Source organism: Cervus canadensis, chromosome 26 (assembly GCF_019320065.1).
Source record: "Cervus canadensis isolate Bull #8, Minnesota chromosome 26, ASM1932006v1, whole genome shotgun sequence".
Classification (NCBI taxonomy): Eukaryota; Metazoa; Chordata; class Mammalia; order Artiodactyla; family Cervidae; genus Cervus; species Cervus canadensis.
Window position 1 is genome coordinate 3994883 of NC_057411.1, and position 210145 is coordinate 4205027.

General features: G+C 40.1%; 3 protein-coding genes and 1 non-coding gene across 19 annotated transcripts; 3 read left to right on the forward strand and 1 right to left on the reverse strand.

The window, feature by feature from the left end:
• Positions 1-6671: 6671 nt before the first annotated feature.
• SRD5A3 (steroid 5 alpha-reductase 3) lies at positions 6672-22387 on the forward strand. The gene is made up of 5 exons (XM_043448253.1): positions 6672-6990; positions 14460-14602; positions 16377-16574; positions 20382-20516; positions 21401-22387. The coding sequence occupies exons 1-5, from the start codon at positions 6770-6772 to the stop codon at positions 21658-21660; spliced, it is 957 nt and encodes a 318-aa protein (XP_043304188.1). The 5' UTR covers positions 6672-6769; the 3' UTR covers positions 21661-22387.
• Positions 22388-44563: 22176 nt separating this feature from the next.
• On the forward strand, positions 44564-71634 carry TMEM165 (transmembrane protein 165). The gene is made up of 6 exons (XM_043448419.1): positions 44564-44995; positions 55298-55523; positions 65358-65533; positions 66080-66262; positions 69932-70037; positions 70815-71634. The coding sequence occupies exons 1-6, from the start codon at positions 44789-44791 to the stop codon at positions 70889-70891; spliced, it is 975 nt and encodes a 324-aa protein (XP_043304354.1). The 5' UTR covers positions 44564-44788; the 3' UTR covers positions 70892-71634.
• Positions 71635-72962: 1328 nt separating this feature from the next.
• On the reverse strand, positions 72963-204918 carry CLOCK (clock circadian regulator). Of its 16 annotated transcripts, XM_043448409.1 has the most exons (26): positions 204238-204430; positions 203207-203282; positions 167445-167531; positions 143382-143465; positions 142821-142895; positions 141479-141585; positions 139846-139935; positions 137247-137306; positions 133600-133748; positions 130522-130613; positions 124636-124725; positions 115543-115663; positions 112049-112162; positions 111797-111915; positions 109947-110029; positions 109631-109737; positions 106662-106809; positions 105982-106057; positions 95829-95970; positions 94001-94101; positions 93368-93457; positions 89796-89948; positions 88166-88375; positions 87238-87443; positions 83245-83491; positions 72963-80641 (listed from the first exon to the last, which is right to left on the reverse strand). In XM_043448409.1, exons 7-26 carry the CDS (start codon positions 139890-139892, stop codon positions 80462-80464), a joined length of 2535 nt encoding a protein of 844 aa, XP_043304344.1. In that variant the 5' UTR covers positions 139893-139935; positions 141479-141585; positions 142821-142895; positions 143382-143465; positions 167445-167531; positions 203207-203282; positions 204238-204430; the 3' UTR covers positions 72963-80461. The 16 variants fall into 16 exon arrangements, with proteins under 16 accessions (XP_043304344.1, XP_043304339.1, XP_043304347.1 ...); XM_043448404.1 differs by lacking the exons at positions 141479-141585; positions 204238-204430 and adding an exon at positions 204535-204918; XM_043448412.1 differs by lacking the exon at positions 142821-142895.
• TRNAG-CCC lies at positions 121444-121516 on the forward strand. The gene has a single exon. It is a non-coding gene; the product is annotated as a tRNA-Gly (tRNA).
• Positions 204919-210145: the final 5227 nt, after the last annotated feature.

Consider the following 210145-nt stretch of genomic DNA (forward strand, 5'->3'; position numbering starts at 1 on the left):
CCACATAAAAATGTTCACTGACCACAGGAGAATGAAGCCAGAAATCAGCAACAGAAAGATAACTAAAGAACTGAGGGAGAAAGTCATAATGGAAATTGGAAAATACTTTTTAGCCAAACAATAATGAACAACAATGTATCAAAATTTGTGGGAGACAGCTAAAGCAGTATTTAGAGGGAAATTGACAGTTTAAATGCTCATTAGGGGAAAAAAGATTTTAAATAAGATCTAAGCTTCCATCTCAAGAAGTCAAAATAAAATTAACAGCTATGGCCAAGAAATTAAAACAAGGGAAGAAATATAAGAACAACAACAATAACAACAAAAATCAATGAAATAGAAGACAAATATAAAATAGGGACAATAGCATATCCAATGGTTCATTCTTTGAAAATATTAATAAAATTAATAAAATACTAGCAAGACTGGTAAAGAAAGAAAATATATATTATCCATATCAGAAAAGAAAGAGAGGAAATCACTATATATCCTGCTGATTTTTAAAAAGGATACAAGATTATTGTAAATAATTAAAATTATTAAATATAATTATTCTGAATAACTATAAAACTTTGAGGAAATGGATGAATTCTTTTCCTAAACTGACACAAAAGTAAACGTAACTTTCAGTCCCAAAGAAACTCTAGGCCCAGATGCTATCACTAGTAAACTCTATTAATATTTGATGAAAAAGTAAACCATCCTTACACAATTGTTCAGAGGAAGAAGGAACAATTCCCACCTTGCTTTATGAACTAACAGGACACCGGTACCGCACTTGACAAAGACATTCCAAGAAAAGACGTGTAGACCAGTATCCTTCAAGGGAAAAGACATAAAAAGAAAAAATCCTTATCAAAATATTAACAAATCAAACCCATTATTTATTATTTATTTATATATGCCAGACTGTAACCAGGTGAGACTTATCCCAAGTATGCAAGGTTGGTATATTTTTCATAAATTGGTGAAATTAATTACATTAAGAGAATACAGGTTGACCCTCGAACACAGGTTTGAACTGCTGGGGTCCACTTTTACTCAGATTTTTTTCAATAGCAAATACCATAGTACTGCATAATCTGCAGTTGGTTGAATCCTCCAATATGCAGGGACAGCAGATACAGAGGAACCCTGTACACAGACGGGCTGACTATAAATTATCTATTCATGGATTTTCAGCCTCACAGGAAATTAGGGTTAGGGTTGGCGTCCCTAAATCCCTGTGTTGTGGAAGGGTCAGTTGTAAATGGAAAGGTTAGATTATCTCAATAAGGGCTTAAAATTATATAACACTCAATACCTTCCCTGACTTTTTAAAATGCTAATAAAACTTGAAAAAAAGGGAAGTGTTTCAAACTAACAAAAGGTATTTATGTAAAAATCTACTAATAATGTTATATTTGATGATGAAAGACTGACTCCTTTGCCCTGAAAATCAGGAATGAGACAAGAACGTCTGGCAACAAAACAAAGATGTTCTCTCTCACCACTTCCATTTCAACATTGTACCGGAGGCTTCACCCAGTGCAGAAGGTAGTAAAAACAAGTAAGAGCCTTCCGGATGAGAAAGGAAAAAGTAAAACTTTTCTTATTCACAGATAACACAAACATAAAAAATTGTAAGATAGCTACAAACTCTTAGAATAACTAAATTTTACCAGGTCAGAAGTTTTTTATCTTCACTTAATCCTCTTTTGATGATCTTCCTTTTTTTATGTAGATTCAAGTTTCTGGCTTACATTGCTTTCCTTCTTTTTAAAGAATTGCTTTAACATTTCTTGCCAGGAAGGTCTACGGGTGACAAATTTTCTCCATTTTAACTTGTCCCAGAAAGTCTTTATTTCCCCTTATTCTTGAAGAATAAGTCTATGAATTATTTGGATTAAATTTTGTGTATGGTATTAAGTAAGGGTCAAGAATATATTTTTTCCTATGTGGATACCCAATAATTTCAGCACCACTTACTGAAAAGCCCTTCTTTTTCTTCATTGTTATTGCAAGGCACCTTCATCATAAATCAAGCAACCAATGTAAATTGGTCTACTTATGGAATCATTTTTATTTCATAAGCCTATGTATCCTTACACCAGTCCTACACTGTCTTAATTACTATAGCTTTATATTAAGTCTTGAATTATGATCACTGAAATCCTCTACCTTTTGTCTTCCTCAATCTTATCTTGGGCTGTTTAAGGTTCTTTGTTTTCCACACATATTTTAGATTCATCTTGTCCATTTCCACAAAACTCTTCCCGGGATTTCAACTGCGGTTATGTGGCATAATTAGAACAATAAAAGAGACATTAACATCTTAACAACACTGGATCTTCAAAAACAGGAAAATGAGAAACATGATCTCTCTCTCCATCTCTCATCTATCTCTCCATTTCTCCATTTCCATTTTTCTCAAGCTCACACAGAACATTTGCTAAAATAAACCACATTCTAGGCCATAAAACACCTCTTAACAAAATTTTAAAAATAGGAATCATACATCTGCTCTCAGATACAACAGAATTAATCTAGAAATCAATAACAGAAACATAACTAGAAATTTTCAAAATATGTGGATATTAAATAAAACACTTCTAAATAATACATGGTCAAAAATAATAAATAACACATGGGTCAAAGAACTCTCAAGAGAAATTTCTAAATATTTTGAACTAAATGAAAATGAAAACATAATTTATCAAAATTTGTGGGAAGCAGCAAAAGGAGTACTTAGAAGGAATTTTACATCACTGAATGTATACATAGAAGAAAAGAAAGATCTAAAATCAATATCTAAATTTCTACCTTAGAGAAATAGAGAAAGAAGAGCAAATTAAGCACAAAATAAGCAAAAGAAAAGAAATAATAAGAATTACACCGTTCACCCGAAACTATCACAACATTGTTAATCGGCTATACCCCAAAACAAAATGATTTGGTGTTTAAGAAAAAAAAGAATGCTAAACCAAAAAAAAGTGCTTTTTGATACTAGAAAGGAAAAAAAAAGGAATAATAAGATTTAGAGCAGAAATAAATGAACTTGAAAATAGGAAAACAACAGCAAAAATTGACAAAATCAAAAGCTGGTTCTTTGAAAAAATTAGTAAGACTGATAAGCCTCTAGCCAAGCTAACTAAGAAGAGAGAGAACACAAATTACTAATATCCAAGAAGGGATATCACTACAGATCCTACACATCAAAATAAAGATGTATATGGGACTTGTCTATACTTTCTGCACTTTTCTCTATAAACCTAAAGTTGCTCCAAAATAAAATTAAGTCTATTAACCAAGAAAAAAAGACTCTTAGACATATCCTATGGAAGGGTGGGGAGAAGCAGATTCTTCTTAACGGATGAGGAAGATAGCATATGGTAACAAAAAGCACTTTTGCTTGAAAAATATATTGAATGAATACATATGACTTCCAAATCAGGTTCCATTCTGAGGTACTGGGGGCTAGGACTTCAAAATATAAATTGATGTGGGACACTATTCAACCCACAACATGAGGGGATGGAATATTAGGCAAAAGGCAAAGCAGGAGGTACAAATATGCTCCCTAAATTAAGAAATGAATGCATGTGGCATCGCATACAGCAGCCAAGGGCAATGGAAAAATATAAAGGGAGTGTGGGAAGTGGGAGGAGGTTCTGTTTCTGGGCTCTCCGTTACTCTGCACTGCCTTTTTGTCTAGCCCTGCTTCCAACTACACTGACATAATTACTACACCTGTTAAACAAATCACTTCTTGGTCTTGATATGCAGCGACTCCTCCAATCATTTTATCTTCCAGAGTCCCTTGGCCATCTTTAGCCCTTCCTACTTCCATATAACTTTTAGAATCGGCTTCTTACATTCCACAAAAAGCTGGGGTTTGATTGGACCTACAGTTTTTATTCCACACATCGGTTTGAGAAGAATTGTCATTTTAACTATATTGAGTCTTCCAATCTATGAGTTTAGTATGTCTCACCTTTAAATTATGTCTTATTTAGTATCATAACTTTATTTTCTTTTAGGACTTACACACCTTTTATTAGAGTTACTCCTTGACACGTAATAGTTTATGCCATTGAAGTATTATCTTTAAAACATTTATTTTCTGTTTATTGCTCAGAAAGAGAGAAGTTCAATATTTAGAAACTGATTTTTGTATCCAACCTTACCAAACCCTATTAGTTCTAATATCTGCTGACTCTATTGGAGTTTCCTATTATCTTCAAATAATGACAGTTCCTTTCTTGCATTGCAATCTGTAGACTTTTTCTTTCTTTTTCTTATTTATTGAGCTGGCTAAGGCCTTCAGGAAAGCACTGACTCCAAAGGTGATTGAATTTTAGTTTCATATTTTGAAGGTAGAGCCAACAGGATCTGCTGACAGATCATATTTAGCAAGAGAGGAATCAAGTTTGAGTTCAAGAGTTTTGGCCTAATCAACTGGAAAAACGGCATTGTCATTTACCACAGGCCAAGCCAGGGGTCTGTTGATTATATAGTGCAGGTAATTAAATGAGGAAAGATAAAAACTGACATTTATTGGCAATGATGTCTCTAACAGGCTCTAGCCTGTTTTTCCACTTTCGAAATAACTCCGGTAAGGATTTAAGCATTTATAAATGCTCCCAGTCAGGTTTGACTTGCAGCTTCCTGCTCATCACTGCCCTCTACAGGGCCTTGTGTGAATATGAGCTGTGCACTCTGATTAAAATCCAAACCAGAAAATAAGGGATAATTTTTCCCTCCAGCTTCAATTTTTCTTGTTTCCATGAGACACATATACACACACACACCACATCTTGTCTTTGTGATCCTTCACCTGATCGGATAACTATAAGAGAGTCTCCCACTCAGGAAACTTGGTCCCTGAAGTGAACTTCCAGGTAGATTGTCTGGAAAGGTGTCCTAGAAAGGCAAGCAGTATTCCTACGGGGTTAACCTAAGAACGAGGGCTTCCCAGGTGGCTCAGTGGTAAAGAATCCACCTGCTAGGGCCGGAGGAGTAGGAGACCTGGGTTCAACCCCTGGGTCAGGAAGATCATCTGGAGAAGGAAATGGCAATCCACTCCAATATTGGGAAATTCCATGGACAGAGGAGCCTGGCGGGCTCCATGGGATCGCAAAGAGTCTGACAAGACTGAGGCGACTTAGCACATGTGCATGCAACCCAAGAAGAGTGAAGAGACAATGAAAAGGTGACCCCTACAGATGAAACGCTGGGTCTTACAAACAGACCCCACTGTCCCACCTCGAGGGCCAATTTGATCATCCTTTACCGCATATTTCTCAAGTCACTGGCACGGGCTGCAGTGTCCTTGCACAAAGAAGCAAAACTGCAAGAAGCTGGCACATTTAACAATCCAAAGGACTGTTCAAGACACAGTAACCTTCCCTGAAGCTCATTTGACATATGGGGTTTCACACTCAGATGTGGGCTGCCACTCCCCTCTCCTGCCACCCCATCTCAAGAAAGAAGCTCCAAAAAGGCAAGGACATTATCCTGTAAGCCTGTCTATCCTCAGTGTCCAAAATGATGCTTATCACGTAATAGTTGTTGCTTAGTAGCTAAGTCATGTCTGACACTTTGCCATCCCCATGGACTACAGCCCCCCAGGATCCTCTGTCCATTGGACCTCCCAGGCAAGAATACTGGAGTGGGTTGCCATGCCCTTCTCCAGGGGATCTTCCCAACCCAGAGATCAAACCCAGGTCTCCTGCATTGCAGGTGGATTCTTTACCAGCTGAACCAGAAGGGAAGCACAAGATTACTAGAGTGGGCAGTCTATCCCTTCTTCAGCAGATCTTCCCAACCCAGGAATCGAACCAGGGTCTCCTGCATTGCAGGTGGATTCTTAACCAACCAAACTATCAGGGCTATTTTTTGGCACTGACACATTTAAGGCTTTAATAAAATATTTTCTAAAAGACTTAAAAGTTTCATTTGTCCTAACCAAAAACAATGTTGTTTAAAACTGATGAGTCAATAAAAATAGCACTGTCACTACATGGAAATAAATATAAGAAATGACAGATGGAGTAAAAAACTGCCTCTAAGGTGTGGAACTCTAAAAGGGACAGGGCTGCAGTTTTTAAATTTTTACCACTTTCATTTTTGTATTTGCAATTACCTTTACTTTCTACTTTACATGTTTAAATTATACACATTCCTAACATTCTACTACAACTATTAATTTTTGTGTGTAACCTGCCTTCTTCATCTACATTCATATTAATATAGTTGTTCACAATCATAGCTCTTCACTTTACATTTTAGATTTTTTTTTCACTTAACCTACAGTTCCAGTTATCACAAAGCTATCCGTGTTTTTACAGTCTCCATGATTATTTTAATGGCTGCATGATATTCCAATGTGTTACTGTACCGTAATTTAGCTAAATACCTTAACATGTAACATTCTGGATTGTTTCCACTTCCAATGAAAATAATGCTGCAGTGAAGACTTGCAGTTATGTGGCCTTGTTCGTCCCGCTGCTTTGAATCATATTGCTGAATCATATTTCCGGGGTCCCACCGAAGTACCCCTGATTCACATAGTATACCTACTGCTACCAGCCAGCACCAACGTGACCCTAACCCGCGAACCCGCGTGGCGGGGCGGGGCCTCCGTCCCAGGGGGCGTGTCCAGAGTGGGGCCGAGCGCGTCCCCGCCCCGCGCTGCGCCCCGACGCCCCGCCCGACTGAGCCCGGCGCGCCGCACAAGAGTAGACGGTCTTCTGGGGGCCTGGGAGCTGGATCGCCGGGCTTGCAGGCTATGGCTACGTGGGCGGGGACCGAGGTCTCGGCGCTGAACCCTCTGCGCGCCCTTTGGCTCACGCTGGCGGCCACCTTCCTACTGACCCTGCTGCTGCAGCTCGTGCCGGCCGGCCTGCTTCCGGGCTGCGCGTTCTTCCAGGACCTGATCCGCTATGGGAAAACCAAGGAAGGGGCGCCGCCGCGCCCGGCCGCCTGCCGGGCCTTTGATGTTCCCAAGAGGTAACCGCGCCCGGGAGCGAGTCCTGGTTGCCGAGTCACGGAGAGCCGGGGGCGCCCTGCTCGAGCTGCCGGCAGGGGGCAGCAGAGGCGGGCGCGGGGCCGGCGCGGACCGGATCCGGGAGGCCGAGGCCGATTCCCCGAGGCGGCGTCACCCCTGCCCGCCCGCCGGCCACTGCACGCGTCTACCCCGCTGCCCGTGGGGCGGAGTGTCCGGAGACACCGGGAGGCTGAGCCACGCGCACCGCCGGGGCGCAGGAACGTGGCCTCGACCTAGCCTTTCCTTCGGGGGAAATGGCTGCGCTTCCAAATTCAGGCCTGGTCACCAGGCGGTAAAGTCTGCTTTGTCCCCAATTTCTCTTTCCGCCGTCCTGCACTCTAGGGACTCATAACCTAACTTGAGGTCGCCGGGACTGACTAGAAATGAAGGCAGGCCCTCCCTTCTCTCGTGCCCCCTGTTTGTCTCCTTCACCGTCAGCAGTCAGGACGAAGGGTGAGACGCTGGTCACTAACAGACGCCACCTTCATCAGCCGCGCCAAGGCAGGTGCCCCGGGAGAAAGTTGCCCAGGATGGCACGTTTAGGCAGGCGTGGTCCCTAAGCGCCAGATGGCTCAACAGATTTCATAACTAAGTTAAATGAGAGATTAAATCGTTATGCCCTCAATATAATTGTTGAAGAAATTGTAAGGCTTATTATAGTCCGGGGAGTTTTTTTCATGTGTTTTCACTTTAAATTTAGAACATAACTGAGAAGAGTCGGCCAAGCACTTCTTGATGGTAGATATATAGCAGTGGCGTTTTCTTGGAGATACAGGCTAAGTTGGCGTTCAGAAAGGAATATGGAGAAATGTGATAGGGGTTTTGATGTACTAAAATACCCCGATTATCGCTTAAACCTCAAATAGGCTGTTCCCCAGGTCTGCAGATGGGAAAGGGTGTAAGTAAACTTGGCTTCCCACTTCTGACTGTTGGAGAAATACTCGCCAGATGTAACGCTGAGAAGCGAGCACTGGGTCATTTTGAGGAATGAGGCCCTCGGAAGAAGAGCATATGCCTGCTAAGTCACTTCAGTCGTGTACGACTTTTTGCGACCTCTTGGACTGTAGCCCGCCTGGCTCCTCCGTCCATAGGGTTTCTGCAGGCAAGAATACGGAAGTGGGTTGCCATTCCCTTCTCCAGGGGGATCTTCCCGACCCAGGGATCAAACCCATATCTCTGTCTCCAGCCCTGACAGGGGAGTTCTTTACCACTAGCGCCATCTAGGAAGAAGTAGATGCTTCAAACACTGTGATTAAACCTGTTTCTTAGAGGCTGTTTTTAACCTAAAATGTCCTGTCAACCCTATTTTTAATGAGGATTTGAATATAGTAAGTACTTTTCTACTTCACAGCAGGGACATTCCTAGATTGTCATTTTTTTTAATGTTACAAAATGAAGAAAACAATTACTTGTTTTGAGAGTGAATTCTAACAATTTACTTTCTGAATTTTAAAAAAAGATACTAGTGTCATTGATTAAAGGGCATATTTCAAATCATCCCCTGCACTTACCTATTTATTTGGCTCCTATACCCCACCTCTTACTACTCCAGTCTGTGGTCAGATGGCAGCCAAGAAACAGATTTTGTACCTTTTCGTTATTCATTATTGCAAAATGGGTACTCTTTGGGCTGCTTGTAATTTCTACTATATTATGAAATAATTTACACCTTTTTCTTCTTACAGAATTCTAAAATGGACCCTCCTATGGTGTTTTGTTTAACTTTTTTTCCCCTAAATTGAAGCTAAAATTTCTTTTCATACTAGAGCAGGTATAACTATTCCAGGCCAATAATGAAAGTCAAAAAGGTCTAGATGCTATACTGAAGTACTTTTCCTTGTTCAAAATTCAATAGTACTCTTAAAAATGAAAATAAGCCTATGACTTTTACACTTACAAACAGGCAGCTGTGAATCATGTTTCTGTACCTTAAGAGCTCAAGTTAACTTGGGAGGAATTATTTTTTCATAAATGGTAAAGAATTAAACCTTAATTGAGTTCATGGAATGTTTGATTCCATAATCCCTCTCTGGTAGATTGTTGTGTTTTTTTTTTTTTTTAATTAAGGTGATACTGCTTTTCTTGTTTTCTTTTGAGTTCCTGGAGTTTTGATTTCCCAGAAAGTCTGAATAAATACTTGACCTCAAACATGAGTCACAATGCTCTTGACTTTCATAGTGCACATGGAAGGACTTCTATTTCTAATATTTCAAAATATTATAGAAACATTTTAATTAAATTCAGCTCTAGAGACAAAGAGAATCATCCAGTCTTTCCCTACTGGGGTTCAGAGATCCTAACCAGCAATCCAGGGGATCTATAGATAGAACTCAGCGCAAATTGGATTGCAAAAAATTACATCTTTATTTCATTAATCTCTAGCTGTAATTCACCATTTTCTTAGTGATGAATGAAATCAACAAACCACAGGAGAATTAGCAATATCTGCAGTAGAATTAGCAATATCTGCAATTTAATACTATATTAAAAATATTGAAGAGACTAAGAACATTTTCATCACTATATAAAAATACTGTATTATCATCTATGTCTCATTAGTTAATACATTAATTAAGCACATATATAACAAATGTTTCTTAGTGGTTGTGTTACCTATATTTCAGTATAATTGAGTTTCCTTTGTATCCCCATGTATTTTAGGCTTGGGAAGGGGCATGTTGCCTTCATTAGACTGCCAGAGGAGTCCGTGGAAGAAAAATGTCAAGAATCCCTACTCTGAACTGTAAACTCCATATGTTTACCTTTGTCTTGTTTGTTGCTATACCCTGGGCTCAATGCCTGACAAATTATAAAGTCCTCAGTCAATGTTTTGAATGAATCAAAGAAAAAAGATTTTAGGTTTGATTTATTGACTAACTTGACTAGTTTCTCTGAGAGTAACTGTGGATGAAGTACCTTCTCTTTCATCCATTTATTTATTTAACCAATGTTTATAGAGTATGTACTATTGCCAGGAGCTGTTCTAGATCCTTTGGAGCCTTGGTTTCTGTAAAGCAGTAAATATGTAAACAAATATTTTAAAACAAGTGAGATAATTTCATATGGTGCTAAGTGCTTCAGAGGAAATCCAGCTGGTTATTTGATCATGAGCAAGATGTGGGTGGCAGTGACAGCCCTGGAAAGGATGATCAGAAAGGGGTAGGGCCGGAGATGAGTTCATTTCAGGAGGCCAGAACAGACCTTGGGCTTTTTGGACCATGGTGGAGATTAGATGTTATTCTGAGTGTATGGAAAGCAGCTTTAGGATGGGGAAATGGGGCGTGGCATTATGTGATTTATGTTTGAAAGAATGACTCGCCATTGTGTGGGAAAGACTGGATGAGAGGCTGTTAACAGTGGGCCAGGCAAGCAGTGGTAGTATGGATTAGAGCGTTAGCGTAATAGAACCTATTTGTCACACAGGTGGTGATGCCATTAAAGCACATAGCGTAGGGTCGGGCACCGAGGCAGAACTCGGTAACCACTAGTTTCCTTCCTCCGTGTGTGCACATACGTCCAGTTGGTCACGTCCAGCTCTGTGACCACCTGGACTGTATAGCCTGCCAGGCTCCTCTGTCCATGGGATTTCCCAGGCAAGAACATTGGAGTAGATTGCCATTTCCTCCTCCAGAGGATCTTCCCAAACAAGGAATTGAACCCACGTCTCTTGCTTGGCAGGCGGATTCTTTACCACTGAGCCACCGGGAAGCCTCGTTTCCTTCCTTGGTTAACCCTGTAATCCCCTGTCTGGTCCTGGGATCAGTTCTGGCAATCAGTAAATATGTATTAAATCAGATCATATCTCCTGGCTCAGAACTATCCAGTGGCTTCCAACTCACAGAAGAGTCCACTCTTATACAATCTTACACAGTCTTGTTCTCACCCCCTCACTGAGGCCCTATAGTTTGCCCCTCCTGTGGCTCCAGTCCAGTTTTCTGGGTCTGTATCTGCTTGTTCTTTCTCCCACCTCAGGGCCTTTGCGCTGCCTGTTTCCTCTACCTGCAAAGCTGTTCCCCCAAATAGCCAGATGGTATATGCTCTCACTTCGGTATAATTCTGCTCAGATGCTACCTTGTCAGTGAGACCTGCCCTGTCCACCCTGTTTACAAATACAATGCTGCCCTCCCCAGCATTCCTCTTCCCAGCTTTAGTTTTCTCATTAGCAGTTATCACCTACTGACATGCTATAAGTTTTACTTCTGTGTGTTGCTGTGAGTATAAGCTCCATGAGGGCAGGTGTTCACAGCTGAGCTAGAGCGGTCCCTGGCTTATGGTAGACATCAGACTGTTGGTGAAGTCAGCAGTGCTTGCTTGGTGCACAGTCCCGTGTTATCATGAGGATCACCGAATCCTTGCTCCCAGGGGCTCACTTCATTTAAGCATAGTGTGAATGGAAGAAAAACAGGGAGAGAACAGAAGGAAGTGGAGTTTTCCAGTTCGCTTCTGAGCCTAGAGCTGGGTCTTTTCAAAAAGAAATATGGGACTTCCCTTGTGATCCAGTGGCTAAGACTTGATGCTCCCAACGCAGGGGACCCGGGTTCAATCCCTGCTCAGGGACCTAGAGCCTGCATGTGTAACTAAGAGTTTGAGCGCCACAGCGAAGACCCGGCACAACCAAATAAAGAAAGAAATAGAGATACAACCTCAAATAAGGAGTAGAACACATTTCATGTAGCAGGAACCAGGCAAACAAAATGAGAGAATGTGCAAAATGTGGGAATGAGAAAAACAAGTCAGCCTGTGAATCAAAACCCTATGGCACAAGCAGGGCAGAGCAGCCTATATCAGACAGAGTGAGTGACTGGAATGGCGTGATTTGGTATAAGTTGGTACGTGTGATGGTAGAGGTGGAAAAGCAGGTTCAAGCAAGTCTTGATCACATGGCCAGGAGCACAGCCCTGTGACTTTTAACTTCAGGGTCATCAGGGCTGAGTCTGAAGCCAAACACTGCCATTTACTGGGAGGCGCTGGACGAGTAACTGGACCTTCTGAGCCTCAGTTTTCTCATCTGCCGCATGAAGATAACCACATAAACTTGCCAAGATGGTTGGGAAGATGAATACTCTTAACCGGTCTTCCCACAACTAGATGATCCTCTTACCTAAGTACCAGAGGGATTTTTTAAGCAATGACCGAAATGAATGAGCTATACGCACACTCTCTCTCACACACACACACACACACTCTCTCTCACATACTCCCCCCCCCTTTTTTTTGGATTGTGATGAAATATACATGACATAACCTTTTCCACTTTAACCCTGAGTTTGCAATTGGGCATCTTTTAAGTCCATTCACGTTGTTGTGCAGTCATCACCACTGTCCATCTCCAGAACTTTTCCGTTAGCCAGAGAGATTTTGAAAACATAAATTACTCCTTCAAGTCACTGTGTTCAAACGCTTCCCCGTCACGCTTAAAAGCCAGTGCCCTTACAGGACCCCATCGCATCTGCCCCTCCTATGTCATGCTCTAGCACAGTCCATGTGGTGTTTAGTCGCTAAGTCATGTCTGACTCTTGCGACCCCTTGGGCTGTAGCCCACCAAGCTCCTTTGTCCCTGGGGTTTTCTAGGCAAGAATACTGGAGTGGGTTGCTGTATCCTTCTCCAGTGGGCCTTCCTGACCCAGAGATCAAACCCGTATCTCCAGCATTGGCAGGAGAGTTCTTTAATACTGAGCCCCCAGGGAAGCCCACTCCCTGTATAGGTGTCCTTTATTCCTCAGTGCCTTTGTGGTTGCTGTTTCCTCTGCCTAGAAAACTCTTTCCTTAGAAATTCACAAGGGTCACTCATTCTAGCCAAGCATTACTTCTAGAAGGACCAGCATTGTCCACCCATCCAGAATGACCTCTCCTCTGCACCGCCTCTGTCCTGTCACCCAGCATCAGGCAGGATGTCTGCAGATTCACTTGCCGACTCTCTGCTGAAAGGTAAACTTCAGCAAGCCAGGCACCTGGTCAGTTTGCTCCCTGCTGCATCCCCAGCTCCAAGAACATCACCTAGCAGTTTCGAAGTGCTCAGTAACTTTTTTTTTTTTTTAATGAAATAGGTAAAGTGGCTCTGAAGTTGCCCCTCAGAAGCTTGTCCCCTCCTCTTTCCATGGGAGCCTGCAGAGCAAGGCGCTGCTGCCATTCTGAGCTATTGGCTCAGACCAGACCTGTGCTCAGGTCTAGAAGTGTGTCTTAAGGAAGACTGGTAGGCAACCAGAGGCCAGGGTCTTGGGATGGGGCAGAGGAGGCAGAATCAACACTCATGTTTGAACTCAGCTGTTGAGCGTGAAGAAGACCCGAATCAGGATTAACAGGACATCTCAGGACAGGTCTAATGACAGAATTTGTAACAATGGTGGGAGAATTAAGTGGGTTGCTATGGAATAATCAGCTTAGACCAGCATTTGTTAGACTGGGTTGTGAGCATGGTCTAGGGGACTGTGAGTTCTGGGACACACAAGCGTACTCTGGATCACCTGGGAGGGGAGCCTCTCGAGTCCGTGTGGTCTTCTTGACTCCAGGCTGTCTTGCTGCATCGCAGATTAATGAGATGAGAAGGAAGGCTTAATATAGCTGTGATGCCTTGAAGACCAGGGAAGGCCAGGTGACACCTAGGCACCTTGCAGAGTCAGAACGATTTTAGGTTGATTCGAATAGAGAAAACTAGTAGACGAATAGGTAGAGAGACCCTCAGAAAACCCGTGGTAGGCCCTCATACCATAGCAGGTGGTGTCATTGCAGCAAACCAACATTGTCTTTCCTGTAAAATTAACTCTGTTAATTGCAATTTTTGTTGCTTTTGTGGTTTTATTTCATTTGTTACTCTCTTGATGGCAACACACGCACTGTACTTGTATGAGACTGTACCCATCAGGAGTTGATGGCTAGTTTTATGAGTTCTTATTTGTCATGTTATCATAGAAGCAATTTAGGTCAACACAGTTTAGGAAGACACTAAATCAGAAGACCTATTTAAGGTTTCTTGCAGCCCTGTGAGCCTGTGATTGTGCAAATCTTATGTAACTGTTGTATGGCTATTGCAGCAATATTACTTGAGATTTAGAAATCTTCCACAGGTTTGGCTTGTGGTAGCACAGTCTAGGCTCTCCCTGCCAGGCCCTGGGGCCCTCTGTTTTTGAGTTTGAGCCCAATTTTGTTACCTGAAGATAAGACAGATAGTTAACTTTAATCTAAATTTAACAAGGTCATTCGTGTTCTTACTAACCTCAGGAAACCTCTTTTTCCTATGAGTTAACCAGTCCCATCATCTGAAAGGAAATTTCAAAAACCTGAACATCTGTAGGATTCAGGTTCTATTAAAAAAAGCAAAACTATGCTTGCAGCATGAGGGAAAAGAGGATGAGGAAACAAAAAACAGTCTTCTAATATAATGGCTTCAAGTGGGTCTACTTTGATCATTATCTAACCTGTTTTCCCTTTGCAGGTATTTTTCACATTTCTACATCATCTCAGTGCTGTGGAACGGGTTCCTGCTCTGGAGCCTTACTCACTCTCTGGTCACGGGAGCACCTTTTCCAAACTGGCTTCATGGTCTGCTCAGAATTCTTGGGACTGCACAGTTCCGAGGTAACAGCTCCCCTGGCTAATTCCAACCCTTGCATTCTGTTCCTGACTTTCCTGCCTGCGGCGAGCTGTTCTGGGTCCTTCATAGCTTCTCTCGGGCTCCTCCTCAGCAGGTGAAGGGTGGGGGCAGAAAGGCTTCTGTGTGGACCACAGCCAGATGGCCAGGGAGGAGGCCCCAGGTCCCTCACTGAGATCATGGCAGAGCTGAAAGTCGACTCTTCATCCCTGACTTCCCAGCAAGGGCTGTGCTGGACAGCACTGGCCGTTCTCCCTCTGATATTCTTAGTACTGTTGATAAATTTATACAGAAGTCTTTACAGTCAAGGGGAAAAACTTAAAATTCCTCAGGTTTGCCTTGAAACATTTATCATATATGTAGTTCCAACCAAAATTGTGCCTCCAGACTCCAGAAATTTGATAGAAAATTACTTTTTGATCAGGGATTTAAAATGTTATGCTCTGGGGCTTTGGTTATTTGATAAAATTGACTGGAAATAGTTGTTGACCAGGTGATTACAAAATAGCCTTTAAATTTGCCTCACTGTGCCTTGAATAAAGAATACACGGAACTACTTAAAACAGCAAGTAATTGAAGGTGAAAACCATAACTTGGCTTAGTTAATGTCAGGCAGCAGGAGAGGGGAAGAATTAGAAACAAATTGTTCTGGTGGTATCTCTGTCCTTTGTTCCAGCAGCCAAACCACTGGCTCCCTAGGAACAATCCTTTTTCTGTATCAACAGAGGAACTTTTTGCAAAAGATGCCAGTCAGACGGGAAAAGCTATGCAGAGCCTCCTTGGGAGGGGAAGATACCAGAGCGAATCCCACTTTACCACTTAACAGTTTATGCCTTCATTGGTGTACTGGAGGGTTCATGAGGCTCTGGTATTTGGAGGGTGATTGTGAGGAGTTTTATTTGGTTGGTTGTTTTAACCTGCTCCTAAAGAGTTAGAACTAGATTTTTACTATGTTTAAAAGAGAAAAGCAGGCCAAGCCAATATGACAGACATCTCCACAGAATGTACCCTTCAGAGAGCCGGGGAGGGGCAGTGCCTGGAAGGGAACCAAAGCAGCTGCTTGTTGTCCTGTTTCTGGATCTGGTCATATGGGTTTAGTTTGTAAAAATCCATTAGGCTGTGTTCTTACTGTATATTTATGTTGTGTGATAACATTTTTTGAAAAATCTAGATTTTATGTCATTTTGAAAACCAGCATTTTTTCTGACTTCTTTTGGGGCAGAGGGGCAAAAGGCAGATGGAAAGATAGATCTCAAGGCTCACAGTCCCCCAAAAGTATCATTTCTTTGGTTTTTTTTTCCTGTAGTATGGAAAGAAATGCACAATTCCTCCCACTCCATTTTCATGCCCCTTTCTGCTTCCGTACATTCTTGTGTCACATGTCCCCCTGACCTCAGGCATCCCACCAGGGGGCCTGGCTCAGAAGTCATCCGGGAACTCTTCCCGACCATCTTCAAATGGGAGTGCATGTCAGGGACCCAGAAACTGTGGAGCTGGGTTCCGAGAGCACAGACCCTTCCCGGCCACGTAACCCAGACGGCTTTCACATCACAAAGCAGAGACAGGAGACCTGAGTTTGTCTCCACTCTGTCACTAGCCCAATTCCTTGGCTCCACTTGGCTCGCTTCCTCATTGCCACTCCGAGAGGTGGTGGTAGACTGGGTGATGTCTGGCACCCCTTCGTAGCTCTGACCGCAGCGAGGACAGACGTAGCTGGGTCGCTCCTGGAGCGGTGCTGAGCGTGCCCCGTCTGCCTCGCAGGGGGCGAGCTCGCGCTGTCTGCGCTGCTGGTGCTGGCGTTTCTGTGGCTGCACAGCCTGCGAAGGCTCTTCGAGTGCCTCTTCGTCAGCGTCTTCTCCAATGCCGTGATCCACGTCGTGCAGTACTGGTTTGGCCTTGTCTACTATATCCTCGTCGGCCTCACGGTGCTGAGCCAAGTGCCCATGGACGGCGGGAACGGTGAGTGGGCCCTGGGGTCTGTCCGCTGAGTCACGATGTGAGGGCCTGTCCCCACCAAGCATGACGGAAGCTGGAAAGTCAGGGACCTGCCCAGTCCCCTTGGCATGTGAGGAGGCTGGGCTCTAACTGTAGCTTTAAAAACTCAGCGTACCTGGAGGCTGTGATAAAGAGTAAAATAAGTCGGGAAGAGAAAAATAAGCGTCATATGTTAATGCATATATGTGGAATCTAGAAAAATGGTGTAGATCTTATTCACAAAACAAGCAGAGACATGGATGTAGAGAACGCATGTGTGGACACCAAGGGGGATGGAGTGGGGTGAATTGGGAGACTGGGGTTGACGCTGTTGATACTGTGGGTAAAATAGATGACCAATGAGAACCTCCTGTGTGTAGCTCGGGTGCCCCTCCTCAGTGCTCCGCGGTGACCTAACTGGGAAGGAAATCCAAAAAAAGAGGGTATGTGTGTGTCCGTGGCTGCTTCACATGCTGTATGGTAGACACTAACAGCGTTGTAAAGCAGCTCTATTCCAATAACAATTTTAAGCATTAAACAAGTCCGCACGCCCAAGGGCACCGCAGACACACATCACATTAACCGTAACCGCGGAAACCTGAGCGACACCAACATAAGCAGCAGAGTGAATTGGAGTCCTCAGGAGGCTTGCTTTAGGGATGAAGAAAGGGGCCACGGGGTTTCCCTCGGTGGGGCTGAAGTCAGTGAGCTTCTGTGGGCTAGTCTGGAAAGAAAGAGGCGGTGTGGTCAGGAGTAGAACAGGAAGCAGGGGCACTCACTGGAACAGAAGAAAGCTCAGCCAGCCCAGTTGCCTCACTGAAGCCTTGTCATCCTGGGGTGGAGGGGTGAGGGTGGGGAAGGTGGAGTTGTCATGCAGGGTGAAATCGTGGAACACCAGAGGAGGAAGGGGTGGCCCCAGCTCCTGGTGACACGCTGGGGTTTGAGAGGAGGCAGGGAGCCACTCTATTGCCATTCAGTTCTTGCGGTGGTTCCCCTCACAAAAAGGCTTTTCTCAAGTGAGGCAGCCTGAGAGGGGAGGGCAAGAGAGCACTGTGGTCAATCACAGTTGTGTCTCAACACTTCCGGGGCGCTCACTTGCTAGGAAGAGGGAAGCAAAATCACAACCTTTGTGTATGAGAAGGGAATGAAATGTGATTCTGGGGGCTGGCGTGGTGGAGGGGAGGGAGGATTGGATTTCTAACATACGTGACCATCTTTTTTTTTTTTTTTTTTTTACAAAAACAGTGCATGTTTGTCATAAAGAATTCAAGTCATTTTGGGTGATTGAAGTGAGTTTTTAGTGCTGAGGTTAACTTCATCTTGCACGCATAGCCCATCAGCCCACACATGCGAGGATAGATCGTTCACCACTGTTTTCTCTTAGGCCCAAGTCTCTCTGTTTCCTAAAGCTGCCCTATCCCTCCTCATAAATTGAGCCCATGGTCTGGATATTTCCAGTACTCCGTGAGTGAGCTTTCTCCACAGGTTTGATTTCAGTGCTGCATGCCCTTTGATCAGCCTCTCTCTGTTGCTGTAGGACCACCCAAGGCCTCCATGGCTCGAGGAATGATTTTACAGTACGACTTATTGACGATCTTTCTCAATTCCTGAATTATTTATTGGCTCCAGCCACACTTAGCTGGCATCTCTACATCTGATTTCTCTGAACTTAAGTCAGTTTTTCCTCCCTCAGCTTTTGGCTGTGGCATTCTTTTCAGCCCACGTCACTATTTGAGCCCTCATTCCTGTAGAACAGTCCTAGGATTTCACCCAAAGGAACTTCCCAGAGCACTTTGGTAACCTACTAGCTTGTAGTCCGTCAGCATGACGTGTCTCTCCTGGAGTTTCCTCTGCTGGCCTGGACCTCAGCTCTTGCTCTTCCTCCTATATAAACAGTCGAGGAAAGGCTGCTGAGACACCCACAAAATAGCTTGTAGATACTCCTTTCTGAAGCTTTCTGAAACTTGAGTTTCACCTACCTGTCCTTCAAGAGGTCATCTGCAGTCATTTGGGGCAGGCTAGGGAAGACTGGTTTCAGGAATTCATTGGAAGAGAATATACTGGGGCATTTGCCAGCTTCGTGGTCTGATAGACAGGAGCTTGGGAGTCAGATGGGCCTGAGTCTGAGTTCTGGCTTGTTTAATTGATCAGAGCTCCAGAACCTTTATCTGGAATTGGGGACATACACTGATTTCAGAGGGTTGTTACGAAAGTGGAAAGAAAGTCTATCTATAAACTACCCAGATCTTCACGTCTCCTTGTCTTCAGAGCCTAGAGGGTCTCACCCTAGTCACTCTCCATTATATTGTTCTGTGGTTTTTTTTTCTTCAGAGCCCCATCTCTCCCTTATATTATCTTAATTATTGATTTTTTTTAACTTGTTTCATCTCCTGCTACTAGAATGTGAGTTCATGAGGACTGGGATCTGACCTGACTCATCCACTGCTTTATCCCTCGTGAGAGATGCCACACTCAGTAGACCCTCCATAAGGAATGAATAAATAAATAATTATGGGGTCGCACAGGGTCGGACACGACTGAAGCGACTTAGCAGCAGCAACACACAGATTAGACCCTCGGTAAATAGCCTTCTGCCCGCCTCCCCTTTCCTGTATTATAATTCCAACTTACTCTGAAAAATCTTTTTTCCTTCGTAGATAATTTCTCTGCCTTTAGAGTAGGTGACTTGGCAGTGACGTGAACTCCCCAACTTCTAACCCTATGGTGACTTGCTCTTAAAGCCCTCAGATTTAACTGGTTTTCATATTTTGTTTGTTTTTAACTTATAAAAATATAGCCACTTAGTTAAATGGCTAAACCTAGTAAACATTAAGAGACTATCGTTTTTAAAAAGAAATTAACTCAATTAGACTTCGATGGACTGTCATTAGTTATTAGCCGTCACCAGCTGAGTCCTGCTTCTATGTACCCATGTGAAATAGCTTGATCCTTGGTTCCCGTACCTGAGTCAGTTTTTGGGGGCTCCCCCTCGGCTCTAGAGCCCAGGCTCCTCCCCACTGTCAGTAGGCAGCTTTGTTTTCTTCGGTCAAGTCCCTGACTCACCTCACTGCTTCCTGCTGAACATAGGGAAGCCTTACTTTGCTTTTCTGATGCCAGTCCTTGGAATACCTTCATTCTGCCTATCTTCTCAGTAGCTGGAGAAGAAAAAGGAAGATGGAACTTTGAGTGTTTCTACTCTTGAAACAAAATCTCTTGGCTGGGTTCTCTCTAATCAGAACAGGATATTGTTTTGGTCTTTATCTTGCAGTTTACATTTCCCTTTTTGAGAAGCTCCACCCCTCACCTTAACTTCCAGTGATTTTCTTCATTGGCTGGAGCCAGTCAAGTCAGTATTCAAAGTTTCCCCAGAAATGGCTCAGGTGAGATCCTTCAGAAGGTGTTTTTCTGACAGCAGACTGCGAGAAGGAAGACATCAAACCAGGCTTAGCAATAAAAATGCAGAGTGGTCTCACCACACAAGAGTATATCAGAAGAGTGGGAGCCGGCCCTCAGAGCTGATCCCCGTGCCTGAAGGAGGAGCAGGAGAATGTGCCGGTCTGGAGTTCTCCGCCAGGGCGCCCTGAAGCTGCCCCTAGCCGAGGCGCACCCCTCCTTCACCCACAGGGACAGTGTTCTCCCTTCTATGCTTGAGGATGATGTCAGGGTGGTTTTCTAGTCATGAGGAACCAAATAAGTGGATAATTGCGTTCTGCAGACTGTATAATTTTTTTAATGTGCTGAGCCTCTGAAGTTTTGCAGAGTTGGTTAGTAAGGTAATCCTTATTTCTGTAGTCTATGTGATAGGGAAGAATCTCCTGATGCAGGCTCGGTGGTTCCACATCCTCGGAATGATGATGTTCATCTGGTCATCTGCCCATCAGTATAAATGTCATGTCATTCTCAGCAATCTCAGGAAAAACAAAGCAGGTAAGATATCTTTTAGAACCACTCACTGTGGGGTTTTAGCCCTCAGGAGTTAAATGTACTTATTCTTTCTCTCTTTTCTTTCCTGCCCTAGTTAGTTGACTAATCAATCTATCAAATACTCATTTTGAGAAGACTCTCTGGGCCTTGATCTTCCCATCTGTAAAACGAGAGCATTTTACTGACAGCCCTCCCTGGCACCATCTAGCCTTGACATTCTGACTCTGTTCTGTGCCCACGTTTGGGGCCTACACTGCCCGTGTGTGTGTGACCAGCACGTCAGCACTATTACCGTGCCAAGTTAGTATCGTTCCAGCCAAAGCAAAAAAACTTGACTTTTTTAGTTAGCTTGTATTGACTTATCACAAACAGAGTTTTTATTAGGCTTTCTGAAATAATAAAAATGGAACAATGCTATTCAGCATTTATCAGGTACTTGTTTTGTGCCAGCCCTGTTCTGAGTTGCTTTATGCGTAATGTCACAGTACTCGCTTGAGGCAAATACAGTCTTGCCCTGATTTTACAGGTGAGGAAACAGAGGCACAGAGAGGTTAAGCAACTTACCTAAAATTGCACAACTTGTAAGTGGCAGAGCTAGGACTTTAACTCATGCAGTCTGACTCTGGAGTCCGAGCTCTTCATCACTAGCGTGGAGGATTGCTGGAGAAACAGGCTTGCTTTTGTGTTGATTTACAGTTAGCATAACTTCAGCCTGTGACTTTCTGACGTGCAGTAGGTTGACGGGGAGGTGGTGGCAGCACAGTGGTTTGTACCGGTCTGTGACATCCTTTTCCGATTGAGTTTTTATAAATGATTGCGGGAGCAAAGTGGTAAAACTTTCTTCTAGCAACTTCAGACGTTCAGGGTATCTTCTTTTCCCGTTTCAGGAGTGGTCATTCACTGTAACCACCGAATCCCTTTTGGAGACTGGTTTGAATATGTCTCTTCCCCTAACTACTTGGCGGAGCTGATGATCTACATTTCCATGGCTGTCACCTTCGGCTTCTACAACTTAACTTGGTGGCTCGTAGTCATGTATGTCTTCTTCAGCCAGGCCCTGTCTGCCTTCCTCAGCCACAAATTCTACAAAAGCAAATTCATCTCCTACCCAAAGCATAGGAAAGCTTTCCTGCCATTTCTGTTTTAAGTTAACCTCCAGTTATAAAGAATGCAAACCAAGTGACGGGTTCAATTCCTAAGGCCAAGGAAGTCTAGAGACCAAAGTACAGTTTGTGTGGAATGGCTTGAAACTCTGTTCCAGTTCTGTTAACAGAAGTCTTCACTGCGTGAGCAAAGACATACCCCTCTGGAAAATGAGTCTTCAGAGAAGAAATCCTTCCTTCCGGCAGACATGGGAATGCTGTGTGTGCTTTCTGAGATGCTCTGTAAAACCAACCAGCTGCTAAAAAATAAAGAGCAAATGAGACTTCAAGCTACTTCAAAAACAAAACCAGCCAGGAATATATGAACAGCATCTAGCAAATACATACATATACAAAGGAAGAGATAAGCTCATGTGTGGCTTTGTTTTTGCTCCGGACAAACTAACTAGACAGCAGGATAAGCAATACAGTAGGTGCTCAGTAACTGCTTATTGCATTTCAGTCAAACCAGAATAGCCCTTGAAAATAACAACAATGTATAATTTCACACTGATGGATTCAGGGGAAAGTGAGTTTATTGAAGTTATTTTATACTTATTACACAAAGATTACCAGTAATGTAACCATCAGTAGTCATCTCCCCCTCAAATCACAGCTTAACAGAAAGTTTGAAACCTCTTTTATTTAATACTTTTCTGACATCCCTTTCTAGGGAGTACCTTAAAAGTGAAAGTATCAAAAATAAAGTATTTTTGTATTTATGCATAAAAAGCCTTCATGAATGGCACTGACACTCCAGATCGGCTAGCTCTGTAGCCTCATTTGTATGTAGTTATTTAGATTGGATTAATAACTGCCTGAGTTTAACTTAATAGAATGAATTCAAAGATATTTAAAGTTCATACTGACAATAGCTTATTTAAAGAAAATACCCATCATTTGATCAGGTAGATATAAAAGCATAGTGTGAAAGTAGATAATAATACCATAGTCTGAACAGTGCAGTAAAAACTGCACATTTGTGCAACATAAGATTTACTGGCTTGTTGGCCAAGATATTAACTATTTCTTTTATACAGATGTTTTATTATAGTCTACTAAAGTTTTGTGCTCAGATATACCGTGCTATGGGGAGAAGGCAATGGCACCCCACTCCAGCACTCTTGCCTGGAAAATCCCATGGACGGAGGAGTTTGGTAGGCTGCGGTCCATGGGGTCGCTGAGAGTCGGACCCGACTGAGCGACTTCACTTTGACTTTTCACTTTCATGCATTGGAGAAGGAAATGGCAACCCACTCCAGTGTTCTTGCCTGGAGAATCCCAGGGACGGGGGAGCCTGGTGGGCTGCCGTCTATGGGGTCGCACAGAGTCAGCCACGACTGAAGCGACTTAGCAGCAGCAGCAGACCATGCTGTGAGGGAAAGCATCTCATTGTTAACCGGACACAGATGGAATGCATCGTCTAAGAATGTCCCCCCCACCTGCATCTCTGCAGTGATAAACCAGAGCTGTTAGATTCTTTCCAATCTGACTTTCAGTGTATGTATATCAGTACATATTCTAAAGTTCTTACACTTCCGAAGTAGCGTTTTCTCCCCAACAATCAAATGCCACTTCCATCAGCTGCTCAGTCTGTTCAAATGAAATGACATGTTCATTTCATTTATCATTTAGATTTGCCATCCTTAAGATCAGGATTCAGAAACAAGACTTCCTACATCAGAAATGTGAAGCCTGTTGCATTTTGGTCTTAATTTCCACACAAATGGCATAAATTTTAGTAGCATACTATTGGGGGAGAAAAATGTATTTTGCTTTAGCTTGCAATTTCATACTAGGCTAGACTAGGAGTTTGGCTGCTACTCTGGAATTTCGCTGTACTTTTAAGTAAAATCATCACCCCTGCGAAGAGGCCCATGGGGCTGTGAGAGAGGGTTCCCAGTCCGCCTTGTACACCCCGCGCCCACGCCACCCTCATCACACTTCTATCTCCTGCTCTCCCTTCACCTTCCTGGCTCAGACATTGCACTTCTAGGTGAAAACAAAAAAGGAAGTAGTGCTGTCCTCACAGGGGTTCAGAACAAAGTCACGTGGTCTTTGGTGAAAGCTCAACCGTGGACAGTAATTGAAAATTGTGCTGTGTTGCAAGATCGCTATCAGCAATGCTCTTTGTATTGGTGAAAATATTCCACGTGCCTGAAGGGAGCGTGCCAGAGACAGTCTGTAGATTCTTCCCGTGGGTAGTCCTGGAATAGCTTGGGGGCAGGGTTCCTGACTTAACCTGCTAGCTTAGTTGAACAGATTTACTCTTTCATTCTGTTGCTAGTAAGTTCAGGGGAAATGATACTGAACCACCTCGTAACAGCATTACCTGGGTTAACAGCTGACTATAAAAGTATGCTAAAAATAGCCTCTGTTTTTAAGTCTTGAAGTTGTAGCTCGGCCTCTACACTAACGTTTGCTCTCAGTGAGCATGGATGATTTCGTCTCCACAAAGCTTTGTCCTGTGTTACATTTTTAATTCAGTGAGTGGTTATTACTAGAATTCCTATCCAAAAAAAAGAAAAGCCTTTGCAGATATTTTTATATGAAGTTTAATAGATAGTCTAAGGAGACTAAACATTTACATAACTAAAGTTACCTGAAAATTCAAGGACCATTGATAAGGAATCTATCTCAAAATGAACTGATACCATTAAAGAAGTCTTAATAAATGAGCAAGTAGAAAGTTTTTACATATCTAAGCAGTATCTGCTTATCAGAAAAAAATATTCAACTGATTTTTATCAGTATCTTAACCTTCTAAGATTTTTCTGATAAATGGAAAAGAAACAGTAGAGGTGGCGGTGGTCCCTAAATCACATGATGCGTATTTCATCATTTTTCTCAAATACTGACGATCTAGAAAGCCTGGTTTCAGGGAAACAAAATATAATGATTTGAACAAACATTGTATTCTAAAAAGCTACCCTATGCACATAATATCAGGTCTCTTCCTTCCAAAAGACTGAACACTTGAAGTGCTTAGTGGACAAAAGAACACAAGGGGTTTCTCTGCAGAAAGACCAATCTACCTCCTGAGTCTAGCCCTCTGGGTAAAATCCTCATAGCTTACGTGCAGTTTTTATCAGGGGTCCCTGGCCTACATAGCATCTTCCTGTGAATTAAAAAGTCGTTACTCTAGGAGCATCCCTATGAGAGCAGGGCATGAGCCTTTGTGTGCATAAAAGGCAGCTGGTGATGGGACTGCAGCTTAGTAAGCAGATCTTGAGCTGGATCTCAGCCCAGTCATCCTTCAACTTGGTGTCTGTGCAGTGCACACACTGGACAGCGGTCCACTGAGCCCCTGCTCATCGTGCTGCCTGATCCTGCAGATTCTGTTCACTCTAAAGAAACAAGACTTAATTTCATGGAATCTTCTCACTGAGAAAGGCCATATGAATAAATCTAGGAGAAGGGGAAGTAAGCACTCCATGTAAAACATCTCTGCTGCTGCCTGCCCACCAAAAGAGCAGTTTGGTGGTTAGCAGGTAAGTGACTCTCAAACGGTCGAATGTTCAGATGCTAGGATGCTAGTCCCAAGGAGAATATTTTGCTTCTCTGATTGCCATCCCCTGTCTTTCCAGCTCATTGTTCTAGTACAGCAACTCCAACAGCCCTTCCGCCCCATTGGGACCTCCAGTCTATTGATATCATGACATTATTATTGTCTTTCACCTCTCCTCTAAGTTTTATCTCCTTACCCTACTTAAGAGAATCACTCTTATCATCCATTTGTAATATCCCCAACTCTCTTGCCTCCCTGCATTGCTGCTTCCTGCTGATTTAACTAAGGTACACCCCCGATTAAATTCAACCCTCCCTCCTTGTGTGTGTACCTATGCACCTGAACTATGGCTGGAGAAATACAGTCCCCAAACATCCCCCTTCAAATTTATGGCCACTCACCTCAAGTGGTTTTCACTGCTGCAGTCATAGTGAACATCCCTGTCCCATTCACTCTCCCTCTCTGCTGACTGTGTCTCATCTCTGACTCAAGAGAGTGAAGCTGCTGGAAGACAACTTCCACAGGTTACCATCACTGCACCCACCTAAGCCTCTGCCCTTGTATGTTGTCTGTCCTTATTACTATTGTTGAAGGATACTTTTTAAAAAATATATAATCATGATTCTCATACAAATATAAAATGAACATGTGCCAAAGATTCTATTGAAATCGTGGTGAAGGAACCAGTAAGACATTAGAACCAACTCAAAGAAGAATTTCAAAGAGCAGACACACAAATGGATAATGTGCATGCATGCGTGCGTGTTAAGTCACTTTAGTCATGTCCAACTCTGTGCCCCTATGGACTGTAGCCCACCAGGCTCCTCTGTCCACGGGATTTTCTAGGCAAGAATACTTGAGTGCGTTGCCTTGCCTTCCTCCAGGGGATCTTCCCAACCCAGGGGTTGAACCCGCTTCTCATGTCTCCACATTGGCCGGTGGGTTCTTTACCACTTTTGCCACCTGGCAAGCCCATATGGATAATAACTCAAGCTAAAATGAATTTGCTTAAGATATGCAAATCTGTCTTCTGTAGTAGGAGAGGAAAATCAATTGTGCCTCCATTGGACAAAATTCATTTGTATGTCTATAGAAAAGATTTTTTTGCATTCCTACCAAGTGTCCATGACTTACAAAGTTGTAAAATAGCTCAAAGACAAGGTGCAGATAACCTGAAGAGTGTGGTAGACTAGACACCAGTAATTTTTTTTTTTTTGCTCATTTCAAAGTCATTTACAACTTCTTCCTGAAACTAAAAACAGTCTTTCTGAGTTTCTACTTGAAGCTAGGCCCTCTGCTTGGGCACTAGAGTCTACCTAAGGACATTGGTTAGCTATTCTTCTTCCTATTAAGTCAGCAAAGTTTTGCCCTTTCTCAATTTTGCCAGCAGCAGACAAAAAATACCTTTTTTGTCTAATCCCATTTCCCTCACCGGATAGCACCTGATTTTTCTGGTGGCTTTGCAGCCAAACTACAAAGTTTTATTTTGTCCTTACTAGCCCCAGTTCCTGTCCTGTCACTGCTCAACCCATTCCAGTCTCTCTCCAGACCACAAAACTCCACTGACACTGCTCCTGAAAGAGCCGCCAGCAACCATGTGAAATGCAGCGGTTGCTTCTCAGTATTCACACCGATGCAGCAGTCAGTCACTTCATCTTGATACGCTTCCTCTAACTGACTCCAAGACTCCGCACACTCTTGAGCTTTCCTCCTTCCCTGGCTATTCCATCCCAGGTTTTTCTACGATTCCTTCTCTTTATCCTGACTTCTGAATGTAGGAATGCGCCAGTTCCCAGCTCTTGGTCCCTTTCTCTATCTTTAGATGGTGATCTCATAACAGTCTCATGACTTGAAATACTATTTATATTCTGATAACTTCTAAATATATGGCAACTTCTAAACATCATTCCTCAACTCTCAACACATATAGCCAATTGCCTATTCAGTGTCTCCACTTGGTGTGTAACATAGATCTCAATTGATGTGATTACATGTGAATTTTTTATTTTCCTCATCCGCCACCTCTCTCCTACAGCCTTCCAGTTTCTTTACTTACTCAAACTGAAAACAACGAGGTCTTCCTTGGCTCTTCTCTTTCTCTCTTGGCCTGCAGACCATCAGTGGCTCTGCATCTAGAAGTTATCCCTGCTATCTTAACTCTTTGAGCTACCCTCCTGATTTGAGCCACCATCATTGAACCACCTAATCTGTTGCAACAGACTCCTAATTGGCCTCCCGGCTTTCTCCCTTATTCTCTACAGCTGATTCTCGACATAAGCCAGCGTGATCTTTCAAAAACGTAGATCATGTCACTACTGGCTCGAAGCCTTGCAACAGCTACCAGTTTCTCTCAGATTAAGGCCAAAGTTACTCCAGAAGAACCATTCAACTTCAGCTTCTTCAGTGTTACTGGTTGGGGAATAGGCTTGGATTACCATGCTATTGAATGGTTTGCCTTGGAAATGAACAGAGATCATTCTGTCATTTTTGAGATTGCATCCAAGTACTGCATTTCGGACTCTTTTGCTGACCATGATGGCTATTCCATTTCTTCTAAGGGATTCCTGCCCACAGTAGTAGATATAATGGTCATCTGAGTTAAATTCACCCATTCCAGTCCATTTTAGTTCGCTGATTCCTAGAATGTCGACATTCACTCTTGCCATCTCCTGTTTGACCACTTCCAATTTGCCTTGATTCATGGACCTAACAGTCCAGGTTCCTATGCAATATTGCTCTTTACAGCATTAGACCTTGCTTCTATCACCAGTCACATCCACAACTGGGTATTGTTTTTGCTTTGGCTCTATCCCTTCATTCTTTCTGGAGTTATTTCTCCACTGATTTCCACTAGCATATTGGGCACCTACCGACCTGGGGAGTTCCTCTTTCAGTATCCTATCATTTTGCCTTTTCATACTGCTCATGGGGTTCTCAAGGCAAGAATTCTGAAGTGGTTTGCCATTCCCTTCTCCAGTGGACCACACTCTGTCAGACCTCTCCACCATGACCTGACCGTCTTGGGTGGCCCCACACAGCATGGCTTAGTTTCATTGAGTTAGACAAGGCTGTGGTCCTGTGATCAGATTGGCTAGTTTTCTGTGATTATGGTTTTAGTGTGTCTGCCCTCTGATGCCCTCTCACAACACCTACCCTCTTACTTGGGTTTCTCTTACCTTGGACGTGGGGTATCTCTTCACGGCTGCTCCAGTAAAGCGCAGTCCCTGCTCCTTACGTTGGACGTGGGGCAGCTTCTCTCGGCCCCTGCCTCTGACCTCGGGCATGAGGTAGCTCCTCATGGCTGCACTTCTGCATGGTCTGTCGCAGCCAGCATGCTTCTGTGTGGTCCTTTTCATTATAGGGAACTGGAATGCAAAAGTAGGAAGTCAAGAAACACCTGGAGTAACAGGCAAATTTGGCCTTGGAGTACAGAATGAAGCAGGGCGAAGGCTAATAGAATTTTGCCAAGACAACACACTGGTCATAGCAAACACCCTCTTCCAACAACAAAAGAGAAGACTCTACACATGGACATCAACAGACAGTCAACACCGAAATCAGATTGATTATATTCTTTGCAGCTAAAGATGGAGAAACGCTTCATGAGAAACGCTGGGCTGGAAGAAGCACAAGCTGGAATCAAGATTGCGGGAGAAATATCAATAACCTCAGATATGCAGATGACACCACACCACCCTTGTGGCAGAAAGTGAAGAGGAACTAAAAAGCCTCTTGATGAAAGTGAAAGGAGAGTCGAAAAGTTGGCTTAAAGCTCAACATTCAGAAAACTAAGATCATGGCATCTGGTCCCATCACCTCATGGGAAATAGATGGGGAAACAGTGGAAAGTGTCAGACTTTATTTTTTGGGGCTCCAAAATCACTGCAGATGGTGATTGCAACCATGAAATTATTTTTGTTTTTTTTACTAATGGAGACACTTATCTTTCAGCAGTTGGTGCAACCATGAAATTAAAAGACACTTACTCCTTGGAAGGAAAGTTGACCAACCTAGATAGCATATTAAAAAGCAGAGACATTACTTTGCCAACAAAGGTCCGTCTGGTCAAGGCTATGGTTTTTCCTGTGGTCATGTATGGATGTGAGAGTTGGACTGTGAAGAAAGCTGAGTGCCAAAGAATTGATGCTTTTGAACTGTGGTGTCGGAGAAGACTCGAGAGTCCCTTGGACTGCAAGGAGATCCAACCAGTCCATCCTGAAGGAGATCAGTCCTGGGTGTCCATTGGAAGGACTGATGTTGAAGCTGAAACTCCTGTACTTTGGCCACCTCATGCGAAGAGTTGACTCATTGGAAAAGACTCTGATGCTGGGAGGGATTGGGGGCAGGAGGAGAAGGGGACGACAGAGGATGAGATGGCTGGATGGCATCACAACTCAATGGACATGAGTTTGAGTAAACTCCGGGAGTTGGTGATGGACAGGGAGGCCTGGTGTGCTGTGATTCATGGGGTCACACAGAGTCGGACATGACTGAGCGACTGAACTGAACTGAAAGATGTAGAAGTGCTATACAGTCAACAAAAACAAGACCAGGAGCTGACTGTGGCTCAGATCATGAACTCCTTATTGCCAAACAGATTTAAATTGAAGAAAGTAGGGAAAACCACTAGACCATTCAGGTATGACCTAAATCAAATCCCTTATGACTATACAGTGGAAGTGAGACATAGATTTAAGGGACTAGATCTGATAGACAGAGAGCCTGATGAACTATGGATGGAGGTTTGTGACATTGTACAGGAGACCACACCCATGGAAAAGAAATGCAAAAAGGCAAAATGGCTGTCTGAGGAGCACTTACAAATAGCTGTGAAAAGAAGAGAAGCAAAAAGCAAAGGAGGAAAGGAAAGATATTCCCATTGGAATGCAGAGTTCCAAAGAATAGCAAGGAGAGATAAGAAAGCCTTCCTCAGTGATCAATGCAAAGAAATAGAGGAAAACAACAGAATGGGAAAGACTAGAGATCTGTTCAAGAAAATTAGAGATACCAAGGGAACATTTCATTCAAAGATAGGCTTCATAAAGGACAGAAATGGTAGGGACCTAACAGAAGCAGAAGATATTAAGAAGAGGTGGCAAGAATACACAGAAGAACTGTACAAAACAGATCTTCACAACCCAGATAATCACAAAGGTGTGATCACTCACCTAGAGCCAGACATCCTGGAATGTGAAGTCAAGTGGGCCTTAGGAAGCATCACTACAAACAAATCTAGTAAGGTGATGGAATTCCAGTTGAGCTGTTTCAAATCCTGAAAGATGATGCTGTGAAAGTGCTGCACTCAATATGCCAGCAAATTTGGAAAACTCAGCAGTGGCCACAGGACTGGAAAAGGTCAGTAGAACTGAACTACTCCAGTAACCTACTAGTTTCCCATATGATCTGACCCCCAGTCATCTCTCCCACCTCGTCTCCTATTAACCTCATTCCCTCTCTCTGCACACTTGCCTCCTTGCTGATCCATATACATCAGTCATGCTCCCATTTTAGGCCTTTGCACAGGCTGTTCCCTCTGCATATAGTGCTCCTTCCCCAGTGGGCACATGGCTAACTCCTTCACCATCATTGTGCTATCCACTGCTGCGTAATGACGTAGTCCCGATCTTAGCAACATAAAACAGCAAATGTCTCACAGTTTCTGTGGGTCAGGATTTCAGGTGCAGCTTAGCTGGGTGCCTCTGCCTCAAGGATTCACTCAGTCAAGATGTCCCCAGGGCTGAAGTCCCATCAGTAAGCTCCCTGAGGGCGAACCCTCCTCTAAACTCATTCATGTGAATACGAGCAGGATTCGGTTCCTTGTTAGCTACTGAACTCCGGGCCGGGAACCTCCTCTCGTTCCCCGCCACATGGGTCTCTCAGTGGGGCAGCTCACAGTATGGGACCCACCTCCCATCAGAGCAGACAAGCAAGAGAATGCAACACAGAAGCAACCTGTTTATCACTTAATCTTGGAAGTGACGCCCCATCACTTTCTCCACGTCTGTTAGAAGGGAGTCGCTGGATCAGCTCATGCTCAGTACACAGGGCAGGGTTGTTTTCAGGAGGGTGGGGGCCATCTGAGAGGCTGCCTGCCGCAACCACCTTCTCAGTAAGGCGGCATGGTGGGGCACACTCAGCTGTGTCCGACTGCGACCCTATGGACCGAAGCCCGCAGGCTCCTCTGTCCATGGACTTCTACAGGCAAGAATACTAGAGCAGTTTGCCATTTTCTACTCCAGGGGATCTTCCCGACTCAGGGTTTAAACCTGTGTCTCCTGTGTCTCCTGTGTCTCCTGCATTGATAGGCTGATTCTTTTCCACTGCGCCACCCGGGTCCTTATTCAAGGGTTGCAGTCTGACCCTCTCATGTTTTCATCTCCGTTTGTTCCCTTTGCTCCCTCTGCTGAAATCCTTACTGTTCTGAGTTACGGTTTTCTCTGGATATATGTCAGGAGTGGAATTGGTAGTTCTATTTTTAGTTTTTTAAGGAATCTCCCTACCGTTCTCCACAGTGGCTGTACCAGTTTATTCACACCAACAGTGGAGGAGGGCTCATTTTTCTCTCTCCAGCATTTATTATTTGTAGACTTTTTGATGATGACCATTCTGACTGGTGTGGGGTCAGGTCTATCTTTCCTTCTATTCTAAATGATAATCTAGGTGGCTAGAGAATCCCGCATTAGGTTTTTTCATTTTAGGATTTTTAATATATCTTGCCACTCCCTTTTAGCCTGCAAAGTTTCTGTGAAAAAATCAGCTTATAAGCATTACGGAAGTTCCCTTGTAACTGGCTCTTTGTTTTTCTCTCACTGCCTTTAGAATCTTCTCTTAATTTTGCCATTTTAATTATGATGTGTCTTGGTGTGAGTCTGTTTGGGTTCACCTTTTTGTAAACTTCTGGGCTTCCTGTACCTGTATATCAGTTTCTTTCTTTAGATTTCAGAAGTTTTCAGCTATAATTTCTTCAAATACATTTCCCCTCTTTCTCTTCTCTTTCTGGAACCCCTATTATGCATAGTTTGGCACGTATTATATTACTTCATAGATCTCATACACTGCTTTCATTTTTGTTCATTTGTCTTTCTGCCAGCTGTTTCGATTGGGTGATTTCTGTTATTCTGTCTTGGAAGATCACATATGTGTTCCTTTGTGTCATTTTTTCTGCTATTCATCGCTTCTAGGTTGGTTTTTACCTCAGCAGTTGAATTGTATCTTTTTTATTATTTCATCTTTATAGTTTCTAGTTTCTTCTTACAGTGGTCAGCATTTCTATCAGTAATCTTGCTTAATTCAGTTAGTATTTTTATTACCATTTTTTAAATTCAGGGTCTGGTAGACTCCCAAGCTTTGCTGTCTCAGCTGGGAGTCGTTTCTCTCCCTTTTCATTTTATCTGAGTCTCTCTGTCATCTGCATTGCGGAGGAACGGTTGTCTCCGCGGTTCTGTAGGGGTGTTTTCAGGTGGGAAGGTCCCTGTGTAGACTGTGTGTGTCCAGTGTCTGGTGCAAGGGCTGCTTTTGGAGGGGACCAGCCAGACCTTTGCTCACGGTGTGCCAGCGCGTGTCCCCTTGCTGGGAGTGCGGCTGGGGTTGGGGTGACTGGAGCCCATGCTGGAGGTGGGGCAGAGCTTCGTCTTGGCTCCCTGTGGTCACCACCCTGGCGAGGGCAGGGTCTGCGCCACGGCGTTGGAGAAGCAGCTCTGAGTGCTGGGTTCGGTCAGGCTCCACTGCCCTCAGGGGCGGGCCGTGCCCCAAAGGAAGGCACTGCTGAAGGAAGCGAAGCCCATGCGGTCACGGAGGACCAGTGTAAGCCCTTACAGACGTCTGCAGTTCTGCCCACGCTTACATCCCTTTCATATTTCCTCCCAGATCTAGTGCCAGGCGGTGGTGTAGGGTAAGCTGGGGATCTGGGTGTCGCTGCAGGGATTGAGGTGGCGGCGCTGTCACCAGAGGTCTGCCGGCCTCTGTCGCAGCCCTCTCCCGGGACCTGTCTGCCCTGTGGCTACGCTGGGCGGCAGCGTGCCGTGGGTGGGCCCAGGCACTGCAGCTGCGAGAGGAACCACTACTCCTGGGCATGCTGATGAGAGTCGTCCCGTCCTGCTCAGGTCACATGCCACACCCCTCTAGGGTCTCTACATAGCTAGAGGAGTCCCCTCCAGGGCCAGTCTTCCTGAGATTCACAGCTTAGCCGTTGCTCACTTGCCACCCCGTGTGTGCTGACAGGGGTCTGCACGGCCCCCCTTGGAATCACACCACTGGCACCCAGCTCTGTCCAGAATGTGTAGAACAAGTTGGAATTTACCCTATCCAAAAATCACAGTTTATACACTTTAGTATTTTTCCCTTCTCAGTACAATGTTCCAGGCTGTGAAGTTGTAAAGTGTTATTGTTGCTCTTTTTGTTTTTTAATATAGGAGAGACTTAGGCTCGTAACTCAGATGCATTTTATTTGCATTCCCCAGATCACATCTTCTGGAATGTGTGGTGATTTAGAATCAGAAGCACCTGATAATATGAAGGTGTGTTGGAATGGATAAGTAACCTCTGAGTATGCCATTTTTGGTATGCATACTAATACATTTTACTTACTCATAGAACATAAAGGTATCAACAGGAATTCGGGGTGTGGATAGACCTTAACCTGGTTAGTAGAAGCTGGCAAAGGGCCTGGCTCTCTGCAGACTGAGCATTTATCGCACCTGCCCTACAGAATCCAGGCCTACCTTCCATTTCATGACTCACAAGGTCCATATTTATTACCCTAAATTTCAAACTTTTATATAGTAAGCAAAACAAGGCAAATGTTTGTGCTACTTGATGGAGCAGTTGCACCCTGATTTGTCTACCATAGAAGACAGTTTTTTTTTAAAAAAAGTCACAAGCAGAATTACAGACTTTGCTCTTTCCCTTCAGCATCTCCCACTTGCAGGTTAGATTTCCCTAGTCAGCAGTCTTTCATCATTAGGTCTAAGACAATATTTCTAAGATCATCTTTGGAAACTCTGGATGAAGAATAACACCATCTTAACCCAGGGCTTCCCTGGTAGCTCAGCTGGTAAAGAATCTGCCTGCAATGCAGGAGACCCCAGTTTGATTCCTGGATTGGGAAGATCTGCTGGAGAAGGGATAAGCCACCCACTCCAGTATTCTTGGGCTTCCCTGGTGGCTCAGCTGGTAAAGAATCCACCTGCAATGTGGGAGACCTGGGTTCAGTCCCTGGGTTGCGAAGATTCCCCTGGAGAAGGGAACAGCTACCCACTGCAGTATTCTGGCCTGGAGAAAATTTCATGGATTGTACAGTCCATGGGGTCACAAAGAGTAGGACAGGATGAGTGACTTTCACTTTCACTTTTTGTTTTCAACCTTGGGACGGAAAAGAATTAAATCCCCTCAGGAAACAGTGGAGGAAAAGTGAAAATCAATTAGCTTAACCTCTTTAAGTCCTGGGAAAGACAGAAAGGCTCCTGTCAAACTCAGAAGTTTACACCCAGGCACATTTAGAGCCTCGGGACAGGAAACAATGCTTACTAAGAATGTTCCTCCTGGATCAGGCAGTCACCAGAGTTTTTGACACCAACTTTGATCAGCTTAGTGCCTTATTTAAAAAGATCACCTGTCTGTGGCCAGGTCTTTACGTGTTACCTCTCTGAAAACAAAAGAAGAGCTATTTATCTATTCAACCAAATTTATTTAGCACCTGCTAAATGCAAAGCATGGAGGTAGGCTCTGTGGTGAATACTAGGTTATATAAGACATGATTCTTGCTCTCAAGAAGCCCACATTTCAGTATGAAGATGTCATAGGTTTATCAACAACCTGTTGCCTTAAGTTAAAGTCATGGAGGAAGTCCATTAGTGTCATTTCCCTGCCACCTCATGATCTCCTCCTTACAGTTCAGATCGTGACACTTGATAGACTGTGAAACCGTACCTGGCTTCATAAGCAAGAGAGCTATGCCGTCACACAGGGCCACGCTCTCAGAAGGGCCCCGTGCTTGGTTTTACTCTCTGCTGTTGCTGTCTGGAAATCCGTAATGATATTATTTTTGAACTTGTGTTTGATAGATGAAGTCTGATGGCACAATGGGACATGCGCATGAGCGGCGGGGCCATGACCAGAGGTTATGCCTGCCTGAGTGCAGAGGGCTCAGGCCACGCAGGCCACCCAGCGTGCGCACACATGCTTCGGAGCAGCTCGGTGCAGCCAGGTGGGGGGGTGTGGAGGCAATAGCAGCGGAGGCAACAGCTGCGGCCACGCTGGCTGCAGACATGAAGGGCCCCCGCGTGGGGACAGCACCAGGACCTGCAGCGGGAAGCCGGCCGGCCGCTCCCTGTCGTCACGCAAACATCACCTCTCCAGCCTGACGCTGGGACAGCAACTGCTGGCGCTCAGGCAGCCGACCGAATCAGTAAGTTAGCGCCAAACGCATGAACATCGCAGGGAAGCATATCAGGGAGGTACTAGAATTTCCAGAGTTTAGAATCCCTGGTTTTGCAAACTGCTGTCACACTGTGAAGCAGATAACCACACATGTAGAAATAGAAATGAAAGGATTATGCACATTCTACAGGAGAAAACACTATAAAGAAGATGTGGTATATATACTCAGCCTTATACATACTGAAAAGAAAGAAATTTTTTACTTCCCCGGCGGCCCAGTGGTTGACTCTGTGCTTCCACTGCAGGGGACACAGGTTCAATCCCTGGTGGGGAAAGTTCCATATGCCATGCAGAACTGCCACAAAGAAAAAAAAAATGAAATTTTGCCATGTGCAACAACATGGGTGAACTTAGAGGGTATTATACTTAGTGGAATAAGTCAGAGAAAGACAAATACTGTAGTTATCACTTATATGTGGAACTTAAAATAAATGAATATAACAAAAAGACTCTTAGATACAGAGAAAAAACTAGTCATTATCAGTGGGAAGAGAGGTAGGAGGAGAGGCAATATGCCGGTAGGGGATTAAGAGGTAATGACAAGGTATAAAATAAATAAGATACAAGAATGTAATATACAGCACAGGGAATTATAGCCTGTTATTTTTATATATATTTATAAAGTTATTATATATAGACTAAAACTATAACAATACTAAATCACTATGTTTTAAACCATGTTATTGAAAGCAACTATACTTCAGTGTTTAAAAACACTATTTTCATTTGAAGGTTTGAATGAATCATTTGTTGTTGTTGTTTGGGGTTTTTGAATACAATGTGCGTTAGTTTCTACTGTACAACAATGTGGATCAGCTACATGTAAACACACATCCCATCTCTCTTGAACCTGCCTCCCACCCCCCCATCCCACCGCTCTACATCGTCCCAGGGCTCTGGGTTGAGCTCCCTGTGTGGTCCAGGCGCTTCCTGTGAGCTGTGCCTTTTACACATGGCAGTGTATAGTCCTTACTACTCTCCCAGTCTGTCCTACCCTCTCCCTCTTCTCCTGTGAATGAACCAGTTTTTAATGAGCAAAGCAATAGGCAATTAATTTTCTTTCCTTGTAATTGAAGCTAAAATGACAGAAAGCTTAAACAAGATTTTCAAATTATACTCAAATCACAAAGTCACTTTCAGTTACTTGTATAACCTCCACAAGTTTCAAGAAACATTGCCTTATATCTGAGAAAACATTAAAATGACATTATGTAAATTCATACTTTAAACTCAGACTTACATAAAACAAATCCATGTGAAAAATTAAATCTGTTTAGAAAAATAGTCCCACAAGAACCAACACTAGAATAGACTAGAACTACTAAAATTTCTATTTCAAAATAAGTCATTACAAATTTATCTTAGTGTTGTCACAGCCTCTAAAATATTCTCAGCAATTGCATCAGCAGAAAGAGCCTTTCAAAATGAAAATGATCATAAGTTGTGACCTTACATTTGCTGAGTGATTGATAATGCTTTCAGGCATAGCTCTTGAAAAAGAAACTATATGAAATTAAGTTCTTACCTGTTAAAAATAAAATGACAAGTGTAAATCTTAATTTGAAGACAAGTGAGCCAAAACAATGTTCATAATAAATCAAGATGTCATATTAATATACTGTTATAGTTTATTGTATTATATAGAATATTGACCCCCCCAATATTTTGTAGTTTTCAAATTCACTGAGTTTCCCATTTACCACCATTACTCCTATTACTCTAGTACCTTTAGCTGCCCTTTTTCCCCTGCTTTTGAACAGGGGTCCCACATTTTCATTCTGCACCTGACCAAGCAAATTATGCAGCCAACCTTGGTCAGATAAGAGTATGACAGATTTTTCATTATAAGCCACTGCTGAAGACAGTTTGTGCTGTGAATGTTTAAGAATATAGAAAAGAGCAAGAAATAGAAAAAGGAATGTTCTTAATATGTTCCATACAAAATCTATCAGCTGGTAGGCATTTTATCTACGTTAAGAGGAAAACTGTGTGATACTATGAGTCAGAGTGCAGAATTTGGCATAAGAAGAAATCTGTATTTGATCCAAAATGGATGTCAGAAAAAAACAGTTTGGGACAATGCCTCCAGTGGGTTGGCATCCTGATTAAAATTACAGCATTTGCCATCCAAAGCATGAGTTTAGCAGGGATAAACACCCATTCACATGAGGTCAGACTCGTACTTTATAAGCAGTAAGTGAGCCAGATTGTCCTGTCAGCATTCTGAGATTTTCAAGTATGAAGAGCTATTTTTTCCCAAAATCAGAGAAATGGCATCACAATATGGGCCCTCCCCTCTTAGGCTTCTTCAGAGTTGACAACTTCCAATAAGCTTTAGTGAAAGCTGCTCAGTCATGTCTGACTCTTTGCGACCCCATGGATATACAGTCCATGGAATTCTCCAGGCCAGAATACTGGAGTGGGTAGCCTTTCCCTTCTCCAGGGGATCTTCCCAACCCAGGGATTGAACCCAGGTCTCCCGCATTGCAGGCAGATTCTTTACCAGCTGAGCCACAAGGGAAGCTACAAAATCACCATAAAGATGACTTATAGTTGAAAATGAAATATCAGGGAAAATCACCTAAGCCAGATAAATTTGCTTTCCATAAAGCTAAAAAAGATCCACTTAATTATAATTATTTTATTTTATATTATGATTGTTATATAAAACAACTTTAAAAGAAGATGCATATTTACCCAAAACAAATTTAGTTCTATCTTCTGACTTTGAAAGAAGTTATGGATTTCTAAGTGATATAATTTGTTTATCAATGCTTTTAAACGGTCCCGTTTCTAGTATCTATAATGTTAAATTAGACTGAGAAAAGCTACAAGCATGTACAGAATTACAGAGAAAGGCATCATAAACACTGTTTATAAAATTAGGAAAAACAATAGCAATACATATAAGAATAAGAAAATAAATTTCATAATGTGTAAAGCCCTCTTACAAATTAGTGACTTAACGACTTGGCAGCAGGCTTCTGTTTTCTAGGTTGACTATATCAAAGTTAGCTTTGAAAGACAAAAGCAAGTTTAAAAGAACTGTCCGAGGAGAGTGTGGAAAAGAGTGGCACTCCTCTGTGCTTGTGGTCCTCAGGGAATGGAGCGACTGGTGATTGGTACCAGACGGAAAAGCCCCAGGGCTTTAGAAGCCAAATGCCCCAGCTGCCACCTCAGTCCTGCTTCCCGAGCCTCTCTAAATCACTGGCACCAGCACGCTTCAATTTACAGTGAAAATAACTTAATGAGCTAGAACAAGGTCAAAGAGAAAAGGAGGTTGTTTATCAGATACCATCAACACAGCGGTGAAACAGAAATAAAAACAGAAACACACATACAACCCTGAGACTAGCTACTTATCTAGTTATAGTCTCCAGGCAAGGGTGGGACCGCAGGTCTCTTGTTATCACATAGGTGTGATTCCAGCTGTGTGGAGGGTGTATGGGGTTGTTATACGTGTATAGGGTTAAAGAACCAAGCTCCTTGCTCTAGCGTAGGCAAAGGATTGCAAACTGGCCGCCTGAAACCCAAACTGGACTCACAATTCAGTTCAGTCGTTCAGTCGTGTCCGACTCTTTGCAACCCCATGGACTGCAGCACACCAGGTTTCCCTGTCCATCACCAGCTCCCCGAGCTTGCTTAAATTCATGTCCATCGAGTCAGTGATGCCATCCAACCATCTCACCCTCTGTCGTCCCCTTCTCTTCCTGACTTCAATCTTTCCCAGCATCAGGGTGTTTTCCAATGGTTTAGTTCTTTGCATCAGGTGGCCAAAGTATTGGAGTTTCAGCTTCAGCATCAGTCCTTCCAATGAATATTCAGGACTGATTTCCTTGAGGATTGACTGGTTTGAGCTCCTTGCAGTCCAAGGGACTCTCAAGAGTCCTCTCCAACACCACAGTTCAAAAGCATCAATTCATCGGGGCTCAGTTTTCCTTATAGTCCAACTCTCACATCCATACATGACTACTGGAAAAACCATAGTTTTGACTAGACGGACCTTTGTCGGCAAAGTAAGTCTCTGCATTTTAATATGATGTCTAGATTGGTCATAGCTTTTCTCCCAAGGAGCAGGTGTCTTTTAATTTCATGGCTGCCATCACCATCTTCCATGATTTTGGAGCCCAAGTAAATTAAGTCTCTCACTGTTTCCACTGTTTCCCCATCTATTTGCCATGAAGTGATGGGACCAGATGCCATGGTCTTAACTTTTTGAATGTTGAGTTTTAAGCCAGCTTTTTCAGTCTTCTCTTTCACTTTCATCAAGAGACTCTTCAGTTCCTCTTCACTTTCTGCCATAAGGGTGGTGTCATCTGCATATCTGAGGTTATTGATACTTCTCCCAGCAATCTTGATTCCAGCCTGTGCTTCATCCAGCCCAGCATTACACATGATGTACTCTGCATATAAGTTAACTAAGCAGGGTGACAATATACAGCCTTGATGTACTCCTTTCCCAATGTGGAACCAGTCTGTTGTTCCATGTCCAGTTCCAACTATTGCTTCTTGACCTGACTTCTCAGATAGGTGCTATTTTGCCTGCACAGTTTTAAACAATTTTTCTCTTTTTAAAAAAAATAATGATTTATTTTATTTTTGGCCATTCCACATAACTTGTGGAATCTTATTTCCCTGACCAGGGGTTGAACCCAGACCTCAGCAGTGAAAGCGCAGAGTCCTCATCACTGGGCCAGCAGGGAATTCCTGGAGAGGCTGACTTTAGATGGATGAGCAGGAAGTTGTCTTTGAGGGAGTGATGTTTATCCTAAATGACCCAAACCAGATCTGAAAAAAGTATTCTAAAAAGAGAAACAGCAAGTAGAAAGATCCTGAAGTGGAACCAAGCTTGACTAGGCAGGACACATGAGGTAGAGAAAGAGATGAAGTCTCACAGAAGGCAGGGTTTAGATCACATAGAACTTTAATTCAGACTTGGACTTTATTCTAAGGACATTAACTGGACTTAGTTATAAGGGCATTTGGAAGCTGTTAGATAATGTTAAACAGGGGGATGCATTGATTTATATTAATTTTGAAAGCTCTTTCTAGACACTGGTTAGATTATGGATTGGCAGTTGTGCAAAAGGGGAGGCCAAATAGGAATCATTGTAACAACCCAGGTAAGAAATGACACCTAGTCTAGACAAGGTGGTAATAGTGGAGATAGAGGCAGATTCAGGATCTGTTTTAGAGATAGAGACAACAGAACTTGGCAGGGGGAGTGGATTTAAGGCAGGAGTAAATAAGAGGACTCTATAGGGGTATGCTGCTTCCCTCGACGGAGATGGGAGACTGAAGGAGCAGGCTTTCCCATGCTTTATTTGAAATGCCCGTGAAACACCTAGATGGAGATGGCAGGCATATAGGTGGATAAATAAGAATTCATGGAGCACGTGTTAAGCATTCTTTTGGGAATTTTCATCCTGCCTGTGGAAACCTAGAAATGTTCAAGAACGGACCTGAAAGGGCAGTCCGCCTTTCCTGGGGAGCAGAGGAGGTGTCCTACGAGGTCCAGATCGCCACCACCTAAAGGGTTTAAGCACTCCTGGGGCAATGGGATGCTTCATTTCACATAGCAGAGATGCTGTAAAGAACTGTGCGGGTCAAGCAAATTGCAAATTGCTATTTGACCTTCATGTACATTTCAGTTTGCCAAGCACCCTCTCCTTCACTTTGAATGATCTTCAGTTGACACTTAGCAGGAAGTTTCTAGTTTCTGCTGCCCCTTCTCCATTCTCATCACTCTGGTGCCCTGGCTTTTCTAACCAGCCTTTACTCCGTGGACTGTTTCAAGTTGAAAAGCTTAAATTCACCCTCTGATGGTTTTGGGGTGCAGGGAGAGGTCTCTAAGAGAGGAAATAGCTCAGGAAATAGCTGGCCTCTTCCCTACTTCTGAAAAGGTGAGGAAGAAAACAAAAGAGTGAGACCGGCCCCTAGAAGTGATTTTAGGTCTGGTAGCCAGGTGTGCTGAGCTAATACTGAATTCCAGAATGAAGGGCTGTCTCCATCCAGTTCCAAGCAGCTCTAGGCTGGGAGCATGCAGGCCCTGGGGAGAGCAGCAGAAATTAGTTTTTTCCTGTAGGTTGCATTTCCCAAGAGGAAGAAGGTGGCAGAAATGAGCCTGGTATACTCAGTTACTCAGCCCAAATTTACTTTCCATCATCAGAGGTGAAATGCTTAAGCCTTGGAGAGAAGCCAGGAAACAGTCCTCCTCATGGAAACTTGGAGTGGAGAAAGGACATTCTCCCCTAATGATAATAGAAATGTTCATCATTAATTGGCTGGTTTTATACATTTGGCTTTTCAGTAACTAAGACACAGTTAAGTTCAACAAGCAGATATAAGCACAACTCTGACACAAACTATGCAATTTGGGGGAAGTTAGTTGAGCTGTTGCAGGCTTCTCATTTGCAAAAATAAGGGTAAGAGTACCTATCTTGTGAGATCATTCATGTAACACACAAAATGCAGTGCATGGATCAGAAGAAGCATTCGATAAAGATTTGCTGCTACTATTACTACTGTGAGGGTGACTATCACTATTACCAAGTTAGAAAATCTGTTAGGTTCCAAGGATATAAAAGATAAAAGATAGCTTTTATATATAAAAGATATAAATGATAAAAGATAGCTCGCCAGGTTCCTCTGTCCATGGGGATTCTCCAGGCAAGAACACTAGAGTGGGTTGCCATGCCTTCCTCCAGGGGATCTTCCCAACCCAGGTCTCCTGCATTGCAGGCAGATTCTTTACAGTCTGAGCCACCAGGGAAGCCCATTTAAAGCTAAGGAGACAGGCATTTAAAAAAAAAAAAAAAAAAACAATTAAAATACAGTGGAATGCACGTGTAGTAGAGTTTCTTGCCAGATGGGTGTCTACTAGTGATTACATTTTAGTGAGATTACATCTATGCAGGCCAGGACAAAAAAAAATCTTGAAATTGTTGAGCATCCAACATCTTTACTGGGTGGGGGTCATGTAAGTAGCTCTGTCTGCAAAAGAGATTATCAGGAAATTGCCTGTGTTTTTAGGTGTGGTTTTTTTTCCCCTAAAAATTAGGGAAGTTAGTTATGGTGATGAGTAGAACAATGATGGCTCTAAATCTTCAAGGCAGTGAAAGCTAGAACCAGCCTTGATTTAGCACACAAGGGCATGGAAAGAGCTGATCACTTTGGAATCTGACACCTGGAGCTTAAATTGGCAGAGTCTGAGGGCCCCTGACTCAGGGTGACATTGGAACAGGCCAATAGGGCCCCACTCTGGCCAAATTCTGCCACTGCACTGACCTCCTGTGCAAGTGCCCCCTGAGGGCAAGGCTTTCTGTCTGTTCACTTCTGCCAAACAGCTTTGCTGCCTTGCGCCTGAGCCACCCCTCACCCACAGACATCCTGCAGCTGAACCCGTAAGTCCTCATTGCCACACTTGCTGAGGCGACTGGGAATTCAGCCATGAGTATTTCCTGTTAGCTCTGGGGAGCCCACCCCCAGAAAATAAGCCAAGCATCTTCCAGGAATCAGGGACACATGGCCAGTTTTGTTGCATTATCCTCTGCCTCAGCCATTAGACTGAATACCAGACTTCCTTTCAGGTATCGCTCAAGCACTGCTAGGCTGTAAGCATGAAGGAGAGGGAGTTGGGGGGAGGATAGTTCACACCTCTGGGTTCTCTATTACTAGTTTGTGAGGCTCAAACATTTGCACCCTAGGGATACACTGGGAGGCAAAATAGTTGTATGCCAAACTGTAAGGCACCCTGGTTACTAACACAGTAATAGAGCAGGCATAAGCTACAGTAGCATGAAGCAAGGAGTGATGAATTCTCTAAGAGGAGGTGTTTAGGGAAGACTTCTGAGAGGTTGGCAGGAAGGGGATTTGAAAGTATGAGCAGGAGTTTACAGTGACAGAATGGAGGAAGTTAATTACAGACAGGAAGAATGGCGTAGACCAAAGCTTTACCATGACATAACATGGTATCTTCAATGAACTAAAAGTAGGTTTGTCCACTCTGCCACAGATTGTTTTGGTGGATTCGTTTCTTGTTCCAGTATTAACTGATCACCTTCCTTAGTTTTTTCACAATGCACAGGTTTAATATATGTAATATATATAAAGAATAACGGTGCCTGGCACATGGTTAGCACATGCTTAGTCACACTTAATAGCTCAACATTTTTTAATAAGATGGAAAAATATTCTCAGCCAATCATTCTTTTCTGTTTTCTAGTCTTACCTACCCCAGCCTCATCCTTCAAAAATCCTAAACACTCTATTTCAAAAGCCAAACAAACATTTTAAGAGGCCAGTCTAAGATCGATGTGGCCCAAAACATGTAAAACAAAAAGGCGTTGCAGGAAAAGGGTAATGTTAGATGTTTTTGATCTGGAGGTGATTATAGGCAAACAATATCTAAAACAAAGCTTGAAATTTTTCTTCCGTTATTTCCTAAGTCTCATTTCAAAGGTTTGTTCACATAATCGCATCTTGACGCTCAAGAATACTGTCCTCAGTAGACTGCCAGGTCGGAGGCTGCATTGAGAATCGGTGAAGTGCGGAACCCGTCTAAGGGGTGGCGATTCCCGCAAGTGCCACGTAACCGGTACGCCCTAACTAACTTGACATCTAGGAAAAGCTAAGAGAAGAGACGGGGGTGGGGGGGTGGGGTCTGGATTTTAGGGCAGAAGACTCAGGAGGAAACAAGAAATAAAGAGCCGCGCGGTTCTGGGGCGGGGGTCACCGCGAGATGAAGAGGGGCCAAAGTGGGGCGCAAGAAGGATGCGAGACAAGAGGAGTCACGCAGCTCCCAGCACCTCGGGAGCACCGGGTCCAATGGCAGGACGGCGCGAGCCGCACCTCAACCTGCCCGAGGACGTCACGACGCCGAGGCGGACGCCGGGCCAATGGGAGGCCGTCACAGGCAGGGGCGGGGCCCGGAGGAACTGGGCCGGGCCGCGCTGAGACAGTTGGCAGAGTCGTGCGGTCGGGGCGGGGGGAGGACTAGTCGCCGGCGGCAGACGCCGGCCCGCCCTGTCTCACGTCCTCCGCTGGTCACTTCCCGCATGCCGCAGGCTCCTCCCTGAGCCGCGGCGGCGAGGCGTGGGGGGCGCGTCCGGGAACGGCTCGGGGTCGAAGCTTCCAGTCGCCCGCACTTCCTCCTGAGACGCCGGTGCGCCGCTGTCTCGGCGGGCGGGATGGCGGCGGCGGCCCGGGGTAGCGGCCGCGCATCTGCGCCCGGGCTGCTTCTGCTCCTGCTGGTTCCTCTGCTGTGGGCCCCGGCCGGGGTCCGGGCCGTACCCGACGAAGCCCTCAGCCACCGGAACAAGGAACCGCCGGCGCCTGCCCAGCAGCTGCAGCCGCAGCCCGCGGCCGTGCAGGGCCCGGAGCCGGCCCGGGTCGAGGTGAGCGGGAAGGGCCCGGGAGGGCGAGGCTGCGGAGCCGGCGGCGCCGGGTACCAGGCTCGCCGCTGCCGGAGCGCCGCCCTCGACTCAGGCTGCCGGCGCGGGGAGGGAAGCTCGGCCCCGGCTTCCCGGGGTGGAAGACCGGGGAGTGTGCCCTTCCCGGGTGGGCCCTGGCCTCTCCCGGCCCCTTATGGGGGAGGGGAGAGCAGAGCTGGAGGCCACTGTAAACCTTTAGTTCGGCAGGATGCAGATGCTGCTGAGGAAGGAGGCGTCCTGTTGATCAGATGGATCCTGGAGAGCTAGAAATACTCATCCCAAGTAGAAAGTTTTTAATGGAGGGCAGCTGGGAGGCTTTTCGTATTCTCTGAGAATAATAACATCGGTCATTTCATTGTTGAAACAGCTTATCCCGGACTGTTTACCAAATTCAGCGCTGCACAACTTGTGATTTTTGCCAAATATATGTGGATAAGGAATGGTGACTGTTAAAAACGTGCTCTGGCTTGCAGGAAGTAACCCTGAGGAATGCAGAGGAATAGTCTGTATGCAAGCAGTGTGGGATGCCAAAGACTATAAGTGTACCAGAATCTTGCATTTTGGCCTTCACTAAGTAGATATTAACATCTTAATTTATGTTAATAGAATCACTTAGTGACTAGTGTTCAAAATCTCAGCAGCGTTTTTATGTTTAATCCCACTCTGGGTCCTGGGCTTTCTCCTCGTTTCCAGTTTGGATTTCTGAACTCAGATCCTCTGTAGTCTTTTCTAGTAGAGGACATGGGCACTCAACCATCACATTTCCACCCCAGGCTACCTCTCAGCCTGTCCTCACCTAACTCATCTTCCTCCCATTGAATTGCATTGTCCTTCTCAGAAATCTTCAGTGAGTTGCCTGTCTTACTGATTTCAGTCCAGCCTCTTCAGCAGGATATTCAGGTTTCTTGGTAATCTGACTGCAGTCAATCCCTCCAGGCTTTTTAGCCGGACTCCCAGTCATACCACTGTACTGAATCCAAGACCTGCCATGTGCTCTGTTGCTTTCCAACAAAGACCTTCAAGTAAAAGGGGTTTAATGAGCTTGAAGCCCACTGATCAGAACCTTTCCCACTTTTCAAGAAGCAGCAGGTTATCTCCTCTCTGAAGACCTCGCTGAAATTTCCTGACTAAAAGTGATTTCTCTCTCCTGCCTGTGACTCCTGGGTCCAGCTGACCCAGCTTGCCATGTCTGAAATTGAACTGAAATGCTGATTCATGAAATTCATTCTTAATGTTCATCTTTTAGCCTTCTGTCATCTCACTCTTTATCAGAAGTTTATTTTAAAGCAATAAATATTTGGGGTTATGTTATCCAGGTCTTACATTAAAGTTTTGGTCATATAGTGATTTTTGAGATACAAATAGTGGTAGGTATGCTGGTTGATACCCTTTTGAACAGCTGGGAGAAGTATAGCTGTGTTAAAAAAAAAAAAGGCAATAGTGTCCAGTGACCATATTTAAGTGTCCTAAGAATCCTGTCTATAAAACTGGGGGTGTGGAGGGAAGGGACAGGCACAATATAATTTTTGTTTTTACTGTTTTGATATATTCTTGGTGGTGGTTCTTTTTTGTTTGTTTGTTTTTCTTTTTCCATTTATTTTTATTAGTTGGAGGCTAATTACTTTACATTGGTGGTTCTTCTTAGACACTAGGAAATTATTCTGTACTTCAGTAGAATCTAATTATTTTGTTTTTAATTATATTTTTATGTAGCTTTTTGTTTTAGCTCTTTTTTTTCCCTCTTGTATTACAGTATGTTGGAAAAGTTTTTTTTCACATATTTTCTAAACTATGTAATATAATATCATTTGCTTTTTTTTGTCCACTTAGTGGAAGTCAGAGTTCAGTTTAATAGCCATGTAGGCAAGGATTCAGCATCACCGAATATAAAAAAGTTTCAAGTGTTTTGCTTTGCAACTACATGCAGCAGATCTTTTTAAAGTGTAGGATACATAAATATATGTTTTCATGCCATTACGTTAGTGCCACTATGTTAGTTTCCTCTTTTGAAAATGGAGAGGAAAAAAAAAATCTCCTTTATTAGGAAGCTTTCAAATGTAAGATGTATTGTAAAAATGTAGTTGTATTTTATAGGGTGCTTTGAAGCAAGATTACTGAACTTCTAATAGGATTTTCTACATTGAATTTTTTTTTTCTTTCTATAATCAGGTAAAAAAAAGTTGAGGGAGTTTACTCATAGTTAAAAATAAATCCCATTTCACAAACCCATGAAAAAAGCACTGTTAATTGCTGGGATCATTTCATTTCTGCAGTTTATCTCTAGTGACATACTCAGTTTTTTTCTTATTCCTTTCTTGGGTCAGGGACTTCAGATAGATTTAATAGAGGTAATTTGTAATTTGCTATGTATTCTGGAAGGCTAAAGAAGGACTGCTCTGGTTTCAAAGCACTGTTGATAAATCCACAGACGCCTACCTCTCAACCCAGAACAAATTCTCTATACTGTATTTCTACTTTACTGTTTCTTGGCATTTCTTTTATGTAGTATCTTTTAACACAAAGCTTTTCACACAATATTTTTAACTTTTTTCTGTTTTCATTAAGTTTCAGTCCTGTTCCATCTAGTCCAAACTTCCAGTTCTCTTTACAGCTAAGACTGAAGCCATCAGGCATGAAGACCCTTGTCTTACTCATTATTGCTTCAGAATGAAGTGATCTGATGTTACTGCATTTATTTTTTGGTGTTCTACTATCAGAGCAATTAATTTAAAAAAAATCAATGAAACCGGATACATTTCAAATGTCAAAATTTATAAACACATTGCAAAACCGTAACATTTATAAAAGCAAACATAAACATTCATTAAAATAAAAATGTAATTATTAAACATGTTCTAATATGAATTAACAGTAAATTCATAAAAAATTTTAAAAAACTAAGCCATCCACAAATAAAAAGATGATCATGAATATTTATAATAAAATGTAATTTATTTCTTTATTTTAATGCCATCTTTTAAAACCAAGTTTATCAATGGTGTCACAGTTTAAGTTACACGTGTATTTTTACACACATTTTTCCAACTTCGGAAAGGTTTTTCTGACTTGATACAATAAAGCAGTGGCAAGGAGACAGTTGGAAGCCAGTTTTAAGCGCTTTCCTATAACTCCTTTATCTTCAAATAATCTTACTTCTTGTGTGGTAACTTGTTGAGGAACTTTGTTTTTGTTTTTGCAGGGACATCAATCTTTTTCTTGGTAGCAGGCTGTAGATTTTGTTTAAAAGAAAGCATCTTCATCTTCAGTTTCATTATGTGTAGATGGAGGTTCTGACGCAGCTGTCTGTATCAGTTTTAATACATATGTGTTCATTTGAACTCTGGAACTAGAATAGAAATTATTTTTTCATTATTAATTGCTGTTTTCTTCCTTTTCTTGAAGATAAAGAGAAGAATCTTTAGATATTTAGAATATTTTTGTTCTAAAAAATGAAAGGTTATTCTCTAAATGAGGGTGCTTTTTCACAATTTTTCAATTTCAAACTAATTTTAACTCTAAGTAAAGAAGAGTTATATTAAGTTTTTTGCCTTTGGTTTTTAATTATAAGTTATTGACCCTACTCTCAGGATGTAAATAATTTGGATTTTAGATCCAAATCTGCAAGAATGGTATTTGTACGGAGGAGAAGAGTGTATTTCATTACTTTAATGCTGTGTAACTGACCAGTGGAATGCCAAAGTTGGAATTATAGTCGCTGCCTCTGACCTTTCTGTACTAATTTAAACATTTGCTTCTGTGCTAGGACTTTCTGCCTTTCTTCTGTAATGGACAAAACTGTCACCGTTTCCATACTGCCTCTCTCTGTTCATGTGCCCATACTCCTGACCTCTAGTACTTTACTTCCTCAGTATCTTTATTCTCTCCTTTTCTTTGTTTGGTCCCTTTTTATCTGCTTACACATTCCCACAGGTTTCTCCCGTTTGGAGGGGGTGAGGGGAAAGGCAATTGTTTTAACTGCTTGATTGCATTAGTTTCTGTTCTTCAGCTTTATAAATGAAATTTCTAACCAGAGAATTACCCGCTTTTTCACCTTGCTTTAGTCTTCTCTTATCTGGCATCATCCCATGTCTTTATATTGAAATTTCATTTTTGAAGGGTACCTGTAACCTAATTAATTGCTAAATCCAGGGCTCTTTTTCAGTTCTTCTGTAACACTATTAACTCTACATTTTTAAGAGCCCTACTCTACCTCAGTTTGTATGAACTTGAGGAAGTTATTTAACCCTATTGGTTCTCAGTTTCTTCTTTTATGTTAAATTGGGATAACAGCTTTAAGGTTTTTGAGTATCAAATAAAACAGTATATGAAGATCCCTGGCATTTAGTTAGCTCAGTGAAATGGTGATTGCCCTTAACTTGACCATCTGTGGTGGTGCTCTGCCTGCCTCTCTAAATATCCAAGACAATTTTCTCTTTGTTTCTCTCCTCCACTCCCTTCCCTAAATATAGACATTGTCTGAAGTTCATTTTTTTCAAAGTAATTTCTGCCTTTTCCCTTCAAAATCTAGTCTTACAAAGCTCTAGATGATAAATTCAGGTTACCAGCAACCAGATACATACCTTGAGACTATGCTGGCCTAAACTCAGGAGTTTCATTTCTGAAATCTCTTGGATTTCCAAACCTCTTGGAAATCTTTATTTGAAATGCTTTTTGTCCTCAAGTCGAACACGTGTGAAACCAAGCCCCTTACTTTTATTCTTCTTTCCCATATACCTTAGAGGAATATGAATAGCATCTTTGCCTCTTAAAAATTCTATTCTTTTTCTTTCTCATCATGTACAGGATTTTTTCCTTTATTTTGTCTTCAACATGAGCCTTGTGCAGTAGACCTCCTAATTAACTGGTTCAGTGGCTGGTATTCTTTACTTTCTGTCCTGATCTATTAGTCACAGTGCCTTAATTACGTTTGTGTCTTCCACTCAAAAACTTTAAAGGGCTTCTCCCCTGCCTCTAAGCTGGTCCATAAACATACAGGCTTTTCAGTGTGGGCCCAGTTTATCTTTCTTATCTTACTCCAGTCATTCATCTGATGGTTTACTCCCTGTTCTCAGAATAAAGCCTGTTTTCTTTCAAATTGTCAGTCCAGGGAAGGAGGTCGATGTACCTCATGCATTTTCAAGTTATCTGCTCCATGAGTGACTAGCACACATCCTGCTGAGACTTTCCAGGAGCTTTATGAAATGAACCTCCGAATTGATTCCTCTGCATTGGTGAAAGGTTGCCCCATAGGGTTTGACTCCTCCACACTTCTAGGTAGTGTAGTGAATACGGGTGTGCGGAACAGTTCCTTTCTGGTTGGATCTGCCTGAAGCCAGTTACAGCTTGCAGAATTGATCATCCATGGCTGGAGTAAGAGATTGGGTCAAGTGATTTTTGAAGTGGTGCACAATAGGTGTCTTTAATCATGAGCATGGTGAAAAATCCCAAAGGTACAGAAGAATGTAGAATGAAAAGTGTGCCTCCTCTTGTTTTCTAGCTTAGGGGTCAGCAAACTAGTTTATCATTGACTGCCCCTTTTTTTTTTTTTTTTTTTATTAGAATAGAGCTAGGCCATTCATTCAAGTATTACCTATGGCTTATCTCAGACCATAGCACCAGAGTTGGGTAATTACCAAAGAAACTTTATGGCTCGAAAAGTTAAATATTCGGTCCTTTAAGAGAAAGTTTGCCCACACCTGTTCTAGTCATCCTGGTTCCTTCCCTGGCCACTGTTACTGTTTCCTGAGATTTCTTGAGCATTAGCAACTGTGTGTATACTTTATAAACCTGCCTGACTCCCCGCCCCTTAATAGAATACAGTGACCACATACATGGGACATACTTTTTTTAACTTAAAAATGTCTTAGTGATTTTTTTCTTCTTAATAGTGTATATAAAACATTCTTACTTTTAGCCCATAATATTCCAGTAAATGGAACTACCATTTATTAACCAGTTCCCTGTGTATGGGCATTTAGTTATTTTGTCTCTTTTAACTATTACAAATGACAACAATAGTTTATACTTGTTTCTAGTACAAAAAGGTTAACTCCCTGAGTGTTCCTATCTCAAACTGTTTCAGTCCTGTACTTGCCATGACTCACTGCCCACTGTATGCCTTCAGTTTGAGGAGAGTGGGATCCTTAGGGGCTGGAGTTGTTGGGGTAGGCATTGCTCAAGAGGTTCCACAGAAGTTGGATCTTGAGGAATCTAGATAAATAGGAGGATAATAGGAAGGTAGGAAGGGAAGTAGGACTGCATGATAGAAAGCTTGTGGTTACCAAAAACTCCTCCTCTTGAACTGCACTGTTCGGTACTACATCTGTGAGCCATGTGACTGTTCTTAAGCGCTTGAAAAGATGTGGCAGGTCCGAACTGAGAGGTGCATGAGATGTGTGCAGTGAATAGATGCACACTGGCATTGGAAGATTTGGTTAAAAAAAAAAAAAAAGAGGGTTAATATCTCATTAGTCATTTGAAAAATATTCCTAGAGTAGTATTTGGGGTCTGTTGGGTTAAATAAAATAATATTAAAAATAATTTTATCTGTTTTTATTTTTTAATATCTGGCTAACCACTGGACTGCTAAAGAATTCCCTAGAAATGAAAAAGCCACATTATGTGGCTTTTGCATTATTTACTGTTGGACAGGGTTGCTCTGGCTCATCCTTCACTAGGAAATGTACGGTTCATTTTGGGAATAAGTATGTGATTACATGGGACATGTTGTATAGTTACCAGAGTTAAGTATTTGTATCTTATGTTCTAGGCTTAAGAGGGTCATGATGCAGTTCGTTTTGGGGTGATTTAAGTGGTCATGTTTGTGGTGTGCTGTAATAACTGTGACTGTTTACTGTGTGTTAGGCACCGTCCTCGGGCCTTTATGTGTAGTACTTCACTTAATCCTAACAGCAACCTTACCAGTCTATGATAGATGCACCTCATCATAGAGATGTGACTAGAGTCACAGGGAGGTAGACTTGCTGGCCCAAGGTCATACAGTAACCAGGAGTGTCTTGGCTGTGAACTCTGACAATCTGACTCCTGAGCCCGTGTATTAAACCATTACATTCTGCCCCTCTGAAGTTGAACTAGGAAAAGAAGCTGGTCCCTGCACATAGTAATTACTTGGGTAATTGACAACAAATGAACGAATAGTAATTGATCATTTTCTGCATTTATTAACATTTTAAGTTTTTAAATCTTCTGTCTTCATAGTGGGCTTCCCAGGTGGCCTAGTGGTAAAGAATTCACCTGCCAATGCAGGAGCTGCCCAAGATGCAGATGCCTTTTCTGGGTCGGGAAGATCCCCTGGAGGAGGAAATGACAACCACTCCATATTCTTGTTTGGAAAATTCCACGAATAAGGGAGCCTTGTGGGTTACAGTCCATGGGGTCGCAAATGGACACAATTGAGTGTGCACATACACACACACACATACACACATCTTCATAATACCCTGGTACTTCTGTTTTAAATTCTTAATCACACCACAGTTGGTGGCTGTTTAACACTAATTTGGGCTGTCCAGGACCAGCTCAATATATAACAAAAACTATAAGTTGATTTTTTTTTTATACTCTGTATATAGAAAGATTTTAAGAATATGTAGTTTTTGTTTTGCTGTTGTTGAGTCACTGAGTTGTTTCTGATTCTCTGTGACCCCGTGTACTACAGCATGCCAGGCTTCCTGTCCTTTACTATCTCTCTGAGTTTGCTCAAACATGAGTTTGCTCATGTCCATTGAATCGGTGATGCCATTCAACCATATTATCCTCTGTCGTCCCTTTCTCCTCCTGCCTTCAATCTTTCCCAGCATCAGGGTCTTTTCCAATGAGTTGGCTCTTTGCATCAGGTGGCCAAAATGTTGGAGCTTCAACTTAAGCGTCGGTCCTTCTAATGAATATTCAGGGTTAATTTCTTTTAGGATTGACTGGTTTGATCTCCTTGCTTTCCAAGGGACTCTTAAGAGTCTTCTCCAACACCATAGTTCACAAGCATCAGTTTTTGCTTTGCTTTGTGCTTATAAAGCAAGTTTTATTTTATCCTCATAATTTCATAGAGGAATGGAGAGGCTAAGTAATGTGGCCTCTGTTTTATAGCTGGGAAGTAAGAAACTATGAGAATATGTGTTTTGATCACTATTGTGTTTGTTTTTAAAAGTAAACATTTTCTGTTTGAAATTGGTTGTAAATGGTGTATATTTATTCCTAAAATATTTTCTTGGATTTCGGGTCCTAAATTATTTTGCAACAAGATTTTTTCATACAAAAAGTATTTCCAAGAGGAAAATGTTGCGTTAGTGAAAACTGAGTGAAAATGCATATATTTTTTATCATGTTTAAATGCTCTTGCTGCTGCTGCTGCTGCTGCTAAGTCGCTTCAGTCGTGTCCGACTCTGTGTCACCCCACAGACGTCAGCCCACCAGGCTCCCCCATCCCTGGGATTCTCCAGGCAAGGATGCTGTAGTGGGCTGCCATTTCCTTCTCCAATGCATGAAAGTGAAAAGTGCAAGTGAAGTCACTCAGTCATGCCCGACTCTTAGCGACCCCATGGACTGCAGCCTACCAGGCTCCTCCGTCCATGGGACTTTCCAGGCGAGAGTACTGGAATCAGTTGCCATTGCCTTCTCCACTCTTAGGATATCAAAATAGAAAGGAAACTCATTTTCAAAGGAAAACCAGCATAGTTGGAATGATGATGGAGAGAAAGCTAGAATCTCTTAAAATGGTACTTGGTTAATCATGAGCTGGCCTTCCAGGGCTGCCCTTTCGATTTAACCCTAACGCCAAATATTTTCCGAATTGTTAAATTTCCCAAATCTTTACCTTAGAGGTCTAGTCTGAGTAATGCTTTAATAAAGTTTTCTGATCCTTATCGTGGACTTTGGAAGTCAAGTTTATATCATATGGGTTTCCCAGGTAGCTCAGGGGTAAAGAATCGGCCTGTCAATGTAGAAGACGCTAGTTTCATCCCTGGGTTGGGAAGGCCCCCTGGAGGAGGAAACGGCAACCCACTCCCAATATTCTTGCCTGAAAAATCCCACAGACTGAGGAACCTGGCAGGCTACAGTCCATGGGGTGACAAAGAGTTGGACACAATTGAGAATGCATGCAGGCCAGCAGTCCATTTCAACCTCTGGAAACCCTCATGGGGTAGAACTCTTTTCTATGTGTTAAGCTAAATATAACCTGCCACCTATAACTTTTTACTTCTACCTCTTGGACCCACAGAGACTTTCATATAGACTTTCTCAGTTATTGGAACAGGCACCCAGTCCTTATGTGATTGTTTTAGAGCCTGAGTTAGCAAACCTTTTTTTTGGTCATGGGCCAGATAATAAATATTTTAGGTTTGGCCACGTATTTGTAAGCTCCCTTAAGGTCTCTGTTGCCTAATGTTCCTTTCCTACTTCTCTCCAGCCCTCTCCCTCCCTCCTTCCCTTTTTCTACTTTTGCAATCCCATAAAAAATGAAAAAAATCATTTTCAGCTGGATCTACTCTTACCAGTAGCTTGCCAGTCCCTGGTTTTAGAGTCTCTTCTGTCTGAGGTTACCTTCAGAGGGCAGTGGTGTCCTCTTAGAAAGTGGTGCCTCAGAGCCAGTACAGAACTCTGGGTGAGGGCTGGGAGGCTCAGAAGATGGGCTTGTCGTTAACTCTTTAAAGTGCTTGCTGCTCTCTTGGAACTTTGTCACATTTTCAACTCAGAATGGCCTTAACAGCAACAAAGACTCAGCTTATCTTCTTTATTAGGCCCCGTTACAGCCTAGGGTATTGGTGTAGGACCATCCATATATCCAGCGATATTAGATCTCAGCTTAGCTAGAGCCAGCTCTTCCTCTAGCCTACTGAGAACTTTCTGGATCCTGCTTTGTTCTCTTTTAAGTATTCATGAAATTTCTCTCAGCTTCCTGTTACGTGAAAGTTTGATAAGGATACCTTGGGTCTTACACCTAAATTATGAATAAAGATTTGAATGAGGCATAGCTAAAAACTCAATTCACACGCATTTAGAAAATAAGGTAATTTTAATGTGTGGCTATAGCTGGTCTTTGCTCTTTTTCTAAATTGTTTTGTAGACTTGTGCTTGGATTTCCATTTTAGCAACCATCAATCAGAGGTTGCTGTCACCACTATGGCAGTGGTTAGATAGTAAATAAGTCTAATGACTACAATAGAAAAACAATCTCAGTTCACTTACAAGTAAAATAATTTAAAATAATGACTTTTTAAAATATAGCTAATATGTATTTTCTAATTTCAGAAAGGATTTACACCAGCTGCTCCAGTTCACACCAATAAAGAAGATCCAGCTACCCAAACTAATTTGGGATTTATCCATGCATTTGTGGCTGCCATATCAGTTATCATTGTATCTGAACTGGGTGATAAGACGTTTTTTATAGCAGCCATCATGGCGATGCGCTATAACCGTTTGACAGTGTTGGCTGGTGCTATGCTTGCCTTGGGCCTAATGACGTGTTTATCAGGTGAGTGCTCTTTCCTCTTGATGCGTCTGTTGCACCTGAGAGAAAGCGTGGTAGCGCTGGGGCCTCCCTCAGTGGCTGAGCACGCAGGCACATGGTGGCCTGGAGTCACTGGATCGTTCAGTTATGTTGGAATTTGGTTCGTGTTCCAGAACTTAGGAAACAGAAAATGTTTTCAGTACATAAATTCCTAAAAACCATATTGCACTTTTAAAGTTAAACTTTTAGCTATTCGCAATCAAGATTCATGCTCCTTATTTTTTTTAAAGATTCTTTTCCCATTTAGTCCATTGCAGAGTATCAAGTAGAGTTTCCTGTGCTATGCAGCTGGTTATTGCTAGATACCTATTTTATATATAGTAGTGTGTATACGTCAGTCCCATTTTCCCAGTTCATCTCTTGCCACCCAGCCTCCCCATTCCCTGGTAACTATAAGCTTGTTTTCCGTATCCATGACTCGACTTCTGTTTTGTAAGTAAGTTCATTTGTACCCCTACCCTTTTTTTATTTTTTTAGATTCCACGTGTAATCTATGGGCTTCCCTGGTAGCACAGATGGTATGGTACAGAATCTGCCTGCAATGCAGGAGACCTGAGTTCAATCCCTGGGTCAGGAAGATCCCCTGGAGAAGGGAGTTGCAGCCCACACTAGGCAAGAAGCCTAGAGAATTCCCATGGATAGACCATGGGGTTGCAAAGAGTCGGACACGGCTGACTGACTTCCACTCACTCACTATAAGCAGTGTCATGTAAGATTTCTCTTTCTGTGTCTTACTGACTTCACTCAGTAAGTGCTGCATATAGCTGCAAATAGCATTATTTTGTTCTTTATTTTTTTTTTTTTACTGCTGAGTAGTATTCTATTGTATGTATGTGCCACATCTTCTTTATCTAGTCCTCTGATGATAGACTTTTAGATTGCTTCCGTGTCCTGGCTGTTTGTGCGGCAGTCACCATTTGGGTGCATGTATCTTTCTGAGTTATGCTTTTCTCTGGGTGTATGCCTGGCTGGGTCACATGGTAGCTCTGTTTTTAGTTTTTCAAGGAAACTCCATACAGTTTTCCATAGTGGCTGTACCGGTTGATATTCCCACCAGCAGTGTAGGAGGGTTCCCTTTTCTTCACACCTTCTCCAGCATTTATTGTTTATAGACTTTTTGATGATGGCTGTTCTGACCGGTGTGAGGTAATACCTCACTATAGTTTTGATTTGCATTTCGCTAATGATGAGCATCTTTTCATGTGCTTTTTGGCCATTTGTATGTCTTTAGAGAAATGTGTATTTAGGTCTTCCATTTTTGATTAAGTTATTTAGTTTTTTGATATTGAGCTGCTGGAGCTCTTTGTATATTTTGGAGATTAATCCCTCGTCAGTTGCTTTGTTTACAAATATTTTCTCCCATTCTGAGGATTGTCTTTTTCTTTTGTTTATGGTTTTCTTTTGCTGTGCTAAAGCTTTTAAGTTTCATTAGATACCATTTGTTTATTTTTGGTTTTATTTTAATTACTATAGGAAGTGAATCAAAAAAGATCTTGCTGAGATTTGTGTCAAAGAATCTTCTGCCTATGTTTTCCTCTTAAGAGTTTTATAGTGCCTGGTCTTAGATTTAGGGCTTTAATCCATTTTGAGTTCATTTTTGTGTCTAGTGTTTAGGGAGTGTTCTGATTTCATTCTTTTTGTAGCTGTCCAGTGTTCCCAGCACCACTTACTGAAGATACATAACTCCTCATTTATTCACTAATGCTAATATCCAGATGGAAAAAAAGTAAAATTATTTATTTGATTCAAAGTACTCATTATGTTTAAAAAGACGATTTTAACAAGCAAATGTAATATGAATTTAAATATTGTGTAATAAATGTTAAAACACTTAGAAGACAAACATTTAAAAAAAACAGCTATAACAGTTTTACCCATATACCAAAAATTAAATAAGTGAGAAGGGTTAAGTAGTTTTTCAGAATGAGTTTAGAGATATGCAAGGAAGAGGTTTGAAGACCACCGAGACAGCTTGTTCTTTAGATAGGCCAGGTGAAAGGAGCTGTCAGTGCCTTGATCCTTGCTTTCACTATGGATATTTTTGCTTTCTTTTTTTCAAGTCCAGATAAATTTATTTATATCTAATATCTAAGAAATAGGACTCAAGCCACCACAGAGAAATGCATGTTTCCTGTTGATGAACATTTGGTAATCACATAATGAGGAGTCATGTTCAGTGTATTGTGTTCCGTTAAGCTATCCTTACCCATTATTAGTAAAGGACTGAAACATTCTTAGAGTCCCAGTTTGTGTTACTTTTGAGTTATTATTATATAGGCTTCAATTTAAAAAAAAAAAAATTAAGACCAAGAGAATGTAAACCTAACACTAAATAATTGAACATATTTTTAGTCTCTGATTCAAAAGCTACCTTGAGCCATGTAGTTGGGTGGAAAAGAACGAGTTTCCCCCTTAGCATCAGACTTGGATTAAAGTTTGATTCTGCCGTGTTTTAACCTAATGACAAGTTACTTAATCTCTTTGGGCTTTAATTCCCCATCTGTTAACTGGAGATAGTATATAACTGCCTCATGGGGTTGTGGTTTGTATTAACACGAGCTCTTAACATTTCAAATACTCATTCACCCTTCTCTTTCAGCATGCCGCACACACATGAAACACAGTACGGGATAGGTTCTATTACTGGCTGCTTGGATGCTTGTTAAAGTCTGTCTTTTTAAACATATTATAATGAGTATTTTATTGAATTAAAGAATTTACTACTTTTCACATGTGGGTATTAGCATTATTCATATTTCACAATAAAAACAATTTTCTCTTCAAAAGCAAATTCTGATTCTAGGAAAGATAAGTGGGGCGGGTTTTAAATGGTAAAGTCACTTGTTTGGAATGAGTTTGAATAATACCAGAGAATTTTATTTTTGAAGCTTCCATCTTAAGGACAACTGGAAGACTGTCCTCTCTCTGCCCATTCCCTCCTCGGAACCTGGCTCCATACATTCTGCACCTCTGCTGGCTCTGAGCAGGGCTAATCGCTTCTGTCCTGACCTTTGGCCTGTCTCCCTCTGACTGCTGGTACTGACAGCTCCTCTCATGTGGACTAATTGAGGCTGCATCAGTGGTCTTCAAGCCTCTTCCCTGTATATCTCCAATATCATTTTGAAAGACTATGTGCCCCCTCTCACTTTTCATCTTTAGTTCAAGAAGTTTCAAAGATAGAATTTTTGGTATGTTGAACGTTAAATTGTTATAGTTGGTTTTTATCTTATAAGTGTTTTAACATTTATTACACAGTGTTTAAAAATACATATTACGTTTGCAAACTGATTAAAAAAGAAATTCCATAACAAAAGAAATCTCTGATGTCATACATGTTTAACACAATCTTGCAAGGTAGTTTAACCCTGCCTCACCGCTCAGATCTGTTTGCCACATTGTTTTCTCATCAGCCTTGTCCACACTGAACTGATGAACCCTGGATAGTTGAGTTCAGTGCTGGGGAATTTCAGCAGTCTCTTAAGTGTGGGGATATTGCTTCCCTTTGTGAAATTTCCAGTTTGACACTGTTGTTTTTTTCTTGTTAGCACTCCAGATTTGCTCCTAAACTGGCTTGCCTTTGCATCCTGAGCCCTTTCTCTGCGTTCTATTCAGGGGCCTGGAACTGCTTTTGGGGGGTGCTAGTGGCAGGAAAGGCATGAAATCTGACGTCTTGAGCCTGGAGCTGAATCCTGCCTCTACTGCTTGCACATTAAGCAAACAGGAGCAGGTCACGTGGCTGCCGTTGGCTGAGCACCCTCTGTGTGCGTGACACTTGGGGCCCTCTTTAGGACAAGCCCCTTTCTTGTTCCACATGGACAGAGAGAGGGACATATTACCCATCCGTGGCTCCCAGGCAGTGGAGCTGAGACTCAGAGGCAGCTGTGTCTGACTCTGAATCCAAGGGTTCCGATGGCTTTCTTCAGGATAAGAGGTTCTGCAGGGGAGGTGGGTGAAGCCTGGAGGCTGCAGAGCTGGGGGAGCTGTGGGCCCCCAGTCTTTCCTTTGAGAAGTTTGCTGTCATCTGTTTGATAATTAACACTTTATTGGGAAAAGGTTTGAAGCTAAAAAATCATTGGGAAATAATTATATTTTTACTCCATTATGACTTTCCAAGTTATTTAAGCCCCTGGAGAATCTTTGCTGTAAACTCAGGATAATAATAGCACCATCCTTAAAGAATAGTAAGATTAAATGAAGTAAAACAAGCAAGCCATCTGGTTAGTTCTGAACCAGTTAGTTCTCTTCCTCCTTATCATAAAAAGGCTTTGCATCTAGGTATGGCCCAGCTGTGCCCAGGACACAACTGTTGAACCATTTATTTGGATATTTTCCCATTATTTTTAATGCATGTTTGCTCAGTCGTGTCCAACTCTGTGACCCTTTGGATTTGGACTGTAGCCCACCAGTCTCCTCTGTCCATGGGATTCTCCAGGCAAGAATACTGGAGTGGGTTGCCATTTCGGTCCTCCAGGGGATCTTCTCCAGCTAGGGATCAAACCCGAGTCTCCTGCATTGGAGGCCGATTCTTTACCTGCTGAGCCTTTCAGGGAAGCCCTTAATTACAATAAAAGCTAATTAATTCAATAGATGCTTGTTTAGAACCAACTGCTTGCCTAGAAATGTGTTGGATCTGTGGCCAGGGATGCTTGGTGGAAGTGGGGTGGGCTGCTGGGTAATAAAGCGGTTCTGAGAGTCTCCTCCTGCTACATCTCACCCTGAAGAGAGCTTGATGTCTGAACAGCCTCCGCCTGGCATTCTTGTCTTTAGCTTTTTTCAAAGTTTCTCACTAAAATTCAGACCTATCAAGAGAGGCAGCTTCTCAGTTTTTGTGAGTGTGTTCCTTGGGAGGAGTGACCATGGAAAACTCAAGGCAGATCTGGGTGAGGGCCTCAAAGGGATGAGCTGGGAGATGGAGCAGCTGTGGGCTTGCTAGGTGGCACTGTGGTAAAGAACCCACCTGCCGATGTGGGAGACTTGGGTTTGATCCCTGGGTCGGGAAGATCCTCTGGAGAGGGAAATGGCAACCCACTCTAGTATTCTTGCCTCGAGAATCCCTTGGACAGTGGAGCCTGGCGGGCTACAGTCCATGGGGTCGCAAAGAGTCGGGCATGACTGAGTGACTAAACAACAAGAGGCAGCTTTAAGGTTACCGTGATTTTCTTCCTGACTTGGCCAGAGTGGGCCTGCACCAGTTGTCCCAGGTCTTGGGTCTACTTGCCCTGTTTTAAAATATGGTGGACTTTGCTGGGGATTCAGTGGTAAAGACTGTGCTGCCATTGCAGGGGACATGGGTTTGATCCCTGGTGAGTGAAGTTCCATGTGCTGAGATGTGGCCAAAAATAAGATACAACCAGTGAAATCTAAATATCATTGGGAGTTTGGTCCTTACCTTCACCAACACCATCCTTCCTTTAAAAAAATAATAATAAACATTTGGAAATTTACATTGTTATTTTCTCTCCTTTAATTCTTATTTTCATTTACTTTCCTCACAGAATTGTATTCCTATGATAAATTTTTTACTTGAAAATCTTTTGTGGATCACATTGTCATATTTATCTGTAGCAAAAACACCTTTAAATTGAATTGTAGAACATAGTGAAAATTTCCTTTATTAAGTCTATAAATGTTAAAATTTTTTTAATCTATTGAGTTATAGTTACTAGGTCAGAGTTGATCAAAATAAAATATATCACAGATTTAAGTAAACATTTTTCAAAAGTTGGAAATGCATCTCGTAATGAGATGATAGAACTGTACTTTTGAAATTGTCCATGGATGATACTTATTGCTAGAATGAAGCTAGGTTTAAAGTCAATTCTGATCTTTTTAAAAAAAAAATATATATATATATATATATAAGGGCTGAGATATTTTATTCACAAAAGGAGACAGGAAGGAGTTTTGTTATAGCCTTGTCACTCAGTTCATTGAACCTCCTGGGTTATATGCTAAAAATCACATACTAATCTATCACCAAGTGATTTTAAGTGATTTACCAACTGACAACTTAATAAGGCCTTCTGTCAATTTTGTTAAAAGCAGTTGGATACCATCAAGTATACCAAAAAAAACTTTTCTAAAATTCATCAAATGACTGTACTTATACATATTAGTCTTTCATTTAGAGGTCCTTTGTTTAACTGGATATATTTAGAAGGAAGTCGTTGAGAAAATTGAAGTATTTTTAATTTCAGTGTATTTTTATCAATAAGGGATTTTAAAGTTGTGTCATATCACATGTTTAATGGGGCCTTGGAGCTACAGATTTAGCTCAATTTATGAAAAATCTCTGTCACACTGCCTAATTGCCATGATAATTGGTCTATAGTAAACCGTCTAAGTCAGACTTATTTTGTATCAGAAAACATTTACTTGTTTTTTAACTGAATAAACATGATATATGTCCCCATGGCAACTATCTGTTTAGAATTCTAAGATGGCTGGTTGGCGGGACTGGGCCTGGAAGCCCCGCTAGGCTTGAGCTGCCTGGGGAAGTAAGCCACTGAGATTTAGTGTCTTTGTGACGCTCTCTTTGTTACAGCAAGACCCTGCCTTGGGGAAAAGCATGCCCCTGGCTGGGGGGTGAGAGCAGCACAATTTCTAAGTAGAAATTATTCCTGCTGAGGCCAACACTCTGTTTCCCACCCGTGGCCATTGTTTGCAATGCCTGTCATGCTGTTATTTCAGTGCCATGACGTCAGAGACTTGTGTAAGATGGGGAGGCCCGGAGCCCTCTGGTTTGTGATGCCCTGACTGGGTATATCAGGATTTCAGAGCCTCTCTTTGGTGCCCTGGGATCTCTCTATTCTGGGGGAAAGGCACTGTAGGAAGCTGGGTGAAAGGCATCTTGGTAGAGGGGCAGAGGGCAGCTGTGACGGGGTGTGGGCATGGAGGACCCGCACCTCCTCAGCTGCAGGCAAGATGGGTTTTAAGGGAATGTGCCTGTGGAAGTTGAACTTAACGCAAATAGATCTCACAAACTTCATCTTCCACAAACTGGAAAGTCTTTGTGTTTCAAAGCCTTCAGGAATCAGCTTTCCTAATCACAGAGTTTAGTTTTCATTTTAATGAGCCCCTCACACCACATTCATGGGCATTCTCATCTTTTTATTCTCTTGGTTTCTAAGACACCCCCTGCTTCTAGTTACAGGCTTATCTCTGAAAAAAAAAAAAAAAGGTACTGTAAATATAGACATTCCGCATAGTTTTTAACCCTTGGCCCATTTTTTTCCCCCTCAACTAATATTCTTGTGCCACATGTTTTCAGTTTAATTACTTGTAAGTCAGTGATTTTTGACTTGATGCAAATCACTTGCTTAAAGAGAAATAACCTCTCATTGTTCACAGAACCAGAGTACTCGAGTGTCTGAGGAAAGGCTTCCAAAGAAAGAGGAAATAGAGGGACAGTAACCAGGGAAAGAAGAACAGTGTTATAGTGCCAGGTAGTTGTTTGCTCTCTATGGAGATGTCAAGGCAGAAATCATGGGATTGTGTCAGTAAGTAGTTCTTTTAGATTATCTGGAGATAAAAGGAAAACTAAATTGAGGACATTTAAAAGATTTGCTGCATTTCTAAAATTTTAAAAAACCATTTATGGAAAATATTTTAAATTTACAAAGTTGCAAAAATAAGATAGTATAAGGATACCTATATACCTTTTATCCAGATTCACCTGTTAACATGTTTACCACATTTGCTTTAGCATTTGTGACCTCTCTATATCTCTATATATCTCTAGGTGTACAATAAATGTGTGTATATGCACATTTTATATATCTGTAGAGAAAGTATATATACACACAGTATACATCTTTATAGACATAGATTGATAAATTAATCTTATCATCCATATTTTAATTTTGTCAGTTGATCTGATAATAGTCTCTGTCTTCCTGTAGAGGATCTAGTCTAGGTCAGATAGTACATTTAGTTCTTTTTAGTTTTTAATCTGAAATGTTTCTATAGGCTTTTCTTACGTGTTTTATAATACTTTTTCGAAGATACATCCCCCTCCCCCTTTAATGGGCAGTTCCTCATTTTGCATTTGTGTAGATTTTCCCTCGTGACTAGATTGGGGTTATGCATTCTTGACTAGAAGAACACTGCATAGCTGACGTGTGTCCCTCTGAAGAGTATCACATCTGGAAGCATGTGATGTCCATTTGTCCCTCACTGATATTAGTTTTGATCTCCCAGGAAAGTGTGCACTGTCTTTTTATCCTCCCTCACAGTTAACTTGTAATCTTTTGGGAGACACTTTAAGACAGTACAAATACCCTACTCCCCATTGTTTAGCATCAACTGATGACTCTTACATGATCTGAACTCTACCTCGATGCTTGCAAAATAATGGCTAGTTCCAGTACCCCATCCACATTTACCAGTGAGCCCTGATATGCTATTCCAAGAAAGAACTCACCCCACTCACATTGGTTTGTCTGTTTATTATTAATATAAACTGATGAACTCCTTCTTTTCAGTGGTTTATAATTAATTACTTAACTATATTGTTCCTTAAATTACCGAAGATAGGGCAGCTGGGGACCCCTCCAGGCTGATGACTCCTGTGTCCTTGTGACATGCTATTATTTGTTTTTGTTCTTCCTTCCTTTCTAATATAACAAGATAGTGCAAGTTCATCTTGTACCTACTTTGCCCAGTCCTGGAATTAGCAATTTCTCTAAAGAGCCTTTTAGTGGGAAGCACATTAGAAACCAAGATCTGAGTGCAAAACTGCTTCATTGTTACTGAGACATTTGGGCCTTTTCAGTGGACAGAACTAGAAAATATGTCTGTATTGTGTGTGAGGGGCACATATACACACATACGTGTATAACTTATTGATATACACAGAAGCATAGGTTTACATTTCTAAACATGATTTTGAAGTCTTTTTCATTTTGTAATACAATGAATCATGGAATGGTTCACTTATGCAGTTATGTATCTGATTAGGCAGTTTTAAAAGTGTTGTGCCCATTGTAGAAAAAGAGCTGGTAAAGTGAAAAGTAATTGTATTTATTACATATATGGAAATGCCCTCTGGCCCTGCCATAGTTTTTAGTTACTAACTTCATATTATCAATGTGAATGTGTTTCACAGTTAGGGTTTGGGTTCTTGATATAGTTCCAGGTATAGTTTTTTGTGTAACTTATACAGTTATCCCTCTATACTTTAATGAGAGGAAAGAATAATACTGAATAAGTTTGAGTCTGTTATGTGTGTGTGTGTGTGTGGAATTGTTTTCCTTTGTAAGGTATATTTGTTTTAAATAGTTGCAGAGAAGCACAGTTTCAGTCATGCCACGTGAGAATCTTGTCATGATTCTTCACGATAGAGGTTTGTAATTTAGATTTGCGATGAAGAAATATCATGTAGGACAGTCATATAGCTTCCAGGTTATAAGACCATGAGATGTGTAGAGTACATCAAAGTTACTGTCCTAACTGAAGCACTGTGCCCTGCATGACCTGTGGCAAGCCAGCCTCTGGCAGAAGGTGTTTGAAGAGATGATTCTCTTTAGATCTCAGGAGAGATCTGTGTGGAACCCCTGCCACCTTCAGCTGCACCACTGATTTCTTGCTAAAATGTGATAGGTAGGTCATTGGTTAGACCTAAGGGCTCAATATTAATGGAGGGAAAGAAGTAGAATTTAAGGTTCTTACCTGTTAGCTTCTAATGTGAACCATTTTCCCTTTAAAACAGGGGTAAATGGTGACTTCTGAAGTTAGCTGTTTCTTTGGTTGGTGTATAATCTGCTAATTAATCAGACATACCATTGCATTTTCTTGCAGTTTTGTTTGGTTATGCCACCACTGTCATCCCCAGGGTGTATACATACTATGTTTCAACTGCGTTATTTGCCATTTTTGGCATTAGAATGCTTCGGGAAGGCCTAAAGATGAGTCCAGATGAAGGTCAAGAGGAACTAGAAGAAGTTCAAGCAGAATTAAAGAAAAAAGATGAAGAAGTAAGTCAGAGTGCTGTTGAAAAGGCACTCAACTATTAAGAGTAAGCACTATCTAGAAGGTTTTCCGTGGTCATCCATATATGTGAGATGTGTGGGCTACACAGAAATAGCTTATTTTGTTTGGTTTCCATTCTTACATCTGGCTGTGATAGGACTGGGTTAATGGAAATTTGGTAGAGAAAGGCTTCAGGGATAAATGTCTAACACCTGTAATCAAGTTTCTTAATTGATTATAAGCTCCTGAAAAACAGGAACTTGTTTATAATTTTCTCTGTTTCTTTGCACAGCATCTAGGGTAACAAATGATCAATAAATAATGTTTTATTTATTTTGTTGGGAAGAATTGGAAAAATTGAGAATATTGTATTTCATTTGTTGCCATGTGAGACCAGTGGTTCAAAAGAGAAGTTTGGGATCACATAACCTTAGCTTCTGAGAGCATATTCCCATAGACTTTAAATACTCTTTAAAAGAAAAATTAAGCATTTGGGGCTATACTGACTTGGTTTCTGGGGTTAATGTCTTTTTTTTTTTTTTTTAATTTAGTTTCAACGAACCAAACTCTTGAATGGACCAGGAGATGTTGAAACGGGTACAAGCACAACAATACCTCAGAAAAAGTGGCTGCATTTTATTTCACCCATCTTTGTTCAGGCTCTTACATTAACATTCTTAGCAGAATGGGGTGATCGCTCTCAACTGACTACAATTGTTTTGGCAGCTAGAGAGGTGAGTGGTACTCGAAGACGACTGCTTCTGTATTAAAACTAACACTACTTTGCTCCAGGTCACTGGGCCGAGTCAGGGTGGGTCAAGGGATGACTTGATATCCTTGACAGTATGTTTCAGATCTAACACCTCTGCTCACCTTTAAAGCTGACCTTCCCCAGTCGCTACAGTCAGTCAGATTAGTCTCTTTTGACTCCTCATTCAGTTTTGCCAAAATGACGGTGTGGCTGTTGTTTTGGCTTACTTTTTTATGTATTTTTTTCTTTTCTTTTCTCAAAACTTTCCTTTATATATTTGTTGAGAACATAAACTGGTATATTATTATTAAAGGCCAGTTTGGCAATAAATACCTAAAGCCTTAAAAGTAGGTATCTCTGGGTTCTTCCATTCCTTGTGCTAAAAAAATAATTTGAGTGTTGCAAAGGTTACTTAGAAAATTTAAGTCTTAGCCCTAGGTTACTCAGTCCTAAGATACCAAGGCAGAGGACACCTCAGATCATCTTGTCCTAGCCTTTTCTGTACAGATCAGTTCCTGAGGCCCAGAGAGACTGGGCAGCTTGTCCCCAGGACTGAAGCTAGTTGTTAGTTGGTAGCAGGGACAAGGACTAGAGCCAAGACTGTCTGCCTTCTAGGCTTTCCTGCTGTATCTTGTTCAGAGTTGTCAGGTGCCACTCTGTGAAAGATAACTTTTTAAAGAAAACATTAAATCCTTATTTCTTTTGAAGGGAATAGTGAAGTTTACATGAGGGTCTGTTGTTCACACAGATTAAGATCTGCTGAGGAGACAGTTGTAGGACAGAAATGCTGCTACTTCTCAGCTCTCGTTGATCTTAACTGATGCTATTTCTTATGATTTTATATCTATTAAATTACATTGTTTTTAGTCAGGTGGTAAGATTTTAGATAGCAAGCTTGATTTGAATTTTTTAACTCCTAGGAGGTATCTACCATAAAAGAACAAGTTGCTTAGCAAAGGCTGCAGTTCAAAATATAAAACAAGAATTGAAGGCCAGGGCTAAAATAGTTAAAGCTGGACAGTTTTGTCAAAGCAGCTTCAAAAATGCTGTATTTTGGGAAAAAAGGGAACTCAATTTTTCGTTTGAGTCCTATGTTTAAAAATAAACTTTCTTTTTAAACATCATTTTAATGGCTTTGCCCTATATTCTTCTTGATCTGTAGCCTTTTTTACTGGCATTCAGACTGCCAGAGCTGGGCCTTGAAAGTAAGTGATGGCTTCGCGGTGGCGGTGGCTCTGCCACGCGAGCCGTCCTGATGGCAGGGTCGTCGCTCTTTTCCTACACGGTCTCCTGAATGGCGGAGTGCCCTGGGACAGGCTGCACATCCCTGGGTGCCCGCGGCCCGCGGCCCGCCTGCCCGCAGTGCGGCGTGTGCGTCCTGGGCCGAGTCTCTTGCCACACGTGACTGCCACACGTGAGCACGTGACTGCGGCATCTGCTTGCGGGTGGTCTGGGGCTGAAACGAGACGATGCGTGAGGGGTCCCAGACACCGGGAGCACACTCAGCGCGGCGGGGCAGGCGATGCGCTCTTCAGGGCCACACATGTACTTGTCTGTTTTTGTTACTTTAATATTCTTAATTTGGGGGGGGGGGGTAACTTTTTTGTATAATCCATGCTGTAGTCTAATTCACTCCATTTTAGTCTAAACTTCATTTCTATTTCCAGTAGAATTCAGCATTCCCACTTTGAATTTCACAGAATCCTCTGGTGTCCTAGGTACTAAACAACAACAAAGAAAAAGGTTGAGGAAGAAGGTTCCAGGGTCCCGTAAATTTGGCAAATACTATAATGTGGCTTTTCGTTTTGAAGATGAAACAAAAAATAACAAAGACTGAAAAATCCTGTATTAAAGGAACCATTTAATTTTATTTAATCCAGTGATTTTTCAGGTGTCATTTTAAAAATAGAATGAAACCACCTCTGTTAGTTTTACTGGTTGTAATACACAGATTTGCAGAATGCAGTCCCACTCTTCCGCTCCGCATGAAAACATTTCCAGCTGTCTCCATTTCTCCAGTTTGCGCACACACCGCACACCCCAGCAGGCGGGCCTGCTTCCTACTTCACGGAGGAAAGCAGAAGTCATTTCTTCATTGCCACCCATCACAGTGGTAGTCCTCTCCCGCCTATTCAGGTCTCAGCCCTCTATGCTCCCACTTAAAGCTTAGAATCTTTGCCTTTCTTCCAGCCCAATCTTAGCATTTTAGCATGCACAAGTTTTCCTCATCTAAAAAAGTTCTACCCCCTTCCTTAATTCTGCTTCTCTTCCAAATGTAAAGCTTCTTCGTGCCCTACTTCCCTCAGTCTTGGAGAGCTTGGCTGTGACGGGAACAGGAAGGCTCTGCTGCCTTGCTTACTAAACACACTGGACTGCAGCTTCTGACTCAGCGGCGTTTTAAGTTCACTGCAGCCACAGACGGGTCCTGCCGTGGTCTTCTTGGGAGGCTGCTCGCTTGGTCACCTGTTCAGTCTCCCTCGGGCTCCGCTTCTGCTGTCATCCTTCAGGGTTGCCTTCCTCCCTTCTCTCCTGGGATGATTATGTTCAGTCCCATCGCTTCTTCTCCACTGAACCCAACTGACTCTTGGACTTCTCTACTTGTAACTTCTGTTGGCATCCGTTTTCCTTTCTTCCTCTGCCTGTTGTACGCACCTTGGTATCACTGCAGTTCATCTAGAGAGTTACGGGTGAGGACCCCGAGCGTCCAGCCTGATGTTTTCCCACCTGTCGTCTGTCACTAAGATGTACCAGTCGCGTTCCAGCCTCTCTCACGTCTGTCTGCCTTTCTCCGCCTGGTCTCCCGCGCCAGCCCAGGCCAGCATTCTCCTGCAGGGCTGCTGGAGGAGTCTCTCAGTTGATCGCTGGGTCTTGTTGTCTTTCCCTCCAGTTCACTTTAGACTTAACTTTTAAAGCACACGCTGTGTCACTCCCCAGTTAGAGACCAATCAGTGTCTTAGAAAGTCTACACTCGAGGCTTCACGACACACCCCCTCCTACCATGATGGACTCCTTGCTTGTGACTCACTGGTTCTCTCTAGAAACGCATGGGTGTCCATGGCTGTCTCCTGCTGCTGGCCTGCTGCCAAGTCAGGTGGTCCAGCTGAAGGACAACTTCAGCGCTGTCTTTTCTGGAAAGCTTTCGCTGGTCTCCCAGTCTGCCTGCCTCTAGTCTGCTTTGGTGGCAGGTGTCTACTGAATGGTACTGTGTCCTGGTGCTTTAGCTCAGCAGAGGTTGAGAGGCAGGGTCTCTTTTCTTAGGAAGCATCTTCAGACAGCGCTGTGAAGGCTGGCATAGTTTCTTCAGAGTAGCAAATACTGCCTGAGGGAAGAGGTGTCCAGGCTGAGTCTCGTTAGCACTCACTTGAGTGAAATATTGCCTGTGAGATAGGTTTAGCAACTGCTGAAAGACTGAATTAGGTTTTTTTGATCTTGCACATTGAGTTTATTCTCCTTTTATCTCTAGTCTTAGGTATAATTGGAACATATTCCTTCAAGCAGCCGTTACCCGTTTTATAAATTACACACCTGCATTTGTAGAACTTTTTCCTGCGTTGGTGTTGTTACTGACCTCTTTTCATGGCTGGAAAGCAGTTATCTTTCTCGGGGAGCAGTTTCCACCTTGGCTTTAGATTAACGTTACCCTTGTCCCCAGGACCCCTATGGTGTAGCGGTGGGGGGAACAGTGGGACACTGCCTCTGCACCGGACTGGCGGTCATTGGAGGAAGAATGATAGCGCAAAAGATCTCTGTCAGAACTGGTAAGTCTTTTATTTTTTGTAAATGAGAAAATACCATTTAATGTTAAGAATCACTGAGGTTAGAAAAAGAGTGTGTGTCTTCAAAAGTAGACTATGTCTTTGTTACAATAATCAGAAGTCCAGTGTATTGGTTCTGCTATTGCAAACATGGGCTGTTTTTCACATGTGTAGATGTTAGTAAAATATAAAGTCACATCAAAGCATTACTGGATTAATAGTGGCTTTTTGTCAACATATTTAAGTCAGTGAAACAATTATGTGGACATTTGAGAACTTTTAAGCTTTGAAAACATACAGAATTGGGAATCACAGGTGGAGATTATATGTACTGATTCAGCTGAAAATTTCCTGTATAGCTGATCTTAAAAATGGAATAGAAATAGTCTCTTTGCTTGTTCAGAAGTTGTTGAAAATTTAATTTTTTTAAATTAGAGTATAATTGCTTTGCAATATTGTGTTTCTGCTGTACAGAAGTGAATCAGCTATATGTGTACATGTATCCCCTCCCTTTTGAGTCTTTCCACCCGTTCAGCCCCCATACCTGGGTTTTAAGATGAGTTATAGTCCTGTTGTTGCTTGTCAGCATTGTCTGAATTTACTATAGTTCTGGAAAATAAACTGATTCCTAACTGTTGAGAGTTGGGCACCTTAAGTATTTCACTGTGAAAATGAGGTTGGAGTGTCTCTGATTTGTTTTCAGTGTCCGTTTACTAGAAGGACAGGCAGGATCCTGACTCGGGGGGATTTGCCTTTAACTTCTTTCTGTTCTCTTTACAGTGACGATCATAGGAGGCATCGTATTTTTGGCGTTTGCATTTTCTGCACTATTTATAAGTCCTGATTCTGGTTTTTAACGTTCATTCGTATTTAGTTTAAGATAGGTAACTTTATGTACATAGTGTATATTATAACTAAAAGTGATGGAAAATACTGTATTTTGTAGCATTGATTTGTGAGTTTGACCCACTTAATGGAAGTATTATGTCCAAAAGAAATAATCACTGATTCTATTTGCAAAATGGATTTTTAAAAGAAACCTGTTATTTGTGTGAGTTTTTCCTTTTCTCCAGCATAATTATGTTAATATAAGGTCTCCGTTTTTATTTTATTGGCTTTTTTTTTTGGCCAGGGGTGAGGTGGGGGTAGTATTGTATAGAGAACCGTTGTTCAGGGGGGTCTGCCACTTGATTTTTTTTCAGCACTGACTGACCCCTTTGTAAAGAATATAAATTTTCTCCTGGATAACCAAGGTGTTTTAAGATATTTACCTTAAAATTCTTCCTGGAGGAAAGAATGAATTAATTTCTATCTTTTAAAACATTTTCCTGAGCCAGTAAGCAGTGGTTTAATCAGAAGTCTTTTCAAAGTTTGTCTTTTAAGAGCAAGAGAAAGGCATTGCTGTTATTAAGGTGACAATTGTTTGCCAGGTCCTTTCCTCCTCTTTTTTAATTGGGTAGAAAACCCAATACAGTAACAGTCAATATTTGACCATGTGGAATTACCAAATCAAAAGAGAATACTGTGAGTGTATTCATATTTTTTCTATACTGAATAAACAATGTAACATACAACATAAATAAAAGTGGTATGACCAGTGCTTGTTTTTCCTTGTGTGTTATGCTAGCTTCTAATTTTCTAATTTCATCAAAGTCATATTGGTGTTTATAGACCGTTTCTGAAGTTGACTGTCTAAAGCACTATCTTAGCCTTCACAATCCTAAAGGAGGTCAGCCCCAAACAGTCACTGAGGGACTGAAGCTGAAGCTCCGACACTTTGGCCACCTGACGCAAAGAGCGACTCACTGGAAAAGACCCTGATGGAAAGATTGCGGGCAGAGGAGAAGGGGGCATCAGGATGAGAGGGTTGGATGGCATCACCAACCCAATGGATATGAGTTTGAACAAACTCTGGGAGATGATGAAGGACAGGGGAGCCTGGCCTCGCTAAGAGTCAGACACGACTTAGCAACCGAATAAGCCTTCACAAAGTTCTGTGAGGCAGTAGGTACTAAATGTAAAGTTTTTTTTAAAGGTTAAATAACTCTTGGTAGAGCAGGGGATCAAACTGGACAGTTTACTTCTAGAGACCACAATCACAGATTATGGTGAGGGCCGCCTCATGTTATCACAGCCATTTCCGTAATCACTGTCATTTAAGTTGTCACTTGCGTACCAGATGTTCCATCTGGGCAGCACACCTGCTTTCTCCCAGCCTGATGTGCTCTTTACCATGTGCAGTAAGACGGCTACCAGCAGCCGCTACAGACTTAAGAGCAGTTCTGCGGAAACCTCCACGTGCTCCTTGCGTGAAGGGTACGTAAGAGCAGACCCAGCCAAGTCGGGTGTACCGGGCTGCCTACAAAGTGCACAGTGTACGGTCACTGGTAACGTGGAGAGACTGGGAAAGAACCCAGTTAATCAGCCAGCATTCTCAACGCAGCAGTAACTTTGTGGGAGACGGCTGACCACTGTTGTGAGGAGATCTAAACATGATGGTCAGTTAAAAAGCAGCAGTTCATGTATTTCTGAAAAAGTCATTTTTAGAAACTTTTCTACCATGAAAAGTGTGTATTACAGGGTAGAAAAACACACTGTTCATAAAACACTGCAAAGAAATCTCAGGTTAAGTCCCCAGACTACACTAGAAATCTCCACAGTTAAAATATCCCTAATACTGCCTTAAATTGTTACAATTAAGTGAGGAACTGCATTACTTCTTGTTAGAAGTAGCTGGTACACTGGCAGTGAAGGCAGCCTGGTCCCAGCACCAGCCTAGTGAGTAACAGTGAGGCTTTCTGAGGCCCCACACTCTTGTAACAGGACACATCACTCAAGAGGATCTGGCGGCTCAGACCTTAGCTACAAGGCAAAAACTGCTAAAGGCTACTAACTCCATGGCTGAATAAAAGAGAAAAATGTCATTAGTAGTGATTTTAAAATATTTAATATTCTTTAAAATCCAAAATAATGTGATTCTTACAAGTTATGTGCCACATAAAGCCGGTGTTATCTTGAGAAATGCAGGCGATACTGGAAAACACAGCACTGAGGTATTTTTATTTTTAAAACTGAATAGGAAACAAAATGAATCTAATTTTTACATTTATAAAAAAACAAAATGCTACTGCTTGGCTCTTTTTGCTGTCAATTTAGGTTCTGAATACATTACAGGAGTCTATAGGAAAAAGAATTATAATAGAACATAAAGTTTTTAAAAACTGCACATCATAACCTGGAAAAAGGATCATACAGCAAGAGGCCTGAGTGGAGGTAGGCTAATAACACAGTTTACACTCTTCTCAAAGGACAGCTCTGAGAAACAAGTGTAACCAATTTAAAAACCAAATTAGAATGGCAATAGTAAATTGGTAACAAAATGATCCACATTTTTTACAATACTGTGTTTCCAAACAGGTCATGAAGATCAGCAGAGAACCTATTATAGCACCGTTAAAACCATTCATATTACCCGTCGTGCTTCTGTGTATTTTAGGATTCGGGCTGAAGACATTACTTGGAAAATGTCAGCCTTGTTTTTGTATATCAATCTGGATTTTAATGAAATGTTTGCTTTAGGAAAAATAGGTATTCTTAGCCATTTACAGCTCCACCCTTTCAGAAGGAAGAATGACAGGCTATATCTAATTTTAATTTTAAACCAAGAACCAAGCAGTAAGGACATATCAATGTCAAGGGCAGCACACTAAGAACCACACAGAACATTAGAAATAATCTGGTGTGTGTGTTTACAACTACCAACTGATGTTAACGTTAACAATTACAGATTTACAGAGAGAAAATTTTTTTTCTTTTTTGCACTAACTGGTTTCAATACAGCACTGAATTTAACTTGTCTTTGGGCTTCAGTCTTTACATAGAATGAATGTGCAAGTGCCATACTGAGGACCTTCCCCAACTTACACCGTGATAAAACAGATCTCAAAGTGACTCCAGGATGATCTAAATGACAGCTGTTCTGGCTGGCTGACATCTATAAAGGAAAATGACATTTCCTGGCCAGTTTTTTTTCTTTCTGCTTGATGATTGTCTGGTTACATAACGCATCCACCTGAACACAATACAGCTTCTCCTACATTTTAACTTTTTAGTATTGGCACAACCATTGCCGGTGGTGAATCTGCACCAGTTACAGGCCAGCTCAAAATACACCGTAAAACATCTGAATGTCACTTTTAAAGCGATGTCACAGTTTGTTTGCTCAGAAACTTAAAAGCATACATTTAAAAACATGAGCTCTCCAATTTAACCCTTAGAGAGTCAAGAAACACTTTTTACATCATTAAATCCAACTTGTGGTTGACTTGTTTTAATTACCGTTCTCTAAGGGATCCCAAAGCTAGAGTGCACTCTGGACGTGGCCTGTGGGACTCAAGAGCCCTAAGGTGGAGAATTCTGTTCCAATGCAGACCAGCAATGAGTATCCTCAAATTTCTAGGCTTTAGATGTTCAAACACTGCTTTTATTGTATGGTGCTGTGTAGGAAGGTTTGGTTTGGCTTTGGTTTTAAAGGACCAAGCAAACTATATATAAAAGACAGCACACATTATTTTTCTTTGTAGAAGAGTTTGCAGTATTTATACATTGTCCCACCTATATTTAAGGACTTTAGATGGATTTTAATATGGGTATGACTGATGGCCATTAGAAGATGCTGATTGTTTTAATAACATTTTCCAAATGGGCAAACAGAGGCAACGTGTGCCATGGGTTCTGTCATACTGGCCTTTGGCTGCGTTGGGGAAGTTATATAAAAAGTGCCCATAAAATAGAAAAGGCAGCAAGTGAAACTAGAAAAAAGCTGGAGTTACTTTTACGTTTTCTTAACTGAGCTGAGAACAGGAGGGGAGCCTTGGGGGCACCTGGACTGGGCTCCACCGCTGTGCTGAAGTGGAACAGATTCGGAGCGCCACCAAGAGGGTCAGGAGGGCTGAGGCCCGCACGCACCCCCAGGAGGCAGAGCCGGTCCTCCGCACAGACTACAGGGCAGAACACAGCAAACCACAGGTAAACGCACGACACTGAAATCACGCTGATGAGCAAACGGGACGCAAAGATAGTTTAAAATATAAATAAATACATTTAGCCATTTTTATTCAAGAAACCCAGATAACTACTTTCAAAGTGACTGCTTCTTTAAAAATCCTTTCTCAATTCTCCTATAAATACTATTTTGATTGTCACTTAATGCAGCACCTCAGTGTTTGCTGGTGGTGGTGATGGGATTTCACTTAATGTCTTTTCATAAACTATATCCTATTTCACCTAAGAACGTTTTCCCTAGGAAAACCCAGGCAGCTTAGAAAATAACTTGCTAAATACTCAAAAACAGAACCCGCAAAGTTATTTTATTTAAGAAAAAACAAGGAATGTAGTGTTAAATTATGACATGGGGATAAAGTATGCAAAACAGTCACATGGAAAGAGTTTTAATTTTTCAAACCATTCACGGTTGCTTAATTTCTTGTGAGCTGTTCAATACTGTTTCAAATATCCTGAAAATAACTGTACCAACAAAATTCACCCCCAGTGTTTCCACAGGAGACATTAAAATACGACCAAATTATTTTTTTCCTTTTCTTCAACCAAAGTAGTATTTCTCAGTTCTTTTTGTGCAAAAACATTACAAGAGCAATTCAAATGGAAACACTGAAATGACATGCCAACATTTCAGAGCACATTTAAAACACTCAGAATAATTCTTGAAATTACTGTATTCTAAAATATGACTACCAATCACTTTTAGGTTAGTTCTATACATCTATTCACACTGATGCAATTCTCCTAGACCTCTGAAAACAAACAGGCTCATTGGTCTCTTTTGGTGTCCACACAATAGGCAAGATAGGTTTACAATAGTGTCTAAATGGAACTAGGCATCTATAATCCCTTGACTCTACCACATTCAAAACAAAAGTCAAAGCTCATTTGGCTACCTTGAAATCACTCCCTTAAACCTACTATGGTTCACTGGATCTAAACATTTCTCAGAAATGTGTCATTTAAAAATTTCACCTAAGTGATGAGTTGGGGATCCTTTAGAAATGGCAATATCTACGATAATAAACTGTATCAAAATGAGTAATTGCAATAAAGTGCTTGTTACCTTTCAAAATGATGCTTTTCAACTGTGGTGTGATGTCTGCGAAGTGTGTGCTATTCCTACGTAAAGGATCCCCAGGCATGAGAGTTGGGTCTTCTCACCTGTCTCAGAAAGCAGCAGCACTGTGTTTTGGTAGGCTGACAATAGGCACGGCACCCATGCGGATGAGGCTCTGCTAGTGCTGTGGCCAAAGGGGAAGGAAGCTAGAAAAGTGGGAGGCGTGTGCAGGGTTCCTACTCATAGTTATATACAAATATATTAAATATACTATAAAAATAGTCAACTCTTTTCCTTTGCAACTACTTCAGAAGCTCCTTTTAGAAGAATGCTCACCCGCCCCAAACAAAAAAGATTCTTTTTCTCTGATCACTATAAAAATGGCAAGTGCCTTTGTGCTGTTTCTTTTCCTCCGTTTAAAAATTCCCATCAGCTTACTTCTGGCTAGACTCACTCAGCAACAGTAATATCCAGTGTTTATACCTTCCAACACTGATTCCCGAAGGACTAACAACAGGGTCACAGATGTTGGAAAGGTTATAGATGTGAGTGAGTTTCACACAGATGTTCATCAACAAACTTTCAATCACCAAAGAAATAACAGAAAAAAAAAGTAAAAATGTGCAATACCAGAGCAAAATGCTATTTGCAGTCCACTTAAAAAAAAAAAAATAGTTTACCTCAATGTAGTGGAAATATTTTAAAACTTGTTGAGTAATATCCAGTTTAAAATAATTTCCCCCTGTCTGTGTAGAGCAGGCAAACAAGAGTTCTATTTTAAGGGGCCCCTTTCTAAGGCTTCTTGAACAAGGGTTCATCTCCCTTCCACACACAGTGCCCTTAACTAACTGCAAGCAGAATGCTTTAAGGCAATGACCATCAACCCGAGCACTTTTGAAAAATCCCAGTAACATTTTCACTAGTCTGCACTGAGTACTGTTAACAAACCATTCAAAGTTACTGGCATCCCTTTATTACTAGTACATTCTTAAACCAGATTTAAGTGATAAGCACAGGACTCAAATTCCCCCTTCAACTTGGGACAGAGCTGGGAGACCGAATATAGTTATCTACTCACATGTTACCCACCGTCCCCCGCATATGTTTTTCCACCAATATTTTCTCTCAAATAATAAAGTACTTTTAAGTGTCTTGATTCTGCTTTGACACCACTCTCAGCAGCAACTTTATTAATCCTTATAATCCTCACTGGTAGTTTAAACAGAAGTGACTCACCCAGGGCCAGAGCAGTTCAAAGCAGCCAACACCTAACAATTGCCACCCAGGAAAAAAGGTGTTTTTTTAAGAAAAACGGAGTATCTATGACAGTAAAGAAGAGGGAAGATAAGATTTTTAAGTAGCTGAAAAGTGTTCCTATTTGGTATTTTTTCATGACTGAGATTTGGATTTCAATGAACAGCTTTGGCTACAGAAATGAAAGAATAACAGGCAACTGCTGAATCTTCCATCAGGATGCTCAAGTCTTGATTCATGGAGGAGGGGGCAGGAACCGCTTTGCGGTCCAAGTTCCAGGGAAGCAGGAGGAAAACAAAGTTAAAGCAGGAGCTGAGAGGCAGTTACTAGCTCTTCTGACACAACACTTCATTCTGACAGCAAACGAAAAGCAGCCAGCTGCTCCTTTAAATGCAGCGACCATTTCTAAGCAGGAAAAAGTGAGCTGTGAGAACAACAGGAATTATAAAGCAAAACCTTGTATAATTTGCTTTCCTAAATATTTGAGGATGGAAAAATACTTGAAGGGATAGGGAGCGGAGAATGTGACTGAACCGTCCACAAATTTACCTTGCGGCTTGTCTTACACTTTGCTTGTGTTAGACTGAGTACACAGTACTCATGGTTCACCATCTTTCTTTTCACATGTGGGACTTGGAGGATTAAACCGTAATATAATAGTTCTTCATACCTTTTGTTTGCTAAATCTGTATTACTGTGTATTGCCAATAAATAGATGAGGCACAACTCAGAATACATGGAATGGCATGATAAGGTTAGGAAAGCAATTTTGAAGGGGAAAAAAATACTGTTGCCATACTCTACAACATCAACATTGTCCATTGTGGGCATATGCTTAAGTACACACATATTCTGACATCTATTCTTGACATTCTTGACAAAGTCATCTCTTCTGGATGGTCATTTAGCTAGAAGAGGAGTTCCTTGATATGTTAATTACTGATTGGCATCTAGTAACACTTCTTTTGTAGAAGGGTAAGTACCAACTTTCTTTGGTTGTTTTCTTTTCAACATGAATTTTCTGGTTTGAGTGTGGCCAGGTATGCTTTTCTACAGGAAGATAAAGTACATCCCTTAAGGATGACAGCAAAGCTAAGGGCAGAAAAGTCTTAAGAACCAGCTGAGAGATCCCCTGACACCTTTACCTAGCAATTCTGTATTATTTTCATTGCCAAAATCTTTTGTTTAACAGCCTCAATTCTGTTACACGTTTTCTTTTAAGGTTAATTTTGATTTCTTGCAGCTTGCTATCTTCCCTTTCCTCAGTAATAATTTTTGATAGCCAATAAGATATTTTCCCATTAATTTTCCTTTGTTCTCTAGTTATAAATTATTAGTACCACAGAATCTATAAAATGCTTTTTTTAATGTATGCAATTCTGGTTGGAACTTACTGCCTTTAGAATATGGTATCACCAAACGAAATCTTAGTTCATGTTTATAAAGCACGTGAGCTACAAGATTCTGCGATTCTAGTGCTATAGTGAAGATAAAGCCAATCCCTAACCCTTCTTTTGTCTTTGCACGATTTTTAAGATCACACTGAGAAAATATTTACTGGTAATTCCTAAATGAATACACAGATTTAAGGAAAATGCTTATTTAGAAAAACAACTGTGTGATCACAATAGTAACTCTGAATAGTGTCACTAGGATGTTATCTTTTATTTTGAAATTATTCGTATCTGTAATCCAAGAGACTCAGAGAGTCTTCATTAGGACCTTAATGGTGCTGACACCCACATGCTATTAAAAATGTACCAAGATTTCAAAACTGCTACTGAAACTAGACAATGAGTTCAAGATGGTGAGTAATCACCTGAATGAAAATCAAGGCACTATGGGTTTTTTTTTTTTCCCCTCAAATAACCCTGAATCATTTCTGACTAAAAGAAGCACTGAAATTGTGGAGGATAATAAAAAGATTCCAACAAATCCTAAAAGTTAAAATTCCCACCAGTGAGAACATTAAAAAGTGCCTAAAATATTTTGTGTGCAAATTCACTCCTATAACTGAAACATACTTGAAATAACTGTCAGGCTTGTTAAAAACCGTTTACACAACTATTTCCAACTAGGAACTAGATCAAAATATGTGCTCAAAACTCCCAACCATCTTAAAATAAAGCAGTGCAAATCCTATTTTTAAACATAATTGAAGAATAATGAAATGAGGGATATTTCTGAGTAACTTGAAAATCCTGTTTCAAATAATTTAACCTGAAAAAAAAAAACAAACTCCATTCCCAGCAGCACATCATACCTCACTGAACAAACTGTGACATCACAGTCAAAGTATGAACCAAAAAAAAAAAAGACTTGTGCCCCGGAAGAGTGAATAGAACACTACCGTACTGTAAACAAAAGGGAAAAGAGGATGTATTAGTCTGCACATGGCGTCAGAATCTAAGGAAATGTACTCATACCTAAAGGAAGAGATAATGCTTTCATGCAGCATACAAAATGTTTTGCTTTCTCTCCTTTTATCCAGACATATACATAATATTATTTTTACAGCATCTGTACATAGAGAATTTGAACCCACACAACATTCTGAAATTAATTACTATTCCATCATTATCTGAAAAGGGAAGGGGGTCTACTGAGTCTACTGGACTGTCTTCATGGCATCATCATAAGCAAACCCCTGACATGGATGGCAGTGGTGTGTCCTCTGTAACACTTGAAAACAGGCACAGAACCTCTCCAAGTTACTAATGTTGTTGGTGCCTTTCTGATTCACTGGAGGTCCTGTTTCATAGCTGAGCTTAACATTTGGCAATATACTCTTTTTCCATTAAAAAATATCTGGGCAAGTAAAACACTGTCAGAATTGGCTGTGGCCCTATGATCACCTCCTGCTGGCTGGTATTTAATGTACATCTGCAGTGCTAGGCAGCATTTTCCCTGCTAACTAATTCCAGGAACTAGAACACTCAGTATTGCATCCCATGAAACCACTGGAACTTTTCATCACGTCCTTAGGTCATCTGAGCAGCTCTTTATGGACCACCCCCATCCTCCCTTGAGGGCAGAGAGGATGCATGTGCGGCTACTGTGGTTGGACCTTGGAAGGATCCGTCAAACTTTCAGTCCTGTGCCGACTCAGCTGCTGCTGCTGCTGCGACTGGTGTTGCTGGTGATGCGACTGAGGGAAAGTGCTCTGCTGAAGAGGAAACGCAGCCGAGAGGATCAGCTGAGCTGAAGGGTTCCCGTGGAGCAGCCTAGAAGTCTAAAAGGACAAGTGGATCATGCAACACTGCTTCACCCCCATTATACTGTGTGCATTAAGACTACTCAAGTTTTCCACTTCTCCATAGGGTCAAAACCTGTACATAAGTCTTGTTTGTTTTTTTTTCCACTTAAAAATAGTATTCTGGAAAATGCTTATGAGTATTTCCCTCTTTTTGAAGTATAACAGAATTTCATTTTTTAGAAGGAAATTGAGCTAGAGATAATATGATACAGAAAGCTATCTATGTCCTGAGACAAACCACACATACTCTTTCACTTTATGTCCTAAAGACCACGTTTTTAAACAGATGATACAATTGAATCATCGCTAAGAGCGTACAACATATGAACAATCTGTGGCCAGACAGAAAATGCCTTCTGCACCAGCTTTTTGACTCGTTAGAGCAGCAGTGGCCAAGAGCATGGGCCCTGAGGTACACTGCTTGGGTTCAAAGTCTGGCTGCCCCGCTTACCAGATGGGCAAGCTACTTACACCTCTGGACCTCATTTTCTTCATGTACAAAATAAGGATAATCCAAGTACCTCCCACACTGGGTTTTTACAAAGATTAAATAGCAACACTATCATTTAAAAGTACCATAAACTGAGGACACAGTACAGACTTGCGTCCTTTATGTGACAGTGTGGCGTGACCAGCACCGAAGCAGGACGGGAGCACAGGGTCTGAAACTGGAAGCAGCCCGGCTGTGAGTCCTGCTCTGTATTTGTTAGGCCTTGGGCGAGTGTCAGCTCCACGAACCTCGGTTTCTTTTGCCTAATTTCTCCTTCTAGAGACACAAAGGAAACTAGTCAAAAGAAAGCGGAATTTTAAAATTAAGATCTTTCTTCACTAAGGTCAGTATGTCTTGATGCAGGGTTCATAATTTTAAAAAGGAACTGTGACAGGTGATTTCTGCACATGTGAATGAAAGACACCTGCACAAACACAAAGAAGGATGGATCTCTGAGCCTTAAAGGCCACTGGGCTTTGCTAAGCACCTGCAGACATCTTCTTTTTCTCACTGTTATCAGGAAAAGTTTTTGTAAGATAAAGAATTCAGGGTATTTATGAGCCTTATAGGGTTACAACAAAAGTACATTTTGGAACTAGGTGTTACATAATCAGAAAAGCAAATAGTGTATTTCTATCTACATATTAGTGTATTTCTAAAGGGTATTGCCTATCTTGCTTCTTTGAAATGTTTTTTTCCCAGAAGTGGAAGAGAATGTTCATTCTTTTAAGAGCCCTTGCTCTCTGAGAGACTCAGAGAACTGAGCTCCTAAGGCAAGTCTTTTTCCTTTCTAAGCTTCTGCCTAATTCTCACTGAAAACATTTCCCCTAGAGAATAGTTTCTAACTTATTATAAATTCTTGTCATTAATTCATTTATAACAATAGCCAACCCAGTCATTAATGGCTTAATGTCTAAGGGGCTGTATGCCTCTCAAGAGATAATTAGGTAACTAACCTCTTTTAGTTTAGCACATCAAGTTAAGAATTATATTTGCACCAGAACACCAATGATGATGAACTAACAGTGTATCTATGCCTGAGTATACAGTATAATACTGAAATCTTCTAATTATACCTACCATATGGTGTATAACTTTAAAACTGATGATATTTGCCTGGAGTACGTGGAATGGTATCCAGCACAAATCGTGGCTTAGCCTATATTCAAAACTGCTGGCTTCTTAGACCAGTAAGGAAAAAGGTGTATTTTCAGATGACACAATCTGCTATTGTGATCCCCCAAAGAGGGTACTGAGGTCTAGAAATCTGCCTGCTGCTTTGCTGAGGATCCCAATCTAGGTGACTGTCCTGCATCTTTAGATAAGCAGATCCTGTCTGATATACCCACAAGAGATCTGTGTCTGCATTTTGGTTAATCTGAGTATCTACTACATTATTCAAGATAGTGGTCATTTATGAAGGCAAGTTATAAGGTGTTTAAGTATATACCTTATACTAGGCTCAGTGATTCACATGCATCTTACTCAGGAGATATGAACAACTAGCACCTCCATATTACAGATGAGGAAACTGGATCTGAGCAAGTTAAGTAAACTGCCAAAGTTCACATAGCAGTAACTCAATCTCAGAACAACCTGTGCCTTCACAGTATTTTTCTTCCAATATTAATTTATAACCAAAAAGTTATTATAAAATTTAATTCAATAAAGTAATTTAACATAATGCCTAAAGTAATTTTTTTAAAAACCCTTTTAATACTTATAGTCTATAGAGACTACAGCTTGATGGGCCCCTAGGGAAACAAGAGGAGAGAGAAAGGTGCCTTTGCTTGAGTTCCAGAAACTAGCCAGAGAGAGCTCTCTGTAAATTGCCTTGATGTGGGCAGGAAGCAGCCACGTATTGTATCCACCAATTTGGATAACTGGCTATCTCCACAGCAGGACTAAAAGTTTTCTAAGAGAAGAAAAAATAGCCAACTGGGATAAGCTTTCTGTCTTTTTGGAAATTTAAGTTGTACAATAAGTGTGTGCATATTTTTCAGCTCATTTACAGAACTGTTCATTTAGTCCCTAATTTCACTATAGAAAGGTGCAGCGGCCGGGGACATTCTTCCGCAGGGAGAATTACCTGTAGGAACTGCTGCGGCGGCTGAGGCAGCTGAGCCTGAGGCGGTTGCTGACCTGGCGGGAGCGGCTGCTCCTGGGGGCTCTGCTGCTGCGTGACTGACAGCGTCTGCGACTGCGGGTGCTGAGGGGCGAAGGTGGGGTAGGCAGTCACCACCTGACCCATGAGCATGGCGCTGGGCACCATGACCGCCCCACAGGCCACAGGGGCAGTCACCAATTTGGTCACAAGCTGCTGACCTTGAGAAAATCTGTTAGGAGGAAAGAAAGGAAAGGGGAGTCAGAAGTACAAGTAGACACTATGAAAGGCAGTGGGCTGAATATTCCTCTAAGATAGGACCCATGATATTACCAATTTAGCTTTTTAAAGCCATATGTTCCAATTCTGTTACATGTTTTTAAAGATTCCCTTTGGGATACCAGTGAAACAGAAATGTACAGAGCAAAATGAAGTGATCACAAACAAAAATACAAACTCTTTTTTTGATATCCACATGCAAAAGAATGAAATTTGACCTTTACATCATATAAAAAAATTAATTCAAAACGGATTGAAGACCTAAACATAAATGTCAAAAACTATGAAACTCTTAGAATAAAACATAGGGAGAAAGTTTCATGACACTGGATTGGGCAATAATTTCTTAGAAGTTATGACATTAAAAGCATACACAATGAAAGAAAAAATAGATAAACTGAAAAACAAGTTTAAAATCTTTTATGTAGCAAGGGACACTACCAACAAAATAAAAGGGCACTCCAGAGTGGGAGAAAACATTTACAAATCATGGATCTGGTAAGGGATTAACAACTAGAAACTATAAAGCAATACTACAACACAGCAACAAACAATCTGATTAAAAAACCGCCAAGGGTCCTAAGTGATATTTCTTCACACTATATACAATTGGTCGATAAGCACTGAAAAGATGCTCAATATGACTAATCATTAGGGAAATGCAAATCAAAACCACCAGGAGATACCACATCACATTCAATAGGATGGCTACTATCAAACAAAGTAATTGTGTTGACAAGGATGCAGAGAAACTGGAATTTCTGTGCACTGTCGGTGGGAATATAAAGTGGTTTGTCCATTATGGAAAACAGTATGGTGGTCTTTCATCAAAACTAAAAATGTAACAACCATATGATCCAGCAATTCCATTTCTGTACATATACTCAAAAGAATGGAAAACGGGGACTCACACAGTTTGCACACCAATGTTCATAGCAGCTATTCACAACTTCCAAAAGATGGATATAACCCAAGTGTCCATCAGCAGATAAATGGGTCAACAAAATGTGGTATACACATTACAACTGAGTAACACTTAGCCTCAAAGAGGAAGGAAATTCTGATGCATGCTATAACATGGCTGAACCTTGAGGACATGATGCAAAGTGAAATAAGCCAGGTAGAAAAGACATACATTATATGATGCCATTTACATATGGTATCTAGAGTAGTCAAACTCAGACTTATGTGCTTAGAAAGTAGAATGGTGATTTCCAAGAGTTAGGGGGAAGAGGAAAGCATATTGTCTGATGAATACAGATTTTTAGTTTGGGAAGAAGAAAAAATTTCTGGAGATTGATGGTCGTGACTATCACAATGGTGCCAACCTACTCGTATGTCAATGAACTGCACATGTGAAAATGGTTAGCATAGTGAATATTTTGTAATGTGTATTTCACCACAATAAAAAAAAAATGCAATGCACGCATGCAAAAAGTTTTTAATCTGTTAAAAATATCAACTTGTTTCTTTTTATAAAACTACTAAGTACTTGGGAGTCAGATATATGTGACACATGGTTCATTTTGCTAATCAAAATAAACTTAAAGCTGTCCTAAAGGAATTCTTAAAAAATCTCTAAGTTTATAGATGTTTACATCGTAAGTTGTGTCTTATAAACATAAATGACATTTATGTTTCAAAACTAAATGACATTCTAACAGCATATAAAAGTACCTTCAATTTACAAATTTATCACACGCAGTACCCACTGTATTACAATTCACTAATACTCCTCCCACCCACTACCTTCCTGCTTCTACAGTCTTTAATAAAAGAACAATAACAAAAAAACAATGCCTCTTCAGGGAAAGATATCACTTCTATCTGCCTTTTCTGTGAGATGAACTTAGTTTCTATCATTGGTCACTACGGTGAGGAAACTGAGATAAGACTCTACTGTAGATTTAACTTGATATAACTGCAATTACAACCTGTTTTAAGGTAGATAATTGTAGCTACACTTAGCATTTTTATACAGTTTAAATGTTGCATAAGACAAAACAAATCTATTTTGAATCCATGCCAAATCTTAAAAATAAAGCATTGTATATTATGTACTTTAGGATCAAATGTATTATTTAATGCAAAAACATAATGAAAAATTTACAAACAAATAACATTATAAAGTGGCTTAATCACGGAAGTGCTAAGCACTAATTTCTCCGTAATCTTAAAAGAATTTAGCATCTGAATTGCCCAACTGCCCACTGCTAAGTATGAGAATATCTCATTCCTCTCTGGCACCAAAAGACATTCTGCAATTTACTTTGGCTTTAACTTCTTTTTTTGTGTACACTGCTCCCTCTGCCTAGAATACCTTCCTGTGACTCCGTGCTACACACGTATCTAAAGCAATGCTCTTAAGACACAGGCTGAGTATCTCCTCCCTGAAATTTTCCCTGACCACGCTCCTCACCTGCTTGCCTCAACCCATAAAACTGCTCACTTCCTTTTTTTCAAAGATCTACTAAGTATTTATCACATCAAATAATACTGATTTATTCACCTTTCTACAGCTTTGACTAGTCTGATCTTTCTTCTGGGATAAAGAATATGCCATACTCATATAAGCAGGCACTCAAATGTTTGCTTGTTTTTCCCCCTTCAAAAACAGCTGTCTACAAATTGCTAAACTGTGTCCTCTAAAATGCATGTCAACATTTTATGTTAATGGATTTCCCTTGGGCTTTAAATCTAGCCCTTTATAATATTTCTATGGAGTATATTCATAACACTTCCTTTGAAAGCTAGACTTTTTAACTTGAAGGAACTGAGTTCCAAAAAGAAGCAGTGAGTTTCTCTCTGATCTTACTGCTTCTGCAATCCAGCAGCTTCCTTACACTCTGGAAATTATTAATAGGGTTTCAATAAAATCTACTACAAAGTCTAATACAACAGCAAGATTTTATTATAAAAGCAGCAGTCTACTTACATTGCATTAAAATAAGTAAAAATAAAATGCATAATAAGACTGCAGAAATCCTATAGTTTTGAAAGACACCTTTCTTCCTAATATTTGAAAAGGTTATTTTTTAAAAATACCTATTTCTAGGTCAGCCATTTGGAAGACTAAAATTAGCCACAGATGGCGATTTTTTCTAGAATTGCCCATAAAACTTTAGTGTAGTATATGTTTAAGCACTTGAGCTCTGAAATCAGACACCCAGTTTTGAATTCAGATCCCCTTCTTAACTCCCTTCACAGCTTCAGACCCTTGACCAAATTTTTTATTCTTTCCTGGGAAATAAAGACCCTCACACATTTTTTTTTAATAAGAATTAAATGAGATAATATACTTTGAGCATTTAGTACAGTACTTAACAAAACTCAAGAAAGGTGAGCTAAACTTACTCCATAGCACGTATAAACTATGGTAGCATACACCTTTACCATTGCTACTACGTTGACAACACAAGAACGGCCGTATTGAAGAAATACAAGTTTTATAGTGATACTGACAAAACCTATCATACAACTTGTGTAGAATTTGGATTCTACCATATGTTAGCACATTTTTGAACATGAAATAACATGAAATAAAATTTGCTATTACTCTTTTATTATAAAGTACTTCAACAAGGATACATTGTTTTTATTTCAAATTCTAGAGTGAGCAATAAATTAAAATCTCATTTAAAAAATCCAAGTATTGTTTTATAATCAAACAACTGACATCTCTGGAAACATGACAGCTACCTGATCTGTCTGTCCTGAGTGAATGTAGTTACTGCAGCACTCTGGGAACTGTTTTGTGGCATACTAGATGGAATCTGGACCATGCTTCCGGCCGTCGGCTGAGAAATCACCATAGTGTTATACAGTGGGGCTGTGAGAGCGCTCTGTGTCTGACTGGGAAGAGATGTTTGTTGACTGTGCCCACTCAGTACATTCTGTTGACTCTGCTAGAAAAGAGAAGATTTCACAGACAGAAAAAAATTTATTCAGGAAGTATGCTTCTACCACTCATCATTCTAACAATAGTTGACATGATAGAAAAAGAAGTGGCAGAACATACTACTCTGGGAGAAACTGAACCATCAAGGAATAACTTGCAATAACTGAGAATGAATTAGTCTTCAATATTTTGCTGGAAGGTAAGCTATGAGTTTTGAAAAGGAGAATGATCTTAACAACGATGACATAAAATATACATGAAGAGCTACTAAACACCCAAAGTAACTGACATTTGACATTTTTATGTATTTCATTCGAAGTCTTGAGATTTACAATCACAGATGCATGTCAATTACCAAAATTTCCTAGAATGTTAATTAAGCCATCACTGCCCTAACAAAATACATTCTTCACATATGGTAACACATGTCCTGGTCAGAATCCTGCAACTTTCTTTCTTTTTCCACACACAGAAGTAGTCTGTATATTAATTTCAAGCAAACCGCAAAAATTTTCTAAATGTTGAAATACAGAAAGCATTCAACATTCAACAGTTTAAGAACAATTTTGCACAAAATACTTTATCACTCTCAATACTATAGTTTCTAATTATTACTATTAAAGGTTTACATATGGTATTGTTCAAAATGAAGCCTTTGTTTTTGTCTTAGCAACACCACACATTTCAGTTACTGAACATTCCCTAGCCCACTGTACTCAATAACATTACCTGACTTGATGTACTTTGTAAACTCTGCTGTTGTATCACATGCTGAGTTGTGCCAATGTGTCCAGTATTCATTCCACTTTGAATCTGGTTAGTTTGAACAACCTGGCTTTGCATATTTATAGGTGCAAGCTGCTGGATATTAGATGAATTTCCAGAAGAAAGTTGAACAGAACCAAAATTCAATCCAGGGGTTGACTGTTGTAAAAACATCTTTAAAAATAAAGATTACGTTAAAATGATCTTTTTAAATTAAAAAGAATGAGATCATTTTTAGCAAAAACAGCTAAAAATTAAGTTTTAAAAGCAAGTAACAAGAAGACTAAGTCATTCTGAATGAACAATGAGCAATAAATAATTACTGAATAAAACATGATACTCATTTTCATTCTTGCAATCATCCTAACCCCTAATTATGTCTCTATTTGTCAGAAAAAGCATTATAAATTTCAAAACCTCTACTTGCTTGACACTTTACATGTTGAGGATTATTATATATGTTACCGTTACCCTAACTTAGCTACTCAAAGGTCTGTGGATTGGAAGCTGTGCATCACTCATCATTTATAACTCATGGCATTAAAGAGAAGTGGTTTTCACTTGAAGTTTTTACCAAAGTCCTAGTTGCATCGGATAGACATAACTTTGGCCCTGTTGGTTGATCAAATAAGACTATAATTTGAATCATACCTACCAGTAAGTTATTCAAAAAATTACTGATGATTAACTTTAAATTCTGTACCTACATGTACCTAAAAGTCTATGTAAAGTATTATTTTGATATTATGGGAATTTAAGCTTACTAATAATTAGACTGCTAAAAGATGACTCTAATCTGGAGAAACAAAAATGCTGATGGAAACACTCTTAGGAATCAATTATCTTTAGCTACTATAAATGCTTTTCATACTGTTCATGGGTTCTCAAAGCAAGAATACTGAAGTGGTTTGCCATTCCCTTCACCAACGGAATAGCATATTAAAAAGCAGAGACATTACTTTGCCAACAAAGGTCCGTCTGGTCAAGGCTATGGTTTTTCCAGTGGTCATGTATGGATGTGAGAGTTGGACTGTGAAGAAAGCTGAGTGCTGAAGAATTGATGCTTTTGAACTGTGGTGTTGGAGAAGACTCTTGAGAGTCCCTTGGACTACAAGAAGATCCAACCAGTCCATCCTAAAGGAGATCTGTCCTGGGTGTTCATTGGAAGGACTGATGCTGAAGCTGAAACTCCAATACTTTGGCTACCTCATGTGAAGAGTTGACTCACTGGAAAAGACCCTGATGCTGGGAGGGAGTGGAGGCAGGAGGAGAAGGGGACGACAAGAGGATGAGATGGCTGGATGGCATCACCAACTCGATGGACATGAGTTTGAGTAAACTCTGGGAGTTGGTGATGGGTAGGGAGGTCTGGCATGCTGCAATTCATGAGCTCACAGAGTCGGACACGACTGAGCGACTGAACTGAACTGAACTGTAAATGCAATCATAATGAGTAGATAACCAATGAGTAATTACTGAACTAAATGGATGAAACATATCTTTTGCATCTCACTTTTTATTAAGAAGAGTCAATTTCCTAAGAAGCCAAAATACAAACAGCATGCTTTGTTTGTAATCAAATGTAGTAACTTACCTGCAGCCCTTGACCATGAACCATTTGAAGCTGTTCTTGAATTTTTCTTAGTTCTTCTTGTTGCCGATGAATATTCGCCTCTATCATCCGAGTCCGCTGCTCCAATTGGTCTTTGAGATGCTGCATGGCTCCTAACTGAGCTGAGAACTGAAACTTAAGTATCGTGGATGGAAAAAATATAACACATTTTACAATCACTTCTCATAACTGTAAAATGTGAAATGTAAGCAGTGTATCATGAATTAAGAATGTCATGCCAGTTACTAATTTATTGCTTCTCAACATCTAATTCACCTATCATTGCTCAGCTTTGTGGTACTACAGCTGGACCCTATAAACGCTTCTCCTTCATCAGCAGGCACCAGCAGTCCTGTCAGTGATGCTGTGGAGGGATGCTGTAAAGGGAGACTGGGCCACCTCTCCGGTTCTAGTGCTTCTCCTTCTCTTTCTGATGCCAGCGGGGAGCGTCCTAGTGAGCACCACCAGCATCCAGCAGACTTTCCAGCAAGTCTCACTGGCTTGCTAGTGCGCAGCTCCCCATCGAATTTTACTGGTATCCCAGCAGGTGGCTTCTCGCTCCCCAGCCCAAGTCTGCGGCACTTCAGTGATGCGTGTACATCCAGTGGCTGTAGCCACAGCAGCTCCGATGGGACCTGAGTCTCAGCCTGGCCTGGAGGAGCAGTTCAGGAGGATGGAAGGAGTTTTCTGAGCTGTTCCCCCTTGGCAACTCTCCCTTTCACTTACCTTTAGTGGCTGCTCTCTACACTGGTATTCCCTGTATCCTTTTGAATTCTCTTAACTGCTCTCAGTAGTTAATCTCTGTTACCAGTTAATAATTTTTTATAGCATCCCTGTTCAAATTTCCCATCCAGCTTCTGACTAGAGCTTGACTGATTACAAGATGACTTAATAACACTGGCTTTTAAAGACCTAAGTTCCTACTGTGGCGCTACTACTTGATAGAACAAGTTACTGAACTTCCTTCCTGACGTTCTAACAAACGAAAAAGTAGCCTGCACCTGGAGTTATTCACATAAAATTCTGTCATCCCGAGAATGTCTTCTTTGTGCAGGTCATTAGAAAGTTATAAAAATCTGACAGATTAACCAACCATAAAATTTTCAACAAACTGTTCTCAAACACAAAAACCTAGGCTTTTAAAGACCAAGCAATTTTAAGTGAATGCTGCATATGCCAACAAAAGCATACTTATTCTACTTACAGAGTAAGGTTTTCAATCTCACTTATTTCCGCTTCACCTGAGTTACAGACAGCTTCTATTTACTATTGCTTGAAACTAAGCACATTTAGTGATTTACCACTTAAGTTTAAACAGGCTCATTTACTTATTTCCAGGAATATTCAGCACAGGATACAGTATAAAAGCAGAAAGAATTTCACTTCACTGGAAATCTGTCTTACCTTAAGAGTCTACTACAATGCATGTAAAAGCAAATGACACCCCAAAAGCTTTTTTACCCTATCTTCAAAAGTTTGTTTTGAGAATACTGAATATTACTTTTCAAAGTATACAACTCTGACTTCTGAAGTTGAGAATAACCAGATCAAACATCAAATTACACTAGGTATGAAAAAATATTACAAATTTAATATTCTCATGCCTTAATTTTTTATTATTTAAAATTTTATATTTATATCATATAAATATATTGTATCCTAAAGTTATTTACACCTTTAGATAAACATTATACTGTCACCACTTAAAGAATTTCTATTAAATACAAATAAGAATAAACACAGAAAGCAGAATAATGGGAAGTAAAATCAAAGAACTAAGAGGAAAAGTGTTTGGCTTTATCACTGAATGAAATGAGACTTGAATACTTATTTGAGGACTCAGTGCTGATGAAAACTACTGCAACTCCAGATACTATTAATAATATAGTGCTGCTATAAATACCTTACACAATTATGTGTTGCTAAAAGTCAAGATTATGACAATTAGATTGTTATTTAGATTATGACAGTTTACAGCAATGTCAATATATTTGTACAAGCATCATAATATATAATAGCTATAATTATATATGTCTGGTGGCTCAGATGGTAAAGAATCCGCCTGCAGCGCGGGAGACCTGGGTTCGATCCCTGGGTTGGGAAGACCCCCTGAAGGAGGGCATGGCAACCCACTCCAGTATTCTTGCCTGGAGCACCGCACGGACAGAGTCTGGTGGGCTACAGTCCATGGGTCGCAGAGTCGGACATGACTGAGCAACTAAGCACAATTTAAGTAACAACCATATACGATAAAGGTATTTTTAGATACCTAGTGTTAATATTATTTGAAATTAAGACAATGTGGAGATAGCTTCAACATCAAACACAACAGAAAATTTCGGATTATTTCTAGTACAACTTAGTTTTTTCACTTGTCTGAGGCACTGAGTGAGTGCAATCATAAACGAAAAGTTGTGAAGTTATAATCAAAAGTGTCACTTTTGTAATTCCTCTCCTTTGTCTTGCTAGCTTTTATATTTAAGCCTCCTTTGGGACTCAGCCCAAGTAACAATTCTTCCAGAAAGTTCTCTTTTACTTCCTCAGTCTGCAATTAAGAGTCCATCTAATGTGCTCACGTATCAAGCTTTAGACCTTGAGCATAGACTATTTGTAGTTATCTATCATTCCCTCTAGATGTAATCAAGTTTCTTAGTATAGATATATGTGCACTGCCAGCACCTGCAATATCTGATAATATAAGGAGCTTAATAAATGGCTTATATATAAACAAATGAATATATGAATAAAATTACTCAATTCTTCCAATATCCATGGGAAGAACAAAATGAACAACTACATTTCATCTTTAATATTTTTCTATGAAAAGTGAAAGTGTTAGTCACTCAGTCATGTCCAACTCTTTGTGACCCCATGGCCTACAGACCTCTAGGCTTATCTGTCCATGGAATTCTCCAGGCAAGAATACTGGAGTGAGTAGCCATTCCTTTCACCAGGGAATCTTCCTGACCAGGTCTTCTGTACTGCAATCTGAGCCACCACAGTATTTCTCAACAGGGATTAATCAGGATAGCTTTTTGTTGTGCAAAACTGTCATGAACCCTAAAAGACAACTGAAGTACCAGAGGTACTCAATATCATTGACAATCAAAAAATCCCCAGGTATACTAAACATCCACAACTGAGATTTACTGCACCTGTATTTTAAAAAATCACTAGTAGCTTGAAAGTGAAAGTCACTCAGTTGTGTCCAACTCTTTGGAACCCCATGGACTATACAAGTCCATGAAATTTTCCAGGCCAGAATACTGGAGTGGGTAGACTTTCCCTTCTCCAGGGGATCTTCCCAACCCAGGGATCGAACCCAGGTCTCCCACCTTGCAGGCGGATTCTTTACCAGCTAAGCCACAAGGGAAGCCCGAGAGTACTGGAGTGGGTAGCCTATCCCTTCTCCAACAGATCTTCCCGATCCAGGAATAGAACTGGGGTCTCCTGCATTGCAGGCAGATTCTTTACTGATTGAGCTATGAAGGAAGCCCCACTAGTAGCTTAAAGACTATTTATAATTTTAAAATATTTAACAGAAACAAAAATACCTGGGACATGCCTTGTGGAACTGGTAAATTTGCAGATTGAGACATCACAGGCTGTGTTAATGACTGACCAACAGTCTGGGAATTTATAGACTAGAAGCAAAATAAAAAATAACACTGGGTGACAATCATTTCCATACATGAATACTCCTACCAGAAATATCACCATGGCTTCTTTATAACTGAATTACAGTTTTTAGATGAGCCTCATACATTTTTAGATGAGCACAGGCCTGTCTCTCCCTCTAAACTGGAAATGCTTATTTCCTATTTATCTTTTTATCTTTCAAGGCATCTGTCATATTATCTTGCATGGGCTCTCAATAAGAGTTACCTGGACTTTATTGAAAGTGATTGGTACTTGAAATTAGATATAAAATGGCTCTAAATTATCAGCTTCCCATAATTAAAAAAAAAATCTAACATTTTATCTGAAAAATAATCAAAAGGACTTGTATGTTTGACTACTACTTCACAAAAAAATGAAGACCTTGAGGAAGTGTTGTATATCAACAACTATTTTAAATTTCACAGAAAGGGATAATGAATAAATGAATTTATCAATATTTAGATGATTCCCCCCCCCACCCCTTTTAATAAATCTTTATTCAGAAAAATACTATCTGAAGAGTTTACCTGACTACTAAATGATGACCTCCTTTGTGCCACCTTTTCATGAGCTGGTAAATGTTGTCTGGGAGGAGTGCTAGTATCTGTTGGGATCTTTGTTGGTGTAGCTAAAATTGGTCAACAGAAACAGAATATCATTAGTACTTTGAAAATACAATTTTCAAAGATCAATCTCAAAATGCATTCCGGTGAATAAAAGTGGTCTGTAAAAGAGTTGTTTATCTAAATTATTCAATAAAAGTGAAGTCTATGACAACAAGATGATTTATTTTAATTACCTCTTTTTTAAGGATAAAGAAAATATCTGAAATAGGAAAATTTCAAATATAAAAGGGTTACTACCCCTACAATTCTATAATAGAAAAAACCAATAAACTTAATTTAAAAAATGGCCTAAGGACTTGAATAGATATTTACTCAAACAAGACACAGAGATGGCCAGCCAATATGTGAAATAATACTCAATATTCCACTGAACATCAGGGAAAAGGAAATCAAAACCACAATGAGATATCACCTCTACCTCTAAAGAATGGTTACTATCAAAAAATCACGGTGTAAATCAACTAAAAAAAACCTTATAAACTGTTAAAAAAAAATCTAAAGACAAGTGTTGGTGAGAACTTGTGTGAAGTTCTGGAAACCATGCACACTGTTGATGGGGATGGGAAATGATACAGATACTGTGGAAACAATATGGCCATTTTTCAAAAAAAATTAAGATTAGAACTACCATATATGAACTAGAAATCCCACTTCTGAGTATTTATCAAAAAAAATTGAAGTCAGCATCCTGAAGAGATATTAGCATTCCAATGTTCACTGCAGTACCATTCACAATAGCCAAGGTATGGAGACAATCTAAATATCTGTTGACAGGTGAAAGGATTAATAAAATGTGATATATACATACAATGAAATACTACTATTTATCCCAAAAAAGGAAGGACATTCTACAATATGTTACATGAATGAAACTTTAGGCCATTATGCTAAGTGAAATAGGCAATGACAGAAAAAACAAGTATCTCATAATGATATGAGGTTATTTAAAATAGTCAAACTCACTGAAACAAACAGCACAATGGTGACTGCCAAGGGCGGGGGGCAGGGAATGGGGAGTTATTAATTAGTGGGCATAAAGTTTCAGATAAGCACAGTGAATAAACTCTGGAGATCTGCAGAAAAATATCATACCTCTAGTCAACAATAATATATCATACACTTAAAGGATTTCATTTTAATTCTTAAATTTTTTTTCTTTAAAAAGAAATAAATAGCTATAATAAGGACATTCCCCCTGCTAAAATCTCAGATATTCTATGTTTAACCACTTTGATGTTCTACCCATCATGTAGATGTCGAGTAGTTCAAACAAGTCCCTTTTTCATTATACACAGTTTTAGTACTCTGAGAAATGAAAGTGCTAGATTCTTTTTAAAAAATTTAAAAGGGTATTAATTTAATGACAATTATGTGTGTCTTCATAAAGACAAAATACCCAGAAAACACTTTCTAAAAAGCAAACTAAGAACACTTACAGGTTCTATCAATAAAAAAGGAATTACTGTAATAGTTTTGCTTTCTTTCTGGGGGACGATTAAAAATACCAATACCAACATTACTACCTACATATTCTATAGGTTACTTTATAAGTTAATTCTTTGCTAAATGTGAGCAAGGTGCCTCTTGCTCACTGAAAAAGAAATGTATTTCAGAAATGTAAACACTTATCATTTGAAAGTGGCAGCTGATGAAAAATGCTGGTAACAATCATGCAAACAATTTAGAAGGACATCTTTAAAGAAGTCTGCTTTCAAGCTGGGGTACTCACAGGAAGGGTCCGAGACTGCTGTGTGAGATGATTTTCTTGAACTCCGGGAGGAAGCAGAAGGAGTTGGGCTGTGATCAAACCTCTCCAACGCTTCCTTGAGACTGACTGTATTTATACGATTATCAGACCCAGAATCTTGGCTCTAAGGAGACAAGAGTAAAGTAAACGCCTCCTGTGGTTCAGTTCAGAGATCCCAAATTAGCACATCGCTTGCTGATTTCCCCTCCCCAAAATCAGTTTTCACCCATAACAGGGCAAGTGTACCTGTGTAATAACTAGGTAAAGAAATGAAAATTTATTTTTTTATAGCCAGAAAGTTTTGGTTTCCTTCTCTATTGAAAGAAACGACAGATGCAAAGAAATAAAGTTGGACTATATTATCTTACAGCATATATAGAAGTTAACACAAAATGGATCAAAGATCTAAACATTAGAACTAAAACTACAAAACTTTTAGGGAAGAAAGAGGAAAGCTTTATAACACTGCACCGGGCAATGACTAAAGCACAGGGAACGGCAGTGCATCAAAGGACACTATAAACAAAGTGGAAAGGCACCAAGGAACGGGAGAAAACATTTGTAAGTCATTTATTTGGTAAAGAACTAATACCCAGAATATATAAAGAGCTCCTACCACTCCAAAAAAAAAAACAAAAACAAAAACCAAAAAATCCAATTAAAAAATGGGCAAAAGTCTTGCATAGATATTTCTTCCAAGAAGATATTTAAATGGCCAATAAACACATGAAAAGATACTTAATATCAGTAATCATTAGGGAAGTGCGGATCAAAACCAAGAAATACCACTTTAAATCTATCAAGATGGCTATTACCAAAACACTGAGACAATCACGAGCGCTGGTGAGGACATGAAGACACCAGCACCCGTGTGCAGCGCCGGGGGGTGAGGGTGCTCAGCGCTCAGTCACGTCCAGCTCTGCGACCCTACGGACTGCAGCCCGCCAGGCTCCTCTGTCCATGGGATTCTCCAGGCAAGGATACTGGAGTGGGTTGCCATTTCCTCCTCCAGGGGACCTTCCCAAGCCAAGGACTGAACTCACATCCCCTGTGTCTTCTGCACTGGCAGGTGGATTCTCTACCCCTGAGCCACCTGGGAAGCCTGATAAGAATCTATAAAACAGTAGAGCTACTACGGAAAAGTGTAACAGCTCCTCACAAAATTAAATACAGAATTACTATATGATCCAACAATTTCATTTCTGGGTATATGCTCAAAAGAATTAAAAGCAGGGAGTCAAATGTCTATTTGTAAGCCATGTTCCTAGAAGCATTAACCACAAATAGTCAAAAAGATGGATGCAACTCAAGTGTCCATCGATGGATGGATGAATAAACAAAATGTGGTATATATACACAATGCAATACTGCTTAATTTCAAAAAGAAACTCTGACACATTACAATATAGATGAACCTTGAGAACATTCAGTTCAGTTGCTCAGTCGTGTCTGACTCTTTGCGACCCCATGAATCACAGCACGCCAGGCCTCCCTGTCCATCACCAACTCCCGGACTTTACTCAAACTCATGTCCATCGAGTCGGTGATGCCATCCAGCCATCTCATCCTCTGTCATCCCCTTCTCCTCCTGCCCCCAATGCTTCACAGCATCAGGGTCTTTTCCAGTGAGTCAACTCTTTGCATGAGGTGGCCAAAGGATTGGAGTTTCAGCTTCCACATCAGTCCTTCCAATGAACACCCAGGACAGATCTCCTTTAAGATGGACTGGTTGGATCCCCTTGCAGTCCAAGGGATTCTCAAGAGTCTTCTCCAACACCACAGTTCAAAAGCATCAATTCTTCAGCACTCAGCTTTCTTTATAGTCCAACTCTTACATCCATACAGGACTACTGGAAAACCCATAGCCTTGACTAGATGAACCATTGTTGGCAAAGTAATGTCTCTGCTTTTTAATGTGCTATCCAGGTTGGTCTTAACTTTCCTTCCAAGGAGTAAGCGTCTTTTAATTTCATGGCTGCAATCACCATCTGCAGTGATTTTGGAGCCCAAAAAAATAAAGCCTGACACTGTTTCCACTGTTTCCCCATCTATTTCCCATGAAGTGATGGGACCAGATGCCATGATCTTAGTTTTCTGAATGTTGAGCTTTAAGCCAACTTTTTCACTCTCCTCCTTCACTTTCATCAAGAGGCTTTTTAGTTCCTCTTCATTTTCTGCCACAAGGGTGGTGTCATCTGCATATCTGAGGTTATTGATATTTCTCCTGGCAATCTTGATTCCAGCTTGTGCTTCCTCCAGCCCAGCGTTTCTCATGATGCACTCTGCATATAAGTTAAATAAGCAGGGTGACAATATACAGCCTTGACATACTCCTTTTCCTATTTGGAACCAGTCTGTTGTTCCATGGCCAGTTCTAACTATTGCTTCCTGACCTGCATACAGGTTTCTCAAGAGATAAGTCAGATAGTCTGGTATTCCCATCTCTTTCAGAATTTTCCACAGTTTATTGTGATCCACACAGTCAAAGGCTTTGGCATAGTCAATAAAGCAGAAATAGATGTTTTTCTGGAACTCTCTTGCTTTTTCGATGATCCAGTGGATGTTGGCAGTTTGATCTCTGGTTCCTCTGCCTTTTCTCAAACCAGCTTGAACATCTGGAAGTTCATGGTTCACGTATTGCTGAAGCCTGGCTTGGAGAATTTTGAGCATTACTTTACTAGCGTGTGAAATAAGTGCAATTGTGCAGTAGTTTGAGCATTCTTTGGCATTGCCTTTCTTTGGGATTGGAATGAAAACTGACCTTTTCCTGTCCTGTGGCCACTGCTGAGTTTTCCACATTTGCTGGCATATTGAGTGCAGCACTTTCATAGCATCATCTTTCAAGATTTGAAATAGTTCAACTGGAATTCCATCACCTCCACTAGCTTTGTTCGTAGTGATGCTTTCTAAGGCCCATGTGACTTCACATTCCAGGATGTCTGGCTCTAGGTGAGTGATCACACCCTCATGATTGTCTGGGTCGTGAAAATCTTTTTTGTACAGTTCTTCTGTGTATTCTTGCCACCTCTTCTTAATATCTTCTGCTTCTGTTAGGTCCATACCATTTCTGTCCTTTATTGAGCCCATCTTTGCATGAAATGTTCACTTGGTATCTCTAATCTTCTTGAAGAGCTTTCTAGACTTTCCTTTTTAAAAATTTTTTCCCATTTATTTTTATTAGTTGGAGGCTAATTACTTTACAATATTGTAGTGGTTTTTGCCATACATTGACATGAATCAGCCATGGATTTACGTATGTTCCCCATCCCGATCCCCCCTCCCACCTCCCTCTCCACCTGATCCCTCTGGGTGTTCCCAGTGCACCAGCCTTGAGCACTTGTCTCATGCATCCAACCTGGGCTGGAGATCTGTTTCACACTTGATAATATACATGTTTCGATGCTGTTCTCTCAAAACATCCCACCCTCGCCTTCTCCCACAGAGTCCAAACGTCTGTTCTGTACATCTGTGTCTCTTTTCCTGTTTTGCATATAGGGTTATCGTTACCATCTTTCTAAATTCCATATATATGCGTTAGTATACTGTATTGGTCTTTATCTTTCTGGCTTACTTCACTCTGTATAATGGGCTCCAGTTTCATCCATCTCATTAGAACTGATTCAAATGAATTCCTTTTAATGGCTGAGTAATATTCCATTGTATATATGTACCACAGCTTTCTTATCCATTCATCTGCTGATGGGCATCTAGGTTGCTTCCATGTCCTGGCTATTATAAACAGTGCTGTGATGAACATTGGGGTGCACGTGTCTCTTTCAGATCTGGTTTCCTCAGTGTGCATGCCCAGGAGTGGGATTGCTGGGTCATATGGCAGTTCTATTTCCAGTTTTTTAAGGACTCTCCACACTGTTCTCCATAGTGGCTGTACTAGTTTGCATTCCCACCAACAGTGTAAGAGGGTTCCCTTTTCTCCACACCCTCTCCAGCATTGATTGCTTGTAGACTTTTGGATAGCACTAGTCTTTCCTATTCTGTTGTTCTCCTCTATTTCCTTGCATTTATCACTGAGGAAGGCTTTCTTATCTCTCCTTGCTATTCTTTGGAACTCTGCATTCAAATAGAATATCTTTCGTTTTCTCCTTTGCTTTTTGCTTCTCTTCTCTTCGCAGCTATTTGTAAGGCCTCCTCAGACAGCCATTTTGCTTTTTTGCATTTCTTCTCCACGGGGATGGTCTTGATCCCTGTCTCCTGTACAATGTCACAAACCTCCGTCCATAGTTCATTAGGAACTCCGTCTATCAGATCTAGTCCCTTAAATCTATTTCTCACTTCTACTGTATAATCATAAGGGATTTGATTTAGGTCATACCTGAATGGTCTAGTGGCTTTCCCTACTTTCTTCAATTTAAGTCTGAATTTGGCAATAAGGAGTTCATGATCTGAGCCACAGTCAGCTCCCGGTCTTGTTTTTGCTGACTGTAGACAGCATCTCCATCTCCAGCTCCAAAGAATATAATCAATCTGATTTTGGTGTTGACCATCTGGTGATGTCCATGTGTAGAGTCTTCTCTTGTGTTGTTGGAAGAGAGTGTTTGCTATGACCAGTGCGTTCTCTTGGCAAAACTCTATTACCCTGCTTCATTCTGTACTCCAAGGCCAAATTTGCCTGTTACTCCAGGTGTTTCCTGACTTCCTACTTTTGCATTCCAGTCCCCTATAATGAAAAGGACATCTCTTTGGGGTGTTACTTCTAAAAGGTCTTTTAGGTCTTCATAGTACCATTCAACTTCAGCTTTTTCAGCATTACTGGTTGGGGCATAGGCTTGGATTACCATGATATTGAATGGTTTACCTTGGAAACGAAGAGAGATCATTCTGTCATTTTTGAGATTGCATCCAAGTACTGCATTTCGGATTCTTTTGTTGACCATGATGGCTACTCCATTTCTTCTAAGGGATTCCTGCCCACAGTAGTAGACATAATGGGTCATCTGAGTTAAATTCACCCATTCCAGTCCATCTTAGCTTGCTGCTTCCTAGAATGTCAACGTTCACTCTTGCCATCTCCTGTTTGACCACTTCCAATTTGCCTTGATTCATGGACCTAACAGTCCAGGTTCCTATGCAATATTGCTCTTTACAGCATCGGACCTTGCTTGTATCATCAGTCACATCCACAACTGGGTGTTGTTTTTGCTTTGTCTCCATCCCTTCATTCTTTCTGGAGTTATTTCTCCACTGATCTCCAGTAGCATATTGGGCACCTACCGACCTGGGGAGTTCTTCTTTCAGTGTCCTATCTTTTTGCCTTTTCATACTGTTCATGGGCTTCTCAAGGCAAGAATTCTGAAGTGGTTTGCCATTCCCTTCTCCAGTGGACCACACTGTCAGATCTCTCCACCATAACCCATCCGTCTTGGGTGGCCCCACACAGCATGGCTTAGTTTCATTGAGTTAGACAAGGCACTAAGTGAAATAAGTCAATCACATACGGACAAATACTGTATGATTCCACTTACATGAGGTACCTATAGGAATCAAAGTCATTGTCAGAAGTGGACTGGTGGCTGCCAGGGGTTGGAGAGGAGGGAATGGGGAGTTGCTGTTCAATGGGTATGGAATTTCAGTTTGGAAAGATGAAAAAGTTTTGGTGATGGATGGTGGTAATGCTTACACAACATCGTGAATATACGTAACACCACTGAACTTAAAACTGGTTGAGATGGTAAATTTTGTTACATATATTTCACATCAGAAAAAAAAAAAAGAACAACCAACAGACACTTTAGTTTATAAAGGCACTGTAAGTATCTTTGGAACTCAGCATTTGACTGCTCAAAATCATCTTCTTCACACCAACTCTTGACCTTCTCCAGAATTCAATATCTATATTGGTGATTCATGCAATATCCTGTCCTGGCCTCTCAGCTTTCTAGGAACTCTTCATTGCCAATAACTTCTTCCACTATTCTACCTGATTCAATCTCTACCCTTCATTACCAGATTACTGTAGTGCCTCTAAAAACACAAATTAAAATCCAACTTTAAACCACACTTCCCTGTCTGAGCTTTCCAGTTCACTTGTTCCTTTGGAGACAATTACAGTCAACCTAAAACGATGGCCAATCTAAAACAATACATAACACTAAGCAGAAACATTGTTTTCTAGTGGGCTCCCTTTCCTACTCTCCACAGTTATTCCATACTTTCCAAAAGTTCTTAAACCTCTTTCTCCCTCTCTCTGCACAGAGAGCTCTGTCTTATACAGATGAAAACACCTGCCACCATATATGTAACTCTGCCGATTAGCATGCTGTGCCCTGCTTAGTCACGCAGTCATTGCAACTCTGTGACCCCGTGGACTGTAGCCCGCCAGTTTCCTCTCCACGGGATTTCCCAGGCAAGAATAGTGGAGTAGGCAGCCATTTCCTTCTCCAGGGGATCTTCCCAACCCAGGAATCGAACTGGGGTCTCCTGCATTGCAGGCGGAGTCTTTACCAGCTGAGCTACAAGGGAAGCCCACCTATTAACATACCAGGTATATAAATATACCCATCTTCTGTTTGCTCATTATAGTGGAGCGAAGTGTCAAAGAGAGGGTCCATCAAAGAACCTCCACATACAACAGTGAATTAAGCAACAATACTCGGTTCCCTATTTCAGGGAAGCTACAAAGAAGGCGATGTGTGTGTATACACAGATTAAATAAATATGATTTCAAAATCACTACTATCACAACAGGAAAAAAAGGGTTATGTGACACGATGCCCCCTGTCCTGCACTCTAATCACTCTCCACATCCTGTTTTGTCTCCATCTCTCACCCTCCCCAGCTCCTGAAACGCTTCTGCCTGCCTTCAGTTTCCCTAAGCAGCCAAAGCTCTATTCTCAGCCTCACTTATTAACATTCCTTCATTGGCATCCTCTAACTAAAACCCAGACCCCCCTAGCCCCACGCCCAAAGGATACCACTTTCCTTGTTAAGTCTCTTAGGCAGTGGGAGTTTCCTTTCTCTCAACCTTCAGACCTCTGTTCTGGAGGTAGAACAGAAGTCCTCCTACTGCTCTGGCCTGAATATTTTCCGTTCCACCTTTCCCAAAACTCACAGCTATGAACGCCACATTATCACAGCATGTCACTCACTATCTCTCCTCGCTGTAGTCATTTACTCACCTTGTGTTACTCATCACTAAGTAGCTGAATTAAAGTTTCTCTACTCCTGGCTCAGTACTGTCCTTCCTGATTTTTTTTAATTGGAGTATAGATGATTTACAACATTGTGTTAATTTCTGCTTACAGCAAAGTGATTTCTATATATCTATCTATCCTGTTTCTAATTCTTTCCCCACAGATTATGACAGAGTATTGGGTAGAGTTTTCCGTACTATACAGTAGGTCCTTGTTGATTATCTGTTTTATATATAATACTGTGAAAGTGAAAGTGAAGTCGCTCAGTTGTGTCTGACTTTTGTGACCCCATGGGCTGTAGCCTACCAGGCTTCTCCATCCATGGGATTTTCCAGGCAAGAATACTGGAGTGGGTCGCCATTTCCTTCTCCAGGATATCTTCCTGACCCAGGGATTGAACCCAGGTCTCCCGCATTGTAGGTAGACGCTTTACCGTCTGAGCCACCAGGGAAGTCCATAGAATACTGTGCATATATGTTAATCCCAACCCCCTAATTTATCCCTCCCACCCATCTTTCCCCTTCAGTAACCACAAGTCTGTTCTCTAAGTCTGAGAGACTATTTCTGTTTTGTAAATAAGTTGATCTGTATCATTTTTAGATTGCACGTATAAGCAATATATGATACTTTCTCTGACTGACTTCACTTAGTATGACAATCTCTAGGACCATCCATGTTGCTGCCTTCTTTTTTATGGCTAAGTAGTATATGTACCACAACTTCTTCATCCATTCATCTATCGATGGACACTTAGGGTGCTATCATATCCTGAATATTGTAAATAGTGCTGCAACTGAACAGTGGGGTGCATGTATCCTTTCAAATTATGGTTTCTGCAGATATATACCTAGGAGTGGGATTGCTGGATCATACGGGAGCTCTATTTTTTGTTTGCTGAGGAACCTCCCACACTGTTCTCCACAGCGGTGGTGCCTATTTACATTCCCACTAAAAGTGTAGGATGGCTCCCTCTTTCCACATCCTCTTCAGCTGTTATTGATGGTCACTTTTTGATAACGGTCATTCTGACCAGTGTGAGGTGATTCCCTCATTGTAGTTTTTATTTGCAATTCTCTAATGATGAGCGATGCTGAGCAATCTTCTCATGTGCCTACTGGCCATCTGTATGTCTTCTTTAGAGAAATGTCTATTCAGATCTTCTGCCCATCTTTTGGTTGAGTCATTTGTTTTTTGATAATGAGCTTCATGAGCTATCTGCATATTTTGGAGATTAATCCCTTGTCAGTTGCTTCATTTGCCAGTGTTTTCTCCCATTCTATGGGCTATCTTTTCATCCTGTTTATGGTTTCCTTTGCTGTACAAAAGCTTTTAAGTTTAATTAGGTCCCATTTATTTTTGTTTCAATTCCAAAAGACTGTAACAACTTTATATGGAGACTAGACACACACTCACTTTGTAATGTATTTAAATGCTCAATCACTATGTTGTACACTTAAAACTAATAAATTTTGCATCGTCCATATCTCAATTTAAGAAATTGCCTTCCATGGCTCGACATGCTGAGAATATAGCAGCAAATAACACAGACAAGTTCTCTGCTCTCATGGGTCCCACATGAAAGAATTTTTCCAAAAAGACTATGACGGTTTAGAGGGAAAAGATCCATTATGTTTTAATGAAAGATATTTTCTGAGGAAAGCACTTATAATTTTATTGATCATATTTCTTATGCTACGGCATATTTTAAACTGAAAGTTTATACCTCTTAACCCCCCTTCACCTATTCTGCCCCATCTCACACCCCAATGCCTCATTCTGGCAATCGGCAGTTTGTTCTCTATGAGTCTGGTTTGCTTGTTCATTTGTTTTGTTTTTTAAATTCTACATACAAGTGAGATAATTTGTCTTTCTTTGACTTATTTCCCTTAGCATCATGCCCCCAAGATCCATCCATACTGTTACAAATAGCAATATTTCATTTTTTATGATTGAATGGTATTCTACCATTCAAGATGTATGTACCACATCTTTACTTAGGCTGTTTCTGTATCTTAGTTACTGTAAATAACCCTGCAATGAATACAGGGATATATAAATCTTTACAACTGTTTTTGTTTTCTTCAGGTAAATACTAAGCAGTGAAACTGTGAGATCACACCATTTTTAACTTCTTGAGGAGCTTCCATACTATTTTCTGTAGTGACTGCACCAACTTACAACCCCACCAGCAGTGCATGAGGGCTCCCTTCCCTCCACACCCTTGCCAATAATTGCTGTTTACTGCCTTTCTGGTAACAGCCATTCCTACAGGTGTGAAGTGATACCCTGTCGTGGCTTTCGTGTGCGTTTCAGCCACTAAGTGAGCTTGAGAAGAGGTTCTGCCTTGACCGAACCCGGAGATGACTGTGGCTCCCCTGACACCTTGATTGCAGGCTTGTGAGGGACCCTGGACTGAAACCTTGATTACAGACCCATGACCAATTCTGAAGCAGAGTGCCCAGCTAAACTGTGTCTGGATTCCTGACTCACAGAAACTACTGAGATAATATATGTATGCTATTTTACATCATTAAGTTTTGTTACACAGCAATAGGTAGCTAATACAGTGTATTTCTACCTGATAGAATGAAAAGAGAAACCAGTGTTCAAAATCTGACTATAACTTCCCAGTCGTGAGTCTTTAAGCTCAGTTTTAATATTTTCAAAGTGGGGATATATCCAGATAAGAATGTCTGAGAAATAAATGACATTTCATATTTCATATAAAAACCAGAGCCTAGCAGATTGTAATAAATGTTAGTTTAATTCTGAGATTACACATGTCTCTCATACAATGATCTCTAAATAGCAGGCCCTTCAAATCTTTTTTAAAAACACATGAGCTTTTAAAATATTAAATTTAGCATAAAAATAAATACTACAGTTATAAGTAAATGAAATATTTGAAAAACAATTTTTCTATAAATTATTGAGTCTTGTAACTCATTGAGAAGAAATAATTTTTAAAAAACCTGTAAGATACATACTTTGTCAGCAGCTGTCTCTGGAAGAGACTCTTCAATGCCAAGTTCTCGGCGTCTCTCAGCCCTAACTTCTGCATAACTACAAATGGAAAAAAACAGAACCTCAGTGTTTGATCATTCATTTAAAACACTGCAGAGGTGCAACAATTCAATGCTCATTATGTATCTCACTTGTTCATCACAAATTCCAGACTATTTTCTATGCGCCAAAAAAACCCTAAAACATACATATATAGCACTATATAAATATATGTACACACACACACACACACACACACACACACACACACAGAGTGTATCTGAATTCAAACTTCATTTTTTTATATATTTAAAAAGTCTAATGTACTACTATAAATGGTCCGTGACCACACAGGACCTAAATCAAGAGGAATTAAATAAAGGAACAGTATGCTTTGTCTACTCCAGCTCTCCTTTCACATGACTGACTGTGGCATACAAAAGACAGTTACAACACCTGCTCTAAACCATAACACTTATGTCAGAAATTATGTATCCTCATTTCTATATAATGCCTATAAGTAAATTTAATAATAAATTGAAAAAATATATATGAAAAAATGGACAAAAAAATCACTCTGTACTTAGTAAGTCATACATAAAACTACATTCCAGAATCATTACGAATGTTTCCATACTCAGAAATTCTGTAAAAGAATTATTACCTTACTACGGTATGAGTACAAACAATAAACTCTGGCCTTGAATTCCACTGATGGTAAGTGATATAATAATGAGTCTGAAGCCAAATCCACTGCTGTCCTTTGGTCAGGAACCTATAGTAACAAGATTTGCCTTTTCCGTATTGCATTACTAAGAAGAAAAAAATATTTTTTGATTCATATTACTAGATTTTTACCCAAAGGTATCATTCACATTTATATCTATCACTCTATCTATCTATACACATCATAATTCTGGCTTTTCAATAACATAGTATATCAAATCTTCCAAAGCACCCAACTTACAGCCTTTTATTGCTGATCGTAGGTATTTTTCACACACAATAAATGTCCAAATACTTGAGAATAAATTATTCACAACTGACCCTCTCCTGCTAAGATAAATTGAGGATAACAGCAATAAGTAGTCACACCTGAGCTCTACTCCCCACGCCCTACCCCTCACCCTCTGCAAACAGAGCATCTGTTATTTTCTGGCTGCACTGGGTCTTCGCTGCTACATCCAAGCTTTCTCCAGTTTCGGGAGAGCTGAGGCTGTGCTGCGGTTGTGGTGTGCGGGCTTCTCACTGGAGTGCTTTCTCTCAACGCAGAGCACGGGCTCCAGCGGTGGGCTTCCACAGCTGTGGCACACGGGCTTCGTTTCCCTGCAGCAAGTGGGGTCTTCCCAGGCCAGGGACTTGAACCCGTGTCCTCTGCAGTGGCAGGTGGATTTTTAACCACTGGACCACCAGGAAGTCCAAGTATAGCATTTTTGAGGCATTTAGTTCTAAACCTTAACTTACCAAAATCAGAAAAACTTAATTATTTTAAGTAGCTGACTTCCCAAAACAGTATTTTAAGCAGTATTTCTCAAAACATTCTCTGAAGATTGTAAGTTCAAAAGTCTTTTAGCAGATATTAAGCAAAAAATGGGTTTTGTGTTAAATTAACTTGGGAAAATTTGTTCTTCTCAAAGCCTTGAGTATGCCAATCTGTCAAGATTCTGGTGGTGGGGAGATGGAGATTGATTATGAACTCTTACCTAATTTTCTTTGACCATAAAATTCATTTTTAATAGACTGGTATTCAGTGGACAAAACCTTAAGACAGGCTGGACCAGAATCATATTCGCTCTCTCTCCTCCAACCCATCACTATTCATAAGAAAATCAAAGTCTACATACTTGAAATTGCTTGTCGAAAATTATCCAGCTAGTTAATAGAGATGTCGGATTTTTTTTAATATATCATGGAGCCTAGTGCCCATATCACTTGAAGTGAAAAATATTTCTATTGTGATATTATATAACATGTTTATTTTCATAGAGAGAGGTTTATAAACCAGCCTAAGACATGAAGGTACATTAAATAATCTAATTAAGCTTTAGAGGACACTCAAGATGGAAAGATTTGGGGATGAGGATCAGAGAGGCAAATTCTGAAACAAAGAACGAACAAACAGCATGTGGGAAAGGAGGAGGTCCAGCCTCTGATCCTGTCTCTGCCACCAATGTTTTCTGTTTTTTTAATTGGAGGCTAATTACTTTACAATATTGTGGTGGTTTCTGCCATACATCGGGATGAGTCGGCCACGGGTGTACATGCACCCCCCATCCCGAAGCCCCTCCCGCCTCCCTCCCCACCCCATCCCTCTGGGCTGTCCCAGGGCAGCAGCTCTGAGTGCCCTGCTTCATGCACTGAACCTGGCCTGTCATCCGTCTCACACATGGTAACAGACATGTCTCAGTGCCCTTCTCTCAAATCATCCCACCCTCACCTCCTCCCACAGAAAAGTCTGTTCTTCACATCTGTGTCTCTGTGCTGCCTTACATGTAGGATCGTCGTTACCATCTTTCTAAATTCCATATACATATGTTAATATACTGTATTGGTGTTTTTCTTTCTGACTTACTTCACTCTGTATAATGGGCTCCAGCTTCATCCACCTCATTAAACTGACTCTGATGCATTCTTTTAAATAGCTGAGTAATACTCCATTGTGTATAAGTACCACAACTTTCTTATCCAATACTCCATTGTGTATAAGTACCACAACTTTCTTATCCATTTGTCTGCTGATGGGCATCTAGGCTGCTTCCATGTCCTGGCTATTGTAAACAGTGCTGCAAAGAACACTGGCCTACATGTGTCTCTTTCAATTCTGGTTTCCTCGGTGTGTATGCCCAGCAGTGGGATTGCTGGGTCGTACACCAGTTCTATTTCCAGCTTTTTAAGGAATCTCCATGCTGTTCTCCATAGTGGCTGTGCTAGTTTGCATTCCCACCAATAGTGTAAAAGGACTCCCTTTTCTCCACACCCTCTCCAGCATTTATTGCTTGTAGACTTTTTGATGTCTGCCACCAATGTTATGGGACTGTAAGTAAATTAGTTAAGACTTTCTGGGTCTCAGTTTACTTGTGGAGATAGTAACAGTACCTACTTTCTATTATACAACCGTGATTATGAATAATGAAAATAATACATGTAAGTTGTTCAGAACAGGGCAAAATGAGATGATAACGTTCCTTCTGTTAATATAACAATGGCAGGTAACGTTAATGAAGCACTCACTGAGTTTTCTAAAAGAGATTGTTTAAATGTGGCATTACCTCCTGTGCAGACTCACATGCCTGGAAATAAAAATTCATGAAAGAGTGTTCTAATATTACAATTTTCAAAGTAATCTACTTCTCTTACTCTGGATATAGAACTTCTATACTTCAAAACAATGTTTATTAGATGCCATATTATAAAACTGTACTTACTACTATAGACTGAAATATGTTAAATGGGAGGAAGTTTAATTTAGACTTGATCTAGGATTCCTATTAGAAGTAGTTATGCATACAAAAGAAATCTTTCCAATACATTTCAAACATACAAAAATGGTCTGTTTTACCACCTCCTATTAATATGATAGTTATTTACAGATTAAAAAAAGTATTACCAGCCAAAGTATTAAAATCTACTTACAGTGCTCATGACATTTTGCCAAATTTTCTAGGTCATCCACATGATAGTAATCATAGCCTGATGTTCCCAGAACTTCAAATGGCAAATATCCTATTATGGGTGGTGCCCTAAATTACATACAAAACAATCAATATTATGACTTTTTCCATTAATAAAAAGTACTCAACTACAAACCAATTTTGGGAGGAAACTTTATTTTTTAAATAATGGATAATGAGTTTGAGCATCCTGACTAGAAAAAGTTTGTCTTTGAAATCCAATAATTTCAGGAATTATAATGATTAATCTTTTTATAGAATTTAAGAATGGGAGTTACCTGTGATCTAGAAATAGAAACTTCCACTCTAAACTATGTCTAGATGTAAACTCTTCATTAGGTTCTTCAACAGTGCACATTTCCTACAAATAAATAATTAAAATTGAGAAATATTTTTCTGTGAACTCAGCAAATTCCTAAATATTGCTAGCTGTAGAAGTTATTTTTAGCTAACTTTTCCCTAAACATTAAAAAAAAAAAGCTTTTATTTCCTAGTACTAAGGAATGTGGCAATAAACACGTGCAGGCTTCTGGGGGAGTATTTCTCAGTCCACACACTTCCCTATTCACTCACATGCCTATAAAGTCTCATTCTAATCTCTCTCCTGAATTATAGTTCCATATTTCTGTCTGGATGTTCCCACGTACCACAAACTCAACATGTCCTAAAATTAACCAACTATTTTAATCCTCATATCCAGTTACATAATGTTCCATCTCATTAATGGAGGCATACCTGTACTGTGCCATTAAGTCTAAAATCTAACAGTCACGATGCACTCATTTTCACCTTTCACCATCTAAACGACCAAATCCTTTCAGTTTCACCCTCTAAGTTTTGTTTTTTTTTTTAAATCTATTCAATCCCATTCATCTTCAGGGTCTTAGTTGAGACTCCAGTTGCCACCACTGGCTCACATTATTGCAACATATTCCAAACAAGTTTCCTTGTCCTTCAACTCATCTTCTATTCTGGCCACAATGACCTTATAAATACTCTAACACAACTGTATAATTTCCCTGACAGAAAATCTTACTGGCTGCTCATTCCATTGGGACAAAATCTAAACAAGGAGAAACAAACAACAAAGAAAGAAACATATCACTGCCAGCATCTGCTTACTTTTCTAATCTCATCTCTCAACATCCCTACCCTCCCTCCACTCACAGGAAGCCCAGACTCCAGTCATACTCAACAATGTATTCCAACCTGCCCTGCTCCTGAATGACCTTCTCCAACACAATGTGGTGATTAAGAGTTTGGGTTTAGAAAGAAAAGGAATTAGAATCAATCTCAGTTCTACTACTTAACAGCTGTGACTCTGGGTAAGTAACTTAACTTCCCTAAGCCACAGTTTCCTTAGATATAAAATGGTGATCATGCCACCATTTGTAAGTATTAAATGAGATAATGCATGTAAACAGCATGTGGTAAGCATGCAAAAAGCATGTTACCACTGCCACTATTTCCTATGATCAAAACAAGTAGAGTCAGACTTGTTTAAGATCCTCTAACTGCTAATTCAGTACTTTACCTTATGGTATTTCCCTAAATTTAAAATCTTAGCCTGGCTTATTTTCAGCCACTTTCCAGTGACTGAAGTCTTTCATTTTCTGACTTTCCTACTAATCATCTACTTCCTGGACCCAGGATATAAAAATAAAATTGAATTTAATTTTATTTAATTGAATTTTAAAATTGAAAAGGTAAATTAAATGTAATAAAAAGGTCATCTGTGTATTTCAAAAGAAAATTTCAAAGGCAATATTTGGCCTTTCCCCTTTAATGTATTTGTGAACTATACAACAAAAGCACCTTAAAATTTTGCACAAAAGCAGGACAATGGTGATATATAACCACTGGTTAACAGCCAAAAACTTCACAAACCCAAATGAAATTTTTGGCCAACCCAACACAAGGTATATTATCAAAAAATTAGTTCTATAATTTGATGAGCGCTTTGATAACCCATTATTTGCTTCAAAAATATGATGATCATACATGTTTAATGACTCATGGCCATTACTACTTTAATGTTTACATTAAGTATCTGGAAACAATAAAAAAAAAAAAAAACAGATAGGTCCCATAATATGAAGTGAAACCCCTCTGGGAAACAGAAACATACCTTGATGAACTGAGGTGTAGCTAATCTGACAGTAGCTACAAAACAAACTCTATCTTCGTAAGAAGGCCTATGTGTGCGTTGTATTGTTCCTTCAAAACCATTGTGTGCTGAGGTGGATACTAAAGCAATAAGGAAATAAATATCAGTTACTCCAGTAAAAATCCAGTTTTTACTGATACTCGAACATTTGTCTCTAAGAGCTTCAAAGAATACCAAGTGAAAATACATTGTAAGAGAAGCACTTTAACTTACCACTGTTTAAAGATTTGAAATTTCCTATAAATTTCACATATTCATAAGTAGATGGCTCCTTTGGGTCTATAGTTCCTCGAAGCATATGACAACAAAATTCTAACTGATTTTTTGCTGAAATAAGAGAAAAAATATAACGTATTTTGTGGTTTATCATCAACAGGTCACCTAAAGTAAGATTCTAACAGCTGTGTAAGTTTACAATTACTATTTTCTCATACAAAGGTCCTCAATGACATTGTGTTTAGTCCATAAAAGCAGAGTCTCTTCAGGAGATGATCTCACGTTGTCCTTAATAAGGAAGATCGATCTTCTGATACAAGTAACTCCATGTTCCTCCATTTTTATTTGTCCTTCCTTGTCATTCATCACTCTAATCTCAAAGAAAGGTCTTGCTTCCTATTCCAATTTTTCTATCTCTACTTAAAACAGTCTTCCCCATCTTCCTTCTCCAGGACCACCAGAACCATCCGCTCCTTTAGCATTCACACACGTTCTTCTCTGGGTCCTTACTGTCTATGTTTACATTTACTCGGGCCTTTATTCATGCTATTCTTTCAGTAACACAGACCCCTCTCCTTCTCATCACATGCTCTAGTTTCCATGCGCTCACCTTCCTTAACTTCATGTGTTACGGCTTTTGCCCTCACACTTCTCCAGAAAATGCTCTTCATTGTTTCTACCTCTTCTTAAAACTCACGTGTTTTCATTCCCATAGCATGAAACTTACCTTCCTGCCTTACTGACTATTTCTATCCCTTCTATTAATCAGTCAACAAGCTATAGACATTCACAAAAGTTCTTCTGATTGTAATCTATTTTGCTTTACAAACTTAACAGCATTGACAAACTTATTTACTCCTAAATCTCTCATACCAATTTTAACATTTTATGTAAGACCAAGTCTCATATCACTATTTTTCAGGACATCTGTACCTGACTGTTCCATCAGTAACTTAAATTCAAAATACTTGAAAGTGAATTTTTCCTTCTTTCTTCCTAAGGCAGCTGTCGTTCCCCTCTGTCCTATCTCCTTAGTTAGAAATCATATCAATTTGTTCTCTCTTTGTATCACCAGCTCAAAAACTAAACCCGTAACCAGGACCTGCTGTTTACTGCACCGAGAACGCTCTCATGAGTCATTTTCTCCACATGAGCAGCCAGCACCGCCATTTTGGTACCGATGTGAATGACCCTGCATCTGGGTAACTGCAAAAATGTATTCTCTGTGCCTCCACACTCCTGCCACTCAAGACTCAGCCTTGCCTACTACTCTTAGATTAGTATTATTTTCATCATTATTATTTCAGCACTCAAGGACTAACAACACCTCTCTCCACTTACAGTATCCAACCAAAACTCTTCTGTTATTATTATCAATGGCTTTATCATTAAACTTTGCAGGTTCAAACTCTTACCTTCTGCCTAAAACCTTCCCCACTGACAATCTCTAACTGTTCTGACACCAGTGCCTAACACCAAGTCCTGCTGAGTTCACCTCAACACTCATAGGCAGGCTTTCTTCTTCATCCTTACTCCTACTGCTGTCCTTTTAATCTCAAGTCTAGTCATTTTTCCAAAATTTTCCACCTGAGAGATTTTTTTTTGAACCACAAAACCACACAAATCCCGTTTTTGCTGGCTTGTCACTAAGTAAAAAACAAAAGCCAAACTGTTAAGGATGAAATATTAGGCTTTATCTCCTTCTCTAGACACAAACACATCACTTGTACCACCTTACCTTCATTATTGTACAAATGACCTATTTGGAGAATCCTGAATTTTCCTAGCAATTTCCCCTCTGTTTTAAATCATGTTCATTCCTTTCACATGAAACACCCTTTTCATCTGTGGAAATAACTTTATTTTGTATATCAGTCCATGTAGCCACAAAGCGTGGGATGTACCTGAACTGAACTGACTTCAAATACTGTGGTTTGCAGTGTATAACTGGCCTCTGCATCATTATATCCAACCCAAATCTTTCTCCTAGATGAAAGACTAGAGTAGTCCCTTAGTCGTGTCATAAAAATTTGGTTTTCTAACAATTATAAATAGGCTTCAAATATATTCTCCTGGTCTCTTAACTCTTCTCAACTTCTTCTGAAAGGCTATCTATTCTTATCAAAAACATACATTCACACATACTTACATGTGTGTGTATGTGTATCTCAACTGTTGAACAGTTAGTGTTCTACATAGTTGAAGATTCAAAATATGAGGAACCTTTAAAATGATTAATGTCAGCTTCCCTTACAGTTCAGTCGGTAAAGAATTTGCCTGCAATGCAGGAGACCTGGGTTCAATCCCTGGGTCAGGAAGATCCTCTGGAGAAGGAAATGGCAGCCCACTCTGGTATTTTTGCCTGGAGAACTCCATGGACAGAGGAGCCTGGTGGGCTATGGTTCATGGTGTTGCAAGAGTAGGATATGACTTAGCAACTAAACCATCACCACTATAAGAAAAATCAAAATTTAAAAGCCATGAAAAAAGTAGTTAAAGACGACATCTAATAGCTAATGGCCAAATGTAGAGCTGTCATGACTTTAGACTTTACACGGGGTTATTTATTCAAGAAAACGAGGGGTGGGAGGGAAGTTCCAGAGTGAGGGGACATATGTATACTTATGGCTGATTCACACTGCTGTGTGGCAGAAACCAACACAACATCGTAAAACAACTGTCGTCCAGTTTAAAAATAAAAAAAAAAACTAAAACAAAACAAGGTATTCTGGTCAATGAATCTAGGAGAAAAGTCAGATTACACAGCAATATTTCATACTCATGAAAGGCAGCGACTGCATTTCCCTATTCTGGGCACTTCTGTGACTCAGCGCAAGCGTCCGGCACACCGCTGCCCTGCTGCTCACTCCCCACGTCATGTCCGACTCAGTGCGGCCCCGTGGACTGTACGCGCCAGGCGCCTGTGTCCGCGGGATCTCCCAGGCAAGAACACTGGAGTGGGTTGCCATTTCCTTCTCCACGGGGTCTTCCCAACCCAGGGATCAAACCTGCATCTCTGCATTGGCAGGGGGATTCCCATCTGGCACATTAGACGTATCCAATACATTATTTTTAATTCTGCTTAATAGAGCACAAAATTTCTTTGATTAAGTAACTTTATAAAAAACATGTTTTGTCTCATAGTTTCAGTGTTCAATTGGTTAGTGATGGTGAAAATAAAAACTCTTAATTTTCTCTTACTACAGTAAGATTTTATATAAAAATTAATAAGAATATATTGCTGAGTTCCATTTTTCTGTAGAATAGTTTTATGGCATATTATAACAGATGAGATTTCACTGTATTCTGGAATAGAGTTCAGACTTTTAACATGGTCATAATTTCATTATATTTTAATATTTAAAAAGGATCTAATAGGGGATTTCAAATGATGCTGTTAATTTGGTTAAACAAATCTCTGTCACGAAATTACAAAGTAAAGGACAATGCAACCAAATCCGTTTAACTTTCACTTAAGAGGTACTACTTACATTTTAAATATTCAGGAGTTAATGAATCACTTTCCAGCAGATGGGTAGAGAGTATTTTATAAACCTCTGAATGTTCCCCCTCTGGGATAAAATTAAATATACTTTGATCCACAAGATCTGACTGAAAAAGAAATTTTTAAAAATTAAATAATTACAGTGATTCAAGAGAAATATATTTTAAAAATATATAATCACTCTTAAACATCAGACAAACATATGGTTGAGGTGTAACAGTGACAAATATCAAGTTTCAGAGTACAACTCAAAAGACAAGATTGAGAAGGTGAAAAAAGTTTCCATGATCTCACTGTCTCTGATACTAGCATCATCAGATTCATGATCAATATGACCTTTGAAAGTTTGGTAAATTGTAAGTTTCACCACATGTGAACATGTAAAATATAACAGGACTAAGAAAGCTTATTAGAAGAATCTCTGGCTACCAGATGTAGCCTTACTCTACATACCACCAACCTCTGGTGAGTGGGGTATACACTACAAATAAAGGACCACAGGATGAGCCACAGGCTACATGAAGAGAAGACTTGACTCTGATATGAGTTCAATTGTCCAATGTGTCCTTTTTTTATTTCATCTTTTCCAGTCATCTAACCTGTATCCCACTGTCAAAAAGTCATGCTTTAAGATAAACCACCTATTCGCGAAAAAGACGACTTAAATCCTGAGCATTATAATCTATGCTAAGATATGGCTTTAATCAACAGTAATGTGACCATCAAGAGGTTGCCTACAATGGGACCCGGCTGTGGAATCCAAAGCGAACAGGACAGTACTGGTCCATAAGAACCACAGACAATAAAACTTTAGTGAGATCACGTTATGTGTGCGTGCTAAGTTGCTTCAGTCATGTCTGACTGTGCAACCCCACGGACTGTAGCCTTGTCAGATCCCTCTGTCCATGAGATTTTCTAGGCAAGAATACAGGAGTGGGTTGCTATGCCCTTCTCTAGCAGATCTTCCCGACCCAGGGATCCAACCCACATCTCATGTCTCCTGAACTGGCAGGCGAGTTCTTTACCACTACATTTCCTGCCAAATCCCATCCAGTCTACTTGGTTTCGCTGCATTTCAAACTGCTCTGTGAAATCCTGGGGATAATGAAGTGATAGCTCCAAGACTATGGAAGGCAAGGGAGGTGAAAAGAAGCTGTGAAGACAGGGCTAAGAGTTCCACTAAGTAGTTTCACTTTTATTTCCTATTTCAAATATTTTAAAGATTGTTCAAAACAAAAAAACCTCAAACAATAACAAACAACAGAGAGCCACTGAGGACGGTAAGAGGCGGGATAGGGGTGTTTACCACTCTCGTACAAGCCATATGCACTTTCTTCAGTCCTTTCCCTAGCCTTCAAGGCACACCCCGTGAAGTCAATCTTTCCCCTCTCTCAACACATGTTTGTCCTCTTCTGTCTTTCACAGACCAGCTGAAACTACTCCCTTCAAAAATATGTCTTTTAACTGCATTGTTGTTTGTTGTCCAGTTGCTAACTCATGTCCAACTCTTTGCAACCCCATGGACTGCAGCATGCCAGGCTCCTCACTCCTCCACTATCTCCTAGAGTTTGTTCAAATTCATGTCCATTGAGTCGGTGATGCTATCTAACCATCTCATCCTCTGTCATCCCCTTCTCCTTTAACCTTTAATCTTTCCCAGCATCAGGGTCTTTTCAAATGAGTCAGCTCTGCATATCAGGTTGTCAAAGTATCGGAGCTTCAGCTTTAGCATCAGTCCTTCCAATGAATATTCAGGATTGATTTCCTTTAGGATTGACTGGTTTGATCTCCTTGCTGCCCAAGGGACTCTCAAGAGTCTTCTCAAGCACCTCAATTAAAAAGCATCAATTCTTTGGTGCTGAGCCTCCTCTATGGTTCAATTCTCACATCTACATATAACTACTACGAAAACCATGGCTTTGACTATTAATATATGGACCTTTGTCATCAAAGTGATGTTTCTGCTTTCTAATACTCTGTCTAGATTGTCATAGCTTTTCCAAGGAGCAAGACTTTTATTTCATGGCTATAGTCATTGTCCGCAGTGATTTTGGAACCCCCCAAAATAAAATCTAACCCTGCTTCCACTTTTTCCCCTTCTACTTGCCCAGAAGTGATGGGATCAGATCCACAATCTTAATTTCTTAATGCTGAGTTTCAAGCCAGCTTTTTCACTCTCTTTCACTCTCATCAAGAGGTTCTTTACTTCCTCTTCATTTTCTGCCATTAGATTGGTATCCTGTACCTATCTGAGACGGTAGATATTTCTCCTGGTAATCTTGATTCTAGCTTGTGATTCATGGAGCTCGGCATTTTACATGATGTGCCCTACACAGAAGTTAAATAAGCAGAATGACAGAATACAGCTGTGTCACACTCCTTCCCCAAATTTTGAACCAGTCTCTTGCTCCATGTCTGGTTCTAACTGTTGCTTCTTGACCGGCATACAGTTTTCTTGGCAAAGAGGTAAGGTGGTCTGGTACTCCCATCTCTTGGAGAATTTTTTCAGTTTGTTGTGATCCACAGGGTCAAAGGCTTTAGCATAGTCAATAAAGCAGAATTAGAGGTTTTTCTGGAATTCCTTGCTTTATTCATGACCCAACAAACGTTGGCAATTTGATCTCTGGTTCCTCTGACTCTTCTAAACCCAACGTGGAAGTTCTTGGTTCACATAACTGTTGAAGCCAAACTTGAAGGATGCATGTGAAATGAGCACACCTGCACAGGAGTGTAAACATCCTCTGACACTGGAGTGAAAACTGACCTTCCCAGCGCTGTGGCCACCGCTGAGTTTTCCAATCTGCTCAGACAGTGAGCGCAGCACCTAAAGCCCATCTTTCGGGACTTTAAGCAGCCAAGCTGGAATCCCATCGCCTCATCAGCTTTATTCACAGCGACGTCTCCTAAGGCCCACATGACTCTTCACTTCAGGATGTCCAGGCTTAGGTGAATGACCGCACCATCATGGTTATCTGGGTCAGGAAGACCTTTTTTATAGAGTTCTTCTGTGTGTTTTTGCCATCTCTTAATCTCCTCTGCTTCTGTTAGGTCCATACCATTTCTGCCCTTTATTGTGCCCATCCTTGCATGAAATGTTAACCTTCATATCTCCAGTTTCACTGAAGAGATCTTTGGTCTTTTCCTTTCTATTGTCTTCCTCTATTTCTTTTCGTTGTTCATTACAGAAGCCCTTTTTATCCTTCCTTGCTCTTCTGTGAAACTCTGCATTCCGGTGCACACACCTTTCCCTTTCTCCTCTGCCTTTCGCGTCTCTCCTTTCGCTATTAGTAAGGCCTCCTCAGACCTTGCCCTCTCGCGTTTCCATTTCTTGGGGGTGGTTTTGGTCACTGCCTCCTGTGCCCTGTTAGGAACTGCTGTCCGTAGTTCTTCAGGCACTCCGTCTACCAGATCTAATCCCTTGAATATATATGCATCGCCTCCACTGTATAATCATAATGGATTTGATTTAGATTATATCTGAATGGCCTAGTGGTTATCCCTACCTTCCTCAATTCTTTTTGAGAGTCTCTTGTACAAAAAGGAGATGAAACCAGTCAATCCTAAAAGAAATCAACCCTGAATATTCACTAGAAAGATTGATGCTGAGGCTGAAGCTTCAATACTTTGGCCCCCTGAAGCAAAGAGCCAACTCACTGGAAAAGACCCTGATGCTGGAAAAGACTGAGGGCAGGAGGAGAAGGGGGTATGAGATGACTGGATGGCATCATCAATACAATGTACATGAGTTTGAGCAAACTGGGAGATAGTGAAGGACAGGGAAGCCTAGCTTGCTGCAGTTCATGAGGTCACAAAGAGTTGCACACAACTTAGCAACTGACCAACCACAGAGAATGAAGCAGCTCAAAGTGGTAAAGATGTTCAGTTGTGCATGTGTCTAGCAGTGAAAGTAAAATTCAATGCTGTAAGTAACAGTACTGCTGTTATTAATAATAGGAACTTGGAATGTTAGGTCCAGGAATCAAGGTAAATTGGAAGTGATCAAGCAGGAGATGGCAAGAGTGAACACTGACATCTTAGCAATCAGTGAATTAAAATGGATGGAAACGGGTGAATTTAATTCAAATGACCTTTATATCTACTACTGTGGGCAAGAATCCCTTAGAAGAAATGAAGTAGCCCTCACAGTTAACAAAAGGGTCCAAAATGCAGCACTTGGGTACAACCTCAAAACCGACAGAATGATCTCAGTTCGTTTCCAAGGCAAACCATTCAATATCACAGTAATCTAAGCCCCAATCACTGGTGCCAAAGAAGCTTAAGTTGATCAGTTCTATGAAGACCTACAACACCTTCTAGAACTAACACCAGAAAAAGATGTCCTTTTCATCTTAGGGGATTGGAATGCAAAGTAGGAAGTCAAGAGATACCTGGACTAACAGGGAAGTTTGGCCTTTGGAGTACAAAATGAAGCAGGGCAAACGCTAACAGAGTTTTGTCAAGAGAATGACAAAAATTTCAAAGTCACAGCAAACAACCTTTTCCAACAACTCTACACATGGACATCACCAGATGGTCAATACCAAAATCACACTGATTATGTTCTTTGCAGCCAAGATGGAGAAGTTTTATACAGTCGGCAAAAACAAGACCTGGAGCTGACTGTGGCATGGATCATGAGCTCCTTATTGCAAAATTCAGGCTTAAATTGGAGAAAGTAGGGAAAGCCACTTGGGCATTCAGATATGACCTAAGTCAAATCCGTTACGATTATACCATGGAAGTGGTGAATAGATTCAAGGGATCAGATCTGGTAAGAGTGCCTGAAGAGCTATGGACAGAGCATAAGGAACAAAGGTTCTGGCCCTTTGGATAGGCTTTACTTACTTATTTCAAATATTTGTTTTCTTATTAAAAATATTTATTTGCAAATAGGGAAGTCCAAATAATCATATAACTACTTTAAAAATTCTAGATTTTTATTTCTGCATACTGCATTTACACCAAACATTGTACTGACTTTCTTAATACACACTTGTGTTTATATTTCAAAATTATCAAGTTAAGAAAACAGATAATGAAAGGCTCATAATACAGTGTTATTCCTGGACTCTGTCAGGCTATGTAACATGATTAACCTTCCTCCCTGTATTACATGGTAACAAATTTAATATACTCTCTTCTCAGGAACGCATTTAAGCAAGTGGGAAGAAAGCAATTTCGAATTGTAAAACTTTACAAATTTTAAGTTCCCCGTAGAGAGATTTTATGTCTTGGCAGTTCCACTAAATTATTGCACAATTCTCTGAGGTTCATATGTGTTTTTAACAAACACAAAGGGGCTAGGCGAAAAATGTCTAAAATCCCTTCTGCCCTGGAGGTGGTATGACCCTATCATTTTGTTGTAAAAAAACACTTCAGGAACAACAACAACAAAAAAAAATTCATAAATTTCCTTTCATGATTAGTAGCCACAAATAGGTTAAAATTTACCTAAATTAGTTTCATAAGTACGACATGACAAAACTAAGAAAAAATTTTTTCCAAGACCTATAGAATCAGACATGCAATTTTATAGCTAGATTTAAATTTTAAGTTAAAAAACTGTTAAGTCATACTGACCACTGATTAAGATGGCAAATTTTAATTTCTCAACAGAACTGAATTATAAACACTAAAGCTTTATATTTAGAGATTTTCTAGTGTTTCTTCCCCTCAGGACAAGAATCAAGAATGTATTTTAGATAAAAAGGTATGTATGTTAAAACAGAAAGAAAGAGACACCACTGTTTTAAATCTTTTGCTTAGTATCTGTTACACTTTAATTATTAATGGCAGGCCAAAAGAGAAAAGTCACTTTTTTTTTCCTTATTGGGTTTGATCCTAAACAAGTTTTATTTCATTTTATCAAAACATCCTTCTGGGGACTTCCTTGGTGGTCCAGTGGCTAGGAATCTACACTCCCAATGCAGGGGGCCCAGGTTCGATCCCTGGTCAGGGAACTAGATCCCATATGCCACAACTAAAAAAACTCCTGCACACCACAAGAAAGATCCTAGGTGCTACAACTAAGACCCAGCTCAGCCAAAGAAACAATACAACAGAGCAATGTCAGTGAAGTGAGGAAAAGTATCCATTATAACTAGAGAGCAGTTTTTAGAAAAAAAAAAAAAAGGAACCAAAAAACCCATTTTACTGAAGAATACTATTAACTCAGCATGCAATGAAATGGGTCTGCTGTATCGGCTGCGATCTCTTCTGCCCAAAAACTCACCTTCCAGTCTCTACATGCTTTGGGTAACACCAACGGTTAAAAACACCCAGAAGATGTTACTAACAGAGGAAACTGTGTGGGCATATATGGGAACTCTGTACTATCTTCTTAATTTTTCTATAAATGTAAAAATAGCTCCAAAATTAATTTTTTTAAATCTAGAAGGCAATGAGAAGGTCATGAAGCTTTTCACTGAGGGAAGTATGTTAATTACCAAACACCTGGGTCCTAAATAGGTCTGTTGCACACGTTTGTTATTTCAGTATGCGCATATTCCCTCATCCAGTGTGGCATTAGGAAGGAATCTTTAAAACATCTATTTCAAATAACCTACTCACTTTCTTATACTCAAGCAATAATTACTAAGTGCCTCACTAAGAAATTAGCCAGCATGTGTGGATACAGAGATAAAGTCCGTGCACTTAGAAAGCTTACCATTATTATCCAAATAAACAGAAAATTACAATTCACTGTAAGTGTCATGGTGGCAGCAGGTATAAGGTAACATGAGAACAGAGAGAAAAGGCATCTAATTCTCAGTGAAGTCCAGGAAAACTGCCCAAGAAGCAGGCTTTTTAAAAGTCTGACCACACTGCAAATTACACCCTGATTATGACTAAAGATTATGTAGTTTCTAAAAATACACAACTGAAAGAAAATCCAATAAAATTGTTTATAGGTTTAAAAGCCTATAATTACACATTTATTCAAATTACTCAACCTTATTTTATTACAGTAGATTTATAGTATTATTAGTTTTAGGTGTACAACATTAATGATTCAATAGTTTTAATAGATTACACTCCACTTAACGTTACTGCAAAATAATGGCTATAGTTCCGTGCTCTAGACAATACATTCTTGTTGTTTGGCTTTTATACCTTGCATGGGTAATCCCCTCCCCCGTCATACCCCTCTCCCATCCCCTTCCACATTGGTAACTGCTAGTTTTTCTTCATCTGTGAGTCTGCTTCCGTTTTGCTATATTCATTCTTTTGTTTTATTTATTATTCAATCTTATCTTAGTCATATCATAATCCTACAAAGGACTTCTTTCCCTGGCCTGTCTTACTATGCAGATTTTTTCTTAAGGAAACAGTTGTCCAGAAAAATTCAGTCATCAGTCTCTCCTTTGGTCTGCCCCAGAGAAGCAACAAAGCCACGTCATTTTCTGTGTGACATGGAAATCAACGAGTTATTTACCACCTGGCTTTCAGAAACAACGCGCCCTTAGAGAGCCTGGCCTCGTAAGTATGGAGCAAATTCTCTTCATAAAGCACACAGCAGGGTAATCAGAGGGACGGAGACACTGCTTCTCAACGTCACTTTAAAGAAATCTTTACAGAACAGATGACTTTGCATTACACATTTTCAAGAGATGGCATTTTAAGAGTAATTTATAAGTAACTTCAAAATATTTACATCCAAACCCCATTTTAAGCCAATAAGTTAGGGGGTCCCCAGAGAAAGAGAACCAGAAATAGCTTTCTTGACATAAGAGAAGCCATTTTGTAATCTAAGCCTGGCCACAATGCTTGCCCTTGAAGGAATATTAGTAATGAATGATCTTAAGGGAACAAAGGAATACAGGAACAGGGACAGGGCAGGCAAGCAGCAGTGCAGTGAAAGCAGAGCTCCAGTCCCTCCCCTAAGGACATATATAAACATGCCCGAGTTCTGCAGGAAACCAAGGCCCTCTGCTACGGGGAGAGAATGATGAGGAGGTGGGCCTTTGCTCACTTCAATCAAGTAAAGCTTAGATGCTGCTGACCTCTGCCCTACTTTATACTGAATTCTCCTCTGCTCAGGTCCCTTCAGGAATATGCATGTACTCTTAGCTTAAAAATTCCCTAATTTTGCTGTTTGGAGAGATACTGCTTTGGGAAAGATATCAGTGTTCTTACTTGCTGCAAGTAATAATAAATCCTTCCTTCTCCTAATCTTTGGCTTAGCTGTTTCTAATGGCTTGACATCCACCAAGAGGCAAACCCATTTTTGTGTAACATTACCTTAGATGAGAATATTACATATTCAACAAAAACTTCAAATTCATAAAAACTGTCAACTGGAGCACAGCACCTAGTATAGTATCTGGTAGCATAGATGTTCAACAAATATATGTTAAGGAAAACAGCAAACACATAATTCAGGTACTCACCATTCTAATCAAAATTTACATATAATTCTTTTCTGATTATCTACCCTTTGGGTCATATTAAGAACAAATGGAATATGGGAATTAAAATATTATCAACTCAAGCCACAGAGCACAAAAGTTCTGTATCTATTATTTTCAGCATGTTCTTGTAAGTCATTCTTTTGAGAAAATTATTATTTAGCTGCAACAAATGTCTCAGTAGAAATTTAGTTATTCCCAAGATATTTTCAATGAATAAGTGACATCACCACAACACTGATTAAAGTTAATATTGAAAACTCAGCATTAAAATAAAGAGGACAGGAAGAATACAGGTTAAAGTAGGTGTTGAATATTTAGTTACTACAGATGAGAATCATGACTGAGCTGAAAAAATACAGCCATACTAAGACGAAGACATACTTAGAGGTCTCATCCCCACTCTGATCATTGTTCAACAGTGAACTCGAGGCTTCACTTCTTGAGGTTTTAGAATATTTAAAAATAGGCATCAAGTGAGAAAGACGGGGTGGGAGGTAGGAGGGAGGATCAAGAGGGAGGGCACATATGTATACTATGGTTGATTCATGTTGATGTACGGCAGAAAGCATCACAATGTTGTAAACCAATTATCCTCCAAAAATAAACATATTAATAAAACAGTTTTTTTTTAAAAAGTGAGAAAGGGGTCACAGGATTTTTATACTTACCGGTAAATGTTCAAGCAATGAAGTTACACTCTCAGACACATATATTATGCTTCCATCTGTCATGATTGCTAAAAAAAAACCATCAAGAGCCTGAAATTAAACATAATGGTCAGTTAAATGAAAAGAAAAAAAGTATTTCACAGGACAGACATAAAAATCTAAGATAAATCACAAAGAACTAGAAATTTCTAGAGCACTGTCAAAATACTAGCTTTTCCCCTTTACAATACCTTAGTGTCTATCTTTGTGCATTTTAATATGCTTCTGGAAGAAAAATATCACTCTATAACCATTACTGAATGGCAAGTTTCTAAAAGATAGAGACTTAATGTTCTACCTTTGTCGTGTTATTATACAACAATGGCCTTATTTGAAGAAGTTAGTATTTCCAAAGCACAGATGCCATCAACAATATGTCTTTGGCCAACAAAAGAACACATTATCACCATCACATATATAATATTAACAGAAGTATACGACTGAAGCACAGGGAGATACATGGAGAATAAGCTGAAAGGGAGTAAGCTGAAAAAACAGAGCGAGGTCAGCTCATGGAGGGCTTTGAATATCAGGACAAGACATACGAACTTTGCTTAAGAGTGGTCTGGAAGCAATGTGTAAAATGGATTTTGAGAAAAAAGTGAATTAAGAGGAAAGTTTCAGTGACCTCTGGAATAATCAGAGAAGTTAAGGAGAATCCGAATAAAATTAGTAGCAGAGAAGGACGGACTCAGGCAAGCACTAGGAGATGTGACGTTGCGAGCTCAGGGAGGAGCCAGCACAGGGGAGCGACACCTAACAAAAGCAGTGTTCTATTCATGTCTCACAGAGCTCTTCATCCGAGAATCCTGGGCACCACAGCGGACGCTGAAGAAATGAGACCTGCAAAAATGAAAAGGATGCCAAAGACAAATCTTTGGGGCGCACGCTATGTACGGAGATGAGGAGGAGCGGACGTGCCAGAGAGAATGACGACAGGAGAGAACACACACTGTTGGTGAAGTCCGTGGAAGAAAGCGTGACAAAGTGAGTGAGGGGTCAGTGAAAAATGGGGTCAAACAAGACGAGGAACTAAAAAGCGACTTGGTGACTCTCAAGAGTTATGCCAACAGGAAGGAGATTCATGCTACAGTGAGTTTAGAGATGGGTGGATCATCAGAAGGCTATTATAAAACACTTTGTTCAAGTTCATGAAAGGACACATTTTGAGAGGACAAAGTATCAAGGGAAGTCATTTTCTTAGAAAAAGTAACTGAAATGTATTTTCAGGCTAAGGAAAAGAAGATCCAATGGAAAAAATGCTGAAGACTTCCCTGGTGGTCCAGTGGCTGAGAACTCACCGCCAAGGCAGGGGACGTGGTTTGATCCCTGGGCGGGGGGATCCCACATGCCTTGGGGTAACTAAGCCCATGTGCTGCAGCTACTGAAGCCCGCACGCCCACAGCCCACACGCCACGCGAGAAGCCATGGCAGTGAGAGGCCATGAGCTGCAGCTAGAGCACAGCCCCCGCCCGCCGCAGCCAGAGAAAGCCAGGACGCAGCAACCAAGACCCAGAGCAGCCGTAACAGACGAGTAACTCAAAAAACGAAAAGATACTGAGATACACAGCAGGTAAAGTATGTCGTAAGAGGAGCTCCTCTTCTATCAAACAGTGATCACACTAAATCTGAATTTCTTGTGTAAGCCAGGGCTCTCTCAAAGGATACAATTCTGGTAAGAACTATAGTGTCTGCAACACTGTGTATCTGCAGCACCTGGCATAGGCGTGGCACACGGCAAAGAAAAAATACTTGTATGTTACTTACGCGTCTGAGAGTTAGAGCAAGCGCCCTCTAACTCTAATTGTTGAGGTATATGGTGAATGTATGGAAAAAGGCATCCCTCCACCTCCTCTTTTATTGAAGGAAGACATTTGGGTATCAGAAAGTAATTAATTTGAGCAGATGCCTGCCTTCCAGGATGGCTCAGACAAACTCATTCTTGATTAATGTAAGAGGAAGGGATGAAACCTTATAATTTAAGCAAATGCATGAAATTTTCACAAAAACTCTTTAGTACAATTACGCCATTATTATTTCCTAACAAAAAGGGTCAAAATGATGTTAAGAACATGCTTTTCTCATGTGAAGCTAGACTGTGTCATCTTTGAAAGCAGATTACTATGATGATCTCTACTTATTCCTGGGAGACCTACTAGGAATTAGGATGCAGCTCGCTTCTGTGAAGGGAATAAACTAAAATCAGAACTCTTAACGACCTGATCCCACTACCAGAGGCAGAGCCTGCCCCTTTCTCTTCTGAAGCAGGTAAAGATTCAGCAGAGAAAGACCTGCATCAGCATCCCGCCAAGTCTTAACACAAGAAAGGATCCAGAGTTCAAACTTCTTTTGAATGGAAGGATGTAGTTTTCCAAGAAGGTAGGTACGGACACCAAAATGGGAGGGGCTTTGACAAGGGAGACAAGAGATGTGGAACAAGACAGATGGCCATCCTCATTCCAAGACTGACAACAGTGAAGGTTACCCCTTGTTCACGTTGTTATGATAGGAGGGACAGGGCTCATTAGTTAAAACTCATCTTCCTGTTTGACATCTACTTCGCACATATCACAAGGCCTGTACACATCTTGGTTGTTTACTCAGTGAGTACTTAATCTGGCAAGACTGGATGGAAGTCCCAAGGAAGGGGACAGAACCTCCTTGCAATAAGGCAGGCAGGGCCCTGGCCCTTCCCGTGTAGAGTACTGGGGAGAGATGCCAGCTGTCAAGAGGAAAGAACTCTGTACCAGGATGTGACTCCACACAGAGATAACTTGGCACAGAGGTCTAGTAAGGCTAAATTGCCCTTATTTCCTTGGTTAATCTCAACATCCCCAACAAGGGTAGCAAGGAATATTCCTTAAGCAACAGAAACAAGGGAGAGGGATGGGTGGCAATAGAAGAATGAAGAGAGACAGCCAACACACAAGGTATAAGTGAATTTTAAGATCTTAGTCTCAGTTCTTTGATTAATTAGCTGACTGGACAAGCTACAATCTCTCCAGGCATCATCCATAAAATGAAGAGTTTGAGCTGAATGATCCCCAGCTCTTCTGCTAGCAGCTCTAACATTCCTAGACAAAACCTACATCTGAAATTCTGCTGAAAAGGGCATCCAGATTGCCTAACTGTAATCTGATCAACTGATAAGCCAACAGTAACACAACTAGGTTAGCTGAACCCAGGTTATAATACACACAATTATACATATCCTTCAATATTGGCATATGAACATTAAAATGCCTACTTAGCAGGTGCAAATATTCACTAAAAAATAAAAAATATGCTTGACATATTAAAAGTTAGTAGATGTAATATTTTTCAGGAATGTAATTTCAAAGCTGTGAGGATAATCATGAGAAAACTAACTTATAGTTTCTAAATTAACATGTTTAAATATTCTGTTATATATAAGATTATAATCTCTAGACTCTTTGATTTAGTTATTTTTAATACTACATATGTACTACATGTGTCTTCGCAATTAAGTTAAAATCTGTTCACTGTAAAGAAAAATCTGAAGACAATTCTTTTTGATTTAGCTTATTATTGAATAGGTAATTTACCTTCCTAAGTTTCTTAAACATAGATACTGCATTAATTTATGAACTTATAAGAAAATCTGGGGGGACTTCCTAGCAGTCAAGCAGTTAGGATTCTGCACTTCCACTGCAGGGGGTGTGGGTTCGATCCCTGGCTAGAGAAATAAGATCCTGCATGCCAATCAGTGTGGCCAAAAAAACTCAAAAAAATAAATGAAGAAAAATTATTAAAAAAAGAAAATTTTCACACCAATAAAGCAGGGTAAGTAAAGAGTTTATGACTGGGACTCCCCTGGCGCCCAGTCGTTAAAAACCCGCCTCGCAGTGCAGGGGGACGCACGTTCAGTCCCTCATCAGGGGAGTAAGATCCCATGTGCCTGCTAGCAGCTACGCTTGCCGGCCACAACCTGAGCCCCTGCATCCCAGAGCCTGCATGTCCCAGCTAGAGCATCCATGCACCCCCAAGAGCATCCCACATGCTGCGATAAGACGTGACACCGCCAGGTGAAGAGAAAGGTTTTAAAAGGGTTCCTGACAACACAGATGGTACTGCCTCACGGCACTGAGAAATAAAGACAGATTTAAAGAACAATCCAACGAGCTGATTTCTTCTTGGGGTTACAAACATTAGCTTGTTTGCACCCATGGCACTGAGAAATAAAGACAGATTTAAAGAAGAATCCAACGAGCTGATTTCTTCTTGGGGTTACAAACATTAGCTTGTTTGCACCCTTTCATAAATGCATAATTTCATAAACTTAATCTAAAGAGATAATTTTGGACAATGTCAAACTCCTTTTTAGAGGAGAAAAAATTAATTGGAACTATTATTTGGTTTGTAACTTGTGTCCACTCATTTAAAGAGCTAATTGCTGGTCACAAGCTAAAAGCTCTGTGCCCCAGCTCTCATGAAAAGAAGTGCCATGAGCGGCAGTGGGCACAGGGGCTGGGGCCACAGGCTCAGAGCCTAGTTTTCGTGCAGTGAATCCTGGCTCAGCTAATCGGTTTTATTTTGAGCAAATTTCATAATCCCTTTGCTCAATTTCCTCATCTGAAAGTAAGAAAGGGATACTAATAGTGTATCTTCATAAGATTACTGTGAGGATTCACTGAGGTAATAGTATATAAGATGTGCTCAGTTATTTTTTCAGATTTTAAGCATGGCTTTAAGTATATATACAATGTATTTACACTCAAATCAGTTTTCATATGGTGACATTTCTGCTGAATATATAAAGACTTAATCCAGCAATTAACTGTTCTACCTAGTAAAGACAGAAAAATAATTCAATAATTTGCAAAATACTGTTGCTTTGGACTTTAGTCAACATGCAAAGACACTTGAGACATGGTTCTTTATACATATACCACAGAGATATATGCTTAAAGTCTAAAATAACAAACCTGAACAGACAGAATAAGAAATGCAAATTATTTAACAATCTCTACTTCAACTGTTTTCTTCTACTCCTTCTGTCTCTAGCTTCTTTTGCTTATCTACTTTTCTTGTCCTTAACTGTTAACACCCAAGTATAATACCACCTTTATTTATTACTAGTGTTTTTGGGGGAAAAAAAAGCCGTCATAAAAATCTGATACTCAACTCTGTACTTTGTGTGCATGAAGATATCCTTATTAATCTAAATTGGAAATGTTTAAAAAGTAAAACTGATAGGTATGAGTGACTCAAAATTTTTGTGGATTTTATAACTGACTATGTGACATATAAAGTTTTGCAATTCTAAGCAAGTATGATCTGAACTGTATTCAAAAATAATTCTGTCATGGAAGAACGTCTACTTTTAGAAGGAAAACCTTTTAGAAGTTTCTATTTAAAACGAGAAGAGTTGCCTTTCAATGTATATTTCATTATTTTAGTATTTTCAAAATACTTCATTTAGTATCATCTTGTATTTAGGTGGATTTTAATTTGTTGAAAAAAATCCTACTGTCCAGTAAAATACATTTCGTAATATTTACTATGTGTTGAATAATATATTTTATTTTTCATTTAAATGTTAGTGTTGTCCAGGTAGAGAACTTGGTAGTTATAGGTTTCTGACTTATCAAGCCTCTCAAAAATTCAGAGGATACTGAAAGCACAAAGATTTGGCGTTATTTTACCACATATAGTACTATTTTATTACAATACTTACATCACTTAATTTTAAATGAATAGTTGGTTGACTTACACTGAATTAAGATTTTTCAGTATTAAACTAATATTGTTAAATCTATACTAGAATTGGTAACCCCTATGATTTCTTAAGAAAATAAAACTTTTCAAAAATTAATCTGGACATACCTCTAGCATTAATTGTGTAAACTCTTCATTACTAAGGAATGTAGGTTTCCAGTCCTGTCGAATCTCACTAGCGTCTGACTGTGCAGTGATTTCTGTAAACAGATTAACATATTAGTGGCACTAATTGAAGAGGAGAGCCATCATCAAAAACATTTATTGGTCTAGGCAGGTATCAGGAGGTCCACATGTTGGTATGATGAAATATTTGAGCTAATGTAGCAGGTCATCTGCTTGAATAATTTGGATAAGTTTAAGACTAGTCTCTTGAAAATGCCAGTCTCTGAATTTTCTCTGGAGAGCTTTGAGAACCTTTGTTCCTGACTGGCCTGAGATTGCTTCCTGCTTTACACAATGATCAAATAAGAATCAGAATAAGCAGACTAGATCAAGCATTAGAAACATATTCTTTCCCCTTTCTTTGCCTTTCAAACAGTAGTACCTAGAACAGGCCTCAGGACATAAACCTGGAGGAAAGGAGTCAAGGAGACCAGTCAGTCTGCTTTTCAAAAAGAATTATTTCAGGCCTGCCTATTGCCAGGCAGAGATTCTTCCCAGGCTAAGGTGTTCTATTCTTAATCAAAGAGACTAAACTAAAATTCTAGGCAAAAACTTTATAGTAATAAACCCAGACTGATTCTGTGCTGTGTCCTCTGAAATGTTTTCTTAGTGGTAGGAAGCTGGTCAAAATTTGGCGATTCCCTAGCTTTTGGCACATATTTTAACACAATTATTATAGTTTATTTTGCAACATACTTCTAATGGATTGTTATAAAAAGCTATTCATAAATAATGAAATCTGTATAGGCAGTATTTTTTCCATATTGAAATGCAGACATATTAAAACAACCAAGCAAAATTAAAATACATATCATAGATTTTACTGTACAAAATATACTCTATCTTGCAGTGGAAAATATGGACTAAGTTGTTTTGATTTCTCTATCACCAGATATATAAATACAGCATAAAAAATTGGCACCCCAAATTTGGCATATTGGAAATGTCTGTATTAGATATGAATAATTACAGCTACTAATTCTGTGGAATATAATCATGCCTTTCAAATTCACTTAATTATATACATTCAGAAAAAAGGACTTAAATCCATAAAGAAATTCCATCAAGTTTAGCTAAATCCAGGTTTAATTTTTAGAGTAATTAAGTATGTAAGAATTACCTTTCAATTTCAGGTAAATTTTAATTTTGTGAGAACCATAAGCCCAACTTTTTAAAAAAATCTAAATGCCAAAATTAATCCTCTATTGTCAGGGGGAAATAATTATGCATGCATATCATTTCATTCAACAATCATTTACTGAACTGCTACAAAGTCTGAGGAATGAGCACACTAACAAGGGATGAAGAAATCAGTGAGAATGCCATTTGCAGAGATAAAATGTAATGGCAACATAGGCAGTAAAAATGCACACCAGAAATTTTGACACATTACCAGAAGAATCAACAAAATTTGGCAGCTGTGATAGTGTGCACTAAAAAATGCAAACTCTTCTCAGGTCTGAGTCCCGGGGACTGAAAGGACTGTGGTGTGAAATGGAAAACTGAAACAAAGAGATGACTCGGCAAAATGAAAATGAATTCAATTTTAGATGTGTTGAGTCAGAGAACATTTAAAACCAAAGATCCAGAAGTTACCTGGAAATGAAAAACTGTAAAGTCTGCATCTAAAAATACAGACTTAGTAGTTTAACAGAGAGGCAAAACCAAAAGCATAGAGAAAGCATGAACACAAGATAAGACCTAGAGAAATGGCATGTTCAGAGGGCAGAAGGAGGAAAGAAGTTAGCTTGCTTGGGAGAGGGAGGTGAATGAAGAAGCCCAGTATATCTCAGAACAAGGAGGAAGCAAGCCAGTGGAGCGCAGGTAAAACTTTCCAGTGCTTCAGAGATGCAGAAGAGGATGAGGTACAAGAAAGAGCTACTGCTTTGCTGGCAGCAGAGAGGGTGGGGGACATGGTACTAATAAAATTAACAAAAATAATTATAAACAGTGGTGGAGCATAAACCAGGCTAGTAATAGATTACAGAGTGAGCTAGCGAGAAACAAAAAAAGCACTAGTTACAAATTATCTTTTGAGAAGTTCTATAGTTTATTTGCATCTGAAAAAGGAAATGTCCTTCTACACAAGTTTTTCACCTATTTTCTATTAAGTAGCATGTTAAGTACCAAAATACTTACTATTCTCTAAAATTTCCTTTCCATGACATATTTAGTCAAAGTGATTTTCTTTAACAAATAATCACTTTAAAACCATGTTTATTTCCTAGTCACTGAAATAATGTTTAAATTACATCTCATGATCTGACTCTATTCTCCTCCAAATACACTCATCACTTTCCAGTTCAATTCTATGCTCCAGTTACACTGACCTCTCCTTCCTTCTCTGGTTTTACACATGCTGCTCCCTCCATGTGAAATGCTGTTTTCCTTAAGATAAAAGGAAGACTCAGCTGGAAAATCAACTGGTCTTATGACTTCTCTGACACATTCTTTCCTCTGTGTTTTCACATAAATATTCTTTACAAGCACCACTCACATTATAATTACTTGCATTGTAATTAGCTATTTATATGTTATTTGTCTCCCTTGGTTTGAGTTACTTGAGGGTCAGAACTATTACCCTGCACCACAAGAATCTAGGCTGTGTGTGTTAGTCGCTCAGTTATGTCTGACTCTTTGTGACCTCATGGACTGTAGCCCGTTAGGCTCCTCTGTCCACGGGGATTCTCCAGGCAAGAATACTGGAGCAGGTCACCATGCCCTCCTCCAGGGGATCTTCCCAACCCAGGAACTGAACCCAGGTCTCCTGCATTGCGGGGAGATTCTTTACCGTCTGAGCACCAGGGAAATCAAGGATATAGTAGGCACTAAATAAATGTTTGTTGAATGAAAGAAAGAACATACCAGGGAATCATTAAAAGGCAATTGTTTCTTTCTCTTAAAAAAAGGTTAGGAAGCATCCAGTCCCAAGCATCACTGCCAAGATTCTATCACATTATGCTTTAAGAGAGAGTCTGTTATTAAAAAAAAAAAATCCATTTTACAAAGTTAAAAATGTACCTTTATGCTTTCGTAAAAAATCGATGCTCTTCTGTAGAACAGTAGATTTGTCCATCTTTCTAGCATTACCAGGAAGCATGGATCCCAGTTCTTTAATGAGAACATTAAACTGATCTCTACGTTTCTTTTCAGATTTGTTTCTAGATACTCTGATGGAATAAAAAATTACATAAGCAGCTTTCAAACAATCCATTTAACTACACAAATAGTTTAATACAATGCTCAGTATGGACATGACCACAGAGCACATACATACTTCTGTGAATACAAATGGTAATGAATGTTCATATTCTAGGTTACCAACAATATAGTTAATTAGGACAGTAATTTTTCTTCTTGGCTTAACCACTAAAGAAACTTACATATTAAGCACTTGGCATATTGTTTTTAAGACAAATTACGTTCAAATCTCAAGTTTTACTGAATCTAATATTTATCAAGAATTTGTGTTTCCCTTACAAGGCTATTATTATTACTGAGATATTTTGTGAAAGTACATATAAAATAGAAATACAAATTATTAAAAATTACTGAATAGGAGAAAGTTATCCATCTCCTGTAGGCTTTAAATTATAAACAGAAATATAAAGATGAAAATCTCTCTACCCTCAGGCTCACCCACACAGTCTTTCTCTTTACTCCTCTATCCCAACCTCCAACACAGAGCTGTAACCACTTGCTTTCATATCTAATCTCTTCACTGGGCTGTGGGCTTCTTGATAGCAGAGCTCAAATTTTTTCATCTAAGCATTTAAGCATAACACCTAACAAACAGTAAGTGCTCTAAATATATGTGCTAAATGAATAATTCCCACTGTTCTATGTGAAGCAGTAACCAGGAGCAATTCTTAACTGCACTCAGAACTTGTAAGATAAATACAATCATTTACAGAGCAACTAATCATTCTGTAACACTTCTAACTATATGCTTTTGTGAAGTCAGACTTTAGAATTCAGTTTTTGTTTAAACAAAGTATATTACTTTCCCAAAAGGTCAGAGGATAATTCTATTAATTTAATTTTTTTTTTTTCAGTAAAGAAGCAGCATTTATTCCGTATTAGTACTGGGAAGAAATACAAAAAAACCTCTTAAGAAATGTAATAGAAATTAACTGACCCCCCTCACCAAACACTAAACTCTTTGTTACAATGATAGAGACTGTGCTAACAAGGGCTAGGAATACTGGACAAAGATAACCCTTTCAAGAAATTCACCTAAATCCTATGGAAACTCTTAAGTGTGCTACATTGAATCATGAAGGCTGAGTGAGAAAGGGGCCAGCGGGGGCGGGGGGGGGGGTGCGGCAGGGTAGTGGTGTGTGAGAAGGCCATTCCAGACACAGGAAACTTGTAGAGGGATGAAAACCTATCACAAGTAGCTCAGCATGGCTAACGTGGCTAGAGTACAGGCTTTCTGTGCCCAAGTATGCTGGAGTCGGGGGTGTGGGTGGTGGGCAGTTCGGAATAATAAGTACTCAGAAAAAAATCATTACGTTTTTATGCTACACAAAAGGATTTTAGTTTCAGTGAAAGTCATTAAATAGTGAAAGGTACTGAAAGGCTTTAAGGAAAGAAACGCCATGAACAGAACTGACTGTTAGTAAGACCGTTCCAGCAGCCGAGTAATGAAAGAATCAACGCTTGGCCAAACAATCCATTCAACAAAAGCTACTATGCCAAGTAAGACTGGAGGCCAGGTGACCACTTAGGAGGAACTGCGAGATCCTGGCTACAAACCACAGCAGTGGCAGGGTTAACACAGCAGTGCGGGTCTGAGGATTAACAGGCAGAACTAGCAATTCTAGGCAAATCAGATTTGGAGTGAGGAAGCAAGAGAAAACTCTAAAAGAATTTCCAAGTCACCATGTAATGTAACACGAGATATTAGTCCGGGTGGAGAGACGGTTTGGGGAGAATTTAAATGTGGAGAAATTGCTTGTTTGACATTTTAAAGGACATATGCTAGAGGAAGTGAGACAGATCTAGTTCTACTCCTCTAGAAAGGAGTAAGCAGGAAATAAGCACCAGAGAATTAGTATCTATGAACTATCAGAAGACATGTGTAGAAGGTAAAATTTAGAGCCATTATTGTATATTTATATGCTAGGCATTATTGGAAACATTTATGAAACTTCATTTAATTCCTATGAAGTAGATCTTATAATTTTTCATTTTATAGGTGTGCCAACTCAGGCATAAAAGAGAATATGCCCAGGATCATACAGTTACCATGAAGTAATCACTTAAAACTGGCGTTTTAACTCAAGTGTAAGAAATACATGGAAATCAAGTATCATTGACAATTCTACCACTGGATCACACTCATTAAAGCAACTTTACTTCATGTTACATTCAGGTTGGAAGTACTCAGCCCTTGTGATGACCTCAGTAATGATAGCTCACAGATGTCAGAGCTCAATGCAGTCTGGGTAATTCTGACAGCATTATTATGAGGTCTTCTTTCTCCAAGGTTTCCCACAATCATAGTATTTTTGGTCCCCTAAATACATGATCAAACCTTCATCTCTGCAAAGAGAAAACCCTTAGCTCACCTTATCCATCTACAAATTTGGCCTTTAAATCTGTCCAAGTTAATTCCTCAAAGTTCTGCCTCTTCATTCAGGCAAGACTGATCATTCCCACCTTAACAGTGACTTTACTTCTACCCTAAAATATTTTATAGAAACTTTCTCCCACTAGACTGAAAGGAAAGGAGTTATCCTATATATGTTTAGCTTCAAGTACAGGTCTTTTTATTTACTTGAATAAAGTTATATAGCTTTCCTCAATATTTTCCTTATCCCAGTACCATTTATTTTGCTAAAACAGATGTTTAGGAACTAGTTCTTATTACATGTTTATTTTTTGTTTCTGAATGTAATGCTACAACAGCCTCTACCCTCATCTAAGCACCCACATAGTTCAATGTGACTGGGAAAAAACCAAATACTGCTCACTCTCAGTGACTACAAACTTGGCTGTAATGCTATCTGGACCCTCCCTCCTGCTGCTTTAATTACCATCGAGGCCCATATTTAAGGTTAAAGCCTCAGCATCACCACCATGGCTCTAGACGCCATCTGCTCTCCTACTTGATGAACCTCTCCATCAATTCTCCCTGTCCTCCCCTATCATCTATTTTCCCTTCTACTGGAGAATGGAGGCATGTCAAAAGACACAGAGAAGCCAACTCTGAAAGACCGCCAAATGCCAAAGCTGGAACAAACCAAGCAACTGAATGAATAACATAGCACTGGAGTATAAGATCCCCCCATGGGAGGTGAAACTCAATTCTCCCATCTCTGCTCTGAAGGTGTGCTATATTAGATAAATCGCTTCCAAAGAACAGAGTAGGTTAAGGAAAAATAGTAACTACAATGATGATTCTAGGCACACCCTCCCTTAGCAAGTAATTGAAGGCTTACATCCCCAGTGATGTCATGTAAATACTAACTGCCATAATGTGATGTGGTGAGAAAGGCACTTTTAGAAGAAAATTTTATTTAATTTATAAACTACATACTGATATCCTCAGCTCTTCTACTTTCTAACATATCTAAGTTCTTAAGGCAGACAGCTTTTGGAAGTCACTGATTACATTTACTTGTTACTTGTTTTTCCCTATATCATATCATAAGCTTAACCACCTTTTTGCTTTGTCCTTGTCATCTTCTTCCACCAACCCATCAAAAATACTACCGTCATCTCTAAAAGAAAAAGATACAGAAAATAAGAGCAGATTCACTAAGCAACAGCAATACGAAAACAAAACATAAATCAATCAGTTATAGCCTAGGATCTTTGTAGAGTTAGTTACAGACTGCACAAATTCAAACCCAATAAATATTAACCCGTTTTCTAATACATACAGACAAAATTCAACTATGTTTTACATTTTAAAAAGTTTATTAAAATAAACAAGAATTTAACCAAAAGTTAAATATCTTATTTCAAACTTTTAGTAACTAGTGAAAACCTAGAGAAAATCAGTGTATTTGCCATTATAAAAATGATTCACTTAAAGTCATATTTAATTATAGTAGCACATTTTCAAATAGACATTTACTTTATAAAACACACATCACTCAGAAACATCACACTATCTAGCATGTTAACTTATACTGGTATCATTTCATTCATTACTGATCCATCTGACAAACATTTTTTTTGTCAGCACTCTGGGGCCACACTCTATTCCAGGCGTGGCTACCAAGCAGTTAGCTAGACATATAGGTCCCTGCTCCCCTGCAGCTTATTTTCTAGTAGAAAAAAACAAACCAACATGAAAATGTGTGAGCTGTTTTTTATTTTTAAAGGAGCGATGTTTTTATTACTGGGTGGTTATTTTAGTCTGTGTGGTTAGGGAAGGACTTGAAGTGGGAACATTTGAGCTGAGATCTAAAAGACAAGAAGGTGTTGGTTCTGGGAAGACCGAGGGGAAGAGCATTCTAACAAAAGTCTCTCTGAAATCTGGAGACCTGGTGGCTAACTCCTTAACCTAAGGGGCAATATGAAATAGTTTCAAGTGACTTATGATCTTTTACATGAACTCACTATTGATTCCTTTAACCACATCTCTCTGTGGGCTATAAAGTGCCTATGAGTCCCACAACTGAGATCATCTACAAATCTTCTATCATAGCAAACTTTTGGGGTTCCATGTAAACACTAAAATTTATAAAAAAATTCTACATGTAAATGCACATCATTGAGGAGAGAGTCCATTAAGTTTCATGACATTCAGAAAGAAAATGAACTCATATTAAGAACCACTGCTTTATGTCTGAACATTCTGATGTCATCCCTAGATGTCATACAATCTAGAATGGGAACTGGAAATCGTTCAAAAGTACAACACTGAAATCATACTTAATGCCTCAGGGGTAGTGAAGAAACATTCTTTCTGAGAAGAAGACTCTACACATAGATTCCACCTGAAACTACTGCACAGCCCACATCTATGGCAGGGCTCCCTGAGCAAACTCCCTGCCCTTCAGATCTTAAGCTCTGGCAAAGTATGCACCTTCACTATTTACCTCACAGAAAAGGGAAGGAAGCTGCCTCTAGATGTCAAAAGTCATTTCTATACACAAGTTTAGCTATAAAATTCTTAAAGAATCCCCTATGGAAAAACCACACAGTATACGAAAATAAAAGCATAGGAACTTTAGAGTCAGAGAGATCAACACCGGTCGTAACTCCAGCTTATTATTTACTGTGTGACCTTAAAACAAGCTATTGAACCTCTCTGACCTACAGATCCCTCATCTGTAAAATCTCATGGAATTATTGTGAAATTAAATGAAGTTAAAGCACAAAAAGTGCTCTGCGTGTTAGCTGTCAGAGTACGTATTTTTAAAAAGCTTTCACTGTATTTCATCAAATTTAAGATACCACTGATGATAAAACTTATTATGTCCACTAAAAGTCAAAGTGAAGTTGCTCGGTCGTGTCCAACTCTTTGCAACCCCACGGACTGTAGCCCACCAGGCTCCTCCACCCATGGGATTTTCCAGGCAAGATACTGGAGTGGTTGCCATTTCCTTCTCCAGGAGATCTTCCCGACCCAGGGATTGAACTCGGGTCTCCTGCTTTGCAGGCAGACGCTTTACTCTCTGAGCCACCAGGGAAGTCCATTATTACGTCCACTAAGAAATTTAAAAATACTACCAATTAAAAAAAAAAAATACTACTAATTAAACTCTGATAAGCCTACTCTAAGATGAACTCTAGTGTCAAACATGTTAAAAGGTAAAAAAAAAAGTTAAAGAAGTCTTAAAATCAAAGAAACGAGGAGGCCTATCCTTTACCAAGAGGAAGATTTAAAGATTATAATTTCAACTAACCTCTTATGAGTCACCTCTCATGAGTTACCTCTTATGAGTCACACATGCTAAGATGTTTAATGGGCTGAAGTTAGAACCAATAGATAAGGAGATAGATGATTCCAGAAAGTGCCAAGGAAACCCCTGAAATTGTTATAATTCCTTTCAGAACAGTTCTGACCAAATCACTCAGAATTACAGCTCAAGAGCCATTTAGAACACAAGCCACATGCTGTTGACTTTGGCTCTAGATAATACATTTTACTCTTACATGACATTTGCTCAGTACAGAAGCTATGCATAATAGTATTAATGATTAAGCATAACACTTCTTTTATCAGTGATACAGACCATTACTCTAACAGTGAATTGTTAAAATAGCTTTACATAATTCAAAATAAATGAGTCTCTAAAAACATACCTGTCAACAAGTGAGCTCATTTTACTACAGCTTACGGTAAACAACATAACATGCTACGTTTTCGTCTTGTGGTAGACATTTGTACTTCTCCTTGAGTGGAAGGAAAAGTAAACAGTCATTAGTTTTCTAGAAAACTGATTTATACAAACATAGTATTAAATAATTTGAGAAACACTATATGTTTATCATAGAGATTTTAAAATGTTTCTGTTTCTACAAAGGGCTAGAACATTATTTTCAAGAAAATAATCCTTAGCTAAAGGCACATTTAAGGTTTTGTTTTGTTTTCTTCTATAAAAAGAGCTAAAGAGGAAAAAAAAATTGAAGACCATAATTCATTTCCTTTCTATAATAAAATAATCAAAAAGCCACTATATTCAGTATAGATTATAACTATGTAACTACGTAAGTAGGCTACATATGTCAGTCTAGGTAAGTAAGCTTTAAGAACACCAGCTAATGGGTGATAAACATTTGCTAAAAGTCTATTTTCTATTAAACAGTACAGTTAGCTTTGGAAATACAAGGATGAGAGATACAATCATTATAGGCAAAAATCTGCAATTAAATAGGGAGGCAGATAACTAAATAATTACAGTAACAGAGATAATGAAGGTATATGGGGGGAGTCAGACGAAATATTCTTGATGACAGTCATATTGTCAGGCAGCAGAAATTCTTGTTATCGAAAATGTGGTCCTGAGACCAACATCATCATCAGAGAGCTTGTTAAAATACAGAATCTTGAGACCAGCTCTAGTCCTAGTAAAGCAGAACCCACATTTTAACAAGGTCCCCATGTGATTTGTATGACCATTTAAGTTTCAGACGTAACAGGCTAAAGGACAAGAGGTAATAGTTGACAGGATTCTAGGCCACAAGAATAGCAATATGCAAAGGCACGGGCCTTTATGAGATGAGAGGGCATCACATTTGAGGAACTTTTCTCTTTAGAGAAAAATGTAGGTATATTACAACTGAAAGTTTTAATTACCAGAGTATAAAGTGAGAGACAGCAAGAGTAGTAAGGGGGTGAAGGCAAGTAAACTGAAGAACAGCCTTATTATAAAGTTTCATATTCACACCGAAAGAATTAAAATTTGCTGCTTTAAAACTCAATCATAAGCCTAAAATTTCTCTCTATATTCTATGCAGTTTTTCTAAAGTAGAAGGCAGGTTTTACCCATAAAAGATACAGTCATGAGTTAAATATTGAATGAACACCTTAATTCTAATATCGTAACAGTTTTGAGCCAAAAGAAACTTAATTTAAAATTTAGAAAATAGTGTAAGTTGATCTGTCACTCTGAACCAGAGAATATTAAAGAACATGAGATTCTAAAATACTCAATCACTGTTTTCAAATGTACACTCATGAGAGGAAGACAGTAACTCTTGATAAATGAGGCCGGGTTGCCTATGTGGTTACGGATGCAGAAGTGGAACAGTGCAGGGCTAAGAGTTCTTAGAAAATAGTGGGGAGGATAATGGGGCGGGGGTAGAGGGGGACGGTGGTTAAGAAAAATAAAAAGAACTTCAGGATAAAATAGTGATTTTAAGCGTCTGGGTCAACATCATTAAACACAACACAAAATTACAGAGTTTCAGAGTTAGAAGAGACTTTAAAGATCACCTAGGTACAGCCCTCTGGTCCAAGAGACATACTTATCTTCATGATAATAACAGAGGTTGGTTCTAACACTAGAACAAAAAGAACAGTCCAAAGGTAACAGAGCCAACCTGGGAGAATTAAAAAAGAACAGTTTCAGTTTACAGTTAAAAGACCAGATCTGAGCCTTACATGGCACCAAGCAGCCACTTGTTTAATTATGAGGAGACAGAATAGGGCAAACTAGAGGGGAAAAAAAGACCCAAAGAATAAGGATTTAAAGACTATACAGGAGGGACCATGCTGACTCTAAGGGAGGTGAATCCAAAATGCTTTATAAGACAGACTGATGCTTTCTTAAGCTATTTTATTATTGTTGGTTAACAGGATTTTTCCAAACACTATTTGCTGTCCAACTAATTGCGGCAACACAAAATTACATCTCTGACAGCTTAGTCCAAGATCTTTTCTCTACTTGTCCAGCCAACTGATAGGCACGCTATATTTAAGGGAAAGATAAAAGGAAGAAGTGAAGTAGGCCCAATTAAGTAAAGTAACTTTTAGAAGATTCCCCTTGATTAACAAAACAAAGTGGTAATGTGGGAGCAGCCACAGGTCTTGTGTCGGGACTATTCTAGGACCCATGTTTTCAGTACTAAAAGACTAGGTATAGTTTACACATGCTCATGTTATGAATTCTAAGGACTCACTTTTAGAAGACATGTGAAGTTCCTACTCATAGCAAGGAATTTCTAATACCTATTAAATATTGTTAAAACTCTTTTTCCTTAAATATTGACATTAATAGACCAGTGTGGTATGCAGTAAAATGTCTTTAAAAGGAACAGCTGCAGTAGTTGGAACAAAGGATCAAGCTACAGCTAGGAACCGCATGCTCCTTTACATAAGCAACTTGCGCTCAAAGCCATTCAGTGATATGAATTCCCAGCTGAGTAAGCACCCCATTACTATTTTATCACAATGGAGGGCAGGATGGCATAAGTCTTTTATAAACATCATTTTAAAAACAACCCTGTAAAAAATTTATCAAATGGGGAGCTATTAATAACTAATAAACTGTATAAGCAATTCAAAGTTTGCCAATATTGAAGCAGGTATGTTTTAAATTCAGCACACAACATTACAGGTAACTAACAGAAAATCTCAGTACCCGGAAGTCCATCTTTGAAAAAGAATTCATATACAATGTAACACATTCTGTATTACAAATAAATTATGCAGTATCTAATGATATGATGCTACTTGTCCTCTGAATCCCATCTGCTGTCTTAAAGCTTTCCATTTCTACATCACTAATTTCTCCCTCCAAAACTGCATTATTCTGATCATAATCTTAGTATATTACCTTAAAGAAAAAATGAAACACAAAACTTCCTTGACCCACCAATCTCCTTCAGGTTCCGTCCTCCTTTTCTGCTCCCTTTCACAGAAAAACAACTTGTCAATTGTGTACAGTTGGTATTTCAAGATCTTTAATTAATTCCCCTCTCTCATTTTAAAACTTAGTGTTGATTTTCACAAATGTATACCTGTTCAAAGTTTAAAGTGTCCGAAAAGTTTTACAAGACTTTTTAAAAAACCAAAGTTCTCTGATTCCCATATTCTACCTTCAACCCCTTTCATCTTGTTAACTCCTTCCTTTGATAGTTAACTGCCCATCTCTAATACCTCTTACTACTTCTTGATTCTTTCTGTTCCAGGTGGGGTGACTACACAGTCCCAATTTATTCACGTAGTCCCAATGAAATTATTAAAAGCACTTGCTTCTGATCCAAAAAGTATCTTTAGCCCTTCATCTACAGAATTCCACTATGAAAAATAATAATGTAGCACTGACTCTCCCCAACTCATTTTCCTAGGGAAGTGTCATTTCAAAGTACATTTCAAGATAGAATCATTTCATTACCTTTTGTATTTCTGAGATCTTTGAACTGATTCTTCAGAAAACTATAAGTTTTCTTCTGTACGGCTGACCATCAGTCTCAGAATTCTGTTCAAACAAGAAAAATTTTGTTAGATTTACTCAACTTATATAGACATTTATCATAAAAGAGGTTTTAAAATAATTTTGAAACGTAAAATTTAGAATTTTGTCACAAAACAATATATAAGAAATGCTAACTCAGAGGGATGGGATGGGGAGGGAGGTGGGAGGGGGGTTCAGGATGGGGAACACATGTAAATCCATGGCTGATTCATGTCAATGTATGGCAAAACCACTACAATACTGTAAAGTAATTAGCCTCCAACTAATAAAAATAAATGAAAAAAAAAAAAGAAATGCTAAACACTAATAATTGGTTCTAAAAGAACTTTAAAAAACTACAACCACTTTTAATTCTACTACAGAAGTTAAAAGACAAAAGTATAAAAGTAAGTATAACTATAAGGTATGTTAATGAACATACCTATATATGTGCTAACAAACACTCATATGATGAATATATGTATGTAATTTGTAACAGATGTAATTTGTAACAGAGATCAAGTGTGGTGGGGGGAAGAGAAGCAAAAGAGTAGAGTTTTTAAAGTTATCCGCTTAAGATACATTATTAACATTATGGTAAGCACAAAGAAAACACCTATAGAGGATACCTAAAAAGGAAATGAGAAAAGAATCAAAGCAGAATCAAAGAATCAAACCCTATAAAAAAATTTTTTTTAATCAATGAAACACAAAGGAAGACCAGAGGGAAAAAAGTGGAAAAAGCTACAAGACGGACAAAAAATGAATGAAACAGTAAGTCTTTCCCTATCAGTAATTATTTTAATTGCAAATAAACTGAAGTTGCCAATCAAAAGAGAGAGTAGGTAAATGGATTAAAAAAACAAGATCCAACTATATGCTATCTATGAGACACACTTTAGATTTAAGGATATACAGAGACTGAAAGTAAAAGTCTGGAAAAAGATATTCCATCCATACGATAACCAAGAAAGCAAGAACAGCCATATTTGTATCAGGTAAAACAGACTTTAAGTAAATAACTGTCACAAAAGATTAAAACATTATATAAAAATAAAAGCATCAAATTTATCAGGAAGATAAAACAAATGCAGGTACAATTACATCCATTTCACATGCTAGCAAGGTAATGCTCAAAATCTTTCAAGCTAGGCTTCAATAGTACACGAACTGAGAATTTCCAGATGTGCAAGCTGTGGAACGAGAGATCAAAATTGCCAACATCCACTGGATCATAAAAAAAAGTAAGAGAATTCCAGAAAAACACCTGTATCTGCTTAACTGACTATACTTAAAGCCTTTGACTGTGTGGATCACAACAAACTGTGCAAAATTCTTAAAGAGATGGGAGTACCAGACCACCTTAATTGCCTCCAGAGAAATCTGTACTCAGGTCAAGAAGCAACAGATAAACTGGACATGGAACAACGGACTGGTTCCAAATTGGGAAAGGAGTTATGTCAAGGCTGTATATTGTCACCCTGCTTATTTATTTAACTTCTAAGCAGTGTACTTCATGTGAAATGCTAGGCTGGATGAAGTACAAGCTGGAATCAAGACTGCCAAGTATGGAATCAACAACCTCAAGTATGCAGATGATATCACCCTAATGGCAGAAAGTGAAGAGGAACCAAAGAGCCTCTTTATGAAAGTGAAAGAGAAGAGTGAAAAAGCTGGCTTAAAACTCAATATTCAAAAAACTAAGGTCATGGCATCCGGTCCCATCACTTCATGGCAAATAGACGGGGAAACAATGGAAACAGTGGCAGACTTTATTTTCTTGGGCTCCAAAATCACTGCAGATGGTGATTACAGCCATGAAATTAAAAGATACTTGCTCCTTGGAAGAAGAGCAATGACCAACCTAGACAGCATATTAAAAAGCAGACACATCACTTTGCTGACAAAGGTCCATACAGTCAAAGCTATGGTTTTTCCAGTAGTCATATACAGATACGAGTGCTGGATCATAAAGAAGGCTGAGCACCGAAGAATTGATGCTTTCAAACTGTGGTGCTGGAGAAGAATCCTGAGAGTCCCTTGGACAGCCAGGAGATCAAACCAGTCACTTTTAAAGGAAATCAACCGTGAATATTCATTACTGATACTGAAGCTGAAGCGCCAATAGTTTGGCCACCTGATGCCAAGAGCCAACTCACTGGAAAAAACCCTGATGCTGGGAAAGATTGAGGGCAGGAGAAGGGGACAACAGAGGATGAGATGGTTGAATAGCATCACTGACTCAATGGACAGGAGTTTGAGCAAACTCCAGGAAATAGTGAAAGACTGGGGAGCCCAGCGTGCTGCAGTCCATGGGGTCACAAAGGATTGGACACAACTTAGCAACTTTACAACAATGAAAACTCAATCACTGTGAATAATTGAATTAACCAAGACCAACCCAACCGTACCACACTTAATGCAAAACTTTACAGTTATAGTTTGCATCTGACCTATGCAATGTCCATTTTACATAATTTTTTAAAAACCAAGAATATGCTATGTATGTAATATGACAGCAAGACACAGGGAAATTTATGACAGCAGAAAAAGAGGGGGTATTTTTGAGCACAAAAAGAGACTGTTTTTTTAATGTCAACAACAAAAGATATCCCTGGAGATTAGGGACTCAAATAAATATAAAAGGTCTAAATAAAAAACACCAGAGCAATAGAACTGAATTCCTAAAATGCACATGAAGCAAATTCAGAAGCCAGTTCCTAGTGTCCTATTTGGTTTTAAGTGTTTTGGGATAGAGCCAGTCATAATAAAAGCAACTAATAAACCCAGCATACTGGAGGAGTGAAAGTAGAAGACCATGAGTTTAGAGTCAGAAAGGCAGGGATGAAAATCTTTGGGACAATTAACTTAATTATCCTAAGCCTCAGAATTCTTACCTAAGGCAGCTGTTATGAAGTCTAAAGGATATGTAGGGATACCAATTATTAACAAAATAAACACAACTAGAAACTCCCCCTTTAAAACCAAAATAAAAGGCTTAAACATCTGCAGCATGACAAACAGTTATTTTCTACCATATTGCTGCTGCTGCTGCTAAGTCGCTTCAGTCGTGTCCGACTCTGTGCGACCCCAGAGACGGCAGCCCACCAGGCTCCGCCATCCCTGGGATTCTCCAGGCAAGAACACTGGAGTGGGTTGCCATTTCCTTCTCCAGTGCATGAAAGTGAAAAGTGAGAGTGAAGTCACTCAGTCATGTCTGCCTCTTAGCGACCCCATGGACTGCAGCCTACGAGGCTCCTCTGTCCATGGAATTTTCCAGGCAAGAGTACTGGAGTGGGTGCCATTGCCTTCTTCGTTCTATCATATTCAGTTCAGTTCAGTTCAGTTCAGTTCAGTCGCTCAGGCATGTCTGACTCTTTGTGACCCCATGAATCGCAGCACGCCAGGCCTCCCTGTCCATCAACAACTCCCGGAGTTGACTCAAACTCATGTCCATCGAGTCGGTGATGCCATCCAGCCATCTCATCCTCTGTCGTCCCCTTCTCCTCCTGCCTTCAATCCCTCCCAGCATCAGGGTCTTTTCCAATGAGTCAACTCTTCGCATGAGGTGGCCAAAGTATTGGAGTTTCAGCTTCAGCATCAGTCCTTCCAATGAACACCCAGGACTGATCTCCTCTAGGATGGACTGGTTGGATCTCCTTGCAGTCCAAGGGACTCTGAAGAGTCTTCTCCAACACCATAGTTCAAAAGCATCAATTTTTCGGCACTCAGCTTTCTTCACAGTCCAACTCTCACATCCATACATGACCACTGGAAAAACCATAGCCTTGACCAGATGGACCTTTGCTGGCAAAGTAATGTCTCTGTTTTTTAATATGCTATCTGGGTTAGTCATAAGTTTCCTTCCAAGGAGTAAGTGTCTTTTAATTTCATGGCTGCAGTATTAGGTATCCCTAAAAGTTATTCAAAAGAGTTTAAAACTGAAACAAAACTAACAACAACAAAAAAGTATGACTAAATAAGGAGCCACGAAGAAAACAAACAGCTGATAAATGTAAAAATTATTCCTGGCAAGGAGCTTTCTCTGGTAGCTCAGCTGGTAAAGAATCTGCCTGCAATGCAGGAGACCTCAGTTCGATCCCTGGGTTGGGAAGATCCTATGGAGAACGGAACAGCTACCCACTCTAGTATTCTGGCCTGGAGAATTCCACAGACTGTATAGTCCATGGGGGTGGAAAAAAGTTGACACAACTGAGTGATTTTCACTTTCTTTCAACAGAAATAAAAGAAGTGAAGTAAAAACATATTATAGCTAAATAGTAGTGATTCCTTAAAAATTCTACTTCATATATTATCATTCAGCAAATATTTACTGAGTGCTCATACAAGTGTCCAGTAGTACACTGACTGTAGTTTTGAAATGGAGAAATAGACACAGCCACTGCATTTGAGGTGCTTCCCAGAGAAGGCACAAAATGCTCTCTGAGAGAGCATTCTCTGTGACACAAAACAAAACTGTGTCACTCCGGGAGCGACACAGAAGTTAGGGAAGTCTCCTGAAGGAGTGACACATAAACTGAGATCTTAAGGAAAAAATTAGATTTCACTAAGCAGAGAGAAATTTCATCAATGTCAAGAGAAAATGTACACAAAGGTCTGGAGACATGAGAAGGAACTGTGATTTTAGAATACTACCAAGCACCTGAGTGATGACTGGAGCAAACACCTAGGGACCAGGGGTAACAGAGGTGGCAGTAAGAGACGATAAAGATGAGGTGAGCGGATCATGAAAGGTCACGTGAAGGTAACTCCCGACCCCACTGCCCCCAGTTACGACACTGAAAAGTTTTAAGCAGGAAACTGACATTAATAGACACTTGTTCTTTTGAGCCACCATCTGGTTACAACACAGAAAAGAGAATATAAGAAACCAGGACTAGAATTAGAATGGTAGAAGTATAGTTTTGTCACAGTTCAGGTAAAACAATATAGAAGCAGAGATCATTTTAAAAAATGGAAATTTTAATATAGATACTGAGGTGACTAGACAGAATTTGGTGACTGATTAACAGAAGTTGGGGGCAGGGAGAAGGCAAGAGTATCACTCAAATTTTGGCTTGGACATCTGTGGGGTGGATAGGTAATACTGGAGGAGTAAACTGGAGAAAAGAGGGAGGGAATGATGTTGAAAGCACTGGCTAACATTTATTGAACATTTACTACGTGCCAGGCATTCTTCAAAGTTTTCTCTCACTTAAGACTCAACAATCACATGAAGTAGGCTCTGTTATTATCTCCATTTTACAGATGTGGAAACTGAAACACAAAGAGAATATGTAAGCTAGCTCGCCAAGATGAGCAGTAAGGCTAAGACATAAAACCCAATCATTTAGCTTGAACTATGCTCTTAATCAGGCTTCCCTGGTATCTCAACTGATAAAGAATCTGCCTGCAACCCAGGAGACCCCGGTTAGATTCCTGGTCAGGAAGATCCCCTACAGAAGGGATAGGCTATCCACTGCAGTATTCTTGGGCTTCCCTGGCAGCTCAGATGGTAAAGAATCCACGTGCAATGCAGAAGACCTGGATTCGATCCCTGGGTTGGGAAGATCCCCTGGAGGAGGGCATGCCAACCCACCAGTATTCTTGCCTGGAGAATCGCCATGGACAGAGAAGCCTGGCGGGTTACAGTCCGTGGGGTCACAGAGAATCGGACACGACTGAGCGACTAAGCACAGCTCACAGCAGCACGCTCTTAATCACTGTCAAACAAGCACCTCACAAACACTTCTAATGACGCATACAGCTTTAGACATGTTATGCTTAAGATATCTATGGGACATGGAAGAGGAGAAACATCGAGCTGCTGCTGCTGCTAAGTCGCTTCAGTCGTGTCCAATCTGTGTGACCCCACAGACGGCAGCCCACCAGGCTGGCCCGTCCCTGGGATTCTCCAGGCAAGAACACTGGAGTGGGCTGCCATTTCCTTCTCCAGTGCGTGCAGGCATGCTAAGTCACTTCAGTCATGCAGGCAGCTGGAAACACGGGTGTGGCTTTCAGGAAAGAACTGGGTGAAGAATATGCACAGTAAAGATAATGATTAGATGGACTTCTCTAGAAAAAAAACATACAAAAGGAGAAAAAAGGCTAAGACTAAAATCTGATGAAAAAAGTAACATTTCAGAGACAAGCAGAAGAGTAGCCAATAAAATGGGGAAAAGGCAGAGCAAAAAATGTAAAGAAATGGGCTTCGGAAACAGTTCCTGAATGTGAATTATGGATCATGGACATAACAGAAGTACCTAGCCCATAAAATTGTTCTGATGATCAGCTATGTTACATGTTTGAAAAAGTATGTAGAAAACCCAACAAATGAGTGATAAATTTCAATTATCAGTTCAGTTCAGTCGCTCAGTCGTGTCCGACTCTTTGCGACCCCGTGAACTGCAGCACGCCAGGCCTCCCTGTCCATCACCAACTCCCGGAGTCCACCCAAACCCATGTCCATCGAGTCAGTGATGCCATCCAGCCATCTCATCCTCTGTCATCCCCTTCTCCTCCTGCCTTCAATCTTTCCTAGCATCAGGGTCTTTTCAAATGAATCAGCTCTACTCATCAGGTGGCCAAAGTATTGGAGTTCCAGCTTCAGCATCAGTCCTTCCAATGAACACCCAGGACTGATCTCCTTTAGGATGGACTTGTTGGATCTCCTTGCAGTCCAAGGGACTCTCAAGAGTCTTCTTCAACACCACAGTTCAAAAGCATCAATTCTTCGGCACTCAGCTTTCTTTAGAGTCCAACTCTCACATCCATACATGACCACTGGAAAAAACCATAGCCTTGACTAGACAGATCTCTGTTGGCAAAGTAATGTCTCTGCTTTTTAATATTCTGTCTAGGTTGGTCATAACTTTCCTTCCAAGGAGTAAGCATCTTTTAATTTCACGGCTGCAGTCACCATCTGCAATGATTTTGGAGCCCCCCAAAATAAAGTCAGTCACTGTTTCCACTGTTTCCCCATCTATTTGCCATGAAGTGATGGGACCGGATGCCATGATCTTAGTTTTCTGAATGTTGAGCTTTAAGCCAACTTTTTCACTCTCCTTTTTCACTTTCATCAAGAGGCTCTTTAGTTCTTCACTTTCTGCCATAAGGGTGGCATCATCTGCATATCTGATTCTGCATCATCTGCATCATCTGCATATCCCGGCAATCTTGATTCCAGCTTGTGCTTCATCCGGTTCAGCATTTCTCATGAGGTATTCTGTATATAAGTTAAATAAGCAGGGTGACAATATACAGCCTTGGCGTACTCCTTTTCCTATTTGGAACCAGTCTGTTGTTCCATGTCCAGTTCTAACTGTTGCTTCCTGACTTATAATTAGTATTAATAATACCATCAGCTAGACAGAACAGGACCAATCAAAGATAAAGAAGAGAGCCATGAAGGATTATTTGTCGCTAAAAGAAAAGAGTACTTCAAGAAGTTGACAATGTCAACACTGTGCTGAGGACAAGGAATGACTCTCAAGTGTCCACCACACTTAAGAACAGTCTGAGGAGTCTGTGACAGAGACATGTGACAGACACTGAACAGTGCTGTCAGAGAGGACATGGGGACTCCCTTTCTTAAAAAAGGTTTGGTGAGAAGTGTCTATAACTTGAAACGCTTAAGTCCTTTGACCTAGTAATCTCATTCTGGGGGAGGAAAAAAAAGGAAATAATCAGAGATGTATCCAAAAAGTTTGACAAAGTTTGACAGGGAATGCATTATTATTTAAAACAGTAATGCTGGAAAGATTTAAACACCCAGCAGCAGTAACAGTGACATTAAAATATATTGAACATAAATCCAAAATATGTCAAAATATCAACTGTTCTTATTTGAGTAATTAGCTTATGGACTTTTTCCATTTTTACTTTTTCTTTAGCACTTTCTAAAATTTTTCTAAGAACATGTATTATTTTAAAACAAGGGAACCTAAACTGCTGCCTTTTTCTTGTTTATTTCCTTTTAACTATCCAACATTAGAGCCTGGGCTAAGGAAAAAAAAACATGAGTAACAAAGTAACACGCTACTACTACCACACATGAGTAAGAGAGACTATCTTCCTATGTACTTGTTCCTGTAACTTAAAGAAGCAGCATTTTATTTCATCTAATCATTAATATTAAATTACTAATTTACAAGGTTTAACTCAAGAACCTCAGTTTAAAAAATGGAAACTACAATAAATCCTTTTCTAACCTAATAACCTATTGACCTACTGACCTACTTTGGAATTTAGGTTAGTTAAATCTGATATCACAGATCTTTCTGGGACTGAGGGATCTATTGATATAAACATTAATTAAAAGTAGTGCTGAAATTTAATTGATATAATACAAAACCCAACAATCCTTAACTATGTTTATCATCATTTATGAAAAAGTCAAACTTGCTTCTGCAGATTACTGTTTGTATTATAGGTAAGAAGATAATTATTTCTAAGAGAACAATTTTAACTTGTAAAGAAAGGCTGAAATACTTTTAAAATTATTTAACAAATGAGTAAAGATGAAATTTAAGTTCTCAATGAAATAAAGTTCTCAATTTATTCAGTACTGAATGGGAACATTAGTTCACCTCGACAATAGATATGAAACATTAGCATGATAAAAAATTCTTGATTCTACAGCAGTTTGTAACACCAACTTAAATCTAAAATTGACAGTAAAAACAAGAAACACACCCTAAAGTCTCATGATCCAGACCTCTTAGAACCAAAGAATATTCTGGTTCAAGACAAACATCAAATGCTATCAAAATTCTACCCTGTCAATACCTAGATGTGAAGCATTTTTGAAGCCTCATTAAGTAAACAAAAACTGAAAGATTAATACAGCTCTTTTGGTAGCACACAAGACTACTGCAATTATTCAACAAATTTATTTCTTCAAATAATGTCTGAGTCCCCTGTGGCTCAGCCAGTAAAGAATCTGCCTGCAATGTGGGAGACCTGGGTTCAATCCCTGGGTTGGGAAGATTCCCCGGAAAAGGGAAAGGCTACCCACTCCAGTATTCTGGCCTGGAGAAGTCCATGGACTATATGGAAAGTTCAAGGGGATGCAAAGAGTCGGACACAACTGAGCACTTTCACTTTCACTTTCCCTCTTCATATGATGGACTGATCTGGTCCATACAGTACGTGAGTACCTTAACCCTTTTTTGAGATCAGAGTGAGGCCTGAGACTGTCCTCAGCCTCAAATGAGCCTCACAGAAGATCTGAAGTGCAGCAAGAGTTCAAGCCCAAGACTCAGCATCAACTACATACTGAACCAGGTACCACACCCCAAACCTGGATGCCATCCTGCACCAAGCCCTACATTAGTATTCACAGGAAGAAAGAAGGGACCCTCTAGTAGGCAGAATAAGGCCCCACTAAAAGAACCATGCCCTAATCCCTGAAATCGGCAAAGACATTTCAAAAAGGGACTGCATAGATGCAATAAGGTTAAAGATTTTGAGATGAGTAGTTAGTTTATGCCAGATTATCTGGGTGATCCAATGTAATCACACAAGTCTTTAAAAGCAGAGGACCTGTCCTGCCCATGGTCAGAGCGATATGAGACAAAAGAGAAAGAGGCAATGTGGCTGGTTTTGAAGGTGAAAGAAGACAGCCACAAGTCAAGAAATATAGGCAGCTTCTGGAAGCTTGAAGATAGAAGGAAACGTTCTCTCTCCTCTGAGGCTCCCAGCAAGAATGCAGCCCTACTACTACCTCTTACCTTTAGCCCAGTGAGACCCTTATCAAACTTCTGAGCTGCAAGACTATAAGACAGTAATAATAAATTTGTTCTGTTTTAAACCATTAAGTCTGCAGTACTTTCTACGTTTGTCATTCTATGGCAGTGTTAGAAACTTAATACAGGTCTAAAATCTCTGGCTGCTCTTGATAAATCTGGCTTTCCCAAACCCTTTCTCCCTCCATAGTCACAATAATCTACCTAGGAAACCACAGGGACTAATCCCATTATGCCCTACTTTCCTTCGTATCAGTCACCAGGAGAGGATCAAGACTCAGGTCATCCCACACCACCCAGACTTTTGTTCCTACACACTCTGTATAACCCCACATTGATACCTTCCCCCTTTCTTTCTCAATTTTCAAAATCCTTTGATTGTGTCCTCTAGACATATTATCATTAGCAAAACATCCTCTTTCCTCAGTATTGTTTTTGCACACTCTCTTCCCACTTCCTGCCCCAACAGAGCTCTCTTCGCCAGGAGTTCTGCTCTCACTCCAGGCCTTACCATTTACCATTGGGGGAACTCAAGAAGTCTGCTGGGCTGCATTTCTTTCTGGAAATTTGAACAGGAAAATCTGTTTCCCAGTCTTTACAAGCTTCTAAAGGCTGCCTGCAACCTTTGGCTCAGGGATCCCCTCCTCAATGATCAAAGCCAGGAGCAGGTCACATCCTTCTCAGGTCATCATTTCTTTTGCTTCCCTCTCACCTTATCAAGACACTTGTAATTACACTGGGCCCACCCAGATAATCCAAGATAATGATCCCATTATAAGGTCAGCTGATTAGCAACCTTTACTCCTCTTTGTCATCAAACCTAACAGTCACAGTTTCTGGGAACTTAGGACATGGACATCACTGAAGGACCATTATTGTGCCTACCACATAGTATGACCCAAGAAAATTCTCTGGTGAACAGAAAATATCCTCTGGGGATAAACATTAAATAATCTGATCCATCAATAGGTAAGACTGTATCACCATTCAGAATTTTATAACTACCTGAACTCTTTTCCTTTTGTTTTTCTTGAAGGGAACTGAGAAATACTGTAGATGAGAATCCCAGCTGCATGAGTTCAAATGCAACTGAATGTCTAACTTTACTGCTATATGCAATAGGCTCAAGGCATGCTTTTCTCAATGGCCAAAGTCTTAGTTTAATATCCAAATGAATAAGACAGCAGATTTCCCTTTTGGACAATTATTTAATGGGCTACACCACGTAAAATGGCATAATCTGTAAATATCAAACAGATGTCTAACAGGATTGAACAATCCCAGCCTTTCTGGAATGTTTTATTTTTAAGAGGCACTTTATGTAAATTTCTGAGATGGGTCTCCAGAAGAAGAGAGAGCAAATTATATCAACCCAAAAGAAGTACAGATTTTTTTTTTTTTTTTAGAAGTACAGATTTTTATCAGTGCTATAAAACTACAGGGACCTGTCAAGAAATTTGATTAAGTACCACTACGAAAATAATAGGTTTAGGGTCAGCTCATGAGATGTTTAACAACTTATGTTTAATAATCTTATAACAATGTTTTGACATATACTTTCTCAATGAGGCCACCAGATGCACATAAATACTACCAAAACTTACATCGTCAAGGCCATAAATATTCCTCTTTTTGCAGTGCAATCACTTCACAAAAAAGACAATTGTTTTGATCTATTAAAATTTCGGTAAACTACAAGGTTCCTTTTGTGCAGCCAAGTAGGTCAAGCAAGTTCACAATCATCTGAAAACTAGCTCAAATAAGTTTCGATGCATTCTGAACCACAGATTATTCAGAAAACTGTCATCATCAATGTATTTCTTCTTCACTAAAATCATTATATCTACATTTATTTTCAAGGTAACATTCATTTCCTTTAAATAGTAAGATTTTACAGGGCATGATTTATGTATATGTTGTCCATTTCCACTTCTCTATACCTATTTACTTTTAAAGCTTTCAAATAAACAAAACTACATGGATATATTAAGTACCTTAGCTGACTATTATTTTTTCAATCCACTGACTGACTGCTTGAACGTTGCCTGAAATGACAAGGTCTGGGAAAATCACAGGCCAAAACCCTATCTGAATCTGTTCCGTTTGATACTCCAAGTATCAAGTTCCTTTGATACTCCAAGGGAGTTGGAACTCCCTTGATACAGACACATTTGCAGTATTCAAGTAAGAGTTGTTGTTTAGTCCCTAAGTCATGTCTGACTTTTCTGCAACCCCATGGACTGTAGCCCACCAGACTCCTCTCTCTGTCCATGGGGTTTTCCAGGCAAGAATACAGGGTTGCCATTTTCTTCTTCAGGGAATCTTCCTGACCCAGGGATGCAACCCACATCTTCTGTATTGCAGGCAAGATTTTTTTACTGCTGAGCCATCAGGGAAGCCTTTGAATAATTAAGGATAAAAGAGAATATGTAAATGGCATGCTAATTCACAGCTAGAAGGCCTATGACCAGGCTTCACAGGATGCAACCTAGACATAAGCATTATAGAAGAAAGACATACCCCTGATACAGAAGAAACATGATTTGAGATTTCCACTGATGATTATCTTCAAGTTTGCTATTGAGTCCATGTAGTAAATTTGTGTTTCATATATTTTTCAGTTCTGAAATTACCACTTGATTCTTTTATATGGTTCTATATCAGAGGAGAACTATCTTTCTATTCATTTCAAAAATGTTCACTTTTGCCTCACTGCCCAGGGATATAATATAGCAGTTGCTTTAAAGTCTTTTTCTGATAATTCCATCATCTGAATCATCTCAGGGTTGGCATCTATTTATTGTCTATTCTTGTAAAAAATAGTCAGATTTTCCTGTTTCTTTGTATGTAAAATAATTCTGTATTATAGCCTAGGCATTCTGAATATTAGTTTATGAAATCAGATTCTGTTAACATCTTCTGGAGAATCTGATTTTTTTTGTTGTTGTTGCCTAAGTTATATATTGCATGCCTCCTCTGCATGCACCACTCCAGCAAGTCTAGGATTTGAACAGTGGTTTACATCGTAGGTCAGTTCTCCGTCTTTTCTGTTTCTTTGGGTCTGTCCATGCATGTGTAGCTCATGAGTAAGGTGGGACCTCTGTGAGTCTCCTTTCACATTAGCCCTCTTCTCTGTGAGTTGTCTCCAGCATGCATCAATTTCCCCAAATCCTCTGACGAGAAAAATGGTTTTCTCTCAGTTTTAGTCTTTATGCCACCATGGCAATGCAACTTTATAGACAGAGATGGTCTCAGGGCAGACTTAAGAGAGAAAAAGAATAAAAAAGGGGAGGTGATTTACTTTTCCTTGTCTTCTGGTAAGAAATAAGGGTCTTCTCTTGGGGTTTTTGCAAACTTTCATACCCACTGTGCAGTTCCCTAGTTCAGCCCACTATTTGGTCAAACCTGGGTCATGGAATGAGAGAATACGCATATTCACCACTATACAGGCTATTTTTCAAGTTATGACTTCTCAATTTGCCTATTATTAATTTTCAGAGTCCTTAGATAGCTAGCTGCTTTTGGTATTCTGCTGAGTATTTCATTCTAATCAGTCAGACAGAAGCTTACTCCATTTCGGCCTATTCATTGTATTATATTTATTTCCCAACAGACTTTCACCTCATGGCTTTAGTAGTTCAAGGTGGCTCAGAAGTAAAGAATTCACCTACCAATGCAGGAGACGCAAGTTCAATCCCCAGGTCAGGAAGATTCCATCCTCTGGAGGAGGAAATGGCAACCTACTTCAGTATTCTTGCCTGGAGAATGCCATGGACAGGGGAGCCTGGTGGGCTACAGTCTATAGCGTTGCAGAGAGTCAGACACGACTGATCAACTGAGCACGCATGCACACAACTGGTCATTATCTAGATCACAATTCTATTAGAAATTGCACTGTGGTGAGTTTCTAATCCCATCATTCTCCTAGCATTTCTTACTACCTATGATTCTTCTATTAACAGTCAACTTTCCCTCTGAACCATTTGGTTATCCTGGAAGAAAGTCTGTGCAGAAAATAAAAAATAAATGATCTTTCACTTACCAATGATTCCAGAGTAATGAAATGAGTTATTTTTAAAGAATTATAAACTTTTGAATTCTTATATATTTGGGTTTCAATCTTTAGTTAATATGTATTTTTAAACCTATTGTTATGGAAAATCTCAAATACACACAAAAGTAAAAAAGAATAATGATTAACTCATATATCCATCACCTATTTTCAATAATTATCAAATCACAGTCAATCTTGTTTCACCTATTCTGTCCCTTCCCCACTCCTTCCCATCTTCCTCTGTATTATTTGAATCAAATCCCCCAAACTATATTATCTGTAAATACTCTAGTATGAATTTATAAACTGTAAGGACTTTAAAAAAAACATAATCACAATGTCACTAATTTTAAAAGTTAAAAGATGTGGAAGACCTCTACACACAAAACGAAACATTTCTGAGAGTAATTTTAAAAGATCTAAATACATGGGAGATAAACTATGGTTAATGTATTGAAAGTCTCAATATGGAAAGATATTTAATATATCCAATCCATCTACAGATTCAGCATTAAGCTAGACAATAACAGTAAGAAATAAAAAATACTTAACATGCTTAATATTAAGTAGGGATTTATTATTTATTTACTTCTTTAGGAAACTGACAGGCTGAGTATAAAATCTTAATTGAAATTCAGAAGGGCAAGTACAACCAAAGCAATTTTGAACAACAAAGGTTGGAGAATTTAAAGCTATAATAATTAAGACAGTATGGCACTGGACTAACAACAAAGAATGGAACAGAACAAGCAGCAATGGAACAGAAACAGAGTCCAAAAAGAGACCCACAATTAAACAGTCACCTTACCCACTGAGTTCCATAGCAAAGTACAGTCCTTTCAATAAATAATGCTGCACCAAATGAATTTCCAAGTGGAAAACAAAATAAACCATGAATCCTACCACACACCATGCAAAAACCTAAACACTCAAGTTTATAGAGGAAAACATAGCAGAATTATCTTCTTGGCTTTGAGACAAAGAATCATCAGAACACGCAAAGCTAGGAAACATCTACAAAAGCTAAACATCCAGATACCCTGAGACTCACCATGTTCCCCCTTGGTCATTTATCCAACAGAAAGGCATACATATGTGCCAAAAGACATGCTCAAGAATGTTCACAGCAGAACTGTTTATAGAAGTCAAAAACTGACAATAAACCAAATGCTCATCAACCGTACAATGGATGAATAAATTGTTGTATATACAAATAATGAAGTATTACAAAGCAATGAAAAAGGATGAGCTACTGCCATATGACTCAATATGAATGACTCCTGCCAACAAGATGTTGATCATGAAAAAAATGAAGTTCAAAAACAGACAATACCAATGAATACTGAATCAAGCCAGAGTAACAGTTCCCTTTGGGAGAGCATGATGACTGTCAGGGGGCATGAAGGAGACTCCAGGATTGATGAAAATGTTCTACATCTTGACCTTGGTATTGGTATTGGTTAAACAAGTGTTCACTTCATAAAATTTCATCAAAATGACACTCAGTATTTATGCACTGGATAATATGCATGTTTTAATATAAAGCATTTAAAAGTTACCAATACTACATCAGTCCCTTGATCTTTCTATTTTTAATTTTTTGGTTATTTTACTTGGTGAAACTGAAGTCTAGTAGAACTAGGTTTCTATTATCAGTCTGCCTCCTACTTGGGGACTAAAAGTCATATTTACTTTCTTTTTCTGGACAATTACTGAAGCATAGTCTTATGTGTGGATCATTCCCACATTATGAGGGCAACAAAAGTCTACCCTGAAGTTATGTACAAACTAGATAATTCTAAGATAGTATTTTTTTCTCAATATATATATAATCAATTTTCTATATTGAGCTCCAAATCACCAGTTCCCACAGTCTGTATCTGGAAAAAAGGAGGTAAGAAAACACAAAGCTTCTAAGGCTTAGCATCTAGGCTCTGGTCTAGCTAAATTTGAAAAGTCAAAGTTGTTCAGTTGTGTCCAATTCTTTGCGACCCCACAGACTATACATTCAATTCTCCAGGCCAGAATACTGGAGTGGGTAGCCTTTCCCTTCTCCAGGGGATCTTCCCAAACCAAGGATCAAACCCAGGTCTTCTGCATTGCAGGTGGATTCTGACCAGCTGAGCCAAAAGGGAAGCTAAACTTGAAAAAAGCATATCAAAACAAGGTGTGAGCATAATGCTGCTCTGAAATAAAATCAATTATTAAATGTAAAGTGCTTTAAAAATAAGGCATAAAGCGAAAGTGAACTTGCTCAGTCATGTCCAACTCTTTGTGACCCCATGGACTATAGACCACCAGGCTCCTCCATCCATGGAATTTTCCAGGCAAGAGTACTGGAGTGGATTGCCATTTCCTTCTCCAGAGGATCTTCCCCACCCAGGGATCGAACCCGGGTCTCCCGCTTCGCAAGCAGATACTTTTACCACCTGAGCCATGAGGGAAGAACTAAAAAAAAATAATAATAATGCATATCATAATGTAAATGCCCACCAAAAAGTCTGCAATTCTTTATACCCAGCTTGAAAAACATTATAACAGATCCTTACTCTTGAATTTCCTTCAAAATATTGAAGATAATAAAAAATAGATCTACTTTAAAAAAAATATTTATGGAGCTAAGGGAAAACTTAAACAGATTTTTATTGAAACAAGCTGAAGTGAACATTAAAGAAAAGTACACGATAGATGAAAATTTAATAAACTATACCTAGGATGTTTTTTTCAGTTCTAAACTATACTACTATTTAACAATGATGTTAGGAGAACTCCTATATATACTTTATCCAATCTGCCAAATTTTAACATCTGCATCATCATCTTTACACACAGATAAACATATTTTCTGAAACATTTGAGAGTAAGGTGCATATACCATTCCCTTTAATACTCCCAAATACTTAAATGTGTACCTCCTAAGAACAAAGATATCCTTTTACAATCTAACGTCTATTTTTTAAAAGGGGTAAATAAAGTCCTCTAGGGCTTTCTTCTTCCTCCAGTTTAGGATTCAGTTTAGTCATGTATTGGATTTAGCCATTGTATCTCCTGAGCAGAGATATTAAGAAGAGGTGGCAAGAATACACAGAAGAATTGTACAGAAAAGATCTTCACAACCCAAATAATCACGATGGTGTGATCACTCACCTAGAGCCAGACATCCTGGAATGTGAAGTCAAGTGGGCCTTAGAAAGCATCACTCCAAACAAAGCTAGTGGAGGTGATGGCATTCCAGTTGAGCTATTTCAAATCCTGAAAGATGATGCTGTTAAAGTGCTGCACTCAATATGCCAACAAATTTGGAAAACTCAGCAGTGGCCACAGGACTGGAAAAGGTCAGTTTTCATTCCAATCCCAAAGAAAGGCAATGCCAAAGAATGCTCGAACTACCGCACAATTTCACTCATCTCACACGCTAGTAAAGTAATGCTCAAAATTCTCCAAGCCAGGCTTCAGCAATACGTGAACTGTGAACTTCCAGACGTTCAAGCTGGTTTTAGAAAAGGCAGAGGAACCAGAGATCAAACTGCCAACATCCACTGGATCATCGAAAAAGCAAGAGAGTTTCAGAAAAACATCTATTTCTGCTTTATTGACTATGCCAAAGCCTTTGACTGTGTGGATCACAATAACTGTGGAAAATTCTTCAAGAGATGGGAATACCAGACCACCTGACCTGCCTCTTGAGAAACCTGTATGCAGGTCAGGAAGCAACAGTTAGAACTGGACATGGAACAACAGACTGGTTCCAAATAGGAAAAGGAGTACATCAAGGCTGTATATTGTCACCCTGCTTATTTAACTTATATTCAGAGTACGTCATGAGAAATGCTGGGCTGGATGAAACACAAGCTGTAATCAAGATTGCCAGGAGAAATATCAATAACCTCAGATATGCAGATGACACCACCCTTATGGCAGAAAGTGAAGAACTAAAGATCCTCTTGATGAAAGTGAAACAGGAGAGTGAAAAAGTTGGCTTAAAGCTCAACATTCAGAAAACTAAGATCATGGCATCCAGTCCCATCACTTCACGGCAAACAGATGGGGGAAGAGTGGCTGACTTTATTTTTCTGGGCTCCAAAATCATTGCAGATGGTGACTGCAGCCATGAAATAAAAAGATGCTTACTCCTTGGAAGAAAAGTTATGACCAACCTAGACAGAATACTAAAAAGCACAGACATTACTTTGTCAACAAAGGTCCATCTAGTCAAGGCTATGGTTTTTCCAGGGGTCATGTATGGATGTGAGAGTTGGACTATCAAGAAAGCCAAGTGCCAAAGGATTGATGCTTTTGAACTGTGGTGTTGGAGAAGACTCTTGAGAGTCCCTTGGACTGCAAGGAGATCCAACCAGTCCATCCTAAAGGAAATCAATCCTGAGTGTTCACTGTAAGGACTGATGCTGAAGCTGAAACTCCAATACTTTGGCCACCTCATGCGAAGAGTTGACTCATTGGAAAAGACCCTGATGCTGGGAGGGGTTGGGGGCAGGAGGAGAAGGGGATGACAGAGGATGAGATGGCTGGATGGCATCACCGACTCGATGGACATGAGTCTGAGTAAACTCCGGGAGTTGATGATGGACAGGGAGGCCTGGCATGCTGCATTTCATGGGGTCGCAAAGAGTCAGGCGTGACTGAACTGAACTGAAACACGTTTTAAACTGTCTTGTCTTTATAAGGTATTCTGCAAGACATGATTTTAAGACATAGGTTCTTGAGCAAATCAAACAGGGAAGTTTCATTAAAAAAGAGATTCAACTGAAGAGTTGGGAAAAGTTTCAGAAGACTTAGATGAGAATATATAAAACTTCCTACTCAAGAGTGGCTTTAGTATATATATTTTTTAAAGCTTTATTATCAAAAGGTTTCTAGATTTGATACTGTTAAATCTTATCCCTCAAGATGTCAAAACATTATTATAACTTAGATGAATTAAAAATTATTAATTAACAGACAAATCTGGCCAATGATTTGATAGCTATCTGTAGGGAATGAATGCAGAAATGGATTCAGAAAAAATTACTGTTTTCATCAAAATTCTCTCCTACAGTAACAAAAAGACACCTAATCCCAGTAAGCAAATCTTTAAATGAACTGGAATTATTGTGACCCTGCATAGAAATAATAGCTATTTGAGATGCAAGATATCATGTACTTTTACTCAACAAACATTGACTGTGTGCCAACTATGTGCCAGATCTATGACAGCTACAAAGAGATCAAATAATTTTAAAAAATCAGGCATGGTACTCACCCTTAAGAAATTTATAATTTAGCAAACCTAAGATTCCTGCTTTCAAATAGGAAAGGTATTATTTTTCTCTATGCTGAAAATGAAGCAACTAGGATGCAGTGTGGTAAATGTGTCAAACTGCACAGAACTGTGACATGTTCCAGAGACACAAGAAGTTAGCAATAGTTGCTCAGTCATGTCTGACTCTTTGCAAACCCATGGACAGCAGCCTGCCAGGCTCCTCTGTCCATGGAATTCTCCAGGCAAGAATAGTGGAGTGGGTTGCCATTTCCTTGTCCAGGGGACTTTCTCAACCCAGGGAAAGAACCTGGATCTCCCACATCGCAGGGAGATTCTTTACCATCTGAGCCACCAGGGAAGCCACAGAAGAGCACAAGAAAGGTAGATCCTAAAATTGTGGTCTTAAATCTCACAGAGGACTTAATTTGCCTCGGTCAGGCTGCAGACGACTCCTTAAAAATATCCTCCAATCTATCCATTGACTCCAAAAGGGACCATGTTCCTTAATCCCCAATGTACATACTAGCCTTGTTACACTGAGTCAGTCACCAACTACTTTCCAAATAAAATATTAGTACTTTTACATAAAAATATGATAACAGATATATCTCCTTACACAGAAACAGATAATGTCCTTTACAGATAAACTCCTTACGTAGAAAAAAACAGAAACTGCACAAAAGGTATTTACTACTAGATACTTTTAGAATGGATGTGATAATAAATATGCAAATCGAAGACTGGCTGGTCATAGTGGTTCTTTAATAATTTAACTGTGTCGGTGATAGGCTATAGGAGGTCATATGAGTCAGTGAAGCTTGGTTCTTTTCAAAGTTGTATGTAACCTAATACCTTTTCATTCAATTAGTGTGAGGAATGCCACGGCTAGAAGAAACAGGATGAAGAGTGTTAGAATGTTAATTTTAAACATTTTGTTAGGAGAGTTGAACCTTATAATAATAATGATTTTTTTATACAATTACTAGGCTCTGCAGTCTAACCTGTGTTCTCTAGCAGGGTGTTTTCATGAATTAAGATTATATCATTAAGTAGTTTTACGGTGCTTTTGAAAAGTAGGTCTTATTTCTGTCTTTTTGTACTGGGAGAAATATATAATAGAAACTGACTTGGATTACTCTGGTGTAAACTCATATTACATAGGACCTTAACTATTGAATAAATGAATATTTAATATTGGTTATGCCATTGGGATGTCCTGACCCAACATCAAGATTCTAAACCCTACTGTCGATATGAACTCTAGAGTAAGACTATGCTGTTATCTGTAGTGTAACTTGCTCCGTTGATCAATTTTTTGGATCAGTAAGGGATCAAACATTTTGACTATTTGGTCTAAATTTTAATCATTCAGAGACTTCTCTGTTCTGTGAGATCACCCGAAACAAAACCGCTAACCTATATAAAAGTTTTATTATCCCACGATGATTTAGTTCATTGGGGGGGGGGGCATTAATTAAATAAAGCTCCATACAGTCTCTGGTCTTATTTTGTTATTCCCACCTCTTCACAGGAAGGTCAATTACTCAGAAAACAAGCGATTATGCTACCTTTGCATGGTCAGGATAACAGACGTCACTGGGCAAGCAGTGCTTCTAATACTAGTCAGACTAGAGGTGATACACTCGGTACATAGGCAAGGTTTGTACTTGTTGACTTCCTTTTACTTTTTAAAAATCTTTTGGTAGGTGCATACCTCTGTCAGATTAAGAGTAATTTTAAAAAATAATTTAACATTGACTTAGATTGTTGTTAACTACTAGTGATTCCATAACTTATATAAGCTTATGCAAGAAGAAATATTTCCTGTTAGTCATATTAACATTATTGTTTCTTTTAATTAATAGATTAGTCCAGTATTAAACTAGGAGTCGATTTATTGTTGGTATTAAAGTAAATGTGTTGCCAAGCTTGAATACTTAATCAATGGCTGTTTTTTAAGGCGACTACGGTGTTATTTTTACTCTCCAGATAAGGTTGTATCCTGTTTCTAAGGAGTTGAAACTTTTTAGATTAACATTTAAAAATACATTAAAATTTCTGATTTTTTAATAGTTTGTAAAGAGGAACTAAAATCTAAGATTCCTATTTTTTGGACAACCAGCTCTCATCAGGCTTGTTAGGCTTATCACCTCTACTTATAAATATTCCTGGAATTTTGCTATATAGATGAGTTTGTTCTAATAAACCATTCATAAGGAGCTCATCTTGCTTCTGGGTATTTAAGTTCTCTTTGTTAAAAATTTCCTAGTTAAATCATAATACAAAAGGTAAAAGGGGAAAGGTTTGTTTTTTATTATTTTTAATGCTTTTTTTTTATCATGCCCTTACAGTATTTTCTATATAGCACCCCAAATTTTTAACTTTCCATCTCTTATACTTTAAATACTGGGTGAATAATGTATTTAATCTGCTTGTAACAGTTGAATTTGTGGGAGTTTTGGGACAGATTTAAAGTATCCATAAATTATGAAACTCCTGAGAGTAAAATAAACTAGGTGTTTTTATTTACACTATCCTTTGATTTATCCAAGCACACTTTCTAGTATGCTTCCCTCATTAAGACTTTATCTCCTCATACGTGTTTGGTACTTGCTAAGAGGTTATAAAGGTTATTAATTGAGGAGGGTGATGGATGGAATGTGAATGCTTGATGGTCTGATTCAACTAGGCACTCTATTCTTAATTTACTACCATAGCCTCCTTTGGTTTTCAGTTTCATAAAAACTTTCATATAATAAGAAATATGTTTTTGAAATAGAAAATGTAGTCCATTTCCTCCCATCCCACAAGTTAACATTCTGACCTAGTATTTTTATGTATAAAAATTATACTTTCTATTATTCCTTTTTAGAGTTTGCTGAAAACAGCAGTATACAGACTGAATTAGCAAATGCTGGTGAGGTTTATCAGGGTTTATCAATTATAGAGCAGGCTCCTCTAGAGGGGTATGAAGCACCATCAAGTCTCTTGAGTTTTAAGCTATTGCTAATAGAACTCTGGCAAATAATTTTGTTACTGTAATTATCCGAGTTTAGGGCTAAGCATAATGGGTTATCTAATCCTGGTTTGAATCTTAGCTGTCGTGTGATCAAGAACTGCTAAAGTCACTTTTGTAGTTTATTTTTATTTTAGCTATAGTTTTTTACGGTTTAGCTAGAACTTTTTTATTATTCTTTAACACAATTTGCACTGGTTTTCTATTAATTTGAGTTAATCATATGACTGCAGTGGCTAGCACAAAATTTACCAACCCTAAATAACATAACTAAGTCCAATTTTCATTCATGGCTTAATTTTTATCACTGCTGTTTCCCATGAGGGTGTGGCTTAAGCAAGGCAATATGACCTATTTTTGTGTGCTTGATATCTGCTTCTTTTAATCATGATTTAGAGGATAGTCTGTTTAAGCAGGCTTCCCAGCTGGTATTAGTAGTAAAGAACCTGCCTGTCAATGCAGGAGACATAAGAGACATGTGTTCCATCACTGGGTTGGGAAGATCCCCTGGAGGAGAGCATGGCAACCCACTCCAGTATTCTTGCCTGGAGAATCCCATGGCAACCCACTCCAGTATTCTTGCCTGGAGAATCCCATAGGCAGAGGAACCAGGCGGGCTACAGTCCACTGGGTCGCAAAGCTGGACACAACTGAAGCGACTTGCACGCGCGCACTGCTTAAGACATTATGGTAACACTAAAACCTGGTAAAAAAACTGAGGGTACTATTGTAATTTTCTTCCTAATATGTCCATTTACATTCACTTTAGAAGAAAAGTAATAACAGAATCAACTTATTGCCTGCTTGAAAACAGCAACACAGGTCTAATGAGAATATGGATTATACTTTCCAGGATAGAAAAAAACGTTAAGTTCAGCCACTGAGAATTGGTTATTAACTCTTATTTCCCTCTAATTTTCCCCAACTCATTTCTTATGTTAGCACTCAATCTATATAAATACTTTTCCAACTAGGTAGAGCAGAGGTCAGCTAACTTACTCTATGCTGCTGCTGCTGCTAAGTCACTTCAGTCGTGTCTGACTCTGTGCGACCCCACAGATGGCAGCCCACCAGGCTCCTCCATCCCTGGGATTCTCCAGGCAAGAATACTGGAGTGGGTTGCCATTTCCTTCTCCGATTTACTCTATAAAGGGTCATGAAGTAAATATTTTTGGCTTCCTGGGCCCTAAGGTCTCTGATGCAACTCCCTAACTCTGCCTCTATAGCCTGAAAACAGCCATACACAATATGTAAAAAAACAAGATCGGCTGTGTATCAGTAAAGCTTTATTCATAAACAGTAAACCTGAGTTTCATATAATTTCAACATATTGCAAAGTAGTACTCTTCTTCCAGGATTTTTTTCCACTAAACATTTAAAAATGTAAAGACTATTCTTAGTTTACAGGTCATACAAAACAGGCAGTAGGCTGGATTTGGTAGTGTGCAAACCCTAGATGGACAGACCTGCTTATAAGCTGGAGTTGTAGCTGGTGACTGGCCCATCTTTACCTCAGTCACCTGATCTCTAAACCTAAAACCTGACATGAAATAATTCTTATTCTACTTTTCATTCAATTGCAAGTCACCTTTCTCTCTCAAAAAAAAAACAAAACAAGTTATAGTTCTTACTTTCAGATGGTAACTTTGAAGAATTTCAAGAACTGCTGAAATACATCTGGATATCAATTAATTTTCAATAAATAATTTTTCACTTCTCTTGAGAATAAAAACTCTAAAGATAAATAAAAGCTATCAAAGAAGGTAGCAGGCTATGCTGTAAATGTTTTTATAATAATCTGTCCTATGCTCCTTGCAAGGAGATTGCAAACCTCACTGTACCCAATATTTATGTCAAAAAAAAAAAAGAGAGAGAAGGCATACTTCTGAGCTCAAAATGAAGACCGAAGATATCCAGTGAAACTCACCAAGTTGTAAAGATTCATCTAAGAGGAATGCAGAATTTTCCAAAGGCATCTTACACTGTGACAAAATCAGCTTCTAAGTTTCAGCAGCTTTACAGGAAAAAAAAATAAAAATAAAAAATCCATGAAACAAGGGCAGCTGTGGAAATATTAACCAAATTCTAAGTAACAATACTGCCAGTATTTTTTTTCCATCCACGTATACATTAATTGAAGCTTCCTATGTGCCAGGAATTGGGGATGCAGCAATGAACATGTCAGATTCTATCAATCCCTCTGGAGCTCAGTCTGTAGGGTTACTCCAAATAGGATGAAAGATTTTAAAACCATGATGGTGTGAAAGGGGAGCATGGCAGAGATACAAACTAGTCTGGTGGGAATTTGTTAGAAAATGTCTCCTAAAAAAGAGGCAATTAATGCAAGCATGAGTAGGATCTGACCAAATAAAGCAACTGGGGAGGGGAAAGAAAGAGTATGTTACATTAAAGGGAACAGCATGTTCAAAGGGGTAGATGTAGGAGAGGATATGGCATCTGTGTGAAAGTAAAAGAAGTCGGGTGTGGCTGCTCAGAGTAAGCAAAGAGATGAGAAGGTCATTCTCTGAGATGAGATACGGGCAAAGGAAGAAAGTAAGGAGTTAGAACAATTTGCCCCGCACCCCTCAGTCACACAGGGCTAACAGGCAAAGCTCACTTTAAGCCCTCACCACTTGACTGCAATAGAATAACCGTTCTGCAGCTCTTCTCAGCCCTCTGTCATCAAGGGTCTTAGAAGAGGACCCCTGCAAAGAAAGCTGACGGAAAGTCTTAAGGACGATGATCCTATCATGGAGTTTTTGCAAGGGCCTGAGAGAAAACTGCCAACCTCACTACAAATGGAAGAAGTGATCAACTAACCATCAGGAGCCCTCCTGCAAAATGAAGGGAAAGAAGAGTCCCAGCACCATCCTCAATTACTAATGAATAGTTGTCAAGCATTTTATTATGTATGAAGTCTAGTTGTAAGTGCTTTACATGTATTAACAAATTTAATCCTCACAACATCCCTGTGAGATGGTGCTTTTTATTACTCTCTATTTCCAGTATGGTTTTACAAACAGTCCAATGATCATCATTAATTTTTATTAACAATTGAAATGAAAATTATTAGAAATGTTAATGATACTTCTTTCCACCATATTAAAAGAATTTTAATTACCCTTCAATAGGAAAAGCACTATTTTAAAGATTAATTAACAAAAACAAAGGATTTCACAACATTAATTGGGTTATTTCTCTTTTAACTAGCAGTTCCGTTAGACAAGGAGTTGGAAATTCTGTTCCTTGCTCATTCATTCACTTACTATGATAGGTTCTACATATCTAATGATAAGGGGGAAAAAACACCAAATTCCTGCCCTCATGGAGTTTTATTCACTGAAATGAAAATTGATACCCCCTAGCAATTATGTTTTTATAACATATCCTACTTATAAAATGTTCTTATGTAAAGAGTCAAACTCTTTGCTTTTTCCAGTTTTTCTATGGTGTTTCCAGTAGTCATGAACAAATGCGAGAACTGGACCATAATAAAGTCGAGTGCCGAAGAACTGATACTTTGAAACTGTGGAGCTGGAGAAGACTTCTGAGGGTCCCTTGGATGCAAGGAGATCCAGCCAGTCCATCCTAAAGGATATCGACACTGAACACTCACTGGAAGGGCTGATGCTGAAGCTGAAGCTCCAACACCTTGGTCACCTGATGTGAAGAGCCAATTCACTGGAAAAGACCCTTATGCTCGGCAAGATTGAGGGCAGGAGGAGAAGATCACTGGACGGCATCACCGACTCAATGAACATCAGTTTGAGCAAACTGCAGGAGACAGTGAAGGACAGGGAAGCCTGGCATGCTGCAGTCCATGAGGTCACAAAGAATCAGACACAACTTAGCAACTAAACAACAACAACAAAGAGTCAAACTACAGAATCAAATCTTTTTTTTTTTTTAGAATCAAATCTTTATATTGTACATTCTTAACAGTTGCAGTGTCACATCCAGTGGCGAAAAAAACCTTCAGTAGAAATTAAAATGGTTTCTTGCCTTCCAAAGCACAATGCTCTACTCTTGGGTCTCAGGGAGCAGACAATAAAGAAAAAAAAAAAACTGTCTAAAAGGGGCCTTTAAAGGAGTAATAATGAAAAAAAAAAAAGCTTGAGAAACACACTGCTTTAGATCAAACTTTCAATTTAAATCAATACAGAAAAGGAGTAAGTAAAATGACATCAAGAAGAAACAACCAGATAAAGTCAGAATGAGAAATATTCTATAGAACTGACCTAGTTTCTTATATATATATATATATATACTTAGAAATATTTATGGATGAATTAGATGTGGAATATGCTTCAAACAGATTCAGGAGGAGGTACACAGCTGAAGGTATACACGAAACAAGACAGGTCCTAAGTTGATAGTTATTAAAGCTGTGAGTTCATCATTCTATTCTGTACTACTGTTGTATATGTATTCCATTAAAACAAAAGCATATGTTATTTGAGGAAGATTTTGAATTCTTAAGAACTGGAGCAGAACTGTGTAATACATAGCTGGTACAAACATTTTCTATCAAAGGTGATCTACAAACCGATATCACTTTTCTCCCGAATAAACTGTACTCTTAAGAAAAAAAAGGACTCAAGATACATAACAACTAACTGCTAATATCCCATCTGAATTCTGATTCAAACAATATAAAAAGGTATTTTTCAAACAACTGGAAAAGATCTAAATAAGAACTAGGTATTATATAATATTAAGAAACTATGGTTAATTTGGTTAGATACGATAGAGTTTATGTAAGAAAATATCTTCACATTTTAAAAAAACATATAGAAGTATTTTACCGTCCCTGGTGGCTGAGGCGGTAAAGAATCTGCCCACAATGAGGGAGACCCGGGTCTGATCCCTGGGTCAGCAAGATCCCCTGGAGAAGGAAATCGCTACCCACTCCAGTATTCTTGCCTGGGAAATCCCATGGACGGAGGAGCTGGTGGGCTGGTCTGTGGGATCACAGAGAGTTGGACACGACTGAGCAGCTAACACTTAGAGGTATTAAAGAAATACCTTTTTATATTGTTTGGATCAGAACTTTTTAACTACAGAAGTATTTAGAAGTGAAGTGACAATTCCTTTCATTCTTTTTTTTTTTTCCTTAAAAAAAGAAAACCTGAAGAATGAAAGATAATGATGACAGTTTTGTCTCACTTTCCCCTTTGGAATGCCTACTGGTAAGACAGCACAGAAGTACAAAAAGTTTAAGATCTATAAAACAATGAAAAGAATGGAGTAGGAAGTTATGAACAGATGAAATGACACAGTAGATTTCTAGAGAATAGAAAGAAGATCCAAAGTGTGTTAACAGGTTAAGCAAAACTAGGGAAAGCACAGTTCAAAATTCACACACAGAGGGACTACTGTGGAGGCCTCAGTCAATCGTTCTGAGACTCTAGACTCAAATTAGCAGATAAAGAGGCTGAATACTGGTGACCTAGGAAAAAGTTTTACCTGTCTCCTTTCTCTGCACCCACTTCTTGGCTAGGCAAGCCCAGTGGCACCCCTAAGCCAAAAACTGTGCCACTCTTTTCTAAAGAAATCTAGCAGAAATCTGGCAAACTGCTCATAAAGAAACCAGAGGAATGTTAGTGTCCAGTGAGTCTGTGGTCAATACGACAAATAGAAAGCTCCTGAGAATCACAATAGGTTCCCTGCCCTTCTGCTCTAAACCTAAACTTGTCAGCAGACAAGACACTCCATCTATGTACTAAGAATTACCAACCAGTCTTTTCAAACAGAGAAAGCAATTAAGAAAAAACCCCACCTATCCAACAAGAAAAAAACACCCCACTGTAGCTATAGAAAGTAATCAAGACATTCCTGTAGCAATATACATGAGTCAACTATGTAATTTCATATGAGGAAAAACCACAGCTAGAAAAAGACAAAGGTAAATAATAAATTAACCCCAGAAGACTCACAAAGTATTCAGGTACAGAAGAAAAGGATTAAGCAATCAAAATATCCTTAAGACACTCCTAAAGAAACTGCATTCAATAAAACAAAAACAGAATGCTACAATGATACAGATTTTACAACACCAAGAATTGTTGTGAATACTTTACAAATATGAACTCCTTTGCCCACAAAGTAGTTATCCTCATTTCATAGCTCAGAAAGAGAGCGCAGAAAGGTTAAATAATTTACCTAAGGTCATATGGTTATTAAGTAGTGGAGCTGGGATCTTAACAGACACAGTCTGGCAGTCTAGTTCTATTGTATATGCTTTTAACAACTATACTATGTTGCCTCTTGAAATAATACCAACAGAAAATAAGCAAAGGTACTGGAATACTTACAATCTGCTTACAGACATTCACAGAAAAGCAGGAACATGTAGCTAAAGAAATCTGTAAGAATAAGGAATAAAAAGGCAATGACAGAAAACATAAGAGATATGATATAAGGATCAAACCAGAAAGCCAATATTCTGCTGATGAGAATTCCAAAGTGAAAGAACATAGAAAACCAAGAAATATTACCAAAAAACAGTGAGAACATTTCCTATACCTGAATGGAAACACCTGCATTTCAACAGGAAAGGTCTATCAACTCCAGAGAGTTCAGATGGAATAACAACAACTCATACCTAGACACAGGGCTTCACTGATGGCACAATGGTGAAGAATCCACCCGCCAATGCAGCAGACACAGGCACTGTGGGTTCAATCCCTGGGTTGGGAAGATCCCCTGCAGGAAGAAATGGCAACCACTCTAGTATTCTTGCCCGGAAAATTCCATGGCTAGAGGAGCCTGGCAGGCTACAGCCAATGGGGTCTCAAAAAGAGTCAGACACAAGTGAGCTACTGGGCATATACCTAGATATGTAACTATAAAATTCCAGAACTACAAAGACAACCTCATGCGAAGAGCTGACTCATCTGAAAAGTCCCTGATGCTGGGAGGGATTGGGGGTGGGAGGAGAAGGGGATGACAGAGGATGAGATGGTTGGATGGCATCACCGACTCGATGGGCATGAGTTTGAGTAGACTTCGGGAGTTGGTGATGAACAGGGAGGCCTGGCATGCTGCGATTCATGGGGTCGCAAAGAGTCGGACACAACTGAGTGACTGAACCAACTGACTGACAAAGACAACAGTGAAACACTAAAGCTCCCAAAGAGAGGAAGGGAAAGGGTTACTAAAATGTAATAAGACTCAGAGTGGCATCAGCTTTCCTACCATCTTGATTTAAACAGAACAGAGAAAAGCTCATAAGTTCAAAAGGAAATTCACTCTGAATCTAAATTTCTACACTCAAACTACCAAGCAATTATGAACCAGGTGAAGGCCATGTTCAGGCATTCAAGAATATTTACATCTTAAGTATCCTGTATATTAAAGTTACTTTGGAACATATTCCAGCAAAAAGAAAGAGAATGCCACAAAACAGGAAGATGGGATATCTAAGGAACAGTAAATCAAACCCAGAAATGCAGTGAAAGAATATCTCAGAATGTCAGATACTCAGCAGGCTTCCTTCTTACAAAGACTGAAGGAAGAAGTAGGAAAACTCTAAAAGGGATGTCTCTAGGAAAACCAGGGATTCCTTCCAACAAATAAAAGATACTGTGATTCAAGCAGGAAACATTCCTATCAAGGAAAAAAAGGTAATTACAGAATGGGGCGGGGGGGGGGGGAGATGAACAAGATTAAACAAACAAGTCAGAATATAAGGCAAACTCGTGGCATGACTGTGAAAAAATCTGCCCTAAGATAACTAAACTTACCTTTTTTTTGATAACGTATTTTTTTTTTTGAGTTCCATTATAACTTTGTACTCATGAAAAACACACAGCTCAATGAGTAACTGTAATTTACTACGTTCAGCTTTTAGAATCAACCTACTGAAAAGCCTGAGTGTTTTTGTTCTGGCCATACCATGCAGCATGCAGGGTCTCTCAGTTCCCCAACCAGGGATCAAACCTGTGCCCTCTGCATTGGGAGCGTGGAGTCTTAACCACTGCAATGTCTTAAATCTCATTACACAACAGAATAAAAATGTCATGCAATCAACCTGGTCACACACAAAAGAAAAGGTAAAAATGAAAGTGAAGGAGAAGAAAAGACAAGATAGAGAAATGGATAAAGGCCCTACTATCCTAAAGGCCCTACTGTCCTTATCTTACATAGTAGGGATTTAAAATATAATGTAGAAGAAACATTATATTTACAATTGCACCAAATGAAAGAACTAATTATACTATTTCAAACTTTAGAATGAAGAGAGATGAGTGATTAAGGACAGCAAAAGTAAGCTAAATCTTCATCACTCTCAGCAAAATCAAGAGAATAATTTAAAGTGAGTTAATCAAGAAATAAACCTTACCTGTCTCCTGAGAAACCTGCATGCAGGTCAAGAAGCAACAGTTAGAACTGGACATGGAAGGATGGACCAGTTCAAAATTGGGAAAGGAGTACGTCAAGGCTATAAATTGTTGCCCTGCTTATTTAACTTATATGCAGAGTACGTCATGAGAAATGCTGGACTCGATGAAGCACAAGTTGGAAACAAGATTGCTGGAGAAACATCAATAACCTCAGATATGCAGATGACACCACCCTCATGGCAGAAAGCAAAGAGGGCCTAAGGGCCTCTTGATGAAGGTGAAAGAGGAGAGTGAAAAAGCTGGCTTAGAACTCAACATTCAAAAAACTAACATCATGGCGTCTGGTCCCATAACTTCATGGCAAATAGATGGGGAAAAAATGGAAACAGACTTTATTTTGTTGGGCTCCAAAATCACTGCCGATGGTGACTGCAGCGATGAAATTAAAAGACACTTGCTCCTTGGAAGAAAGACTATACACACCTAGACAGCTTATTGAAAAGCAGACACATTACTCTGCCGACAAAGGTCTGTATAGTCAAAGCTGTGGTTTTTCCAGTGGTCATGTATGGATGTGAGAGTTGGACCATAAAGAAGGCTGAGCACTGAAGAACTGATGCTCTTGAACGGTGGTGCTGGAGAAGACTCTTGAGAGTAATCTTGGACAGCAAGGAGATCAAACCAGTCAATCCTAAAGGAAATCAATCCTAAATATTCATTGGAAGGACTGATGCTAAAGCTGAAGCTTCAATACCACCTAATGTGCAGAGCTGACTCATTAGAAAAGACCGTGATGCTGGGAAAGACTGAAGGCAGGAGGAGAAGGGGATGACAGAGGATAAGATGGTTGGATGGCATCACTGACTCAATGGACATGAGTTTGAGCAACCTCCAGGAGATGGTGAAGGACAGGGAAGCCTGACGTGCTGCAGTCCATGGAGTCGCGAAGAGTTGGACACAACTGAGTCACTGAACAACGACAACAAATCAAGAAATAAAAGCAGATCTCAATAAAGAAAAGCCTAGGACCAGGTGGCTTCACAGGAAAAAATTCTCCAAAACATTAAAAAAAGAATATACCAGGGGAGGAGCCAAGATGGCAGAGGAATAGGACGGGGAGACCACTTTCTCCCCTACAAATTCATCGAAAGAACAATTGAACGCAGAGCAAACTTCACAAAACAACTTCTGATTGCTAGCTGAGGTCATCAGGCGCCCAGAAAAGCAGCCCATTGTCTTCGAAAGGAGGTAGGACAAAATATAAAAGATAAAAAGAGAGACAAAAGAGCTAGGGATGGAGACCTGTCCCAGAAAGGGAGTCTTAATAGAGGAAGTTTCCAAACACCAGGAAACCCTCGCACTGGCGGGTCTGGGGGAAGTTTTTGAATCTCAGAGGGCAACCTGACTGGGAGGGGAAGAATAAATAAAACCCACAGATTACGTGCCTAAAAGCAACTCCCAGCAGAAAAGTACCCCAGACGCCCGCATCTGCCACCAGCAATTAGGGGCGGAACAGAGAGGAGCGGGCGGCATTGCTTAGGGTAAGGACCGGGCCTGAGTGCCCTGAGGGCAATCGGAGGGAGCTTTTGTGAGAAACCAACTTAAACTGTGGGACAACGAAAGAGAGAGAGAGAAAATTAACCGGCCCGAACACACTGCCGGCCGTTCGCAGAACAAAGGGTCTGAGCAAGTCCAGAGAAGAGCTCGCAGGCTGCGGACCGGCCCAGCCCCGCCGGAGGCAGGAGGCAGTGGGGAGGGGAAAGGGGCAGGCTTGGCCCCAAGGACCGCAACCCCTACCGCACTGCAAACAGGCCCCCAGTTTCTAACCAAAGACCTCCTGAGATTCTGGATGGTCGACATCCGCCGGGAGGGTCGCGGTGAGACACAGGGCGCAGGCACCCGACCGGTGCGGGCGGGGACTGATACTGGGACCGCGGAGGGGAGAAGGCGCGCCGCACCCGGGGAGAGTGCGACCCTCAAGCTCCTAGCTGCCCAGGCTGCTTGGGCTGTGCTTTTCCGGAACACCCGAGGGCTGGGGCTGGAACCGCGCCGGGAGCCTGAGCAGCGTAGAGGGGAAAGCAGCGCCAGCCCCTCCCCGCAGCGCGACGGAACTAGCAACCTGAATAAGAGACCACCTCCGCCTGCCTGTGTCAGGGCGGAAATTAGGCGCAGAAGAGACCGGCAAACAGAAGCCAAATAAACAAAGAGAACCGCTTCAGAAGGGACCCGTGCAACAGATTAAAATCCCTGTAGATAACACCAACTACACGGGAAGGGGCCTGTAAATATCGAGAAGTGTAAGCTGGAAGGAGGAGCTACCTAAAACTGAACCAAACCCCCACTGACCGCAACAGCTCCAGAGAAATTCCTAGATATACTTTTACCTTTTCTTTTCTCTTTTTTATCTTTTATTTTCTTTTAAAATTCCCTACTACTCCCCCATTACTCCTTAACTTTCATTTTCATATATTTTTACGATTTTTTTTAATTAAGAAAAAATTTTTTTGTTTTTCTTTTTCTCTTCTCTTTTCTATTTTTCTTTTTCTCTTATTTCCTTTTAAAGTCCTCTATTACTCCTCTACTACTCCTTAATTTTCATTTTCATTTCACTATAACCTTACAAAAAAAAAAAGAGAAGCCCTATTTTTAAACCGAACTTCATATATATTTCTAAAATTTTTTTGTGTGTGTTTTGGTTTTTGTTTTTAATATTGTATTTTTAAGAGTCTAACCTCTACTCTAGATTTTTAATCTTTGTTTTTCAGTATATGATATAAATTGTGGACATTTAAGAATCCAATATTCAGTTCCCATTTTTATTCAGGAGTGTGTTGATTACTCTCTCCCAATCTTGACTCTCCGTTTTCTACCTCAGAACACCTCTATTTCCTCCTTTCCCCTTCTCTTCCCAATCCAATTCTGTGAATCTTTGTGGGTGTCTGGGCTACAGAGAACACTCTGGGAACAGACAACTGTGTAGATCTGTCTCTCTCCTCTTGAGTCCCCCTTTTTCTCCTCCTGCTCATCTCTATCTCCCTCCTCCCTCTCCTCTTCTTCATGTAACTCTGTGAACCTCTCTGGGTGTCCCTCACTGTGGAGAATCTTTTCACCATTAACCTAGAAATTTTATTATCAGTCCTGTATAGTTGGAGAAGTCTTGAGACTAGTGGAAGAATAAAACTGAAATCCAGAGGCAGGAGACTTAAGCCCAAAACCTGAGAACACCAGAAAACTCCTGACTACATGGAACTTTAAGTAATAAGAGACCATCCAAAAGCCTCCATACCTACACTGAAACCAACCACCACCCAAGAGCCAATAAGTTTTAGAGCAAGACATACCATGCAAATTCTCCAGCAACGCAGGAACATAGCCCTAAACGTCAACATACAGGCTGCCCAAGGTCACACCTAACACACAGACCCATCTCAAAACTCATTACTGCGCACTCCATTGCACTCCAGAGAGAAGAAATCTAGTTCCACGCACCAGACACCGACCCAAGCTTCCCTAACCAGGAAACCTTGACAAGCCAATCGTCCAACCCCACCCACTGGGTGAAACCTCCACAATAAAAAAGAACCACAGACCTCCAGAATACAGAAAGCCCACTCCCACAGCAATCTAAACAAGATGAAAAGGCAGAGAAATACCCAACAGGTAAAGGAACATGAAAAATGCCCACCAAGTCAAACAAAAGAGGAGATAGGGAATCTACCTGAAAAAAAATTTAGAATAATGATAATAAAAATGATCCAAAATCTTGAAAACAAAATGGAGTTACAGATAAATAGCCTGGAGACAAAGATTGAGAAGATGCAAGAAATGTTTAATAAAGACCTAGAAGAAATAAAAAAGAGTCAATTAAAAATGAATAATGCAATAAATGAGATCAAAAACACTCTGGAGGGAACCAAGAGTAGAATAAGGGAGACAGAAGATAGGATAAGTGAGGTAGAAGATAAAATGGTGGAAATAAATGAAGCAGAGAGGAAAAAAGAAAAAAGAATCAAAAGAAATGAGGACAACCTCAGGGACCTCTGGGACAATGTGAAATGCCCCAACATTCGAATCATAGGAGTCCCAGAAGAAGAAGACAAAAAGAAAGGCCATGAGAAAATACTCGAGGAGATAATAGCTGAAAACTTCCCTAAAATGGGGAAGGAAATAGCCACCCAAGTCCAAGAAACCCAGAGAGTCCCAAACAGGATAAACCCAAGGCGAAACACCCCAAGACACATATTAATCAAATTAACAAAGATCAAACACAAAGAACAAATATTAAAAGCAGCAAGGGAGAAACAACAAATAACACACAAAGGGATTCCCATAAGGATAACAGCTGATCTATCAATAGAAACCCTCCAGGCCAGAAGGAAATGGCAGGACGTACTGAAAGTAATGAAAGAGAATAACCTACCACCTAGATTACTGTATCCAGCAAGGATCTCATTCAGATATGAAGGAGAATTCAAAAGCTTTACAGACAAGCAAAAGCTGAGAGAATTCAGCACCACCAAACCAGCTCTTCAACAAATGCTAAAGCATCTTCTCTAGACAGGAAATGCAGAAAGGTTGTATAAACGTGAACCCAAAACAACAAAGTAAATGGCAACGGGACCACACCTATCAATAATTACCTTAAATGTAAATGGGTTGAATGCCCCAACCAAAAGACAAAGATTGGCTGAATGGATACAAAAACAAGACCCCTATATATGCTGTCTACAAGAGACCCACCTCAAAGCAAGAGACACATACAGACTAAAAGTGAAGGGCTGGAAAAAAATATTCCATGCAAACGGAGACCAAAAGAAAGCAGGAGTTGCAATACTCGTATCAGATAAAATAGACTTTCAAATAAAGGATGTGAAAAGAGACAAAGAAGGACACTACATAATGATCAAAGGGTCAATCCAAGAAGAAGATGTAACAATTATAAATATATATGCACCCAACATAGGAGCACCACAATATGTATGGCAAACGCTAACGAGTATGAAAGAGGAAATTGATAGTAACACAATAATAGTGGGAGACTTTAATACCCCACTCACAACTATGGATAGATCAACTAAACAGAAAATTAACAAGAAAACACAAACCTTAAATGACACAATGGACCAGCTAGACCTAATTGATATCTATAGGACATTTCACCCCAAAACAATCAACTTCACCTTTTCTCAAGTGCACACGGAACCTTCTCCAGAATAGATCACATCCTGGGCCATAAATCTAGTCTTGGAAAATTCAAAAAAACTGAAATATTCCAGTCATCTTTTCTGACCACAGTGCAGTAAGATTAGATCTCAATTACAGGAAAAAAATTGTTAAAAATTCAAACATATGGAGGCTAAATAACATGCTTCTGAATAACCAACAAATCATAGAAGAAATCAAAAAAGAAATCAAAATATGCATAGAAATGAATGAAAATGAAAACACAACAACCCAAAACCTATGGGACACTGTAAAAGCAGTACTAAGGGGAAGGTTCATAGCATTACAGGCTTACCTCAAGAAACAAGAAAAAAGCCAAATAAATAACCTAACTCTACACCTAAAGCAATTAGAGAAGGAAGAAATGAAGAACCCCAGGGTTAGTAGAAGGAAAGAAATCTTAAAAATCAGGGCAGAAATAAATGCAAAAGAAACTAAAGAGACCATAGCAAAAATCAACAAAGCTAAAAGCTGGTTTTTTGAAAAAATAAACAAAATTGACAAACCATTAGCAAGACTCATTAAGAAACAAAGAGAGAAGAACCAAATTAACAAAATTAGAAATGAAAATGGAGAGATCACAACAGACAACACTGAAATACAAAGGATCATAAGAGACTACTACCAGCAGCTCTATGCCAATAAAATGGACAACTTGGAAGAAATGGACAAATTCTTAGAAAAGTATAACTTTCCAAAACTGAACCAGGAAGAAATAGAAGATCTTAACAGAGCCATCACAAGCAAGGAAATCGAAACTGTAATCAGAAATCTTCCAGCAAACAAAAGCCCAGGACCAGATGGCTTCACAGCTGAATTCTACCAAAAATTTAGAGAAGAGCTAACACCTATCTTACTCAAACTCTTTTGGAAAATTGCAGAAGGTAAACTTCCAAACTCATTCTATGAGGCCACTATCACCCTAATTCCAAAACCAGACAAAGATGCCACAAAAAAAGAAAACTACAGGCCAATATCACTGATGAACATAGATGGAAAAATCCTTAACAAAATTCTAGCAAACAGAATCCAACAACATATTAAAAAAATCATACACCATGACCAAGTGGGCTTTATCCCAGGAATGCAAGGATTCTTTAATATCCGCAAATCAATCAATGTAATACACCACATTAACAAATTGAAAGATAAAAACCATATGATTATCTCAATAGATGCAGAGAAAGCCTTTGACAAAATTCAACACTCATTTATGATTAAAACTCTCCAAAAAGCAGGAATAGAAGGAACATACCTCAACATAATAAACGCTATATATGACAAACCCACAGCAAGCATCACCCTCAATGGTGAAAAATTGAAAGCATTTCCCCTGAAATCAGGAACAAGACAAGGGTGCCCACTCTCACCACTACTATTCAACATAGTTTTGGAAGTTTTGGCCACAGCAATCAGAGCAGAAAAAGAAGTAAAAGGAATCCAGATAGGAAAAGAAGAAGTGAAACTCTCGCTGTTTGCAGATGACATGATCCTCTACATAGAAAACCCTAAAGACTCTACCAGAAAATTACTAGAGCTAATCAACGAATATAGTAAAGTTGCAGGATATAAAATTAACACACAGAAATCCCTTGCATTCCTATACACTACCAATGAGAAAACAGAAAGAGAAATTAAGGAAACAATACCATTCACCACTACAACAAAAAGAATAAAATACTTAGGAGTATATCTACCTAAAGAAACAAAAGACCTATACATAGAAAACTATAAAACACTGATGAAAGAAATCAAAGAGGACACAAACAGATGGAGAAACATACCATGTTCATGGATTGGAAGAATCAATATTGTCAAAATGGCTATTCTACCCAAAGCAATCTATAGATTCAATGCAATCCCTATCAAGCTACCAACGGTATTTTTCACAGAACTAGAACAAATAATTTCACAATTTGTATGGAAATACAAAAAACCTCGAATAGCCAAAGTAATCTTGAGAAAGAAGAATGGAACTGGAGGAATCAACCTGCCTGACTTCAGACTCTACTACAAAGCCACAGTCATCAAGACAGTATGGTACTGGCACAAAGACAGAAATATAGATCAATGGAACAGAATAGAAAGCCCAGAGATAAATCCACGAACCTATGGACACCTTATCTTTGACAAAGGAGGCAAGGATATACAATGGAAAAAGACAACCTCTTTAACAAGTGGTGCTGGGAAAACTGGTCAACCACTTGTAAAAGAATGAAACTAGAACACTTTCTAACACCATACACAAAAATAAACTCAAAATGGATTAAAGATCTAAATGTAAGACCAGAAACTATAAAACTCCTAGAGGAGAACATAGGCAAAACACTCTCCGACATAAATCACAGCAAGATCCTCTATGACCCACCTCCCAGAATATTGGAAATAAAAGCAAAAATAAACAAATGGGACCTAATGAAACTTAAAAGCTTTTGCACAACAAAGGAAACTATAAGTAAGGTGAAAAGACAGCCTTCAGATTGGGAGAAAATAATAGCAAATGAAGAAACAGACAAAGGATTAATCTCAAAAATATACAAGCAACTCCTGCAGCTCAATTCCAGAAAAATAAAAAAAAAAAAAAAAAATGGGCCAAGAACTAAACAGACATTTCTCCAAAGAAGACATACAGATGGCTAACAAACACATGAAAAGATGCTCAACATCACTCATTATCAGAGAAATGCAAATCAAAACCACAATGAGGTACCATTACACACCAGTCAGGATGGCTGCTATCCAAAAGTCTACAAGCAATAAATGCTGGAGAGGGTGTGGAGAAAAGGGAACCCTCTTACACTGTTGGTGGGAATGCAAACTAGTACAGCCACTATGGAAAACAGTGTGGAGATTTCTTAAAAAACTGGAAATAGAACTGCCATATGACCCAGCAATCCCACTTCTGGGCATACACACTGAGGAAACCAGATCTGAAAGAGACACGTGCACCCCAATGTTCATCGCAGCACTGTTTATAATAGCCAGGACATGGAAGCAACCTAGATGCCCATCAGCAGACGAATGGATAAGGAAGCTGTGGTACATATACACCATGGAATATTACTCAGCCATTAAAAAGAATTCATTTGAATCAGTTCTAATGAGATGGATGAAACTGGAGCCCATTATACAGAGTGAAGCAAGCCAGAAAGATAAAGAACATTACAGCATACTAACACATATATATGGAATTTAGAAAGATGGTAATGATAACCCTATATGCAAAACAGAAAAAGAGACACAGATGTACAGAACAGACTTTTGGACTCTGTGGGAGAAGGCGAGGGTAGGATGTTTCGAGAGAATGTTTCGAGAGAACAGCATGTATATTATCTATAGTGAAACAGATCACCAGCCCTGATGGGATGCATGAGACAAGTGCTCGGGCCTGGTGCACCGGGAAGACCCAGAGGAACTGGGTGGAGAGGGAGGTGGGAGAGGGGATCAGGATGGGGAATACGTGTAACTCCATGGCTGATTCATGTCAATCTATGACAAAACCCACTGCAATGTTGTGAAGTAATTAGCCTCCAACTAATAAAAATAAATGAAAAAAAAAAGAAAAGAAGAATAAATAAATAAATAAAAATAAAAAGCAGAGACATTACTTTGCCAACAAAGGTACATCTGGTCAAAGCTGTGGTTTTTCCAGTAGTCACGTATGGATGTGAAAGTTGGACTATAAAGAAAGCTGACCGCCAAAGAATTAATGCTTTTGAACTGTGGTGTTGGAGAAGACTCTTGAGAGTCCCTTGGACTGCAAGAAGATCCAACCAGTCCATCCTGAAGGAGATCAGTCCTGGGTGTTCATTGGAAGGACTGATGTTGAAGCTGAAACTCCAATACTTTGCCCACCTGATGCGAAGAACTGACTCACTGGAAAAGACCCTAATGCTGGGAAAGATTGAAGGTGGGAGGAGAAGGGGACAGCAGAGGATGAGATGGCTGGATGGCATCACCGACTCAATGGACATGAGTTTGAGTGAGCTCTGGGAGTTGGTGATGGACAGGGAGGCCTGGAGTGCTACAGTCCATAGGGTCACAAAGAGTCGGACACAACCAAGCAACGGAACTGAACTGAAAATGTTCATACTATACAAAGTGCTCTACAGATTCAACGTAATCTCTATTAAAATCTCACTAGCATTTTTTGCATAAAGGAAAAAACAACCACTCATATGATTCATAGGTAGTCTCAAAGTTTCCCAAAATAATACGAAATAGCCCAAAAAGTATGTTGAAAAACAAATAATAATACTGGAAGATTCACACTTCCAAATTTCAAAACATACTACAAAGCAATAGTGATCGAGACAGTGTGGTGTTGGTATAATGACAGATACATAACACCACTGAAACAAAATACAGAGCCCAGAAACAAACTGTTGCACATATGACCAAATGATCTTCAACAAGGGTACCAAGACTACACAAGGCAAAAAGGACAGCCTCCTCAACAAATGGTGCTGGAAAAACTGGTTATTCACACAAAAATTAACTCAAGATGGATTAAAGATTTAAACATAAGATATAAAACTGTAAAAGCCCTAGAAGAAAACATAGAGGAAAATTCAGGACATGGATCTTGGCAATGCTTTCTAGGATATGACATTTTCCTAAATGTTTTCTACCCGTTCTGTAGTTCCCTCGCTTCTTTTTTTCATCTTTTGTTGTCTTTCTTTGTGAATTGATGTTTGACCAACTAACGTTATCAGAGCATTAGTTTTAAGTGGCTAATTAGTAGGCTAGTATGAGTGAAAACTCTCAATTGGCACAATCTAGACAATCTGCATTTGGGGAACTGAGTTATAATGTGGAGTAATACTCCAATTTACAGTTTAGTATTTAAGGATAAATTAGGCATAGCATATTCCCTAAATATATAGTTTCTGCATTTACTTATGTTAAAAAAATTATTGGGTATATATTATGGCCAAGAATTTTAGTCTACAGCTATATGAACAAGACAAAGTCCCTACCGTTAGAAACTGTGGTTTATGTTAGCAATATAATATTTTCATTTTCATTCTTATAAAATCTACAGAAAGCATTCACTAGCAACATCTTTACAGAATTTTAAAATATCAGGGCTTTCCAAAAGCCCTGTAGTGAGAGGCAGAGTGACCCTAGCTTAAGGATGAAAAGACGCTCTCCTTCAAACATATACAGGCACACGGCTTGACGGCAGCTGCAAGAACAGAATAAGCACTAGTCTCAGGCTGGGTATTGTTTCAGTGATCCCACTAGACTTTTGCTGCATCCTGTAAACCATATTACTATAGTAATTATTTTAAGGCTGGTAATCAAAGTAGTACAATCTATAAATGTGTTTTATTAACACATTTATAGACCATTTCATTACTGATTTTTATAAACATGCATTAATTTTTTAAGACAAAAACAAATAAGAAAATATCAAAGATGTATTGAAAAGTAAAGTTTCAGATTGCGTCTTAAAGTCAAAAGAGTCCCCAGTCTCCTACACCTTCAGCAAGCACTTTGTAATTGGTTTAAGGTAAATCGTAAACAGCTTTAGTCATTAAAATGATTTAAACTACATTCCAAGGCAGAAAAAAAAAACTAATATTATTTCTAAAATATTGAATTTTTAAATGCTGGAAAAGCTTTTGGAGACCAAGACTTTCAGATTATATAATAAAGATAAGTTAGTAATGGCATATTCTCTAAATCTTTCACGACAATGGGTATCTATTTTCACTCTTTTTGATGATTTGCTATGTAATACTGTTCCTCTAAGTTAAGTGTTTAGATTTAATTTCTATGTTTAATTTTCTTATTTATGTATACTGTTATGTGAATTATAAAACTACAATATACTGACAGTTATAAAAACTGGCTTGGCCAGTCTATTTGGAAAACTGGAGAACAAACATTATACACATTCAACAAAAGACACTGTGAACTAGTCTGCCTATATGTGCTTTCAAGTGATATTAAATCACAAGGCAGAACTTCTTTCTCTTTTCCCCTAACCCTTATCTATAGTCCCTCTCCCATAGTGAATCTGCAAAAAGATGTAGTAATCTGAAAATAGATAATGATTATGGCAATACATTGTGAGTAAATAATACAATATTAACTGGCATCTTAAATAACAGCCAATACCTACACTACATAAGCAGTAAAGTTTTCATATAATTATTTGTCATAAATCTTTGTTACAGATGTCATTCTTCACTTACATTTAAGATACTTCTTAGAAATTATAGAGAAATTACCTTTGAAATATATCAGTTCTCTTTGATTTTTATTTTTTGACCCATGTAAGTCCCCTTTTGTTGTCTGAAAGATGTTTATTTAGATTAAAATCTTAAAGTACTCCAAATATTTTGTTTGAATCTTTTGTTGTTGCCGTCCAGTCGCCCAGTCGTGTCTGACTCTTTGTGACCCCACGGACTGCAGCACACCAGGCTTCCCTGTCCCTCACCATCTCCTGAAGTCTGCCCAAGTTCATGTCCATTGCATCAGTGATGCCATCCAGACAGCTCATCCTCTGGAGCCCTCTTCTCCTTCTGCCCTCAATCTTTCCCAGCATCAGGGACTTTTCCAATGAGCTGTCTGTTCGCATCAGATGACCAAAATACTGGAGCTTCAGTTTCAGCATCAGTCTGTCCAGTGAATATTCAGGGTTGATCTCCCTTAAGACTGACTAGTTTGATCTCCTTGCTGTCCAAAGGACTTTCAGGAGTCTTCTCCAGCACCACAGTTAGAAGGCATCAATTCTTTGGCGTTCTGCCTTCTTTACAGTCCAGGTCTCACAACCATACCTGACCCCTGGGAAGACCATAGCCTTGACTATACAGACCTTTGTCAGCAGAGTAATGTCTCTGCTTTTCAACACACTGTCTAGGTTTGTCATCACTTTATAAGAAACTGAATTTTAAACCAAGAAGCAATCGACTTCTGATTTCATGGCTGCAATCACTGTCCGCAGTGATTTAGGAGCCCAACAAGAGGAAATCTGTCACTACTTCCACCCCTTCGCCTTCTATGTGCCGTGCAGTAACATGGGCTGGATGCCATGATCTTAGTTTTTCTAACATTTAGTCTTAAGCCAGCTCTTTCACTCTCTTCCATCACCTTCATCAAGAGGACCTTTCGTTTCTCTTCACTTTCTGTGAGTATAGGCTTTGATTTTTATTTCTTGACCTAAGTAAGTGCCCTTTTGTTGTCTGAAAGATGTTTATTTAGATTAAAATCTTAAAGTACTCCAAATATTTTATATGAATCTCTTACTAACTACTGAAATCAAATTAACTATTTTTATCAGTTAAAGATAAGTAGTATATGCCCAAAGTCACATACTTTGGCTTGCTATCCACATTTGTAAATGCAAGAGAAGACTGGCAACCAGTGCCTGAAAAAAATTACTATGTATATATAACTATAGTTAGTATAAGTTAACTGCAATCAAATTTTTAAAAACTAGGATGCTTTCTACTTTATGCAAAGGAATAAAGTTACACTTAATATTTATTGAATAAGAAGCTACTATGCAGAGAGAGTTTATAAGCTGCTTTCATTCTGTATGTGTATCCTATTAGTCTCTTAAAACTTGCATATTAAAACAAATGGTAAAAAAAAAAAAAAAAAAATGGTAAAAAACTGTAGTCCTGTTCCCTATAAGCAACCACTTTCACTTATGTTTTATAGTTTTGATATTTATCTCAATAATTATAGATAACATGTCTGTCTTTATTCCTTGATTAACTTCAAATTTTGTCTACTGACTCCTTGCTATAGAAGAGAAGGATTTAATTCACATGTACTGTCTTCAGTGTGCTTTCTTCTCTCATTCCAAGAGCAATCAATCCTATTTGAGCATTTGATATACAATTAGTAAGACTGAGAAACTGAATTTTACATTTTACTCAATTTTAATGAATTTAAATTGCTAGATGTGGCTAGTGGCTATCATACTAGATAGATAGTTCTAAATTATTCCTATCTTTAGGAATGTACAAAAGTTTTCTTTATGATCTAGCACACAATCAATTTTTGCATATGTTCTATAAGTGCTTGAAAAGAAGGTATAGTCTCTATTTTGACAGTAGGATTCAGCTTATCCATCAAATTTTGCTTATCAATTAGGACATTTAGCTGTTCCACTGGCTTAATTTTTTGTTCACTTGATAACTTCTGTCTAAAAGTCATTATAAAGTCTGTCAGTAAAGTTGATCTGAATAACTTTCCAGGATCACTTTTACTTTTAGAATATTAACGCTATACTATTTTTGCACATATATTTGGTATTTCTTCATTGCAAATTATAAATTTCACAATCAAAATACCCATCTTTGTCTATTTAATTCCAACTTCTCTTTATATTTACACTTTACCGATTGCTGCCATTTAGAGCTAAGTCATGTCCAACTCTTTGTGACCCCATGGACCACAGCCCACCAGGCTCCTCTGTCCATGGGACTTCCCAGGCAAGAATACTGGAGTGGCTTGTCAGTCCCTTCTCCAGGGCATCTTCCTCTCCCAGGGATCAAACTCACAGCTCTTGCATTGGCAGGCAGATTCTTCATCAATGAGCCACCAGGGAAGCTACTCTTTATTGACAATTGTTATTTTAATAAGGTATTTATTAAAATGCTTTTATAATCATATCCACATGTAATGAAGTTAGTCTTCCAATTCACGTTATCTGTTAGCTCTCTACCATAACCTATGTTAATATATTAAGATAAACTTTCTCATCACCAGATTTCAACCAAAAACATGATTTTTTTACTGTCTACCTTTTGCTCTTAGGTACACTTCTATTACTACACCTGTTGACTTTAAATGCTTTGGACTCCTAGGAGGCAACTAGCACACTTAGCACACATTCAAGCTCCTACCTTCTTTCCCCCTTTTTCTGAAACTGTTCATTGTTTCATTACATGATATATAGCAGGCTGAGGTCTGCTCAAATATCAATTTCTCAATGAAGAAATTTCTCTATCCACCCACCTTAAAATTACACATCTCTCCCTCCCCATCCCCATACCGAAACCTCCTACACACTGATTTGCTTTCCTCCATAGTACTAATCACCATGGTCTACCCCTGTTGGAATATAAGCTCCCCAAGGGGAGGCCTTTTTGCGTTCTTTGTTCACGTTGCAACAACCAGCAACAAAACAGAGCCCAGCACACAGCAGATGCTCACTAGGTATTTGGTGAACAGACAGGTAAGTCCACTTCTAAAAGCATTTTCAAACGTAAAAGGCCTGAGCAAATGCAGAATCATACTGTGCTTATGGCACTGAAGGGCTTCCCTTACCAGGTTTAAAGATACAGTAATCAAGACTTTAAGGTGCAGATGTTAGGATGGACATATGTTCATTACATAAAATAGTTTTTAAAAAGACTCACACACATATGATTGAGTTTTGACAAAAGTAACAAAGTAATTCAGTAGAGAGAATAGTCTCTCAATTAATGGTGCAGAAAAACTGTATATTTATGTGGCGAAAAAAAATTTCGTAAGAATCTCAACCATAGGGCTTCCCCCACTGGCAGCTTCATGGTAAAAAATCTGTCTGCCAATTCAGAGGAAACAATTCAGCGGTTCGATCCCCGGGCTGGGAAGATCCTACATGCTGCAAAGCAGCTAAGCCCGAGCACCACAACTACTGAGCCTGTGCTCTAGGGCCCAGAGCCACAACTACTGAGCCCGTGAGCCACAGCTAGAGGAGCACGAGCACCTACAGCCCAGAGCTACAGCCTCTGAGCCCGTGAGCCACAGCTAGAGGAGCATGAGCACCTACAGCCCAGAGCTACAGCCTCTGAGCCCATGAGCCACAGCTAGAGGAGCATGAGCACCTACAGCCCAGAGCTACAGCCTCTGAGCCTGTGACCCACAGCTAGAGGAGCACGAGCACCTACAGCCCAGAGCTACAGCCTCTGAGCCCGTGAGCCACAGCTACAGGAGCATGAGCACCTACAGCCCAGAGCTACAGCCTCTGAGCCTGTGACCCACAGCTAGAGGAGCATGAGCACCTACAGCCCAGAGCTACAGCCTCTGAGCCCGTGAGCCACAGCTAGAGGAGCACGAGCACCTACAGCCTAGAGCTACAGCCTCTGAGCCCGTGACCTACAGCTAGAGGAGCACGAGCACCTACAGCCTACAGCTACAGCCTCTGAGCCCGTGACCCACAGCTAGAGGAGCACGAGCACCTACAGCCCAGAGCTACAGCCTCTGAGCCCGTGACCCACAGCTAGAGGAGCACGAGCACCTACAGCCCAGAGCTACAGCCTCTGAGCCTGTGACCCACAGCTAGAGGAGCATGAGCACCTAAGCCCAGAGCTACAGCCTCTGAGCCCGTGAGCCACAGCTAGAGGAGCACGAGCACCTACAGCCTAGAAGCTACGCTACTGAGCCTGTTGGACCCACAGCTACAGGAGAGATGAGCACCTAAGCTGAGCTACAGCCTCTGAGCCGTGGACCCACAGCTAGAGGAGCACAGCACTACAGCCTAGACAGCTACGCCTCTGAGCCCGTGACCCACAGGCAGAGGAGCATGAGCACCTAGCCCAGGCTACAGCCTCTGAGCCCGTGAGCCACAGCTAGAGGACATCGAGCACCACAGCCCAGAGCTACAGCCCTGATGCCCGTGACCTACGAGCTAGAGGACACGAGCACCTACAGGCCTACAGCTACAGCCTCTGAAGCCGTGACCCACGCTAGAGGAAGCACGAGCACCTACAGCCCAGAGCTACAGCCTGAGGCCGTGACCCACAGCTAGAGGCGTCAGGAGCATGAGCACCTACAGCCCAGAGCCTACAGCCTCTGAGCCGTGACCCACAGCTAGAGGAGCATGAGCACCTACAGCCTAGAGCTACAGCCTCTGAGCCCGTGACCCACAGCTAGAGGAGCATGAGCACCTACAGCCCAGAGCTACAGCCTCTGAGCCTGTGACCCACAGCTAGAGGAGCATGAGCACCTACAGCCTAGAGCTACAGCCTCTGAGCCTGTGACCCACAGCTAGAGGAGCACGAGCACCTACAGCCTACAGCTACAGCCTCTGAGCCCGTGACCCACAGCTAGAGGAGCACGAGCACCTACAGCCCAGAGCTACAGCCTCTGAGCCCGTGACCCACAGCTAGAGGAGCATGAGCACCTACAGCCCAGAGCTACAGCCTCTGAGCCTGTGACCCACAGCTAGAGGAGCATGAGCACCTACAGCCTAGAGCTACAGCCTCTGAGCCTGTGACCCACAGCTAGAGGAGCACGAGCACCTACAGCCTACAGCTACAGCCTCTGAGCCCGTGACCCACAGCTAGAGGAGCACGAGCACCTACAGCCCAGAGCTACAGCCCTCTGAGCCCTGACCACAGCTAGAGGAGCACGAAAGCACCTACAGCTAGAGCTACAGCCTCTAGCCGTGAGCCACAGCTAGAGGAGCACGAGCACTACAGCCTAGAGCTACGCCTCTGAGCCTGTGACCCACAGCTACAGGACATGAGCACCTAAGCCTAGAGCTACGCCTCTGAGCCCGTGACCCAAGTAGAGGAGCACGAGCACTACAGCCTAGAGCTACAGCTCTGAGCCCGTGACCCACAGCTAGAGGAGCATGAGCACCTAAGCCCAGAGCTACAGCCTCTGAGCCCGTGAGCCACAGCTAGAGGAGCACGAGCACCTACAGCCCAGAGCTACAGCCTCTGAGCCCGTGACCCACAGCTAGAGGAGCACGAGCACCTAAGCCCAGAGCTACAGCCTCTGAGCCCGTGAGCCAGAGCTACAGGAGATGAGCACCTACAGCCCAGAGCTACAGCCTCTGAGCCCGTGACCCACAGCTAGAGGAGCACGAGCACCTAAGCCCAGAGCTACAGCCTCTGAGCCCATGAGCCACAGCTAGAGGAGCACGAGCACCTACAGCCCAGAGCTACAGCCTCTGAGCCTGTGACCCACAGCTAGAGGAGCATGAGCACCTAAGCCCAGAGCTACAGCCTCTGAGCCCGTGAGTCAGAGCTACAGGAGCATGAGCACCTAAGCCTAGAGCTACAGCCTCTGAGCCCGTGAGCCACAGCTAGAGGAGCATGAGCACCTAAGCCTAGAGCTACAGCCTCTGAGCCCGTGAGCCACAGCTAGAGGAGCACGAGCACCTACAGCCTAGAGCTACAGCCTCTGAGCCTGTGACCCACAGCTAGAGGAGCACGAGCACCTACAGCCTAGAGCTACAGCTCTGAGCCTGTGACCCACAGCTAGGAGAGCCGAAGCACCTACAGCCTTAGAGCTACAGCCTCTGACCGTGACCCACAGCTAGAGGAGCATGAGGCACCTACAGCCTAGAGCTACAGCCTCTAGCCCGTGACCCACAGCTAGAGGAGCTGAGCACTACAGCCAGAGCTACAGCCTCTGGCCTGTGACCCACAGCTAGAGGGAGCCATGTCACCTACAGCCCTAGAGCTACAGCCTCTGAGCCCGTGACCCACAGCTAGAGGAGCACGAGCACCTACAGCCCAGAGCTACAGCCTCTGAGCCCGTGACCCACAGCTAGAGGAGCATGAGCACCTAAGCCCAGAGCTACAGCCTCTGAGCCCGTGACCCACAGCTAGAGGAGCACGAGCACCTACAGCCTAGAGCTACAGCCTCTGAGCCTGTGACCCACAGCTACAGGAGCATGAGCACCTAAGCCCAGAGCTACAGCCTCTGAGCCCGTGAGCCAGAGCTACAGGAGCATGAGCACCTAAGCCCAGAGCTACAGCCTCTGAGCCCGTGAGCCACAGCTAGAGGAGCATGAGCACCTAAGCCCAGAGCTACAGCCTCTGAGCCCGTGAGCCACAGCTAGAGGAGCACGAGCACCTACAGCCTAGAGCTACAGCCTCTGAGCCCGTGACCCACAGCTAGAGGAGCATGAGCACCTAAGCCCAGAGCTACAGCCTCTGAGCCTTCCCACAGCTAGAGGAGCACGAGCACCTAAGCCTAGAGCTACAGCCTCTGAGCCGTGAGCCACAGTTAGAGGAGCACGAGCACCTACAGCTAGCTACAGCCTCTGAGCCTGTGACCCACAGCTAGAGGAGCATGAGCACCTAAGCCCAGAGCTACAGCCTCTGAGCCTGTGACCCACAGCTAGAGGAGTATGAGCACCTAAGCCTAGAGCTACAGCCTCTGAGCCTGTGACCCACAGCTAGAGGAGCATGAGCACCTAAGCCCAGAGCTACAGCCTCTGAGCCTGTGACCCACAGCTAGAGGAGTATGAGCACCTAAGCCTAGAGCTACAGCCTCTGAGCCTGTGACCCACAGCTAGAGGAGCATGAGCACCTAAGCCCAGAGCTACAGCCTCTGAGCCTGTGACCCACAGCTAGAGGAGTATGAGCACCTAAGCCTAGAGCTACAGCCTCTGAGCCTGTGACCCACAGCTAGAGGAGCATGAGCACCTAAGCCCAGAGCTACAGCCTCTGAGCCTGTGACCCACAGCTAGAGGAGTATGAGCACCTAAGCCTAGAGCTACAGCCTCTGAGCCTGTGACCCACAGCTAGAGGAGCATGAGCACCTAAGCCCAGAGCTACAGCCTCTGAGCCTGTGACCCACAGCTAGAGGAGCACGAGCACCTACAGCCTAGAGCTACAGCCTCTGAGCCTGTGACCCACAGCTAGAGGAGCATGAGCACCTACAGCCCAGAGCTACTGCCTCTGAGCCCGTGAGCCAGAGCTACAGGAGATGAGCACCTTAGAGCCCGTGCTCCACAGCAAGAGAAGTAACTACGATGAGAAGGTCTTGCACTGCAACTGGAGAGCAGCCCCTACTCACCCAACGAGAGACAAACCCACACAGCAGCAAAGATCCAGCACAGCCAAAAATAAATAAATAGATCATTTTTAATTAAATTTAAAAAACTGGAAAAAGAACCTCAAAACACATTCCTCATTTCACATGTAAAAATCAACTGAAATGAATCATGAACTTAAACATAAAAGCTAAACTATAAAATGCCTACAAGAAAAGATGAGAGAAAATCTTCGACATAGACACAGACACATTTCTTAGATAGGACACAAAAATATGAAGCATTAAATAATTAATAAATTGGATTTCATCAAAATTTAAAATTTCATTCTTCAGATACCATTAAGGGCAGCCATGATGATCTTTCACAATTCTAATATCTGATAAAAGTCTCATAGTGAAAGTGAACTGGCTCAGTCGTGTCCGACTCTTTGCGACCCCATGGACTGTAGCCTTTCAGGCTTTGCTGTCCATGGGATTTTTCAGGCACGAGTACTGGAGTGGGTTGCCATTTCCTTCTCCAGGGGATCTTCCCGACCCAGGGATCAAACCCAGGTCTCCCGCATTGTAGGCAGACGCTTTACCCTCTGAGCCACCAGGGAAGCCCCAAAAGTCTCATATCAGAATACAAAAAACAAAAACAAAAAAACTCTGTCATGAACAAGCAACCCGGTTCTTTAAATGGGCAAAATATGTGAGGTGACATCTCACAAAAGAAAATATATGAATGACCAAAAGCACATGTAAACATATTTAATATATTAGTCACCAGGAAAATGTAAATTAAAATGACAATGAGATATAACATTACACAACCACTAGAACTGCAAAAATTCAAAAATGCTGACAATACCAAGTGTTAGCAAGAATGTAGAGCAACTGAAAATCTCACACTGCTGAAGGGAATGTAAAATAGTACCATCACTTTAGAAAACAGATCCTCAGTGCCTTACAAAGTTAAACTTATAATTATCACATAACCCAGCAATTCTATTCCTACATTTGCCAAAGTGAAATAAAAATACATGTACAAAATGCTTAGCAGTTTTGTTTATAATACCCAAAAACTGGAAGCAATTGAAAAGTTCAACAACTAATAGTTATAAACAAATTATGTCATGTCTCATACAATGTAAAAAGCATTCAGAAAAAAAAAAGAGAAACTATTGACACAGAAGAGTATCAAAAGCATTATGCTAAGTGCAAGCTAGACCCAGAAGACCACACACTGTATTAACCTCAATTATACTACATTGTGTGAAAGGAAAAACTGTATTAAGAAACAAGAGATTGGTGGCTCCCAGGGAGAGGTGGCTGCTGGGAAAGACTGAGGAAAAGAGAAGAGGGTGACAGAGGATGAGATGGTTGGATGGCATCACTGATTCAGTGGACATGAGTTTGAGCAAACTCCAGGAGACTGAAGGACACGGAAGCCTGGCGTGCTGCAGCTCACGGGGTCACAAAGAGTCAGACACAACTTAGCAACTGGACAGCAAGAAAGGAGAGAGAACTTTTTGGGTTGTCAGGATCTTTCTGTATCTTGATTGTGGTAGTGGTTACAAAAACGTATACATCAATGAAAATGCAACATGTATACTTAAACTGAGTGGATTTTAACATATAAAAATTATATCCCAATAAATCTGTTTTAAAAAATAAATTTGGCCTTTTTACTAGGTCCGAAACTAAAACTCCACTACCTAAAACCTAGAAGAATGTTTAATACAAAATTGCTCATGAAAATTAAGTTCTTCGGTGAAGCTTTAAAAACCAACAGGGAGGGAGTTTCCTGGTGGCTCAGTGTGGGGATCTGGCACTGCTGCTGCCATGGCCTCAGTCTGACCCCTGGTCGTGGAACTGAACGCCACAAGCCACAGCCAAAATATTAAAACAACAACGAGTTGTGTACATCCGAGCAGGATGCAGCAGTTTGCAGCAGGCCAATATCCTTCTTAAGAACAACTAGAAAAGCTAAATAAATTATAAAAATCATATTTTTAAAGGCAATATAGAGATGTCCTTAAAGCATGGGAGACAATAAGGCCTACAACTCCAAAGACGGGGAAATTTTTTCAAGGTGTTTAGATGATCTGCAGTTGTCTTTTCCCAGGGGGTATTTCCAGATTATAGGATGGGGTGAAGGGTGAAAAACTTGAGATTTGGCCTGTATGAAATGCTGCTGCTGAGGAACCAAGAAGCCGGGAAAGCTTGTGATGTTTACACACGGCTGGAGTAACAAAAATGGGAAACTGCAGGGGCCGCAAACTCAAGGATATTTGCTTACTTTTAATCAACGCACAGCTAAAAAGCTAAATAATAACTGAAAAACTTGAAAAACAAAGTGAAATTTCCCACCTTTGGCACTACCAAGGGGATAAAGACTACCAGGCTTTGAAATGAAAGTCTTAGAAAACCACACCCTACAAATAACATAAAGAAGAGTATCACCAAACTACTCAAATAGCAACCCAGCCTTCACATAAATTAAAGTGTCTGGCTCCCTATTCTATCTGCCTGAAAGAAAAGGTAAACACCCTCTGGCAGAACATACTTGGTAATGCTTGCTTTATTTTGTTTTTTAATTCACGATGTCTGGCATTCAATCAAAAATTACAAGACATAAACAAAAATACTCAACCAACTTGACCTAACTGATATTTATAGAACACTCCACCCAACAACAGAATACAAATTCTTTTCAAGCACACATGGAGCATTTACTAAGATCATATTCTGGGCCACAAAACAAATCTCAAAAAAAAAAAAAACCAAATCTCAACAAATTTAAAAAGATCCAAGTCATAAAAGTATATTGTTTCATCATGGGAGTTAACTTAAAAATAACAGATCTCTGGAAAACCCTCAAATTTTTGGAGACTAAATAATACACTTATAAATAATCTATAGGCCAAAGAAGGCATCAAAAAGTAAATTAAAAAATATTCTGAACTGAATGAAAATTAAAAAATATAAAAATATTAAAACTGGTAAGGAATATTTAAGGGAAATTTATACCACGCATATATTAGGGGAGAAAGATCACAAATTAATGACCTCAGCTTCTATCTTAAGAAACTAGAAAAAGAAAACAAACTAAGCTCAAAGTAAGTTAAAGAAAGGAATTAAGATCAGAGAAGAAATAAGGAAACAAAAAACAGGAGAACTAGAGGAAATCAGTTAAACCAAAAGCTGGTTCTTCAAGAATCTTAATAAAAGTTAATAAATCTTAAGCCAGAATTATCAGGGAAAAAAGACAGAAGACACAAATTATCAACATCAGAAATGATACCAAATCTCTGTAGATTATACTGATATGACACTCAAAATATATTCTACAGCTATTTAAAGGATAGTAAGATATAAACAACTTTACTAATTCAACAACTTAGATGAAATGGGCAAGTTCTTTGAAAAACCTGTCAACATACAGAGAGAAAGAATGCCACAACTACATGAAAAACAATCAACAGAAAAACAATGTATGTAGACGAAGGGATGATGCAGATACTGCAATTATTTAACAGACAAGTATGTACACAATTATAATCAATATGTTCAAGAGAACTGGAGTCTATTAAAAATCTATAAAATAGGATCAAATGGATGTTTTAGAACTCAAAGTTATCATGCAAAATTAACACAAAATTTTCACTTGGAGAAAAATAAAGTAGCTTTTGGTGTACTGTAAGACAGTTCATTATAAGATATTCAATGGAAGTACGGAGATAAAAAAAATTTTTAAGAGACATTTGAAACATGAAGATAGGGTGTAATACATGTTTAAATTAGAATCCATAAAGGATGAGACAGGCAGAAGCAATAATTGAAGATGTAATGACAGAGAACTTTCCAAAACTAAAAGGCACCAAGCTACATATTCAAAAAAGCTCTAGGAACATTAAGCAAAATACAAAGAAAACAACACCTCAACACATCACAGTCAAATTGCTAAAAAAGTAAGAGAAGAAAAAGCATTCTGAAAAGTCCTTTGAGAAAAACAGAAGACATTATTATTAGCAAGACATACATTGATACATTACCTTCAATAAGACTTTAACATAAAGCCAGAAGACAATAAAATAACTGTCAATGTAGAGTTCTATACCCTGTGAAAATATTATTTTTAAAAGGTGAAATTAAGATGTTTTCAGACAAACAAAAAAGGAAAAATTCAGTCAGTAGGTTGACCAGTATTAAAACACATACTACTAAAGGAAGCTATTCAGACAGAAGGAAAAAGAACCCAGACTTCAAAATGCAAGAAAGGAGAACCCTGGAAAGGGTAAATATGAACAGAAATTGACTGTCCAAAACCATACTGTTCTCTGGCGTCTAAAGTAAGTATAAATAAAATGCAGAATGATAATAATGCAAAAAGGTTGGTATATGAGTTAATGCGTAAGAAAGTCATTATTGTAATAATTTGAACTATTTGTATTATAAATAATTTGCATTGTAAGTCAAGTATGCTTATTGTATGCAACCTCAAGAATAACCCTTAATGGTATAATGAAAGAATATATAACTAATGAATTAATAGGAAAAAGGGGGAAAATTAGATTAACACACAAAAAAGAGCAAAACAGGAGTGATAAAAGGGAATGCAAAACAGATGACTCAAAGAGAAGTCAAACTCAGCTATTATTAGCAAAAATGTAACTATAATAGACCCCTGAGTAACACAAGTTTAAACTCCCTCCGTCCTGTGCCCAGATTTTTTCCCAACAGTAAATAAATACTTGAGTAACATATGAACTGTGACTGCTTGAATCAAAGAATGGGGAACACTGGGTACTGAGGAACCTTGGAAGGGGCCAATTATAAGTTATACGTGGATTTTTTTACTTTTCCAATCATGCAGAGAGTTGCTGCCACGTTGCTCAAAGGTCAACTGAAAACAAAGTAAAAGACTAAAACTAAATTTAAAAAAAAAAAAAAGGCCTTCCCAGGTGGCTCAGTGGTAAAAGAATCTGCCTGCAATGCAGGAGACTTTGGGTTTGATCCCTGGATCAGGAAGAACTCTTGGAGAAAGAAATGGCAAGCCATTCTAGTACTCTTGCCTGGGAAATCCCATGGACAGAGGAGCCTGGCAGCTACAGTCCATGGAGTTGCAAGAGAAAACACAATTCAGTGACTAAACAACACAGATAAAAAATAATGAAAATATGACTTTACAATTAAAGATATCCAGAAAACATGATGAGAGGAAAACGGTAGTTTATAAAACTGCATTTTATTCTACTTGCTATAAAATTTTAACACATACATTTATACATACAAACACACCCCAACTACCTTAGAAAATGCTGAAAAAAAAAAAATTAACAGAGAGCTTCATCCCGGGGATTTTGGGGAATTTTTTTTTTAATCATAGATTTTCTTTGTAGTTTTTAATACTTTAACTCTTTCCCAAAAATAAGATTCATTTTTATAAAAACTACAAAACTATTTTCAAAGCAAAAAAAAAAAAAATCTTAACAATGATCATCTCTGACAAGTGAAAGACTTAAAAATATATATATAATAATGTGATCAAGTCTAAAAAGAGGCTAAACAATATAAATTTGTCTCACACAAACTCTATGTGAAACTGGCACCTTTAAATGACAAATACATTATATCATCAACCACTTCTGATGGAGACAAAAATTATCAGGTAAGAATAGAAAACAGCTTTTTCCATTAATTAATGTTACTCTCATTTCTCTTCCTGCTTCTAATAAAAATCTGTGAAATTTCTACAGAACTATATAAGTTATAAAATAAAATCTGAGTTCTAACATTCTGCATTTTAATTTGTGTGTTTTTTCCAAAGTAACCTCTAATATTATTTCAACTAAAATTTAAGTTTCAACATAGGAAAAACAAATCACCAGTCTTTCAAAACTCTACTTGGCAAAGGGATTTCAAAGAAATATGCAATACCAAGCATCTTGGCAACATTTTCTAATAACATTTTCATTGTTCTAAGTTACATAAAAAGGTCAAGTACTCTCAAATTCTGGAGACGGAAATGGCAACCCACTCCAGTATTCTTGCCGGGAGAATCCCATGAACAGAGGAGTCTGGCAGCCTACAGTCCATGGGGTCGCAAGGAGTCGGACACAACTGAAGTGACTTAACACACATACTCTCTCTCTCAAATTCTCTACCTAGAAACAAAACTCTAAGTAACTTAATGGTAATTAGGACTCCCCTCCCAAAAAATAAGAGCCATGTTTGATACACACTATGAAAGTACCAAAACAACAGAAATAATAACAGCTAACATTTTTTATTGAACAATTAACTAATATGATACTCATTGTCCTAAGTAATTTGCAAGTACTGTTTAATCCTCACATAACATTATGAACTAGCATTATCGTCATTTCATAGATGAGAAATTGAGGTAACATTTGTCCAATCACTAGTAATAAAGCCAGGATGTGAATGCCAACCAGGCTAGCTGTAGAGCCCTGCACTCCTAATCACTACACCAAGCTACAAACATAAGTAAGATCTTGTTAAGATCTTGTTAAAATAGTTTGCTATTATTAAATTTCAAGCAATAAATAATAATAATCTTTATTCAACACAAAACCAGATATTTTAAAGATCTGATCATGTTACTGAAAATAAATGAACAAAAGAAATAAACACTAAAAACTTCCTATTTTCGTGACAAAAAAGAAAAAAGTAAAAAAGCAGTTGCTATCAAAAGTCACAGAAACCTGAGAAAACATGTAACTTCCAAAAAAAATGACAACAAAAGACACATTAAAACTCCTGCACTGAGCTTTAATATCATATTTATTTTCTATTGAAAATAAGTTAAGCAGTTTTTCTCCCTGACTTAATCTAGAGGATATAGATACCTAAGAGTTGCATCAAATGTCACCGAAATCCTACAGAAATGTAATGTCAATTCTTTGGGTGAAAGTATTCTTTCTTAGTATTAAGATTTTCCTTTTAAGGAAGTTTTGAAGCAATCAAACTCACTCTCTGTAAAAAAATATTATAGCTTAAATTTTAATGGAGTGTGTGCAAACTGCTTCATAGATACCTACCCTGTTTTTCAGAAATATTTCTGAAAAATAAAAGGTAAATCACATTCTAAACAGTATCTTATAAAGGTTAAAAATAACACATAAAAATTTATTTTTCAAAAGTGATTTTTCTGTAAACTTCTAACACTTAAAATAGTAAGCAGAATGACATCTTTGTGAAATACACACCTAAAACAAGTAATAACTCAAAGATGACATTATACTTACAAGGATGAGCTTAGGTAATCTAATATTCATATAATCAAAAACATAGAGAAAAACAGGAATCTCTTACCCACCTAATTCACAGAAGTTACACCCAACAGAGCTATAAAAATGACTAACAGATGGTTGTAAAGTAACCTATAAATATAAATGCCATTTTAACAATTACAGTAAATTAGTAAGATTAAATTGTTCTGACACTAAAAAAGTTTTCTATAATTCATACAATTCCACCTAGAATTTTAGACTCAGAAAAGGATAAAATACAATGTACAATACTGGGACAATACCTACAAGAAACTATGAAAGTTTCCCTCTTTTTTTTTTTTTTTTTTTTACTTTATGCATCTGCAAAGAACTGGAAAGAAATACAAATAGAAATACAAATTTTGCTGAATGAGGAACTTTGACAGATTTTTCACCATAATGCTGTTTGCTTTCATAGTTTAAAATATTTCAGAAAATAAGTATTTTATTTGACACAGCACAAGAAGTAAAAATGTGGGGGAGCAGGTACATTAAATATGTGCTTTGAGGAAAAAATGACAGGAAAAAACAATTTACTTTTAGTATTAACACTGCCTGAAACATTAGATGCCAGAAAACAGTTAACCGTCAGAATTAAATCCCCTATTACTTCTCCAAATCCTGAAATCCAAGAGAGACTGTATTATAATTATCAAGTAAAACATCAAATGGTTCTTTCTAGTGGGAGAGAGTAAAAAAACAAAAATAAGCTTTCAATTAGTGCCTGCTATGAGGACACAACTTAAACCTTACTTTCTTACCCGTTAAGAGCTAAGACAAGCTAAATTTGCTCTATCCTTTCCTAACTATTTTAAATGTCACGATATATCTCTACTCTCCATTCAAACCCCATGCCCACAAAAATAAAAAGCTGGAAACAGTCTTACCCTTACAAACCTTAGGTACGTTTTTCTCCTGGAATCTACCATTTCCTAACTTGTGTTAAATCATTACACACATGCTCTTTTAAGGGTGTGTGTGCACTCAGTCATGTCCAACTCTTCAGGGAAGGGTCAACTGTACTGCATCCTTCTATGTATCTCACAGGTTAGTAAAGAGTCTTGACTAATAGCCAACTCTCTAACACCTAAAAAGAATGAAGTCTTAGTCATTATTCTCAGCTCGGTTTAAAAACAAAATGAAACAAAACAACCACCAAAAAACACCTCTGGAACTATTAGAAAGGTAATGTTATGAGAAGAAGTATGTATACAACTTGTCTGCTGTCATTAAAGCAAAATCCAGACCAAAAAGCTTCTTCTCCTGTTTCCCCTGATGGATTCCTTCCAAGTAAATCAATGTCTCTTAGTTAAAGACAAAGTATGCCTAGGTTCACGTCAGAGGACCAGGAGAGGCTCAGTTGCTTAACTTTCTGACATATCCAATCCAGGTCGTTTCCCTGCCCTATGAGTGGTAACAGAGCTCACAGCAGAGACAAACTGACAAAGCAGACCATCAAGACAATTTAATTTTTGAGATTAAAGGTCTATGTAAATACACAGAAAAAGAACTCAAAGGTTACGTAACAACGTAACAGTAGTTATCTCTGGGGAAAGATGTGATAGAAGGATGTAAAAAGCGTTTTCACCTATTATAAATACATTGCCTTGTCTAAATTTTTCCTGAACATTGACTTACTTCTCTAATGTTTTTCAAAAAGAATGAACAGACCTATATGGAATTCAAATGAAAATTAAATGCCATTTGCAGAAATTTAACTACCAGAGACCTACAGATCAAAGAGAAATAACAAAATTATCCTATCCTCCAAAATAAAAAGGAATGCTGGAAACACAACAAAAATGCCCATAGCACCTGTCACCCACTACTCAACATTCACTACTCTGATTATATGATATTAGCCACCAGAGGAATTTTGAGTACCCTCCCCCCTGAAATTACATACTATTTTCAGCAATCCATTAAGTCATAAAAAAATTTTAGCATTTGCACCAACAGAACATTGACTCTCAATTTTAATTCTCTGTAAGTACTGTATCTATATCCAGGATCTCTCTCTAAACACACACACATATAAATTTACATGCAGTTCATGTCTGACTGTCTTGAGAAAAGCATTTCCCCATCTGAAAAGCAATCTAGACAATCAATTCCAATATCATTTTAATGGAGAGTTCATATTCTCCAACTACTTGTCATCACAACTTTGGGGTTAAAAAGAGCAAAAGTAAAATTTTATACAACTAGGACTTCTAGGGAAAAAGCAGGAGGAAAAACTATGCTCTGAACACAGCATAAGCCAAAATGTCAAATGTAAATAATGTCATATATTTTAGCAAAGCAAAATATGACTAAACATTTTTAACAGTTAAATTTGCAACATTAGCATCTTAAAATCTGGAGCCTAGATAGCCATACTTAAAACTTTCTGTCAAGTTTAGGTCGTTTCCCCTTAAAAAAAAAAAAAAAAACACTAAGAGAAACCATATTAAAAATGGCCAAAATTACTACAAATTAGGAAAGACAGACAAATTATTTTGAGCAAGTTATTTTGGAGAGAAGGATTTTTGTTTAATCCAGTTTACAAATGCATAATATAGTCACAAATACTCAAAACATAAAGGCATACAATGTACTTGTCATTTCCCACCATCCCCTCATCAGGTTACTCCTCCCTCTCCACAACTATTATCAATTGTCCACTATCCTCCCCCGCCAGTTTCTTTATACTTATAAAAACAACACAAATTTATATTCCTATTCCATGGGTGCCTCGTTATTACACAAAGTAGCACATTATTCACGCTGTCCTACATCTTGTTTTTTCACTTTATAACATACTTTGGAGATCTTTCCATGTCATTACACACAAAGCCTCCTCATTCGTTTTCACAGCGGATTATGACTACCACAACTTTCATCTATCTTCTTCAGGCTAAACTTTAATGACATTCTATACAGTTAACTACTATAACAGTTTCTCCCCCCCCCAAGATCTAAAAACAGACAAAGCAACTCATTATTTAAATTACATCCTTTTTAGAGCGCTTACTTTCCAACCAAGTAGACGGAAAACGTCGCACAATTTTATCACTTAAAATGAAGGTACAAATTACAATGCAGACTTCAAGTGAAATTACCTTTTTTTGATTGGGGCATCAGCGTTAACAGCCAAATCAACAATGACTAAAAGTTCCTTCTAGTGCTTTTCTTTCACTGTAAAAGAAAACACTGTTGTTGCTTTTCTTTTTTAAGGTTAGAAAGCCTTCAAGTCGGACAGCGTGGCATTCTAATAGCAAGCAGCCGCCACCTGATTCGACCTTTCATTCCCCTAGTCAGAGGCCGAGGTTTTTACCTTTCAGGATTCTGGTATTAGCAACAGGACGACTTGTACACCAGCGAAAACGCACTCAAGAATGTAAGCTCTGCGGCGCTACGCGTCGGAAATTACTCTCCCGGGGCCAGCACGCCAGGACCAGCTAGAGTCCAGCTTCGCAGGCGGAAAGGTTTCCATAAGAATCAGCCTCCGCGGTGACCCGGAGCGGGCGGGCGCGGGTGGACTCAAGGAAGACCGGCGCCGCCCCGGAGCCTTCGAACCCGCGCGGCGGCTCGAGTCGGACGCGAGGAGCAGCGCGCTCCCCGGGGACCCAGCCCCGGAACCGCGACCACTAACGGAACCAGCCCACGGGCGGCGGCGGCCGCCGCTCGGACTGCGGGCCGCTGTGCGCGGGCCGGGAGCCGGGAGGGCGGGGGTTCCCCGGAGGAGCTGGCCGTCCCGGCGCCCCATTGGGCGCCGCTCCAAACGTGCCCGAGTTGTGACAGGAATAAAGTGGGTCACAAGGCCTAGCGGGTCCCCAGCGAAAGCCCTCTCCGCACCGGCTCTTCGGCTCTCCCCGCCGCTCTGCCGCTCGGATCGGCCCCAACCCAAGGGCGCGCTCCGGCCACCCGGCCCCGCCGCGCACCCCAATCCCGCCCCTGCCCCGCAGGTAACCCCAGCTGTCCCGAAAGGCCCTTCAAACGGGGCGGGCCTCCACCCCAACTCCCGAGAAGAGACACACTCGAGCGATAAGCAAAACTTGGGCTTCAGCGCCAGCCCGCCCCTCCCCTGGCCGCCGCCCCCCGGCCCCACACACACCGCCCTCCCGCTCCCCCCACTTCCCGGCGCCCTCACCGTGTGGCTTGCGGCGGCTCCGGCTTCTTCCCTCCCGCACCCTGGAGTCCAGCTGCGGCGACTCGGAACCACTAGCCTGGCAGCGTCCTGAAGACGCTGCGGCTCCCAGCTCTAGCAGCACCTGGGGCTGAGTGGCGCCCCCAGCCCACCCCCCAAAATTCACCGCTACAGCCGCCCTCAACTCCTCCCCCTCCCTTCCCTTCCCCTCCTCCACCGGCCGGGACCACGCATGCGCCGCTCAGGCAAGCCTGCCGGCGGACGTCAGGCCCCAGGCCCACCCGGCGGGGCGCCACTCACCGGGAGCGCGCACGCGTCGGCGGCCAGATTTCCTTCGCGCTCTCGGTCTCGAGGGTTTCCTTTTTTAAGCCGGTAGCCGCAAGACTAGTCTGTGATTGCGCTCCCTCCTGGCGCATGCGTAGTCAGTGACCCCCTGCGGGCTCCGACTGCCGGCGCGTTTCGTTCGTCCCTCCCCTCACTCTCCCTTTCCCCGGTGCGTGTCGGTGCGCATGCGATGTGCCCTGTTAGGCAGCTCGGAGCAGCGCTGGGGATCCCGGGCGCCGAAGGAGACTCCTGCTCCCTAGAGCTACGCGTCTGCGCGATCCGCGGCTGCCGCCGGGCGTGCAGGAAAGCCGAGATCTCCCCGGCGCCCCCTTCCTCGCTCCGGTTACTGGAAAGCAGGGGAGGCGGGGCCTGGTTAGCTGCGGAGGGTGCGGCCGGTCCCGGGAGTTCAGATTGGGGTGGCTTTAGATCAGGGTGGCTTTGGCTTTAACCCTGGATGCGGGAAGCGAGGACAGAGGAGAGTTTCTTGTATGAGGGATCCCGAAGCCATCCCTTCTCTTTCTCGAAAGAGAAAGGGGACCTTCTCTTTCTCGAAAAGCAAATCACTTTGCCAGTGCCAGGAAAAAAAATCAATCGGGCGGGCGAAAAGACTTTTTCCCCGCCTCCAGTGGCATCACTTGCGTTTCGTCTCTCGGGACGGGAAGAGGGCATTTGTGAAGGTGACTGGCACTCCAGACTCCTCCTCTCTCTTCCCCGGGAAGTGCACCGCTTTAGTCGCTTCTTTTCGGAGAGTGGGCCTGCGGAGACCGGACGTGAGTCCTTGGCTGGAGAGCGGAAGCCAAAGAAGATAACGGATGTGCTCCTTTGGAGTTTTTTACCTAGCCTTAAGGAAGATGGGAGATGAAGCACTGGACGGAAACCAGGATCCTAGCTCGTACCGCTTCCCTTGTAGAAAAACGCGTGCATGTTTTCCCCCTTATCTTAGGGGGAAATTACTTTCCTTGATGGTATATACAGTTGGTCCACAAAGGAAAGCAACTTTCGGTAGCTAAAAATTATTGGGAAAAAGTGTACATTTCTAATTCCTAATGGTTTTCATATTTTAATGATTGTTCTTTGAATTTGAAATAGAAACCGTTTTATCTTCTTTTAAAAAATAAACTGTTGTGACTACAAAATCCTCCCTCAAAGGTAACATTCCTCTCAGTGAACACTTCAGATTCTTGCTATGTACTCAAGAGAAAAAGAACATCGAAACTGAGGAACTATTCACATCCCTATCATTCACCAGAGGATTCTGTCCGGAATGGGAGAGCGTGATAAGAGTCACCATATAGCAGACGAGATTTTCAGTTCAGTTCACTTCAGTTCAGTCGCTCAGTCGTGTCCGACTCTTTGCGACCCCATGAATATTTTTTTCCTGCTTAGCATTCATTCCCTATTCTGATCATTTCCTTTGGAGAACTATCCTTTCTTCACTCTCAGACCATTTGGCTGAAGGGGGCAGGACTCCAGAGGAAAACACATTTGAGTTAATCCTCTACCTTAGTTTGGATTTAACTAAGAAGGGTGATCTCTTTTCCAGTGGAGTTAAGTCTGCAAAAATGGAAACCTGAACACATCTTCCTACTCACAGATTCTGAGAAAGAAGGCAATGTGGAATAAAGCAGGTTCAAAAATGGAGATTTGGCCTGGAGACACATTGAATGCATGGAATCCGTTGTGGCCTAGATAACTCTGGAAATCTCAGTTAAGTTAGTCAATAAATTCTTAACATGTATTCATTGCTTAAACCAGTGAGAGGTTGTCTATCACTTGTGATCATGAATTCTCACAGTGGTAGCAAGAGAGGAGGCAAGGTTAATAATACTGGTTAGGAAGGTTTCAGTTAGACAAGAGGCTTTGAATGCTTTTCCTAGGATGTGGATGTTTGGATTTTCTAGAGAAAGTGATCTCTCTTCATATTCTGCATCGTATCTTCAAAAATACCTTTGCCCCTTTTAATGGTTCCATGGTCCTCTTAGTCACTAGAAACACATCACGTTCATCTTTGACTCCTTCGTCTCTCATGTTCTGTATTTAATCATTTACCAACACCTGTTGATAGCCCCGTTTTTCTGCTTGGTCTTCTGCCACTACTCAAACATTCCCCATGATTCAGTTCACAACTCACCCTTCTCCCCATACTCTCCAAGAAGAAAACTGGACTGCATATTTTTAATCACATTTCCAACTTCCAGATTCCACTTTTCCCTAAACAAAAACCCTGCCTCATAGTTTGTCCCCTAGCCTAAATCCTCTCCTTGAACACAATTTATCTAACTCAAATATTCTGCTCCCTTCTTCTTGTCTGCCTTGCTATAATTTAAAAGGAATATTTCCAACTCCATTCCTAACTGGTTTCCACAGTTGATGTCTTGATGGAAGCAATATAGCATAGTGGCTAAAATACAGAATTGGAAACTTACTGCCAGGATGTATCCCAGCCCCACTACTTAATATCTGCATGACTTTGAGTCTGTTCTTCAGTTTCCTCATCTGTCAAATGAGGGTAATAACAATCATGTCTCAGGATAATTGAGAGAAGATAGAACAGGTAGATGGAATGTGTGTGTGTCTGATAGTACCTGGTACATAAAAAAACCACATATTAGTAGTGGCTATTAATGATGTTGCTTTTTGTGTAGTTTTTACATCTCTTGCTCAATTTCTTCCCCTAGTTCTCTGGGACCCTGTGTCCTTTCTGTTTTTTTCGTAATACCACTCTTATACACCCTTTCCTTAACGTTCCTACTTTTACTACTACAGTTTAAAGTAAATAGGAACATGGGAAGCTTGGTATGCATTAATAGGGAATATACTGTCATGGTTTTTCTTTTTTAGAATAATTCTTCATGTTTTAGTCAATTACTCTTATCCTTTCTAGATCCTTTAAAATAGAAGGAAGTCAATAGTATGATGTGATATTGAAGACTTTGTAATCAAAGGTCTAGACTTCAATCCTGACTAATACTAGGACACACTGAGAAAGTTAAATAATCTATTTGAGCATCAGGGTATTTATCTGTACAGTGAGAAAAAAGGCATCTCAGAATTGTGATGGTCAAATGTAAATTATACACTACTACAGAAAGGTTAGCTGAAAAGCATGGTGGCTTCAGATTTTTTTGCTTTGTTGTTGGAACTCTAGGAATGGTTAAAATGACTCACAAATTTGTAACTACAGCCTACACCTTACCTTTGGGTTCCAAACACACATGTCCAATTGTCTCCCCGATGTCCCCTCTTGAATATCTCAAATACCTTGGATGCTCCCTTCAATCTGTTCTCCACAAAGCAGCAAGAATATTCTTTTGAAAATATAAATGAAACCGCATGTTCCTACTTGAAATCCTTATTATTTCCCATTATATCTAAATTCCTAGTTGTGTCCATGATACCTCTTTGATCTAGCCCCCTCTATTTCTCCAACTTCATGTCCTACTATTTTTCTCTTTTCCCATAACACTTCCACCCAGAAACTTCCTCAAGTTTCTTGCTAATCTCTGTATTCTCAAGCTTTGATACAAGCTGTGCACTTACCTGGACCACCCTCCTACCTTTTCTCCTGGCTGGTTCCTCCTCGGTCTTCATGTCTCAAAGATCTAACTACCCTGTTTAAGATGTTTCCCTCCTACCTCTCACCTGCCATCGACCAACATAGTACCCACAATTATTCTCTATTACTGTGGGGTTTTTTTTTTATATTTCTTTTCTTATCTATTAACTATCTTCCCCCCCAACCCCGCCCCATTGCCCCCACATGGTAAATTCCAAGAGTCAAGAAGCATGTGTTTTCTTCATCACTGTACATGCAGCATTCATTTCAATGCTTGAGTTAAATGAAAGAATGACTGAATGAATGAAATGAAAGGTAAAACATGCTAGAAGACTTTTAGGATCATTCTTATATTCCAAGTTGTGATTGTAAGCAGATTAGTCTTGTCAGGAGGTAAACTTCAGTTCAGTTCATTTCAGTCACTCAGTTGTGTCCGACTCTTTGTGACCCCATGAATCGCAGCACACCAGGCCTCCCTGTCCATCACCAATTCCCAGGGTTTACTCACACTCACGTCCATCGAGTTGGTGATGCCATCCAGCCACCTCATCCTCTGTCATCCCCTTCTCCTCTTGCCCCCAATCCCTCCCAGCATCACGGTCTTTTCCAATGAGTCAACTCTTTGCATGAGGTTTCAGCTTCAGCATCAGTCCTTCCAATGAACATTCAGGACTGATTTCCTTTAGGATGGACCGGTTGGATCTCCTTGCAGTTCAAGGGACTCTCAAGAATCTTCTCCAACACCACAGTTCAAAAGCATCAATTCTTCGGTGCTCAGCTTTCTTCACAGTCCAACTCTCACATCCATACATGACCACTGGAAAAACCATAGCCTTGACTAGACGGACCTTTGTTGGCAAGGTAATGTCTCTACTTTTTAATTTGCCATCTAGGTTGGTCATAACTTTCCTTCCAAGGAGTAAGCATCTTTTAATTTCATGGCTGCAATCACCATCTGAAGTGATTTTGGAGCCCAAAAAAATAAAGCCTGACACTGTTTCCACTGTTTCCCCATCTATTTCCCATGAAGTGATGGGACCAGATGCCATGATCTTAGTTTTCTGAATGTTGAGCTTTAAGCCAACTTTTTCACTCTCCTCTTTCACTTTCATCAAGAGGCTCTTTAGTTCTTCACTTTCTGCCATAAGGGTGGTGTCATCTGCATAGCTGAGGTTATTGATATTTCTCCCAGCAATCTTGATTCCAGCTTGTGCTTCTTCCAGCCCAGCGTTTCTCATGATGTACTCTGCATATAAGTTAAACAAGCAGGGTGACAATATACAGCCTTGATGTACTCCTTTTCCTATTTGGAACCAGTCTGTTGTTCCATGGCCAGTTCTAACTGTTGCTTCCTGACCTGCATATAGGTTTTTCAAGAGGCAAACTTAGCAATGTGTATTAGAGTACAAAGGAGAGATAAACTGAAAATAGTGAAACACTAGTATGAGACTGCTGAGTGAGGTCCACAATAGGGAACAAGAACATGCAGCACTCACCGTCTAAACAGCTGCCCACATTTGAAGCAGATATTCCTTCAGCCCTGCTTCCCTGGTGGCTCAGACGGTAAAGAATCTGCCTGCAGTGCAGGAGATGCAAGAGATATGGTTTCAATCCCTGGGTGTCGAAGATCCCCTGGAGAAGGAAATGGCAACCCACCCAGTATTCTTGCCTGGGAAATCCCATGGACAGAGGAGCCTGGCGGGCTACAGTCCACGGGGTTGCAAAGCATCGGACATGAATGACACACACGCACACTCCTTCAGTCAGGGCCAAAAGCTGGACGAAACTGGACTTAACATGGTCAAACCTCCAACCCTACTTTCAGGCCATATAAGTAAGACACAAGGGGAGAGGAGGATGAGAGAATCATTGGAGCCACAACTTAAAAAGCTCCTGGAGAGTACTGTGGCTTTTCCTTTCCTTTTTATTCCCCCACCCCACTCCAAGTTGGGCTTCCTTGGTGGCTCAGACGGTAAAGAATCCGCTTGCAATGAGGGAGACCTGGGTTCGATCCCTGGAGGAGGGCATGGC

Bases quoted from the DNA above. Each gene is read 5' to 3' on its own strand.
- SRD5A3 (XM_043448253.1), top strand. From the start codon at position 6,770: ATGGCTACGTGGGCGGGGACCGAGGTCTCGGCGCTGAACCCTCTGCGC. The intron at 14,603-16,376 runs GTAACAGCTCCC...TCTGCCTCGCAG, and splicing joins TGGGACTGCACAGTTCCGAG to GGGGCGAGCTCGCGCTGTCT. The intron at 20,517-21,400 runs GTAAGATATCTT...TTCCCGTTTCAG, and splicing joins TCTCAGGAAAAACAAAGCAG to GAGTGGTCATTCACTGTAAC.
- TMEM165 (XM_043448419.1), top strand. From the start codon at position 44,789: ATGGCGGCGGCGGCCCGGGGTAGCGGCCGCGCATCTGCGCCCGGGCTG. The intron at 44,996-55,297 runs GTGAGCGGGAAG...TTCTAATTTCAG, and splicing joins CGGAGCCGGCCCGGGTCGAG to AAAGGATTTACACCAGCTGC. The intron at 55,524-65,357 runs GTGAGTGCTCTT...ATTTTCTTGCAG, and splicing joins CCTAATGACGTGTTTATCAG to TTTTGTTTGGTTATGCCACC.
- CLOCK (XM_043448414.1), bottom strand. From the start codon at position 139,892: ATGTTGTTTACCGTAAGCTGTAGTAAAATGAGCTCACTTGTTGACAG. The intron at 137,307-139,845 runs GTATGTTTTTAG...TTTTTCTTTTAG, and splicing joins ATGAGCTCACTTGTTGACAG to AGATGACGGTAGTATTTTTG. The intron at 80,642-83,244 runs GTAATTCTCCCT...TTGTCCTTTTAG, and splicing joins CGCCGCAGCAGTTCCTACAG to ACTTCTAGGCTGCTCCACGG.